This window comes from Hemiscyllium ocellatum, chromosome 3 (genome assembly GCF_020745735.1).
Source record: "Hemiscyllium ocellatum isolate sHemOce1 chromosome 3, sHemOce1.pat.X.cur, whole genome shotgun sequence".
NCBI classification, from domain to species: domain Eukaryota; kingdom Metazoa; phylum Chordata; class Chondrichthyes; order Orectolobiformes; family Hemiscylliidae; genus Hemiscyllium; species Hemiscyllium ocellatum.
The window spans coordinates 48,091,583-48,379,940 of NC_083403.1; the positions used below are offsets into that span (position 1 = coordinate 48,091,583).

General features: G+C 41.8%; 3 protein-coding genes across 13 annotated transcripts; 1 reads left to right on the forward strand and 2 right to left on the reverse strand.

Annotated features, from left to right (window-relative positions):
- The first annotated feature begins 85,796 nt into the window (after positions 1-85,796).
- tbpl1 (TBP-like 1) lies at positions 85,797-135,504 on the forward strand. Of its 9 annotated transcripts, XM_060849782.1 has the most exons (12): positions 85,797-85,985; positions 99,139-99,352; positions 99,538-99,618; positions 102,673-102,798; positions 108,902-108,971; positions 110,284-110,364; positions 110,606-110,798; positions 118,796-118,878; positions 121,441-121,504; positions 127,201-127,304; positions 127,582-127,676; positions 133,173-135,504. In XM_060849782.1, exons 7-12 carry the CDS (start codon positions 110,664-110,666, stop codon positions 133,250-133,252), a joined length of 561 nt encoding a protein of 186 aa, XP_060705765.1. In that variant the 5' UTR covers positions 85,797-85,985; positions 99,139-99,352; positions 99,538-99,618; positions 102,673-102,798; positions 108,902-108,971; positions 110,284-110,364; positions 110,606-110,663; the 3' UTR covers positions 133,253-135,504. The 9 variants fall into 9 exon arrangements, with proteins under 9 accessions (XP_060705765.1, XP_060705766.1, XP_060705769.1 ...); XM_060849783.1 differs by lacking the exon at positions 108,902-108,971; XM_060849786.1 differs by lacking the exons at positions 108,902-108,971; positions 110,284-110,364.
- On the reverse strand, positions 134,168-183,700 carry slc2a12 (solute carrier family 2 member 12). Of its 2 annotated transcripts, XM_060849778.1 has the most exons (7): positions 183,322-183,700; positions 167,051-167,165; positions 164,430-165,737; positions 163,783-163,905; positions 159,485-159,617; positions 153,049-153,128; positions 134,168-134,891 (listed from the first exon to the last, which is right to left on the reverse strand). In XM_060849778.1, the coding sequence occupies exons 2-7, from the start codon at positions 167,151-167,153 to the stop codon at positions 134,875-134,877; spliced, it is 1,764 nt and encodes a 587-aa protein (XP_060705761.1). In that variant the 5' UTR covers positions 167,154-167,165; positions 183,322-183,700; the 3' UTR covers positions 134,168-134,874. The 2 variants fall into 2 exon arrangements, with proteins under 2 accessions (XP_060705761.1, XP_060705760.1); XM_060849777.1 differs by lacking the exon at positions 134,168-134,891 and having other exon boundaries at positions 151,751-153,128.
- An 81,791-nt stretch (positions 183,701-265,491) lies between these two features.
- On the reverse strand, positions 265,492-272,814 carry sgk1 (serum/glucocorticoid regulated kinase 1). Of its 2 annotated transcripts, none has more exons than XM_060849795.1 (13): positions 272,312-272,814; positions 270,567-270,645; positions 270,140-270,212; positions 269,998-270,047; positions 269,821-269,878; positions 269,631-269,714; positions 269,306-269,437; positions 268,905-269,017; positions 268,612-268,735; positions 267,557-267,652; positions 267,296-267,451; positions 266,826-266,915; positions 265,492-266,665 (listed from the first exon to the last, which is right to left on the reverse strand). In XM_060849795.1, exons 1-13 carry the CDS (start codon positions 272,343-272,345, stop codon positions 266,498-266,500), a joined length of 1,257 nt encoding a protein of 418 aa, XP_060705778.1. In that variant the 5' UTR covers positions 272,346-272,814; the 3' UTR covers positions 265,492-266,497. The 2 variants fall into 2 exon arrangements, with proteins under 2 accessions (XP_060705778.1, XP_060705774.1); XM_060849791.1 differs by lacking the exon at positions 272,312-272,814 and adding an exon at positions 270,926-271,113.
- Between the last annotated feature and the right edge of the window lie 15,544 nt (positions 272,815-288,358).

Sequence of the window (288,358 nt, forward strand, 5' to 3'; positions counted from 1 at the left end):
CTGCCAAAACAAGTTCCAGGGCCAACGGGCTCCTTGATGCAGCAGGTTCCCTCCACCCTAGACTGCACCGAGAAGCATTTTGAGGATATATTACTGGCATGGGTAACACTTGATTGTAAAAGAAGTTATCTGATTTGCAAATATACATGTTACTTCTCACTATTGGCTGCTTATGCGAGTCTCTGAGTAGCCAAAAATGCAACTTCGCAACAATTGAAGACACGAACATTATCCTTAGACATCATTCCATGGACCAAGGTGTGAAGTGAGCAGAAAGTAGGGAAGTAGCAGGGCTCTGTGATCACAGCAACCAGGCTCCATCTCTCCAGCTGCACAGATAGTGCTATTACAATACAGGCATCCGTAGGGTTCAGTCATCAGACTCTGTGAGGTAGTCAGGAAGAGTTTGGACAACACTCAGTAGATTAACGCCTCAGGGTTTCACAGAATGCTGGGCTTTGTTTTAAATTCGTGAAACGCGGGTGTCACAAGCTGGCAGTATTTTCTTGCCTGTCCCTAGTTGCTCTTGAGAAGGTGGTGGTGAGCTGCCTTCTTGAGCTGCTGCATTCCACATGTGATAGGTAACCCACAATGCCCTTAGGTAGGGAATTTTAGGATTTTGATCCAGTGACAGTGAAGGAACAATGATATATTTCCAAGTCAGGATGGTGAGTGGCTTGGAGGGGAACTTGAAGGTTGTGGTATTCCCATGTATCTGCTGTCCTTCTAGATGGTAGTGGTTATGGGTTTGGAAGGTGCTGTCTAAGATCTTTGATGAATTTTTGTCATGAATTTTGTAGATAGTACACACTGCTACTGCGCATCGGTGTTAGTGTTGGAGGGTGTAGATGCTTGTGAATGTTGGTGCCAATCAAGTGAACTGTTTTTTTTCCTGGGTGGTTTCAAGCTTCTTGAGTGTTGTTGGAGATGCACTCATTCAGGTGAGTGGGGAGTATTCCATCACACTCCTGACTTGTAGAGAATGAGGACTGCAGATGCTGGAGATCAGAGTCTAAAATTGTGGCACTCGAATAGCACAGTCGGTCAGACAACATCCAAGGAGCAGGAGAGTCGACATTTTGAGCAGTTGTGCCTTGTAGATGGTGAACAGGTTTTAAGGAGTCAGGAGGTGGGTTACTTGCCACAATATTCTCAGCCTGTTCTTGCAGCCATTGTGTTTCTGTGGTGAGTCCAGTTGAGTCTCTGGTCAGTTATCCCAATGATGTTGATCATGGAGGATGCAGTGATGGTGGCACCATTGACTGTCAAGGGACATTGGTTAGATTGTCTCTTATTGTTGATATGGCACTGGAAAAGCCCAGCAGGTCCCGCAGCATCCAAGAAGCAAGAGAATCGATCAGGCTTGATGCTGCCTGACCTGCTGGGCTTTTCCAGAGCCACACTCTTCAACTCTGATCTCCAGTATTTGCTGTCCTCACTTTCTCCAAGTCTGGATATTGTCCAGATCTTGTTGCATTTGAATGCGAACTGTTTCAGTATTGTAAATGATGCTGAATGTTGTGTAATTATGGGCAAATGCCACTACTTCTGACCTCATGATGGAGGGAAGGTCATTGATGAAGCAGCTGAAGATGGTTGGGCCTTGAGGAACTCCGACTGAGATGTCCTGGAGTTGAGATGACTGACCTCCAACAACCACAATCATCTTCTTATGTGCCATGTATGACTCCAACAGAGTTTGTCCCCTGATTCCTATTGATTCCAGTTTTGTTAGGATTCCTTGATGCCACACTTGGTCAAATATGGCCTTGATGTCAAGGGCCATCACTTTTACATCATCTACAGAATTTAGCTGTTCTGTCTATGTTTGAACCAAGGCTTGCCAGTGTCTTTCACTTCCCACCACCAGGGCAGGGTCAGCTGTTATCATCTTTGGATGGGTGCCTTGAAATTATTACCCGTTGACCCCTCTCTCAAAGATTGGAGCACTAACCCTATCCACTCTGAATGTAGTCGCAACCATTTCCATTTCCACTGCACACATGATGCACAAGATGATAGAAGGTCACAGCTGCCGTGAGTTCCAGACTCCATCTGACTGTGTAAGCGAACCCCATAATATCAGCAACCTCTTCCTGCTAACCCTATAGGTGTTACGCATCCTCAAGTCCCCATCCAACATGATCGTTGGAATTTGCCCACCTTTCCCCCCTCCACCATCATCTCAGCCTCTGTGAGGCTTTCAAATGTGAGGGGAACATGCCAGATCTTGCAGTTCAATGAGCACTATGGGAGCCATGGTACTACTTACCATTAACATTACCCTCCCACATGCCTCCTTACCCTCCCATGTTCCATCATCTCCTCCCCTGAGTTGCTACACCTCTCCACTCACTACAATAGCCTCCTATACAGTCCAGCTTTCTGCCTCTGCTCTCCACCATTAACTTCCCCAGCTTCTCTCCCACAGAACTGGGCCCATAATAATGCCCAATCCCCTTTTACATTTAGTGAATGTATCCTTCACATTGACTATGGCCCATCTCCTTGAGCAACATAAGATGATCAGACTCCTGGACAGGCGGATATCCAAACAGTTCAATGATTATCTCATTGCAACTCGCCAGTCTGAGAGCATTGGACCCATAGGCTATCTATGGCCATTCCCTGGGCTGAAGGTATAAGAAGCCACTGATCCAAGGAACCCAACCAGATGCCTGTCTGGTCCTAAGCCCCTGGACTGATTTTAAAGGCAGCCCTTGATGCATTGGCGGGACCCACTCCAAGGATATCGCTGACAATTACTTTCCTTTGACTTTGAAACACGACATTTGCCTGTAACACATGCATTTTTCTGCTGCTTATGCAACTGGCATATGATGCAGGTGTCACACTGATGTGGCAATATGTCATACAGTACCATACCGATTCCCTTGACTGCTGGCTGCCAACAGCCATGACGAGCTTAATGCGAAACAGCGAGACAACCAGCAGTAATGTGAACCATGAAACTTTGGCTGAGGAAGCAAAGTGCACAAAGATGAGGCAAGATGGAGAATTGAATTGAATTGAAAAATTTATTGCCCCCACTATTTTTTGGTGAATTATACAGTAAGATACAGTGAAAAACTTCAAGTGTTACCACAGTCTGCCACCATTTTGTACAGATTAAAAATAAAACAATGCAACTGAAAGAGAGTTTACCTTTGCTCCACCATCTCTGCTGAGACTCCTGAGTTGGCTCACCAACCACACCTGCGCTGCACCCCTTCACCACCACCTCACCAGTGCCTGCACCAGACCCAACAAAGTAGCAGTCACCACTCTTTAGGCACCATCTCTTTGCCCTTGGGCCCACTTCACCGACTCCGCCAACTATGCCAGATCCCATGTTAAACCCACGGTCACACCGCAACCAGGAGTCCACTAGCACAGATGCCACACCAATAACCAGGAGATGCCAGCTCCTTTGCCGCTGCCTCACCAATAACCAGGAGTCCCCAAGTACACTACCACAGCTGTCCCACCCATAACCAGGAGTCCCCAGCTCCACTACTGCCCTGCTCCACCCATAACCAGGAGTCCCCGGCTCCACTACCACCCTGCCCTACCAATAACCAGGAGTCCCCGGCTCCACTACTGCCCTGCCCCACTAACAACCAGGAGTCCCAGGCTCCACTACCACCCTGTCCTACTAATAACCAGGAGTCCCCGGCTCCACTACTGCCCTGCCCCACTAATAACCAGGAGGCCCCGGCTCCACTACCGCCCTGTCCCACTAATAACCAGGAGTCCCCGGCTCCACTACCGCCCTGTCCCACCAATAACCAGGAGGCCCCGGCTCCACTACCACCCTGTCCCACTAATAACCAGGAGTCCCCGGCTCCACTACCACCCTGTCCCACCAATAACCAGGAGTCCCCGGCTCCACTACCGCCCTGTCCCACCAATAACCAGGAGTCCCCGGCTCCACTACCGCCCTGTCCCACCAATAACCAGGAGTCCCCGGCTCCACTACCGCCCTGTCCCACCAATAACCAGGAGGCCCCGGCTCCACTACCGCTCTGACCCACCAATAACCAGGAGTCCCTGGCTCCACTAGTGCCCTGCCCCACTAATAACCAGAACTATTGCTTCTGCCAATGCTGCTTTCCTTGGTGTGTCGGAGGCCGAGGGGTGACCTTATAAAATTATGAGGGGCATGGATAGGATAAATAGACAAGCTCTTTTCTCTGGGGTGGGGGAGTGCAGAACCAGAGGGCATAGGTTTAAGGTGAGGGGGAAATGTTTAAAAGTGACCTAAGGGGTAACATTTTCATGCAGAGTGTGGTGTATGTATGGAATGAGCTGCCAGACGAAGTAGGAGAGGTCAGTACAATTACAACAAATAAAAGGCATCTGGAGGGGTATATGAATAGGAAGGGTTTAGAGGGATATGGGCCAAGTGCTGGCAAATGGGACTAGATTAGCATAGGATATCTGGTTGGCATGGACGAGTTGGACTGAAGAGTCTGTTTCCGTGCTGTCCATCTCTATAGCTCTATGATTTATGTCACCTTAAGCAGCGACAGGTTTTATTTGCTTACTCTGAAAAAAATCATATTGCAACCCACTAAGTAATTAGTTTTTATATCCTGAATTGTTTTTACACAAACCTGATTTTTTTTTGCCATCACCTAATTACCAAGGTAATTTTTTTCAGTTATTAATCATCAACAGTAAACCATCTGTGTTTCCAATTGATTAATTTATGTGCAATATCCATTAAGAGTAATGCAAATCATCAAAGGTGAGTGAGAGAAGGGTCGGGTAGGGAGATTAATCAAAATGGATTTGGAAGGAGAGATAAAGCACTCTACCCCACTGAGGTACCACATTTGCTTATAAATATTTTCTTGGGTCTGATCTAAAGTCTGTTGGTTTAATTGCATCTTTGGTTTGATACACATCTTAAACCTTCACCACTATTTTACTTCTTTTTATAACATTTTTTGTCCTACCAGATCAACTGTCAATCAGTGCTAGAATGGGCCTCCCATCCAGTCAGTTATATTGTGTTCACAGTCCATCATGTTACCTCCAGGATATTCCAGCTGTATTTTCCCATGGCAAATAAAATGACAGAAAGCAAAACAAGTGGATTTGTTTGTGGGCATTCTCTAATACACCTGATTTCTAAATAGTTTTCCAAAAGGACTTTACATTTCTATCTTTTCAACATCTGAACAATTTTACCTTCTGGGAATTTTGGTAAATTCTTAGCCACAAAACATCTCCCTTTCAAGTTATTTTATCACATCATATTTTGCTTAAATTCAAAATGTTCGCACCAGAGTGGGGTGACACAGTGGCTCAGTGGTTAGCACTGCTGCCTCACAGTGCTAGGGACCTGAGTTCAATTCCCACCTTGGGCAACTGTCTGTGTGGAGTTTGCATATTCTCCCTGTGTTTGCTGTGGTTTCCTCCCACAGTCCAAAGATACCCAGGTTGGGTGAATTAGCTATGCTAAACTGCCTGTAGCGTTAGGGGAATAGGTTTGGGTGATTTAGTCGTCGGGGTGGACTTTTTGGGCCAAAGGGCCTGTTTCCACACTGTAGGGAATCTAATCTAATAATCAAGAAAATACATATTGAAGGAACTGCCTACTATCTATTTTGTGATATAATCACCTAGGATTCCTTAAGACTTGCTTCTTTGCACTTAAATTTTCTGAGTTCACTGTGAGGAAAGTTTCAATGAGGTGTTTGAATGTGTACATCCTTCTCTGCTCCATAAGAGGCCAACAACTCTATTTTTATATATTTCTTTGTCAACCTTGATACTTGGCACAGGTTTATGCCCATAATAACCTCAGTTTCTCAACTATCCCACTTCCAACAATTATAAACATTATCGGACTTTGAAGGAATTATCAGGACGATTCAAGTAGAGGTCACAGGACGAATCTTGGAATTTTAAGCATCGCATTGGTCATGCATTGAATCAATCTTCCCAATTGCAGAACATAGCTTAATTGATTTAATTAGGTGCTGCCGCTTGCTGAGCAAGCAAATTGTCAATTTGAATTTTAAACAGATAAAAGCAACCAAAGGGCATCATATGGTTCACTAAAATCACACAACAAATCTTTTGCTCAAAATATCAGACTCAGCAATCTGAAAGTTCGAGAAGAAGATGCAAGACTGGAATACTCCATTTTAGTATATTTTAATTGATTAAATTTTAATTGAACTAGTATAGTCCCTCATTCAGTTAGTTTGTAAGTTTGCAGTTCTTCTGTTAAAAAATACTGCAACTGTCCCACCTCAAAGCATTAGAATCCCAAATGTTCAATAAAACAGCATCTGAGACACTCTGTGTATGGATCATTCTCCATCAAAGAGTGAATGTCCTGCTGTTGTTGTGGATATCTGGATGCTTTAAGTATTCAAAGAGCTTTTCTAGTTCCATATGAAATGAATAAAGTACTTCTCCTTTTAAAATGTATTTTGGCCCAAATAGAATTAATAGCTTGGCATTGAAAAATAGCTGGAGTTTCAGTATAATGAGAAGTCAAAAAATCTTGTAATCATGTAAGAAGAGCAACTGAATTATTTAACTAGATGGAAAGCTTCCAACATATGAATCATGCAAAAGTCAACTTGAGCAATTGGACAATGAAACTTTTGTAAATAGATCAGTACTTGATTACACAGTGCTGCTTAAAATGTAAATTCCAGTTAAGAAGAAGTTATCAGTGTAAATCAATGGGAAGAATCCTCCCAGAAGACTGTAACAGTGAAACAAGAATCGTGTTAGAGTGGCAAGAAATCTATTTGCGTGCATGAATATCTCATTCTTACTTAATCTCGCTTCATTGACATGCAGGTTGCTATTTCTGAAGCAGTGGAGAGAAACTAGAGAGTCACAGTTCTTGACGTGAAAGTTTGAGTGGCATCCTGCTACAATCTTCTTTCGAAGAGTTTGGTTTTGGACTTAGCCCAGCCTCTCCACATCATTATGGCCCATTGCTAGGTCACTTTCTACAGACTATAGGCACCCACCACATGCATCAGAGCAATATGCTTCTCAGGGCTCTGAGCTTGCTCTCCTAACACTCACTCACTTTGCACTTACTTCAATGCTCACAGTATGGTGAATGCACAACAATGTGAACACAGTGCCAGAATCATAGTGTATATGTAATGACCTGAACAGCAGAGAATTGTATGAGACAATCATTAAAGCACACACTCCTTAAAACTCCCCAAAATTGACGTTTAGCCAATTTTTGGTAAAGTTCAGCTCAAAAGTATTGTACTTTCTACCTGCCTTCCATGAACTCTAACATACCAATTACTTCCTATTGCAGCAGGGATTACCTGTTGGGTAACTTCAATATTTTGGACTAAATAAAAACTGGGTTCTGGAGTTGGATTCAAAAGTTATGTGAAGCACAGTTGGGCCAATTCCAGCAGATAATCTCACATCATGCTTTCACTGCTTCCGTTGCTAATGTTCCACTTGTCAAGAGTGGGGTACTGGAAAAGCTGGGCAGATCAGGCAGCACCTGAGGAACAGGAGAATCGATGTTTCGGCTGGAAGCCCTTCATCGGGTTCATTCCTGATGTAGGGCTAATGACCGAAACATCAATTATCTTGCTTCTCAGATGCTGCCTGACCTGCTGTGATTTCCCAGCATCATACTCTTGACTCTGATCGCCAGTATCTGCAGTCCTCACTTTCTCCTAATGTCCCACTTGCACGGTGCCCTGTTAACCTTTGACAGAGAATGACATAGCAGCCACCTGAGTTTGTCTTCCAGTGATCACTCTACATAAGGTCAGCCCATACCATGTAATGATGACCTGAGGCAAACTGGTACTTCTGATTGCCAAAGGAGGCAAACAATTTTTCCTGGTAATTGAAATATTATTCCCTGTGCTCCTCATCGCTGTAACTATTCTTATATCAATGTCACATTTATATAAGGCATCTATTTTCCTTTTTTTCAGAGACATATTCACCGTATATAGGAAAATTGATGAGTTGCACTGACTTGCAAGGCTGTAATTCAACCAAATAGTTCTGATAGCATCATAAACTGTGGGGAAGAAGATGAAACAGTTTAAAAATATCAGCAGAGCCACTAGGGACTTGAATACAGCTTTAAACTCACTGCCAGCAAGTTTTTTTTTAAAGTCTTAACTATAATTCATAGCAGTTTTCAAATAATGTCTAGTTTCTTTTTCATTTGTTGTTGGATGGTAGGCACACTGAGGATAACTGAAGCTCTGTTTACCAGGTGTGAGAGTGATAAAATTGTTACTGACCACATACTCCTAATAAAATATAACCTGATGGTAATACATTATTTGAAGGCTAAAGAATGCTTAATTGTGATATGTAACCTAATAGTTATTGCTTAATAGTGATCTATAGTCTAATAATAACATTATAATCTTAGTAAGCTCCATAATTTGCTAGTGATGTATTCCCACATAATAACAAAATATAACCCAACAGAAATACATTATCTTTTAGTCATGTACAATCATACCAAGAGTTACATAACAATTAGTATAAAATTAGTAACGTATATATGATCTGAATAGCAATGGACATAAATTTGCCATGATGCATAAAGTAGTAGAAATTGTGTTCAGTGCATTCCTGAGTTACAATTAATAATTTTATTATCCTTTGAGTGAAAAAGGACGATGTAAATTATCTTCATCTTTATCGTGGTTCTTTCAATATTACAAGAGATCAGTCAAGTGAGCTGTTTGTCATTTCTCATCGTAACCTTGAAAACTTCAACTCATTGCTCTCCTTTTCTTCAAATCAGAGTACACAAGGCTAATTTCCGTAACCTCTATTACTTCATTTCTGAATACCCAGAGTGACCTACGTTATTCGATTTCTCATTCAACCGATAGTATTTGTCATGTTTGGAACTGTCCAGAACCACATACTGCACTCCATATGGAGTCTGACCTTTGCCAAACACACCATTCTATTGAGCTGAATTCTCTCCTTTTGCTAAACAATATGATGCCATTTGTACTCATTTCATTCCAGCTAAGAATTAATCAACTTTGTTTTGCATTTTGGTAAGTAGAACCGCAGGTCCCCTGTTAACCAGCACAATGTACCAGCGATTATAGTAAAATGTGCAGTGTAATAGTGGAATGAAGCAGGTACAATTCAAAATTTATCCTTACACACAGTCATCCCAACATTCCAATTTCCTTAAAACAAACACCTGCACATCTTCCCACACACACATATGGGGGACAAGCAAAATTCCTGGATAATTCACCTTCTCCCATAGGCCTGACTGCAATTTTACCAGGGGGTGGTGAGAGGAGTGCAAGGCCTAGGGTTCTTTTAAATATCTTTGTTCAACTTATGGTCCTTAAGTGGTCAATAAATGCCTATTCATGACCAGCTAGCCATGTGGAGAGGGATCCAAGAAGGGGAGCAGAAGCCCAGCTGGTAACCTTGCTTGGTCCTCAATCAGAAGAACATAGAAAAATACAGCACAGTACAGGCCCTTTGGCCCTTGATGTTGTGCCGACCCAAGCCCACCTAACCTACACTAGCCCACTTTCCTCCATATGCCTATCCAATGCCCGTTTAAATGCCCATAAAGAGGGAGAGTCCACCACTGCTACCAGCAGGGTATTCCATGAACTCACGACTCACTGAGTAAAGAATCTATCCCTAACATCTGTCCTATACCTACCACCCCTTAATTTAAAGCTATGCCCCCTTGTAATAGTTGACTCCATACGTGGAAAAAAGTTCTCATTGTCAACCCTATCTAAACCCCTAATCATCTTGTACACCTCTATCAAGTCACCCCTAGACCTTCTTTTCTCCAATGAAAACAGCCCCAAGTGCCTCAGCCTTTCCTCATACGATCTTCCTACCATACCAGGCAATGTCCTGGTAAACCTCCTCTACACCCGTTTCAGTGTCGCCATATCCTTCCTATAGTATGGCAACCAAAACTGCACACAATACTCCAGATGCAGCCGCACCAGAGTCTTATACAACTGCAACATGACCTCAGGACTCCGGAACTCAATTCCTCTGCCAATAAAAGCTAGTACGCCATATGCCTTCTTCACAGCACTATTTACCTGGGTGGCAACTTTCAGAGATCTGTGTACATGGACACCAAGATCCCTCTGCTCTTCCACACTACCAAGTATCCGACCATTAGCCCAGTACCCCATCTTCTTGTTATTCTTACCAAAGTGAATCACTTCACATTTACCTAGATTGAACTCCATTTGCCACCTTTCTGCTCAGCTCTGCAGCTTATCTATATCCTGCTGTAACCTGCCACATCCTTCCTCACTGTCAATAACTCCACCGACTTTCGTATCATCCGCAAACTTGCTCACCCAACCTTCTAGGCCCTTCTCCAGGTCATTTATAAAAATGACAAATAGCAATGGTCCCAAAACAGATCCTTGCAGAACACCGCTAGTAACTGCACTCCAAAATGAACCTTTACTATCAACTACTACCCTCTGTCTTCTTCCTGCCAGCCAATTCCCAATCCAAACCTCCAACGCACCCTCAATGCCATACCTCTGTATTTTTTGCAGTAGCCTACCATGGGCAACCTTATCAAACACCTTACTAAAATCCATATACACCACATCTACCACTTTACCCTCATCCACCTCCTTAGTCATCTTCTCAAAGGATTCAATAAGGCTTGTGAGGCACGACCTGCTCTTCCTTGATCACTTTATTCCCATCCAGATGTTCATAAATCCTATCCCTTACAATTCTCTCTAAGACTTTGCCCACAACAGAAGTGAGACTCACCAGCCTATAGTTACTAGGGTTATCCCTACACCCCTTCTTGAACAAGGAAACCACATTTGCTATCCTCCAGTCTTCTGCCACTACTCCTGTAGACAAGGAGGACATAAAAATCAAGGCCAATGGCTCTGCAATCTCCTCCCTTGCTTCCCAGAAAATCCTAGGATAAATGCCATCAGGCCCAGGGGACTTATCTATTTTCACTCTTTCCAGAATTTCCAACACCTCTTCCCTACATACCTCAAAGCCATCCATTTTAATTAATTGTGACTCAATATTCACATCGGCAACAATGTCCTGTTCCTGAGTGAATACTGATGAAAAGTGTTCATTCAGTGTCTCCCCAATCTCTTCAGCCTCCACGCACAACTTCCCACTACTATCCTTGATTGGACCTATTCCTACCCTAGTCATTCTTTTATTCCTGACAAGCCTTTGGGTTTTCCCTAATCCTACCAACCAAGGACTTTTCATGTCCCCTCCTTGCTGCTCTTAGCTCTCTCTTTAGATCCTTCCTGGCTACCTTATAACTCTCAATTGCCCCAATTGAATCTTCACACCTCATCTTTACATAGGCCACCCTCTTCCCTTTAACAAGAGATTCCAATTCCTTATTAAACCACGGCTCCCTCACACGACCCTTTCCTCCCTGCCTGACAGGTATATACTTATCAAGGACATTCAATAGTTGCTCCTTGAACAAGCTCCACATATCGATTGTGTCCTTCCCTTGATACCTACTTTTCCAAGCCACGCATCCTAAGTCATGCCTCACCGCATCATAATTTCCCTGCCCCCAGCTATAACTCTTGCCCTGTAGTGCACACTTATCCCTCTCCATCACTAGAGTAAAAGTCACCGAATTGTGGTCACTGTCCTCAAAGTGCTCACCTACCTCCAATTCTAACACCTGGCCAGGTTCGTTTCCCAGAATCAAATCCAGTATGGTCTCACCTCTTGTTGGCCTGTCTACATGTTGTGTCAGGAAACTCTCCTGCACACATTGGACAAACACCGACCCATCTAATGTACTCGAGCTATAGCTTTCCCAGTCAATGTCTGGAAAGTTAAAGTTCCCCATAACAACCACCCTATTACTTTCACTCTTCTCCTGATTCATCCTCACAATCCCCCTAATAGTTCTCTAGGACTATTAGGGGGCCTGTAGAAAACTCCTAACAGGGTGACCTCACCTTTCCTATTTCTAACCTCAGCCCAAACTACCTCAGATGGCGAGTCTTCATCCATCGTCCTTTCCACCACTGTGATGCTATCCTTGACAAGCAATGCCACACCTCCCCCTCTTTTACCCCCACCTCTGATCCTACTAAAACATTTAAACCCTGGAACCTGCAACAACCATTCCTGTCCCTGTTCTACCCATGTCTCCCGTAATAGCCACAACATCGAAATCCCAGGTACCAACCCACGCTGCAAGTTCACCTACCTTATTTCGTATACTTCTTGCATTGAAGTATACACACTTCAAGCCACCTTCCTGTTTACAGGCACCCTCCTTCGAGATTAATGCCATGTTCCTAACCTCCCTACACTCAAGGTCCTGCACCCTAAAGCACCAGTCCAGGTTCCCATGCCCCTGCAGAGTTAGTTTAAACCCCACCCCACCCCCACCCCCCCCCCAAACAGCACTATCATTCCTCCCCCCAAGGATACTGGTGCCCCTCAGGTTCAGGTGTAGACCATCCTATTTATAGAGGTCTCACCTTCCCCAGAAAGAACCCCAATTATCCAGATACTGGAATCCCTCCCTCCTGCACCATCCCTGTAGCCACGCATTTAACTGTTCTCGACTATTCCTCGACTCTCTATCATGTGGCACGGGTAACAAACCAGAGACAACAACTCTGTTTGTTCTTACTCTGAGCTTCCAACCTAACTCCCTGAGAGCCTGCCTAACATCCTCATCCCTCTTCCTACCTATGTCGTTGGTGCCAATGTGGACCACGACTTCAGGCTGCTCCCCCTCCCCCTTAAGGACCCGGAAAACACGATCAGAGATGTCACGTACCTTTGCACCTGGGAGGCAACATACCAAATGTGAGTCTCTCTCGCACCCGCAAAACCGCCTATCTGTGCACCGAACTATCGACTCCCCAATAACTATTACTCTGCTCTTCTCCACCCTTCCCTTCTGAACAACGGGGACAGGCTCCGTGCCAGAGGCCTGAACCCCATTGCTTACCCCTGGTAAGTCACCCCCCCCCCCCCTCCCCCCACAAATATCCAAAACGGTATACTTGTTCTTGAGGGGAACGGCCGCAGGGGGTGTCTGCACTGGCTGCTTCCTCCCAGTCCCCCTCATTGTCACCCGTCTGTCTACAATCTTTGGAGTTACTACTTCCCTAAAGCTCCGATCTATGACCCCCTCTGCCTCCTGAATGATCCTAAGTTCGTCCAACTCCAGCTCCAGTTCCCTAACACGGTCTTGGAGGAGCTGGAGATGGGTGCACTTCCTGCAAGTGTAATCAGCAGGGACGAATATGGCATCCCTCACCTCAAACATGTTGCAAAAGGAACATTGCACTGCCTTCACTGCCATCCCTCTAAAAGTAACCTTTAAAAAAACTAGGTCTAAAGAATAGAACAATCAAAATGCAGCAGTTACTTGCTTACCACAATGGGTATTATTATTAGGTTAGAGGAGGAGGGTGGGTGGGAGGCACTACCCCTGTAGTGCCTCAGGTTCCTCTCCTGCGCGCCTTTATAGGAAAAACCTACCCAGGTGAGCTTGCGCTACACCAGCTTCCAGGTCCGCTCCGCGCTTTTTAAAAAAAAATTTAAATTTAAACCGTTAAAAAACGTAACCGCATCTACAAAGAGACACCGCCAAACAGCCCTTACTTGCTCCGCTGAGAGAGTGAGGCCTGGGCGAGAGTGAGAAATGTGTAGCACCTCTATTATTGACCTCGTTCAAAATTGGTCTCATTCCTCAAAGGTTCTGCCTCTCCAGCTGGCATATTAATCCTGATGCCCTGCCCCTATCCTTCACCCCGGCATATACACATGCCCATTCCCCTCAAACAACAACCTCCCTTCTCTCATGTTGATGATAATGGCCTAACGATCAATAGCTGATCAGAGATTGATTAACTATGTGGGTGAGTTTATTGTTAAGATTAAAACACATACCAAATCATGAAGCAAGCAATAGATCAAACTTGGTGATTTCTGAATGCCCAACTTGCAAACCCATAGCAAATTAATAGATGGGCAGAGTCACAGCATTGTATACACAAAGCATGTGAAATCCTTATAAGTGATCTCTTTTAAAGGCAAGATTAACCTACAACACATTCCATTCCTCCCGTGCAACTCCAGAGTTTCCTGTGCCTTGGGTCTTCAGTATTCAACTCTGGGGACTGCTCATGATCCTACAGTGGCCAACACTTCAAGTGGTGTTGCTGGAACTACAGCCAGCCAATCTGATGATTCAGTAGCTGTCCAAAGCAGGATATCTGACTGAGAGCTGGCAAGTCCACCACCAGCCAGTAACGCTCTCTAGAGCACTGAATGGCTGCTGACATGCCTGATCAACAATGATGCACTTCATACCAACTCCTCTATTGGCAGAATAATTTCTACATACACCATTTAATTAAGAGCGTTTTGCAACTTACTTTGTGCTGACATAAAAAGATACAACATCACACTCAAGTATCCAAACTAAACAATTACTATGCACTTCATTTGAAAAGTTTAAGTGTGCCTTTTTTAATATTGCTAACAACTTGGGTTTTGCATTCAACATTATCAAGATGCTTTCACATGTAGAAGAAATTATGTGATTCCATATCAAAACCCAAATTAAACTATGAATTATTCTGCTGTGAATCATTTCACATCACATCATTTCAAGTCAGAATGTCATGAAACTGTGACGATCCTTACACTATCCACGTTGTGATACTCAGACTGCAGCCAACTCCTGTTTCAGTCAGACCTTGCTCATCGTTAAGCTGCTAGACCAGATTTCCTCTAAAAGCAATGTCAACTAAAAGTTGAAATTTGCTCTGATCATTTTTTATTTATTGTTGGAAGGAATATAAAATATTTTACAATATGTTTCAAGGCTGAAAGACATCCTGCAGGTCAGATGCTATTATGTTGTCTGAATTTGCTCTCTCAGTTTATGATGTGATATGACCCCTTCAATGTGTTACAGCCCTGCAAGGCATGCTGAAGGATCTGCTATTCCCTTCACCCAACAAGGTTACAACAAGTACAAAGCAACAAAATTGTCTTTTGTAATGCATGTATTTTAATAACATCCTGTGGGATTTGAGCACTGGCCTGAACTGTCTCTCCAAAATAGTTGTTCACATTTATTTTGTAGATTAGACAACTCAGAGTTACTAACGAGAAGCTCCAAATTTTGATGAGGAAATTTTTCCTGGAATATTTCAAGGGGCCTGCAACCTTTGGCTGACACCCAACAAGGCTATTAATTCAGCCGTGAGATACACTACAAAAAAATAGAAGAGTCAGCAATTCATCTCCGTGGACCAGCTCGTAACCTTCACCAAGAACTCTTTGGAACATGGGAAGAGCTGATAAAATAGAAGACAAGTACTGAGAATTACTTAACAACTTCCGATGGCTGGCAAAGCATCAGCCCCCACATTTTCCATGGACATGGTAAGTATAACAACTCAGTTCCAATTTAAATGTCTTGCTCTCTGCTCAATAAACATGTATCATTCACCACTAAATATTTATATTTGAACTGTTAGGACTAAGGTCTTTGCCAAGGGATGGGGGTGGGGGACGGTGGGGGGGAGGGTTTGTTCCATTCAAAGATGTTATATATGATGGATTTCTTAGTGGAGTAAACATCCCAGAAAGGGTCAAACTGTGCCAGACAATATATGCACAAAAAGCTTATTTTCTGTTAAATTCAATTGAAATCAGTCAAAACAGTAGCTTATATTTAATTTAAATTCACATAGCCTTTGGATAGTATATCAGAATTTAAAACAGCACATATACTGCTTATGTCTCAAGAGTCTCGAGCTTTCTAATGAAATGAGATAGAGGCCAGGAGTCAGAACGAGTGCACGGGCCCCTCACCATATTACACTGACTAACTGCAGCCTCAAATGTAACAGGCTTTGTTTATTTCCAACATGAGAAAGGAATACCTCCCTCACTATAATGTGGCTCGTGTAGAATATCCAAAGACAGTGGGTTGGAGAAGGACCCGGATCATCCACATGCACTTGAAGAACGATTGTCACATTCAAAATACCTCCCTCACTCTATATACAGACATTGGTCTGTAACCTGTAAACACTTTTACAGAGTAGATCCAATTCAATAATTCAGCAAATGACCAGAGTTTCCATCATTTTAGTTATGAGGCTGGTGGATTGTTGTAAACTTTTAACACGAGTGTTGGTAACATTCATACATACACAGCTACAATTTACTATTTGTCATGGTTGCAGTTTATGTTTTGCTTTGTACACAAGTGGAAAAAATGAGCAGCATTACAATTGAGTTCCTATTAGAAGTCTTATTATGACTGCTGAGGCATCACTAATGTTGGACCTCAAGTAGGAGTTGTGAATTCTGGTTGAACACAGTCTTAGGACTTTCATCGCATGACCTTCCACCACCATCTGCCACACGGTAACACATTAGCTAGTCATTCACCCACCATGTCCAAATAATTAAAGAGGCCAATTATTGAAAAAAATAGAGGAAAGATTGGCAATGGATGCAATCAATGATTTGCTCTGCATTTCTAATCCCTCTTGAAGGTGTAACGGACAAGATTGGAGGCTTCAAAACAAATCTTTCTCCAAATTTTCACCACCTCTAGGAAGATTGTGATGTATTTTTTCTCCTTTTTAAATAATTATAGCATATTTTCCCACTGCCCTGTTTCTGGATTCTAATTTTGTTATTACTTCAATATTGTTTTGTCACGTTCAATGAGGGGTAAGGATTACTTTACTTACTGACAGACATGGAAATGGGGAGGAAGCAGGAATATTTCATTGGAGAGGCATACTCATAAACACGCAAGCGAAGTGATTGGATTGGAAATGTCAATTCGGTTTGAAATAACGTAAGTATAAAACAGCCAATGAATAACAATTTACCGATGTCCTTACATTTAAGATGGAGTCCAAAAGCCCAAAGCTGGAGTAGGCGGTCTTAAATTCCTTTATGGGGGTGATTGGTTGGAAAGCTAGCAGATTAGAATTGTCGACTTTCCTTGCTACAGAGATCTCTTCAAATGTCTTATGGAGAATATTGCTGAAATGGTAACTTCTGCATTACTGTTTTGATGAAATAAAGTTGATTACTTCCCGAAAACAGCTTGGTAACTGCTTTTCACAAACAAGAGACCTTTTATATTCCCTGTATGGTCAGATGACCCAGGACCTCTAGGATTATTACAGAAATATTGATTTTTTTTTTTAATGAGAATTAATAAAAACCTGAAAACATGGAAGCTAAGTTTAATCCTAGACAGGCCTTGCAAAATGGAGAGGTGGGACAGACAGTATTCATGCTGGTCTTGGATAATCAACTTTCTTTCAAAACTATATAGGGCTGGAACTGTCTGGTCTGATGCTAATGGCCAAACTACTTCAGAACAAATTATTGTTTCCACCTCCAGTGAACCTGCTTTGTTAGAAGAATGCTATGCAGACTTGGTGGTCCCCAGCTCTCAGGAGGCCAGAGACACAGTGTGACAAGGATAGCATTTGACAGTTGAAGCTTCAAAACCACGTTTTGCAACCTTCAAATATGGGAAGTAGTCTCCTCATTGTATTTTCTTGCCCATAACTGATGCCAGTATTGGACACAGCCGCAGAATCTTCAAGAAGGGCATAAAGAGGGAGATAAAAGGGATAACCTGCAGTCCTTAGTGCTCTGTTTTTGCACCTTCTTCAACAGCATCTCCAGAGAGCACTTTTGACTGAAAGCTGAGCTACACAGCATTTCCAGCTCATTGTACCTTCTCATGAGCATCATCAGACTGACCAGGCCCAGGTGACCATTCGGTGAGACAACCCAAAGATCAGAAACAGCCCGAGGAGAGAAGGGAAGTCCAAATTGGTGAGTGCAGATCCTACAACATCAGCCAACCCTCAAAGATCAAACAACAAGCTGTTCCAGTCTTATTGAACAGATATTATCAGTCTTTTCAGACAATAGTTCAATAATAGTGGTTGGGGTCTGTGGACAGGGTGTACTGAATCCTTGGAAGTGTATGTTAGAAGTAGACAGCCAGTGTAGATTAGAGATTGAAGAGTCCTATGAAGAGATTGTTAGGAGTTAATTGAAGTACAACTGTAGAGCCTGATAAATATTGCATATCCTTAATAAAGTGTTCAATAAAGTTGTGTTGGACCTTCCCCTGACTCTAGTCCCTTTGCCTATCTCATTGCAGAATGTGCCTGGTTGAAAAGTGTTACTGAAAACTGGTCACGGTTAGTCAGGGTGCATTTACCCACCTTTCATTTTACAACACCAGACTTCATGGTTTTGATAGTAGTTTTGAATAATAATTATCCTAAGATAAATGTTGAATACTTAATTGACTAATATTTCAAAGTTGGTTAAAGTGCCGTTAAGTTCAAGACTGTGGGAATCATGGGACCAATCCTTCTTGGGATGGAGGACAGCTACCATTGAGTCAAAGGCTTGCATTTCAGACAACCAAATTCCTATCACCACTCTCAGAGATTAAGTGGAAAGTTATTAACACATTCTTCTTACATAATGGATGTAACTTGCAATTCTATTGTGTAGGTTTTTTTTTCTTGAAGACCAATTTATATCTGTAGCAGTTTATAACACAATAGTTAGCATTCAAGTCCCATCAAGATGCTTTCATCGTCTGGCTTATTTTTGCCTTTAGAGAAGCTTCAAGCAGGTTAATGCTTAGTCCTGTCACCAGATTCTAGCAGCCTTCTTTGGAAGATCTTTTATTTGTCTTTTAAATCAGTCACTAATACCTGAATTTTCCTAGGTCTCAGAGAACACAGGCAATGTCTCATCAGTTGAGAAAATATGACAAGAACAGAGTAATTAGAATCTTGATGTGGAGAAAAAAGTCTCACATTCCCCCAAAAATTTTGATGACATGATGTGAATCTTGGCAGTGAGCAGCGAGATTTGTATTTGCATGCATTAACCTCTCATTATTACTCTCGCGTCATTGGATACACAAGTTGCTAATTTCTCAGACAGTGGAGTGAAAATAGATGGCAACAATTCTATACTTGTGAGAAGAATATTAATGCACATGCAAAACACAGCTTAGAAATAAAAGGATAAAAATTTTAAAATATACGGATCAGTTTTTGAAGGGTTCATGAGAAATGGATAGTTGAATATCAGGGTTTTTGCAGTGGAGGTTATCAGTATTATTGACACTGATAGTTGAACAGTCAATGTTTGAGCTTCTTGGTTTTATGGAAATTGCTTTGCTTGTTTCCTTGCTTTAACTGGTTTGCTGGACTCAGAGTAAGAGACAGGTTTTATCTGACACACTGAGGTGCATAGGGTAGTTCTTTGACTGTGACCTTTACAGCACATGAATACCCAAATACAAGCTGGCACATATGACAACAGGCAGTCATACTAGTAAACACCAGTAGATGTGAAATTGGCTCTTTAACCTTTGTACTTGTGTATTCTTCGAAGGGAAAAAGCACAAACTGTGTCTGTAATTTCAGGCATAATGTTTTACCATTGAGCAAATGGTCATCAGTCCCTTTTTGTTGATGTGGTCACAAGAGATCACAACAAGTCTGTTTTCAGTTTCTTTGGTACATTTAAATGCTACATCCCATCAGTTCCATTCAGAAGTTTTTACATCTGCAACTTTTTTCTTTAGATTCCCAATGGTATGGAAACAGGCCCTTCTGCCCAACAAGTCCACACCAACCCTCCGAAGAGTAACCCACTTATACCCATTCCCATACCTTATATGTACTTCTGACAAATGTAGCTAACACTATGGGCACTTCAGCATGGCCAATTCACCTGGCCTGCACATCTTTGGACTGTGGGTGGAAACTCACACAGACACAGGGAGCATGTGCAAACTCCACAAAGGTGGGGATTGAACCTGGATCCCTGATGTTGTGAGGCAGCAGTGCTAACCACTGAGCCACTGTGCCACCCCCAAGTTACCTTGTCTCTATGGAAGTTGTCTTTTACAAAACACATGTTGCAGTTAAGTTCTAAAGATGACCGAAATAATTCAGGGTTCCAACCTGTCGTCATAACAAGATCTGTTTTTAGATAAATTGCAGTTTTCATGCAGTGGAATGCCATTTAGAAACTGTGCCTTCCAATCCACAGAATTCAAAGAAAAAATGGTAGCGTGGAAACCGTAATGGCTTTCTAACATAAAGCATAAAAACTGATGCTTTTTCAATCTACAAATAAAACATTTCCAAATAAGATTTGTCTGCAACACAGTGAATAGGTTCAAATTTCAACTTTAACAGAGACACAATGGATCAATTGCCCATTGTTTTCTTGTGCTAATTTTCAGAAAATGAACCAAGTGTATAACAGACAGGCTCACAAAAATAGAAACTATCAAATTTGAATATTCGTGCAGTATCTGTTACAATTTGTCTTTAGTTCAATAACGATCACCGAACTCAAGTAGAGATTTCAGAAGTTAACCTTTATCTCCCATTATTTATCATTTTGTTAGCCTTGTTTTGGCCACACTGTATACTACAGCAGTTTAGAGTAGTTCATGAAACACTTGTTTGTTAATCAAATGTAAAATGTTCACATCATATTACAGAGCTGAACGTGGAATCTAATCTGATATTGAGTGCTGTGCTGTACTGAAAGTAGGTTTCATGATCAGAGGTACTGGCTTTTGGATGAGGCAGTAAACCAATGATGTGCGATAATCTCAATCTGGACATAAAGCATGGTTCAAAAGAATTTTTCCTTTGGCTCCCAAGGGTTATTTCCTCCTTTACACATCCTCATCCCCCTTTCCAGTGTCACTTTTTCCCTCTTACCTTCCCTTCCCAGTTCCTGATTTGGAGGTGACAGTGCTGGACTGGGATGTATAAATTTAAAAATCACACAACACCGGTTATAGTTCAACAGATATATTTAGAAGCCTTTATGAGGTAGTTTTCCCTTTTCCTGTTCTGTTCTATTCTTCCCACTTTGCAATCCCCCATCCCCCATCCCCCATCCCCATGGCAACCCATGAAGGATCCCTCCCATCAGCATCCACCAAAGTCCCTCTTCTTCCACACCTCCCCCTCCCAAATCCTCTCTCTCATGATTCTGCAGCCAAACTCGTGCCCTGGGATTTCCTCCCTATTCTGACACTCTCACCTTACAATCTCACTTCCTGTTCCCACCCTACAACTTCCTGTTGCCTTGCTGACTACTGCCACTCTCATCACTCCTCCAATCACATCCTTCATCCCGCCTATGTCTGCAACTCACTGATTCATCAAGAGCCTATCAGCAACAAGTTGGAGAGAAAACTAGCTTGTGATTGGAGGAGCATCTCCTCACAGACTCTGTTCACACAAAAAACACATGAAACCTATGAACTGCAGAGTCTGGAAATCAGAAACAAAAACAGAAATTGCTAGAGAAACTCAGCAGGTCTGGAAGTGTCTGGGGAGAGAAATAAGAGTTAACATTTCAAGTCAAGCGAACCCTTTTAAGATGGTTTTCTGTTTGTTCCTGAATTGTTCTGAGCAATTTGAGAATCTGGGGGAGGATATGCCAGCTGACCCCGTATATTATGAGCATTGATACTAAGTATCCCATGGCAGTGTTAAATGAACGGCTTAGAGTGGTCCCAATGCTAATTAAGCTAATACTTTTCTTTCAGCAGACACACCCGAAATCAGATGATGTGGTCATCTCTTTCCTGGTTGTGGGTTTTTTTCCATATGCACGTGCACTGTCTGTGTGCCTATATTTTCATATAAACTGTGGAGCAGTTTTGGAAGGTGGATGTTCTCATATCAAGCAAGTTATTATTTCTTTACAATCTCATTAATTTTGTGAAACTGGCCGGCTCACACTCCCTATCCCCTGTACCCCACTGCACCTCTGCGACACCTAAACAGGTTTGCTTCTAGAAGGTACTAGACGTGTGTGAGGGCAACTCAAGAAGGGACAGGCTAGACACTAACCTGGCTTCAAAGAATGACTGCTGTGTAGGTTGGCTGGAAGCTTAGTGAGAATCTGTTGGCTACAAGTCAACTCCCACATGTCCACTCTATTTCAAACAGGCCAGACTCAAAGAAACTCTGGATTAAACGAGAGTCTCTATCTCTCCAAACTGGAGGTACATCTTTGGTATCTCTCATGTTGTTTATGGTTTGAAAACTGAACAAAAACCAGGCCAAATATTTAAATAACATACTTTTTTTCTGCTTGAAAAAGATTGTACAACCTAGTGAAAAAACAGCTTGTTCAGCCATGAAACAGGCAGTTGGCAAATGCAGTGTTGTAGACTTGAAGAATAAATTTAGAAAACAAATTAGAACAGCTAGATCAAAAGTACAGATTGGCAAAGGTGGAGCATAGCAACAGAAAGAAAAATAAGATGCAGTGCAAATTTAATAGAATTTTTTAAAAAGACCAAAGAAAGAAGAAACCATGTCTGTGGGGGGATCCACTGGGAAATGGGATACTAGATGGGCTCAAAGTACTTAATATTAGGCATATCTCAAGTTAACTCCAAAAGGGGATTTGCAATTGACTTCATGAGTTTTTATTAAGTCTGTTTTCATAAGGTGCATCTGGATTGACATTATGTCATAAATGTGGGGAAAAGTGCTAGCATTATACTGATGGCCATTTCTGTAGCAGGAGGAACTGCCCACCACCCAAAAAGGCAAAATTCTCAGATTTCAGTCAGGGTTCCAGTCTCGTCTCTGACCTCCCACTCCTGCTATATAATGGGTACTGCAGACAATACTCTAGGGGAAAGTGAGGACTGCAGATACTGGAGTTCAGAGCAGAAAATGTGTTGCTGGAAAAGCACAGCAGACCAGACAGCATCCAAGGAGCAGGAGAATCGACGTTTCGGGCATGGGCCTGACTTGCTGCGCTTTTCCAGCAACACATCTTCAGCACTGCAGACAATACACCAATATTTGGGACCATATAGATTAAGATTCCCGACAGTATGGAAACAGGCCCTTCGGCCCTAAAGTCCACACCAACCCTCCGAAGAGTAACCCACTCAGACCCATTCCCCTACATTTATCCCTGACTAATGCACCTAATTTTATGGGCAATTGAGCATGGCCAATTCACCTGACCTGCACGCCTTTGGCTTGTGGGAGGAAACCAGAACACCCGGAGGAAAGCCACACAGACACGATGAGAATGTGCAAACCCATACAGACAGTCACCCAAGGCGGTAATCGAGCCCAGGACCATGGCACTGTGAGGCTTCAGTGCTAACCACTGAGCCACCATGCTGCTCACATACAGATATATAGATACAGAGAAACACAAAAATAAAATGGCAAGGACACATAGAGCAGTCATAAACATGGCCTACTTATGAAAAGATGCAAAAACAGTGTGAAAGAATTGTAAGCAGACAAATAAGAGCTACAACAAAAAAAAGTCTCAAAGCCATACAGTGAATTGTGTAAGAGGTTAGGAGGTAGGAAGTATGAAGTACAAAAAGGAGCAGTGAATAAGCTGAAAGTAAAATACAAGCAATGAAATAGTTACAGAAAGGAAAGGCATATTCATCTCATGTTAACCAATTATTCTGTGGAATATCACAGGAGCTCAACTAGTCATTGGTAAAGTTATTTGAAGCCAAATTACATTGCTCAGCTGTTCATTTGTCTGGAACAGATTTCTGAACTGCAATAAAACATACAACTACACACGTAATTGAACCATCTGGGATAAAATTGCTGTTTGTTAATTTCATGACAAAATCAGTGTGAATATGAATAAGTGACAAACAGGAATTATGGCAACATCATGACCTATTAGTTCCCCCTGTCATCCCGTCCACATGGCAAATGCTGAAGCAGTTCAAGAAGAAGGTAGGTCACCATCACGTTTTCCAGGGCAGTTAAGGATGGACAATAAATGCTGACCCAGCCAGTGATACCCATCTTACATCATCAAATCATACCTAAGAGGCCCTTCAGCCCAACAGGTCTGCACTTCCAAACATATACTACTGCCTAACACTTGGCCCACATGGGTACACGAAGCCCAGAGCCTTGAATGTTTAGTCACTTCTAGTGTTCATCCAAATGCTTCTTAAAGGTTGTAAGGTTTCCTGCCTCAACTACATTCCCAGGCAGTGCACTCCAGACACCCACAACCCTGTGGTTTGTGAACGATTTGTATGTGAACATATAAGAAAAGTATTAGGAAGAAAAGTAGTCATTTATAATCTAGACCCATCTGAAGCCCAGAAGCTTTTATTAAGAGAATAATGTGACAAAGAATGAATTATTGAAACACACATGGTCCTGGAAAGATCCTCGGGTGGATATTGGGAAAAGCTTTCCTGAGTGGAAGGGGGTGATAGTTAGAACCAGTCAACACAATGTAAGAATAAAAGGTTCCCCTTTTAAGGTGGAGATAAGGCAGAATGGTTTTTCTCAGAGGGTAATTAGTCTGCAGCAGTGGAGGCTGGACATTTTTTGCAGGCATTTCCATTGCAAAGCCTAATTTTGTTTTGCTATATCTTCGCAAATTCACCGCATAGTGGCTCAGTGGTTAGCCCTGCTGCCTCACAGCGGCAGGGAGCTGGGTTTGAATCCACCTCAGGATGTCTGTCTGTGTGGAGTTTGCACATTCAACCCCCCCCCCCCACCGCCCCCCGCCCCCGGTCTGCGTGTGTTTCCTCCGGGTGTTCTGGTTTCCTCCCACAGTCCAAAGATGTGCAGGTTGGGTGAATTAGCCATGGGAAATGCAGGGTTACAGGGATAGGGGAGGGAGTTTGGCCTGGGTGAAATGTTCTTCAGAGGGTTGGTGTTGACCTGATGGGCTGAATGGCCTGCTTCCACACTTCAGGGATTCTATTATTCCAATTAACTACCTACCCTGTCCCATTGGCATCCGTCACATCCAATTCTGACCATATCTTACCACACACTGATCCTGGAACTCACTACATAGCAAATATCCTCCAAGGAATAGGCATTCCTTGTGCTGGCACCATCTTTAAAAGATGGTTGTGGCCCCAGATGAGCACTGGTATCCTGAAACTGCTCTTCTCAGTTAACAGTGTAATCTAAATATTTCTCAAAAGAGGAAGATGGAATGTGATTTTGTTTCTGACAGGGACCTGAAGGACTCAGTGGACAGCATGGTGCAGAGGAGGAACATCTTGCTCCTGGAGAACTAAAAGAGGAGGCCACAACACCAAAGCCTGGTAGCTTGGCATGAGTTGCCAACTGGCTCAGTGCCGTTTCCACAGTGCAGTGGCAGAGGAAGGTCAATTACCACAATTACCCACTCCCACTGTTCTCCCTGCAACCACACACTCACTCTCTCTCCATAGTTGCACACACCTCCCACCAGGCCACATGCTCTCCCACTCTCACGATTGCATACAAAATGAGAATTCCTAGAGGTATGGCATTCCAACTGGAACTCTCTCACCAAACACATTGACTTGGATCCCATAGACACATTGACTTGGATACCACCCCCTGAGAAAAAAGAAGAGGAAGTGACATCACCACAGGAAATGGCATCACCATCCCAAGGAATCCCTGAACAAATAAATAGAAAGCAGGCCATACCACCAGTGCTTCACCAGAGGCTCACTGATGATATTACCTAGTATGGTGACAAAACACCTGAAAAAGAACCTTCCAGCTAAGCGAGCAAACCTACATGCAAAACCTCAACCTGTGCCACAAATCTTCTCATAACACACTAACACCAAGAGTGCAATATGCTAAAACTGGTCTGACAATGGGAACCAATGCCCTTCGGAAGACTGCTAACCATGAACAGCTGTACATACTGAATTAATGCCTAAGGAAACAGATACTATCTAAATGTCTTAAATACAAACCTCCCCTTAACACTCCACCAGCCAAAAGAATAGCAGAGCAAAATGGCTACAGAATGCTTAGAAAAATGATTTATGATGCCCACAATAGACTTCCTAAATATAATCGGGAAATTTCTCCCCAAAACTTTATCATTAATGCAACAAACCATGAATGAACACAGAATACAGTTTAACAAGCCATAGACATTGGACAACGACAAACACAGAAAATGAGAAAACTAGACCCGCAGAATAAACCAGACAAACTTACACAAAATAATAAAACAGACAACACAGAACATGGATAAACAACTTATCTAACTGATCCTTGACAGACGCTGAAAAAGCCATCTTAGTAAGAGGACTATATTACAACTTCCAGGATGAGGACAAGAAAGATTTCTTGGCAGCATTAGAAACAACACTGAAAGACAACCAACTCACAGAGGAAACCCAGCAAACCATCAGACAGACAGTCACACCAACATTAAGCAGGAAAAAGGAAGGAAAGACACTAGAAAGACTTAAAAAAAAACATTGTTATCCTATTGGCAGACAAAGGACGCTTGACAGTCATTTGAAATCAGAAACTACATTGAGAAAGTGAATGCACTGCTTGCAGATACTGACACTTACCAACAGGTGGCGATATACTTGACCCTATAGCTAGAGAACCAAATCACAGCCCTATTCAAAACACTTCAGAAATCTAGAGAAATAAATAAGACCGACTTACAAAAATGAAATCAGATGGATCCAACACAGCACGCTTCTATGAATTATCTAAAATTCACAAACCAGTAGCCATCCAGCACCCCCCCCCCCCCCCACATCAGACCCTAGTCTCACTACCTGGAACACCAACTTACAGTTTGGCCAAGGAGCGACAGCAAAGACTAAAACACTTAGTAGAAGACTCACACCACTCCATCCACTCCACTCAAGAATTCCTGAAGACAATAAAAGACATCAAGATAGAAGAGGATAAAATAATGGTCTCCTTGGATGTAACAGCCCTGTTCACATCCATCAATATTAACCTGACCAAGGACACACTGACTACACTATTAGAAGAACCAAAGACACATACACCAAACACCACTAACTTCATCAGCAAGGACAGTATCATCAAGCTAGAGGACCTATGCTTTACCACCCACTTCACCTTCAACAACAAAACATACAGAAAAACCAGAACATCCATGGGTTCTCCGATACCAGGGCTCTTAGCAGAGACAGTAATGCAGAGACTCAAACAAATAGCTCTGCTAATCATCCGACTCAAACTTTCAGTCCACTATGTAGATGACACCTTTGTCATCACTAAACAAAACAAATTAGAGGAAACCTTCAAGACCATCAATAATACCTTTACCGGCATAAAATTCACTAAAGAGGAGCAATACAACAACAAACCGACATTACTAGATGTCACAGTAGAGCAAACAGCCAATGGGAATCTTCAAACCAGCGTCTACAGGAAAACAATGCATATGGATCAAATACAGAACTACAGAAGCAATCATCCCAACACCCACAAATAAAACTGCATTAGAACATTTATTTCAATGAGCCATCACACACTGCAGCACAGAGGAACTACGTAGAGCAGTGGAAAATCACCTATACAGTATACTTAAAAAGAATGGGTACCCAATGAACACAGTCTGCCAATTTCTCAGCAACAAACCCCAACAAGCAAACAAAACACATCCAGAAATCCTAGCCACTCTCCTGCACATCAAGACATCTTGGAAATGACTGCCAGACTACTCAGACCTCTTGGAATCATGGTAGCCCACAAACCCACCAACACACTAAAACAGCGGCTAATGAATGTGAAAGACCCTGTACAAATAAAACTAATGTAATTTACAAAATAGCTTTCAAGAACTGTAACAAACACTACATTGGACAAACAGGCTTAAAACTAGCCACCAGGATACATGAACATCAACTAGCCACAAAAACACATGACCCACTCTCACTAGCATCCTTCCCTACAGATGAGGAAGGACACCATTTTGACTGGCACAGCACATCCATCCTAGGACAAGCCAAACAGAGACATGCATGAGAATTCCTAGAAACATGAGATTTCAACCGGAACTCTATCAACAAACACATTGACTTGGATTCTATTTACCATCCCTGAGAAAAAGAACAGGAAATGACATCACCACAGGAAATGATGTCACCACAGGAAATGGCATCACTACCCCAAGGAAACCTAAATAAATATATAGAAAGTGGGCCTTGCCATCAGTGCTTCATCCGGAAGCTCACTGATGATGTTACCTCACTGATGGTGACAAAATATCTGAAAATGAACCTTCCAGCTCAGTGAACAAACCTACATCCAGAACCTCAACCTGAGCTACAAATCTCTTTGCAACTCACTAACATTTTCTTCTCACTCAGTCTCTCCATCCCAACCTCCCAGAGATAACGACAGTGAATGGTGGTGGATGTGGCACCACTCATGCGGGCTGCTCTATTTGGGATGGTGTCCAGCTTCTTGAGCACTGTTGGAGCTGCAGTCATCCAGGTGAGCACGGGGTATTCCATCACATTCCTGGCTAGTGCCTTGCAGATGGTGAACAGGCTTTGGAAAGTCATGAGTTGAGTTAATCCCTGCAGTGTTCCTAGCCTTTGACTTCTCTTGTAGCTGCTATATTTACATGCCTAGACTAGTTCAGCTTCTGGACAACCCCCAGATCTTGATTGTAGGGGATTCAGTGAGGGTAATATTATTAAATGTCAAAGAGTGATAGATTAAATTCTCTCTTGTTGGAGCTGGTCATTGCCTGGCACTTGTGTGGTGTAAATGTTATTTGTCATTTGTCAGCTCAAGCCTAAATATTGTTAAGGTTTTCACACTTTTTGTCATGGACTACTTCAGTATCTGAGGAGCCTGAGATGCTAACATTTTGCAATTGTCATCAAACATCCCCAACTGTGACCTTATAATGGAAGGCAAGTCATTGATGAAGCAGTTAAAGATGGTCTGACGATCGAGACTTGGTGAGTCTTTTTCCCATGGTAGCAACTGTCCTTATTCCTCAGCCCCTGACCATCCCAAATCCTTTTTCCCTCAGTTCCTGGCCCAGACATTTGGAATTCCAGCCTCTGACAATCATCTGAATGGAAAAGCAGTTTTGAAATTGGCATTGTTCTGGGATTGGTTGATATAATCTCTAGACTCATGAAGAGAATTCTTGCTTTTTAAAACTAACACACTGCAGGCTGCTTCTCCATGTAGGACACCAAGAAAGTGTGAATTTTCATCATCATGACCAATGGAAGACTGTGAAAGTCCAGAAGAAACTAACTTCTCATGGATTCCTTCAGGAGGATCTGACAAGTATGGACCTTCTTGGATTGTGATTTTATTTCTGCCTGGCTTTTTATTTTATAGTGGCTGGCTCTCCTACAGCTCTGACAACTCACTCAATGTCAGCTGGAGCATTCTGGCATCATGCTTCATGTATGTGATGAATGGTTACTATAAACTAAGATGAAAGCAACATACAGCAACAGTAAATGTCACAGGACAATGGTAAGCCAACTTGGATACAATATACAAATTTATTTTTCCAAATAAAGGCATTGGGAAATTTAATGGTTACCTAAGCATCATTTATTCTTCAACCAATCATGTGAAATCAGATTATCTAGGTATCCACTTCATTGCTTTTTTGTCAGAAATTGCAGTGCATAGATTGGCAAGACTATTTTCCTCTGAAACAACATCTTAAAAGTGCTGTTCTTGAGAACATTAATTGTATTTTTAAAAATCTAACTTCTCCATTTGTTTCATAGGATTATGTTCAATCCAGTGAACAGATTATTGCAAACCCTGCAATATCCGTGGTAGCATGTGTGGTGATGCTGTCGTTGGACTGCTAACCAGAATCCCTGGCTAATGTTCCTGGGATATAAACTCCATAGTCAATGATGAAATTTTGATTCAATGAAAAATCTGCAATTGAATGCCAACCTGACGATGACCATGTAATCACTAATGTCCTTGAGGGCAGGGAACTCATCTTCTTTAGGTAAAAACAATGATTGCAGATGCTGGAAACCAGATTCTGGATTAGAGTGGTGCTGGAAAAGCACAGCAGTTCTGACAGCATCCAAGGAGCAGGAAAATCGACGTTTTGGGCAAAAGCCCTTCATCAGGAATACAGTTATATTCCTGATGAAGGGTTTTTGCCCGAAACATCGATTTTCCTGCTCCTTGGATGCTGTCTGAACTGCTGTGCTTTTCCAGCACCACTCTATTCCAGAAACTCAGCTTGTTTACATGGTCTGGCCTACATGTGACTACAGGCCTGTAGCTGACTCTTACCTGCCCTCTGGACAATAAATGCTGACCCAGCAATTTATGAATGAATTTTATAAAATGGTAACAGTGGAACGTCTAGATTTAAGTGGGTAAAATCTACTTACCAGAACCAGAATGAGAAGAGTCTGGAAAGAGAGCAGAGGTTCATAAAATTTGGAAATTTTATGAGTGACAAAGAAATGTTACTCTCATCTCTGTATTAGAATATAACTTAGAATTTTAAGATCTGTAGATTGTTACAGAAAAAAGCCACTATTTGGAAAACATCACTTTTTGCATTTTTATATATGGTACAGCTTGACAGAATATAAATGAGTGGTTTATGTAGAATTCAAGTAAGAATAAAAATAAGTATCTCCATGTGTAGCTCAGTTATTGCAGAATTGCTTAACATATGCCAGCACATTTTATTGAATATATGAATGTCAGAGAGCAGATAGACAACAAGCAATAAATTACCCGTTAGCATATTTCTTCTTTTCATTTCTTTATCCAGCAGGTTTTTATTCACAATTGTAAAAAGTTTACAAATGGTGCTCAGAGTGAACTTTCTTTGCAATTTCTCTGAAGACTAATATTTATATTCTCTCAAAGTGAAAGGTTGTTAAACATTTTTTTTAAATTTTCGTTAAGTATTGTAATGAAAGTTAAGTGGCAAAAATGTGTCTTTGTTTTGATGAAGGTGAAACAACACTAAGGAAATTATTTCACAAAACTGACAATATAAAACTAAGACATCCCTGTTTAGAAAGGTTATATATAGGTCATTCTGTATGAATTAATTACAGACGAAACAAGTGAAGAATGTGACGAGACCTTTGAGATTCTTAAGATTGCCTTGAAGTGTCTGGATAATCTCACAGTGCGGCTACAGTATCCTGATGTGACAATATTATATAATATATTTTTGCAATGTTCTGTATTATGTAAAACATTTCTAAGGCATTTTTATGATACTACTGTAAAGGAATTTCAGCCAGAATAAATGATATTACAAAGTCATTGCAAAAGAAGCATAAGAAACCAATGGACTTTGGGACCACTTGGGACCTAAGTATCTTTCTGAAGCATCCACTTTTGAGGAACCCAGGCATCTGTTCTGAGAGAGGTTACACCACTGCCCTCAGTATGTCACTCCACTTTCTGGTCTTAAGGCAATCAGAAGTTGTTCCAAATGCAAGAAATTATAGAATTCATTATTTGTAGGATGATGATGGGTTCTCGCCTGATCCTATGAAGAGTGCTGTGGTCAGTGGTGAAAGTTTGAGATGGATGTAACTGGATGCTGCGATCACAAACACCTTCTGAAAACTTCCAGGATTATAATAAATAGCTCCACCTGTAAAGTGATCTATTTATGATTTTGAGATGTTCACAACAAATAGTTGAATACTATTCATACCGGGGTCATTAGCTCACTTGGTTGGACAGCTGGCTCACAATGTAGAGTGATGCCAAACAGAACAGGTTCAATTCCTACCCTAGCTGAGGTTAATGTGAAGGACTTTCCCTCTCAACTTCTTTCCTTGCCTGAAGTACAATAACCCACTACAAGTGTTTTCTCCCTGTAATGGTAGAGCGATGGCAATTTTATACTTACATCACACATCATATACACCTCAGTCATTTAAAATAAAATATGTACAGAATCTTATAGGGGCCTGAATGCACAACACTCATTTGACAATAAAGCTCGTTCTATTCAAAGAGGGGTGCCAATTCACTTAGCCAGCACCAGACTAGCAACACTTGTCTGAGTGAACAATGGCCTTTTGTAGATGCCATTCAATTCCAAAGTATCAGGGGATTTGTTCTGGGAGTGGGATATGGAAAGATGTGGCTAGAATCAGAGAAGAGAGTGAGATGGGTAATTAATGAGGTGAGAAAACTGGCTAGTTCCCACAGACAAAAACTCAATGCAGCTCACACTTTCCTAAGAAAATGTAATATTCAGTCCATTAGAAGCTCTTAGTCAGAAGGAAAGAACATCACTGATTGTGACCATATTTTTGTAGATGCCGTTTGGAAATCATCTTTTCAGCTGGCGTTCAGATCGTTTCAATTTTTTATAATGTTATTCTGAATTGGTAGAAATTAGGATCCAAAAAAACCACCCCATGAATTAAAACAAATTTCTCATTGATTCATAGGTTGAATTTATGAGGGCACTAGTCTGGGAATATTTGATGTTTCCATATTTTAAAGGAACCATGCTGCATTTCTGCCTGTATTCCAAATGTTCTCCCCAGAAGTGTACGAGTTTAACACATATTTAATGCACTGACTCAGTATTAATGGTTCCTTGATTATTAATAAAATTGTTAAAGCTATTGAACAAATTTTCACATGGTCTCTATCTTATACTACTTTAACGAAGCCTGCTATTAAAGTAGCAATGGTTTAGCCAATACAACCAGCGGACAGTCAACATATTGTAATGTGTGCCTTTGCAGTTTCATAGCAGTTAGCAACATTGATGCTTCAGTAAATCACACTTTGCAAAATATGAAGGATGGTAGGCAACAGAGGGACAAAGGGAAATAAGGTCATTGTAGGCGAGCCATCAGAGAGAATTACTACGCTAAGCAGCATGTCTACACCAATGATAACCTCACTAAACATTAAAATCTAAGGAAATTATATTCCAAAAAGAGGATGTGTGAATTTATCCTAGAATTTCCTGTAGGATCTCACTACCCCAGTAAATTTTCTTACATGTTAAAATTCTGATAGTTGATGTCAGTGATCTAACTGTATGACATAGTTAAATGGTTTGATTTGCTGCAGTTGTTCTCTCAGCAGTCAATGGCTCACAAGTCACTGCTATTTGCAATCTTAGAGTCTTGCATTCAGCACTGTGGCCATATTATCTCATGTAATATCTAATGATAAACAATGGTATGCCACTACGTTGCCTAGGAATTTTAACTGGTTGGCTTGTGGGTCATAAGGGCCCTCAGATGAGTTTCTGCAGATTAATTCATTTTAACAATTTGAGGCAGATATGAATCATTTAGAGGCTTAATTTTGCTGACAGCAAGTGGTCAATTTAATTAAAGCTTAATTTGATTCAACAAATGATAGAAACATCCTTGAGACCAAGAAAATAATAATGAAAAAGATTTATTTTGTGATACAGAACTTGACTACTGCTGAAAAGAGACTGGCCAAAGCAGTTTATCTTGTATTTGACAGGACAAACAGAACAGAGGCAAATTTCAAACAACAATTTACACCGCAGGAAGAAAGGGGTGTTGATTGGTTGTCAAGCTAAATTTGATTGGCTGTGATTGATTTTGATCTATAAGAAGTGGGTTTGTGCTCAGACCTGACATTGTGCACCAGGTGTAAGGTGCGTGTATCCCTGTCCGGATGGAATTTCACATTGGCCCCAAGGTCCCATGCCTCCCAAGGGAACTTGTGCCCCACAACTTGAGCCGCCTCCAAGGCTTTGGTTTTGTCCCCCTCAGGGATGTAAAATGGCAGACCCTGTACCGACTGCTGCTGCACACTGTCCACCTCTTCTCCCTTATCCACCACCAGTTCACGCCTTGGTGTACCCATTTACCACTGAGTGGTGGGGATCTCCAGTTGAGTCCTCCCCCTTTTCCTCAGGGATCTGGGATGGCGGGTGTTGCATGCAGCAGTCCCCTGCAACCACAGATTGCGGTGGTTCATGGACTCCCAGCCCAACTGCTTGCTTTGTGGTGCTGTGGGGTCCATGGTCCATGAATATATCTGCTTTCTCGTTTTCCTCGAGAACCATCTTCTATGTTTTTGGTTGCAGTTCAGCCCCACATTCCTGATCTTCGGCCACCCCGTGTGCTGGGGGGAGAGCAGGTTATGGGATCTCCTTGCAGTCAGCTCCTAGGCCTGGCCGGGCTGGCAATAAACAGGGTCAGACAGCAGGCTGTGAAGGGGGCTGTTATAGCTCTCTGCCTGCCCCTCTTCCATAGTTCTGTTCAGGCCCAGGTGTCCCAAGAGAAGGAGCACACAGTGTCTACCAACACCCTTGAGATTTTCAGGGTGAAGTGGGCACTACAGGGAGTGGGGTGTTTTATTTTCCCTTCTGATACTATCTTGATTTGGTCCCTGCCCTCCCTTCACTTTTTTTGACCACTTATGGATTGCTTTCTAATGAGAAGAACTCTACTTGTTGCTGGCCACTCGGACATTCCTTTTCTTCCTGGTGGTGGAATACAAATAAAGATTTCCACACTCATTGTTTTTTCACTGTGTCTCACACCTGCACACACATGGCATGGGTACTGGGGAAAAATAAGATAACAGAAATAAAAGGGAAAAAAAAACAAAAACATGGATTTGCTTAACTTTTCCTGGTCAGCATTCAAGTTCAACCAGGACTCAGTTTGAGTTAAACCTGTCTTCCACCTCAAGGAGGGGTAGAAGGAGAGAGGAGAGAACACCTCAAAATGGTGGCAGCAGAGGAAGTAGGAAGTGTTCAAGCACTTGAGCCCATCTGCTTCTCATCACCATACCTGCCACACCCTTCATTTTCTTTTATTTAGTTTTTTTTTAATCTATTTACGTTTCACATCAAAATCACTTAAACTGTGGACAGTTTTGTTCGAGGAGAGATGTTTTGGGAGGTTGCTGCAGTGGCGAAAGAAGCATGAACCATTTCTCCCGGCCATTGCAGACGGGTCCTGGTGTGTCCCACAGAGTGGTAGTCTGAGTCAGCGGCTTCGATTCTTTGGCAGCGAGGTGGGTCCAGCTGGAATTCCAAAGATCCGTGTAGGTGGTGTCTGTGGAAATGAGGTGGATCCAGCCGGCGTTCCAAAGGCCTGGGTAGGTGGTGTCTGTGAAAATGAGGTGGGTCTGGCTGGAATTCCAAAGGCCTGGGTAGGTGGTATCTCTGGAAATGAGGTGGGTCTGGCTGGAATTCCAAAGGCTGGTATGTGGTGTCTGGGGAAATGAGGTGGGTCCGGCTGGAATTCCAAAGGCCTGGTAGGTGATACCTCTGGAAATGAGATGGGTCCGGCTGGAATTCCAAAGGCCTGGGTATGTGGTGTCTGTGGAAATGAGGTGGGTCCAGCTGGAATTCCAAAGACCTGGGTATGTGGTGTCTGTGGAAATGAGGTGGGTCCGGCTGGAATTCCAAATGCCTGGGTAGGTGGTGTCTGTGGAAAAGAGGTGGGTCCGGCTGAAATTCCAAAGGCCTGGGTAGGTGGTGTCTGTGGAAATGCAGTAGGTCTGGCCAGTATTCCAAAGGCCTGGGTAGGTTGTGTCTGCAGAGATGAAGTGGGTCTGTCCAGGATTCCAAAGGCTCAGGTAGATTAGTAATAAATTATCCTACTTTAATTCATTGTCCCATCCCAAACTGACTGGCTGACAACTTGCTGAAATGTCTCCTTCTCAGTGTCGTTGGTCAGTCGGAGAGAAACCTCTTCGCGTTTTTGTCCTTCATTGAATAGTTCAGTGGTAAGTCAGCTTTTTCTTCAACCCTTTTAGAGTGTGAGTTTTAAAACAAAACCATCCATCGTCTCAAAATGGTATCCATTCTGGGCAAGTGGGCTGGTGATAAGGAAAATAAGGAGATAGCAAACTGTGATTTTGCATTAACCTTGTCATTGGGCCTCAATATGCAACTTTAGACCCTGTGGCTATTATTTAGTGGCTTAAGGCATGGTAACTCAACATTTATGATATTGAACAAGCAAACCAAAGTTTGGGATATTGAATTCAAAAAAAAATCAAACCATCAGGGAAAATGTACTATCAAGATTTTGGATTATTGTAGGGCCTGAGTGATTCACAATTGGGATTTAAATGGAATTTATCACCTTTGCCTGACTTAAACGTGGCTCAATCATTATATCTTAGTGCCCACCGATGGGGTCTGACAAAGTATTTCTCAGCATAAGTGGAAATGGGCAATAAGTACAGCCACTATCACCCTGAGAACAAATTTTTAAAATATTCATTTTATTTCAAGCGTGCACACACATTCTCAAATCTGTTCCATGTATAAAATAAGTGACCAAGAATCCCCAAGTTTGCCACCACTTTTTGAGAAGCAGAGAGGGCATGTACTAATTATATCACAACAACGAAGTCATCATTAATCCTGGGTTTTGTAGCTCATTTATGTCTCATGTAAAAGTGCACTGGGCTTCACAGTTCACAGAAGAATCTGTCTACAAGGAAGGGTGTCTTCACTTAAATCCAAGAGCTGGCATCCACAATCCCACTCAGAGTGTGAGGAACCATGAGTTATTTTCAACTACAGTTAGCACTGTTGGCGTAATAAACAGTTACAGTTATAACGGTTATGTATTCATAAAGGAGAAAGAATCACACAGCATTGCTGTTTGATGTGAAGGGCACTGCTTGTCACTGGCCACTCAGGTGTTTTCTTATTTTCCTGGTGGTGGAAACTGAATAAAGATTCATGAACCTTGTGTCTTTCACTGTGTCTTACACCTGCACACGCACAACATGGGTGCGGGGGAATAAAAAAGCACTACTGCAGTTAGGCGGTAGTGTGGGGACACAAAACAGGAGTGTCAGAGAAAAAAGAAAGGAGAAAGATATTGTAACTGGAGATTTCAGTTGGGGTGGTGAGATTCTAGAGCTTGTTAAAGTAATAAGGTGAAGCTGGCATAAAAGTGCATACATTCCTAAGGCCTGTTGCATTGTGTCCCAGGCTGGTATGGGAGGCAAGGAAGGAGATTACTATGGACCTTGGAGATATTTAATATTTCACTGGCCACAGGTGAAGTGCCAGGTGACTGGAGGATAGCTAATGTGATTCCTTTGTTCAAAAAGGGCAGCAGGAATAGTCCAGTTAATTACTGACCAGTTAGTCTGACATCAGTGATAGGGAAATTATTGGAAACAATTCTGATGGACAGGATTAAATAGCACTTGGAAAGGTAGGGATTGACCAAGACAGTCAACACAGATTGTTAGAGAGAGATCCTATCTGAATAATTTAATCAAGTCTTTTAAAAGAGTGACTAAATGTATTGATGAAAATAGTACATGGACTTCATTAAGGCTTTTGACAAGGTCCCATTTCATGGCTTGTATGGGATTCAAGGCAAGTTGGCAAACAAGATCCAGATTTGACTTGCAACTAGGAGGCAAGTGGTGAAAGGATGTTTTTATGATTGGAAGGCTATGACCAGTGTGTACCATGGCGATCTGTGCTGGGATCTTTTCAGCTTGTTATTTACATTAATGAATTAGATGTGAATTTAGAAGGTATAATTCATAAATTTGTAAATGACCGAACAATTCATGGTGTTGTCGATATCGAGGAGGATGGATTAAGGCTACAATTTGATACTGATCAGCTAGTAAATTGAGCAGAGCAATGGCAGGTGGAATTTAAACCCAATAAATGCGAGGTGGTGCACATTGGGAGGTCTAATAAGGGAAGAATATACACAATGAATATTAGGTTCCTCTGGAGAAGTTAAGAACAAAAAAGCAGTGGTGTACAAGTTCATAGATCCTTGAAGGTGCCAACACATGTAGACAGGATGATGAAGAAAGTACCATGGATGCTTGCCTTGATTAACTGGGTGCAGACTATACAAACAAGGAAATCTTGTTATAAGTTTGTGAAACATTGGTTGGGCCATAGGTGGAATACTGTGTGCAGTTCTGGTCATCACACTATCAGAAGGATGTGATTGCACTAAAGATGGTACAGAGGAGATTCATTAGGATGTTGACTGAGGTGGAAAGTCTATTTTGAGGTGAGAGTGGACAGGTTGGGGCAGAGGAGGCTGAGGGAGTGTATCTGAATAAAGCACACAAATAATGAGAGGCATAGACAGAGTAGATCATGAGAATCTCTTCCTTGTGGCAAACGTGTCTAAGGCAAGAGACCATCAGTTAAAGTTGAGGAGTAAATATCTTAGAGAAGGTTTGAAGAAAACCTTTTTCACTCAGAGGGTGTCAGTAATATGGAATGCACTGCCTGAGGGGGTGGTGCAGACAGGTATTCTCATGACATTTAAAAGGCAGCTGAATGGGTGCTTAAAATGCCAGAGCACAGTAGACTATGGACCAAATGCAGGTAAATAGGATTAGTGAAATTTGGTGTTTGTTTGACAGCATAGAGATGGTGGGCTGAAGGGCTGTTCCTGTGCTGTGAGACTCTCTAACTCTAAAAAAGACATCCATGGGAGGGATAGATTGAGTAAAGTGTAGAATGAACACGAATAAACTGCCAAAATATTTGGACGTAAGATTGATTTGTAAGTCTTTATTTTGTTTGTACAGTATGTATTTCAGTAATAAATTTATTTCTGGCATCTTGTTATTAGATTATCATTATCCACACGTGGTCCTGCTACAGGTCTCTTTAAGTGCATGCAGTGTGCGCAGCTTTGGGATCATTCTCTGTAATAGACAATATTAAATTCATTCAAGTCTGAAAACTGTGAATCAACACTAAAACATATTTTCATATACTGAAAAGAAATTGCTGGAGAAATTGAGCAGGTCTGGCAGCATCTGTGGAGAGAAAACAGAGTTAATGCTTTGAGTCCAGTGACATATTTTATCTGTTTACCTTGGTGAAATAAAGGAGTAGCACATCCCCAACTACAATACAACCTAAATAACATCCAAGCTTGGGTGGACAGACAACAAATAGCATAAATGCCAGGCATTGGCCTGCTCAAACAGGATGTAATATAGCAGTCTTCTTCTTTAATATGACTTCAGAAGCACAAGCCATCAGCATAGTTTTAAAGTCAAGTACATAACCAGTCTGACACCCTACCTAAAGAGCAAATCTAATACCAGGCTTTCATGTTCAGATTTGTTCAGGTTTAACATGTCATTGTATACTCCATGGTTTGGTGTCTATTCCCACAGTCACAGCCAGGCAGGATTTCATAGAATCCCTACAGTGTGGATGGCCATTCAGCCCATCGAGTCCACACCTATCCTCTGAAGAGCATGTCCCAGTAGCCCTGCATTTCCCATGGCTAATCTTCTTAGCCTGCGCATCCTTGGACATTTTTGCGCAATTTAGCATGGCCAATCCACCTAACTTGCACATTGTTGGACTGTGAGAGGCAATCAGAGCATCCGGAGGAAACCCACACAGACATGGGGAGAATGGGGAGACAGTTGCCCAAGGGTGGAATTGAACACAGCTCCCTGGTGCTGTCAGGCAGCAGTGCTAACCAGTGACCCACCTTGCCACCCATTTGGCAATAGTAGATCAGGTGAATCCATCAGGCATGTTCAGTCCATACTTGATTGAGAGCTGTCTACATGCTGTAAGGTAGACTGAAGCCCAGAGTGTGTTGAGATGTTATGCTGAGACAATGAGCTGAATTTTTCCAGCCACTGAATAATGTGGACAATGGCCAGAAGTGACATTCTAGATACTGAGAAGAAAATGTCCAATTATGTAACTATATTTTCATGAAAGTCAAGACAGCTACCTGGCAGCTCCAGCTCCCCATATGTACCTTTGGGCCTCCATCTTGGACAGCAGTGCGCAACGTCTCAGTTAAAGCTCCATGGAAAGCAATCGTTTGCACCTTCCTCCATGGAGGTTGGCACTGGACATGTAGCAGCCTCACCACAGTATCATAGTATGTCTCTGACTCACTGAGAATGCAGTTCTCCACTCCAAAGTTGCACTTCAAAGTGCACCAACATCTCTCACTGTAATGCTGCTGCCAACCAGCTTGCCCTCGGATCAGTTACCAATCTCGTGGATTGGTCCAGGGTTAATCTCCATGTTCCTCACTTGTTCTCTTAGTTTTGACTCACTTTGTGCCTCTTTGGGTGCTCACAACCTTCTACACTTTACTCATTCAGAAATTTTCTCTCCTCTTTTTAATACGAAAACAGAAGTACTGGAGAAAGTTGGCAGCATCTGTGGACCCACAAATAGAATTAACATTTTGATTCCAAAATGACCTCTCCAGAATTCTTTATTATCCCATTTCAGTCAACCACAACACTTTATTTCTGTCTTTGGCACACAACTATTGCACTTTAATTAAAACGTTATAACTAGACCAAAATCAAGGGATTGAATTACAAGGTGCTCTTGAGAGAAAAATGAAGCAATTCTATTACTTACTGACCCTGCAAAAACAATCAGAACATGTCATCAAACATAGACACACATAATGAGTTTAAAATGAAAAATGTGTCTGGTACAGGCTATGCAATTTTTAAAAAGGAAGTCCTATAAGTCTGTGAGGTGTGAGGCCAGTTGTTTAACTGTTAACTTGTACTCTGCAGCAGTGGCAAAGTTTGTCAGTCTTGTATCCTTGATGAATGGTTATTTTGCCAAGTTGCCTTAGTACTAGGCACTGACTTTAAGATTGAGAGACAGGAAGGGAGAAGCTTCTTGCTTCCTTTGGTCATCAATTCATTTTTCTTTTTATTCCCTTACTTCACTGCCCCCTAGTAGTTGCTGACTTAGGTCTATTTATATATTCCTGACCCTGATCATTGTTTCTCCAAGATGAATACTCCACATGCCATCTTTCTTCTCCTAATATATCAACTGATCATGCATACGTGAATAAAGCAAGATGTGAATTTCTTGATGGTGACCTATTTGTGTGGTTTCTGTCTTTCAATGAAATGGTAATTTCAGTCCTGATGGGATTTTGCATTTCATATGCAGGTTTCACAAATCTTGCCTCAATTTGTTGTTACATGATCATTACTTTTGTCCGAACGAAGACATTTTTGTCAATGAAGGTGCAAGGGATACTTGTCATTTTTGGTTACGGTGACTATTCCATTATAATGTCAATATAAAATAACAATGACAACACCACACACACATTCTGCATTCACTCTATTCAACATAATCACATTGGACTTGTCCACTAAGTTGTGCCATGTTACCCAAGTCTTTAACCCATTCACTGCTCAGTTCTATTAGCCCAGGATGGGACCATTCACTGCCGCTGATTAGCCACTGCCCTTTCACCGCTGAGGACGCTTCATCACCGCAAGTGTTTGTAACTCATTTTTATGTATAAATCAATAAAATGATATTTATTTCACCTCTTTTTTTATCAATATGTACTATGTTGTTGTATAAATAAAGGGGACTGAGAAGTATGAAAGAACAGGTGGCAGGGAAAACAATCAGTACATATATATATATATTTCTGGTGGTGAATAGTCTCCAGAGTGACCCCAGTGGAGAAACGCTGGTGGCGAACCGGCAGTGGCTAATCGGCTGCGGCGAATGTACCGCGGCGAATCGTCACCAACCCCTATTATCCATGTTAAAGTTAATGTTTTGGGTGCAGTGACCCTTCTGAGGAAGGGCTACCAGACCCAAAATGTTAACTTTGATTTCTCTTCACAGATGCAGCCAGACATGCTGAGCTTTTCCAGCAACTTCTGTTTTTGTTTCTGATTTACAGCATCTGCAGTTCTTTAGGTTTTTATCTATTATCCACCTATTGGATTCAGGCATTTTTACAAACTCATTTTCCAGGAAGTTGGAGAGAGGCAATCTCAGGTCTGTTTCTTGGAAGGTGTCATGGATGCTGCGCCTCACTCCCATTTACCTTTCCATCAACCTGATTGAATTGGTTGATGTCTAAAACTTCTTTCAGTTTCTTTGTTCTCCTGGTGGACAGATCTGTGTTTAGTTCACTGGTATTTATCATATATATTGTAATAAATGGTGGAGCAATTTGGGTTTGCGCTGTAGGCCTCCACAAGTGGTATTTGCAGTGGGGGATCTTCCTTTCACTTTGGAAATGGTTTTCCTCTAACTTGTACCACTCTTTTCTGGAACACTACTGCCACCAGGTGGATGTCCATATTTTGCTATAGTCCCTACAGCTCTTCCATTAAGTGCCTTTACCCTCACTTTCTCCTGATCTGTTTGAGAATTCCACTATCCCTTTTGAAATTTTACCAAGAAGATAACTGTTAGTATTTCTGGCCTGTCACACTTGTGTCACCTTCATGGGCCCTTTCCAGCTTTGGGGATATTGGCCTAGTTCTGGCTTTTTAAATTCCTCTGGAATTTGTCCCAATCTTTTACAAATGGTTGGACATTAGCTCCATTTAAATTCGAGTGACCTTCCCTGAGCCACATCAAATGTCATTGATTTTACTGCACCCTCTAGACCTTCCAAACTTTCTTTGGTTTCCAGGTGCCTTTGTTGGTTCCTGCTGATTCAAGTTACCTTTTTTTGAGCCATTTCTATCCTGGTGGGTCTTCTTACCCACTGTAGGGCTTCTGAACCTCTTTCAGTTCTCCGTTTCTCGAGCTTGTTGCTCGCTTCCTCCTGCTTTCCCAGCTCTCTAAACTTTCCTTTTTTGTTTGAGGTTCATATTTTGTGCCAGCCCAGTCTTTTTCCAATAAGCTATCTGCCCCAGGCATTCAGTATTACCATCACTATTAGCAGACAGATGACAAATTTGCTTTCCAAGTAAGTTTTTACAAATGGCATCTCTATACTATTTCCCACAAACTTTTTTGTTAGCACACTGAAATTTAATTTGCTCCTGGTGGAAAATCTTTCTAATTTCTCCACTAGCAAAGTCTGTGTCAGCACATGATGTCTCAATGAATGCTGATTTATCTCTCTGGTTGTTTGAAACAGACTGTGGTCATTATTCCTTTGGACATCAAGTCTTGAATAGCTATCCTGATCAATAAGCATGCCTCAGCAGACCATGGCCACCGGTCTTGTACCTTGCGTTTCTGGGAATGCCAGGACTAACAGTTTTCCTTTACACATCCTGTTTCTCCACAGGTGGTTTCTACCTGCCTCCCTTCTGAATTTTTTTTCTAATGACTGGGGGCAATTCAGTCTCTGCTTGGCTTCCCTTTTCTCTCCAACGTGTCTCTGGGGCATTTAGAGGTTGGCAAATGTAATTTGTTTCTCATTGATCAAATATCTATGTGACACATGATTTAGTGTTCTTCCCATGTAGTGCAGAAATGTGCTAACTCATTCTGCATTTGATTTGTTGTTCAAATTGTGCTTTCCATACTTGCTAATTTTGATGATCGATCAAATGGATCTGATAGCTTGAATTTCTCTGGTGGAAAGATCTGGAAAACTTCATTGCATTGGCTGATTGCTGACTTTAAGTTTTCAATTAATTTCTTGATCAGAACAATGATTGTTAAGAAATTGATCTCCTTGTACATCACTTATTTTAGTGACTTTGTTAATTAAAGCTATTGTTGAATCGTTGTTGTTGTAGTAGTAAAACTGAAAGCTGTTAATATTTCAGCTGTTTTAAATGTTGTATTCAATTTAAAGTTTGATTTTTCCTTAGGGATTCTAACAGCACAAAGAGCAAACCCCTCTGTTTATTAAAACCAAACACTCAAAATAGCTCGCCTCACCTTGTAATCAGTTAAAATGTGAGTGAGTGACAGAAAACTCCTAATTTCCACAATTTTAAAGAAAGATAACAATTTATTTTACTAACACTAATAGTGAACACTAAACAAAAGCTACTGAGAAATCCAAGCCCCCTTTTCTTATCTACTTACTACCTGACCCCAAATCTGTAAAAATGCTGTTCCATGGGCGGCATGGTGGCACAGTGGTTAGCACTGCTGCCTCACAGCACCTGTAGACCCGGGTTCAATTCCCGACTCAGGCGACTGACTGTGTGGAGTTTGCACGTTCTCCCCGTGTCAGTGTGGGTTTCCTCCGGGTGCTCCGGTTTCCTCCCACAGTCACAAAGATGTGCGGGTCAGGTGAATTGGCCAAGCTAAATTGCCCATAGTGTTAGGTAAAGGGGTAAATGTAGGGGTATGGGTGGGTTGCGCTTCGGCGGGTCGGTGTGGACTTGTTGGGCCGAAGGGCCTGTTTCCACACTGTAAGTCTAATCAAAAAAAAATAATACACTAATTAATCATTACATTAACTTAATCTCTGGTCCACACACTCTCTATCTTCTCCACTGTCTTCAACTTTCCATCTGTTGATCTCTCTGAGTCATCTTCTTTCTTTTTACTGTGCATATGTTTTACATGAAGAGGCAACATTTTGATAGATAGTGCCTTCTAATTTCTTTGAGAGTAAGATTTTAGACAGGCAGTTAGCTCTCCGGCTCGACAGCAGTTGCCCTCCTGTTCGGTGGCAGTGGTTCTCCAAGAAAGTCAAAGTTGCTCTGACTAATTTTCAAAATGCCTGCATTTTTTACACCCTCAACATCATTCCCTGTCATTGGTCTGATGTTGTCAAAACAATAAATGCAAACTCGTTTTAGTAACCTGAGCATAATTTAAACTAATTGGTTAAACTTGAATGGTTGTCAAAACAGCAAGCAAAACTCAGGTATTTATTTAACAGCCAATTGTTTCATGTATCTATTTTTGGAACAGTTTATCTCCCAGCCTTTCCATTCAGGCAGCTGAACCTACACTTTAAGTTTACTTCAAAATTCTGAAAGCATTTTCTATTTTAAAGTGAACATGCATGCTTTTGACTTCGTAACATGGAAGAATTAAAATATTCTTTTTCCAAGATGGCCGAAAGACCTCTAAAGGATCCATGGGTAGAAACCTCCTCAAAATTACTTCCATCAATAAGGTTCATTGACTTTTTGAAGATATCAAAGATGGCTGCCATATGTATTGATTTCTTCAGCATCGGACACATTTTCCTCTTAAATTCACACCATATGATCAGATTTGTCAGGTTTTTTTTGTTGTCCCATATCATTCTTCAACAATTAAAATTGGTAAAACTGAAAATAACTTGCAGTTGTTGCTAAAATCGGAGAGAAAATTATTCTAATTCTAATCGATGTACCTTAGGCCCACTTCTGAAGAATTTTCCGAATTTGATTGTTGATAAATTTGCTATAAACTTCATGGTCTAAAACTGCTAAATGATTATCAAAAGTTTTAACTCAGTTTCCTAGTCTAGTTTATCATTTTTCTTTTTGCTAACAGAGTGAATCTGTTCTTTGTGTCCAGTTACGGGCTTCCTTTCATACGTGATCCAAATTCTTCTGTTTGTTTGCTGATAGGCTTTTACTGCTCCCGGTGCTTTATTTTCTCCCCTTATAACCATAAGACCATAACAAACAGGAGTAGGCGGCCTGGCCCCACGAGCCTGCTCTGCCATTCAATAGGATTGTGACTGATCCGACATTCCTCATTCTCACTTCCTTTCCATTTTCCCATCACTCTTGATTCCCCAACTCTTCAAGAATCTATCTATCTCAGCCTTACATATACACAAGGACACAGCCCTCACACAGCTCTCTGTGGCAAAGATTTCCAAAGACCTAAAACACTCTGAGAGAAGAAATTCCTCCTTTTCTTTGTCATTAATTAGTGCCCTTTTATTCTGAGACTATGCCCTCTGATCCTTGACTCTCCCATGAGGGAAACATCTTCTCAGCATTTTCCCTTAGCTGTTTGCTTCTCTTTATTAACTTAGAGTTGTTTTTGGTGATTTTTCTGCAGGGGGTTTCTATTCAAATAGTTTTTCTTCATAGCAGATGTTCAGCTTGGTGCCCACCATCCACACACACACTCCCCCACCCACGCCCTGCCCCCGATTGCTGTTAGCTGTTCTTAAAGTTGTACTGACACATTTTATAAAGTAATTTTTCTCTTCGGGATGATTTCACTGTAAGTGGATTCTTGGGACAGTGGATCCCATCACTGCCACGATCTTTGTTCAAGTAGTTTTTTTTTGCCAAATCTAAGAGTTTAGCTTCAAGACAGACTGGTCAAGGAGAAGACAAGGTCAAGAACTGACTTTGGGTTTTAGCCTCTTTAGAACTCTGTTTATTGCATTTTAACTCTGATTATTACTGTACATTATAATCTGAGATATACCAGGCTCTAATCTTACTGTTACATTATTAAGACTATTCTCTACCTTCTATTTATCTTACAGCTCATTTCACTCTTCCATTCTCTCACTCTAACTAGCCCTGCCCAACACAGTTATGTATGCTCAATGGGGAGCACCTCTGCGTCATCATCCCAAAATTGTACAGTGTCCTAAAGGCCTTAAGCAACACGTGCAGTCTGACCTATGCATGGTTTTATGCCCACAGTTACGTGATTGATTCTTAGCCTCTCTCTGAAATGCCTGTAAAAGCTGCTCAGTTGTCTTTAAGAAGCTGGTTAACTGCCACCTTCTCAAGGGCAATTAAGTTTGAACAATAAGTGCACTTCAGCCAGTATCATCCACATCCCAAGATCAAACTACAAAATTTGCAGTTAAAGTGAGACATTAATTTTTAAGTGGCATTCTTGGCAAGCAAAATAATCCATTTTGGCAATGTTCCAATTTAGTGAGCAGCCAATGCGTGTGACACTGGGATAGATAATGGCAAGAAAACTTTCTTCTGTTTGTTATTTGTAATGATTTTATAAATACCTGAACAAAGTTTGCCTATAAACCACAATTCCCGTGATTAATTTGTGTTTGATTTACAAAAAGTTTTGAAACTCCAAAGTATAAGTTTATACCACAGCTCCAACTCGCGCTGTGACCAAACGACCAGCGAGAATTAGAGCAGAGTTCACAGACTGGAATTCTCCAGGAGCTGAGGCTGCCAGAAATCTCCACACAAAGTAATAACATCTCTTTAAAATAATTTGAAAGTGGCCGAGCAACTTAATGAGTTCTGATTACCAGTTGCCTTTCCAATTGGATTCTATCAGGTTAGAGCTAATGAATTGAAATTGCCTGCTAGACTTTATCAATCTATCAGTTCATTGCATGATCATTATGCAGAGCCCCAAAAGACAGCAGCAAAGTCCATTTCACAATAAGAGGAGCAGGACCTTCTCCACCTCACCAACAACCAGATTACCTCTGAAATAAACCAGTGCAAAGCAATATTTGTGAAGTAAGAAGATTCCAGGAAGAAATTGTGGAAACATTCTCTTACTGGGTGCACACATTATGCCACTACAAGTCAATTACTTGCTTTTTGTACTTTTTGTTTACTTTTTATTTTCAGAGTGATTTCCTGATGGTAACTGTGGGAGGCTGACAATCTATGGAACACTGCAAATTTTTGACATACAGCTGGCTAAAAAAAAAGGGAAAAAGTATCAGATTTGAACTGTTACTGTTTGGGTTGTTATCCTGCAGATGTCAGTTGTAAGCACAAATATATGGTGTTATAAAACATTCTGATATATTCTTTTATATAGTGGCCAGTATGCAATTTCTGGTCTGTTTCAGTTCAAGGTTACATGAAATAAATTTCTTCTGGCCCAGTTTTTAAAACTTTATCTATGTCCCTGTTTATTCCTTTACTTTCCGGCAAGAACAGTGTGTTTTTAGAGCGTGGAATAGTTCACTGAAGGGAATTAATGAAGCAGATACTGTTGCATCTTTTAATGCTTTCAAGAGGGCACTAAGTGATTACTTGAATTGAAGCAACAGCCTGGATTTTCTGATGGCCAAATAGTTATTTCACTGCATAGAAGGGAGCTATACATCTAGTGCTGAAGGAATCGTCAATGCAGCAAACTCCAAGGGAAATGCCCAGGAAATTGAAGATTTCATATGCAAGGGTAATTCCCCTAGGAAAATGGGAAAAGGAGTAGGCCAATCAGCCCTTCGAGTCTGCTCCACTATTTAATACGATCATGACTGATTTTAACCACATACTCCATTGATAATCAAATATTTATCAACCTCTACTTCATATACACTCAAAGACTAAACTTCCACACCTCTCTGTCATAAAAAATTCCAAAGATTCCCCAAAAAATCCCCTATTTTCAAATTTTGCCAACTGGAAATAAACTCCCCAATCAGGGAAGCATCTGCATCATTCCCTATCTGTTCCTTTAAGTATTTTTTGTAAGTTTTAATGAGATCACCTCTTATCTTTGAAACTCTGGAAAATACAGACTGAGTTTGCCCAATCTTTCTTCCTTTGACAGTTGACCATCCCAGGAATAAACTGGATTATTGCACTCTCTCTATAACAAAAGTATCATTTCTGAGATAAGAAGAGCAAAACAACAAACTGTGCAGGTATAGTCTAAACAAGCTCCAATACTACTGAAGAAATGAAAACCTCTGAAAGTATTTATCTAAATCAGAGAATTTGGAGGATTCCTCTGCAGTTAAGTGAGTAGACACTCAGGAAAAGTTAAGCTCTCAGCTCTTGCTGCTGGACCCAACATTGTCCCACTCCTCCCAGCACCCAACACCCAATTCTCCCACCAGGATACCCCTGCTCTCCTCACAGGAATCGCCAACTACTCCAAAGCCTCCCTACCCTTTATTACCTCTCACGACCCCAAATACCCATTTCCATCCATCACCCCCATGTGTCGACTCACCATTTTGAACTTTGCTTCTCTGCTCCCTGAGCTTTGACATTCCATCTCAATGATGCCCACCTTGGTCCTCTATGTTCCCTCTGTGGAGGCCATGGTAGTGATTATTGTCAATAACAGCCAACCCATAACCCAACATGCTCTCCAATGCTGTTTCACCTAACACCCTTGAGATAGCCCCTGACACTATCATTGTCTCTACCTCAGCTTGCCCTCCCAAACCTTGAATGCCATACCCATTTTGACAATGAGACACGTCCGTCCCTGCCTTGTAACCTCAGCAACAATCAACACACAGATCTTCAGAACTGCATTCATTCCGGACCTCTGGCCAATATCAACAGTCCCTCAGCATGACTACCAGAACCCTGACCATTGTGTGTGCCATTCCCTGATTGACAATAGGCAATCCCCCTGATGTCTGTGATCGTTATGCAGAACTGACTATTGTTGACTCCCCAGATTGTCATTGGACATATACCCACTCTGTGAACAGTGTAAACAGTTGACTGACCATGGCCAAGCACTGCACTGTGTGCAAGATTGCACTGTGACCGATGGTACTGGAAACCCCTACCAGACAGCGTTAAGGCTGAGTGCTCACTCCCCCACCCCCAACTTTCTGACATGGCCATTTGGTTGAATAAATAAGCAGTAGGTTTGTTGTGCAGGCAGCTGGCACATTCTGTAGATGTTAGATTGATATTTGGGTGTGCCATTCACCAAGGCTATCCCTGAATTGAACTAAAACTATGATCCTTGTGAGTGTGGAGTGTTTTGCTAACACTGCTGAGGAGAACTTTAACTCTGCATGGGAACCAGGAGAATATTATAGAATAAAGCAAAGTGTACAAACATGGTTGATGACAGCACTAAAATGGATAATAGTAAGCTATTAGCTGGAATCACAGAAAGGGAGAAATTATAACATTTTGCGTTACACTGCATGTATGTGAATTCACAAAGGTGAGTTGGCAACTAAGGTTGGTGAATTACAGGTGCAGATTGCCATGTGTAAATATGATTTTGCTGTAATAACAGAGAGCTGGCTGAAAGAAAGGTAGAAAGAACTGTAGCTGGGCAATGTGTTAGCTTGAAAGAAGAGATGGTTCTGACACAGTCAAGGCATATTCCCAATGAAGGTAAAAGGAGGGCAAATAAATCCTTCGATGAATATAGGGAATTTAAATTGATAAAGAAGAAAAGTTGTGCTTATATCAGGTGGTGAGCAGAAAATACAATTCAGAACCAAGCTAAATATAAAATATTCAGAAGGGACGTGGAAAAGCAAGTAAGAGAAGGAAAAAGGGATTTTGGAGAGAGACTAGCAATAAACATCAAGAAGAATCCCAAAGTGTTGCAGAGTGATGTAAACAGTAAAAAGAAGGTAAAAGGATAAGTAGGGCTGTTTATGAATCAAAATGTGGATTTACACATGAAATCAGGGGTGATGGCTAAGGTATTAGATGAATACTTTGCATCTGTCCTTAACAAAAAAGAAGTTACCCAGGCCATGTGACAGAGGAAGAAACTCAGTCACCAGAAGATTCAAAATTGATAAGGTGTAGGTATTCACTAAGCTGTTGGTATTTAAATGTGGTAAGGTTTAGGAACCAGGTAAGCTGGATCCAAGCATATTGAAGGATCTGAGAGATGAAAGTGCAGAGGCATAGGTCATAATCTTCCAATCTTACCAGAACTTGGAGGTGATACCAGAGGACTATGGTAGTAGGGAAGATCTAGAAACAATAACTTGGGATAGAATTAATAATCACTTTGAATAATGTGGATAAACTAGAGAGCTAACATGGATTTCTTAAGGGAAAATCATGTTTAACTCAAGGTATTTGAAGAAGAGATGGTTGATGAGGGTAATACTCTTTCAAAATCATTTAATATGGCGCCATGTAATAGACTTGTAAGAAAGGTTGTACCTTGAACAAAAAAGACAGCAGCAATGTGACACAAGTTTGAAGGTTACTTTTGAGCTGTAAAGGGCTTTGATTAGTACACAGCTGGAGTACTGTGTGCAGTTCTCATCACTGTATTATAGGAAGGATGTGATTATATTGAAGAGGGTACAGAAGAGATCCACCAGCATGTTTCATGGAATGGAGCAGTTTAACTACAAAGGGAAGTCAGATATGCGTGGGTTGTTTTCTTTGGAGCAGAGAAGGCAGAGGGAGAACCTGATTGAGATGTATAAGATTTTGAGGAACACGGACAGGGTGCAAGAAAACAGCTGTTCCCTTTAGTTAAATGATTGATAACAAAGAGATATAATTTTAAGGTGAAAGGCAGGAGGTTTAAATGGAATGGGATGATGGTGGGAATCTGGAATGCATTGTCTGGATGCCTAGCAGAGGCAGGAACATCATAACCTTCAGAAAGTACTTGGATGAGCATTTGCTATGTCATAACATTCAAGGCAATGGGCCATGTGCTGGAAAGTGGAACGAGTGTAGATTTAAAGTAGTTTTTTGTCAATACAGACTCAATGGGCCATGGGCCTCTTCTGAACTGCATGATTCTATGATTCTAAAACTGATTGAGGGATAGGATACAGAGAGCAGTGGTAGATGCTTGGAGGAAAGTTTGTAGTGGAGTTCCCAAGATGTCAGTTTGGGACCCTTGCATTTCCTCGTTTATATTAATGATCGAGATAGTGGAGTGCAGGGGACAATTTCAGAGTGTGTGGAGGATACAAGACTCAAACATTCTGTGAGGACAGTGTAGAACTTCGGATGGTCATTGAAAATTTGGTGGAGTGGATGGACAAGTGAAAGGTGAAGTTCAATATGAAGCAGTGTAACATGGAGAAATAGTATACAATAAAGGGTACTACCCTAAAAGGGTCAGAAATATATGTGTTAGCCATTAAAAGTGGCAGGACAATTGGAGAGCACATTAAAGCATATGCCACCCAAGGTTTAATTCATAATAGCATAGCATACAAGAGCAGGGAGGTTATGCTGAATTGTATAAAACACTCAGCTGTAACATTGTGACAGTTTTGTGTGCCATACTTGTAGAACAATATGACTGCATTGGAAGGAGTGCCAGAGAGATTTACAAGCATGTTTCCAGGAATGAGATTCTTCAGTTAAGAAGATAAATGGAAAAAGTTAAGACTGTTTTCCTTGGAGAGGAGAAGGTTAAGAGGAGACTTGATTAATGCTTTCAAAATGATGAGGTATCTGGATGGCTTAGATATAGAGAAACTGCTACAACTCATAAATGGATTGGAAATAAGGGTCATATATTTAAAGTAATTTAAATCAAAAGATGTAAATGCAATGAGAGGAAACTCTTTACACACAACAAATTGGAAAGCAATGCCTGCAAGTGCGATGGAAGCAGATTCAATCAAGGCATTCAAGAGGACATTAGTTATATCTAACGAATAATCTTCTCTACAGGATTAGGAGAAAAGGCAGCAGGATGGCAGTAAGTCATGATGTTCATTTTGAATGCTGGTGCAAACACAGTGGGCTGAAGGGCCTCTGTGCAGCACACTAATCCTGCAATTTCACAGCCAGCTTTCCCAATCCCCAGTAAACAGATGTAGAAAAGTTCAACTTTTTTTTTGGGCTCCCTATTGCATTCTGTGAGCCTGATTTAAATACCATTAATTAATTGCCCCATCTCTCTACAGTGTAATTAATTTACAAGATTCCCCCTCATTCCTCTCCCATCAGTCATGCGGTGAGTGAGGGGGCAGAGTGGAGGTGAATATTGTTGCCAAAGTTTTTGAAGCTGAAAAATTACTGAAAAGAATTTTGACCAGGGAGGCAGTCTGATGAATAGCACAGCTTATGAATTTTTCTGTTAGTCTCACTTGTACAGATAATTATCATCCATCATGGTTGTTCGGGGTGCTTTAATGAGGTTATAGTGATGTGATTTCAAATGGGCTCTTTAAAATCCATGACTTATACAAAGACTCAATTTGTAAGAAATAGTTTTACAGCAGAAAGTACACATGAATAGAAACTCTATGATTACAGTTTAATTGAAAACATTGGGGATGAATTTTTTGTGGTATTAGTCTAAGCCAGGCAACAATGACTAAGCAGTTCAATATTACATCAACCCCATTTTTTTTATTGATAAATTGTGTGGTATGATGAACAAGTATTCAGATCAGTAAGAACACTCAATTGATTACAAAAGTACATCCCTGTAAACTTTGTGATGAAAATATTTTTGATTCATTGCCAGGCTTTTGACTCCAAAAACATGATCAGGCTTTTGCTACTTAGAATTATATACACAAAATACAACAGATGCTGAGAATGTGAAATAAAAACAAAATGTTAGAAATACACTGCAGGTCTGGCAGATCAGGATTGGAAACAATTAGAGATGCAACTGATTAAAGCAAATATGAAGACATGGAAAGTGGTTGAATGGAAAAGAATAACGAAAGGTCCAAGTTGCAAAAGATGCTGATCATTCATTCTCACCATTTTTGTACTACAGCTGATTTGAATACCCATTTCACTCAATGTGCAGTAACACAAAATCGTTTTTATTCATTAAAAATAACCTTACTGTGGTCACATTATGATGTACGTTCAAGTTATTAAGCTCAGGAGAGTCATGTGGATGTAAATTTAAAAAGTGTAATTAACAGACCACTGGGAACCAAGTAAATTAGGGGAAATTCATTACTTTTTAAGGTTAACCAGCTTCAGTCTAATTATACTGTCTTTGAATTCTTCAGTTTGTCTTAAAAATAAAAAGTAATTTGTCTACTTGGCAAAGGTTCATTTGAAAGTTAAAAGTTTATAATTAAAAAATGCTAAACTAAATAGTCTTCAAATCTTACTTAGTGATCTCATCAGAGATTACTGCAAAAGGCCTTCTGAAGTGATTCCCTGTCACATTTTACACAAGTTATAAGATATACGTGGTACGAGAACTTGCAATAGAGTGCTGACCAGTAAGAGCACTCAATTGAGTATGAAAGTAAACAAAACCAGTTCCTCAACCTGGCCACAAGTTCTGCATTTGATCTTTTCAATGCAGAGGGCATATTGTGATCAGAAAATACAGAATTCCAAATTGAAATAAGTTCAAGTTGTTAATTTGCTTACAAAGAGCATTTGGACTGTGAAAAGGAAGGATTGGTATAAATATGAGTGTTGCATCTCCTTTGTTGTCATGGATAGACACCATGGTAAGGGGTGAGAGCAAAGTGACCACAATATCACAGAAGCTGTAGTGCCTTTAGAGTGTTAAAAGGGAAGGAGTGATATCCTGCTGAAGGTGGTGAAAATGATAATGTATAAAATATCATTCAAGAAAGGTAGCAGGAAGAAAACTGAACACTGTAAAACAATTAGCAAAATATTTGTCATGGGAAAGGTATGAAAATTGATCATTGAAGAGGTTATTATTGAGCACTTAGAAAAACTCAAGGTCATTCAGAAGAGTCAACATGGTTTGTGAAAAGGAAATCATATTCAATAATTGATTAGACTTCTTTGAAAGAGTATCATGAGCTGTGGATGAAGGGGTTCTATTTGGATTTCCAGAAAGCATTTGATAAGGGGCCATGTACAAGATCATTGCGCAAAGTAGAAGGTTAAGGTATAAGGGAATCACACATGAGCCTGGGTAGATGATTGACTGGCAGAAGACAGAAAGTATGTAGAAATGGGTCTTTTTTGATTGAAGTGATATTACAAGTGGAACCCCGTCAGGTTTTTACTGGAACCTCAATGTTTTTCAATTTATATCAGTGACTTAGGACAGGGGAGTGATGACACGGAACATAAATTTACAGATGGCACAAATGTAGGGAAGTATGTTATGAAGAGGACAGAAGGATATAGACTCATTGAGTGGACAAAAATCTGGACAATGATGTGTGAAAATAGGAGGTTTTTCACTTTGTCAGGAAAACTAAAAGAACAGAGAACAGTAGAAATGGGGTCATTAAATAAATGCAAGGTTTATAGTACATATTGTATGAATGTCCATCCCCACAAATCACAGAATTGTTACATTGAAGAAGGCCATTTGGCCCATCAAGCCTGCATTTGGCTGTACTGTCTAGTGCCAATCTCCCATACCCCTACATTTCTATCCAAATAACCATCCAATATCCTCTTGAATGCCTCAGTTGATCTGCCTCCACCACATTTGCAGAGAGTATGTTCCATAACTGTACTACTTGCTGTGTGAAAAAGTTTTTTTTTCTTGCATCATCCTTGTTTCATCTGCACATCACTTTTATACAGTTCCCTCTTGTTTTTGCTTCTTTTATAGCAGTAAGTGCTCCATCCTACCTACTCAGTCAACTCATTCACAACTTTGAAAATCTTAACCAGCTGTCATCTCAGCCATCTTCTTAACAAGGAGAACAGTCCCAACATCTTCAATCTAGGCTCATAGCTGAAGTTTCTCATACCTGGAACCATTCTTATTAATCTCTTTACATTCCCACCAATGCATTCCCATCTTTCCCACCATTAACATTCCTTAATCCCACAACTGTACACAATATTCCAGCTGAGGTTTAACAAGTATCTTGTAGAAATTCGACATCACCTCCCTGATCTTGTACAATATACCCTTCGAAATAAAGCTAAGAATATTGTATGCTTCATTTACTATTAATGTCACCCATTTCACCACCTTCTTTGGTGTCTGCACATATACAGCTATGTCCCGCTGCTGTTGCACTCCTTTTAGAACTGTATCCCTTTTTTAATCAATGTTCTTCTGACCAAAGTGCATTGAAGTTTATCTGCCAGCAATCCAGTCACTCCACCAACTTGTTAATGTCCTTTTGGGGCCCCACATAGTCTTCCTCACAGTTTACAATTCTTCCAGTATTAGTGTTATTTGTAAATATTGGAATTCTCCCCTGCACACCAAGATCCAAATCATTAAAATATATCAGGAAAAGCAAGAGACCCAATACCAGCAGCTGAGGTACTCCACAACAAACCTTCCTTCAGCCACAAAAAAAATTCATTGCCCATTAATTTCTATTTCCTATCACTCAGCTAATGTTCTATCAATGTTGCACTGTGCCTTCTATACCATAAGCTAGAACTTCCCTCACAAGTCCTTTGTGACGCACTACATAAATCAACGTATACAAGGTCAAAAACCTGACACTTATCAACCTTTTCCATTACCTCTATAAAACACTCCAGCATTCAACACAATTTTCCCTTTAGAAATACACTTCCTAATCCACCCACTTGTTTCCTTGTGACTACTATTTCTAAGCCAAATAATTGTTTCTTTAAGTTTCCCCACTACTAGGTGTTAAACTAACTGGTCTGTAAATGCTGGCATTATCCTTACAACCTTTCCTGACCAAGATCATAGTGTTTCCAATTCTTCAGTTTGCCAGCATCACCCCGAGTCCAAGGAAGACTGAAAAAGCATGCAATGCCCCCACAATTGCTACCTTCACTCCCTTGAAAATTTTTAGATGCATTTCATCAGGTCCAGGAGCATTGTTAACATTAAGTGTAACAATCTAGCCAAGACTTCTCCCTAGTTACTTTCGATCCTTTCTAGTGAGAAAGCTTCTTCCTTTGTCACCATGACCTGGGTGCCTTGTCTTTTGTAAAGACAGATGGAAAGTATTCATTTAATATGTCCACCACCTTTGTGTGTAAATCCCCCTTTTTGGTCTCTGTTTGGCTATAGTCCCCCTTTAACTACTCTCCTACTGTTTCTATGCCTATAAAGGTCTTTGGGATTTCCCTTTATGTTAGCTGCTAGCCTTTTGTCATAGTTCCTCTTAGTTGCTTTCTCGCCTCCTTCCTAAACCTCAACAATTCTGAATTGTATTTCCTGCGTATTTTCAGCCTTACATCTGTCATAGGCATTCCTTTTCTTTTAATATTAATTTCTATCTTCATTGTTCTCCAAGGAACTCTAGATTTGTTTGTCCTACCGTTTGCATTATAGAAAACATATTTCATCTGTAACTGTTCCATCTACTCCTTGAAGGTGGTTTATTATTCAGTTACTGATCTTCTCATCAACCTCTAATTCCAATCTATCCTGCTCAGCTCTATTTTAGCAGCATTGAGGTCCGCTCTCCACCAATTGAATTTTCTTCCTCTGGATTGTTGCAAGTCACTCTCCAACAATGATCAGAAACCTATGGTACAACAATCACTGTGAGGGCAGAGAAGTCAAGGAAAGGAACAGTAAAGTTAGAAATGAAATTAAAAACAAAGGTGATGAATTTTCCAATTTTCAAAAGAGCAGGATTTTACCATGATATGTTGGAAAATGAAGATGACGGAAAGGATTTTAGTGGGACTGGATTAAGGAATGTTCTATTTGCCCCACAAACAAGGCAATCATAGCATACATATGGGATTCAAAAGCAATACCTTCTATCAATAGACGTAAGTGAGTAAAAACAATGTTGTTTGATATTAGAAGAGGTTCATCCAGGCAGAGAAGGCTGGTGATGAATGAGTTCCGGTAACACCTCCATTGCAATAGGACATTAAGAGAGCTTACTATGTTCTGTTGGGGGACGGAGGTTTAAAGGCATGACAGTTCCAATGGTGGTGAAGGGTGATGAGAGCCAATTTGAAGAGCAGAAGGACTGCATCTTTGGGGAGGAACCCAGTACTAATATCAGCTCATACAGGAGCCAGAAAGGATACATGTGTAGTTGGCAATTTGACAGAAATGGGACTTAGGGAACACCTAAGCAAGTCTTATGGGCAAGGTAAGCTTGGAGAGAGTATGAGGGACCATGCAAGATAAACTAGAGAGAGATGCAAAATCAGACCCTGAGATTATGATGCTGCACATACTGATATCAAAATGGCAGCATTCACCTAGTCTGTGCAAGTTTAGAATTGACATCACAGAAGTTAAATAAATATGTTCCAACTGGAACTCCAAATCCATACAAAGATAAAACTGTAAAACCAATATTAAAGAAGTCAAAAGCCTTTCGAAAATTTATTAATGTATTTTGATGGAAATTAAATCAGTTCCAGATGAGATGATTTCCGCAAAATCATTTCATTCTAAATCTCCATTTTAAGTTACTTTCAGCACCCTTCTTACTTTCACACTTTACCAATCCCTGCATGTCACCCCAAGTCCCTAGTCTTTCCTTCCTTCAGGGTTTTAAACTCTGTTAGTGAGACTGTTGTCTAAATATTTTGTCTTTCTTTTTTATCTCATTGTCTTTGATCTCTTTTCCATTTTAACACTTCCTATACTGGCCCAGACAATTCAGACTCATAAATGAATTTTAAAAATGGCAAAGTGGCTGTGGTGAAATGTTCTTCTCTATGTCATTTGAAAAATAAAGAAATTAAGAACATTGTGGCACAATTTTAGAACTCCTAATGTTGACTTTGAGAAACACAGGGGCAGTATGGTGGACCAGTGGTCAGCACTGTTGCCTCACAGCACCAGAGACCTGGGTTCAATTCCCACCTCAGGTGACTCTGTGTGGAGTTTGCATGTTCTCCCTGCATCTGTGTGGATTTCCTCTGGTTTCCTCCCACAATCCAAACATGTGTAGCTCAAATGAATTAGCCATGCTAAATTGACAGGTCGGCGTAAATATAGGGTAGGGGAGTGAGTTTGTGTGGGTTACTCTTTGGAGGGCCAGTGTGGATTTGTTGGGTTGAAGGGGCCTATTTTCATACTGTAGGGAATCTAATCTAAAATTGGAGCATGTGTGAATGATTGCTCCAGATATACATTGCATTCAGGTAGTGAATCATCATTGTAATAATTGGAAAATAGCACTGGAAACATATTTGTGAAAAATGTGGGAATGCAACCTTAACAAAGGGGACCGCATATGAAGTGTTACGTTTGGCTGAAAGCAAATAAAATAAGCGAAGATAATTTTTGCCAAAATGATGTTTTTGAAGTGGTACCTGATGCTGCCCATGAAACCAATGATATGGACTATTCTGAGATTCATGACACAACTTAGAATGAAGTTGCACTGAGAGATCTCTATAGTGTGGAAACAAGCCATTTGACTTAACAAGTTCACCCGACTCTCAGAAGACTATCCCACCCAGCCCCATTCACCTGCCCTATTGCTCTACATTTACCTCTGACTAATGCAACTGACTTACACATCCCTGAACACTATGGACAATTTAGCATGGCCAATCTTTGGACTGTGGGAGGAAACCATTGCACACACAGGGAGAATGTGAAAACTGTACACAGTAGCCCAAGGGTGGAATTGAACCCAGGTCCCTGTCACTGACAGGCAGCAGAGCTAACCAGTAAGCCACTGTGCCCACTCAGTCAAAGGAAGCAGTTGCCAAGTGAAACTGTTGCAGGAGCTCTCTCATATCAGGGTGAATATGGAACAAATGCATACTTTTATGAGAGCACCAGCAGTTCAGGCAGCATCCAAAGTGCAGCGAAATCGACGTTTCGGGCAAAAGCTCTTCATCAGGAATAAAGGCTGATGCAGGGCTTTTGCCCGAAACGTCGATTTCGCTGCACTTTGGATGCTGCCTGAACTGCTGTGCTCTTCCAGCACCACTAATCCAGAATCTGGTTTCCAGCATCTGCAGTCATTGTTTTAACATACTTTTATTAGAGGCCTAGAAAAGATTAAATTCCAGGCCACACTGTTGAGCAAAACCAGTTCCCATCCTAACAGTCTATTCTTGATAATCTGCAAAACAATGGAAGAAATTGTTACCACTGCCATAGTAACACTTGCAAAGGAAATTTCTGCTCAGTGATGCAGTTTGGTTTGCACCACATGCAGTCAGCTCCTGACTTCATTCCAGCTTTATCCAAACATGACCAGAAGAACTGAGCTCCAGAGCTAAGCTGACACATTTAATTTCAGATTTTTATTGAATTCAATTTTCACCATCTATCATGGCTGAGTTATAATAACACTAGGCCATTGTCTCCACTAATAAAATTGTTTTCTCATCATGTCTTGTCAAATTATGATATTTTTGTTAAACACAAGTTGGTGTTTAGGAAATTCATCTTTTCAATACATAAGTTGGTCTGGAAGCATTAATCATCTGTGTTTTTGTTGTGAGCTTACTATAAAAACAAATATGCTACCGAACGTGTTAAATTTTCAGATATTTTAGAAGTTGGTTTGATTCTGGGAAATCATTTATATGTAGCATTTTCCACTTAAATGCGTGGCTTATTTTACGAGGAGTGGGAAGTTAGATAATTGCAAGATCTGAAGATTTTAATACATTGCCCTCTCTTGTGGGGAACTTGTAGACAAAGTTTTAAAAAATAGTTAACTCAATGATGACCGCTTATAGGGAAGCAAGATCTAGTCTTACTCAGTGCAGTAAATTTCACAGGACTGAGCACCAATCATCTGTGGTGATGTTCTTCAATTTTCCATTCTCTTCAGTGCAGGGGTGTCTAGGTTGTTCTCCGATTTCCTCCCTGAAATCAGAACCTAGACCCCACATTAGATATTGAAACTGTTGATCCTATTAGCCTGGACTTGAGTATGACCACCATTATAAAAATATATTCTCAAAACATGTGCAAGTAGTTAAAATGTGAACAAAACGTAACTTTTATTAATTACATCAAATCTGCCTTTGATTAGAACATTAACTTGATACAATTTGGGCCATATCTTCAGCAGAATGCTACAGCTGGATGTTCTCATGCACTTGTAATGTCATGTTTGTTACTTAGCTAAAAATTGTGGCTAATCCAGGACCTACAAGTAAACCAGCTAGACCAGATGCTCCTTCTATTTATACTTCAACTGTTTATCTCAACCACTGTCAATGTAAGGAGAAAAAATAAATAAACAGCAATTCCAGTATAAACTTCAAAGGTGTTTTCTGGCTTCCAGTGAAACTCTGGAATCTTTTAATTGAATCCTCACCGAGAAAACCATAACTTTTCCATAAAACCTTCCACTTGTTTTGCTGAAATTGGGAAGTTACAAAGTAGTTTATGTACCATTCTGAATCAGTATTCATTGCAATAATTCACACATAATTTGCAACAATTAGCCAAAGCATTCTAACTAACCACTCAGGACTAGAATCTCTGCTAGCAGTCAGCTTACTGACATGAAAAATTAACTAATGTAAGAAATAAAGTCAAAATGCCAACTCATCAAGCAATTACAAAAAGTGCTCAATTGATCAATCAGAGTGAAAGGATAAAATTAAACTTATATAATATTGGATTAGTAACATTAAAGATTTCCAAATATTTCAGGAAATTCAAATCTAAGGATAGTACATAATAACAAAAGCTAAGCAAAACTACTTAAGCTAACTTCCTAAAATAAAGTGGCTTTAGCATAAAGGAAGTAGATGATTGAAAGGTGGCTGGTGAGTATTTATTTAAATTTTATTTCTGCTAAATCAGTGAATATTATTTTTAAAAAAGCGTAGAAAGGTATCTAGCCATTATAGAATTCATGTCATGTCCCATGTGGGACCTCCAGAACACTTCTCATGTTCTAAACAATGACATACGCCGCAAGTATTGCCCAAAGCAGGAACTAAAGGTCCTAACATGACCATCAGCTTGAATTGCTATGGAGCAGAATATTGGCATAAATGAAGCTTTTCAGATTGGTAAGATATACCAAGTGGTGTGCCAGGATGTCAATTGCTCAAAACTTGAATAGATAATTTAGGTAAAGGTTCAGAATGTGTGGTTGCTAAATTTATTGATGCTATACAGTGGCAGGAAAATAAGTTGTGAAGAGGACATATGGAGGCTACAATGAAAAGACATAGATATGTTAAGTGAATGGGCAATGACCTAGCAAATTGACTATAATGTTGGAAAATGCAAAACTGTCTGTGTTCTCACAAAGAATAAATGTGAAATAAAACTATGGCCTGAATCTGAAGTTCAAGTTGCTTTGAGTTGTTGTTGCAAGGGCTAGCAAATTCTCATTGCAAGATAAGCAGTTTATGCTCTGAAGTCACTAGAATGTAGTAGAATGACAGGAGATTTAATTGAGGTATGACAGAGTGGACATTGAAATGACTTTTAAGGGGCAATCTAGGAGAAAAGATTTTAGGATAAGAGGTAGCAGTTTTAAGACAGAGATGAGGAGGAATTATCAAAGAGCTATAAATCTATGGAATTCATTACCCAAGAGTGCAGTGGATGCCAAGACATTGAGTAAATTGCAGTAGGAGAAAGACAGATTTTTAATTAGTAATGATCTGAAGGGTTATGGGAAACGGGCAGGAGAGTGGAGTTAAGGCCGAGATGAGATCAGCCATGATCATAATGAATGTTGGAGCAGGTTCGAGGAGTTGAATTGCCTACTCCTACTCTTAGTTCTCATGTTCTCTCACCCTAATTTGCTAAACCCATCACATCAGTTGCCTATTCCATTCCTATGATATCTCTTCTGTCTGATTTTCATCCCATCTTAATACACGCCCTTCGCGGAAGCAGCAAATATCTGGACCAAAGGCCAACATTCCAGTTGTCCACAGCACCTTTGAAACACCATGATCTTTCCTAGATGCCATATCTGGACAAGTATGAGCATTTTGAGGCAGTCCTTCTCATTGTGGGAGATGCTGACAAGATGTCAGAGAAGGTGAAGGTGTTATTGCAATTCACTGCCAGGAACTTGGCGGTCTTGTTGGATAGAGTGATGCAGAGTGAAGAGGTCCATCCTTTCCCTGAAGGCTGCCAGATGGAGTCACGTCGCAGTCCCTGCTAACCAAGACTGAGGTTATCCACTGGGTTTGTGCCATCTCCAGGGTGCGGAGGGACAGCCAACAGTGCCACAAAAAATGTTCTATTCGCTGCCAAGATAAGTACACACTCTGTTAATCACCACCTCATCCTCATTCCATCTCTGCCACTGCACACACCTCCCCCAAAACTCTTGCTGTGTCATTTTCACTGTTTCCTGCAATGTCTTCTCTCATTTGTTCTCCTCCACAGCCTCCCACACCATTAACCTTTCATGCTCTTTGTGCTGCTCCTTCAGATCTTCACTACATCTCACCATCTTTCCCCCACATGTAGCGACAATAACAGCCCTGCCATTCACAGTAATCCCATCAACTCCCCTTTCTCAATCTCGTTGCAGGAGAAGACAGCCCATGCGGAAACATGTAGTGCTCTACATGCCACCATCACTGTCCCATTAGTTCTGCTATCACTCTCTGATGACCGCTTACGCCACTTCCTGCAACCCCCACCATCCCAGGTACCAACACCTTGATGGGAAATTGTGTTGACAGAGAGTGTGCATACACAATCTGATGAGCACCTCACTACAACAACTGCAGCTGAGCGAGGAGTAAATGACTCAACTTGCTGGCACTTGGCGGAGTGCCAGAGACCAGATTCTTGTTCAGGCACAGCCAGGAGATGACCCTGTGGCATCAACAATCAGGGACTTCATACAAATGCACAGAGATGAACAGCAGCAGCAGACAGGTAACATGGAGGCAGTGGCCCACTTTGCATAGAATTGTCATCAGTGCAGGGAAATAAGATTCAATGTGCCTGCCTTCATTGACAGGTTGGCAGCTATCATTGAGAGCGAGGCCCAGCAGCCTCAGTGACTGCTGGTGAGCTCCACATAAACCTGAACTCCATATCCCAACCCATTGGTCCCCAGGTCTGGAAGCACGGAGAGAAGGAGACGGGAAACCTTGAGCTGAGTTTGGGTGTGCCCTCCCTCAGAAGGAGATGGGATGATGACAGGACGCACAAAACTGGGGAAGGAACCACACACATAGACCCGTTAACAGTTTTCAATGAGAACACTACGGAGGCATCCAGGCCCTTCACCTCCATCCTGCTTGCTAGCCCCCCAGCCCACCCCACCCCTCCCCCCTGCCCCCCTCAACAACCCTTGGACATTCAAGCCATAGGGAGTTAGCGTGCTTCTGGCAAGAAAACTCCCTGCAAGTCTGGCCTCTCCACACATAAGTGCCCATGGGATTGCTCAAACAAAGCTCCAGCCAGCAGCCTGTCCCTCAGATCAAGCTCCCTCCATTCCACTACAGAACTAGGGAATGTACTTAAATGCAGTGGGAAGGGGACAAAGAAAAAAACTTACTGAGGGTACTTTGGGGGCCCAGGAGAAGACATCTATCTTGTTTCTCATATGATATACATAAATGTTATTGACTATACCATTCAGGCATCTGCTTTTGATTCTTTGCACATAGGTGATTGAAGCATTGTCACACCATGTCATGGAAACTCATTGACAATCAGGAGCTTTCGTGGATTGAGGTTGATACGTAGGGCTGCTGATATCGGTTACAATTGGGGTATAACGGGCTCACATGCCTTTGTGTGTTGCTAGCATCTTCCACCCGACTGAATGACAATGACTCTGTGCGCAAAGGTGTAGCTGCCAACCAGTGCTCAGCAGTGGCTCTGCCAAGGAGGTCAATAGTGCAGAGTAGCTAGAGAGTACACATCCTACAGGAATTTACATTACATCTTTAGGAACATATATTATTCCTGCTTAATAGCACTCTGAACAGTGTGTGCTGAAGCTCTCTCTCACACAAGTCAGTTAACCAACCCACACTGACCATGCTCTTAGCCATTTATCTTTTGCACATTTTTTTCCAGCAAAAAGAAGCAATCAGTATTTCCGATCCCTGAATCTGCTTGCTTCTTTTCCCTCATTTTGCTGTTATTGAATAAAAGTGTGTGTTTTTAAGTATTTGAAGGCTTTCCAATATGTGATTCACACTGAACAATGAGAAGATGATAGGCTACAGAGGGCTTTTGGGAATGAGTAACAATCCCTTCAAAGGGTTCTAAGATGCAATGATGCTAAGGACAGGTAACCTGCCTGGTTCTTGAAAGCAACACGTTTACAAATGTACATGTGTATTTGCAATGAAGTATCAATTGTGCCACCAATCTGCCCTGTGAAGTGTTTGTTTTTGTTTCCTTCCAATTATGTGCATGAATTCCTGACTGACAGCACTTGCCCTGATGCAGTCTTTCAAAGTTGTGCCAGTGCCAGTGATTCTAAGAGGTACCAGCAGTTGTGAGCACTTCTGGAAGGATGATAGCACCTCCATAAAACTCACCAAAGTTGACACTCAGTTAATTTCTAACACTTTGCATCTCCACTGACCTATCTATTAATATAATGTGTAAGTTCACTTTAGCTGCTGCTTTCATGCACATTTCATTGTACTTTTTTAAGTTTTTAAAACTAATCTTGGACTCACTTTTTTCTCCTCAAATTGATCAGAAAATTATGATTGTGTCTTCACTACAATGTGATTACTCAATCCTATCTGTTGCATAATACCAGGTTTAGTATAGTTCATTCTTTAGTTGGTTCCAGAACAAGCTATTCTAAGAAACTGTCCTGAAAATATTCTGTAACTTCTTGTTGAGGCTGTTTCATCATGATAAGTTTCAGTAGGCTCCCATTATACCTTCCTTTATACTCTATTTATTATGTAGCTATATTGGAGAGCCTGAACACCACTTTGATAAGTGACTTCTTGTCCTTATAACTTCTCAACTCTAGAGAAACCGCTTTTGCATCCTAACTTCCTGAGCTTAGGTCATTCCACTATGTTCATACAACCTTATTTATCAGAGCCACACCTTCACCTTTTCCTTGCTGTTTTCCTTCCCATGCTCACTTTCACATTCAGCTCTCAATCAAGGTCAACCTGCAGTCATGTATCTGGAATGACTAGCGGATAGTACTTACTTACTTCTCTTTATGTTATCAGTTCATCTGTTTTGTCCTGAATGTTATGTGAATTCAGCGACAGCCTTTTTTGTCTTTTTATTATTTTGTAACCTCTTGTATTATCTGTTAAGTTGTTCTTCGATTTCTACTCTCTACCCCAACCTGTCACGTCTGTTTATCATTTCTTATATTAATACCTCTTTTGTTACGCCTCTACTCTGATTGACCACATCTACCCAAATTTGATCCCATTTCCACCTGCCCCCCTACCCATCCACTACTTAGTTTAGAACCCTCTGTAATGTCTTAGTTACACATTTCACTCAGCCTGTTCCTGGCACAGCTGTTTATTTGTTTCCCTTCTTGCCCTACTTCCATTCCATTGGTGCTGTAGGACTAACTTTCTCTCACTCAATCTCTCCTGCCTTCCAACCTTTCACTAACATTCCATTTGTCCTTGCCTCACCTACCCGTGTTCTAACCTTACTATATCTATAATTGTCCAGTGTCTGAAGTTTTAAATCTGTTTCTCTTTCTGTCCAAAGATGCTGCCTGAAATGCTAAGATCTTTCCAACATTTTATATTTTACTTTGGATTTCCATCTGTACTAATCTGCTTTTCTAGAAACTTGATGTTTAGTATTTGCAGAATTAAATGTAATACATTGCCCTGATCCCTTCTTTCTTCTTTGAAACTAATTGTTTTTATACAAGACTATTTCTGTTTTGTGTTTTCACAAGGTTTGTTTGATAATACTCCTGTGAAGTGCTTTGAGGTGAATTATAACATTAAATATGCTATATAAATACAGGTCTGTGTTGCTGTTGATGTAGAATAGCTTACTTATTTCTATACAATGCAAACCAAGGTAGATTTCCCTTACCGGGATCATGTTCTTTTTAAATATTCTCCTCAGACAAAGCAATTTCAAACATCTATGTTCCAATCTTTCTGAAATTTATATTTCTCTTTTTTTAAAGAGGCATCTTTAATTTTTTTAATGTTGTATCGGTTACACTTTTGGTTTGAGAAAATCTTCTTCTTTAAGAAAGGGAACAAAGAAAAGAAAGCTTTTAAAAATTGTCAACCAAAAATAACTAGGTACAGATCATGATTTGGAGATGCCGGTTTTGGACTGGGGTGTACAAAGTTAAAAATCACACAACACCAGGTTATAGTCCAACAGGTTTAATTGGAAGCACACTAGCTTTCGGAGTGACGCTCCTTCATCAGGTGACTATCACCTGATGAAGGAGCATCGCTCTGAAAGCTAGTGTGCTTCCAATTAAACCTGTTGGACTATAACCTGGTGTTGTGTGATTTTTAATTAGGTACAGATCAGCATTGAATTGTCTTATAATGGGTGACAGGGAAACCCAGCATTGTCATTATCTTACAATGTCAGATATGATCTGGGATGCCTTGGGTAGATTGCCCATCACTAATTCTTTTTGCTGCAATTAATCATTCTACTGATAACAAGCGGGGAAGATTGTCTACATGACATCCCAGGCAGTATATAGGCTCAATCTTGACAAAACAGTAAAGGTTTACTGCATACTGCTTAACAGTTACTTGGATTACATTTGATATAAGTGGCATGAGGGTCAACTTGAGAGAAAGTATACATTACTATTTTATCTACATGCATGCTGTTAACACTGAGAACAATCACTGAAGCACATTGGAGATTCTCTACTCTTGGAGATCTCTTCAGGGCATTGCTTCCTTTCATGAACAGTCCTTTATATCCTGATGGACGATTACTCTGTGATGAGGAATACAATCTTACGGCTGCAGAGAAGGTGCAAAAAGAGCAAGGGCAAGATTACATTTGAAATTTGAGAGGTCCGTTCAGAAGTCTAATAACAGCTGGGAAGAAGCTGTTTTTGAATCTGTTGGTCTCTGTGTTTAAGCTTTTGTATCTTGTTTGTGATGGAAGAGGTTGGAAGCTACTATAACTGAGGTGGGATGGGTCTTTGATTATATTGGCCACTTTTCCGAGGCAGTGAGAAGCATAGATGCAGTCAATGGATGGAAGATTGGCTTGCATGATGGACTGAGCTGTGTTCACAACTCTGTTGTTTCTAATGGTCCTGGGCAGAGCAATTGGCAAACTAAGCTGTGACTATGAAATTGCTAGTAGTTTGCAAGGAATTGAGTTCTGGTGCTTTGGTTAGACAATTATTCAAGGCATGATGGGAGAAAATGTTTATTACATGCAATAGCACACCAATGGAGCGAACGTGGCATTTACCTTTTTCCTTTCTTGTCAACAATGATTGTGCGTGTTCCTTGCTCACCAGCACCATCTATTGGCAACTAGTGAGAGATTCATCACATTCTACAGTGTTTAAATCCAAAACAACAAAAATTAGATAGAGCCATAACTTGAGAAAGCAAAACACATAAATTTACTTTAATATTAAATTTTACCTTGCAATTTTAATCCTTGATACTATACTGGTGCAGTAAATACCAACTGATTTTGCAACAAGTTAATACAATGTGTCAGATGTAGCATAGTACAACTCTGCTAAGTTGGAAACGTGGGAACATTGGAAATATAAGCAGCAGCAAGTCAATAAGCCTGTTGAGTCTGTTCTGCTATTCAAACAGATAAATCTCATTAATCTCTGGAAATATATCAATTTTTATCTCGAATATGCACCCCCTCTTGGGCAGAGAATTCCAAAAATTCACCACTCTCTGAATGAAGAAATTCATTCTCATCGCAATTCTAAATAACCTGCTCCTTATCTTGATGTTATTAGTATGCAAGTCAGACGTCAGGCTGAAATCTGGCTTGATAAATCATATTTCTGTTTTCTTGGGTTTAATGAGGTGGTCTCTCATTGATACATCAACATGCAATATTGTAAATTTGGTTTTATTAATAAACAAGAGTGTAATCCACAAAATAAATTAAGATAAAATGGATTAAATTAAACATTTACATGCAACACAAATTTAAAGTTTCCAAACAAATAGTGCACCTATATAAGTAAAACAAAGAACTACAAATGCTGGAAAACTGAAACAAAAACAGAAATTACTGGAGATAATCAGCAGGTCTGGCAGCATCTGTACAGAAAGAGTAATTACCATTTCAAGTCCAGTGACCTTTGAAAGAGCAAGTACACCCTTCCTTAGATAAAGATGCCAAAATTGCACATAATACTACAGGTGTAGTCTCACCAAGGCTCAACACTATTGCAGCAAGTCAGCTTTACTCCTGTACCCAGACCCCTTTATAATGAAAGCCAACATACCAATTTCTTTCCTCATTGCTTTCAGCACTTGCATGTTAGTTCTTAAGTGACTTGAATACTTTAACACTTTGGACATAAACACTTCCTAACCTTTCACCAGCTTAAAATAATTTGTCTTTTTGCTTTCTTTACCAAAATGGATAATGCCCCATTTATTCACATTATATTCCAACTGCCATATTCTTCCCCATTCATTTAACCTGTCCAATTTTCTTTGATGCCTCCTTGGATGTTCTTCCCAACTTTCATTAGCACCTAGTTTTGAGGCATAAGGAATTTTAGAACATTACAACTTGTTCCCACATCCAAATTGTTTATACTCATTGTGATCCGTTGTTCAAGCACTGATTTTTGCAGTACACCACTGGTCACAGCATGCCATCTGAGAAGAGAATCGTGAAGTGATAGAGTTATACAGCATGGAAACAGACACTTTGGTCTAGCCCATGCATGCTGAACAGATAGTGTGGGCTAAGGTTAGAAACAGGAGAGGAGAGGTCACACTACTTGGAGTTTTTTATAGGCCTCCGCAACGTTCCAAGGAGGTGGAAGAGAGGATTAGCAAAATTATTCCGGGTAGGAGTGAAAGGAACAGGATGGTCATTATGGGGGACTTTAACTTCCCCAACATTAACTGGACATGCTATAACTCCAGTGTGTCGAATGGATCAGTTTTTGTCCAATGACTACAGGAGGGTTTCCTGACACTGGGTCTGGTGCTTGGTAATGAACCAGGCCAGGTGGTTAATTTAGTTGTAGGTGAGCACTTTGGAGAGAGTGACCATAATTCAGTTACGTTTAGTTTAGCAGTGGAAAAGGATAGGTACGTGCCACAAGTCAAGAGTTATTGATAAGGCAAGGGCAATTATAATGTGATTAGGCAAGAATTCGGATGCATAGAATGAGGTAGCAAAATGCAGGGGATGCAGCCAATGGAAATGTGGAGCTGGTTGAAGGAACAGATATTGCGTGTCCTTGATAGGTATGTTCCTATCAGGCAGGGAGGAAGTGATAAGGTAAGGGAACAACAGAAATTGCATCTCTTCTTATGAAGAAGAAGAAGTCTTATGTGTTGATGAGGCAAAATGGTACAGATGAGGCGAAGGAGAGTTATGGATCAGCTAGGAAGGATTTAAAGAGAGAGTTAAGAAGAGCAAAGAGAGGACACGAGCAGCCTTTAGCAAATACCATAAAGGAGAATCCTAAAGCGTTCTATAGGTATGTGAGGAATAAAAGGATGATTAGGGTAGGAATAGGGCCAATCAATGTCAGAAGTGGGAAGTTGAGTGTGGAATCTGTGGAGATTGGAGAGGTGCTAAACGAACATTTCTCATCGGTTTTCACTCAGGAAAGGGAGAATATTGTTGAGGAGAACAATAAGGTACGAGATATTAGACTAGAAAGGATTGAGGTTAGTTACGAACAGGTGTTATCAATTCTAGAAGGAGTGAAAGTAGACAAGTCCCCTGGGCCAGATGTGATTTATCCGAGGAGATAGGGAGGAGATAGCAGAGCCTTTGGCTTTGATATTTGAGTCATCATTGTCTACAGGTTTGGTACCAGAGGACTGGAGGATTACAAATGTTGTGCCCTTGTTCAAGAAGGGCAGTAAAGATGACCCAGGTAATTATAGACCAGTGAGCCTTACTTCTGTTGTAGGAAAGGTTTTAGAAAGGATTATAAGAGATTAGATTTATAATCGTCTAGGAAGTAACAATTTGATTTCAAATAGTCAACATGGTTTCGTCAAGGGCAGGTCGTGTCTCATAAACATCATTGAGTTTTTTGAGAAGGTGACCAAACATGTAGATGAAGGTAGGGCAGTTGACGTGGTATACATGGATTTCAATAAAGCCTTTGATAAGGTTCCACATGGTAGGCTGTTGGAGAAAATGCAGAGGCATGGAATTGAGGGTGATTTAGCAGTTTGGATTAGAAACTGGCTTTCTGAAAGAAGGCAACCAGTGGTGGTTGATGGAAAATATTCAGTCTGGAGTCCGGTTACTAGTGGTGTGCCACGAGAGTCTGGTTTGGGACCACTGCTGTTTGTCATTTTTATAAATGACTGAGACGCAGGCATAGGTGGATGGATTAGTAAATTTGCAGACGACACTAAAGTCGATGGAGTAGCGGACAGTGTGGAAGAATGGTACAGGTTGCAGGGGAACTTGGATAAACTGCTGAGAGGTGGCAAATGGAGTTCAATGCAGCTAAATGTGTGCTAATGCACTTTGGGAAGAATAACAGGAAGGCAGAGTACTGGGTCAATGGAAATATTCTTGGTAGTGTGAGTGTGCAGAGGGATTTTGGAGTCCATGTACATAGATCCCTGAAAGTTGCCACCCAGGTGGATAGTGTTGTTAAGAAGGCATCCAGTGTGTTAGGTTTCATTTGTAGAGGGATTGAACTCTGGAGCCGCAACATCATGCTGCAATTATACAAAATGCTGGTGTGGCCGCACTTGGAATATTGTGTACAGTTCTGGTCGCCCCATTACAGGTAGGATGTGGAAGCATTGGAAAAGGTGCAGAGGAGATTTACCAGGATGTTGCCTGGTCTGGAGGAAAGGTCTTTCCTCATAAGACCTTTCCTCCAGACCAGGCAACATCCTGGTAAATCTCCTCTGCACCTTTTCCAATGCTTCCACATCCTTCCTGTAAGACTTGAACCTGTTCTCATTGACAAGAAGAAGGCTAACAGGGGATTTGATCGAGACATACAAGATGATCAGAGGATTAGATAGGGTAGACAGTGAAAGTCTTTTTCCTAGGATGATGACATCAGCGTGTACAAGGAGGCATAACTACAAATTGAGGGGTGATAGATTTAAGACAGATGTCAGAGGCAGGTTCTTTACGCAGAGAGTGGTAAGGGTGTGGAATACCCTACCTGCTAATGTAGTCAACTCAGTCACATTATGGCGATTTAAACAATCCTTAGATAAGCACATGGATAATTTTGAGATAGTGTAGGGGGACAAGCTGAAAATAGTTCACAGGTCGGCGCAACATCGAGGTCTGAAAGGTCTGTTCTGTGCTGTATTGTTCTATGCTCTATATCCTAAATTAATCTAGTCCCATTTGCCAACATTGGCCCATCTCCCTTTAAACCGTTCTTATTCATGTACCCGTCCAGATGACTTTGAAATGTTGTAATTGTACCAGCCTCTACCAACCTTTAGCAGTTCATTCCATACAAGCAGCATCTTTTGCATGAAAATGTTGCCCCTTAGGTTCCTTTTATATCTTCCCCCTCTTACATTAAACCTATGCTGTCTATTTTTTTACTCCCTTACCCTAGGAAAAAAGGCCTTGTCTATTTACCCTGTCCGTGCCCCTTATGAATTTATAAACCTCTGTAAGGTCACCCCCTCAGCCTCCGACATGCCAGGGAATATTGCCTCAGTCTACTCAACCTCTCCCTATAGCTCCAACCCTCCAATTCTGGCAACATTCTTATAATTCATTTCTGCACCCTTTCAAATTTAACAAAATCTTTCCTATATTAGGGAGATTGAATGCAGTATTCCAAATGTGGCCTCACCAATATCCTGTATGCTGCATCCCAACTCCTATACTGAATGCACTGATCAATGAAGGCAAACATACAAATACCTTCTTCACCATCCTGTCTACCTGAAACTATGATTCTTCACCTGACCAAGATCCCATTGTGCTCTGAGATAATTTTCTCCACTGTCCACTACATCACCAATTTTGATGTCATCTGCAAATTTAGTCACTATTCCTCCTAAATTCACATCCCAATCATTTACATACTGTAAATGATAAAAGCAGCGGACCCAGTACCGACCACCACCACCGTCCGTCTCCCACCTTCAAGCCAAGTTTGCATCCAAATGGCTAGCTCTCCCTGGATTCTGTGTGATATAGCCTAGCTAACCAGGCTACCATCTGAAACCTTGGTGAATGCCTTGTCAAAGTCCATGTAGACAACATCTAACGCTCTGCCTTCATCAATCTTCTTTGTAATTTCTTCTGAAAATGTGTTGCTGGTTAAAGCACAGCAGGTTAGGCAGCATCTCAGGAATAGGGAATTCGACGTTTCGAGCATAAGCCCTTCATCAGGAATGAGAGAGAGTAGCCAAGCAGGCTAAGATAAAAGGTAGGGAGGAGGGACTTGGGGGAGGGGCGATGGAGGTGGGATAGGTGGAAGGAGGTCAAGGTGAGGGTGATAGGCCGGAGTGGGGTGGGGGCGGAGAGGTCAGTAAGGAGATTGCAGGTTAGGAGGGCGGTGCTGAGTTGAGGGAACCTACCTTTTATCTTAACCTGCTTGGCTACTCTCTCTCATTCCTGATGAAGGGCTTATGCTCAAAACGTCGAATTCCCTATTCCTGAGATGCTGCCTAACCTGCTGTGCTTTAACCAGCAACACATTTTCAGCTGTGATCTCCAGCATCTGCAGACCTCATTTTTTACTCTTTGTAATTTCTTCAGAAAGCTCAATCAATTTCCCATGAACAAAGCTACGTTGACCATCTCTAATCAGTCCTTCCCTTTCAAAAACATCTAAGCCCTGTCCCTCAGAATCCCCTCCAACAATTTACCCACCATTGACATCAAGCTCACTCATCTCTATTTTCCTGGCTTTTTCTTTCTACCTTTCTTAAATAATGGCACCACGTTAGCAATCTTCCAGTCTTCTGGTACCTCACCTGTGGCAATAATGATACAAGTATCTCAGTAACGGGCCCAGCAATGACTTCCCTAGCTTCTCACAAAGTTCTGGGATACACCTGACCAGGGCACAGGGATTCATCCACAGTTATGCATTTTAAGAGGTACAATACCGCCTCTTCTATAATATGGACACTTTTTAATATATCACTCTTTATTTCTCCACACTAAATACTGACGTGAAATACTCTTTTAATGTCTCATCCATCTCCTGCATTTCCACACAGAGGCCTTGTCAGTTTTTAAGGGGAACCTATTCTCTCCCTAGTTACTCTTTTGCCCGTAATATAATTGTAGAATCCCTTTAGATTTTCCTTAACCTTATTTGCCAGATTCGTTTATTCCTGTTCTCTGTCTTCTGGCTGTGAATCAGTTTCTCAATCCATAGTACAGTAGCAAATTACCTTTGGTCACATACATTCTGATGTTTTTGCTAACCTTCTGTGTGGCATATTTTCCAAAGCCTTCTGTAAATCAAAATCTATCACATCTACTGGTTCTACGGTTTTAATACTACAAGTAACATCCTCAAAACTCCAGGTTTGTCAAACATTATTTCCCTTTTATAAATCCAGATTGATTCTGCCCAATCCTACTGTTATTTTCTGCATCCAATTATCAAATTCTTGATAATCATTTGCAACATTTTCCCTCCGACTGATTTCAACAAACAAAGGTCAGTAGTTCTGCATTTCCTCTCTTGTATCTAACTTAAATAATGGGGTCAAATTTATTACTTTCTAGTTTACAGTAAACTTTTCAGAATATGTACAATTTTTAAACATAATCGTAATTCATCAATTATCTCTATAGTCACCTGCTTCAACACTATGGGATATAGCTCATCTGCTGGCATGAATTTAAAATTGCTTAGTTTTTCAATTATTTTCCAGTTCTCCTTTTGGTGTGTGGGTTAGTGGCACAATGGGTAATGCTTCTGACTTCGGATTAGGTTGTAAGTTTGTAGGTTCGACTCCTACCTAGCTCAGATGAGTTTGATGGGGGGGTGGGGCGACACAGTGGTTAGCACTGCTGCCTCACAGTGCCAGAGACTCAGGTTCAATTCCCGCCTCAGACAACTGTCTGTGTGGAGTTTGCGCATTCTTCCCATGTCTACATGGGTTTCCTCCAATGCTCCGGTTTCCTCCCACAGTCCAAAAATGTGCAGGTTAGGTGGGTTGGCCATGCTAAATTGCCCGTAGTGTTAGATGAAGGGGTAAATGTAGGGGAATGGGTCTGGATGGGTTGCTCTTCAGAGGGTAGGTGTGGACTTGTTGGACCAAAGGACCTGTTTCCATATTGTAAGTAATCTAATCTAATCATCAAAGTTTCCTGACTCTGTCTGCGATGGAGTCATATTCCTCCTTGCTAAATGTGTCTTTCCATATAGCTAGAGATACCTTTGCACTCTTTGTTTGTATTGTTTTGTGGCTTACCTTCATATTTTATTTTCCTTCTCCTTATCAGTTTCTTGGTAATCCATTGTTTATTCTAAGTTGTTCCCAATACTCAGTCTTATTAGGTTCTAGGTTCTATTGAGGACCTGCTGCAAATGTGTTGCTGGTCAAAGCACAGCAGGCCAGGCAGCATCTCAGGAATAGAGAATTCGACGTTTCGAGCATAAGCCCTTCATCAGGAATAAGAGGATGAAGGGCTTATGCTCGAAACGTCGAATTCTCTATTCCTGAGATGCTGCCTGGCCTGCTGTGCTTTGACCAGCAACACATTTGCAGCTGTGATCTCCAGCATCTGCAGACCTCATTTTTTACTCTATTGAGGACCTGAACACAAAACAAAATGTCACTGGGAAGTAGCACTGGGAAGATGCTGCAGTGTTGGTGTTTTCTTTCGGTATCTTGTAAGATAAACCAAGGCCTTATCTGTCCTCTCAGTTACCTGCAAAAGATCTCATAGTACTGTTCAAGGAGAACAGGAGTGTCATTGCTGGTGACCTGGACACTATTTATCTCTCAGGAGTAAGTGAGGACTGAATATGCTGGAGATCAGAGGTGAGAGTGTGGTGCTGGAAAAGCACAGCGGGTCAGATAACATCTGAGGAACAGGAGAATCGAAGTTTTGGGCATGAGCCCTTCATCAGGAATCTGATTTCTGATGAAGGGCTTATGCCTGAAACATCAATTCTCCTGCTCCTTGGATGTTGTCTGACCCGCTGTGTTTTTCCAGCACCACACTCTCCACGATTTATCTGTCAATCAACTTTACAAAAAAAAATGGTTGTTAACAAATTGCCGTTTGTTGGAAGTTTGTGTGTACAAACTGGCTATTGCATTACATTCCACACAATTTGACTATTCTTCAACAATATTTAATTAGCTTTGAAAAGCTTTGCGATGTCTGATGGTTGTATATATATATATATATATATATATATATATTTCTCATGTGTATGTGTGTGTGGGTGGGTGTGTGTATGTGTGGGTGGGTGAGGGTGTGGGTGTGAGTGTGGGTGTGAGTGTGGGTGTGTGTGTGGGTGTGTGTGTGGATGTGGGTGTGTGTGGATGTGTGTGTGTGTGTGTGGATGTGTGTGTGTGTGTGTGTGTGTGTGTGTATAAGCATTTCCTTTTTTAAATTTAAATTTCCAAAATTAGAGATAGACATCTCTCCTTTAGGATTGAACCAAATTATGTTGCAGTAATATTTCCAATATTCCTTTATAATAGCTTTCTATTATACAAACAACAACTACACTTGAATAATCTTGCAGTAACTTGAGCTGTCTTTTTAGAAAGAATTACTTTTTAGAGTTCTTGTGAGGATTTGTAGCTCGGGTTGTGAATGAATTACTTTTATGTAGAACGCTTCACAATATTAGAATGTCAAAAATCATTTCACAGCTAATGATGGATTGCTAAAATTGTAATCATTCCTGTAATGTAAAAATAATGACAACTAGTTTGTGCAAAGCAAGGCCCTACAAAGAACAATCATGGGAATAATCAGATAATTTGATTTAATAATTGAATGAATAAACAATTATCAGGATCATTGATCAGGAGAACTTTTCTCCACTCCTTTATTAGTGGCGGGGGAGATGGATATCAGCACAAGGTCATATTCTATTTGAACTTCAGATAATGTTGCTAACGTTTAAGTTTCATGAAGGAGATTGTTATGGAAGTCTACAAACTGATGCATTGACTCCATAAAATTCACAGCAGGACAAAGATCACATTAACAATCCTGTGGTTGTGAGGTTGGCCCTAGCTATGAACTTTCATTTATCTGATTCCATCGACACAACTGCAGTATGATCATCGAGCAAATCAAAGTGTAGTATCCTGGCAAAAGTGATGATGTATTTGTTCTGCAGGAATTCATTGAATATCAACTAATACGCCAAACAACTGGGGCTACTGAACCACAGACATGGATCGTGAATACAGTTCACAATTCACACATAAAAGTATGCATCACGCATTCAACAAGAACAGTGCTGATGCAAGAAATCTGATGGAGCAGAAAGTTGGTATCCTGAAGCAATTACTCTATTGCCTGGATCTTGAGAAGCCCTGCGGTATTCTGTTGAGCGGGTGTTGAGATTTGTGATTTGTTATGATACACTGCCACACCCATTAGGGAAGAAGCTGGAAAAGGTAGCAAAGGCTGAGGAAAAGGAAACAAATTAGATTCTTTCTGCCCCAGACTTGAAAAATTAACTACTTCAGTAGCCATACAAATTATTCGAATGTGATTCCCCAGTTATCAGAAGTTCCACACCCCTTACCTGCCCTCTATTATTCACCAATACATCAAAAAGAAAACCTGCACAAAATATCCATTCCAATTTAAATGTTAAAATTACATCATCCATACAAAATAAACTGATCATCAAAAATAATAACACTGTTACTGAGATAACTCCACTCAGGCCAATATCCTATCACCAAGTCACCCTTTATTTCACATGCATAGTACTTGACACTGGTCCAGTGAGCTCTCAGAATGAACAGAACCTCTGACACTCCTGTTTCTTTTTTACTTTTTTCTTTTTTTTTACTTTTTTTGATCCTCCTGTTTTTTTTAATTACCCCCACACTACTACCTAACTGCAATAGTGCTTATTATTTCCCCAGCACCCATGTTATGTGTGTGCAGGTGTGAGACACAGTGAGAGCCACAAGGTGTACGAATCTTTATTCAATTTCCACCACCAGGAAAAAAGGAAACACCCGAGTGGCCAGTGACAAGCAGTGTCCTTCACATCAAAGGGCAATGCTGTGTGATCAAACAGTGAAGGGGAGGGCAGGGACTAAATCAAAATAGAGTTGGAGGGAGAAATAATGCACTCCACTCCCTGTGGCGCCCACCTCTCCCTGAACAACTCCAGGGTGTTGGTGGAGACCGTGTGCTCCTTCTCCAAGGACACCCAGGCTCTAATGTAACCGCGGAAGAGGGGCAGGAAGTCTGCCCTAACGACCCCCACCACGACCTGCTGCCTGGACCTGTTTATGGCCAGCTTGGCCAGGCCCAGGAGCAGACCCATGAGGAGGTCTTCATACCTGTCCTTCCTCCTCCGTACCGGGTGCCGAAGATCAGGAGCGTGGGACTGAAGTGCAAACAAAAGCAGAGGAGGAAATTTTTAAGAAAATCAAGAAGGGAGTGCAAACACCAACATCCAATATACACGTGGTCCACGGACTCCACAGCACCTCAGAACAAGCAGTTGGGCTAGGAATCAGTGAACCACCGCAATCTGCGGTTGCAGGGGACCACTGCATGCAGCACCCTCCACCCCAGATCCCCGAGAGAAAGGGTGAGGACTCCCGCGTAGAGAGCCCTCCACTGGGGATCCCCACCGCCCAGTGGCAAATGGGCACACCAAGGCACGTCTGTACAGTGGATGAGGGAGAAAAGGTGGATGGTGTGCAGCAGCAGTCGATATAGGGCCCGCCTTTTTACATCCTTAAAAGGGACAAAATGAAAATTCCGGAGGTGGCTCAGGTTGTGGGGCACAGGCTCCCGCAGGAAGTACGGGACCTTGGGGCCAATGTGAAATTCCTTCCAGGCTGAGGTGAGTTCGGACGGGATTCTACTGCACACCTGAGCATCCTCCAACTGATGCACTACGTTGGGTCCGAGTACCGCCGTTTTAAGGGACACTCCTGTTTTTTTTAACTTAAGGAAAGATATACTGGCAGAGAAGGCTCACTTGGTTGATACTCAGTTTGGAGGGATTTTCTGATGAAGAGAGGTTGAGTTGGATTTGATTGTACCATTGGAAATCTAAGACCATTCCAGTTTATTTTCTCTAATTTTTTTTCTTTTTTACTACTGCCTAACTGCGGTAGTGCCTATTTTTTACCCAGCACCCATTTTGTGTGTGTGCAGGTGTGAGACACAGTGAGAGCCACAAGGTGTACGAATCTTTATTCAATTTCCACCACCAGGAAGAAAGGAAACACCCGAGTGGCCAGTGATAAGCAGTGCCCTTCACATCAAAGGGCAATGCTGTGTGATCAAACAGAGAAGGGGAGGGCAGGGACTAAATCAAAATAGAGTTGGAGGGAGAAATAATGCACTCCACTCCCTGCAGCGCCCACCTCTCCCTGAACAACTCCAGGGTGTTGGTGGAGACCGCATGCTCCTTCTCCAAGGACACCCAGGCTCTAATGTACTGTGGAAGAGGGGCAGGAAGTCTGCCCTAACGACCCCCTCCACGGCCTGCTGCCTGGACCTGTTTATGGCCAGTTTGGCCAGGCCCAGGAGCAGACCCATGAGGAGGTCTTCATACCTGTCCTTCCTCCTCCGTACCGGGTGCCCGAAGATCAGGAGTGTGGGACTGAAGTGCAAACAAAAGCAGAGGAGGAAATTTTTAAGAAAATCAAGAAGGGAGTGCAAACACCAACATCCAATATACAGGTGGTCCACGAACTCCACAGCACCTCAGAACAAGCAGTTGGACTGGGAGTCTGTGAACCACCGCAATCTACGGTTGCAGGGGACCACTGCGTGCAGCACCCTCCACCCCAGATCCCCGAGAGAAAGGGTGAGGACTCCCACGTAGAGAGCCCTCCACTGGGGATCCCCACCGCCCAGTGGCAAATGGGCACACCAAGGCACGTCTGTACAGTGGATGAGGGAGAAAAGGTGGACGGTGTGCAGCAGCAGTCGATATAGGGCCCGCCTTTTTACATCCTTAAAAGGGACAAAATGAAAATTCCGGAGGTGGCTCAGGTTGTGGGGCACAGGCTCCCGCAGGAAGTACGGGACCTTGGGGCCAATGTGAAATTCCTTCCAGGCTGAGGTGAGTTCGGACGGTATTCTACTGCACACCTGAGCGTCCTTCAACTGGTGCACTACGTTGGGTCCAAGTACCGCCGTTTTAAGGGACACTCCTGTTTTTTTTTTCTTTTTCTTTTTTTAACCCCCACACTACCATGTAACTGCAGTAGTGTTTATTTTTTTCCCTAGCACCCATGGTGTGTGTGTGCAGGTGTGAGACACAGTGAGAGACACAAAGTGCACGAATCTTTATTCAATTTCCACCACCAGGAAGATAGGAAAACACCCGAGTGGCCAGTGACACTCCTGTTTATTTTTTTTGTAAGCATTAAAATCGTAGGTCCTCCCATCATATTTCATTAATTAAAGGCTAATTGAATTTGATCAAGTAGAACAGTCAGGCTGACATTTTAAGGTTGGAAAGGAAAGCATGTGCTATGTTTGGCTGGTCCCTTCTTTTCTCCTTGTCTCGGGGAAACCTCCACACTTGTACCCCCCATTGTATGATGTTCAAACTGAAATAATGCATAGTGGCCAATATCCCATCAACAAGTCACCCTTTATTTCCATGGCCAGTGACACTCCTGTTTTTTTTGCAAGTGGAGAGTCCTTGACACTGATCTAGCTCCCTCAGAGCCAGCTCTCAGAGTGAACAGGATGTCTGACAACTCCTGTTTTTTGTGTTTTTCCCACACTACCACCTAACTGCAGTAGTGCTTATTTTTTCCCCAGCACCCATGTTGTGTGTGTGTGCAGGTGTGAGACACAGTGAAAGACACAAGGCGCATGAATCTTTATTCAAATTTCCACCACCAGGAAGAAAGGAAACACCCAAGTGGCCAGTGACAAGCAGTGCCCTTCACATCAAAGGGCAATTCTCCTGTTTATATTTTTTTTAAGCACCAATGTTGTGTGTGTGCAGGTGTGAGACACAGTGAGAGACATAAAGTGCACGAATCTTTATTCAATTTCCACTACCAGGAAGAAAGGAAAACACCCGAGTGGCCAGTGACACTCCTCTGTTTATTTTTTTCTCTCATCAAAGGGCAATCCCCTGTTTATATTTTGTTTTAAACCGCCACACTACCGCCTAACTGCGGTAGTGCTTATTTTTTTCCCCAGCACCCATGGTGTGTGTGTGTGTGTGCAAGTGTGAGATGCAGTGAGAGACACAAAGTGCACAAATCTTTATTTAATTTCCACCACCAGGAAGATAGGAAACACCCGAGTGGCCTGTGACAAGCAGTGCCCTTCACATCAAAGGGCAATGCTGTGTGATCAAAACAGTGAAGGGGAGGGTCTGTCAGCCAGTGCTCCCTAATTGGAGCAGACTAATAGCCCCAGTCAGTTCCCACTCATGAGGTCCATCTTGGTGACCTTGTTACAATCACAACAGTGCACTGTTGGAGGCTATTCAGCCTAATGCATCTTTGAATGTACAATTCAAACAGTGCTTCTCGCTGGACATCCACCTACACATTCCTCCTTTTCTGATGTCAATTCCATTCGCTTTTGACTGTCTGGATTGAAACTGCATCCGATGCTGTCTTGGGAAGCATATTCCAGACTTTAAACAAAAACAAAAGTTGCTGGAAAAGCTCAGCAGGTCTGGCAGAACCGTGAAGAGAAATCAAAGTTAATGTTCTGGGTCCGGAACTGAAACGTTAACTTTGATTTCTCTGCACAGATGCTACCAGATCTGCCGAGCTTTTCCAGCAACTCCTGTTCTTGTTTCTGATTTACAGCATTCTCACTTCTTTCAGTTTTTACCTTCCACATCTTTATCATTTACTCCAGAAAAAGTTTATCTTCGTTATATTCTGATTAGTGTGCAAATAAACTAATGATATTTAATTTTCATCATTTGAATTTCGTGTCTAAAATTTTCATGGACTAAAAATTCGGTTTAAAAGGAGAAATACTAACCTAAAATGGGTGTTGTGATCACCTGACACAACAAACAACTCAGGAACCCGTCAATAAATAAGGATCAGTCTGCCAAAATTAACATAATTAAAACTCAGATCTGTATCTCCCAGTTTATTCAAACCTTTCTGACAGTTACAGATTAAGATTGAAAGCTCTAGGATCAGCTCAAGAGAACAAACAGAAATATTCAGCAATATCCAAATGAATTTTTATCAACAGCTGTTGCTGAGCAGCAGAGGAGACACAAGACAAACTGGATTTGTGAACAAGAACTCGAAGACACTTTTTGCCTGTTTTCTCTCTCTCTCTTTCTGACTCTCTCTCACACAACCGCAACCACATGAGTTGGCTCATTAAAAAAAAGCAATAGGAAAAACAATAAAAATTCACTAGGAACTCCAGGACATCTACAGCTTCAACAGCATCAAGGAAACCAGACAGCAGCTTTGTAATTAGGTTCAGGTCTTTGCATTTTTGCAATTTGAAGACTCGAAAAAACTGTAACTGCAGCTGCTTTCACCTTCCTGTTTGTACTCGATATCCTTCTCACCAACTTTGAACTTTCTTTGAAAGCTTATTATCTTTCCCTGTGTGTTTACCGTTACGTTTTATAATGTTTTTCAATTCCTTTCACGTTAGAAAACAAGGGACTGATCTCTGTTTGTGATCAAGTAAAATGTGTTAGGTAAATACTAAAAAAAATTAAAGTATTTGTTCTGATCCACTGAGAGGATGCTAAAGAAGAAGCACTTTGTGAGTCCTCCTCACCTAATTGCACCGATTTGGGGCATAGCATGTGATTCAAATTACACGTCTAACCAAACAGTGGGTCAACAAATTGCTCTGTTAAAAGCATTTATTGCTCATGTTCAATGTTAACTGTTCCATAGAGCATTTTCACAAAACGTTTTCAAAACTAAACGCCTTGTTGCTTGAAGAATTAAAAGCAATAGCTAAGCATTTTAGGTGGAATTCTGCCCAAAACCCAGGAAAGCAGAAATTGCAAATGTGGCAAAATATCTAGAGATCGAACCTGAGGGTAATGAAACAAAGATAACTTGAATTAGTACTTGAATTTCAGCAAAGAGGAAAGAAAAAGAGAGAATCAAGACAGGTGAAAATAGAGAATTCCAGGCAAGAGAGAATGAAAGAGAAAGGCAATTTAAATTGCCTGTTTGATCCCTACATTTGATGAGAGGAAGTGGAGACACCTTTGTTATCTCTTTTGAGAGATTAGCACAACAGTTAAAGTGACCAGTCCCATTGTTGGACACTGCTGTTACACAGCAGACTGATAGGGGAGGCTCACAAATTTTGCCTCCTCTTACCTGTAGACCTCTGACTATGAGGCAGCAAAAGGAGCTATTTTCATTGGGTACAATGAGTGCCAGAGACAAAATAATCTATACCTGCAAGAAATGGCCTGATGAGACATGTTTACAATATGAATATCTTAAACAGTTTTGTTTTGAAAAGTGGGTATGGGTGCTTAAAATCAAAGCTATTTATGAAAATCTTTGTGAAGCAATTCTTTGTAATGAGTTCAAAGACTCCATATTCGATAGGATTCAGATTCATTTCAAGGAACAGCCGATAGCTGGGCCCAGATAGGCAGACCTTCTGGCCAATGACTGTGAGTTGACATAGAGATCTGGGAACTCAGAGAAGATATCACAGGCCAGAGAGAAAGATAAGGACAAAGCAAATACGCTGGAGTCAACTGAAGAGGAAAGCTGTGATCCTTCTTCACCTGGTGGTAACAATGTTTTCATTTCAGCTTTTTTTCAATTACCTTAAATCTGTGCCCTCGCATTCTTGATCTTTCCATTGTGGGTTCAGTTCCTCTATCTACTTTGTGAACTTGTGCAGTAACTTACTGTCTATCTACATGTGCCTTGAACCACCCAGTGCTCTCAGTAGTGTTACTTCAGTGGTTGTGGCATGGCTGGTAGAAAACCTCTGGAGTCAAAAAGCGTGGTAGTGGAAAAGCAGAGCAAGTCAGGCAGCATCCGAAGCAGGAGAGTTGTTGTTTCGGGCATAAGCCTTTCATCAGGAATGTGGGGGGTTGCCCAAGAGATAAACAGAGGGTGGACTGGGAGGAAGGTAGCTTGTAAAGCGATAGGTAGATGATGGCAGGTGGGGGGAGAGGAGGAGATGATGGTGATAGGTCGGAGCAGAGAGGATAGTTGGAAGGACGATGGACAGCAAGTTGGAGGGCTTGGCACCGTCTGCTTGAACTGTTCTGCCTGTCCATCTTCCTTCCCACCTATCCTTTCTACCCTCCTCCCTGACCTATCACCATCACCCTCTGCCTTCATCTACCTATTGCCTTCTGAGCTACCTTCCCTACAGCCCCACCCCACTCCTATTTATCTCTCAGCTCCCTTGGCCACCACCCCACCTCACATTCCCAATGAATGGCTTATGCCCGAAACGTTGGCTCTTCTCCTCCTCCTTGGGTGCTGCCCGACCTGCTGCACTTTTCCAGCGCTAAAACACTTTTTGACTCTGAATCTCCAGCATCTGTAGTCCTTATTTTCCCTTGGTAGGAGACCTCTGCCTGTCAGTCAGTGAGACTGCAAATAACTTTGATAATTTCCTCAAGAAGCCCTGGACCTTGAAGGCTTAATGTCAGACTGCACCAGCTCACAAGGTTGGCATCAATCTGTGCCAGAAGACTGGCAGTAGCATAGTGAAAATCAGGGGAGTATAAACAGAGTCATAGTTACACAGCATGGAAACGGATCCTTTGGTCCAACTTGTCAATGTCGACCAGCAATCCTCAATTGACCTCTTCCCATATATTTTCTACACCCTTCCTATTCATGTACCCATTCAGATGCCTTTTAAATGGTGTAATTATACCAGCCTCCACCACTTCCTCAGGAAAAAGTGTATAGAACAGCAGATTCTTCATTGGGAGAATGATGGTGGTGGCAGCAGCAACAGATTTAGGATAGCGGGTGAGTCTAGGAGGAGGTACAAATATACATTGATCACTAATTTCTTGCATAACTGATTTAGGAAGAATTTAAGGTGAAAATGTGAAACTTAATTAGTCCATCAATAGGAAAGGTTTGGAGGGATAAGGGCCAAATACACACAAGTGGGATTAATTTGGTTGGGGAACATGACTGGCATAGACTAGTTGGACCGAAGGGTCTGTTTCCAAGCTGTATGACTATAACTCAATCCAATAAAGTGGTTGAAGCTGATAATTATGAATTCAGCAAAATTAGCTTCAATGGAATATGATATTAAGATGCTGAAAGGTCTCCCATGCCAGGTTCTATTTTCTCATCTAAGAAATGGCTAATGTTCTGGGAGGACAAGGACTTGAAAGCTCTCCTTGAAGTGACAGCATTGGCATTAAAGACTGAATGGAGATTGCACCTAATAGTCCAAAATCACACTACGTGCCTCAAGCCACATTACATTTTTTGCATCTCAGCATCTTAATAGTAAGACAAAACTGCACCAGAGGAGGAAATAAAAAAGATGTTAACCCTGTGTCCCCATGACCCATTCAGCCCCATATTTTCCAAAGATCTATGAATCAAGATTCAGCCTGCTCACAGTAAGACAGACGTAGCAGAAAGCCACAATACTGAGTAGACACCATCCTCAAATGTAAAGACAGATGCACTCCAATGAGAAAGGGAAACAAAAAGAGAGCCATTGTGGCTCAGTGGTAGTGTCCGTACCTGAATACCTGGGTTCAAATCCCAATTGCTCCAGGTGTGTAATGACATTGCTGAACTGGTAGATTAGGAAACATCAAGGGAAACAAAGAGATCCCAGACAAAGGAGATAATTCGGTTGGGAGGAAATTTGCATGCAGTATTGTTGTGTGAACAGTACTTGAACTAAAGTGATATAATTTACATCAATTTCAAGTTAGTATTTTTTAAACTAATGCCTAAAATTTTGCATCCAAAAATGAGATTCGTCAATCCATGCTTCATTTTCTGAAGGGTCACGAGATTTCAAACTTCAATTCTGCTTTTCCTCCATAAATGCTGCCAGATCTGCTACGTTTTTTCTCTAGCAACTTCTGATCTTTTTGTTCCTTTTCTAGCGTTTCTCAGGAATACATTTAAAAAGACGTAAAATAGGTAGATGAGGGAGAGAGATCTAAAATAATACAACAGACGAAATGGGGTTTAAAAAAAAGCGGTTGATGCAGACTTTTACATTACACAATTTTACATCATGGCTTTTTTTCCCCCCTTCCTTTGTCAGAGCTTTTAAATTTCTACATTTGCTAGTTTGCTGCAGCCCACCCCTACCACCCGAACCGTTCTCTTCAGACGTTGGTATCAAACGCGAAACACTCAGCCCGTCCCAATACAGAACTGCGACTGAGTCTGCGCAAAGCGCGCGCAACCCGTCCTCCTCCACAAGGACCCCCCGCATTCAAATCAACGGATCGCCGGAAATCCTGCCCATCCTTAGCTCTCATTGGCTAGCTGCCAACAGGTGCTGTCCTCCAACTGGCGGGTGCGGCTGTCGGTCAGAAGATGCATGCACGCTTCCGGGTCTCGGTGCGTGCTCGAACGGCCAGTGTTGGAACGTTCGCTCCTGGACCGTTAAACCGCCTCGTTGCAAGCAACAACAATAACAACAACAACAACAACGTCGGAGGAGGAGCCGGAACCGGAGCCAGGCGGTCGAGCTTGGGCTGAGCCGATGCGAAGGAGAGAGCGGTGAGGAGCCTTTCCATTACTTTCTTTAGGACTTTGTGAACATGCGCGGCGGAGTTCCGACATCCGGTTTTGTTTGGGGCCTTTGAATTACAAAAAAAAAGGCAAGGAATCGGCGGCGTTAAGAGCGGGATCGGTGGCGGTGAGGTTGTGCTGAACCTCGGATCTCCTGTGAGTGTGATCGGGGAAACAGGGAGAGACGGAACATTCAGGAGGTGATGGCCCATCGACTCACTGACGCTGTGTATCTGTATCTGACCTGGCCTCAGGGTTTGTTTGGTCCTCAAAGTGTTCGGTTATTTCAGGTGTAAAAGGTGCAACCCCAGAATCTGTTGGCCCCTCGCTGCTGTCCTTGACTTTATAATGTGATATGATAACGAATGTGAGACAGCGACGAATGTTTCCTCCCACATACAGATGTGGAGTTGTCTAGGTTGCTGCAGGGTCCAGCTGGTTCTCAGTGGGCTCAGTTGCCAAGGGAGAGGGATGAGGGAGCTGGGACGGTCAGCCTGACCAGGCAGCAGCTGCTACTGCACAGAACTGGGTCAGGAATATTATCAATAACATAAAACAGATATTGCTGGGAAAACAACTCAACACGCGTGGCAGCATCTTTGGAGAGGAAGCAGAATTAACATTTCTGGTCCAGTGTCCCTTCTTCAAAACCGGATCACTGGATCCCAAATGTTAATTCTGCTTACCCTCCATAGATGCTACCAGATCTGCTGGGTTTTTCCAACAATTTCTGTTTTGGTTTCTGATTTACAGCATCTGCAGTTCTTTTGTTTTCTTGTTCAGGATTGTTATATTATTTTCATCAACCTCCTCAGTTACTCTATTAAAGCAAAAAAAAATCAGAATGGTATGTTGCTCCCTTGGTGCAAGGATCAAGGATGTCTTAGAGACGGTGCAGAATGATCTCTAGGGGGAGAGGGGCCAGCAGGAGGTCATTGTACACATTGGAATCAACGACATAGCAAGGGGAAAGGTTGAGATTCTGAATGGAGATTACAGAGAGTTTGGCAGGAATTTAAAAAGGATGTCCTCAAGATTAGTAATATCTGGATTACTTCTGGTGCTAGGAGCTAGTGAGGGCAGGAACGGGGGATAGATCAGATGAAAGCATCGCTGAGGAGTGATTGAATGGGAGAAGGATTCACATTTTTGGAACATTGGAAGCTATTTTGGGGTAGAAGTGACCTGTACCAGAAGGACAGATTGCATCTAAATTGGAAGGTGTCTAATACACCGGCAGGGAGATTTGCTAGAGCTGCTTGGGAGGATTTAAACTAATAAGTGGTGGGGGGCGGGGGGTTGCGTGCGACCCAGGGAGATAATGAGGAAAGATTTCAATCTGATACTGGTACAGTTGAGAATAAAGGTGAGCCAAACAGTCAGGGCAGGCAAGGACAAGGCAGAGAACAAGGTAGGACTGATAAATTAAACTGCATTTTTTTCAGTGCAAGAGGCCTAACAGGGAAGACAGATGAGCTCAGGGCATGGTTAGGAACATGGGACTGGGATATCATAGCAATTGCAGAAACGTGGCTCAGGGATGGACAGGACTGGCAGCTTAATGTTCCAGGATACAAATGCTACAGGAAGGACAGAAAAGGAGGCAAGCGAGGAGGGGGGCGTGACGTTTTTGAAATGGGATAGCAATACAGCTTTGCTGAGGGAGGATATTCCTGCATATATATCCAGGGAAGTTATTTGGGTGTAACTGAGAAATGAGGAAGGGATGATCACCTTATTGGGATTGTATTATAGACCCCCTAATGGTCAGAGGGAAGTTGAGAAACAAACTTGTAAGGAGATTTCAGCTATCTGTAAGAATAATAGAGTGGTTATGGTAGGGGAATTTAACTTTCCAAATACAGATTGGGACTGCTATAGTGTTAAGGGTTTAGATTCTGGATTAGTGGTGCTGGAAAAGCACAGCAGTTCAGGCAGCATCCAAGGAGCAGTAAGATCGACGTTTCGGGCAAAAGCCCTTTATCAGGATACAGGCAGAGTGCCTGAAGGGTGGAGAGATAAATGAGAGGAGGGTGGGGGTGGGATGAAGGTGGCTGAAAATGTGTTGCTGGAAAAGTGCAGCAGATCAGGCTCTTCCTCCAGCCATCGTTTGCTATGGTCTGGCAATGGAGGAGTCCAAGGACCTGCATGTCCTTGGTGGAGCGGGAGGGGGGAGTTGAAGTGTTGAGCCATGGAGCGGTTGGATTGCTTGGTCCGGGTGTCCCAGAGGTGTTCTCTGAAACGTTCCGCAAGTTGGCGGTCTGTTTCCCCAATATAGAAGAGGCCACGTTGGGTGCAGCGGATGCAGTAAATGATGTGTGCGGAGGTGCAGGTGAATTTGTGGCGGATATGGAAGGATCCCTCGGGGCCTTGGAGGGAAGTAAGGGGGGAGGTGTGGGCGCAAGTTTTGCATTTCTTGCAGTTGCAGGGGAAGGTACTGGGAGTGGAGGTTGGGTTGGTGGGGGGTGTGGACCTGACGAGGGAGAAAAGGAGGGAGTGGTCTTTTCGGAATGCAGATGGGGAGGGGAGTGAAATATATCCCTGGTGGTGGGATCCGTTGGGAGGTGGCAGACATGACAATGGATGTAACGATGTATATGGAGGTTGGTGGGGTGATAGGTGAGGACCAGTGGGGTTCTGTCCTGGTGGCGATTGGAGGGGTGGGGCTCAAGGGTGGAGGAGCAGGAAGTGGAGGAGATGCGGCGGAGAGCATCGTCGACCACATCTGGGGGGAAATTGCGGTCTTTGAAGAAGGAGGCCATCTGGGTTGTTCGGTATTCGAACTGCTCCTCCTGGGAGAAGATGCGGCGGAGACGAAGGAATTGGGAATATGGGATGGCGTTTTTACAGGGGGCAGGGTGGGAGGAGGTGTAGTCTAGGTAGCTGTCATTTCCGCTACCTCCAAACGGACCCCACCACCAGGGATATATTTCCCTCCCCTCTCCTATCAGCGTACTGAAAAGACCACTCCCTCCGTGACTCCCTCATCAGGTCCACACCCCCACTAACCCAACCTCCACTGCCAGCACCTTTTCCTGAAACTGCAAAAAATGCAAAACTTGCGCCCACACCTCACCCCCCCCGCCTTTGCCCCCTTACTTCTGTCCAAGGGATCTTTCCATATCCACCACAAATTCACCTGCACCTCCACACACACCATTTACTGCATCCGGGAAACAGGCCGCCTACTTGTGGAACATTTCAGAGAACACCTCTGGGAGACCCTGACCAACCAATCCAACCACTCCGGTGGTTCCACTTCAACTCCCCCTCCCACTCCACCAAGGACATGCAGGTCCTTGGACTCCTCCATCGCCAGACTATAGCAAACGATGGCTGGAGGAAGAGCACCTTATCTTCCTCCTAGGAACCCTCCAACCACAAGGGATGAACTCAGATTTCTCCAGTTTCCTCATTTCCCCTCCCCCCACCTTGTCTCAGTCCCAACCCTCAAACTCAGCACCACCTTCCTAACCTGCAATCTTCTTCCTGACCTCTCTGCTCCCACCCCAACTCCGGCCTATCACCCCCACCTTAACCTCCTTCCACCTATCGCACTTTCAACGCCCCTCCCCCAAGTCCCTCCTCCCTACCTTTTATCTTAGCCTACTTGACACGCTCTCCTCATTCCTGAAGAAGGGCTCATGCTCCTTGGATGCTGCCTGACCTGCGCATTTCCAGCAACATATTTTCAGCTCTGATCTCCAGCATCTGCAGTCCTCACTTTCTCCCGGTGGGATGAAGGTGATAGGTCAGAGAGGAGGATGGAGTGGATAGGTGGAAAAGAAGGCAGGCAGGTAGGACAAGTCATGGGGACAGTGCTGAGCTGGAAGTTTGGAACTGGGGTGAGGTGAGGGATTGGGAAATGAGGAATCTGTTGAAGTCCACATTGATGCCCTGGGGTTGAAGTGTTCTGAGGCGGAAGATGAGGCGTTCTTCCTCCAGGCATCGGGTGGTATGGGAGTGACGGTGAAGGAGGCCCAGAACCTCCATGTCCTCTGCAGAGTGGGAGGGGGAGTTGAAATGTTGGGCCACAGGGCGGTGTGGTTGATTAGTGCGGGTGTTGCAGAGATGTTCCCTAAGTGCTCTGCTAGGAGGCGCCCAGTCTCTCCAATGTAGAGGAGACCACATCGGGAGCAACGGATACAATAAACGCTATTGGTGGATGTGCAGGTAAAACTTTGATGGATGTGGAAGGCTCCTTTCGGGCCTTGGATGGAGGTGAGGGAGGAGTTGTGGATGCAGGTTTTGCAATTCCTTTGGTAGAAGGGGAAAGTGCCAGGATGGGAGGGTGGGTTGTTGGGGGGGTGGGGGAGGTCACCAGGTAGTCATGGAGGGAACGGTGTTTGCGGAAGGCGGAAAGGGGTGGGGAGGGAAAATATCCCTGGTGGTGGGGTCCATTTGGAGGTGGCGGAAATGTCGGCGGATGATTTGGTTTATGCGAAGGTTGGTAGGGGAAGTTGAGCACCAGGGGGCTTCTGTCCTTGTTGCAGAAGGGGGCCACCTGGTGTGTTCTGTGGTGGAACTGGTCCTCCTGGGAGCAGATATGGTGGAGGCGGAGGAATTGGGAATACGGGATGGCATTTTCGCAGGCGGTAGGGTGGGAAGAGGTGTAATCCAGTTAGCTGTGGGAGTCGGTGGGTTTGTAAAAAATGTCGGTGTCAAGTCTGTCATCATTAATGGAAATGGAGAGGTCCAGGAAGGGGAGGGAGGTGTCAGAGATGGTCCAGGTAAATTTAAGGTCAGGGTGGAATGTGTTGGTGAAGTTGATGAATTGCTCAACCTCCTCGCGGGAGCATGAGGTGGTGCCAATGCAGTCATCAATGTAGCGGAGGAAGAGGTGGGGAGTAGTGCCAGTGTAATTACAGAAGATGGACTGTTCTACACAGCCAACAAAGAGACAGGCATAGCTGGGGCCCATACATGTGTCCATGGCTACCCCTTTGGTCTGGAGGAAGTGGGAGGATTCGAAGGAGAAATTGTTAAGGGTGAGGACCAGTTCGGCCAAACGAATGAAAGTGTTAGTGGAAGGGTACTGTTGGGGACGTCGGGAGAGGAAGAAACGAAGGGCTTGGAGGCCCTTGTCATGGCGGATGGAGATGTAGAGGGACTGGATATCCATGGTGAAGATGAGGCATTTGGGGCCAGGGAAATGGAAGTCTTGGAGTAGGTGGAGGGCATCTCCATTAATGACGACCGACTTGACACCGACATATTTTTATAAACCCACTGACTCCCACAGCTCCCTGGATTACACCTCTTCCCACCCTACCTCCTGCAAATATGCCATTCCGTATTCCCAATTCCTCTGCTGTATCTGCTCCCAGGAGGACCAGTTCCACCACAGAACACTCCAGGTGGCCTCCTTTAGAATCCACCCTTCCATCCTGACACCTTCCTCTGCCACTGCAGGAATTGCAAAACCTGTGCCCACACCACCTCCCTCACCTCCATCCAAGGCCCTAAAGGAGCCTTCCACATCCATCAAAGTTTTACCTGCACATCCACCTATATCATTTATTGTATCCGTTGCTCCCGATGCGGTCTCCTCTACATTGGGGAGACTGGACGCCTCCTAGCAGAACGCTTTAGGGGACATCTCTGCGACACCCACACCAATCAACCGCACCACCATGTGGCCCAACATTTCAGCTCCCTCTCCCACTCTGCCGAGGACATGGAGGTCCTGGGCCTCCTTCACCGCTGCTCCCTCACCACCCGACACCTGGAGGAAGAACACCTCATCTTCCGCCTCAGAACACTTCAACCCCAGGGCATCAATGTGGACTTCAACAGATTCCTCATTTCCCAATCCCTCACCTCACCCCAGTTCCAAACTTCCAGCTCAGCACTGTCCCCATGACTTGTCCTACCTGCCTGCCTTCTTTTCCACCTATCCACTCCAACCACCTCTCTGACCTATTGCCTTCATCCCACCCACCCCCACCCATTGTGCTCTTTGCTACCTTTCCCCACCCTCCTCCCTGACCTATCACCTTCATCCCCATCCCCACTCACCTACTGTACTCTATGCTACTTTCTCCCCACCCCACCCTCTCATTTATCTCTCCACCCTTCAGGCACTCTGCCTGTATTCCTGATGTGAAGGTCTTTTGTCCGAAACATCGATTTTACTGTTCCTTGGATGCTGCCTGATCTGCTGTGCTTTTCCAGCACCACTAATCCAGAATCTGGTTTCCAGCATCTGCAGTCATTGTTTTTACCTTAAGGGTTTAGATGGAGAGGAATTTGTTAACTGTGTCCAAGAAAATTTTCTGATTCTGTATGTGGGTGTGTCTACTAGAGAAGGTGCAAAACTTAACCTACTCTTGGGAAATAAGGCAGGGCAGATGACTGAGGTGTCACTTTGGGACCAGCGACCATAATTCTATTAGTTTTAAAATAATGATGGAAAAGGACCAGATCTAAAAGCTGAAATACTAAATTGGAGAAAGGCCAATTTTGACGGTATTAGACAAGAATTTTCAAAAGCTGATTGGGTACAGATGTTTGCAGATAAAGGGACAGCTGGAAAATGGGAAGCCTTTAGAAATGAGATAACGAGAATCCAGAGAAAGTATATTCCTGTCAGGGTGAAAGGGAAGGCTGGTAGGTATAGGGAATGCTGGATGACTAAAGAAATTGAGGGTTTGGTTAAGAAAAAGAAGGAAACATATGTCAGGTATAGACAGGATAGATCAAGTGAATCCTTAGAAGAGTATAAAGGAAGTAGGAGTATACTTAAGAGGGAAATCAGGAAGGCAAAAAGGGGACATGAGATAGCTTTGGCAAATAGAGTTAAGGAGCATCCAAAGGGTTTTTACAAATACATTAAGGACAAAAGGGTTACTAGGGAGAGAATAGGGCCCCTCAAAGATCAGCATAAAAGTGAATAAATCCCCTGGACCTGATCAGGTGTACCCAAGAAGTCTGTGGGAAGCTAGAGAAGTGATTGCTGGGTCTCTTACTGAGATATTTGTATCATTGCTAGTCACAGGTGAGGTGCCAGAAGACTGGAGGTCGGCTAATGTGGTGCCACTGTTTAAGAAAGATGGTAAGGACAAGTCAGGGGAGTATAGACCAGTAAGCCTGACATCGATGGTGGGCAAGTTGTTGGAGGTAATCCTAAGGAACAGGATGTACGTGTATTTGGAAAGACAAGAAGTGATTAGGGTTAGCCAACATGGCTTTATGCATGGGAAATCATGTCTCACAAACTTGGTTGAGTTTTTTGAAGAAGTGGGTCTTTTTCCATGCTGTACATCTCTATGACTCTAAGTAGCAATGAGGATTGATGAGGGCAGAGCGATAGATGTGATCTACATCGACTTCAGTTAGGCATTTGACAAGGTTCCCCAAGAGAGACTGGTGAGCAAGGTTAGATCTCATGGAATACAGGGAGAACTAGCCATATGGATACAGAACTGGCTGAAAGGTAGAATACAGAGTGGTGGTAGAGGGTTGTTTTTCAGACCGGAGGCCTGTGACCAGTGAGTGCCACAAGGATCAGTGCTGGGTCCACTACTTTTCATCATTTATTTAAATTATTTGGATGTGAGCATAATAGGTCCAGTTAGTAAGTTTGCTGATGACACCAGAATTGGAGGTGTAGTGGACAGCGAAGAAGGTTACCTCAGATTGCAACAGGATCTTGATCAGATGGGCCAATGGGCTGAGAAGTGGCAGATGCAGTTTGATTTAGATAAATGTGAGGTGCTGCACTTTTTGGGAAAACAAATCTTGGCAGGACTTATACACTTCATGGTAAGGTCCTAGGGAGTGTTGCTGAACAAAGAGACCTTGGAGTGCAGGTTGATAGCTCCTTGAAAGTGGAGTCGCAGGTAGATAGGATAGTAAAGAAGGCATTTGGTATGCTTTCCTTTATTGGTCAGAGCATTGAGTACAGGAGTTAGGTATTCATATTGCGGCTGTACAGGGCATTGGTTAGGCCACTGTTGGAATATTGCGTGCAGTTCTGATCTCCTTCCTATCGGAAAGATGTTGTGAAATTTGAAAGGGTTCAGAAAAGATTTACAAGGATGTTGCCAGGGTTGGAGGATTTGAGCTATAGGGAAAGGTTGAGTAGGCTAGGGCTGTTTTCCCTGGAGCATTGGAGGCTGAGGGGTGATCTTATAGAGGTTTATAAAATCATGAGGGGCCTGGATAGGATAAAAAGATGAGTGTTTTCTCTGGGGTAGGGGAGTCCAGAACTACAGGGCATAGGTTTAGGATGAGAAGGGAAAGATATAAAAGAGACCTAAGAGTTAACATAGAGGGTGGTACGTGTATGGAATGTGCTGCCAGAGGAAGTGGTGGAGGCTAGTACAATTGCAACATTTAAAAGGCATCTGGATGGGTATACGAATAGAAAGGGTTTGGAGGGATATATGCCAAATGCTGGCAGTTGGGACTAGATTGGCTTGGGATATCTGGTCGGCATGGACAAGCTGGACCAAAGGGTCTGTTTCCATGCTGTACCTATGACTCTATTTCTTTTTTTTCTTTTTCTTTTTACACCCGAGTAGCCAGTGACAGGCAGTGCCTATCACATCAAAGGGCAATGCTGTGTGATCAAACAGTGAAGGGGAGGGCAGGGATTAAATCAAAATAGAGTTGGAGTGGGAAATAATGCACTCCACTCCCTGCGGCGCCCACCTCTCCCTGCAACTCTATTTCTATTTGATTTGACAATTATGGTCTGCCTTTTACAAATCCGCCATGGTTATCATTAATTAATTCAAACCTCTCCCAAGTGCTTTTTTTAAGCAGATTTCCCACCCCCAATTATTCTTTCTAAGATCATACTCGCACTGCTGATTATACTGGTCTGTTACTCGGATTGTCCTGACATTTCCTTGAATAAAAATGACACATTTGATACTTTCCAATCCTCTGGTATTATCTCTGTATTGTGTTAATATTGGAAGATTATAGCAAGGCTTTCTGTTATTTCCAGCCCTGCTTCCTTTCACACCTTGATGCAATTCATCTGGATCACTTTGCTTGCCTCTTTAACCCTAGACACCTTTCCTTAAAGATCATGCATTGTTCTATAACAAACATTTCCAATAATTTCTATTATGGCAAATTACATACTGTTCAAGGAAACTCTCCAGAACTCAGTTAAGATATTTCTCGCCCTCCTTACCCACTATGAATTTACATGCATGCATTGTAAATCTGTATTTGTATTCGTTGTTACCCTTCTTAGTACCATATTAGAAGGAAGGAGAATATGTCCTCTTATAATCTCACATTATGCATCCTCTTCCTCCTTTGTACTGATTCCCAGTCCCCTTGTAGTCAAATTGAAGTGCTTCTCAACTGTGAGAGAACCTTCGTTTTGAGGATGTTGGTTCTCACCTTGGAGAATTCCTTCTCTCTGTTTTGATCAAGTGACTCCTGCTGCAGAACAGGCCTGGCCTCCTCCAAAATCTGAACCATTTCCCTGAGCACTATCCTTCAGGTGACACACTGATCTTCTTTTTCCTACTGTAATTAACATAATTCAGTAATTCAAATGGTGCTAGCTTTCTATTCCTATGTTGTATCAATCACCGGAGTTCATTAACTGCTCTTTCATTGTCGTTGGTATTGAGATGTCTCTGTAGAATATTGAATATTCAGCACACTCTCATTGATCATTATTGCCTTGACATTGGGGAAGGAACACACCATACAGGGTTCATGATATTGCTTGTGGAAATGAGTGTTGGTTTCTTAACTACGAAATGACCTCTGCAAATCTACTCTGCTGTACCTTCCTATGCAGTCTCTTGCCCAATGGTGCTGTGATCTGAAAAGCGCTCCTTCAGGGTAGTGCTAACTGTAGCTCCTCAATCTGTCTGCAAGATTTGATGCAGTTAGTCATTCACCTCTGATTCATCTACCGTTATTCAGCTGGATAGGACCGTACTCATCTGAAACCGTTCTTATCTGTCCCAGGTATAGCCAATGAAATGCCTGCACTGGTTCCTCTTACTGCTTTAGATCTGTTATGTCTATTCTCCAAGGAGTAATCCTTAATCCCTCCTGTCTGTCATCTTCAAAACCATCCTCATGAACTAAGTCTGGAAATCCTGCATTATCACCTGACAGCAGTGTACACAAGAGCTCCCCTCCATTATCTCTTCTTTTTAATCTCCAGTATTTCAAAATTTTCCGACTGCTTGTCAAATATCCAGTGCTAGTTATCCAGTTCTAACCCCTACCCCTTTCTCAATTGCTGTGCATCCCTGCTGGACGAGACTTAACCCTGCCATCCTACAACCATCCTGCCCTCCAAGCTACTTTTTGTAAGTCCTGATAGAATTCGTGGTGCTGACTGAAAAATACTGTTTACAGACTCCATCCCTCTCTGGCACCTTTCTGATGCTGAATCAGATTGCTTGCAGTATAAGTTAGATATTTTATCCTGAGAAGACTTGCCAAACACATTCCAATCTACTAAGATGCCCCTTTTCCAAGCTCTTTAACACAATTTAATTCTGTCTGATTTCCCATCCTGCTGAAACCCTTATGCATGCCTTCGTTACCTCCAAAATTGATTATTCCAACACACATTTGACTGACCACCCACTTCTAATCCAACCCTAAGCACTGTTAAGGTCAGTCCATTTCTGACCTCTTGAGCAATCTGATATTAATCATTCCACCAACAGCATGACTTTAGCTGTCCTGGCCCAAAATGTCTTTTGAAATGCTCCTTAAAACCTACCTATTTGATCAAGTCTTTTGTCGTCTGCCTTAATATCTCCTTACGTGGACCAGTATCAAATTTCATCTGGTGCTCCGGTGAGATGTCTTAGGAAAGTTGACCAAGGTGAAGGCATTATATAAATAATAAATTGATGTTTCAGAATGTAAAAAGCATGGCCAGTTGAATCCTGAACCACTTGCTGGTCAAGTATGATTATGATAATGGTGGATCTAAATAGGTCAGTTGTGTGTGCTGGATCTATATGGACATCACCTCTATCAGAAGACTAAAGCAGTTAGGTTAAGTTGCTGAGTAAAAAACAATAGAACATTTCACTGTATTTTGTCTTGTCTCCTCATCAATTATTTGGATGAGGATGTTGATTAAGAGACCCGATTTTTTGTTTTTTAACCTCTGAAATGCAAGTTTTATTCAACTTGTAAGTCAGCACAAATATCAAGCAGGCAATATTGGTCTTTTTGCCAAGAAGCTGGTGGGAGTTTAAGAAGAAAGTACAGTCTGCTCTGCGCCAACAGAAATGGCTCCTTTTGCAAAAATATTGAAGTACAAAGCAGATTTCAAGCCAGAAGTCCTAACACTTGCTAACTCACCAAATATTTGCAGCAGGAGATTTCGATGTTAGTGTCAGTCTGTGAGAATGGACGAACAAATCTGCTGTGGAGACAATAGCTAAAACTAAGTGCACCATTGAAACAGGTTCCACTATTAACCAGATCATGAAAGGAAATTTCCTATCAAATTTTTGGAATGTTTACATCACCAGAAATGCAAGTGCCATTATAATATCTTTTAATATTAGCTTCTAACCTTTTTCCCCATAACAAATGTTAAGGTAACTGGCCTGTAGTTTCTTCCACCCTTCTTTTTTGTATAATTATATTAGCTAGTTTCCAATCTAAACAAATGAGTTTTAGAAAATGAAAGTCAACGCGTCAACTATCACGTGAGCCACTTTTAAAACCCTAGGATGAAATCCAGTAGGACCTGAAGACTGGTATTCTTGCAGTTCCAACAATTATCATTGAGTCATAGAGTTATACAGCACAGAAAGACTCTTGGGTCTAACTCATCCATGCTGACTAGATATCCAAAACTGATCTAGTCTCATTTGCCAGCATTTAGCCTATATCCCTCCTAAACCCTTCCTTGTTTCCACCACTTGCTGTAGCAGCTCATTCCATGCGCTCACCACCTTCTGCATGAAAAAGTTATGCCTCCGGTCCCTTTTAAATCTTATCCTCCTCACCTTAAACCTAGGCTTTCTAGTTGCACCCTTATCCATGCCTGTCATGGCTTTATAGACCTTGAAGGTCACCCTGTAGTACCTGACACTCCAGGGAATAAAGGCCCAGCCAATTCAGCCTCTGCCTATAGCTCAAACCTTCCACTCCCAATAACACCCTCCATACTAATTTTCTTGAATTTCTCCCTCCTTTTCAATTCCTAACTTGCAGTTACTTCAAGGATGCATTATGCAAATAAGAAGAAAGCACCATTTGTGGGGAGAGGGAATGGGAGCGGGGGAGGGAGATGGCTGATAAATAATTTTATGAGACAGATTGGTCAAGTGAGTATCTTTGTGTCAAATGGAATTGTGAGGTGATGCACTTTGGAGGAAATAACAAAACAAGGGAGTACTCAATGGATGATTGGATATTAGACCGCTCAGAGGAACAGCTTTTGAATGCTTGACCATAGCAGGTTAATAGGTTCATTAAGAAAGCTTACATCTTTTATCTTGCCTTTTATCAGCTATGTCATAGGTTAGAAGAGTAGGGAGTTTATGTTGGAGCTGGACAAAACTTTTTAGTTAGACTGCAACGGTAGTACTACATGCAGTATAAAAAGGATAGCCTGACATTTCTGCCACTGTATCTTGTTGACCTATTCTTTAAACTAGTTTATCACTTCATTTTAGCTCTTTTATGCCCTTATAATTCCATTTGCTCACATTTTAAGAAGTAGTTTCAGATCTACTTCATTCTCAAGCTGAAGGTAAAATTCAAGCTAATTATTATCACTGCTGTCAAGGGGCACCTTAACTTTGAGGTGATTTTGCAATAGGATAGGATTAATCAATGCAGTAAAGGTAACAATCTCAAAAAAAAATTGCTATGAAACCCTCATGTAGGCCCCCTTTGCTCATCTGACTTTCTGGTTAATATGTAGGTTAAAATGTTCTGTGATTATCACCGCACCTTCTCAATAAGCTGAGGAATCGGCTATTCACTTGATGTTTAAGAAATAATTTGTAGTAAAGTGGCATGAACATGAAGGAAACTGTGTATCATCATAAAGGTAGGGCTAAAGGTCACCTTTCAACAGAAAAAGAGACCCATATTCTTGATCAATAATTTAAAGAAAAAAGACTTTCCAGGATTCCCAACAAAATGCAACAACGATTGATCTTTTCTCCATTAGATCCATCTTGCACCTTTCGCATCAGGATTACTAACAAATCTAAGGCAATTTCTGAATGGCCTTATAAAACGTGGCAGGTTTTAAAAAGTAACTCATGGTACAGGTCTGAAGTGAAGGCCAGGGTGGAGATGTGCCACAAAAGAGAAAAAGGCTGCTGCTAAACAAAGAATGCCAACCATTGGGAGGGTAAAACTATACTGGATTTTGAAGTCTGGTGAGTCATTTTATATAATCACGTACAATGTAGACAAATCCTGATATAAAAATGATTTTATAGTTTATACATATATTATGTTCTTTGTCCCCATTTTCTGAACCTGTTATCAGAAGAATTAAAATATAATTTCCTGAGTTATGCAGTAGTGTCTTAGTTTGTAATGTTCACTCATGTTTTCACAGGTAATTCCATCCAACAATTGAATCTTGATCATTTTGCCTCAGAAGGAAGATGAACTTCAAAATTTGAAGAAAGAGGAAGGGGTAAAATCTGTTGAATCATAAATGCAGCATGCGGATGCCTAGACATAAGCTTAGGAGCCCCAATGAAAACCTTTAAGAATATTTACAAGACAACCGTATAAAAGGCTCTGAGCATGCAAGAGCCACCTAGAATAGATTGATTTTACTTTAAACAAAGTATTGGAGATGATGGAAATCTGAATTGCAAACAAAAAGTATTTGTGGCAGCATCTGTGGAGAGCGCAACATTGCGTTTCAAGTTATCATAACTTCTTAAGAATTAGCTATGTGAAGAGGGAGATTCGACTCCTTCCCTTCTTTCACTCTTGTTCACTCATTGTCAGTGCACAGATGCTCCCAGAATTCCTGAGAATCTCCCACACTTTGTGTTTTCATTTAAATTTTTGTTTAAAATTGATCTTTGTGTGTCAAAACCTGGAACTTACTTCTCAGCCACATCACGTGTCTTGTTGCAGTTCAAGTAGGTGGCACACCAAAAACTTCTGCAGAGCAGATGGGAATGGTTAATAAATATTTTTAGCATTGAGTTTAAAAAGAGTGAGTTTTTAAATTACTAAATGCAACAAGAATTAAAATTGTAATATGTTCTCACAGATTAGTAATAAAGGGTGAGTCCAGAAAGATAAAAGTTTAAAAAAAACACGTCAGTCTCTAAATTCTTTGTGCAAAGCAGAGAGCTGAATGATGCAGCTATTGTAGTGGGGGTTAGTGGCCGAAAGTTTGTTTCACCTGTGTCCCAACAGTAGCATTTCTGTCTCTTACTCAAGGTGGTTTCAGAAACATGAAAATGTAGTTGAAGTTGACACATCATGACAAAATAGGGAGTGCTGTGTGATTTGAAGTGTGATCTTTTAGGTGAGATTTTTGACTAAAAGATGTCAAGATACTGTTCAGAAAGATCTGATTATGTTTGTAGTAAGCATGTATTATTTGACTAATTAAAAAGAGAATTCATTTGGTCAGTTATTTAAAATTTTTATGGTTCCTGTTTATGCATTGTATTTCTTTCTTTGCATTTACTGCTCATTTATCTGTCATCTTTGTAATACATGTAATCTGAAGTTCCTGTAAATCTATTTTTGACTGTTGTACCTAACCACTACTTTTTTTACTGCTTTCTCATTTCACTTACTTTTTTCCCTATGGACCCAGTCATGCCACATTACAACCCAATAACAGCTGTCACTTTCAAAATGTATAGAGTTTGAAGTTTTACCATACACTAAGATTTAGATTCTGATAGTTGTGCCTATACTGTTGTCAATACAGTTTTTCCTCTAGCTTAACTCCTTTGTGTATGGTTTCTCATCTCAAATTCTTGTCTCTCTGACCCACCTTTTGCTGACTTCTCCTCTTTGCCACTTAAATTGACCAGAGTCGAGAGTATGGTGCTGAAAAAGCACAGCAGGTCGGGCAGCATCCAAGGAAAGGAGAATCGACGTTTCAGGCATAAGCCCTTCCAGCATCACACGCTCGATTCTGCAGTTCTTACTTTCTCCTATTTAAACTGAACAGTCTACCCTTCTTTCTTGGACTCTTCATGCTCACTGATTTGGCAAATGGTTCCAACCGCATAGGTACAATCCTCTCTCAAAATAAGTTATTTCTCTCCATTTCAAAACACATTTTCTCGAGTCTAGAACTCTCTCACCTCGTTAACTGTTGTACCACCCTTCCAAGTATTCCTTTCTAGTCCAAAATGTTGAATTATGAAAGGAGGGCATTTGGCCCATCTGTGTGTGTCTGCCATCCATAAGAACAACTCTGTTAGGTGCGTGTCTGCGCCAACACTGTTCACTGCATTGACTTCCAGTTCTGGAGTTGCAGCAACATGTGATCCTTGGAGGTCTGCACTGAAGAAAAAAAAGGAACATTGCTTGTAGCTATTCAAATTTTTTCTCTTCAAATAAGCATCCAGTGTCCCTTTGAAAGTCATGATTGAACCTACTTCCACCATACTATCCATCAGTGAATTGCAAAACCTAACCACCTACTGTGCAAAATAATCGTAATTTCTCTGGGTTCTTTTACTATTTGTCTTAAATCATCATCTCAGTCCTTTTGCCATTAGGGACATCTCCTTGCCCACTCTATCCAGTCTGATTATGTTTTTGAGCAGCTTTGTCAAATCTTCTGTCAACCTTCTCCAAACTATCCACTCAACTGAATTCCCTCATTTTTGATATCATAGTTGTAAATTTTTTCTGCATCATCTCTAATGACTTCACGTCCTTCCTAAAGCATGGTGCTCAGAATTGGTTGGAATCTTCCAGTTGAGGCTGAACCAGAGTGCTCATGCCCCTCTGCTTTGGCATCTGTCTTAATTTTTTTTGGCACCTAATTTTGTCTGATTATATGTCTCTGAATCACCTTGAAATTAGTGGCATGATTATAAATATGACAAATAAATGCATTTGCAAAATAGTATTTGCTATGATAAACTTTAAGACATTTTGTGGTCATAACTTCAAAATTTTTCTTCTGAAATATTTGGATCAAGCTATCTAAAAGTTATGTTCAGTGATAGCACCAAAGTGGTTGTGCAAACAGCAAAGCAGTGTACTCAGCCAAGTGTTTTGTCATCTTCCTCAGCCCCCACCATTTTACACTGTGACAATTCTCCTTAAACTCTCTGTCCAAACTTCACAACCGTCTAATTCCAAATCTCTTCTAAGTCTGTTCTTAATCGTCTCCTTTTAATTGGTCTAGCGTTGCCTCAGCCCCAGGATATCATTTGTGTTCCCATCCCTTATTGGTGCTCTTTCCTCTTTAGAAAGATAGAAATGGGGTCGCCTGCTGATGACAACTTAGCAGTCAGCTGTATTTGCAATTCCTCCAATAATTCCATTGTCCCTGCCTACAAACAGTAAGATCTGGACAGCCCTGGTTTGGGCTGTTAAATCTTAAATAATGGTTTACCAGAATTACCAGGCAGTGACCATTTCCAGCATAAGGACCTAACCTCTTACCGACATTCAATGGCATCAGCATTGCCGAGTTCACACCATCAACATTAGTTGACAACTGACATAAAATTCATGTCTGCTACACCAGGTCAAAAGTTGGGCTCCGGAAATCCTCTCCACCACCCGCAAGGCAAGCCAGCCTTGTGATGGAGTATTCTTGACTTGTCAGGGTGGATGCAACTGTAATTACACTTGAAAGCTCAACATCTCCCAGGTATGGTCTACTTGATCGGCACCTGTTCATCAGTTGCCTGTGTGGTCTGGCTATAGTCTGTGCTATTCATGAATTGCCAAAACCTCTTTAGGATTACCTCACTAATCTGTGTTCTACTACGCTTTGATGGACAAGGGCAACAGGTGCATTACCAAATCATAACCGTCAGCAGGGAGAAAGTGAGGACTTTGGAAATAGGAGGCCATCTGGGATTTTCTAAGGTGGAATTGGTCATCCTGGGAATAGATGCGGCGGAGGTGGAGAAATTAGGAAATAAAGAATGGCATTTTTATAAGAGTTAGGGTGGGAGGAGGTGTAGTTGAGGTAGCTGTGGGAGTCGGAAAACTTGTAGTAGGTGTGCGTGGTTAGTCAGATGGAGAGCTCCAGGAAGGGGAGGGAAGTGTCTGAAATAGTCCAGGTAAATTTAAGGTCAGAGTGAAAGGTGTTAGTGAAATTGATGAACTGCTCACCTCCTCAAAATCTCAGTAATGGTGACCCTGCAGTTATTGTAAGAACACAACTATCTGGTTGACTCGTGTCCCTTTAAGGATGACAGCTTTCCTTCTCTATTCTGGTCTACATGTGACTGAAAACCCATGTAAGTGGATTTGACTCTTAATTACTTTCTGAAATGACCTATTGAACCACTCAGGATAATTAAGGTGGGCAATAAATGTTAGCTAGGAGAAAGTGAGGACTGCAGATGCTGGGGATCAGAGTCAAAAAGTGTGGTGCTCGAAAAGCTCAGCAGGTCAGGCAGCATCTGAGGAGCAGGAGAGTCAATGTTTTGGGCATAGGTCTTTCATCGGGAATGTGATAACATTCCCAGTGAAGGTCCTACGTCCGAAACGTCAATTCTCCTGATCCTCGGATGCTGCCTGATCTGCTGTATTTTTTCAGCGCCACACTTTTCGACCAATAAATGTTAGCTTACTAGAAATGTGGACTACCAATGAAAGAATAATGGGAAAATATTTAATTGAGCAATTTTCATTATACATGCAGACAAAGGTTTTAAATGGGGAAAAAAGTCAATGCAGAAATGTGAAAACAAGTAAATTTGTAGACAAATGTAAACTTTATAGATATAGATTTTAAATATATTTTTCATAGGAACATTGATTTAATGACTACTGAAAAATGGAAATGTTTCTTGCAATGGTGATCTCAAAGCTTTGCTTGATTTATATTCTTTACATCTGGAAGATATGTAACAATTTTATCTCCTTCTTATCCCAAGTGCATGTTTGTACCAGTAGGACATGGTGTATTTTTAAGTCTTCTCTGATTACATATATTGTTTGCAGCTTTGCTAATATTCCTGTACTTTAAAAAACTCATTCTGTTTACAAACCTTCAAGTGGATTCAGCTGCAATTTCGATTTTAAATTGCTCTTTACAGCTAATATTTTGCCCTCCCAAAGTCTGGGACCAGGACATTCTTTATTTCAGAAGATTTGTCAATCAAGAAGCTTAGCTGGGATTGATTTCTAACTCAGTTATTTGACATACCAAAATACAGTACTAGAACACTGAAGAGGAATAGCAGCCTGTCAAGATTGCTCCAACATTCATCTGGATCATGGCTAATCATCTGCCTCAGTGTCACTTTGCCACATTATCTCCATGTCGTGACAACATCTCGATGTCATTAGGCTGCAGAAATATATTGATTTCTGTTTTTAACATGCTCAATAATTCAGCTTCTACAATCCTCTAGGGTAGAGAGTTCCAAAGGATTCAAAATTCAGAATTTGCCACGGTTCAGCTGACACCACCTCCAAACCAGTGACCTCTATGCCTTGAATAATAAGGGCTGTGAGGTGCTGCATTTTGGAAAGGCAAATCAGGGCAGGACTTGTACACTTAATGGTAAGGTCCTATGGAGTGTTGCTGAACAAAGAGACCTTGGAGTGCAGGTTCATAGTTCCTTGGAAGTAGAGTCACAGGTAGATAGTGTAGTGAAGAAGTATAGGAGTTGGGAGGTCATGTTGTGGCTGTACATGACATTGGTTAGGCCAATTCTGGAGTAATCTTGGTCTCCCTCTTATAGACAATATTTTGTGAAACTTGGAAAGGTTCAGCAAAGATTTACGAAGATGTTGCCAGGGTTGGAGGCTTGATGTATAGGGAGAAGCTGAATAGGCTGGGGCAACTTTCCCTTGAGCGTCAGAAGCTGAGGGGTGATCTTATACAGCATTATAAAATCATGTGGAGCATGGATCGGTTAAATATGCAACATCTTTTTCCCTGTATGGGGGAGTCCAAAACATGAGGGCAGAGGTTTAGGTGAGAGGGGAAAGATAGAAAAGGGACCTAAGGGACAACTTTTTTATGCAGAGGGTGGAATGTGTATGGAATGAGCTGCCAGAGGAAGTGGTGGAGGCTGGTACAATTACAACATTTAAAAGGCATCTGAATGGGTATATGAATAGAAAGAGATATGGGCCAACAACTGGCAAATGGGACTAGATTTATATAGGATATCTGGTCAGTATGGGCGAGTTGGACTAAAAGGTCTGTTTTCATGCTGTATATCTCTCTGACTCAATATTTGTAAATAACACCACTTGCAAATTCCCCTCCAAGCTCCACATAATTATGACTTGGAACTATCACTGTTCCATCACACTTGTTGGATCAAACATTCTGGAACTCATTTTCCTTCAGCACTGCAAATATACCTACATTAAAGGGACTGCGGTAGTGCAAGAAAGGTACTCACTACCATCTTTTCAGGGGCAGTTAGGGATGGGCTTAGCCATTGACCATGAATGTGAATACATTTTCAAAAAAATTGTCTCTGGGCCTAGTCTCTCTAATTCTGTTTCATGTGTGACAAATAGCATCCTCAAAGCTCCAGCAAATTTTATCAAACATAATTTCTCTATCATAAATCCATGTTGACTGTGCCCAGTTCAACCATCATGTTCAAAATGTCCAGTTAAGGCATTCTAACATTCCTGCTACCAATATCAAACTAACAGGCCTGCAGTCCTCTTCCTCCTTTGTTAAATATGCTACTTTTTAGTGTGCAGGAAGCTTTCCAGAATTTGTGGAATTTTGCAAGATATTCAGTAATGTATCCACTATTTCAGAACCATCTCATTAAACACTCTTTATTGCCCATCTTGTTCAGGGGATTTATCAATTTTGAATCCAGTTAATTTTTCCAGTACAACTTTATTCATAATGTATTTTAGTTCTCAATTTCATAAGTAATTTGGTTCCTTCATCTTTCTAGGAGATGTTCTGTATACTTTTCTATGAAGATAAACAAACTAATTGTTTAGTTTCTAAGCAATTTCTATGTTCATTACTGTAAATTTTCCCATCTCTAAACTTAGATTTGATCTATGGTTTTGGAATCATCTAACCCTGTATTGCTGCTTATGCCATTTGGCATGTAAGTAGCTTGACCTCCTTCTTGGGTGTATTTTGTGTTGCTGGTGGTAGCTGTCCTGCAGACTTGATTCCTTGGCTTGACATTAAAGATCGAGTGGGTGGTATGCTGGGTCATGAGAGTGCAGATCATGTTGGAGTACAATTCTGCTGATGATGATCCGTAGCACTTTAAGGATTTCTTGGGTTGTTAGGTCTGTTCCATACCTGTCCCATCCAGTATGGTGACAGTGCCACATATCACCGTGGAGGGTATCTTCGATGTGAAAATGGGACTTTTACAGGTGCATTTGCAGCATGCAGCCTGGTGACAATGAGGGCAAATCTGTTTATTTCCTCTGGATGGTTCCTTAATCACCTGCTACAGATTGAAAGTCCATCTTTTGAACTCTAGAAACTCAGTCAGTAGTTGTGCTGTCGAGTTACCTGTGAATGGGCATTGAATTATCCCACTTAGAGTACATTGTATTTTTTCTCATGTTCTGACATTGAACTTGAAAGAATTGTAAGGAGGGCATTGTGAAACTCCAAAAGGACATGAACAACTTGGTGGAGTGGGAAGATAGGCGGCAGATGAGGTTCACGCAGAGAAGTGTGAGATGATGCACTTTTTAATCAGAAAAACATTCAAAGACAATATAAAATTCTAGAGGGGGTGCAGAGTGGAGGGCTCTGTGTATATGTATGCACAAATCATTGAAGGTGACAAGGCAAAAACAAAAATCACACAACACCAGGTTATAGTCCAACAGGTTTATTTGGAAGCACTAGCTTTCAGAGTGCTGCTCCTTCAACCACCTGATGAAGGAGCAGCGCTCTGAAAGCTAGTGCATCCAAATAAATCTGTTGGACTATAACCTGATTTTGCGTGATTTTTAACTTTGTACACCCCGGTCCAACACCGACACCACCAAATCAAGACAAAAGCAGATAGTGTTCTCAGCTCTATTAATAGGGACATGAAATACAAGAGCAGGGAGGTGATGATGAACTTTCAAAAATGTTCAAGACACTTGTTAGACCTCAGCTGAAGTATTGAGTACCATTGTGGGACACATTGTAGGAAAGGTCAGAGTGCAATGGAGAGAACATAGAAGCAATTTACAAAAATGGTTCCAAAAATGTGAAATTTCCGTTATGAGGACACACTGAAGATGTTGGGACTGTTCTCTTTGGAGAGGAGGTGGTTAAGAGGAGCTTTTAAAGAATGTTTTAAAATCACGAGTTTCGATCTGACAGTGTGGAGAATTTCCCAGGTGTGCCTTGGACACACACACGCAATACTAATCTAACCTGGACAGTCTTCATCTCATCACTAAAATGATTGAAGGGGTGATTAATGGTGTTATCAAGCAGCATTTGCTAAGCAATAACTTGTGGGTTTGTGGTAACACCAGAGGCCATTCAGTTCCTGATTTCATTTCAGTCCAGGTTCAAAATAGACAAAAGAGCTCCGCTCCAGCTGGGAGGTGAGAGTGACTGTTCTTGGCATCAAGGCCGCATTTGACAGTGAAGCATCCAGGAGTCCTAGCAATACTGAAGTCAGTGATAATCAGGGCAAAATCTCTCTGCTTAGGGCCTTATCTGTCGCAAAGGAAGATGGTTGTGATTGTTGGAGGTTAGTTATCTAAATTGCAGAATATGTCAACATGAGTTCCTCAGGATACTGTCATAGGTTTATCCATCTTCAACTGTTTCACCAGTGATCTTCCCTTGATCCTAAGGTCAGAAGTGGTGATGTGCAGTCATCAAAAAACTATTCAGCACCATACAAAATTTTTCAGCAGTACATGTTTAAATGCAGCAAGATCTAGACAGTACCCTGGTTTGGGCTGACAAGCAGCAATTAACCTTTTGCGCCTCACGAGTACCAGGCAATGACCATCTATAATCAGAAATAATCCAACCGTCGTCCCTTGGTATTTCCATCATTTAATCTCTCACTGTAAACATCCTGGGGTTTAATGTTGACGAAAAACTCAACTGGACCAATTGTATAAGTACTGTGGCTGCAATTGCTGATCAGAAGATAGGAATTCTTCAGCAAGTACCTCATGTCTTAACTCCTCAAATTCTGCCCACTGTTTACAGGGTACACATCAAGAGTATGATAGAATTCTTCCTTGCTTGGGTGAGTGCAGCTCCCCAGTATTTGAGAAGCTTGACAAATTCCAGGATAAAGCAATCCACTTGATTGTCAGAACATCCACAAACAAGAAATCTCTTCACCACTGACACTCAGAAAATAGCAGCAGTGTGTACCATCTACAAAATGCACTGCAGAAATTCACAAAAGCTCCTTGGGCAACACCTTCCAATCCAAGGTCTAACTCCAACTAGAAGAGCATGGGCAAAAGATTTGCCCAGAGTGGTTCCCCTGCAAGCCACTCTGATCTGGAAGTGTGTTGCTATTCCTTCATTGTTGGGTCAAAATCCCCTCCTTAATAACATTGTGGGTGCGCAAAATGAACTGCATTGGTTTAAGAAGGCAGCTTACCAGCACATTCTTAAGGGCAGTTAGAAATGGGTAATAAATGCTAGCCATTCAATGATGCCCACATTCCATTAATGAATAAAATAAATATTGAACCATATTTTTTGAAGCTTAAAGCAAACTAACATTGACAAAAATATGCACTAGTTCTTTGACATTTGAACATTGAAAGCAATTTTTCCTGTTACACTTTTATCTATGTTTAAGTGTTAGATACCACATCTGTTTGGAACTGTGAACTGGAATAGAAGTTGAAATACTATAACTGAAAAACCAGGTGAGTTTTGCAATTTGACTAAGTGTTGCGAAGTGTCAAGCTGGGCTTTTTGAAGCAGTAAGCAGGAGAACTTGAGACTGAGCAGCACTGAGAATCTTTATGTTAAAGCTTCTGCCTGACAACAACCTTCGAATTGAACTGCAGCATGTTAAAAGTTATACGTGCTAGGAGCATCAGAGAAAAAAACTTCCAGAGCCTGCAGAAATAAACCATCCATCTCTCCTCCTGCTCCTCCCCCTCTTACCCCTTTCTCTCCTTGTGAGAGAAATGTAGAAAATCAAATTAGCTTAAAATAGAATTCTAACAAATGAAGATTTATGGCGTGTCTGTCACCCATCAAGTTGAAGAGTAATTGTCACCTTACAAAGAGTCCTTCTAAATACTGTACACTTCAAAATACTTTTAAACAAGACCCACGGTCTGTTGAACAAACCTGTAACCACCGCACTTAGGACTATAAATTCTTCACGATGAAGACATCGACTACTCAAAATAAACACTTCGAAGCACATTTCCATCATGCACAGTATCAACATATAGCATCCTCCCCCAAGAGCTTTCAACTACATCCACTTCAGGATTGGTTGGCTGGGAACATATTTTAGCATTTTGCAGCTTAGGTATTCTGTTACTTGGATACCGTTCATAATCGCAAAAATCAAAAGAACTGAGTGAAAATAAGTTTCATCTTCTGGTTTGGACTTTTGATCTTTGGAATTTTGTACACTTTTTTCCATTCATAGTTTATATGTAAAATCATTGTCTTTTGTCTGTTTTAATTATGATTTGCATGTCTTTAAGGATTATACTTTAAGGTGCATCAATGTAAATCTTTTCATTACTCCTGTTAAATTTGCATGTTGCAGAATACAGTTTTTCTGTGGCCGAGAAATCTGGTGATTGCTTTTGTTCTGAGTAATGGTGAGTTAGGTAAATTGGCTGTTTTAGTTGTCTCACTGAGATCTTATACATTTATCCATTTTATGATGGCTTGTGGTGTGGAATAATGGCCTCTGTTGTCAGCAAATGCTTCCTAATTAAGTTGTGATATTGAGCATGAAAAAAGAACAAGCTTAAATATCAATTTGTCACAAACATTATATCTAGGTCATTTCCTTTTTAACAAATGCCCAAGTTTTGCTTTTAATAATGAGGAGCAGAGCATCCATTACAGTTATTCTGTGAATATATTAGGTTTTTTGAACACCAGTTTCTTTTTTGTGGTTATTATTACATATAGCAGTTTCAAGAGCATTAAGCTATAAAACAAGCTGATATTAAAACTGAGATACTATTTTTATTCCGCTTAAAGGTTCACTGGTGTCCTTTCTGCTAGACTTTGTTTATATCTGCCTTTACTCAGACTCTAGAATTGGCTGCCCAGTTGGCTATGGTAAGTATTTTAGATTCCTAACTGTCGAGCATAACCAGAAAATTGTGACTAATTTATGGGTCTGTGCAGTATTACATCCTTTGCAGTATTATACTTAGCAAAATGTGATTTCCTTGTCGTAGCATGTAAATTTTACTGACTTGTTTCATGGATGATATTTTAATAAGACACTCCAGCAGTAGATTATTATTGTATTGAGAGCACCACATGTTAAGTTAATGTTTTTTTTCTTCTAATCTAGTATAGCACTATCTAGATGGTATGCTGTCTGTTGATCAGTTGGATAACAAGTCATACACATGGAACCCGACAATGATATTGCACTGGATATTTTGATAACAAACGTAGTCTGTGTCTTTAAAACAAGATGTCATTTAAATCTCCGGAAGATTGCACTGGAAGGAACAAATGTGATCTATAAAAGAGATGTTGGAGTAAGTTCATCTGTTTGTGTCATCACCTCTGCATTGTTATATTTTTGCAATAGACTGTGATGCTATTTATATAGGACAAAGCTAAATTGTTGGTAAATTAATCATTAAGCAACAGGTTAATCTTTTCTATTATATTTAGTTAACATTTTTAATATGGAAACTTCAAAGTGGTTCACTGACCTTCAGTTTTAGTGAAGGCATATCTTTTTAATACTTACCTTACTTAATGAGCTCTCTATGATTTTGATAAATGTAAGTACCAGTACATTGTTCTAAAAGAAGGAGATAAATGAATATAGGCAAATTTAAAGTTTGTGACAAAGCAGATGGTTCCTCTAGATTTCAAAGTGCTTATTTCCTTTATGTCACTATTTTAAAATGGGGGGTAGAAATTCATAAGTTAATATTGCACAGCTTATAAATTAATTGTACAAAGATTCCTTTAGCTACAGTACAAGCTTTTTATAACCTGTCATATTCTGTCTTTGGCATCTGGGGTGGAGTGGTCATCAGGTTCATTCTGAGTCACCTTAGCTATGGCATTATTGAAGAGATCGTATTCTGGATCAGATTTTGGTGTCATCCTTCCACAACACGTCATTCTTCCCTCCATCCATTGAAAATTTCACATTTTTGAATGATCTCTTTGCCCTTTGCAGACAGCATCTCACAAGATGAGGACAAAACTTCCCAAGATAATAGTGTACATGTTTCCACTCTTGTGATGGTTTATCTGGAGCAACCATCTGTCTATTCTATTTGGTGTGAACATGATCCTTGATTGTCTTGTTGAGGCACACATCCAAAGGTTGAATGTGTGTTACATCTGTTGGACCCCCAGCAATTACTACAATGAGTGTATTTGCTTTACTGACGGCTTTATATTTTATCAATTACATTGTATCTAAATGTGCGCCAAACTAATATACTGCATTCTTTATATTAGCCACCAGGACACACATTCCACACACCACTTATCCATAACTTCATTCTATCTTTTCTTACATGGACTGGTTATTGCTAGAACAATTATCAAATGTTCCCATTCCACAGTTCAATTAATGGTCATATTGAAAGCATGATGACTACTTCCATGTTGCTAATGTTGTATCATGGGTGCTCTCTGATGAACTTTTGGTAACTGTTAATTTTGGCATCTAGGTGTTTTAGTAATCTGAATAATCTTGGCTTTCAATCACATCATTTGATGGTTTTTATTCTATAAAGCAGCTACATGAACTAGCAGGTGCTCTGAAATGTTTGATGGACTTGAGATTTGATTTGGTATATTTAAATACGTACACAGGTGTTCCATTTCTGATGATTACATCACTCAGTTTTTGTGGACCCATTCTGATAGTTGCTTCTCATGATTAGGGCAGTGGGCTCATTTCTGTTCCTGTGGTGCATTTGGCCTTGGGGATGAAGTGGGTTCCTTCTTCCATTTGAGATATCAGATTTTCACTGACACTAAATTCCTTTGTTGCCACAATTTCTCAAGTTAGCAAATTTGACTTTTAGCTTAACCAGCTTCATACATGGTTTGTTTTGGTGTAAGTCACATTCGTCTTCATTGTATGCCATCCAAAGTCTTACCTGAGCATGTCTTAAACTCCTGAATATCTCTGCAACGTACACACATCACTAGCTCAATTCCTTCTGCCAACTTCCAAGGTAAAATATTAATTTGTGGGGGTAAGTTTGAGGTTCACTAATAATGCAAGCATAGCATGCAATGGCCGAAAGTCGTTGGGAGTGTGCAACATATATGACAATTATATTCAAAATATGATTTTTAAGTCTGTAAAATGAAATTGGCTTTTTCCTCGATCTGCAGTGATTGGATAACAGAATGTTAGATAGGGACACTGGTGCAGAAGATATGCTTCATCTCAGCTCCAGGGTGTTGTCAACATTGTAGTCATCCCAGGTGGCCATATCTGCAGTAAGTATTTCCATATTAAAGAACTTCAACTTAGAACTTTGGCCTGAAATTTTAGGTTGAGGGTATCAGGACAGTTTTGTGGGCATGTTTTATTCTGGAGGTTGTTTTGTACCTCATAAGTAAGGTATGTTTCTGGTTAGCAATTGAGTATAGATGACTATGAATGAAGCGGTTAAGGGGACCCACCTGCTGTGCTGGAGGAGCCTTGTCCCTTGAATTCATCTAAAGAATTCAAAGCATTTGCTGATTGTGTAAGTGATGTTATGTGGATGGCTATACGAACAAACTAGCTTTGGCACTGCTGCAGGAGGCTATTCAAAAGGGAGGAGAAAAAGGAAAGTTATAATAGTAGTTATAACAATTGCAAATTTCATTAGTTGTGCTGGATGCCTTTTTGGTACCAGGGTTGATTAGAAAAGAACTTAGAGTCGTAGAGATGTACAGCATGAAAACAGACTCTTAGGTCCAACCTGTCCATGCCGGCCAGATATCCCAACCCAATCTAGTCCCACCTGTCAGCACCTGGCCCATATCCCTCCAAACCCTTCCTATTCATATACCCATCCAAACGCCTCTTAACTGTTGCAATTGTACCAGCCTCCACCACTTCCGCTGGCAGATCAATCTATATACGTACCACCCTCTGTGTGAAAAAGTTGCCCCTTGGGTCTCTCTTATACCTTTCTCCTCTCACCCTAAACCTATGCCCTCTAGTTTTGGACTCCCTCACCCCAGGGAATAGACTTTGTCTATTTATCCTATCCATGCCCCTCATGATTTTTTAAATCTCTATAAGGTCACCCCTCAGCCTCTGACACTCCAGGGAAAACAGCCCCAGCCTGTTCAGTCTCTCCCCATAGCTCAAATCCTCCAACCTGGTAACATCCTTGTAAATCTTTTCTAAACCCTTTCCAATTTCACAACATCTTTCCAATAGGAATGAGACCAGAATTGCACGCAATATTCCAACAGTGGCCTAACCAATGCCCTATACAGCTGCAACATGACCCCCCAACTCCTGTACTCTGACCAATAAAGGAAAGCATACCAAATGCCTTCTTCACTATCCTATCTTCACTATCTACCCGCGACTCCACTTTCAAGGAGCTATGAACCTGCACTCTAAGGTCTCTTTGTTCAGCAATACTCCCTAGGACCTTACCATTAAGTGTATAAGTCCTGCTAAGATTTGCTTTCCCAAAATGCAGCACCTTGCAACTTGATGTGAAAGGATTCAGTAGGTGCACTTCACATAGGTGTCAACTAGGAATACAATTCTGTCTTTAGCAGTTGAGGATGTAGGGCCCAAGTGAAAATGTAGAACTTCACAGATGTTGATCTCTTCCACTCACAAATTGTAATTGGGATAAACAGGTCAGAAGATTAAATATGTAGTAGTCAGACTGATATGGGAGAGAGGGACTTTAATGCATGTGGCACTAGCAAACTCTCTGGGGAAAGAGGTAAGGTCATCTTGGGTGGGCTTATTTAAACAAGGCTAGGACCAGTGAGCTGTTAACCCTAATATAGGGTGATAAATGGGGTTGGAAAGATAGTTCAAAAAAAGTAACAAGTCAGGGCTTTCAGGCAGAACAAGCAAATAGATAAAATAATCAGGCATCATGAAAGGGTTGCTGAACAAAGAGACCTTGGAGTGCAGGTTTGTAGTTCCTTGAAAGTAGAGTCGCAGATAGATAGGATGGTGAAGAAGGCATTTGATATGCTTGTCTTTCATTGGTCAGTGCATTAAGTATAGGAGTTGGCAGGTCATGTTGTTTCTGTACAGGACATTGGTTAGGTCCCTTTTGGAATACTGTGTGCAGTGTGAAATTTGAAAGGGTTCAGAAAAGATTTGCAAGGATGTTGCCAAGGTAGGAGGGTTTGAGTTATAGGGAGAGGCTGAATAGGTTGAGGATATTTTCCCTGGAGTGTCAGAGGCTGAGAGGTGACCTTATGAAGGTTTATAAAATCATGAGGGGCATGGATAGGGCAAATAGCCAAGGTCTTTTCTCTGGGATGGGTGAAGTCTAAAACTAGAGGATGTAGGTTTCAGTTGAGAGAGGAAAGATATAAAAGGAACCTAATGGGCAACATTTTCACGCAGAGGGTGGTGTGTCTAAGGAATGAGCTGCCAGAAGAATGGTGGAGGCTGGTATAATTACAACATTTTATAAGGCACCTGGATAGGTATGTGAATAGGAAGAGTTTAGAGGGATATGAGCCAAATGCTGGCAGATGGGATTGGATGAATTTAGGATATCTGGTCGATATGGACGGGTTGGACCGAAGTGTCTCCTTCTGTGCTGTGCATCTCTATGTCGGAGACCCTGTAAAGATTGTAAGACATTGGTATCCAGCCTGTGGTGGCAAAATGACAAAAGTTTGGATCCAAATAGTCCCAGCTACTTTGACTTTTTTTGGAAGAAATAGACTTCATAAAAAGAACATGGTTATACAGAGCAAAGGTGGCAGAAGGATGCGATTCTTTTCCTAACAGAGAAGATAGTCTGAAGACAATAGGAAAAGAGGATGTTAGCTACAAGCGTCAAGTTATTGAGTCAGAATTTTCCGCTGGTTAGACAGTTGTTAATGCCAGCATAGATGGGACTTATGAAATCTCAATAGCACACTCCAGAATTGGCCAGGAAATTGAATTTTTCTCTGGACAATTCCTCTAAACTTGGTACCTTCTAAGTCTCCAGATCAACCAAACGATGAAATTAATTTAACTTTTAACAGCATTATATTGTCTCATTTCTAAATTTTCTAATTGTAAACAGTTTCATAAAATTTGCATTGAAAGAGCAATTGAAGTGAGGTAATTATGGAGAGTGGTTGAAACTCCATTTTTCTTTTCCCTGTAACCAGGCTCAGCTACCTCTTTTGTTTCAAAAGTGTGACTGAGCACAGTGATGATTAGGGGAGGAGAAGAAAATGCTCCCTTATTTGTGTTTTTTTTCCACACGCTGATTTAGTTCTGTCTCAATATGGGAGAAGATACTGGCTTTTGTTGAGTGTCTTGTCAGTGGTTATGGTCTGTTCTTGTCCTAGGGTTTAAAATAGTTTAGATCTCAGTGGTAAAGTTAATATATGTAAAAAGAAATGAATAATTTGAATAAAATAAAGAAAGACTATTAAGGATGGCAGGAGGGTGAAAAGGGTAATGATAGAACTTGACTAAAGTTCCAAATAATGAAAGGCAAATTTAGAAAGCTGAGGGACGATTTGCCAAAAGTGGACTAGATATACCTACTTGAAGGAAAATTATTGACAAATCTGAGAGCTGATTAAATGTGGGATTTTATGAGCACAGTGAAACATGTCCTCGCAAAGAAAATGGTTGAAATGTGTAGAGCCCCCTGGTTATCCAGTAGCATACAGTTAAAGTGGGTAGTGAATTCCACACACTCAACCCATAGATACTTGACTCCTTTTAATGCTTCTACCAATAATCTTTAACTTGTGCCCACAGTAATTGACCTCTCCACAAAAAGAAATGGGTCAGCCTTGTAAACTTTATCCAAGCCCCTCATAATTTGGCCTCAATTAAGCCCTTAAACCTATTATCTTGCGTCTTCTCTGTTCTAATGAAAAGAACCGAGTCTATTAAATCTTTCCTAAGAGCTATGATTTTAAAGTCCTGGCAACATTCTTATAAATCTTCTCTGTACTGTCTAATGCAATTATGTCTTTCCTGTAACATGTGTAACCAGAACTATACAAACATCACCGGCAGTCATCTATCCAATATCTTATCAAATCCCAGCATTGTACTCCTGGTTTTGTATTCAACATCTCTCCCATGAAGGAAAGTATCCCATATGCCTTCTGTGCCATCTCTATCCATCTATCTATCTATCATGCCAACTTCAGGGATCTGTCAAGGGACGTATTATTGAATTTTACAGTCCATTTGTGGAAGGGTGCAATGGGCTCAAGACTGATATTTTAAATTAAAGGCCAGTTATGAATGTGGGCGAACATAGCTAGCTAAAGTGAAATGGCATATTAGATTAAGAGAGGCAAATAGCAATGTGTAGAGGATCAAATGAATACATTGCAGTGAGAATACGTTGCCCTTTTCCATCCCTCCGGCAATATTTAATGTCTTACTTTATCTTATGAATTATTCATTTCCTCTTTCACGTATTAACTTTACTACTGAGACCTAAACGATTTTAAACTCTAGTAATAGAATAGACTGTAATTACTGACAAGGTAATCACCAAAAAGCTAGCTTCATCTCCAATATTCCAAGTAGTGGGCCCACCGTAAGAATTTAATTGTGCAAAGATGTATCATAGTTTGAAATTTGCACATTATGCACAAAAAACTAAAATATTAATAAGAATCAAAGGGAAAGCTAGCTAAAAATATACTAATAGATGGTAAAATTTTCTATAGATATTTAAAAAGGACAAGAGTTAACAAAATGAACATCAGACCAATAGAAAGAGAGTCTGGGGAACTAATGACGAAAAATATGGAATAAATTAAACAGACGATTATACTGGTTTTTCCTACAGAGAAACAAGTAACATCTGAAAGATAGCTGTAGACCAAGAAATTAAAATGGAAAGGAAGGAGGAACAAAACAAAATTATCATCGGGAGTAGTACTGAACAAGTTGTTGGCACGACATACTATCAAGCCTCCAGGTCCTGATGGGCTTTACATAAAAGAAATCTGTAGAGGTCTTGTTTACCTTTAAAGTAGGAAGAGTTTTAGAAAAGTAATAAAGAATAAAAAAAATACATTTGACATCTGTATTAGACTAACATCTTAGAGTCCTGTATGTGAAATTGGAATTTCTACAAGACTATGTGAAAGAGTAAATTTAGTAAAGAGTATATTAGAAAATTATGGAGTGTATGTTTACAGTTCTTGATATGTGCCCCTAACTGGCTACAAATGGTTGCACATCTTGGAAATTGACCCTTATAATTCATAGCGTATTTTTAAACTAATAATTTACTGCATCTATGCCAACACGTACAGAACATCGTGCATTATTTCATTTCATTTTGGGCAGTATCTTGCTGGAGAAACAGATGAATCTTTGAAGGGGTGCATTATAAATTAAGTAGAATAATCTTGGGCAAAAAGAGCTCGAAGAAATGGAGTATATGACTTGTATTCTGTCAGGTTTTAAGTGATCTAATTGAGTTGTTTTACAATAATAAGGTTCAGTGCAATAAATAAGGAAAATCTTTTTTGTTTGTCTATTGAGAATTTGTCAGCCTCCCAAAGGTTCTGATTGGGTGAAATGAAATTTTCAACACTGTATGAAGCTTTTTTTTAAAAAGATACCAAAGAGTATGAATTAAAAATGGGCAGTGAAAGTTTTGGGTACAGATTAGCTGTGATTTAACTGAATTAAATTGCCATTAAGCTTGAGGGGATGAATAGTCTCGTTCTGTTCCTGTGTTCCTATTGAATATTTGAATGACTCGACTGTCCAGCTGCTCACACGGAAATGTTATTTTATTTTACAGGAACAGAGATCTTAAATGCTTTTTAAAAATTTATATACACTTTTCACTGTTATAGTAAGTGTCTTGTATATAATAATTTGATTTTTATGTGTGAAGTTAAATTAACAATCATACTTTGATTATAGTAGCCTAAAAAAATCAATAAAGTAGTAAGCCTAGATGCAACATATCCTTGATCAATATTAGGCTAGACTTGCATCCAGGGAAAAATACATAGAAAGCATGTCTGTAAAATTCTAATCCTGTCATGAATAAGGCAAAATGAAGTACTGAAAATGATCACTAGCATCTGAAAAACTAATTGCCATAATGATGCAATATAAAATGGCAGACTTTATTTTTGTAAGTAATTCATATACAATATATAATTGTACATTCACAAACACATCTAACTTCAGGTGTATGTTATATGCAAGTATTTTTACCTAAGCAACTCTTCTGAATCATGTTATATGTAAATTATGAATTTATTTAAAGTATAGGTGTTACATTCTCAGTGAATGTAACAGGAGTTCTGTGATTAAGAGAGTGCAATATTTTCTTATGTATGTTTGCAGAAAGTGTTAATGAAACTGAGGAAACCCAGGATAACAGCCACAATCTGGTCTTCAGGGAAAATTATATGCACTGGAGCCACGAGGTGAGAACTTCATTTTATAGAGTTATAGAAATGTACAGCATGGAAATAGACCCTTCGGTCCAACTTGTCCAAGCCGACCAGATATCCCAAAACTTATTTTCTACTGTTAATGTAAATTGTTGATATGTTTCATCTTATGAACTTCACTTTTGAGGACTTTGATCTGTTTTTTCCAAATAAGTGCAACAAAATTCTATCCATGTTTAAAAGGATAGAAGTAGAGTATATAATCCTGAACAAATTAATGATTTTTGTTTGCTTGAAAGGATAAATACTAATGTAATTGGGGAAAAATGCTTTGGTGTTCAAGGGCTCAAAAGGAATTGCAAAAGAAATTATAGTCTAACCATTGAATTTGAGTTCTGAGCTGAAGCTTTACGTGTGTGTATTCAAAATTCAGGAGTTTTAATCACATTTCAGTGCTCGATATGTCGATGACCTTACAGGGAATACACTGTTTTTGATAGGGTTTGGGTTGGGGAAAAATGTAGGAAATTGTATATTGGCTGACTTTTATGCATCATGCATCATTGAATCAATGGAAAGGAATATATGATCAAGGTATATATTGGGATACTTGCCTGCAAGCATCTGATTTTCACCCAGTAAAGTCAAAGTTCACTCATACATTTGCCCTCTAAAGATGTGCTGGTTAGGTGGCTTGGCCATGCTAAATTACTTAGTGTCCAGGCATGTGCAGTCTAGGCGCATTAGCCGTGAGGAATGCAGAATTAACGGGATGGAGTTGGAGGGGGGAGGTCTCTGAGGGATGTTCTTCAAGGGGGCAGTGTGGACTCAATTGGCTGAATGGCCAATTTCATCACTAGGAGTCTATGATTCTCTATTTTATTCAGTCGTGCTAATCGTAAATGCAAAGTAGACTTGGTACAGTGTCAGTTACCTATTATATATTTCTTATTTTATTATGAAGATTCCCTACCCAAAGATAAAATTTAAGTTGAGACTTGTGTAGGGGTGATCATTTTCTGGAGTTAAAATTCACACACCAGATTATTATGCAATAGGTTTATTTGAAAGTAGTAGCTTTCAGAGCGCTGCTCCTGATGAAGGAACAACGCTCTGAAAGCTAGTACTTCAAAAAACCTGTTGGACTATAACCTGGTGTTGTGTGATTTTTAACTTTGTCCACCCCAGTCCAACACCAGCACCTCCACATCAGTCCTGCCCCTACCATAAGTTGTCAACTAACCGGAGGCAGTCTGCTTCTTGGTCCCAGATATTGTAAATGGAGGGTAGACTTCAATGTTTCCAATGGTAGGAAGGCATGTTGTTTTCTTTCAGAGAGCGAGGGTCAAAAGCAAGGTTAGGGGGTGGATCTTTAGCAGCCATCCTTTGTTCACTTGTTCCCATACCAGATTGGGACAATAGAGATCTTCCAAACCAAACTCTGTTGGCAAGTTCTTCTTATCATCTATTGGAAAGTCAGTTAATCAGTCTGATAGTGAGTTGAGAAGCTTGGGTAGCAATGATTTGAGCTGTTAAAGGGATTTTAATTGATGGCGAGTTGAGTTGGTCCCCAATGGAACTTCTTGTCCAGCACTTAATTGTTGAGGTGGCGAGAAAGGTCTGAGCTTCTGACAGACCAACTCACCCAGTTATTTGGCTTTTTCAGCTTATTCCTCATCACCTTTTGGAAGGGGATAATCACAACTATAATGCAGAGTCATCGAGGTGTATAGCGTGGAACCAGACTCTTCGGTCCAACCCGTCCATGCCGACAAGATATCTAGTACCACCTGCCAGCACCCGGCCCATATCCCTCCAAACCCTTCCCATTCATATACCCATCCAAATGCCTCTTAAACGTTAAAATTGTACCAGCCTCCGCCACTTTCTCTGGCAGCTTATTCCATATATGTACCACCTCTGTGTGGAAAAATTGCCCTTTAGGTCTCTTTTATATCTTTCCCTTCACACCCTAAACCTATGCCCTCTAGTTCTGGACTCCCCCACCCCAGAGAAAAGACTTTGTCCATTTATCCTATCCATGCCCCTCATGATTTTATAAACCTCTATAAGGTCACCCCTCAACCTCCGATGTTCCAGGGAAAGCAGCCCCAGCCTGTTCAGCCTGTCCCTATAGCTCAAATCCTCCAACCCTGGCAACATCCTTGTAAATCCCTTCTGAACCCTTTCAAGTTTCATAACATCTTTCCGATAGGAGGACGACCAGAATTGCACGCAATATTCCAACTGTGGCCTAACTAATGTCCTGTAGAGCCACAACATGACCTCCCAACTCCTGTACTCAAAACTCTGACCAATAAAGGAAAGCATACCAAATGCCTTCTTCACTATCCTATCTACCTGTGACTCCACTTTCAAGGAGCTACAAACCTGCACTCCAAGGTCTCTTTGTTCAGCAACACTCCCTAGGACCTTACCATTAAGTGTATAAGTCCTGCTAAGATTTGCTTTCCCAAAATGCAGCACCACGAAAATTTAAAATCTATGCAATAGTTTTTATTATATTACAGATGAAGTAATGTATATGTCATAACATCTTTGTACAAAATTGAGTATATTTTCAACACCATTTAGTGAAGAAGATGCAAAAACTGGTGCTCGAAGATTAGCCCGCCTTCTGCAGAAACTGGGTTTTCAGGTATTTCCTTTGTACGTTATATTTGTATAGCAAATCTAAATATTGAGCTGTTGAAATCACTTAGATCACATAAGTTTAAGCTAATGATTTAGAATCTTAGTGTATAGTTTTAACATAACTTGTTCTTTTCTTTAAGTTTTGCACTCAATTGCCATTATTCTCTGCTAAAGTTTAAATTTTAATTTCTGGTAAGAGTTAGAGTTGATACCATTTGCATGTCTTTTGTTTAAATTCAACCCGTACTCATTAAGTTCATTCTACCTTAAAATACAAACCTGTGATGTTGAATTGAGCTGGCCAAATATGCTAATGCTTTATTATTCCATTCCTTAGCATCACTGCTCTGTCATACTTAAAAGCCTAGGAAGGGTTAGGTAAGGACTTTCTTAAAGGGGACAAGAATGTGAAATATTCCTTTGATATTTAATAGACGTTTTGTGTCAGCAAGGATCCTTGGAGTGTCAGGTAAGTCTTTGTAAAAAGCAAGATGGTGATTGATAAGGGAAGGGGGCATTGCCACACAAGGGAACCTACATTAGCCACACAACCTGGTAAATGCTACAGGAGAAGGATGAAAGCCTCAATTGGTCACTTAGGTGACACAATCACTCTGGACAGCAAGGACATTACCCACCTTCCCTGCTACTGGCAAACTACTATGGTGAGAGGAAGATGATGGACGCTACAGCCCTGGTACAATCTGCTTGATTATTTTGCTCCTCACGCTTCCTATCCCACAAAATGGAGCCCAATGATGTTACAATTGTCACCTCTGCAGTCTAGCATGGAAATACTCTGTTGGAGTATTTCCATTCCAGCAAAAAAAAATTTCTGATGTGACACTAAAGAGACTTTCTTCTCTCTTAATTCTTAAGTGTATGCACAATCATACAGGGCCTATTGTTAACAGCAATTTCATTTTGTGTTGATTACCTAAAGGGAAGCGTTACAAAGCAATTTTTAAGCAATGTTGAAAGCAAATCAACAAAGACTGTAGACTTCTGAAATGAAGGCGAAAGTTTAAAGTTGCAACTGCTGTTGATGAGATGAAATGAGTGTAATGGGATAAGTTTGTAAAGTGTCACATAAGTATATATAACAATATAGTACTAGAAGAATTATCAGAAATAGGTAGAGCCAAAATTTTGGAGGTTTATGAAAGTCAAGATGAAGAATTCTGGAATGCAGGAAGCCATTGGATGTTTGTGTGACCAGGAATGATGAGGATGTGGGTGTTGGTACACAGAACACAGTATTTCACATGTTTTATGGCTTGTGGATTGCACAATTGGGAAAACCAACAGGAACCACCTTGGAGGAGGCTATTTGCCAAATGTTAACAACTTAGAATTTCAGCAATAATGGTTCGGAAGTAACACATGTGAACAACAGCAGTGTAAGAAGGCAGTTCACCACTACCTTCTCAAGGGAGAGCTACGCATCGATACGTATAACAATGTGTAACTAATAGTGTTATGGACCAGACCAGAACCCCTCAATATTTTAAGGAGGTAGCGTAGACCCTAACATTTTCTTATTTTAAAGGTAGAAGTGTGATCGAGATGCGATATGACTGGTCAAACTACTCGACATTAAGCAAAACACAATTTATTTAAACATTACGGTTAAAATACAAGCAAAAAGAGGAAATTGGAATAATTTAATTATTGGTAAACTTAATATTTGATGCAGTACCTATTACTAAATAATTGTTCAAATATAGTAACATGCCATAAACCCCTTGGCAAAAACGCAAGTTCTGACACACATTCTTACATGCAGTTCTTCAATCTAGGAGGGAAAAAAAATGTTTCAGAGAAAGTAGCTGCTAAGAAGCATTCACTGATGCTTCCAACTCTCCTGAGACCACAGACACCTTCTGATGCTACTGAAAAAACCAAAACATAGAAGTCCTGATCTGAGAGAGCTGATCGCTCCCATTCAGGCTGTTTTTTTTTAAAAACAAACTCAAGGCCTTCCAAGTTGTTTACTCTAGTGGTTCTGGTGGACTGTTCGGTGCTCCTGCCTTACGACCACTCTTCAGAAAAATCCTGAACGAAACAACCTCTGAAAGTGACAGCATCATCACAATAGAACATAGAGCATTGTGGCTCAGAAACAGGTCCTTCAGGCAATTATATTCGTGCCAACACTGCTGGCTATCTAAACTAATCCCAACTTTCTTCACATGGTTTCTATCGCCCTATATTCCCTGCCTGTTCATGTGTCTATCCAAATGCCTCTTAAACATTGCCAGTGTATTTGCTTCCTCAACTTCCCCTGGCAGCATATTCCAGACATCTACCACCCTCCGTGTAAAGAAAACTTGCCTTGCACATGTCTTTTTAAACTTTCACCCTCTCACCTTAAACCTATTCCTCCTAATATTTGACATTTCTACCCTGGGAAAAGCATTCTGTCTATGCACCCTATCAATGCCTGTAACAATTTTATTTCCATCTTTCGGGCTACCCCTCAGCCTCTGAATCTCCAGCAAAAACCATCCATAATTGTCAAATCTGTCCTTGTGGCTCATATATTCCAATGTAGGCAACATCCAGGTAAACCTGTTTGCACTCTCCAAAGCCTCCACTTCTTTCCTATAATGTGACAGTCAGAATCAGATACAATACTACAAATGTAGCCTAACTAAAGTTATATAGTGCTACAATGTAACTTGTCAACTTTTATCGTCAGTGCACTGACCAGTGAAGACAAGTATAGCAGATGCCTTTGTTACCATCTTATCCATTTGTGTTACCACTTTAAGGGAATTATGGATTGGCACCCCAAGATCCCTCTGTTTTATCAATGAAAGGGGTCCTGTCATTTACCATAAACTTTTACTTTTGCATTTGACTTCCCAAAATGTATCACTACACACTTATCCCAATTAAACACCGTCTGCCATTTCTCCACCAAACTTTCCATCAAGAATGTCCCACTGGATCCTTTTGACAACCTTCCTCGCTGAGCACAAATCCTCCATGTTTCTGTGCCATCTGTACGCCTATTCTGCAGACTACCTACCTTTTTTATCCAAGTCATTTATTTATTGTTGCAAACAAGGAGTCCCAGCATCAATCCTTGCAGAACACTACTTGTCACAGACCTCTAGTTAGAAAAATTTCCCACCACAACTACTTTCTATCTTCTATGACTAAGCCAAACTTTGTGTTCAACTTACCAACTCACCATGGATTCCATGTGACTTAATCTTCTGGACCAACCTGCCATGCGATACTTTAAAGCATTTGATAATGTATGTGTAGACAACATCCGCTACCTCATCTCCAGTATTTCCTAAAAGAAAATCCAAATTTGTGATGCTAGAGTACCCCACACAAAGCCATGCTGACTATTCCTAGTAGATTAATTCTTTTCCACATGCAGGTAAATCCTGTTCCAAAGAATCTTCTCCAATGTTTTCCTGAATGCTGATGTAAGGGTCACTAGCCTATGATTTCCTGGATTGTCCCTGATGCCCTTCTTTAACAATGTAATGACTTTGGCAAATCTGAGTCTTCTGGGACTTCACCTGTAGCTAAAGAGGATGCAAAGATCTCTGTTAAGACCACAGCAATCTCCTCCCTCAGTATCTTGTATAATTTATAATTCATGCCAGTCAAAGTTTGTCTTTATACTGTAGCTAACATGCAGAACAAATAGTTAGAAAATTAATTCCAACGTGGTAGTTGCTCACTTAGACTTTCTAGTCCTGAATCAAGCCATTAAGAACCAGAAGAAGTTGTGTACATGTCCTGTTCCTTCAGGAATTTTTCTGTAGCAGTATCTTGCTGTGAACAAGTAATTCAAATACCGTATGTGAATGGTATAGAGTTGTAGTACTTAATACACTGGTTATCAAGTAAGCATGCCACAAGGAGTTAGAGGTTATTTATTTAATTTTTAAATTGAATATTTTGATGGTGAATTGTCTCAGTTACTACAAAATGATTTCCCTGGAGTGTCTGCACACTTAAAACATGTTAAACAACTCAAGTGTGATTACAAGGTATCTGAGAAATTTAGTTGGAGCATTTTCTGAACCAAATCTTGCACTTCCTCAAGTTATGTTTCATATATTGTCAAATACATCAGTGTGAGAGCTTTTCTGAAACTGCTTTGCAAAATTAACAGTATAACTGTATTCTAAAACAGCCAATACAACTGAAATATAGTAAAATATAAAGTAACTGAATTCCTTGAAGTCTATAACATTTCATTTCCTCAAGGTAGATTTGTTTTGATTTTTCTCTATTATTCCTTAATAAATCGATAACAGCTCCTTTGTTTGATCTATTTTACCTTTGCCTCTAATTGTGGGTAATATTTTCTACCAACTTGCATTGACAATTTTGCTAGCTTATTCTGATTCAATTTAAAAGACCCATTTTTCTGTAAGTCTGGCAATTTAATGTCAGTTGTGGCATGGGTAAGGTCATCAAAATCTTAGCAGACTGTAGAGCTGCTGTCATTATAGAGAGAGGACTAGTAGTGATTTAATGTGCGGGTCAGGATGGCCTGGATTGGACCCAGAACATTGATGGGTATCTGACATTTAGGAAGGATAAGAAACTAGAAAGGATGGCTCTTTTAGTTAAACATGCTATTAGCACAATAGAGAGGAATGACCGAAATTCAAAACATTACCAACCTTCTGAAGAAATTTCCCCTCAATTCAGTCCGAAATAGTTGACTTCTTATTCTGAAATGATGGCTCCCAAGCATCCATCTATTACATACCCTGTCAAATCTCTTAAGAATTTTATGTTTCAATGAGATCACCTTTGATTCTTCTAAACTCAAGGGATTAGGCCTAATTGGCTCCATCTTTCCTCAGAGGATAATCTACTCATCCCAGACATCAGTTTGGTGAGCCTTTAGTACACTTCTCAAAGGCAAGTACATCATTTCCATGGATAATGAGTTCAAACTGTACACTAGGCCTTGGTGAAACCATGGAAGTATTATGTAACTGCATTAGACTGATGTAATCCTTTATTCTAATCGCTTTGCAATAAAGACGAAGATATCATTTGCTCTCCTATATACTTGTTGTATCTGCCTGTTAACTCTCTGTAGTTCACATTTAAGGGCATCCTGTTTATGAATACCAATACCCTCCCATCATTTAGGAATATTCTGCTTTCTACTTTTCCTGTTATAATTGTCCGTTGTCATGGACAATTTCGCATTTTCCCACATTGTAATTCCATTTTTCGGGTTTTTGACCCAGTCATATCCGTTTGATTCATTTTGTAGCCACTTTGAATTTCCCTCACTTGAAAACAGCACTTTCCTATCATCTAAATTGTAAATACAGATTGTAATTGACTTAGGCCCATACATTGATCTTTGCAGTACTTGCTACAGCCTGCCAGTTCTGCTGCTATTTAATTTAAGATAGTTTTGTGCTATCCATTTGTCTGCCCCCTAGAGATTAATATTTAGATTGCCACAAATACATACGAGGTAATTACAACCAGTAGAGGGAAGATGTTTATGTCATCATCATGTTTTGAATAATAACTTGGGTGCCAATGAGAGGAGGCCCTTGTCTAAATTATTACACATGCCAGGTGTATTTGTATTTTCACTGTCAACTATGAATCTTAATACTGGGTAAATATTTAACTATGTTGTAGAACAGTGTTATATCATGTTTTTAAAATAACTTCTTTGATATTTTGAAGGTAAAATTTGCTGGCTATAAAATTGTCAATGTCCTGGCTGTATGCACAATGCCATTTGAAATCAGGCTACCAGAATTCACAAAAAGAAATCGGCCAATTGCAAGGTATGCATTTGGAAGTTATTGTGGATAACTATGATGCTAACACAAATAGAAAAGGTCGGAGTAGATCAAGAATCACTACCCCAAATATAAGCTCACATTTTTCATCTTAGATACTGACAGACCTGCTGTGTAAATTCAGAATTTCTACATTTCATCAGTGATTATTTTCTTTCCTTCTTGTGTTTTTTAATAATCTCAAGCTACATTGTAAGTAGTTGTGCTTTTTAATTATTTTGATTAGTCACTGAAATTCCAGTGTTCTTTTTCTCTCTTGCAGCTACGAGCCAGAACTGCATCCTGCAGCATCTTATAGAGTTAAAGCGTTAAAAGCTACACTTCAAATTTTTTCCACAGGCAGTATAACAATAACAGGTATGTTTGCAGACCTCAATTTAAAATGAACTATTATGGCCTCTTTTCGTTCTTTTTCAGGTTTGTCCAGAAACATTCTTCATAAACTTTCTAAAAATAAGTATTTTGAGGATTAATTTGTAGCTATCTTTTTAATGAATTTCTTTGGATTGCATGAGATCATTATATTACACGATTTCTTATTAACATTAAGTATATTGTCTGCAATATCTGCATTGTTCATAGTCCTTTATGTAATGCCATTAAAACGTTTAATGTATGTATGTTATCAGAAATGTAATTATTCTCTCACGCCAATCAAATTACTTTTTCAGAACAGACACTCCTAAAATATTACCTTGAAAAATGTTGCAATTTGCAGTTGTCAAAGAAACTCCTAACTGTTAATGAAAATGTTATTTAACAGCCAGTCAAATAATGTTAAATAATTATAGAAAATGATCACCAAATTAATGTTGCCAACCAGATGTTGTGCATACCAATGAAGAAAAATATGTAGTTGCTCGAAAACTACACAGTAGGTCTTTGGTTCTACTGTGCCCCTCATTTTGACCCACAATTTAATATACTTCAATTTCTGTTTTTCTCACTGATGGAGTACTAAATGTCAGTATTCATTAGCATAGAAATTTTTCTTAATTTGTGATATTTGTATTTAATTCCTTGAAAGTATCATTGCAACAAAGCATGAAAACAAAAGTTTGGATTGGACACTAAGAGTCATAGAATCAGAGATGTACATCATGGAAACAGACCCTTCAGTCCAACACATCCATGCTGACCAGATATCCCAACCCAATCTAGTCCCACCTGCCAGCACCTGGCCCATATCCCTCCAAACCTTTCATATTCATATACCCATTCAGATGCAATTTTAAATGTTGTAATTGTACCAGCCTCCACCACTTCCTCTGGCAGCTCTTTCCACCCTCTGAGTGAAAAAGTTGCCCCTTAAGTCTCTTTTATATCTTTCCTCTCTCACCCTAAACCTGTGCCCTCTCGTTTGGACCTCCTCACCCAAGGGAAGATACTTTGTCTATTTATCCTATCCATGCTCCTCATGATTTTATAAACCTCTGATGCTCCAGGGAAAACAGCCCTAGTCTACTCAACCTCTCCCTATAGCTCAAATCCTCCAATCCTGGCGACATCCTTGTAAATCTTTTCTGAACCCTTTCAAGTTTCACAACATCTTTCTGTGAGGAAAGAGACAAAAATTGCATGCAATATTCCAACAGTGGTCTAACCAATGTCCTGTACAGCCGCAACATGACCTCCCAACTCTTGTACTCAATATTATGACCAATAAAGGAAAGCATACCAAACATCTTCACTATCCTATCTACCTGCGACTCACTTTCAAGGAGCTATGAACTTGCACTCCAAGGCCTCTTTTTGTTCAGCAACACTTCCTAGGACATTACCATTAAGTGTATAAGTCCTGCTAAGATTTGCTTTCCCAAAATGCAGTACCTCACATTTATTTAAATTCAACTCCATCTGCCACTTCTCAGCCATTGGCCCATCTGATCAAGATGCCGTTGTAACCTGAGGTAACTCCTTCGCTATCCACTACACCTCCAATTATGGTGTCATCTGCAAACTTACTAACTGTACCTCTTATGCTCACATCCAAATCATTTACATAAATGATGAAAAGTAGTGGACCCAGCACCGATTCTTGTAGCACTCCATTGGTCACAGGCCTCCAGTCCCTGTATTCCATGAGATCTAATTTGCTCATCAGTCTCTCATGGGAAACCTTGTTGAAGCCCATATAGATCACATCTACTGCTCTGCCCTCATCAATCCTCTTTGTTACTTCTTCAAAAGACTCCTATCAAGTTTGTGAGACATGATTTCCCACACATAAAGCCATGTTGACTATCCCTAATGCTCTGTTTTACTTATGGATGGCATAATATAACTTGTCCTAATAATAATTGTATATCAACTCAAAATACACTATTCCCTTAGGGTATCAAGTACTCATTTGAAGTGTGGCATTGATTTGTTGGTTCGAAAGTGAGGGGGGTGTAATGGGTTTTGAATAGGGAAAAGATTTTAAATTTCTGGTTGTAAAACAGGATCATCATTATGGAGGAAGTAGATCAGCTAAATTAACAATAGCATTACTTAGTTTTCATATTGTAATTGCATATATTAAATTTGACATTAATAATATGGTCTATAAATGAGGGATTTGTTTAAAGTTAGTGCCTTTGCAGATATCATTTCACTGTGAGCATATATGGGGCACGCTTCAAATTAGTATTGCCACTTAAAATTTTGGAACAAGGCTAGAAGAGATGCAAGTAGGTAATTTTTCCCCTCGAACCTGCTCCATCATTCACCTCTCAGCCTCCTCTGTTCAAAGTAAAGCAACCCTACTGTATCAAGTCCAAAGATGTATAGCTTAGGTGGATTGGCCATGCTAAATTACCCTGTAGTGTCCAGGGATATGTGTTAGACGTGAGCAATGCAAGATTACAGAAATAAGATAGGGGGTCAGTCTGGGTGGGATACTCTTCAGCGCATCAGTGTCACCTTGTTGGGCTGAATGGCCTGCTTCCACACTGTAGGGATTCTATTAAATCTTTCCTCAGATCTGCAATTTTTAAAGCCCAGGCAATATTCCTGACAGTGTCCTGCGTACTGTCTAGAGCAATTAAGATTTTCCTGTAATGCGGTGATCACACAACTCCACTTGTGGTCTAACCAAAGTCTTGTATAGCTCTGGTATCGCACTCATGCATTTACATTCAATACTTTGGCCAATGAAGAAAACAATCCCTTCTATTTTCTTTACCACCTTACCTATCTGTCCTGCCCCCTTCAGGAACCTGTGGGCATACACTCCACATCTCTCTTCCTCTACCCCTTTTAATACCTTCCCATTTATTGTGTATTTCTCCTGAAAAGCATAACCTTGCACTTCTTCAGATTGGATTCCATTTGTCACTTTTCTGCCCACTTAACCAAACCAATAATACTTAAGCCATCTTCAACATTCGACAGCTTCCTTCTCCCTACCAACTATCCAGGCAATTTTAGTGTTGTCTCCAAATTTTCTCAACTTGTTTGCCACATTTATGTCTAAATTGTTAATGAACAGCAAGGTATCCGATAGTAAGGCCCGTGGAATACCACTGGCAATCAGTTTCCAGTCAAAAACAGGAAATATCAACTTGAAACTGTAGCAAGTTTGGATTCAACTCTCCACACTTCCCTGTATTTCTTGGGCGTTATTTTTTAAAGAGTGCACCCTGTGGGACCATGTCAACTGCCTTACTAAACTCCATGTCACCAACAACCATGGCACTGCTTTCATCAATCCACACACCCCCAAGATCTGCAACCATTCCACAGAGTGTCTCCTATTCCTTGCTGACCCCTTTACGATTTAGGATGCAAATTGTCTGGCCCTGGTGATTTATCCAACTGTCAACATGCCAGCCCATCCAGTACTTCCCTTGTCATTATGCTTATTTTATCGAATATTTCACACTACTCCTCTTTAATTTGGATGTATGCAGTATCTCCGTTCTGAGGACAGAGAAAGGTATTCTAATTTAGAACATTGATCACATCGTCTACATCCACACACAGGTTACCCCCATGTACATCTCTGATAACTCTTAATCAAAACCGAAAAAACTATAGATGCTATAAATTAGAAACAAAAACAGAAATTGTTGGAAAAGCTTAACAGGTCTGGCAGCATCTGTAGAGAGAAATCAGAGTTAATGTTTTGGGTCCAGTGACCTTTCCTCAACAATTCTGAGGAAGTGTCATTTCACGCGAAATGTTAACTCTGATTTCTATCCACAGATGCTGCCAGACCTGCTGAGCCTTGACAGCAATTTCTGTATTGGTTTCTTTCCTTGATCATCATCATACTCTAAATAAGCTGATAAAATATCTTTGAAATTTCCTTAAATTTCCAGGCCAGTATTTTCCCATAACTTTCCACATCACTCCTATGCTTTCCATTTTCCAAGTTTCCTTAAGTGTACTTTTTTTGCGTTGTCTTAAGCTCAATTTTCCTGTGTTGTCTTGTCCTGTATACCTCTGGATAACCAGGGGACACCAGATTTGGCAGTACCGGCCTTTATCTTGGTGGAGACATATCTACACTGTGCCTCAGAATTTCACTTTTGAATGCCTCGCATGATTTTGCCAATGACCTTCAAGTGACTGTAACCAGTCCATTTTGCCAGATCATCTTTCCTAAATTTGATGAAGGCAAACTTTACACTTCTTTATACCTGTTTTATTTTTGTCTTTTTCACACAATTATGCTAAATCTAACTATATTATGGTCGCTAGCTCCAAAATGTGTCACTCACTGCCACTTCATTCACCTGTCCAGCTTTGTTTCCTAAAATTGAATCTAGCATTTCATCCTCTCTCATCAAGCTTGTTGAATGCTGGTTTCAAAAATATTCTTTTCAGAATTTAAGTTTGCTCTCTAAGCTGGAAGGTTTGTTTTCAGACATTTCGTCATCATATTCGATAACATTAGTGAGCTTCCAGTAAAGCACTGGTGTTATGGCCCACTTTCTATTTATGAGAAATCGAGAAAAAGAACAGGAAATGACATTACCAACCCAAGAAAACCTAAACACATAAGTAGAAAGCAGGCCATAACACCAGTTCTTCACCAGAGGCTCACTGATGATGTTATCTCGTATGGTGATGGAACGTCTGAAAATGATCCTTCCAGCTCAGCATGCAAACCTACATCCAGAACTGCAATCTGAGCTACAAATCCTCTCCAAACTCGCTATATTCTTTTCAAAACAGTTCAAGAATTAGTGCTCTCTGTTCATTCATAGTCTGTCCCAGTTGATATTAAGTTAGTTAATTCACCAATTTTATTGCGTCTTGGTTTTGGAATCAGGTCTACACTGCCATCTAATTCAATCCAAAAAAAATTAAAGATTTAAGTTTTTTTGTTTTACCAATTTTCCATAGATATGGGGAAATATAGCATCATTGATATTTAGTCTTAGTAAATAAAAACAAGTTTCATTGAAATTAAGTATTCCCAATTATAACCGTTGTTGCTATCTCATAATCACTTGTAAAATCAAGCAACTCAAGAAATAATATATGCTCATCTCCAGCTAATTGCTTTATTTCTGAGCTATAAGTAGGAGCATGTGTGAAAGATGTATTGGTCAAGTTCTGTTGCATACTAGAGTTTCATTATTGCATGTTTTCATGTTGCACTGGGTAGTATTTAAACATCTTTAGATCGAAGACAATTACTATTTTGAGAGTGACTATACTGCTGTACCCAAGGGAGTGTGCAGTGAAACTTAAGCTTATAACTGGTTCAAATTGAGGAAAGTTCTACAGTATGTCAAAAATTAGCAAAACTGAATTAATATATGTAAGAGTTTAATTTAAAATTATTAATTTTACACTGTAGAATAAACCAGTTAAGTGTGATATATAATTTTGTGTATTTTTTCCCATTCTCTATCTTAGCACCCAGCATACAATGTGTTGCAACTGCAGTGGAGCAAACCTATCCTTTAATCTTTGAATCCCGAAAGATGATTAAATAACCATTCCTATTCTGGGACCATCCTTTTGGCTATTGAATAGATGACTACAAAGACCAGTTTTACCATATAATAATTCTGGGAATGGACATACAGTAAATGAGAGACTGTGAGAAGCTTATAACAATGTATGAACACAATGCAAATGTATTCATATTGGGATGTTAATATTGTTTTATTGTGAACTGTTTACATGACATGATGCTGCTGTTTTTCTTGGGAGAGCTCTTTTAGTCTGTGCAGTAAGGGAAACAAGATTGTAAAATGTGCACTACATTTAAAGTTGAACCATTTTTTCTGGTTGAGCTTTTTTGTTTTATTGTGAGGTCTTTTTTAAAAAATAAATTTATGCTGTATATGAAAACCAAAGATGCCACCAATATCATTGTTCATTTGGTTGAAGTGTTTAAATAAAAATTAATAGATGTGTATTTAATTTTATGCAAGAACCCTGCCATCACTCATAGTTTCTTTTAAAATATATAAACTGAGGAATCAATTTAGTATTCATGAATAAACCCAAAACATTATTTGGGCAATGAGTTTTGACCAACAAATCTTTGCAAGTAATAGTTGTGCTTAAAACTAAATTCCCATTTCATAGTGATTAAAAATTTCAGGTATACCTAGACGGAGTGTTCGTTTTTAAAATCAATATTTTATGGGCTAATTAAAAATGGAGGGTTCCTAAAAATTGAAGTCAAGTCACGTTCTATTAATTTTTTAAAACACTAGTGCATCAAACCTTTTGCAAATTGTAAGATATTGACAAATTATTTAAATATTTGCATGATTGCTTGTTGATCTTACATTTTAAAATTGATCAACTAAGCTAAGAACTTCATATACAGCACCATCTAATGGATCAAAAAGGCAGTGTAAAGTTGTTTATTAAAATGCTGTGATGCATACCATTTATCATAAACATTGGAAGTGTGTTAAAACATCGTAACAAATGTTGCATTAATATTCTAAGCCAATCCCTTAGGAAACATTTCTGTATTTGAAAAAAATCTTTCATGGGACGAGAATTAAATAGCCCATAATGCTGCAGACGGTGAATTTAAACAGGAACCTCACCTCCCACAGAATAAAGAGAATCTCACTGCTGTTGGTGAGTTTCAGTGTTTTTTTTTATTTTTGTTTGCTGTCAACTTAGGTGTACCTTTTGAGTTATGAATATTTCATACTCCAGAAAGAAAGCCAGTGACAACCGATCACCAGTGAGATTTATTCTCTGAACCCAGATTTATTTTGTCTATTGTTTTAATAAATACTGAATTGAAAGTGTTTTGATGCGCAGCTTTGATTTGAAAGTTTTAATGTACCTATTAACAAGAAATTACTTACGTAACTTAAAAAAAGATGGTATTGACCCTTCACCATTTCTAAAGGAAATAGTCAGTGCTTACGGTTTGCTGCATAATAAATATTTGATATTACAGTATTTCATCAAATTTAATTATCTAAAATGAAAACAAAGCTTGCATTCTGCAAATTACTAAGCTTGAAACTCTTGACTTTGTGCTGTAGAATGCATACTGCAGTATAGCAGTGAACCTATTCTTGATTTGGCTCCTCTTTTTCCCAGCTGAATATTTATTCCTCAGGTTGCATGTCCATCCTCATGAGCAAGTAGCATCTGTTTGATATAAGAATACAATTGAATTTGAAATATGACTTTATAATTGTGATTGCAAGGTAATTCGCAAACAAAAATATTCAATTGGATGTTACTTCATTTAAATTAACATCAAAATTCACATCAAACATAATCCTCTGAGTATTGGATAGCACTTCTGAATAACCCATTTTTTTGTAAGTTTTCTGTAAATTTTCAATCCTGGACAAAATTGTAGATGGATGTATGCAACGGTAACATATCAATTTACAATATTCTCCCAATAAATGTAGACCTGAATATTTAATAGTTGCTTATTTAATGTAGCAATGCTTCCGCATCCTCAAAGGGTTATGTTGAATGACAGAGTGCATCTGTCATGTAAATAGTATTTTTCAATATATGTCAGCATTGTTGCATAGATGTTATGTCTTCATTCCAATTGCAAATAGCTGGAACATTGTATTGCTTTTCTACCAGACCTTTCAAATTGCCTCTACTGTTGTATTTGAGTTGGAAGGACAATTATGTACTGCAAAGGCTAAATGTTTGTGTTGATAAGATGTAGTTAAGATGGTATACTTTTTCATAGAAATATGTAACTTTCATATGTAAAACTGTAAATTCAGGAAAAAAAAATTCAAAAGCTACTATTCGTAGAAAAATGTGTTTTGGTTTGCTTTTAAAATTTTCAGTAACAAGGTGACTCTGTTGACCTGACGTGCATGAGCACTTCACTGTTGAAGAGGGAAATCCGAGAAGGTGTGCTTCAATGAGTGAAGTTCATTTTTAATTAATGATCCAGAGAAAGCGAAAGTAAGTGATTTGTAATGAGGAAACAAAATTAGAATTGAGAACTGTAGAGTACTGAACTGTGCATGCATCTACAATGCTGTAGGACAGTGCAGTACGGCATAGATAGACATTGTAAGCTTGCATTTTGAGTAATGATAGATTATAGCTCAAGCTCAGTGTACTGTCATCTGCAAGATTTCCAGTTTCAATGGAAATTCCTGAATTATTTTTTCCCCTGGGCATGCAAGTGATTATGGCATTGAAGGCTATCCACAAAAGGGAAGGTATAAATGGAATTCTGAATAACATATTTCCACATAATACTCAATGTACAAATAAGATTGTTGGCCAGACATTTTTTGGCTTTTTTCAAATTATAAGTTAACTGATAGAAGCAGAAATTTGACATCAATATCATTCTTCCCGAAAAACAGCATGTACAATTCTTGAGTAGCCTAGTAAATGAATCTTATTTCCAGGTTAGTGGAATTAACATTGAATTATCACTGACAGCTTCTGGGATTCAATCAAATACCTAATTATTTTGAAGGCAAGTGATACTTTGTGGCAAATATCCAATTTCCAGTTACGTACATATAATTCAGGCTATTTTTCCGACTTAGCAAATAGCCATTCAAGAACCATATATTCATCAAATGAAGGATTTTAAGGTAGAGCTGTATGGCAGAATTAAGATTTTAGTGCAAATAAATATATGGGAAGAGATGATGCAGGTATGCCAAAAAATTAAAACATGTAAATGGTTTGTAGGTAAAGTGGTCTTTTAGAGCAGTGGTAGTTCTACCTCTGGACCAGAAGGTCCAGGTTCAAGTGCCATTTACCACAAAAGTGTGTCATAACATGTCTGACCTGATTTTAAGAAAAAAATTGCATACACATTTTTTTTTAAGTTTTAGAGGTCTACCATATTTTTCGTTCTTTATTCTTTCATAGGATTCTGGCAAGTCCAACTTTGTTTCTTATTCCTAATTACCTTTGAACTGAGTGGCTTACTAGGCTCTTTCAGAGAACAGTTAAAGGGTCAACCATGTTACTGTGGGTCTGGAGTTACTTGACCAGACCAGGTAAGAAGGACAGATTTCCTTCCCTAAAGAACATCACTGAACCAAATAGGTTTTTATGATGATAAATAATAATTTTCATGGTCACTCTTTACTAAGTCTTCTTTCAGTTCTAGATTTAGTCATTAAATTGCCATGGTAGAATTTCAAACTATATCCACTGAGCATTAGCCTCTGGAGTACCAGTCTAATGACTACCACAAAATTACTGTTCCTCCTAATGTTGGTTACATGTATTGAAGGATACACATCCTGCCAATCCTGAGGTTAGAGAAAGCAAAATAGTTTTGCATGATAAAGGCTAGGCATTTTAAATAACCTTGCTGTTATAATTTAGAACGTACACCTGCAAATTCTACTCTACTACATTTGGGTTAGTGACCAGAATTATGAATCTCTAGAGTTATTTGTCAGGGATAACATGAGAGCCATTAATGTGATCGAATAAATCAAATTCCATTATATTGAGGGAAAACTAGGGCTGTGGTTCAATCGTCTTTGTTTACATATTTTTTGTTGATCAGAATGTTTCTTCTCATCCTTTTCTAAATACTTCCACTAGCTTACAAGGAGCACAGAATGGCTGATTCACTTATGAAAGATCTTTTGACTTGTCAATTAAATGTTATAACTTGCAACAACTGTTGTTGGAATGGTAAAGTAGGTTTCCTTTGGTTCAAAGTGGCTTACTGCAGAGAACAGAAACAGCTCCTGAGCAGTATCCAGATATCTTATTCCTAGCCGCAAGATGTTCATTTACTTGAGAACCATCCATACAGTTGTTGGCAGGCAAAAGGCTGTTATCATTGATAATTGATCATTAGGCAATAGACTGATCAAATTGTTGTTGCCAACCAAAGCTCCATCTGAAAACAGAGCCCCTCAGTGCCAGTCTGTCTGCAAATTTCAATAACTGTTTATTTAAGCAGCTGTTTAAAAGATGCTTGCGACATTTGATTTTCAAAACGTAGCAAGCCTAGAAGAACACTGGTTTTGAAACCATTCTTTCTTAATTCAGTCCATGACTTTTTTTATTAAAAGACATTTTTGAAGAGATTAGACCTAGTTTAAAAAGCAAGGAGCACCTAAAAATCAGGTTTTAAACTAGCAGTGTTATAACACAGGATGAGTTGAACACTAAACAGCAGACAGTATGCAATAAGTAGGACTAAGCAATCCTGAAACCAATGAATCAGATCTAAATTCTGCATCTGGACACTTTTTCAGTTGTGAATGGTAGTAGACAAGTAAAAGACTAACAAAAGGAGAATGAGGCTTTACAAAAATCCCATCTTCAAAGATGTGCAATGTAGCACAGTAACTTAAGAAAATAGATGAATATTTGCATCCGTCTTCAACCAGAAACAGGAGTAGACAATCCATCTTTCATTGTCGTTCATCCTCTTTAGATCTCCTGCACCATAGATGTCAGTCTTCAACCAGTTTGATTCACTTCATATGCTGTCATGAAACAAGACTGATAGACACCACTGCATCCAGACATTGATTTTGTCAGTGAGCTAGGATCTTGGCTGCACTGCTAGAACACACCAATGCTATAAATGAAAGGCATGTAACATGACATATTGAGCTCAGCCATAATTAATATGCTACTGTCATCAATGGTTATGCCATTGCCAAGAAGAAGAGTTCTATGCTGATCTTGAAGTCCTCATTGTTATACCAAAAGAAGAAATTATTTCTCTAATGCCCCAGTAGCTGTGATCCAATATCTGGAGAGGAACTATTAGAGAAAAGGTCAATGGAAATGGTGTTCTATTGCTAAAACAAAATGCATGACATCCCCAAGGATCGATATTAAAAACGTGGAGATTTCCAGATCAAATTGTTAGCATCTTCTGGCTTATGTCATTGGTTCAGTGATAGACGTAAATGACGTCAATATCAATTGATCTTTGCAGGGACTGATTGCTTCTGGCCAAATTATTGGCATGGCTCATTGGTAATGAATTTCCACCACCATAAAACATTGCAAGAAAGTTTTAGCCCGAAAGTAGGAATTTTAAAAGCTGCTCACCATTACTCTTTTTCACACACCTAATTTACTTTCAGAACATTGGGATTAAGTCAATCGCATGGACCCCTGTGCCAAGAACACGAGATTTGAACATTATTGTCACCAGAATTGGTTTGATCAAAGTAATACAGACATATGTGGCTTCCCGGAATACAAAAAGAGCAATTACTTTGTTGGCAGAACAATCCAAGTCCACTTGTCAAGAAGATAACATTCCAATAGCTCAAAGCTGAATCGTGAAGAAAATTTGACAAAATTTGTCAGTGGCAAGAAGACAAAATCAGAGAAATCCAATAGTATGCTGTCTTAACATGCAAACTTTTTAAAAATGCTATCATGGCCATCCATAAAACCAAGTTTAAATGAACAAAATTCTTATTGTTCACAGGATGGAGTCTTTCTTTGGTGGTGCAGTGATTAGCACTGCTCTCTCACAGCACCAGGGTCCCAGATTTGATTCCAGCCTTGGGTGACTGTGTGGAGTTTGCACATTGTCCCCGTGTCTGCGTGGGTTTCCTCCAGGTGCTCTGGCTTCCTCCCACAGTCCAAAGATGTGTGTGTTAGGTGAATTGGCCATGCTAAATTGCCCATAGTGTTAGCTACATTAGTCAGAGGGAAATGGGACTGGGTGGGTTACTCTTTGGAGGATTGGTGTGGACTGGTTGGGCAAAGGGCCTGTTTCCACACTGTAGGGAATCCAATCTAATCTAAAATCTTCAACTCTGAATCTGCAGTGACTGCTGATATTCTCCAGGCTATCAGTAGCCTCTGGTAGAATTGATAAGTGAACCAATATCAATCAGACAGTTGCAATGAACAATCAAGCAGAGTGGAAGATTTAAACGAAAATACTTTTAATCTGAAATTTTAAAAAAAGTACTGGAGAAACTCAGCATGTCTGGCAGCATCAGTGAAGAGAGAGATGGGATTAATGTTTTGAGTGTGAGATGACTTTTTTTAGATTTGCTTTCTTCTCTGCTGCTGCCCTGCTTTATCATTTAAGGTATTTGGTCTCAGATGCAGCTTAACAAGCAAGTTGTTAGCTATTTGAACTATTGGAAGAAAGCACCACACAGTCATTAATGTCAATGCTGCTATGATTAATGTAGTGCTTCAGTGTGTCATTGGTGTGTTTTTGTATGTTACCTTCCCCCCACCAAGAATGTTGGCCAAATGAGAGTTGAGATACAGAATATGGCGGAGGAGATGTGTTTCAGCCACCCTTACACAATATGCAACCCATCATAGTTGATTTTGTGTAAGTTTTGCCTGAATGCTTGTAGAGTTGGCTTCAAGAAAAACACAAACCTTTGTTTGAGGTACAGATGCAAATTCTCTGGATCTGACAAAGTATCAGAGTTTTGAAAGGTGGGAGAACATAAGATTCACAGTTCAGTGATTGTGGGGATGCAAAAAATACTCTGTTGTCGGTCAGCTTGAGGAGTGGGCAAGAGCATACTTGAACCAAATAAAAGTGAGAGGATCCATGGGGATTTACGTTGCTAGCTTGTGATCAAAACAGAGTTTGGAGTACTCAAACTAGCCTAATTCTGTTTCAGTATCAGTCATGAATTGACATGTTGGTTGACTAATCCTCTCTCCATTGCTAAGAATGTCGTTGCATTACCCAGCTAACCACAATGGCTGAGATCAGATAACTTGACCCAGATTGGTGCCAAATGTGGACATTCGCTGGCCTGCTTTTGTTGTGCAATCTTCTTAACAATTAGTGGTTATTAGGGCGCTCTATTTATTTTTTTTTACAGCAGAAACAATGGGTTGAATCTTAAGGGCCTGAACATAAGACCATAAGACATAGGAGCAGAAATTAGGCCATTCAGTCCATCAAGTATGCTCTGCCATTTAATCATAGTTGATAGGTTTTCAGCCCCATTTCCCAACTTTCTCTCTCTAATTTTTGATCCCCATGGCAATCAAGAACTTATCTATCTCTGTTCTTCATATACTTAATGACCTGGCCTCCACAGCCCTCTGGCAATGAATTTCACAGATTCACCCCTCTCTGACTAAAGAAGTTTCTCCTTATCTCAATTCTAAAGCGTCTTCCCTTTACTCTTAGGTTGTACTCTTGGGTCCCCATCTCTCCCAACAATGGAAACATCTTCCCAACGTCCACTCTGTCCAGACCATTCAGTATTCAGTAAGTTTTAGTTAGATACCCCCTTCACCCTTTTAAACTCCAAGTATAATCCCAGAGTCCTCAAACTTTCCTCATATGTTAAGCCTTTCATTCTTGAGACTATGCTTGTGAACTACCTCTGGACCCACTCCAGGGCCAGTACATCCTTCCTGAGGTTCAGGGCCCAAAATTGCACACAATACTGTAAATGTTGTCTGACCAAAACCTTATAAAGCCTCAGAAGTACATCCCTGTTTTTATATTCTAATCCCCTCGAGATGAATGGCAACATTGTATTTGCCTTCCTACCTACTGACTCAGCCTGTAAATTTAGAGGAACCTGGACTAGCACTCCCAAGTCCCTTTGCATTTCAGATTTCTGAGTTTTCTCTCCGTTTAAATAATAGTCCATACCTCTATTCTTCCTACCAAAGTGCATGACCTCACACTTTCCCACATTGTATTTCATCTGCCACTTCTTTGTCCACTCTCCAAACCTGTCTGAATCTTTCTGCAGCCTCCCTGCCTCCTCAATACTATCTGACCAATACCTTTGTATCACCTGCAAACTTAGCCAGAATGCCCTCAATTCCTTCATCCAGATCATTAATGTATAAAGTGAAAAGTTGTGGTCTCAACATTGACCCTTGTGGAACACCACTAATCACTGGCTTCCATCCTGAGAAGGACCATTTTATCCCTGCTCTCTGCCTGCTGCCAAATAGCCAATATTTTATCCATCCTTGCCTCAAATACTCCCCATACGCACTTATCTTACTCAGCAAGCCTCCTGCACGGCACTTCATCAAAGGCCTTCTGGAAGTCCGGATAGATAACATCCATTGGCTCTCCTTGGTCTAACCTGCTTGTTACATCCTCAAAGAATTCTAAGAAATTTATCAGGCATGACCTCCCCTTGATGAAACTATGCTGCTTTCGCCTTATTTTACCATGCACTTACAAGTATGCAGGCAATGATAAGATTTGTGGCAAAACCTTATCAGGCATTTGATAAGGTTCCCCATGGTAGACCATAACACTAAATATGGAGGCATGGTATTGAGGGTGATTTAGCGGTTTGGATCAGAAATTGGCTAGTTAAAAAAAGACAGAGGGTGGTGGCTAATGGGAAATACTCATCCTGGTGTTCAGTTACTAGTGGTGTATTACTGTTTTGGGGCCACAGCTATTTGTCATTTTTATAAATGACCTGTATGAGACTGTAGAAGGATTGGGTTCGTAAATTTGTGGATGGATCCTAAGATCAGTGAAGTTGTGGATAGTGCTGAAGATGGTTGCAGGTTGCAAAAGGACATAGAAAGCTGCAGAACTGGGCTGAGAGGTGGCAAATGAAGTTTAATGCAGAAAAGTGTGTGGTGATTCACTTTAGAAGGAGCAACAAGAATAAAGAGTACTGGGCTATTGGTAAGATTCTTTGCGGTGTAGATGAGCAGAGTGCTCTCAGTGTCCATGTACCTAATCCCTGAAGGTTTCCACCCAAGGTGATAGAGTTGTTAAGAAGGCACATGATGTGTTAGCTTTGATTTGTAGAGGGATTGAGTTTCAGAACCATGGGGTCATGTTGCAGCTGTACAAAACTCTGATGCAGTCCCACTTTGAGTATTGCATACAGTCTGGTCACCACATTATAGGAAGAATGTGGAAGCTTTGGAAAGGGTGCAGAGGAGATTTACTAGGATGTTGCCTGGTATGGAGGGAAGGTCTTATGAAGAAAGGCTGAGAGACTTGAGATTATTTTCAATAAAAGAAAGTTGAGAGGTGATTTAATTGAGACATATAAGATAATCAGAGGGTTAGATAGGGTGGACAATGAGAGCCTTTGTCTTTGGATGGCAATGACTAACACGAGGGGACGTTGCTTTAAATTGAGGGGTGATAGATATAGGACACGAAGAGGTGGTTTATTTACTCAGAGAGTAATAGGGGTGTGGAATGCTCTGCCTGCAACAGTAGTAGATTCACCAACCTTAAGGGCATTTAAATGGGCATTGGATAAACAAATGGATGAAAATAGAATAGTGTAGGTTAGATGGGCTTCAGATTGGTTTCACAGGTCAGCACAACAGCAAGAGCTGAAGGGCCTGTACTGTACTGTAATGTTCTAAGTTCTATATTGATTGTACAAGATGTCCAGTGACATCTCAACAATGGTAGCAATTCATTGCATCTTTTATATATTGGCCGGGCAGTGAGGCAAGCTTCTACTCTTAAACTTTCATTTACAAATTTGGTTTAAACAGTCCCCGATGGGGCACTGTAACAAAACTACAAACTAACAGTCAATGGAACTTTCATAAAAGGGAATATTAACTGGGGTGATGAAGCACCCCAGCTCTGAAATACCTAAAAGGCTTATATTGTGCCGGTGAATACCATATGTTCTCTCTCCATGGATGGCCAAACACAGATGGAGCCAGGAAAGAGGTGTAGACAGTCAGACACAATGACCTCCTCCACAGTCTGCTGCCTGGATTATAACTTTGGGCAGATCCTCCCACATAGGGTGCCTATAGTTCGGGAAGATGGAGCTGAAGTGCCCAACCAGAAATTGAGAAACTGTCCATTCAAAAATGCGAGAGGAGCTGCAAACTGAAGTACTCAACATAAATGTGAGAAAGTTTCATCCAGGCCACAAAAACTACATGTAGCTTGGCACACCATCTACTTACTTAAATGGTGATTACTTGGGGCTGCTGCAGGCTGCACTCACTACCCCCAGGTGCACAATGGAGAAGGGAGGCCCTGTTTATATAGGGCACTTCACTGGGCATATTTGCCACTGAGGGGTAAAATGTAGCAGCCGCCCACACAGGAAACACCTCTGCTGTTTTGATAGACAGGAGGAATTTCCTTGAGATGATTCAAATTGTGAGGTTCCATGTCCAGGGGGAAAGTCCATTACACAGGACTAATGTCGAGTTCCAGACACACACGAGTCAGTTCATCTGTAAGTCTACTCCACAGTTGAACCATCTCAACTTTTATGAGGTACTGGGCCTGACTACCTAGCTCACGAGGCCCTGGATGACTTGGACTATGTATTAGATGTAGTTCTGTGCCTTCACAGCAGCTGTTCCAGCATTACCTAGCCCATTTCTCCACTGGTCAACTCAGTGGGCTGAATATTCACCTATGCAGCTCTATTGATCCAACATCTTTGTAATTCTTTTTATAGCTTTTCAAATTGATTGTGATAAGAGATAGAAGCTGCACTATGAATATGATCTTGGCTGATCATCTACCTTAACTCTACTGGCCCAAGTGTTCCCAATCCTTTGAAAATCTGTTGATCTCAATCTTGATTGTTTTCAGTGAAGCAGCATCCATGGTACTTTGGGGTAGAAAATTCAAAAGATGTACAGTCATCTGTGAAAAGTAATATTTTTATATCTCAATCTTGATTAATTGACCCTTTATCCTGGGATTGTGTCTGTGTTCTAGATTCCCTAGCTGAAGAAAACAAACTCTCTGTGTCTGCCCTTCAAAATGTTGGATATGCTAACATGATCATTTCTCAGAACCTTTTTGATGAAAGGTTATTGTCTTGAAATATTAATTTTATTTTTGTTCCTCAACAAGTAATGACTTGTTTCTGCACCTCATATTTACTTTAGCTACTTTCCATGTTATACCTATGTGAAAACTTGGACAATTTATTTTTGCAATCTTGGCCTGTTATTTCTCTTCCTATTTCTTCTTCTTATCAATTCTTTAGTCATTCTTTGCTGGTTACTAAGTCCATCTGAACCTCCTATTCTTTGTAGTATTATATGCCTCTTTCTTTAATCTTCAATAGTCCCCAGATTCCCTTGTAAGCTACAGATGGATCTTTTGTGTGAGCTTTAATATTAATGGAATATTTTTAGTTTATTTACCCAATCAGCCCTCAATCAGCTCTCCCTTTATTGTTTAAAGTTGAGATTTTTATTTTAGACTTGAATATGTCACTCTCAAACATCTTATGGAATTAAATTATGTCTTTGTTTTCCCCCCCCCCCCCCAGAGGATATTTTACTATGAGATTAATAATTGCTCTGTCTCATCACACAATGCTGAATCCTAAACACTTTTTTCCCTAGTTGGCTCCATAGCTCCATCTCTTATACTAAGCTCCATTATTTCTCTTCTACACCTGAGGATTTTTGCTTCTTTAGGCACTGTGTTCTGCATTCTCACAACATTTTATGTGAAGCAGTCTTTCCTAGTATCTTTAACCAGTTTAGTTCAAATTCCAAAGTTATTGTTCTTTTATTCTGGATTTCTCTGAAGAAGGAAAGGATTGTTCCCTTATAATCCCTTTCATTATTTAAGTACATCAATCCAAATTTCCTTTTTTTAATAATGTTATTTAAATTTATTCCATATTTACACATCATCAGTCTATTCATCCATCATATCATCCTAATGGTTTGTTGCTAGATATTTTCCAGATTATTATATCCCTCCTTTTGTATCTCATCCAAAATTGAACAAAATATTCCATATATAGTTTGTCTAGAACAGTATACAACTGCAGTAATCCCATCTTGTTTTATTATTTTAAATGTCTTGGAATGCAATTCATTAAACACTGTAAAAGTATGTACTGAAATCTGCAAGCTAACTTTGTTGTTTTAGACGAAATAATGTTTTTCATTCTATACCTCACAACCTCCAACACTTCACTATTTAAATGATACTGTTAATAAAGCAGTCAGAAAATTGTGGCTTGAAGCTCCATTCTCACACTGGAGTATTTAGCCTAGGCTGTATTTTCAGAACTACATTTTTGGAGTTGTTACAAGTTCATATGAATATGGTTTCCATTTTCATATTTTAAAGAAAGAAACAACACTATCTGAAAACAAGTTATAAAATATGAGTAAGACATCTCCACTTCTGAAGTCAAATTCTCTTGCAATGAAGCCGGCACACTAATTTGCCTTCCTAATTGCTTGCTGCCTCTGCCTGTTTAATTTCATTGACTGTTTTTAAGCTTTTCACAATCGGCATCACAAGCAGCAATAAGTTGCCAATTAAGGGGAATTACTGCTTATTTAAACATCTTACCTAACTAACATCATTCAGTTTTCTAACCTAGCAAACTCACTACATGGTGAAAAATCTCAACATTAAAGCCCATATATCTGGTAGGTTCAGTTTATCACTGCAGCCCACATCAACATCAATACTGGCCATATGTACCCTTTCTCCACAAACACTGGCGCACATCATCCACCAGACTCTCACTGCTATCCTGGTACCAGTACAAAATTACATTGCAGGGTGCACTGACAACTAGCAATGAAAGACTGCTGTGGGGACACTTTATGTGCACAGTCAGGCATTCAGCTTACAGATTGGACCTGGCTGCATCTCAGGACTGCTCGCTTGCTATTTTCCTGCTCAATCACTTAGTGCCTATGGCATGGTTGCAACACTTATACTAAGTAGGACAGTACAAATTAGCGCATTCACACAACCAGCCAGTTTGCCATGATGATCCTCCGTTAAAGAGGCATACAGCTTGTTGTACAGCAGTTAAACATGTCAATCTCACACCCATTGCATGTACCAACAGCTTACGAGGCAAACACACTGCATGAGCAGCACACAACAGCTGTGTTTCACAGTCTTTGGGAAGTAGTCCTCACTGAAGTCTGTGGTGACCTCTGATAGTCACGGGGTCCCAATATAGTATGTCAAATGCCACCTCCAACAGGCGACCAAGGTCAAACATGCAGCTACAGTATTCTCGGTAAGGAGGGCTATATGCCTCTACAGTCCAGACAGTTGGTCAGGGTCATAGCTGACAGTCCAGGGAAACGAGTAGGATTGTCAAAATAAAGGCATCAGTCAGGACTGTCGAGTCAAATTGGTTGGAGTAGGACACGGTCAGTCCATTGGCTCCATCCAAGAGGAAAGGGGGAATTTGGGTTAAGAGCAGCTGTTGCCATGGGATTGAGTCTTGACAAGTTGGTCTTTGGAATTGGAGCCTTCAGACTCTGTTGAAAGGTGGAGTATGACTGTGAAGGTGGAGGGTTATCCACAAAGGGCCAGAGGCATATTGTAAAGCTTGGCTTGGAAAAGAGGGGGAGCGCTGTGCATGGTCAGGAGAACCCTTGCAGTGAATGACCATGGCAGGCAGGGTCACCTCATGTACCAGGGGCTGAAGGGGAAAGGTGGGCAAGTATAGATCTTTGCAAATGGTTGGGTGGACAGTCAGGGTAATGTGAGGCCTAAGGGGGGAATTGTCAATGTCTGGGAGCTCACTGACACTTTCAAGCTGAGGCTGGAACCCACTGGCACTCGCCTTCTATTGTGATGCAAATTTAAAATGTGAAATGGTGAAGGAAATGGCTGTGAGCATACTCAGAGTGAATGGGGTAGGTATCTCAACTTGCAAGGGAAGGAGCTGCAGCTAACATCCGCCCCAAGTCCTGAAGAAGGGTTACACTCAAAACATCAACTTCTCCACCTCCTGATGCTTCCTGGCTTGCTGTATTCTTCCAATCTCCTGCTTGTCTAACACTGATCATAGGGCTTTTAAAGGCAAAGAACTTCGATCTCAGATGGATGTTCTGTACAGGACACAGATATAGAGACTGCCGTACCCCTGGGACATCCTACAGCATTGACCCTCTCTCCAAGTAAAGACAACCCATAAGTTGAGAATCATGTACAAACCATGTTCGGTAATGGAGCTTGTTAGTCTTGCAGGTTTGGTCAGGTGACCCCAGGGATGCCTCTATCTCTGTGGACAAGTTGATCCTCCTCAGCCTGGACATCCAAGAGTCAGAGGGAGGGCAGGATGGTGGATGGCCCAGGCACCTCGGCATTATCCTGAGGAGACTTTGCAGGCTCTTGTGTGTGATTTATCTTTCAATGCATGCTTCCCAGCATTATTCTCACTCCTTGAGAGGAAGGGAACCTGTACTGGGGTCAGTGTTCCAGACTACCTTGTTGCCAAATCATTGATCCTGAGGTCCAATGGGTAGGCCAATAGAGTACAAGTCTGTGTGCATCCTCAACAGGCTCTGAGGATACTAGGCGTGGCTGGCCAAAGCAGCAGCATTCTCCTGTTCATGAAAATAGACAGACTGACACAGAATTCTTTGCACTGTTGCAGTTTCTAGCAATAAGGGCCATTAGGTCCCACATACTTGTTTGCCACTTCTGTTCCTTCCTCTGTATTTGGATGTTGTCTCTGATTGCCAATATTACTGGGTCATCTCTTGCTTCTCATGTCCTTTTAAAAACTCCCTCACTCCAGGGAAAATATTCTTGCTATTCGCTTTTCCTATAGTCCCCAGGACTTTGTCACCACCCTATTCCTGAATAAACATCGATACAAAGTATTTTCCTTTTGAAGTTATTAATTTCTAGGATGTGGATGTTGTTGGCTCGATCAGCATTTGCAGCCCATCCTAATTGAAATAACTCCACAGAGGCAGGTATCCTATCACCAAGTCACTCTTTCTTTACATGTGGCAAGTCCTTGACACTGATCCAGCTCCCTCAGGGTAAAGAGGATGTCTGACACTCCTGTTCATATCTGTCAGCCAGTTCTCCCTGATTGAACCAGATTAATAGCCCAGATCAGGGACCTCATATTCTATGAGGTCCACCTGGCTGACCGCTTTACAATAACTACATCCCTCCCCTTCTGAGTCTGAGGACATAGGCTGATTGGTTTTCTTGTATTTCCTGCTTCAGCGTTTTAGTATCAGGTCAGGTTCCACCAATTCTGCCTCTGATGTGGGCGGCGTGTAATATAGAAAAGCTCGCCTCTTATGTCTCAGAAGAAATTCATTCTCTTCTTCTGGTGGCAAAGGTGTCAGTACAACAATATCTGTAATTTTCATCTCCAATTCTGAGAGTACCTTCAATGCTTGACAGAGAAGGAGAACTCACCTGGAATAGTCAGAGAGGCTGTTGAGGAGCTGGACATATTTGGTGCCCACACCATTTGCAAGTTTGCAGCTTTCTTAGGGCTCATGTGCCTGTTCAGGACTGTCGCTCCTCCCTGAACGTTAGACATCACTGGATCTAACCTTGTGTCGACCACGCCTCTTAACCATGCAGGGCCATTGCTGTGGTTCCCACATCAAATTTCATTCCTTGAAATAAACTGTCTCTCTTGCTTATCAGAATCTTGTGTCCACCTTGGTGTTCCTAATGCCAGTTACCCGTCACCCTCCAGGAAGATCAGATGGGGTGCTATCTTCTCCCCATGAGCAACCCTGTAGTTTCATGAAGGGTGGTCCTAAAATCAAATAGGAGCCAGGACAGTTTTGTTACTAGTGAAGCTGTAGGCTGTTTCTTTAAGCCTGAATTCAAAGTTTGACTACTTTTCTGCCAAATCATTGGGTGATGGATAATATGGAGCTGTCCTTATATGTGGAATATTATTCAACTTTAGTAAATATTCAAATTCCCTTCTGATAAATGATAGTCCAAAATCTGTGACCAACATTTATGGAAGTCCATGTATTACAAATATTCTGTATAATGTTATCCACATTGCATACACTCAAAGGTTTTGGGGCTTTGTCCCATTACCACATTACCTCTTTGCTGTCTTATTCTTCTCTTCACTTCCATTCTCAAGCTATTGTATTTAGCCTGGTCCTAACATGAAGAGTTGATATGAAGTGCATCAACAACCTAATGTTCTTGCTTCAGAATTTTCTCTATCCTTCTAATCACCCAAAACATTGATTCCCTTCTCTTTCATGCTTGTTCAATATAATTAGCATGTACCTGAAGCATCTCAGTTTGAGGCTCACTCATAACTGTTCTTCTTGTAGATCTTGGATTCCATTTGCTTTGGCTGGATCCCTTGTCATAACATTTAAGTTAATCCTCTCCTAATGTAGATTGACCGTTGTTCTTCTCCTCTAATAATTTAAATTTTAGAATTCAATGAGCAGTCTTAGTGTTCCCCACAAGCACATGGTCATTCTTCAACTTCCAATCCAGCAATGCCTCCTTTCCAGTTAGGTCAGGAGCAGAATTTCTCCCCGTCTTTACACATTACTCAATGGCATTATCCCAATTAATATTTAGGTAATTAAAGTCCCCCAAAACATTTCCCTATGATTTCCCTGTGGATGTACTCCTCCATCTTTCATTATAAGGAGATCTACATTATATCTCTAATTTTGTGATTGCATACTTTTTGCTTCACAACATGAGCCAAATAGATTTTGTCCTTGCCCCCAAAAAGATATCCTCTATTTTCAACATTGCAATGCCTTCCCTAATCAATCAATCCCTGCAACTTCAACTACCTCGTAGTTTCTCATGCCTATCTTTGAATTTTTTTGTCATCAATCTAAGCAACTTTTTTGTTGTTGCCACTATAGCATGGCTATTTGTGTATTTAAATCACTTAATTCACCATACACTATGCAGTTACGCACAAGCCACTGTAACTCCGCTTTTGTATTTCTTATTGTCCTTCTCAATCCATTTCTATGTAATATGATACTACTCCCTTCTCACGATTCCCTATCCCAAACCACACCTAGTGAAACTTGCCCGGTACTGCTCAGGTGCAGCCTGTCCCTTCTTAGTAAACAATATAGAGTGACAATACATACAGACAAAACTACATATCCAGAGACCATGGTTGAAATTCATTCCTCTTTGACACGTGCAAAAATCTGATACCTGAGCCAGGCAAGATCACTGCGGCCAGAGTCATGACCAGACAGTATAGTTCCCTGATGGATTCTGCCAAGAGTATTCCTATCATCAACACTGGGATTCGCTGTACATAGTTGTCGATAACCATGTTAAAGACCATGTCCTGATGGGCAGGCTGGTGCTGGACGAATAGGCAGGTATGGGGGCACTGCAGGGTAAGCTGTAGTACTCAAAATACATGGGGCCGGCGAGTGAATTTGCCCCTGAAAATGCTCACAAAAGGCATCCATGTACATCTAAACAGCTGCTTGACCAATCAGAGATTCTGGCTCCCCAGTGCTAGTTGCTCCAGCTCCCTCTATCAAAGATTCCCATGCTCTGAATCTTACAGACACAGAAGCTGTGTTTTGAGGAGCAAAACGCAGGCGAGAAAGAACAGGTGACTGGGTGAGCTGGGAAGGTACTCGGTAATTCTCTGTGCCACTTGAATCTCATGACAGTGAAGAAGTGGCTATTCACTGAGCTGAGTACCCATCGGGATCGAGACTGAGTTGCACCATATGGGAGTGAGGAAGGGAGCAGAGTCTAAGTGTTAGTTGAGGAGCGGGGGTGGGACACGGAGCCCAAGGGTGGGGATAGGAATGAGCAAACCGCCAGACCCCGTTATCAGTTGTTTCACTAATGATTGGGAAAGTAGATTCCACAATGCTTGCTCATCGTGCAACTTTATCCATCACTGTCCAAGTTTATTGCAATTTCTAATCACTTGTTTTACTCAATAGGCTGACAGAAGAGTCAAAAGGTGTGGCACTGGTAAAGCACAGCAGGTCAGGCAGCATCCAACGTGCAGCACAGCCGATGTTTCGGGCATAAGCAGAGGCCACACAAAACAACTTTCTGTAATCAGGAGGGAATCAGGGTCTTAAATATCTTCTGTGGGTACAGGCATAGAAGATAAAGTTATAGATAATCTGCAAATTGATTCCCTTGATGACAGTTGGCATCTTACATTCAATTTTTCCATAAGTTTTTTTCACAGGAAGCTGTTCACAAATGATATCTTTGCTAGATACAGAATCCCTGAAAAATCAGGATTAATGTTACATCATTTTTACATAAATTTATCAACTATCTATTTCGGTGAATGCTTTGAAAGATCCAGAGAATGGAAGACTTATTTGTCTTAACAGTGAATTAACAAAACATATCTTATTTATTGATGCCCAAGTTAAAAGATTCACTCTTACATAAATATATATACATAGAATGCATGTATGAACTCTTTTAAATGTGTGCTATCTTATCTTTCTATGGAAGAAATAACGCCTCAGAAAATCTCAAGAGTAGCTATTTAAAGAATTATTTGACCCCAGTAAGCCACATGGTTTAACAGGCTAAACTCCAATACTATTCTGTATAATTACAAATGTCTCCAAATCCAACTTTCCAACCTTTGTCAATTTGTACCTGAACTCTTCAGACTTAGGGAAGTAAAGTGTACTCCTGCCTGAAAGGGCATGCACTCCTTGTCACACTGTGTTGGACTTAATGGAAGCAACTGTTATCTCACTTACCACTTGAAGAGTATTGGTCACTGTCTATGCCACCTCTTTCAGAGAAGATCTGCTCAATTAAGTACCACTCAGCTTTTAACCGGACAACAGCAGACCTTTGGATCAAGGAACTGAAGGCAGAAGTCCTACCCATCAAAACCTGTTAGTTAATCACACTAGCAGCTTGGGTTGAACAGCAGAGTCACCAGGTGTATAGTGGCTGCTGCCAGTTCTACAGTCACTCAAGACCCAGTGTCAATGCTCCAGGCCACAGTAATGATGAGTGGAATCATGAGGTGGAAGTCTTGGAGATGACGGATTTATCAGCAAAAACAAGAAAATGCCATCTTGCCTCACCCCACTGCCATCACCACCTCTTGCTGATGCCAGGTCCCTCTGTCAGACAGTGTTTTTGAACAAGGCTACCTTCCTGTTTGCCTACAAGCAGCCCTGAAAGGGATAGCTTGTCATGTTCCTCATGGGGCAAGCTTCTCATCTGCTGTTTAATTCCACTGGTGACAGGATGGAGCCAATTAACGCATTCAATTGGCAGTAGCGTGGGAAAGTCATCCCTGTGCCTTCCCATTTTGCCTGATTGAATGTCTCCACTGCCAAACTTCATATGGGCCAAAAATATTAAATTCCATTCATAGAAACTTTATGCTAATGTGTTTTTGAGATTGTTGGCATAGTTACAAGTATTTGTGCATTATAATTTGTTTGTATACAATTGTGTATCAAAAAATATTTTAAAACTTGAAGAATGTTAAGGAATAATATGTTTGATTTAAAACAGTGTATCATCGTTCCCAAAAACAGTTTTTTGTTTGGAGTACAAGTTACAAGGTAGAGTCACCAACATAATTTTCCAAGCCATCTGTATGGTATTGGATGTCAGTAGCCCAGATGGAGTGCTCACCATCTCTCTGCTTCCGGAATATTCCTGGAATCAGTCTCTTTATGCGCTTAGTTGTACAGCAAATTGGAGTTCTGTTGTACCTGGAAGATTGTCAATATTTTATGATGATTAGAGTTCAATTTAGTATTTGATGCATCAACCACAAATCTATTTCTTCTGTTAAATCCATGGCCATTCTGGGCTTCAAGATAAGTCAAACAATTTTTAAAGGATGGCCTTTGTTTAGAGTAAGCATGCACAGCTGAAAGCAACTATTAACCTAATGTGTACCACAGGACAATTGTTAAATGAAAATGCAAATTTTCTGGTGAGACTACAGCTTATTCAAATAAAAATCAATGATTTGTCATTTGACAATGCAATTCATGTTCCAAACTTCGTTTCTGATTCCATGGGAACTGAAACACAACATCTGAAGTCATTCTAATCCATCAAGGAGTGGCACAAATGGCAGTTTGCTGACATTTCACACCAGGTTGAATTCCTGTCTGAGAAATTGTGGACTGCTGAAATGAACAAACATTCTGTTCCTGGAGAACTAATGTCCAGGATGGATACCAATGCTACTTTTCAAGGTGCTTAGACTGACCTCTGGGGAACTTGTCTTTTTTTAAAACTTTATTTCCAGATACTATTTATGATGTATTTCATGTCTTTCTGAAATACATATAAATGAACACCAGAAACTAAGATTATAACTATCTCTGTAGGTCTAGCTCGCCAAACATTAAGAAGCTTACCAGCTACATTGACAAATTGTGCAGCATTAATTAGTTAAACTCCAGCAATGTCCCATAAGCGTTGATCAACATACAAGATATAAATCAGAAACAGGAATAAACCATTCAGCCCCTTGAACATGCTGTTCCATTCAGTATGTTCATGGCTGATCAGCGGAACCGTGCTGGGCCCATAACTTAGAGGTTGATGGATCGTAACCATCCTCTGCTATGCAAACTTAGGGTGGCACAGGGCCTGTTTCCACACTGTAGGAAATCTAACTGTTCTGAATGAATAAAATCCATATTTCTTCTGATCCTCTGCCAAGCCGCACCTCAATCTCTGGACTTTAAAAAATGGGGTGCCTTTATGGAGAGGAATTGTTCTCTCCATCAGCCTAGCAGAAATTCTACATACACAAAACTGGGCTCTTTCTGTTTCAGATATATGGCCAAACGAATCGAGTGACACACTTACAAGCAAGCTGGCAGTTTCTCGAAGTATATTAATGGCAGACACCTCATCTTCACCAATCTGAAAGCTATTGCCATACATTCTAATACTCTGTGTAATGCTGAGTTTTGGATGAGCTATTTGGCTGGAATTGCTTAAGAGATCTGCTCTATTGCCATGAATTTGTTTAAACTGCGTAATAACAGGGTTTCTGCCAGACGTCTGGCAGAGTTACAGCGTAGAGAAAATTTAGAGCTCTAATATTCATCAGCTGAAAGCTAAGAAAAGCAAAAACATTTTTTCTTGGCTCTTGAATATCTTTCTAATCGAGAGGAAATGGGATAGGAAAGCCAGTTCAGGATTGTAGAGCTTTCCAAAATTGTTAACAATCTAACCCAGCCTGGGGTAGTAGATTGGGGGGGGGGGGGGGGGGGAGCTGTCGAGTTTATGGACCTCACCAAACTTCAACACTTCGACAAAGTTTGAAGAAAATGGGAGTGATCTCAGCTAAATATATTATGTGCTAAAGCAATAAAGAGATGCCAAGGTGGAGCCTGAGCTGAAATGCCAGTTATAGCCACCTTTGGCAAAAGCTGGTGCCTCAGTAGAGAAGTTGAAGCTGTACCAATAGTGGCCCCAGGGTTTGCTAAAGGGCTGATTGACATTTAAGTTCTCTGCTCATGTTCATTAAAGAGAAGGCACGTCATTCTTTTTTGGATAACACAACTTAATCTGTCCTCACTGCAACTAGTTTTAACATATGCAAAGCATTAACTTATGAGAATTTCAAACATTATGTAAAGATATATGATCTTTCCATTCTTTTACTGCTGGAGGTTTGGGAGAACAAAATATTTGGAAGATATTGGCAGATGTTCTGGGATACTTTGTAAAGATTTCAGCTAGTCTTGTTTTGAAAATATTGTCAGAATTTAATTTAAAGTGACTCAATGAGTGCTGTGCTAGTCTACCTTTTTGGAGTTACCTGTAATTTGCTAAAGAGGAGGCTGTTGTTGTGCAAGAGAAATGGGAGGAGGACATGGGTGAAGCAACACCAACTTCTGCAAGGGGAAGGGGCAAATTCATAAAATCCCTACAGATTGGAAACAGCCCGACTAGTCCACATCGATCCTCCAAAGAGCATCCCACCCAGACGCATTACCCGATTACTCTGCATTTTCCCTGACTAACACACCTAGTCTACATATCCCTGAACACTATGGGCAATTTAGCATGGCCAATTCACCTGACCTGCACAGCTCTGGATAGTGGAAGGAAACCTGACAAGGGAGAATGTGCAGACTCCACACAGACAATCGCCCGAGGTTGGAATCAAACCTGGGTCCTTGGTGCTGTGAGGCAGTAGTGCTAACCACTGAGCCACCATGTTGGTGAAGAGGACTGCTTCTCCCACTTTCTACACCATAGGACATCTGTCCTTCTCAGATCATCCTCAGGATATCTAGTGCCATGTCCACTGTGCCTCCTCGTTCAGTCAGTAAGGAATCCTGAAAGTTGCTGCAATGTTTCAGATACTGTACTTTGTCAATGTGGAGAACATGCATTTACTGCTCCATTAAAAGAAAATCTAATCAGTAGTTGATTGCTAAACCTGTAGAACTCTCTTTGAACATCTCCAGATAAATTCAAATTATAATAATCAGCAATTAGGGAGAACATTATGTGCTAAAAACAGCCATTAAAACAAACATGTTTACACTGCACATGTTTAGTACTTGGTTTCACCCATTTACCAAATTAACCAACCAATGATGTTGATTGTTTAGCTGTAAAGAATTGCAGCTCATTTAAGACAGATAAACGGACAGCACAAGGGTTACAGAATGATTTGCCATATGGTACACAACTTGGCAAGTTGTACAATGCCCTATGACCAGTTTGTTGACAGGCCCGACTTTTCACTTTCATAAAGTTACACATGGGCGGTTTTCTTCCCACTGCTGCAGAAACCCAAAGATATGGTATGGATTCATTACCTTGAGAGTTGAGTTTTTGTAGGAGCAAGTGAGGACTGCAGATGCTGCAGATCAGAGTTGAAGAGTGTGGAGCTGGAAAAGCACAGCCAGTCAGGCAGCATCCGAGGAGCAGGAGGTTCGACATTTCGAGCATAAGCCCTTCATCAGAAATGAGACTTGTGGCCCAAGAGGTCTGAGAAATAAATAGGGGGGGGGGGGGGGACTGGGGTGAAGATGGTTGGGAATGCGATCGGTAGGTGAAGGTGGGGAGAAGGTGATAGGTTGGAGAGGAGGGTGGAGCGGATAGGTGGGAAGGAAGATGGATACGTAGAATAGTTCAAGAGGGCAAAGTAGAGTTGGAAGGTTGGATCTGGGATAAGGTGGGGGAGGGGAGATGAGGAAACTGGTGAAGTCGACATTGATCCCGAGTGGTAGGAGAGTCCCAAGGTGGAAAATGAGGCATTCTTCCTCCAGACGTCAGGTGGTTAAGGTTTGAGGAAGCCCAGGACTTGCATATCCTTGGCGGAGAGGGCAGGGGAGTTAAAGTGTTTGGCCACAGGGCAGTGAAGCTGTTTAATGCGTGTGTCCCAGAGATGTCCTCTGAAACATTCTGCAAGTTGGCATCCTGTCTCTCCAGCAGAGAGGAGACCACATCAGGACCAACGGACACAGTAGATGACATGTGTGGAGGTACAGGTAAATCTCTGCTGGAAGCAGAAGGATCCTTTGGGATCTTTTATGGAGGCAAGGGGGGAGGAGTGGATGCAGGTTTTGCATTTCCTGCAGTGGCAGTAGAAGGTGCCGCCAGTGAAAGATGTTTGGTGGTGGGCATGGACTTAACAAGGGAGTCATGGAGGGAATAGTCTCTCCGGAATGCAGATAGGGATGGGGAGGGAATATATCCCTGGTGGTGGTGGGGTCTGTTTCTAGGTGGCGGAAATGGGAGAGGATGATGCAATGTGTCCGGAGGTTGGTAGGGAGGAAGGTGAGGACCAAGGGGCTTCTGTCCTTGTTGTGATTGGAGGGAAGGGGTTCAAGGGCGGAGGTGCGGGAAGTGGAGGAGATGTGCTGGAGGGCATCATCCACCAAGTGGGAGGGGCAATTGCGGTCTTTAAAGAAGAAGACCATCTAGGATATTCTATGGTGGAATTGGTCCTCCTGGGAGTAGATGCAGTGGAGGCGGAGGAATTGGGAATATGGGATAGCATTTTTACAGGAGGCAGGATGAGAGGAGGCATAGTCCAAGTAGCTGTGGGAGTTGGTGGGTTTGTAGTAGATATCAGTGTTGAGTCAGTCACTGGAAATGGAAATGGTGAGGTCCAGGAAGGGGAGGGAGATGTCTGAGAAGGTCCAGGTGAACTTGAGGTCAAGGTGAAAGGTGTTTGTGAAGCTGATGAACTGTTCAGTCTCCTCGTGGGAGCAAGAGGTGATGATGATACAGTTATCAATGTAGAAGAGGAAGAGCTAGGAAATGGTGCTGGTTTAACTGTGGAAGACGGACTGTTCCACGTATCTTCGAAAAGGCAGGGCCCACATGTGTGCCCACAGCCACACCTTTGGGTAGCCCTCCAGCCACATGGTATTAATGTGGATGTCACCAGTTTCCTCATTTCTTCCACCCCCACCTTATCCCAGATCCAACTTCCAATTTGGCACTACCCTCTTGAACTGTCCTACCTGTCCATCGTCTTTCCCACCTATCTGCTCCACCCTCCTCTCCAATCCATCATCGTCACCCATTACCTTCATCTACCTATCACATTCCCAGCTACTTTCCCCCAGCCCCACCCCACTCCCATTTATCTCCCAGCCCCCTTGGGCCACAAGCCTCATTCCTGATGAAGGACTTATGCTCGAAATGTCCATTCTCCTGCACCTTGGATGCTGCCTGACGAGTTGACTTTTTGTGTCCATTCTTTATATGTCCTCAGCCGCACACAGCAGAAACTTCAATTATTCCAAATTGCCATTGCTCCTTACCATAAGAAAATCACATGTAATCTTCATTCCATCCTTCTCAAGCTCCAGCAACCTCCCATGTTCCTGATATTGATTTTGAAATCTTTACCTTTGTTTACATCCCCTCTGCAGCCTTGTTCCACCCTGAATGAACTCTCTAACTAGCCCTGGACATGAGATTCAAATATATTGCATGTTACTTGCACTTTCTGCTTTTTAACGAAGGCCTTCATTTATTGCTGATTTCTAATTACCATAAGGAGCATTTAGGGGAAAAGGGAGCCATTAATAAATGACAAAGACAGGGGTGCTAGATAAGTGGAACTTGCTTTAAGACAGAACACAATCGATTAAGTTTGCATAAGAGAGATAGTCAAGTTTGGAAAAAGCTAATGATCTAAGATTTTGATGGTGATCCTTTCTCCTCATCACTCTGTCCTGAGGCAATTCAAGAATATGTTTTATGAGTATTGAACCTGCTAGGATCAAGAGATAGCAATCACAAATGAGAAAACCTGGCTGAATTTTATGTTCTCTAACCTAAGGAAACAGAAACTAGTTGCAGCACAAATGTTCCAGCAGAGATCAAATATCCAAGCACAGCCAAATATCAAATATGGGACCTCCTTATGGACTACAGGAAAATGCTTGGTTTTCCCAGTCTGATAGTAGGTGCCTGCTATGCTAAAACATATTATCTCATTGACTCAAAGGCTTTCAATGCACCTCATCAGATCCTGAACAGCCCAATGTGACCAGCTGTAAGTCTGTGCACAAGCTATACACAACGATCAGGAGACCCATGACATTTGTTTTAATTAGAGGACAACCTCATAATGTAATAAACAAGTTGTATAATACTCTTCTCACACTGACTTGGATCTTAATTGGAAGCCTAATGAAGAAAACCAAAAGTAATTTAGTAATTGGCATTTCTGTACTTTACTGCCTTCATTATCCTCCCATTCATGATTAGATTGGAACATGCATAAGAAAAATTTACATACTAATAAAACTTGACTTTTAAAAATCAGCTTAAATAAAGAAATAAACTAAACATAGTTTAATTCTGTTGCATCATTGCAGGAACCAGAACAAAATCAAATTACTTTTTCAAGCTTAAAGTCTTGAAATGTCAGAACAGCTCAGAATATTGAGTCAACCATGACAAAGGGAACTGGAAACTGTCAAACTGTATAGCCTCACTGGGATGGCATTACCCATCCTAGTTACATTTTTTGTCTACTACAAAATGTTGGCCACCATTAAATCTGATTCGTTGACAAGCTGTACTTACCACATGAATATTGGATTTTACATCAACTCACCCTTGGTTTAGCTGTTCGGATATCTCCTCTAGGGTCTGACCTTTCGTCTCAGGTACAATGAATATGATAAAAGGCAATCCGATAAAACTGACAATTGCGTATATTAGAAGAACCCACATGAGGCCAATTAATTCTGGAACCATCAAACAACAATAAATGTAAGCATATTTTCAAAGGAACAAAACAATTTTATGATATGTTCACACTCCACAGGCTTGACATCAGAATAAAATCAAGATTACCAGGTAAAGACTAGTTCACTCTATAGACATGAATTCAGTGTATATCTCAACCAGCTGTAAGCTATTTCTTAAAATGACAGAAAGATTTGCATGGAGGGACCGACCTGCTTATCGAACAAGTACTTTGTTAATGTATATTCCTGCAATAGGAACATGAAATCATGAAGAGGCAGGGAGTCCCAAGAGTTTGTTGTCCAATTAAATCATGGTTGGTCTTTATCACAAATCCACTTACTTGCCAGTGTATCCCTTGAAACCTTCATTCAACAGAAGTCCGTTGATCTTAGTCTTGGAAATTTCAATTGTTTCAATATTCACAATGGTAGGAATTGTGTTTAATCTTGATAAATACACAGTGCATATTCACTGAATAGTTGAGTTATTTGGATTCAGTTTTCCATCAACTGCAATTGAGTTGATCTAGATGTGACCTTTTGTTTATAGGTGATAAGAATCTCAATCAATAGTACCTTATTGTGGTTGAATTCTTTAAAGCATTTCAAATAATGACTTAATCTTTGGAAATGCAAAGCCAAATGTTCTCCAATGAGATGTTAATACTCATCAGTCATTGAATTTTCAAAACAATTACTTGTATGAAGTGGTTGCTGACATTTCACTGTGATAAGACACTATTGTCTCATTTTCTCATGAGGGTTCATCTCCATGTAGGCAGATTTCCTCCTCACCACAAATTTAAATCCTGAGCTCTGCTGAAGTCTAAGGATCACAAGAAAATGATGTTTTTTTTTAAACTTAAAAAAAAGCATCCCCAAAGCTTCACAGCTAATAAACTACCTTTGAAGTTTGGCCACTTTTGTGATGAGTATACTTTGTAGCAGATCTGCTTACAGGACAGTTCTATAAGCTGAGATCTAGAATGTACACCTGAAGTACTGCCAACATTTGGGTGCAGTTTTGCTGCTGCAAGCCTATTTAACCTAATACAACACAAGTAATTTGAGAATAGATTGGTTTATTCTTCCTTGGACTGTTGTAACGTAACATTCTGATTCAACAGGTTCTCACTTAAATGTTCTTTCTGAACACTCATCCAGATACTGGCCAAAGCATTTACGACATTTTGTCTGCGCTCTGGTCAATGGAGAAAATGTTCAAAGAGTTGTCGGGTTCCATCTCCACTCATTTATTAGGCATATTTGAAACTTATTAACACAAAATATAGGTCTGTATAAATACAAGGATTATTTGAAACAAACTCTCATGCAATTTCTAACTTATCTGGCGTTTGTTCTTAGCTTTACAATTAGAAAGAAAAGTGTTGGCTGCCTCAGCTAAGAGCAGATTCAGTAACATGAGATGGATAGGAACATTGTATATCCTAAGCTATAAATCTGGGAGAGTTGTCATGTATATAGGGTAAGGATGATTTATCCCAGTACACTGAGTTCTGGGCTTATAAAACAGAACTGTTTCATTCATCAGTGACTGTGAAGCATGTGTGATCAAAACATTAGCATGTTGCTTTTTTGGTGACATTAGCTACTCTACTTTGACTATTATTAAAATTAACCACTTAACCAACCAGCTGAATATTTAATAATTTTTTACATTATCAGAAGGGCTAGTTATGTACCTGGATGTTTAAGACAGTGGCTTAAAATTTAATCAATTTGGTGGAGCTCTTGAATGTTAATAATTCCAATATACTTTTCGTGTGTTGGAGATGGAACTTTTTAACTTTTGTTTTAGCAAATTAAAGACAGAAAATTAGAAACAATCTACAATGCTTTACAGCTTAGATGTACAACATGGAAACAGACCCTTTGGTCCAACTTGTCCATGCCAATCAGATAGCCTAACTTAATCTAGTCCCATATGCCAGCAGTTGGTCCATATCCCTCTAAACCCTTCCTATTCTAAGTACCTGTCCAGAAGGGCATTGGTTGAGCTCAGTTGGCTGGATTGTTGGTTTACAGAGCACTATGATACCAACAGTGTGGGTTCAATTGCCATCACGGGTTTGAGGTTACTATGAAGAACTCTCCTTCTCAACCTCTTCCCTTGCCTAAGTTATGGTGGCCCTCAGGTCAAATCACCACCAGTCACTTCTCTCTCTAATAAGAGAGCAGTCCCTATGGTCAGGTAAGACTATGGTGACACAACAACCCATCAGGATGCCTTTCAAATGCTGTAATTGTACCAGCCTCCACCACTTCCTCTGGCAGCTCACTCCATACACTCATCACCCTCTGCATGAAAAAGTTGCCATTGAGGTCTCTATTGTATCTTTCCCCTCTCACCCTAAACCTATGGCCTCGAGTTCTGGACTCCCTCACCCCAGGGGAAAGACCTGGTCTACTTCCCATATATTAGACAATGAAGTTCAAAGGGACATGGATAGGGTGAACAGACAAGGTCTTTTTCTCAGGGTAAGAGAGTCCAAAACTGCACTGAAAAGTTTTAGTTATAAAGAGAGATTGCATATACTACGGTTGTTTTCTCTCAGACCAGAGGGTTTGAGATATGTAAGATTATGAGGTGCAAAGAGAAAGTAAACAGGAAGAACCCTTGCTCCTTAATGGAAGAGTTAATGACCGGGGGCATAGATTTCAGCTAAGGGGCAAGATGTTTATAGGTGATATATGGAAAAATGTTTTCATCCAGAGGAAATCTGGCAGGAACTCTCATAACATTAAAGAAGTATTTAAGTGCCCACTCGTGATGCCAAGGTATACAAGGCTAGGGGTCAAGTACTAGAAAATGGGATTAGAATAGTTAGGTTGCTCTTTTTTATTGGTACAGACTTTCTGTGCTGTGAATCTCTAAGACTTCTGAGTTTTGTGAGTGGTATATGGAAACCAGACTATATGGCAGAGACTGCACTTAGAGAACATTGAATTCAGGAGTGTGATAGAATACTCTCCACCTTCTTGGAGCCACAACATTCAGAAATTTCAAATAGGTGCTCTGTGTAATCTCTTCCTTTTAAGCAGGTACCTGAAGCCCCTGCTAGCAAGTCATAGACCCTATATTCCAAATCCTCTGTAAATCAATTTGCTGGCAATCTCCAACAGGTGCCTGCAGCTCATTGGTCTCATTTAAATAAGTGGACCTTAGGCCAATCCATTCAGGTACAGGGAATTTTCAGAGTAGTGTCCATTCACATAAGCCTTCATGGAGAGAATGACTTTGTATTCAAATCATGTTTAGCATGGTCAAAGAAATACCATGATATAAATTAGTGATCCCTAGAAACTGAATTATCTGGGTGATGAATTACAGGGACCAGTAAATCCAGGCAAGAGAAATCTGCCATACGGTTTTAGGAATCGACAAGTTTGATATGATGGAATAGTGTGTGAAGCAAAGGAACTATTGGACACATTGCAAGAATAGCATCCCTAGAAGTTATGGGAGTTCTATCTTAGAATGATTTTATTTCATATAGGACCCACAGAAATTGTTCTTAATACATGAGATATGCCTGTTTGCCGTCAGTAGTAAACTTCTTCCTTACTTGCAGTCATGTGGTCCCAGTGTGTGATGTTCTTTCAGGCTGTTTGTGCACATGCTACTAATAGAGGGTAGTCTTCAGCTGCAAATATCTCCGCCCTTTCTATGTGTACCTCCTGCAGCGGAATTTCCAACTCTTAACAGTAAAAGAAATAACTTTTCTACCATTCCCCTGGCATCCTGTTATTTCCCTTTCTGGTCCTGCTACAACTTAGAATTTACAGGTCAGCTGCAGCACTTCCGCAGATATTCCCCCTGAGTGGATTTTCCATTATATCCTTCAAGTCAAAAGTTTCCTATGCAAATGTTTCCATTGCCTATGGCCCTTTCAATTTAGGGACAGCTAGGAGAGCAGGACCTCCACCGGAAAACTGGATTTCTGTGCTGAATGGGCAGATGAGCCCACAAGTTGAGTCAGACAAAGCCCATTTTTGTCAGACTTGGAAAATCTGGATTGATCAGTAAAATAAGTCAAATAAATGGTGAGTTCAATCCGTGGCCACAGTTATTCCCAAAATATAAACTTTGGCTTTCATCCAATAATTACATTTGCCAAAAGCCTTAGTGGCTGTGCCTTACCTGTCACGGACAGAAAAGTTAAAGCAATGAGTAGACTCAAGGCCCAATTCAGGCACGCTATGAGAGCCACTGCCCTGCCTTTTATCCCTACTGGAAAAATTTCACTCAGCAGCACCCAAATTACTGCAGTCAAAGACAAAGAAAATAAAGTCAGCGTTAGTACTTCCAAGATTAAGTAAACATATCATTGACAAACCTTTTACAACACACAAGTCAAGTTGCCCATTATCATTTTGAACACAAAAATTTCAGTGGACATTAAATCACAGGACAGAATTGCATTATTTTTTCTAACCGTTATGTTTTGATTCAAAATTATATCACAACTAAATCAAGATTCTAAACTTAGGGGTTGGTTACCTCAGTTGGTTAGTGATGCAGAGTGACACCAACAGTGTCGGTTTAATTCCGGTACTGGTTAAGGTTACCATGAAGGACTCTCCTTCTCAACCTCTCCTCTCACCTGAGGTGTGCTGACTACCAGGTGTGTGTGTATGTGTGTGTATCTCTCTCTCTCTAATGAGAGAGCAGCCTAATGTTTTGGTAGGACTATAGTGACTTTAAACTTTTGCACTCTAAAGGTTTATAAAGTTTACAATCAATAGCATGATCTACGTAGCACTCACTTCTACATAAGATTTGTTTACCTGGTCCAAAACTGATAGAATAGGCAGCAACGTATACAAGCAGGGAACACAGACACAGCCACTTTAACACTGGAGGAATTGGTTCATTCCTATGTCCATCCACCTCAGGGCTTCCCGTAAATGGTGAGGAGGATACATTTTGCATAATTGTCATATTGTCTTGTTTTGTTACTGATGAGAGAAAGTCTGTTCTTGAAGGCAAGGCAGTGACAGCTACTGAATGTTGTCCAAGCATTGAAGATGTGATATTATCTTGCCAGCGATTGGTGTGATTAGGATAATGGCAGATATCTGTGAACTGCATTGGGATTTTATGGATCAGTAATGCCAATATAATCAATGATACAACTATAATAGTACTTCCTATGCAAAGAAATGTTTTACGCCCTACTTTGTCAATGAGCAGCACTGCTAAAATTGTGCCAAGCACTTTCACTAGCCCAATACTGACTGAAGCTAATGTTGCTGTTGAATCACTTGCAAAGCCAACAGATCTTAAAATAGTGGATGCATAAAATAAAACATTTGGCTGACCTGTAGCTTGCAAAAATATTGCCAAGCCAAATCCAATACAGAATCGCATTCTCAGGTTCTTTGACCTAAATAAGTCTAAAAAATTATAATTGTTTTCATTGCTCAAGGAAGATTTGATGTTTGCCAGTTCATCATCAACATTGGAATATGATCTGATCTTCTTCAGGACGAGGCTTGCTTTTTCATCATTTCCTTTCTTAACCATAAACCGAGGACTTGGTGGAAGGAAGAATATGCCAATAACTTGCAGTACTGCAAGTGGAATAACAATTGCAAACATGTACCGCCATCCATTTGAAGTGCGAGAAAAAGTATAATTAAAAACATAGGCCAACAGAACACCGATAACAGTCATGAATTCAGTCAGAGATACCAGCATGCCTCTTCTGTCTGGTGGTGCAACCTCTGATAGGTATATACATGCTGCAATCACACCTGATGTTGTTCCAATTCCCACGATGATACGTGCTCCCATCAGCATTGCATAGGAGGTAGATGCTGATAGAATCACAGCTCCCAATATATAACAGCAAGATGTTACAATGATTCCCATCCGCCGTTCCCATCGATCAATGACGTAACCGCCACAAAGGGAACCGATTATGCCTCCCATTATGATTGTACTTACAATTATTTCTTGTTTAGCACAGGTGAGATGGAATTCAGTGCTCAGCTGGAGAAGAGCTCCAGAAATGTTTGCCAGCTCATATCCAAAGACAAGTCCACTTCCAGATGCAATTATAGATGCAACAATGAGAATTAGGCCAATGGATCCTGGAAAAAAGTTGAATCTTTCATCAGGTGGAGGGTGATAAAACTGTATATGGCAATCAAAGGATTTAGCCAAAAGAATAATCTGTTCTGAAGAATGAGCCCACAATGTTAGCTCCTTTTTCTCTCCACAAATGCTGCCAAACCTGCTGAGTTTTTCTAGTTATTTCTGACTCTGATACATTTAAATGTGTCAAATAGTTAATTCTATACCTCTACATTCTATATGTAAATTCAGTCGTACAAAGAACTGCAGATGCTGGAAATCTGAAACAGAAACAGAAGTTCCTCGAGGAAGATAGGACATCTGGCAACATCCGCGGTAAGAAAGCAGAATCAATGTTTCAGGTTCAGTGATTCTTCATCAGAACTGATGTGTCTGGTTCTGGTCTCTCTGTACTAAGAACGATATTATTAAGCTGCAGAGGGTTCAGAAGAGATTTACCAGAATGTTACCAGGAATAACAGATATGAGTTATAAGGAGAGCTGGATTGGCTGGGACTTTTTCCACTGCAGCATAGGAGGTTGATAAACATTATAGAGGTTTATAAAATCATGAGGGGTATAGATAAGGTGCCTTTTCTCTAGGTTGGGGGCTTTCAAGAGTTGGAGGGCATATTTTTGAGGTGAGAGGAGAAAGATTTAAAAAAGACACAAGGGACTTTTTTTTATGCAGAATGCTTCATGTGTTGAATGAACTTCCAGAGAAAGTGGTGGAAATGGTTATGGTTACAACATTTCAAAGATGTTTAGGTAAGTACGTAAATAAGAAATGTTGGGATGGCTTTGGGCCAAGCGCAGGCAGGTAGTACTAATTTAGTTTGAGATTATGGTTAGCATGGACTGGTTGGATCAAAAGGTCTGTTTCCATGACTTTATGACTCTATGAAATCTGGTTAGGGCCAGAAAACGAGTTGGGCCGACGGGCTGATTTTTACGCTATACACCTTTATTTGCAAGAAGAATGGATGGAATGAATGTAAATAGCAGAGGCAAGACAGTGATTGCTGGGTTTATGGATCTCACCAATGTTCTGCTGGGTAAAGATGAAGGCTGGGAATTTGTGAAGGAGCTGAAGATCAGAAAGTGGGAATTTTGGGTGGAGGATGGAGGGTAGCCTGAATGGTAAAGGTCAAAGATTTCCTTGACTGATCAAGATCTCAGGTGCAATAATGAAGTGAAGAAGATGTGATTGCTGCAATTATCACGTACGTGACATCAAGAGAAGTTGGATAAGTCAGAAGTGAAGGAGCTACTGGGTAGAAATAGACAACCTTGCAGCTTTGAGGAATTCACAAGCACACAATATGTCTACCTTTTTTAGTTGTAGGTTGGTTCAGGATAGAATATTGAAAATGGTTTTGATTCTCAGTTGACTTTGAATCATTTTCTTGTTCAGTTTCTGCCTGGGTTTTCATTGTTACGGCTTGCTATAGAAAAGAGGAGAATAAAATGTAAACTTCATGCCATGACTATACAGATACAGCTAATGATCAGGCAGAGCATAAAAATATGAAATACATATTTTCCCATCAGTGTAGAGCATCAGCCACAAATTCCATTTTATGTTCAATGAAATTTTTGTATTTCAACATTAAGATGAATTGCTTACAATGATAAATGCTGTTTATCTAGATTTTGAGAAAGTGTGAAGGAGGAGAATGGTCTGTTAAAGTTGGAAGTGGGCTTCTGAAATGAAGAAGAAATATTTTGCAGGCAGAACCAGAGTCAGTCATAGTCAGAGTTGTACCAGATGGAAACATACCCTTCAGTCCAACTCATCCACATTGAGTAAATATCCTAAATTAATCTTGTCCCATTTGCCAGCACTTGGCTCATATCCCTTTAAAGCCTTGCTGTTCATGTTCCCATCCAGATGCCTTTTAAATGTTGTAATTGTACCAGCCTCCACCATTTCCTCTGGCTTCTCAATCCATACATGCACCACCTTCTGCGTGAAAAGGTTGTTCCTTAGGTCCCTTTTACATCTTACACCTCTCACCTTAAACCTATGCCCTCTAGTTTTGGATTCCCCCACCCTGGAGAAAAGAAATTGGCTATTCACCCTATCCATGCCCCTCATGATCTTATAAACTCCATAAGGTCACCTCTCAGCCTCTGACACTCCAGGGAAAATAGCCCCTGTTTATTCAGCTACTCCCTTTAGCTCAAACGTCCAACCCTGGCAACATCTTAGAAAATATTTTCTGAACCCTTTCAAGTTTAACAACTTTCCTACAGCAGGGAGGCCAGAATTGAATGCAGTAATCCAAAATTAGCCTTACCAAAGATCATCATGAAAGCAGTTAGTGAGATATCTCATAGATTAATGGCATTTCTCGGACCAGTGCTGCTTATCCTGTTAGATATGTGAATATTCCAAACAGAAACAGCTTACCAACTTTACTGATGATGCCAAAGTGAAAGATACAGGAGGGAGGAATTTTCGTAAATAGGATCTTGAATTCCATCATCATAAAAATAAAATACAAATGTCAGGAAGCGAATCTGATTTCTATAGAGTGTTGGTTTGGACAGATATGAAATACAATCCAATCACATTGAGAAAGACGTCCAGGCATTGAAGAGGTTGCAGTGAGGAACAACATAAATTGGGTTTAGGAACTTGAATTATGAAGAGAAGCTATGGAAGGTGAGAATGGTTACAGCAGAGCAAAGGCAACTCGGGGTGATCTTATTAAAGGATGAGTTTATTTATTCATCCGTGTGATGTAGGGATGACTGGCTAGGCCAGCTTTTATTTCCCATACCTAATTGCCCAGGACATATTATTTCTAAGACACTATTTCCAGTTCTGTTCATTTGTGTGTTCCCAGACACAAAGAGATAAACCTTGACTTAATGTGATAGTGTAAATGGATGAAAGCATATTGACAACCCATTTGTAAAACTATGTTTAGTTTTTCGCCAAAGTCCAAGATTTACCTCAATAATATAAAAGTTGAAAGGGACAAAACGGTAATGACTCTACAAAAGTCACACGTCACTACAACTTTCAACATTTGTCTTGAATATTCACAGGAATTCTTCCAAAATCTTAATGGATAGCTTAAATAGGGTACAAGAGGAGGAATTGTATCCATTGATGCTCACTGAACCTTTTTGAGTTCATGTCAGTGAGAATCAAGGAGAAAACTTGCCATTGGTCAGAGTCAAAGCTTGCTAAAAAGACAGTTGTGGTTGTTGGAGGTCAATCATCTTAGTCCCATGACATCAAAGGAGCAACTAAAGGTAGTGTCTTAGACACAACTTCAGCAACTTCAACCTTCGTCTTTCCTCCATCATAAGGTCAGAGGTGGCGATGTTTGCTGATGATTACATACATTGTGCGACACCTTAGACACTGAAGTAGTGCCTGCCTAAATGCAAAAAGATGGACAACATTCAGCTTGAACTGATAAGAGTCAAGGAATATTTGTGCCACACAAACTGGCCATTCAGCTCATTCAACCTGTTCAGTCAATCAGTAAAATCACAATTGATCTGATTCTAGCCTTAAGTACACTTTCTTGTCTACTCCCCGTAACCTTGACTCTGCTGTCAAAAATCTGTCTCAAAGCTCACCTTCATTACAGTCGATGAGCCAGCATCCACTGCTGTCTGCAGCAGAGAATTCTAAAGACTAATGGCAGTATGATGGAAGGAAATTCTCCTCATCTCCATCTTGAATGGAAGACCCCGTACTTTCAAACTGTTCTAGAACTATCCATGAGGGAAAATATCCTTTCTGCCAAGGCCTTTCAAAATCCTATTGCAATCAGATCACCCTTTCTTCTTAATGCCAATGACTATGAAACCAACTGTCCTTCAGTCCAGCAATCAACTGAGTCCCACAAACCCCCCCGAATATACCTGAAAACCAGCCTGTGGGGATCACAAAATTATGCCCAAAATTATCTCAATTTTTTTGCTGCTTTTTTACTTATTCACAGGAATGAGTTGACAGTCAACCACATTGTCGCGGATCTGGAGTCACACATAGGCCAGATCAGGGAAGGATGACAGTGAGCCTCTAATGAACTGATTCCAGTGCAAGTGTCTTAAGTAAGCACTCATGGTGTTGTTAATGCCACATGCAATTGCAGCAAAAACTCAATATTCTATACTCTATCCACTTTGCTACAAAGACCAACATGCCATTTCTTGCCTTTCTAATGAGGCAAATTACTTGCTGTACCTGCTTAGTAATTTTTTTGTGATATGTGCGTAAAGACACTTAACTGCCTCTGCATTACAGCATTCTGCAATCTCTCTCCTTTTAAATAATACTGTGCTATTCTATTCTTGCTGCAAAATGGTCAGCCTTACATAGAGATCTAGAGACCTCAGCTACCTTCTCCTCAGCCTCACTCCACTCCCATTTATCTCTCCATCCCTGAGGCTCCCAGCGTCATTCCTGATGAAGGGCTCCAGCTCAAAACATCGACTCTCCTGCTCCTCAGATGTTGCCTGACCTGCTGTGCTTTTCCAGCAACACACTCTCAACTCACATTTTCCACAATAAACTCCAAACACCAAATTTTTCTCTGCTCACATAAATCTTTTTGCAGATTCTTTATGCTCCTCACAGCTTGCTATCCTATCCACCCTATATCATCTGCAAATTTGGCAACATACAGATGGTACTTTTAGCCAGCTCATGGATATAGATTGGGTCAGGATTTGGCTGGGAAGAGTCCACCAATAATTGTGCCTCCACAAGCCATCACAAAAATGTATCAAAAATCCCAGTGCAACCAAAGTGACCAACTCGCCTAACTGCATGCTATTCAAGATTGAGATGAGGAGAATTTCCTTCCATCATACTGCCATTAATCTTTAGAATTCTCTGCTGCAGACAGCAGTGGATGCTGGCTCATCGACTATAATGAAGGTGAGCTTTGAGACAGATTTTTGACAGCAGAATCAAAAGCAATTTACACCAAGTTTCTTCAATGACAGAAAAATAACTAACTTTAAAAAAAGCAGTGAAAAGAAAGTCAGTGTCTTCTGGCACCTACAACTACAGGCCATTGTGCATGTGCATAATTCCAGACCCAATAGGTCATCACGGAGCATTTACATATGGGGTCATGCTCAAAGGCCACACAAGCACAGAGAAGAAACAAATAATTTTGAAACAGCTTTCAGCAGCAGCAAGTGAGGAGAACACCCACCAGACCCCCTAACTCCACCCCCTCACCCTCTCCTGTCTCCGAGGCCCCATCCATGTCCTTCTCTCCCAGGTCCCACAAACCCCCTCCAAAATATACCTGAAAACCAACCCGTGGGGATCACAAAATTATGCCCAAAATTATCTCAATTTTTTGCTGCTTTTTTACTTATTCACAGGAATGAGTTAACAGTCAACCACATTGTCATGGGTCTGGAGTCACGCGTAGGCCAGATCAGGGAAGGATGATAATTTGCTTCCTTAAAGGACATGAATGAACCAGATGGGCTTTTCCAATAATCGAATCACAATCATCATTAGACTGTTTATTCCAAATCTTACTGAATTTAAATTCCACCATCTGCCATGGTGGGATTCAAGCTTGGGTCCCCAGAACATTACCCAGGTCCTTTGATTCCTGATGAAGGCCTTATGCTTGAAATGTCGATTCTCCTGCTCCTCGGATACTACCTGACCTGCTGTGCTTTTCCAGCACCACACTCTCGACCTTAGATAAACAGTCCAGTATTATTACCACTGGTCCATAGCCTCCCTTTAATTGCCTAAATGATCCTCAATAAAGCATCCTAACATTTTCCCAATGTCAGAAATTTGATGAAGTACCATCTAATTCCTTATTTCGGTCGTCTTTCTTTTTAAACAGAGATGTGACTTTTGCTGTCTTCCATTTGTCTGAGACTGTTCTAAAACCTCAAGAATTTCAGAACATGACAATCAATGCAATCATTTTTTTAAGACCCTAGAATGTAGACCATCAGTTTCAGGGATATATCAGGCTTTAGTCCCTATATTTTCTCATAGTTTGAACTTATTTTCATCTTTTTTTAAAGTTAATATGTGTGATATCAGAGTTGCTGGTTGGGCCATTAAGAGCTGCTGAAAAATGCTGAAGGACAAGTGGGATGAGCAGACATCACTGAACAACATGGGAGCAGAATACAGGGCAGGATGGGAGCTTCTCTACATAAAGGTGAAAGGTCACAGGGGAGGAGCCACAAAATACAGTCTCTGTGGAAGGTAGCAGGATGGTAGAAATAGAAAAATCCAGTGAGACCTGGAAATTTTCACAAGAGGAAGGTATGTTTGCATAGGACTTAACACAATAAAGTCTTTGACTTCAGAACAGAAAAGAAAAAGAATCAAAACAAAATAACATGCAAGAACTGTAACAAACACTACAAGTTCCAAAAAACAGAGAAAAACTCCCCATTAGTAAAGTCAGGGATCGATGATGAAAGGTACCCTGATCAGAAACACAGCTCAAACAATAGCACTTTGCTGAATGTCCCCGTGGTTTCTTCTTATTCATTGAGCAATTCTCATATTAGCGCTAACAACAATAACTGATCTTAAAGTAATTTGGATTCCCCGTACTGCATTACTTCAGTTCTTTTTTCTCTCTCCCCGAAGGCACTATTCTAGTTTGTTGTTTCATTGACACAGAGACCTCAATGTGGAGGCATTCTTTATTTAGTAAGGAGGAAGGACCAAGACTAGAGGTTGATGGAAATAATCTGAGCAATGTCCGGTAGAAACACCTAGCAGAACAGTGAACTATACGGGCTGGCTGCATTGCCTCATTCCTCAGATAACTTCCTCTACATTTAAATCTTTTCAGTTCATCCAGATACATCATAAATAATAGGAAAATAATTTCAATTGGTGAGTTTATGGCAGAGTCTTAGGATTGGATCAGACACTGACTGAGTGTCAATTTTCTGTTATGTTCTGTTATGCTCCTGTAAAACAACTAGGAACATTTTATGATGTTAAAGAGTGCTATTTAATCAGTTATTATTGCTGTTAAATCATTGGCACTGAAATTCTGCACAGGTTCGCCAAATCTGCTGCCGTGAAAAAAATGAGTAAAAAACCCAGAGAGGTTAAAATTGGCTCTTTATGTTATTTTTTTGAGAGAATCACCACATTATTTTTATTCTGGATGTGGGTTTGCTCGCTGAGCTGGAATGTTCATTTTTAGATGTTTCATCGCCATACTAGGTAAGATCTTCACAATGAGCCTCCGGATGAAGCACTGATGGCCTTTCCTGCTTTCTATTTGTATGTTTGGGTTTCCTTGGTGATGCAATTTCCTGTGGTGACATCATTTCCTATGGTGATATCATTTCCTGCTCTTTTTCTGGTAAATGGGATCCAAGTAAATGTTTTTGTTGATAGAGTTTTGGCTGGAATGCCATACTTCTAGGAATTCTCATGCATGTTTCTGTTTGGCTTGTTGTGGGATGGATGCGTTGTCCCAGTCGAAGTGGTGTCCTCCCCTTTCTGTATGTAAGGATAGTAGTGGAAGTGGGTAATGTTGTTTTGTGGCTAGTTGATGCCATGTATCCTGGTGGCTAGTTTTCTGCCTGTTTGTCCAATGTAGTGTTTGTTACAGCTCTTACATGGTATTTTGTAAATGAAATTAGTTTTGCTTGTTGTCTTTCAAGTTCATTAGCTGCTGTTTTAGTGTGTTGGTGGGTTTGTGGGCTACCATGATGCCAAAGGTTCTGAGTAGTCAGGTAGTCATTTCCAAAATGTCTTTGATGTAGAGTGGCCGTCAGTGAGCAAACCTACATCCAGAACCTCGACCTGAGATACAAATCTTCTCAAAACTTGCTAACATTATTTTTATTTGCCATAATTTCCAATTGTTTCTCCCACAGAGACTCATTAGTGACTGACCTGCTTCCAGCAGTAATCATGCGATGATGAAACTCGCATAAGGCAATGGTTCTGAAGGAAATACGGATGAAATGTGCCCCACACAATCTAGTTATGTTACACAGACTTTGGGTAAAGGCAAGTGAGTTCTGCATGAATTCCTGAGAAGACTCTATGCGTTTTGCACAGCTCTCATTCATCCTAACTGATGATGCCTAACAAGCTAATATAAACTGTACCTATTACTATCATATTAGAAGCTACCTTGTTATGTCAGACAAGTGCCTCTTCCATTTAGACTGACCAGTGGTTTATTCTCTATTAGTGATAGCTAGATAGGTCCCAGACTCAGTATAGTGAAAGGAAAATTGTTGGCAACAGACTATTCACATTAGAATATGACATGGAGACCAGTGTTGGTCACAAAGAATCCATTGAAAAAGAAGGCAGATTTCTTTTTAATAAAAAGCGGGTTTACTGCTAAAGAGTATTACTGCTTCAAAGAAGACACAGGCAGACATTAACTGAAACACAAAATGCAAGAAATCAGCTATCATGGGAGCAGCAACTGAGTGAATTTAGAAATCCACAGGCAAACCCTTGCCAATATGTTGTCAACACATGCAGGGGGAACAGCATAGCAATGGGGAAAAAGCCTGCCACACTGAGAAAAACACAAGCTTTTACAAAGTAAGCTCTGCAGGGAAAGAATAAAGGCTCCAGGAGTACTGATAGGCATCCTTGAGGGAAGAGAAGAATGGTTTATGAAAATGGTGAAAAGATCATAAAGGAAAGGCAATGCAGTTAAAAAAGACCTTTCACATTTGAATAACAAGCCTGACCACCACTGTGAAAAGGCTGTACACAACTCAACTTCAAAGGGCAGAGAAAAGACCTGAAAAGTAACTTATGACAGTGCTAGAGTATCAGAAAGACCATTGTGTTCATCTTAGATGGAAAAGAACAAACGTACAGAAGCACGAACGTACAAAAATACAAAATAGGAACAGTCATAGCCATTCATCTCCTCAAGCCTGCAGTTTGCCTGAAGTAATTATTTTGAACACCACATTGCTACATCAAACCCTAATAACCCTTTGTCCCACTACCTGACAAGAATCGGTCCACCTCTGCCTGAAATAAAGACCCTGTTTCCACCATGTTTGAGGAAAGAGTCTATCAGAAGCAGAAATCTTTTGAAAGGATGGAAGAACTGAGACTCAGTAATTAATCTATGGTTTTGGAAAAGTTTACAAAAGGTCACAGCCAGAGAACTTCATTTAAAGGTCTACACTGAAGAAAGTGCACTGTGTTTTGGATTGTTAAAAGGTGGGAAGTTGTCCATTTCACAGAGGAAGAAACAAGAAAACTCCAGCTTGCCTGCAGAAGGCAGGAAAACTCTGAATAATGTGATCATTAAAAAAAATTTTGAAAACCCCGGAGTAGTATAGAGATATGGTGTTGCCATTTAATGCACTTTGAAACTTAAAAGAAGCAACCCAATGCAGGTTAGCTAGTTAACTGATGTTACAGCTTTTTTGAAGCATTTCATACAGGACTGCTGCACAATAGAATTTAGAAGTCTGAATACAGAGAGTTTGTTTAAAAAAGAAACGTAATTAACTTTACAATAATAGAATTTAAAACAGCATTGATTTAATAAAAGAAAACAAGTTTTAAGTCAGCAGAATGCAGAACAAGCATTGTCATGCACCGGGTTTTAAAGAGCATTACAGTGATAATAAATACATTTCAATAAAGGCTTAAACAGAAACTGAGTAGGAAGGTTTGAAATGAGAAATCATTAAAAACAGACTTCACGCTGGAATCCTTGATGGACTTTTTCAGATTTCTTACAGTCCAAAGAAGACTTAACTTGGGAGAAAGCAATTCAAATCATGCTGAAAGCAGAAAACAGAAAGACTTACTGATATCTCTACCTCGCAAGAGCAACAGAAATTATTTACTTTATCAAGTATGGACCCTCAAAAGAAGCAAATGACAAGCCAGAGGGTAAGACAAGCATCAAACACCAAGAATTACTGTCAGTGCTGTGGGATAGTAAGGCCTCACAGGCATAGACAGTACCAATTCATAGCAAAAGAATGCTAAAGCCATACTTGTAACATTGTAGTCACTTGCCAAAATAAGTACAGAACTATGGCATAGTTTCAACAACAGTCAAAATACTGGTGGTCACACTGTCAACATCTACATGTAATATAACACCCATTTCTGTTAGAAAAAGATTACTTGTATTTAACAATATGTTTCCATTAGAAAAGATGTCAGAGGCATTCCTCTGAGAAATTGCCATTTTCAATGAAAGTAGCAATTCACCTGACTTAGTTTTTACAAAGGACATACTGATTATTTTAAGCTTGATATGACTCTCACTACCCTGTCAGCTGAGATATCATAACTGAAGAAAATGGAGTTACAGCCAATAATGAATAAACTATATGGGCCAGGTAAAACAATCCCTAAGGTTAAAGGGATATTATGCAGCAGCACAAGAGAGTTGAAAATGTTCAGACAGATTGTAAATAATACTCCTCACATTATTGTCAGCATGCATCTTTTGACTTCAAAATTCTTATACTCAAACTGGAACCAAAGAGGAGAGAGAAATGATGAGATTACCAATATTGGCACAACAGAAATGTTTAATTTGGGTAAGAAGAAATAATAGCCACAATTTTTACAAGAACAAAAAAGAGATTAAGATTGCTCTCCCTTTGCTGGTGTAGTGCTGAAGGATTGCCAACTCGAAGATTCTGAGAGTTAGCCAAATATGCATACTTTGTGCACCAATAGCATTATACAAGTCATAGATAACTTATTATTGTATGATAAGACAAGTTATTTCAACTTTCCTTCGGGAAGGAAATGATACAGCAAGGACCCTACAGCATTGCTCAGTGAACAACCAGTGTTCAGGCAATGATGTGATGTCCAGAGATCTCAAAACAGATTGAAGATCTCTCAAAAAAAAACTGCAGATGCTGGAAATCAGAAACAAAAGCAGAAAACTAATTCTGAAGAAGGGTCACTGTTTGTCTCCTCAGATACTTTCAGACCTGCTGAGTTTTTCCAGCAAATTCTGTTTTTATTGTTGAAGACCTCATACTTCATTGTGAAATCTGTAACAATACAGGGTTGTCTGGTCTGGCAAACACTCCTGTCATCATAAATTAAAAGCAAAAAGATAAAACTCAACAAAGATTGGGGTGAAAACAATCAAGTGCTGAGAATGAGCCCATTCAAGACTCCCCAAATGAACCCATTCAGGAATCAATACCTGACAATGTTCAGAGTGCAGTACAGTCTGGTGAACAAACTGATAAGTAGAACAAGAATGCCAGCCAGTCACAAGAATAATGCTGAGTGAGCAGCAATCTTCTCAGCAACATGAATGAGGCTGTGAAAATGTTCGAGGAGAAAGTGAGGTCTGCAGCTGCTGGAGATCAGAGCTGAAAATGTGTTGCTGGAAAAGCGCAGCAGGTCAGGCAGCATCCAAGGAACGGGAGATTCGACGTTTTGGGCATGAGCCCTTCTTCAGGAAATGTTCGCCAGTCAAACAACCACAGAAGGTGATAGGAGATGCTCAACATGATTAACAAATTGAGGGAGATGAGCAGTGTGGCAGCCACATTAATATCCACTGATTCAAGAAATAGCCAAGATAAGAAATTCCTTATTCTAAACATCCAGAATATGACAAAAGCAAAATAACAGTTCAATTAGAAAGCAATTGCCTGGACCATAAACCCATGGTCCTATACAGAAGAAAGAATAGTCATCTTGTATGATGGGCATTTTTGAGATTAAAGATCCCTCAGATCCCCATGGGATCTACCTGAGTTAGCAGAAAGGATTCGTCTGGGAAGAGAATTCAAGAAATTAAAAGTCCTCCAGATAAGGTAGGGATCAATGACTGGGTCTTCCAGAAATGATGTTCCTCTGGGGAGAATTTCCAAGAGATAAAAGATTGTCCAGTGATGAACTGACTTAAAGAAATTTAGAATCAATGCCAACAGTCCTCAACTCAAAGAAATACAAATCTCCCGAAGGCAAAAAGATTGTGTTCTTGGAAAACTGTGAAACATACAAACAGCTTTGACCAATGTGGACATGATAGGCCAAAGGGTCTTTTCTTTTTGCTGTAGATCTCTACAATTCTATGCTTATATTTGTGAAGTCAGATAAATAAACATAAACTTTTTTAAAAATGATTAACCAAGGGGAAAATGTACCAATCAACCACACTGCCCCGTGGCCCAACATTTCAACTCCCCCTCCCACTCTGCCAAGGACATGGAAGTCCTGGGCCTCCTTCACTGCCACTCCCTCACCACCAGACGCCTGGAGGAAGAACGCCTCATCTTCCGCCTCGGAACACTTCAACCCCAGGGCATCAATGTGGACTTCAACAGCTTCCTCATTTTCCCTTCCCCCACCTCACCCGAGTTCCAAACTTCCAGCTCAGCACTGTCCCCATGACTTGTCCGGACTTGTCCGACCTGCCTATCTCCTTTTCTACCTATCCACTCCACCCTCTCCTCCCTGACCTATCACCTTCATCCCCTCCCCCACTTACCCATTGTACTCTATGCTACTCTCTCCCCATCCCCACCCTCCCTTAGCTTATCTTTCCACGCTTCAGGCTCACTGCCTTTATTCCTGATGAAGGGCTTTTGCCCGAAATGTCTATTTCGCTGCTCGTTGGATGCTGCCTGAACTGCTATGCTCTTCCAACACCACTAATCCAGAATCTGGCTTCCAGCATCTGCAGTCATTATTTTTACCTCGTTGATTTTAACTCTACTGTGAATCCTCTTGCAAGGATGCCTGCCTTGAAGAAGTTTTCCTCCTCTTTCTCCAAGAATCTCAGGGAGTCCCTCTCCCACTGCAACTCCCAGGTCATTTCCTCTGCCCTGAAGCGCTTCAACCATGTCGTGAAACAAACTCGGTACCACAGCCACATTTGCTTCCTCAGTGCCTGCCTCCGTAACCAACTCATCCCACACGGACTCCGAACCACCTTTGAACCAGCAGAGTTCGGACCCGAACAGGGCAAACAGTACAGACTACAGATTCAAAAACACCAGCAACAGTTCTCTTTCAGGATCCTCCGCTCCACGCTTGCAGCAATGCGCCAGCACCTAACCTCTCTACAGTCAGCCCTGCCTCAGCTGAGGGCCACACTCTCTCAGAATTGCAAAGGACCCACTCTGTACTACCTCCTCAGGAGAATTCATACTCTCAACAAACAGTATTTCAATTCCATCTCAAACATCAAAAACTGTAAGTACAACAAACTTTTATCCACCCACCTCCATAACCAGTGCTCCTCAAACATTCCAGAAGATTCCCCTGGCCTCGGAAACACCATTAGCCATGCGGCTGATGCAGCTACCACCCTCATGCTGATTGATGATGTCACTTCCACCCCCATCACGGCCACTCCCACAGCCACTTCCGGCCCTCACATCATCGCTGATGCCACACGCTCAGTGACTTCTGCCACTCCTACTGCCGTGTCTGCCACCACTTCCGCCCCCACCAGCGCCACTCACCTGCATTCTGCTGACACACCCCCCACAGGACCCACTGTCACTATTCCCACCCCCCAGAACCCCAAGGGGAACACTACCCCTGCTCATGACTCCACCCCCATTCCCCCACCATCACACCAACTCCAGTTACTGGTTCCGACCCCACTCCCAGCTCCACACCCACACCAGATCCCAGCTCCCAGCCCTGCCGAGTTTTCACCATCCCTCCAGACCTCCCCCTCACTGAGGATGAACGATCAGTCCTCAGCAAAGGACTCACCTTCATCCCCTTCCATCCACGCATCAATGAATTTAATATGCCCTGTGACGTCGAACAATTCTTCCGTCGCCTCCGCCTCCGAGCTTACTTTCACAATCAGGATTCCCGCCCACCTTCCGAGGACCCCTTCGCCCACCTCCAACACACTGCATCCACCTGGACACCCTGCGCTGGCCTATTACCTGCCCTCGACCTCTTCATTTCCAACTACCGCCAGGACATTAACCGCCTCAACCTGTCTACCCCCTCCCCCACTCTAACCTCTCACCCTCACAATGCGCAGCCCTCCAATCCCTCTGCTCCAATCCCAACCTCACCAGTGAGCCAGCGGCTAAAGCTGGCGCAGTGGTAGTCTGGCGCACTGACCTCTACACCGCTGAAGCCAAACGCCAACTCGAGGACACCTCTTCCTACTGTCCCCTCGACCATGACACCACCCCCCATCACCAAACCATCATCTCCCACACCGCACAGAACATCATCACCTCAGGAGATCTCCCACCCACGGCTTCCAACCTCATTGTCCGGGAACCCTACACTGCCCGGTTCTACCTCCTTCCCAAGATCTACAAGCCTGACCACCCTGGCTGACCCATTGTCTCAGCATGTTCCTGCCCCACTGAACTCATCTCTACCTACCTCAACACTGTCCTATCCCCCCTAGTCCAGGAACTCCCCACATATGTTCGAGATACCTCCCACGCCCTCCACCTCCTCCAAGACTTCCATTTCCCCGGCCCCCAACGCCTCATCTTCACCATGGATATCCAATCCCTCTACACCTCCATCCGCCATGACCGGGGCCTCCAAGCCCTCTGTTTTTTTCTCTCCAGACGTCCCCAAAAGTATCCTTCCACCGACACTCTCATTCGTTTGGCCGAACTGGTCCTCACCCTTAACAATTTCTCCTTTGAATCCTTCCACTTCCTCCAGACCAAAGGGGTAGCCATGGGCACACGTATGGGCCCCAGCTATGCCTGTCTCTTTGTTGGCTACATAGAACAGATGATCTTCCGTAATTACACCGGCACCACTCCCCACCTTTTCCTCCGCTACATTGATGACTGCATTGGCGCCACCTCATGCTCCTGCGAGGAGGTTGAGCAATTCATCAACTTCACCAACACATTCCACCTTGATCTTAAATTTACCTGGACCATCTCTGACACCTCCCTCCCCTTCCTGGACCTCTCCATCTCCATTAATGACGACCAACTTGACACTGACATTTTTTACAAACCCACCAACTCCCACAGCTACCTGGATTATACCTCTTCTCACCCTATCTCTTGCAAAAATGCCATCCCATATTCCCAATTCCTCCGCCTCCGCCGAATCTGCTCCCAGGAGGACCAGTGCCACCATAGAACACACCAGATGGCCTCCTTCTATAGAGACCGCAATTTCCCTTCCCACATGGTTAAAGATGCCCTCCAACGCATCTCGTCCACATCCCGCACCTCCGCCCTCAGACCCCACTCCTCCAACCGTAACAAGGACAGAACGCCCCTTGTGCTCACCTTCCACCCTACAAACCTTCGCATAAACCAAATCATCCGCTGACATTTCCGCCACCTCCAAAAAGACTCCACCACCAGGGATATATTTCCCTCCCCACCCCTTTCCGCCTTCCGCAAAGACCGTTCCCTCCGTGACTACCTAGTCAGGTCCATGCCCCCCTACAACCCACCTTCCCATCCTGGCACTTTCCCCTGTCACCGCAGGAACTGTAAAACCTGTGCCCACACCTCCTCCCTCACCTCTATCCAAGGTCCTAAAGGAGTCTTCCACATCCATCAAAGTTTTACCTGCACATCCACTCATATCATTTGTTGTATCTGTTGCTCCCGATGCGGTCTCCTCTACATTGGGGTGACTGTGCGCCTCCTAGCAGAACGCTTTCGGGAACATCTCCGGGACACCCGCACCAATCAACCACACCACCCCGTGGCCCAACATTTCAACTCCCCTTCCCACTCTGCCGAGGACATGGAGGTTCTGGTCCTCCTTCACCGCCGCTTCCTCACCACCAGACGCCTGGAGGAAGAACGCCTCATCTTCCGCCTTGGAACACTTCAACCCCAGGGCTTCAATGTGGACTTCAACAGCTTCTCATTTCCCCTTCCCCCACCTCACCCGAGTTCCAAACTTCCAGCTCAGCACTGTCCCCATGACTTGTCCTGTCTTGTCCGACCTGCCTAGCTCCTTTTCCACCTATCCACTCCACCCTCTCCTCCCTGACCTATCACCTTCATCCCTTCCCCCACTCACCCATTGTACTCTATGCTATTCTCTCCCCACCCCCACCTTCCCCTAGCTTATCTCTCCACGCTTCAGGCTCACTGCCTTTATTCCTGATGAAGGGCTTTTGCCTGAAACGTCGATTTTGCTGCTCGTTGGATGCTGCCTGAACTGCTGTGCTCTTCCAGCACCACTAATCCAGAATAAGGTAATGATTCTGCAAGAGCTAATGATGAAGCTGCATTAAGCTCCACACAATCGGATGATTTCACACAGTACTTAGGTGGAGATATTTGAGGTTCTGAGACAAACAGATGTGGTCTGTACAGTTTCTGATCAGCATAATTACACTGGACTAGCAAGTCAACGTAAATTGTACCTATTGATATCATGTAACAAACTACCTTGTTATCAAACTCAAGGGCCTCTTCTCTTTGGACTCATTAATGATGTATTCTCTGCCAGTGATAATTGGACAGACCTAGACTCAGCATAGACAGAGGAAATAAGCCACACCAGGCGCTGTCTAACCTGGTTACCCATCACATAAAAGTAGAGATAAGATTGATGGCAGTGAACTACCAGAACTAAAATATGACAAAGCACAAAACATTCTCTTCAGAATTTTTTTAAAGAACTAAATCTACTATTCAACTACTGGATGGATATTTCAACTAACATTGTGAGTTAATTTAGCAGGTCAGGTGAATTGTCCATGCTAAATTGCCTGTAGTGTTAGGTGCAAGGGTAAACATAGGGGAATGGGTCTGGGTGGGTGCGCTTCGGCGGGTCGGTGTGGACTAGTTGGGCCGAAGGCCCTGTTTCCACTCTGTAAGTAATCTAATCTAATCTAATCTAATGGTTGCTCTTGTTAGGGACAGTCAGCTGCTGAAAGCATGAATTCTGCAAATTGAATGGAGCATTCCTCATTGGTTACCCTTCATTTACTTTGGCCAGCAGATAATCGTGGAAAGTGCGTTGCTACTAGCAGTCGGTCAACTCCTTTACTGAGCAGGCCCCCACAGTGTGTCTATGGGAGTAAAGGCAACCAGAAACATGATCTCAAAGAGGACAACTCTTGCTTCTTCTGGCTCTATTTAAAGAAAATTCTTATTGACTTGGTGTGCACAGGGTGCATTCTCATCGTAAGACAGAAATTGCTGGTGAAATGTAACATCCTTATGCATTTGTTTCTCAAATTATGCAAATGAATGCCTATAATTGGTCAGAGATTACAAATTCATATTTAAAGTTCCTCATTCCTCTTTCAGGAAAGATATAACAATTGCAAACTATGGACCTTGGAAGTCAAAGGAGCACTATAATAGGTTCCATTCCAATTATACAACACCCACTCCCTCACACAGACAGCCACAAAATGTATGAAGGTCAGTCGAATTTCTCTCTATGCTTTCTGTTTCAAGCATAGCTCTAAATGCATTCCACTTCCTTGAATTAAAACTTTTTCCTGCTATAGCCCATATCTTAAATTCAATTTTGTATCAGAATTGCTTTGTTGTTGGCTTCTCAGGCAATGGAAATATTGGAATATATTAAACTCTATCGTAACTGTTAGACTGTTTTACAAGAACAAAAATCACAATCGGTTTTGATTTTTAAAAAATGAAGCATTTCCCTATTGCTCGACATACCTCCGTTCAGTTCTTGAGTTTAGGAAGAAGACCTTTTCTTCGTGACCACAATTGCAATATGCACTACCGGGTGCACGATGTAAATTTGCTGATTCGAACTTAAAAGTAAACATCAAAATTTAAACGGGAAGTTTTAGTTCCTGCTACCTTACACTGAACTCTACGAGAGAGCGCAAAATGGAAAGGAAAACCAACAGGACATAAGGATGTTAAATCGAACTACATCACGGAAGGTGCGCCGGTTCAAGAAGGCAGCTCATCACCACCTTCTCTAGGGTAACTAGGGACGATCAATAAATCCGAGCCCAGCCAGCAACCTTCACCTTCCACGGGTGAGTTAAAAACAAACGGTTGGTGCCAACTGAGCAGGTAAACGGTAGCTGTACCAAAGAAAGAAACCAACAAGGAAGTGGAATTGATTTTCAATTGGAGAGGGTGTACAGTGTTCCACGCCCACACACTGAAACACCACCTATTTAGGCAAGATTTTCTTTTCGCGCTCCATTCGATTATTGAACACATCTGATGGAAGATTCCCATGTCACTGACCTTAACTCTTGGTATACAACCGGTCAACACTTCCTTCCCAATCAGTCGGCCTGTAATAGTGAGGATGTGGAGGTGCCTGTGTTGGACTAAGATCGCATTCATCTATGATGAGGTTCATTTCTTCAGCCCTTTTGTCAAACTATATTATGTTAATTCATTTTGTAAAAGAATACTTAAATAACAGCCAAAATTCCATAGCAGTTGTGGTAATTTAAATATCCAACCCTTCAAAACCACCCAAAGCACAGTCTGTGATAGTGAGGCAAGTGGAAACGGGAGAGGCACAATGAGGCCAGGATTGAGTGAATGTTGTCAAATTGGAAGAGATTATAGGCGTAGGGCGAGACTACGCCGTAAAAGGAACCTGGACGTGGTCTGGTGAACAATTCTACTTCAGGTCGCAAAAAATCAGACAGGAGGAATAAAATCCCCGGGCACAGCCGATGGAAACGCTCTCGCATTACGTGTGGCCCAGGCTACGGTGGTTTTTGATCGTGAACTGGAACCAGTGGTCAGCACACAAACTCCCTTCACCTCCACCTCCACCCTCCACACACTGTACAGGAATGATGCCAAGGGATGGGCAGAAGACTGGTGAGAACGCGGGGTGGGGTGGAGCTCAGAGCTCGATTTATGAATGAGGGTCAGGTACTGAGCTGGGGGAGAGGAGGTTATAGTAGGGTGGAGGTTATCAGCTGGGGCTGTGGGTCAGGGGGGTGTGAGCTGGGCAGGTTCCAGTAGGGAGAGGGTGTCAGCTGGGGGATGAGGGCTGTGGGTGAAGGGCATGTAAGATCTGGAAGAGTAACCAGACTGACTGGATGTGTGGGGCTAGAGCTAGGTGTGGATGCCTCACACCCTCTCGAACTCTGCTTACTATTCATTGCACAGGGACACCTCACCACCTCACATCTGATGTATGCTCTGAAATTACTCCTGGCTCGTTCCCATCTTTTGGTCTTACTGCAGGAGAAACTGGCTTAGAACTATGCCAAGATTGCCAAGACTGGTTGGAGGTGGGATTGGAAGGGATGCAGTCAGTATGACAATTCTCACCAATGTTCCCCCTCCCTTTTGAGGAAAGGGAAGGGAATGCAGCCAACATGGTGATCCTCACCCACGTTGTGCCCAAAGCTGAGATTCTGTGGTCTGGTGCACATAGTTTTCGCCAAAGCTTGCAGAAGCACCACCTGCAATATCCATCTCTGAAATGTAATTGGCAGAAAGTGGGCAGCAGCAGTAATGGGGTCAGTGAAGCTAAGGGGCTTTATTTTGGTTTCTAATAAAAGGTTTTAATCTATTGGTTGCCAAGTGGGAAACAAGGAAATGGAGATTGAGAATTCTCACACTGCAGATCCTTGAAGGCAGCAGGACATGTGGTTAAGACATACCTGCTTTTATTAGTCAATGATACCAGAAATGAATATAACAGCAAGTTATAATAGGGCTTTATGATAACATTAGTTAGGTCACAGGTGGAATACTATGTACTATTCTGGTCACTATGTAGTGAATATAATTGCATTCGAGAGGCTGCAGAGAGATTCACCAACATGCCACCTGGGTTGGAGCAATACATCTATGAGGAGAGACTAGATAGACTGGGGCTGTTTTGCTCAGAGCAGACAAGGGTGGGCAGGGATCAGATTTAGCTGTTCAAAGTTCTGAGAGGCATACACAGGGTAGATAGGAAGAAACGTTTCCCCTTAGTAGAGAGATCAATAACTAGAGGGCATGGTTTTAAAGTAGGAAGCAGGGAGTTTAAGGGAATTTGAGGACAGATTGTTTGATCTGAATGCATTCTCTATATCTGAAACTCACTACCTGATCCCTTGAGACATTTAAGGAGTATTGAGATGAATGCTTGAAATGCCATAGATTCCAAGGCTGTAGGCCAAGTTCTGGTAAATGGCAACAGAATAGATGGATCTTTGATGGACTGAGGGCCTCTTTCTGAGCTGTGAAAACCTAATGACTTGATAACTTTACATTTAATTTTACAAAGCAACCATCAAAATTCAGTGGGCCAATAGAGAGTTGGAGCAGTATGTTTTTGAGGTCAGACTGAGCTGATGTAATTAATTCTACCAGGTGACAGCCAACAGACCTCCTTGAAATAGAGTAGAAACCTAGAGAGGAGTGGAATTTTCAAGAATTGCGCTCATAATCCCCTCCACTTTGATTTTATACTAAACGTTTAGTTCACTGTCGCTTGTGTACATAATTTGGAAGCTGCCTACTACAGTTTGAAATAAAATAATTGATCGGAGATTGTATTGCAACAATACAGGTTTTGTGGCTTGATGGAATTTGATCTCGTATCACTGGAGTGACTTGGACTGTGACCTGACTGAGTGTGCTGTTTGTGATATATAACTGAGAGAGACGCTCTTTCCCTACTGTTTCTTCAATGGCCTCTTGTAATCCCTTTGCCAGGTTTTAGGTAACAGTAAAACTGAAGACAGCCTTAATCAAAGTTTCATGCTGGCTTGCATCAAGTTTTTCACTTATTTTATTGACAGTCTCTGAAATAAGCACAGGATTAAAATGACAAGAGAGGAGGAACTGGAGTTTGTGCCCGTGAAATGAACAGAGGTGTTCCCCAAGTGATCATCAATCTGCAGTTTACCTCCCCTTATAGGAGAGTCAAAGCATAAACAGTGAGTATTAGATGAAGTTGAAAGAGGCACAGTAAATTGCTGGTCTGTTTGCTTCATCCAGTCAAAATCATCTGAAGAGGGGAGGTGAAAAGTCATCGATCCTTGCACAGAAAGGTGCCACTGGAAAGGGTGGAGGTGTTGTGGGTGACTGAGAAGTGGATCAGGCTCGCAGAGGAAGCAGTACCTTTGAAATATTCAAAGATGGGGATTGGTGCAGAGTTGTAGCAATCTACGTAATTATATTGCAATTATCACTACCACCAACTCTCTCCAAGTCTCTGTGACATCTCGTGCACACAGTCTAAATTTTCTCATGACACACTCTCTTCAGACCTACAGGAATGGAAAGCATGTTGTTGGAGAAGCCTTGACCCTGGTTCTGATCTGTGGATCACGTCTCTGTTGAGGGAGTGTTTATCTCTTGGATATCCTGTGCAAGGATGCTGTCTTTGTAGTCATTGTTGTTGATCCATAACCTTGTCTGGAGGATTCCTAATCTCCTAGCTTTACTGCCTGCAATACAGCTACTCTGCTGAAATAACTGTACTCCCCATCAAGGGAATCGAGTTTGAGAGGTGGAGAATGTCAAGTTCTTTGGAGTGATGATGACTGACAATCTGTCATTGTCTTCCCAAGTAGATGTGGTTGCCAAGAAGGCAACAATGACTCTTTTCCCTCCGGTGGCTTAGGAAATTTGACATGTCCATAAAGACCCTCACCAACCTCTACAGATTCACCATTGAAAGCATCCTGTCTGGATGCATAATGGTCTGGTATGGCAACTGTTCTACCCAGGACCATAAGAACTTACAGAAGGTGTTGTGCACAGCCCAGACCATTATGGAAGCCAACTTTCCATCCATGGACTCCATTTACATGGCTTGCTGCGGCAGGAAGGCTGGCAACCTCATGAAAGACCCCTCCCACTCTGGTATTGCTCTCCTACAACCTCTTCCATCAGACAGACGATAAAGAAGCACCAGCAGGTTCAGGAACAGCTTCTTCCTGACTGTTATTAGACTGATGAATGGACTCTTGAATGCTGACCTTGCTAACATTGATCTCACCTAGCACACACCCTGTGCAATGTAACCTGCATGCCACTATCCAAGGATTTTTACAAGTTCTGATCTGTACATCCAAGCTTACTATGATCTGCCCGTACTGCTTGGAAACAAAGCTTTGCACTGTACTTTGGGACACATGACAAGAAGTCAACCAATCAGATCTTCCTTATGGGAACTTATATTGCAGGATCAAGCAATCACTCTATCACAAGCAATAATCTCCTGCAGTTTCAGGCAATTTCTTCTCTGTGGCCAAGCTTTGTACCTGTGGATGTGCTCCTGTGGTTGTGGTCCTGTGGATGTGGACCTGTGGGTGTGGACCTGTGGATGTGGTCTTGTGGGTGTGGATATGTGGGTGTGGTCCCATGGATGTAGTCCAGTGGATATGGACCTGTGGATGTGGTTCTGTGGATATGGATCTGTGGATGGGGAACTGTGGATGTGGACCTGTGAATGTGGACATGTGGATGTGGACCTGTGAATGTGGACATGTGAATGTGGATATATGGACGTGGTCCTGTGAATGTGGACCTGTGGATGTGGTCCTGTGAATATGGACCTGTGGAGGGGCTCCTGTGGATGTGGTTCTGTGGATGTCGTCCAGTGGAAGAGGATGGAAGAGAGTATAACCAGGATGGAGTGGTCTTTGATTATGTTGGTTGCTTTTCTGATACAGTGGTAAGTAGCCTTGTGTGAAGGACTGGGCTGTGTTCACAATTCTGTGTAGTTTCTGACTGTCTTGAGAAGAGTCGTTGGCACACCACACTATTATGTATCCAGGTAGAATACTTTCTGTGGTGCATTTATAAACATTTGTAAGAGTCCTTATGGATTCCCCCACCCATGCTGAATTTCCTTAGCATCCTGAGGACATAGAGATGTTGCTGTGCTTTCTTGACCACAATGTCAATGTGGGTGGACAAGGACAGATCGTTGGTGATCGTCACTTCCAGGTACTTGACGTTATCGACCATCTCCACCTCAGCATCATTGATGCAGATAGGGGTGGTCTGTCCACTCTGCTTCCTGAAGTTAGTGACTAGCTCCATCTTGTTGCTGACATTATGAAGAGATTGTTGCCATTCAATCACTTCCCTGTATTCTGTCTAGTCATTGTTTGACATCCAGCCTACAATGGTGGTGTCATCAGCAAACGTGGAAATGGAGTTGGTGTGGAATCTGTCCACACAGTTGTGAGTGTAGTAGGAGGCTGAGTATGTATCAGTGTTGAAGATTATTGTGGAGGAAGTGTTGTCTCCTAACCTCATTGACTGAGCTCTGTTGGTCAGGAAGTCGAAAATCCATTTACGCCGGATGGCATGGTGGCTCAGTGGCTAGCACTGCTGCTTCCCAGCACCAGGGATCCAGGCTCAATTCTAGCCTCAGGTAACTGACTGCATGGAGTTTGTACATTTTCCCTGTGTCTGTATGGCTTTCCTCTAGGTGCTTCAGTTTCCTCTCACAGCCCAAAGATGTGCACATTAGGTGGATTGGCCATGTTAAATTGCCCGTAGCGTCCAGGGATGTGTGGGATTACAGGGATAGGGTAGTGGGGTGCATCTGGATGGGATGTTCTTTGGAAGATTGATGTGGACTCATTGGGTTGAACACTGCAGGGACTCTATGATTACAGAGGGGAGAGCACAGACCATTGTCTCAGAGTTTGGAGATGAGTTTGTTTGGAATTATGGTGTTGAAGGCAGAGCTATTGTCAATACGTAGGAGCATGATGTAGATATCCTTGTTGTCCAAATGTTCCATGCATCTGCCATGGACCTGTTGTGCCTATCGGCAAATTGCAAAGGATCAAAGCGGTCTGGGAGCTGGAGGTGATATGAACCATGACTAATCTCTCGAAGCACTTCATTATTATGGATGTCAGAACCACTGGGCAATAGTCATTAAGGCATGTTACATGATTTTTCTTTGGCATTGGGTTGATGGTTTTCTTGAAGCAAGTGGGGCCTTCCAGTCACAGGTAGGAAAGGTTGAAGATGTCAGTGAATATTCCTTCCAGCTGGGTCTGAGTGCATGGCTGGGGACTCCATCCATCTGGATGCTTTCCCTTGTACAGTTGCAGTTGAGGCTGTTGTGATAGGTAGCATTGTTTCACTGACCCTCTGTTCAAAGCAAGCATATTGAGCTCATCAGTTAGGGATGTACTGTTGCCCACAATTCTCTTTGACTTCACTTTGTAGCCCGTTATGTTGTGTAAGCCTTGCTACAAATGACAGGTGTCTGTGTGGTTGGTCTGGGTCTCAAGCTTAGTTTGGTATTGCCTCTTGGTGTCTCTGACGGCCTTGTAAAGGTTGTACCTGGATTTCTTGTCTAGGTCAGGGTCAGCCGACTTGTACATCTCAGACCTGGACTTCAGTAGGGAGTGATTCTCCCAGTTCATCCATGGTTTCTGGTTCGGGGACTTTGGATTAATTTCTTCAGCACGCTGACATCTACATACTTACTAATGAAGTCTGTGACGGTAGTGGCATACACGTTTAGGTTGGCTGCTGAGTACTTGAATGTAGACCAGCCCACTGATCGTAAGCAGTCCCGTAAAAGCTCTTCTGTTGCCTCAGATCTGTCTTGCACTACTTTCTGTACTGGGTCCTCATGCTTCCATTTCAGCTTGTAAGCCAGGAGGGGGGGGCGTTGTGTTATAGCCTGATTTTCCAAAATACATACAGGGGACAGAGCGGTAGGCATCTTTTATGGTCGTGTAGCAATGGTCAAGGATGTTCGGATCTCTGGTGGGACAGGAGATGTGCTGGTGGAATTTCTGGGATTATTATTGGATCTGCTGCAGCTTCAAGAACGGCAGGCTACAGGAGATTGTGAGGGAGACAAAAGGCTAAGAAGCAGTTGTTGTGCACAGGTCTTCCAGAGCCAAATGCCCTGATTCAATATGTTAGGAGTGCAGTGAGTGAGGAGGCTTTAGATTTTATTACCTGTTGCAGCAGGAATTAGAACTGATGCCTGTGATTGTGAATGAGATTGTGGCTCATCATTCTCTGCTTAACTAGTGCTACCACAATGTGCATAGGAAAGAATGGCCATATCCCCATGGACAAAGTGGCCTCCCACTCCACCAAGGACATAAAAGTCCTGGGCCTCCTCCAATGCCAAATTCTAGCAACCCAATGCCTGGAGGAAGAACACCTCATCTTCCGCCTTGGGACTGTCCAATCACATGGGATCAATGTCGATTTCACCAATTTCCTGATCTCCCTTCCCTCCCACCTAATCCCAGATCTAACCCTCCAACTTAGCACTGCCCTCTTGAACTGCCCTATCTGTCCATCTTCCTCCCTACTAATCCGCTCCACCCTCCGCTCTGATCTATCACCATCACCTCCCATCTTCATCTATCTATTGCATTCCCATCTACCTTCCCCCAGTCCCACACCCCTCCCATTTATCTCTCCCCACCCTCCCCTCCCCACCCCAATTCCTGATGAAGAGCTTATGCTCAAATTGTCAAATGGATACTGTCTGACTGGCTGTGCTTTTCCAGTAGCACACTTTTTGACTCATGAGACCAGCAGAGTACTCAAAGCTCTGTTTCATAGATCCCATCAAAAGAGGTTTGACGGCCCTCTACAGCAATTCTGGCAAGTGGAAATCTCCACCTGACAACATTTGCACAACAGCAATGGGCAGGAGATTACATCTGCCGCGTCACCTGTTTTCAGAAGCTCCAAAGCAGATGCTCGACCGACTTCAGGAGGCCATTCCACACCTCCAGCAAGGGGCAACTTCACTTGTGGTAGACCTTGCATTTTCAGAAGTGGTGTCTTCAGCCACCAAAAGGACACGATGTCACCTGACATTCTCAAAGTTTGGAGGTTGTATTCACATGATCTCTACAGATGGAAGGATGGCACTCAGGATACTGCTGACTCCAAGTGCATTTTTTAAAATAATTTTTAAACTTACTTCTTGCTTTGTAATTTGAGATTTTCACCTGTGATAAAAAAAACCTATGGCAGGAACAAGAGAATAAAAGGAGGCATGTGATGCACTTGGTGGGTTCCCGTGAGGCATCCAGGGATGTCATGGTTACACTGAGGAAAAACAACCTGCCAAATAGCTGTCCAAGAAGAAGGTAAGCAACTCAGTGGAATATAGAAGAGAGAGAAAGCAGAGAGTTTCCTAATTCCCCAGGGATGGACCCAATGGCTTTTCCGATCAGCCTCCACATTACCACAATTCCTGTTTCTCAATCACTTAAGTTTCAAAAATTCTGTGACAAGATGTGGGCATCATAAGGCCAGCACTTGTTGCCCATCCCTGATTATTGTTGAATTGCATTGTTAACTTAGTCATTTCTGAGGTACATTGGTAAGAGTCTGAAGCCGCATGTCATTTCCTGTCAAAGGCTTCAGCTCAATTTTCAAAAAAAAATCAAATGTCATCATCTATCATGGTAGGAATTAAATGCAAGTTCCTTGAACATTACCTGGCTGTCTGGATTACAAGCCCAGCTGGAATGCCACTATATTGTTGACTCCTGCTGCAGGTTACTCAACTCCTGACTCCTAAAAGCCTGTCCACCATCTACAAAGCACACGCCAGGAGTGTGCTAGCATGCTCCCCACTTGCCTGGATGGGTGCAGCTCCAACAACATTCAAGAAGCTTAACACCATCCAGGACAAATCTGTCAGCTTGTTTGACACCACATCTTCAAACATGTGCTTCCTTCACCAGCAACACTCAGTTGCAGCAGTGTCTAGCATCTGTAAGATGCAGTGCAAGAAATTCACCAAAGCTCCTTAGACAATGTCCTTCTAGTTGGTAGTAATTGTGAGTTTAAGAGGTAAAGGCAGCAATACATGGGAACACCACCACCTCCAAATTCCCTCCAAGCCTATCACCATCCAGACTTGGAAAAATATCACTGTTCCTTTAGAGTTGTTGGGTCTAACTCGTGGCATTGTACTTACCTGTGGCACATGGACTGCAGCAATTCAAGGCAGCAGCTCATTATCACTTGCTGGAGGGCAACTCAGGATGGGGATTAATTGCTGGCCCTACCAGTGATATAAACATGCCATAAATGATATTTAAAAATTGTTCTTTTTTATCAGTTATTCTCAAAACTGGGTATCAGAATTCCAAATGGGATCACAAGCTGAAAGCTTGAGGTTGTGAACTCGGAGGCAGTAATGGCTGCTGCAAAACTCTGACCAAGTTATAACAGCTTTACAGCTGCATAGCGGTACTGCTGATCTCACTTCTCTCTGAACACAACAATTTTCAAGCCTCAAAATGATGTCCCAGGCTAATCTTTGGATGGTGCTAACACTAGCTTTCCCATGAGCCCTAAAATTTAGGTTGAGCAAATTGATGACACCTTTAATGTTTCTGGACTCTAACCAAGTAGCTTCAGTCTTTGATACCTCCAGCTCTCGAATATTTTCCTTAATTATTTCAGCCACTGCTCCTCCTCCCTTTCCTTCCTGGCTTCTTCTGAACACAAGTTTCAGAAATGTTATGTCCCATTTGGCCCTTTTTGTGAGACAGTTCTTATTCACAACAAAATCAAATTCCCATGTGGCTATTTGCACCTGCAATTCACTAAACTTGTTTACTACTCTCTATGTTTACATATATGCATTGCAAAACTAATTTAAATTTTATTGAATTGCCCTTGAACACCCAGAAGTACACACTCATCAACTTCCAACAATGTTGGGGATTTTGCAATAAATGTGCTTTAAACTATGAGGCATATACACTTAATATGATCTCAAATTGGATTACCCAGTGAGTTAAATGCTGAAGAGTATGTTATATTTCTACACAAACATTACAATGCATCTCAAACTTACTTATTTACTGTGTATCAGTTAGCTCGGACGCACTACTGAGCATGAGTGACAGTTTGGAATGGAATGTATAATTAACTAAAGAGCATGTGACAAAATTACCACATCCAGAAATGAGCAGTAAAACTGGTCTGACAGTCAAACAATTGAATGTTGGTCCCTTGCTAAAAGCTGGAAAATGCTGTATCAGGGCTTCATGAGAAAATGCTTGACCCCCATTTATCATTGCCACAATCTTTAGTCAGAACCACACAAAAGAAAGTGCCAAAAGAATATAAAGGTGGAATTAAGGAGAAAAGATATCACTCCATAAATAACAGAATCAATAGATTGCAAGATAGCCCAACCTCTACTTCATAAATATTTATAAATAGAATGTAAATGAGTGAAAGCTTAATTTTTAAGTTATGGAATGTGAGCATCACTAGCTAGGCAGCATTCATCGATCTTCCTTAATTGTTCACATCTCCATGGGTTACTCCGGAGTTACCCAAGATTGGACCTGATTTCCTATTCGAAAGAGTATTAGTGAGCCAGTTGAGTGTTTATGAGAATCAGTAGTGGTTACATGATTACCATTATGCTAGCTTCTGATGCCAGATTTTCCTTTTATTGACTTCAAATTTCATTATCTGAATCCCACCATGACAAATCCAAGTTCTCACATTAACCTGAGCTTCTGGATTACTGCAATACCACTATGCCACTTCCTCTTACATTTAATTTAGCAATTTATGAACAATAATGCAATCAAGATTATTTTTAATCATTCAGTTATGTCACTCCCCCTTAATCTGATCTTGCCTCATACCCAACCATTCTCTATTTCTCCCAATCTATAATGCACCTTGATTTCCTTCTTATTGCTAACTTGTCTCAATCAGCTGGAGAACAGAATCTTGCGAGCCTCAACGTTAGGGAACAGGATGTTTATCCTTCACTCTCTCAAAGCCCAACATAGGTGTTCTTGAAGTCCTAAGCTATAAAATTGTCACAGAAGCGAACATTATGTCTATTCAGAACACAGCCTCTCATTAGCTGTTTTACAAAACTAAAATTTAAAACAGTGCATATTTCCACTTAGACGTCTGACAAACTACTTCAGCATTTTACATATGATTTCAGTTACTGACCATGGATAGCCAGCGAGTTTCCATGCCTAAGCACACATCCTGATGAAGTCCAACCAGTCAGTAGAAAATGTATAACCTTGAACTTAACTTGGCTTGAAGCAACAATTGTACTCAGGTCATAGAAATCGTATGGTATTCATCATAATCACTATAGTGCAAGGTACCAGTAATCAAAACAAACAGCAAAGAGATTAGATGGCTGCATACATATTACTCAGATTTATTTACCTCATTTATATACTCATGTTAGCGAATACAGAATCAGAAATAGGCGAACCGAACAGGTTAATGCTTGGAGGATTTCAGATTCCTGGATCACTGGGATGGTTTCTGAGGAAGGTGGAACCTATACAAGCAGGATGTCTGCACCTGAACTAGAATGGGGCCAACATCTTCTGGGTGGGTTTGCCTGTGCTGTTGGGAAGAAATAAATCTAGTTTGGCAGGGGGAGGAGACATAGAGCATTTGTATAATAGGGACATTGCATAATATACTAAATGAATCAAGACACAGAATTTTGGGTATGTTGATATTAAAGGCAGTAAGGTGAGGCTGTAAGGCTTCTACTTTAATACTGGGAATATTATAAGCAAGACTGTTGATTGACCTGGGAAATTGTGATATTATTGATATCACAAATATGCAGTTGAGGGAGGGACAGAACTGGCAACTCAATCCTGGGGTACAGGATCTACAGGTAGGATAGGAGAGAGCATAAAAGAAGAGGTGGTGTCACATTAGTACTTATTGATTCAGTAACTGCAGTAAGGAGGGATGACATTTTGGAAGGGTCTTCAAATGAAGCTTGGGGGGTAGAGCTTTGGAATAAAAACAGGTGCAGTCGCATGATAGACGCCAAACAGTCAGCTGGCAGTAAAGGGTCAGATATATCGACAATTTATGGAGATGTATAAAAACATTGATAGGGTATTAGGGGATTTCAACTTCCTCAACATTAATAGGATAGTCAGAGTGCAAAAGGTTTAGAGGATCAGAAATGAATTCAGGTGAGATTTTTGTGTAAACATGTAGAAGTTCCAACAAGGAATGGAGTAGTGTTGGATCAAATTCTGGGGAATGAAAGCAGACAGATATTCAAGGTGGCAGTGGGAGAGTACTTCAGTTGTAATGACCATGACATAATATACGTTAAGTTTCTTAAGCAAAAGGAAATAAATGGAATGCAGAACAATGAACTTTGGAATGAAGTAATGCAGATCCTATTAAAATAAGGCAGAACCTGACCAAAGTGGACTGGCAACAGATAATTCTAGGTAAACCTGTAGCAGCATGGAGGGTTGGGGGAGGCAAGGGAGGAATTTACCATGGCTCTGACCCATTTTTAAAAAATTCTCTCTGGCCAGAAGGGGAGGTACCAGAGGACTGGGGGAGCAGCTAATGCGGTTCCACTTTTCTGGAAGAGTAGTAGAGATAAACCAAGCAATCACAGACCAGTGAGCCTTACATCAGTGACAGGGAAATTATTGGAGAAAATTCTGAAGGAGAGAATTAATCGCCACTTGGAAAGGTAAGGTTTGATCAGGGATAGTCAACATGGCTTTGTCAGATGAAGGTCATGTCTAATAAATTTGATTGAATTTTCTTACGAGGTGACCAGGTGTGTAGATGACGGTAATGCAGTTGATATAGTTTACATGGATTTCAACAAAGTCTTTGATAAGGTCTCACATGGGCAACAGATAAAGAAGGTAACAGCACATGGGATCCAGGGTAACTTGCAAGAAGGATCCAAAATTGGCTTAGTGGTTGGAGAAAGAGGATGTGATCAGAGCCTAATGCGCAGTGAAATACCACAGGGACCACTGCTGGGCTTTTTATTCTTTGTGATAAACAATGATAAGTAAGTTTTTGGAAGACATAAAGATTGGCTAGCTGGTTGACAGTCAGAAAAACAGACATAGGTTAAAGGAGAACATAGATGTATTGGTCAGATGGGCACATGGAACCTAACCCTGATAAGCGTGAGGTGATGCACTTAGTAACAAGATAATAGAATTCTCAATGATGGAAGGACATGAGAAAGCTTAGATGAACAGAGGGGCATCCTTGTCTGTAGATCCCCAAAGGTGGCAGAATGCATTAATTGGGTAGATAACAAGACATATGAGACATAGCAGAGATTATAAGCACAAGGAGGGTTTTGTTTTAGCTGTACAAGACTTTGGTTGGGTCACAGCTGGAGTTCTGGGTGTAGTTCTGATCTCCACACTGTAGGAAAGATGTAATTGCATTAGAGAGGACGCTGAAGAGATTCACCAGAATGTTGCTGGGATTGAACAATTTAACTATGAAGAGAGGCTGAAAGATCAATAACAAGACAGCTTAATTTTAAGGTGAAAGGCAGGAGTTTGAGGAAAAGAAATGTGACAGAGGGTTGAAGGAATCTGGAATGCACTGACTGGGTGGTTAGTAGAGACAGAAAACATCACGACTTTTAAACGTACTTGGATGAGCACTTGAAATGTTAAAACATTCAAGACTATGGCCCTTGTGTTGGAAAGTGGTACTAGTGTAAGTTTGGAGTTTTTGTTGTCAACACGGTCTCAATGGGCCAAAAGGCCCCTTCTGCACTGTCTGACTCAATGATTGTATGACCCATGTGCATAACTCTGAGATTAGAGCATAATGCTGGACATGGAGGCATGTTTTGACTAACACTTTAGATACTGAAGCAGCAAAGCAGTGACCTTAAGGTGTAATGTTGATTTATCTTATATTTAGCACAAAACTTAATTTTGGTAAAGGGGTTACACCAGGAATGGCTCCCCAAAAGCTTGATTCTACTTTAAAATGCCTGCGAGCACTCGTTAAAGGGGCAGCACATCATATTTTGGTGGCCAGTGCCTCAAGTAAGTCCTTCCTTCAGAATAGTGACCAATTGTTTAGGGTTTAGTGTGCCTTTGATGTCAAGAAGTACTTAATGGGATACATACTGCTTAAAGAGATGATCATTATTTCATGTTCATTTGCTACTGGAGCTATGAAAATAACCTCTAATGCAGCAGGAGACTTCCTGAGAGTTTGTATATTACCAAGATTCACATACCCTTTATACATTAATTATGTAAAGACCTCACCAAGGACTTACTAGGACAAAGGGTCACCAATATCATAACAGTTTCCTTTTGGCTTGATAATGGCTGTTCATGAAACCAGGCAGAGTAGCACCAATGACTGCAGATGAGAGGACATCAAGGTGGTGTCCTTCCATACTCAGGTGCAGGAATGTACTCCAGCAAAAATTCTAGTGCCAAGTCAAAGAATTATATGCTTGCTCCCTCAGTTCCTGAACCATTCTGCTACATGCTATTGTGTGCCAGCCTGCACAGACCACTCCATCGGTGAATGTAAACAACACGTCTATATTGCTGTACAAAAGTTGCACCTCGTCATTGGAATGCTGAGGCTTTGGATGTTTGTTTAAAACCTCCAGACAAATGGGAGTTACGATTATGAGCTTGACAAACAAGTTTATGCACCACATTCTGGTTCCGAAACAAGTATGTTCTATTTGCACTGTACCCAGTTAGCACCTGTTTTCAGTCTTAGCCAAAATAACTCCAGGCTATTGAGTGACAAGAAATTCTCACTGAATGAGCTAGAATCATTATCCTGAAATACATGATTTGCTACCATCTGTAGGCCAAAGTTACAGAGTCAAACATAATTAGAATTATTATTGTTGTCAGAAAAATGTTTCAACTACTCTTTAAATCACGTCTGCCTTTTATTTTATAATAGACCTTCCCATTTGTTCTTTGCTGCCCTTCCTCTTTTCTGTGCTTGTTAAAGGCAGAGCAGCAAGGTTACTAAGTCTGAACTTTGTAAAGTTTTATGAATAGAAAACATAATTTCAAATGAATACATTTCACTGAACACTAAAGAAAAAGGCAGTTTTATTTTTAAAACTGTGTTTGTTTTTGGCTTATTCCTCCTGTCCAGAACGTGGTGAACAACGTCAGTATGAAGCAAGTTCTTGAAAGTGTAAGAAATGGGGAAGTGTGTTGTTTTTGCAGAAATAGAAAAGCAAGAGAGTGTATGTGCAGGAAAGGGGGACAAGAAAAATATCAGTTAAGCAAGAATTGGGGAAGTGTGTCTTTACCTTTAATGAATAATTGAGGATAATTAAATACTAACTTCAGTGCAGAATTATTAAAGCAAATAATTCTTTCATCATATTATTTTAAATAATAGTCTCAGCAAAATAGCTGAGACAGCTGAAACACATAAGCCAAGCATGAAAAGATACCTTGTTAAAGCATATGTTCAAGAATGGAATGTACCTATGAACAATGGAAGCTGTTACAAGCAAAGTTAAAGAACATCAAGATACAAGTTTAGCCTTATGTCAGCACTGACACAGGGAAAGGTTGCCAACTTGAAGAAAAGGGGGCAATAAGGGCAGAGAGCAGCTAGGTAGTGGTAGAATACAATAAGAAAGATTGGATAATGTAAGAGTCGGAAGAGGTGACCTCATGCAGCTCAAAAGTATAACTGTGTACTAGTTTGAATGTTCATTGCTCAATTGCTTCTGCATTTGATGCCCTTTCCTGCAAGGTCGTAGAATAAATGGTCTTGTTTCCAGTTTTGGCTGTCTCGTCTAAATTTTATTAAATTTGTTTCTAACAATAGGAAACACAAGTCAATCAGAATTGGAGTGTCAACGAACAAAGCATGTGAGCCATTTAACTTTCTAGCTAGAATGATCAAATATCCATCCAGGTACATGATAATCTATAAGTCGTACCTTCAATTTGCATCCAGTTCCAAATCGACACTAAACAAGGAAAAAGCTGTGAGATAATTCTGGGGTCAAGGTTTAGCACTTGACAAAAGACCTGGTGAAGGGTTTATGCCCGAAACATTGGTTCTCCTGCTCCTCAGATGCAGCCTGACCTGCTGTGCTTTTCCAGCACCACACTCTCAACAAAAGTCTGGAAAAACTAGTTTCTTACTGGATAAAATAGATGACAGAGAAATTTGTTTATATAAAGTTGTGCAAGGTTGGCAAAGGTACAGGTTAATCCAGAACAAGGTGGTGGTGATGGGGGGGTTGGGGGGGGGGGGAGCGGTGTTGGGGGTGGGGGGGGTTCAGAAGAAGTTATTAAAGTTTCCAGAATAAGTACAGGTAAAGTATTAGCATAGAAGATTGGTTGACTAACAAGAAGCAAAGAGTGGGGATGAATGAGTGCTATTCTGATTGCCAATCAGTGACTAGTCGTGTGCCTCAGGGATCAGTCTTGGCACCACAACTTACATAGATGAGTTGGCATTGGGGACCACATGTAGTGTGTCAAGGTTTGCAGATGACACTAAGATGAGTGGCCGGGCAAAGTGTGCAGAGGTCTATGAAACCTTGCAGAGGAACATAGGTACTTGAAGTGAGTGGGCAAAGATCTGGCAGATAGAATATAATGTTAATAAATGTGAAGTCATCCATTTTGGTAGGTGTAACAGTAAAAAGGACTATTATTTGAATGGTAGGATGTTGCAACATGCTGCTGTGCGGAAAGACCTAGGTTCCTTGTGCAAGAATTACAGAAGGTTGGTCTGCTGATGAACAGGTAATTAGGAAGGCAAATGGAAATTTGTCCTTCATTGTGAAGGGGATTGAGTTTAAAAGCAAGGAGGTCATGTTGCAGCTGTATAGGCTGCTGGTGAGGCCACACTTGGAGTATTGCATGCCATTTTGGTCTCCTTACTTGAGAAAGGATATACTGGCAGTAGAGGGGGTGCAGAGGAGGTTCACTACATTGACTCCAGAGTTGAGGTGGTTGGCTTAAGAGGAGAGACTGAAAAAAATTGGGATTAGACTCTTTGGAATTTAGAAGAATGAGGGGAAATCTTATAGAAACATATAAAGTTATGAAGGGAATAGGTAAGATAGAAGTAGAGAGGTTGTTTCCACTGGCAGGTGACACTAGGCCAAGAGGACACAGTCTCAAATTTAGGGGGAACATATTTAAGACTGAATTGAGAAGGAACTTCTTCATCCAGACAGTTGTGGATCTATGGAATTCCCTGCCCAGTGAAGTAGTTGACACTACTTCAGGAATGATTTGGAGGTCCTGGTATTGGACCGGGGTGTACAAAGTTAAAAATCCACACAACACCAGGTTATAGTCCAACAGGTTTAATTGGAAACACTAGCTTTCGGAGCACTTCAGGAAATATTTTTAAAGCTAAGATAGATTTTTTTGAACAGTAAAGGAACTAAGTGTTATAATGAGAGGGTGGGTAAATGGAGCTGAAGCCAGGAAAAGATCAGCCACAATCTTATTGAATGGTGGAGCAGGCTGAAAGGGCAAGATGGCCTACTCCTCCTTCTTGTTCTTATGTTGTAATAAGACAGAGTATGGAAAAGATCATGAATAGAAACTCAAGAGAAAGCAGATAGGGAACAAGTACAAGAAGGGGGCAGGACGATACAGGATTAAGGGTATTGTACTTAAGTTCACACAGTATACAAGACAAAATAAGGATTGAAATTGGCTGGTACATGTAATTCTTTTGGCAGACGGGAACATTATGAATTATGGCTCAAGCAATCACCCATGCAATGTACTTTTCAACAATTGGCTCCCTGTCATCTCGGATATGTAAAACAATGCAAACACATGCTTGAAGTCTCACCTGGCTTGGCCATTTCTGCTTTGCTTTCCATATTTTTTAATATATATTTACATCCAAGCTTCTCATGCTTGGCACTGGAATACAACTACAACATCACCCACACCGACGTTCTGTGATGTTCAGGGATACATTTTATTTTTGGAACGTGGTGCTGTCAGTGGAGACGTGACTGTATTGAAATCACCCAATATAGCTTTCGCACTTTGACTGTGCAGGAGGCATTTATGCGAGGTTGCAGAACACTTTGCCGAGACATGACATCGTGTCATGGAGGCTTTGCCTTCACAATGAGGCCAATGTGTGAGGCCATAAAATGCTGTTTCATTGTGATTGATGGGAGGAATTTTCGGCTGATCAAACAGTAAAGCAGCTGCACTATACAGGCCCTCTTTACCATTTGGAATCAACAGCAATCATTAAAACATGGTAGTTACATTGCATGGCACTGAGGGAAACATTTGGAATCTGAATGCTATGTATTACAGTCAGTCATGATAGGCTGCAGGGTGTGAGCAGTTGTGAGGTACCTCCCTCACATGCTACCATCATTCATTGGCAATCAGTGTAGCAAAGTGTATGTGAAATGTCAAATTCTCCTGAAATGCTTGAACATCCTGTAAGACAACATTTGAACTAAGAATGGCAGCACTTTTGTGCAGCTTCTCTTGGCAGACCAATCAGCTATGCGGGTGAGTGGAGATGTGAACATCCCATTGTATACCTCCAGAGCCTTGAATGCCAATGCGGTCCCTTGTAAAATTGAAAAATAGAATGCAATGTTACATGCTTCCCACACATGGGAAAAAGTTGTGAAAATGGGTGGTAAGCTGGTTCAAGCTAAGAATAAGTTAGCACTAGAGTTGATGTGAGAGCACCACAGCACCATATAATGAGGCTCACTCCATAGTTGAACATGGAGATCATGGCATCCCCCTATGATCAGTCTGTCCCTTCCCTGCCAGATTCAGTTTCTCATCTTCATACTGCCTAAGGATCTCCTGCTCCTCACTCTGCTACCAATCTTAGCCCCTTAGCCCAGTTAGGGCAGGGTGTTTTTACGAGGAGAGCTTGAGTAAATTAGGCCTGTACTTATTGGAGATTAGAATAATGAGGAGATATAACTGAAGCAAAGAAATTCTGAGGAGACTTGACAGGATAGATGTGAAGTAGGAGAGGCCAGGATCAGTGTAAGAGGTCATCTATTTAAGGCAGAAATGAAGAGAAATGTCTTCGCTCAGCGAGTAGTGAATTTGTGGAATTTTTTACCACAGAGAGCAGTGGAGGTAGGAACATTAGGATTATATCAAATTGAGAGGAAAGTCATAAAACATGTGGCATTGTTTTGAAATTAGATGTCATCCTTTTTGCATTGAGATGACAGCAGTTTTTTTGTGTTTGTGCAATTTTGGGATTCTAATTCAAAAAGCATTGAAGGTGGGTCATTGAATATTTTTAAGACAACTTCTTGTTAGGCAATGGAATCAAAAGTTTAGGATAGGTGATGGGTAGATGGGAATTTCTAATTCAAGACTCAAATAGATGAACCATGATCATATTGAATGGCAGAGCAGGCTATTTCTGCACCTAGCTGGTATGTTTGTAAGGATATAGTTAAGTTTATGGCTTGGAAAATTTAAGGAAACTTAGTGACATGCAAGAGGATATTTTGTTTGCGTAGAAAGGTTGGATACGTTTTAGCCAAGGCACTTCAAGAATTTGGCAGCTACTTTTCAAATGGTACTCTATTGTAATTTGCAGCAGCCAGGCTTCATCAACAGATAGGTTGAAGCAAAGGAAGAGGTACTAGCCAAGGCAGAGATGGGTGATATTTTGGGAATTGAAATCCAAATTCTGGAATTCCCTCCCGAATGGCATTATAGATCTACCGACAGCACATGGATCGCAGCTGTACAAGAGGGCAGCTCACCACCACCTTCTGAAGGGGAACTATAGACGGGCACTAAATGGTGATGCTATAGGTTTCAGACAGTTATTATACAGGGAGACTGTGTTTATCCTTATTCTCACATAAAATTATACAATCACATCAAGTAATGGTTACCACAAAGAGCACATGAAATGAAATGTTGATTATTTCTCTCTTCCATACCCAAAGGAGCTAAGGACAGTGAATTATTCTGGTTTAAGAAGCATTTAGAAGCATAGCAGCTTTTGTCACATGTCAGAACATTCCCTTATAAACATAATTCAAGTTCCAAGTTGTAATCAAGTACCTTAGTGCTTAAAATTGAATGTTAACTATTCAGCTGGAACCATAGCATTGACTGTGCCAAGCACTTAAGTCAAATGCACTTAATGTTACAGTGTAATCAATAAAACACAGGCATAGTGAGGCACATCTGCATTCTTGAGTCAGGTGCGTGACCTTAGAACTTCAATTCTCTTCAACTCAATTGTTAGAATATTTACTACATATAAATAGATCATATATGCATTTTCAAACAGAATAAACAAACCAAAGAAGCCAAATGTTGAAAAAAATGTAGAGGAAGGCAGGGAACATAAGCAGGAAGGATAGGGTAAGCCAAGATAGAGGACAGGAAAAATTCTGACTGTAATAGCTGCTCCTTTTTTGAGGTGTTTTAGGTGTTGGAGTTGATTTCCTCGAATTCCAGGAGCAGCAATTACTGTTTTATATGCTGTTGCATTATTTTGGAACTTTGGAAAAAAAAATCAAAACAACAGCAGTTTTAAAAGGGAGAAGAGCAGACAAAGGAAGCACATGGTGAGGACAGTGCAGGAGAGGGAGGGAGAGAGAGAGAGAACCTGCACAGTTACTGCCTTTGCTGTTTTGAATTCATGTATCGCTGGATATCAGAGTGCATCTGGGAAAATGAACAAACAGTGAAATTCACAACTAATCTTGGTGGAACTGTTGGGTGAAGTTCACAGCACAGAATCAGATAAGTTAATCATTGTTTTAAAAATGGCCTACAGAGAATCTGCAGTAGCAAGTAGAGTGGGTTCTTTCTTGATTATATGTTTTTGGAGATATGTCTCTTACTTAAACTTAATATATAAGCCATAACTATTAATTTAACTTGGGGCAGTGTTTTGTAGAGGAATAAGACCGTGTTATTTTCTGGGTCTGTAGACTGTGAAGGAGCAAAAATGGCCTTTGATAGAATGATATGTACTTGTTGTCAGATGTGGGAGTTTAAAGAGAGTTTAAGGGTTACTGCGGATTATATCTGCCATAAATGCTGTTGGCTGTGAATCTTATCAGATTGAATGGATCGGTTGGAGAGACAATTAGAAGCAATGAGGAATTTGCAACAGCAACAGTGTGTGATGGATGGCAGTTATAGGAAGGGGGGAAAGCCTCAGGTACAGTCACATAGATGGGTTAACTCCAGGAAAGGTAAGAGAGATTGGCAGCTAGTACAGGAGTCTTTTGTGGCTATCCCCATTTCAAACAGGTATGCTGTTTTGGAAAATGTAAGGAACGTAGAACAAACAGCCAAGTTTCTGGTATTGAGACTGGCTCTAAAGCAATGAGGGGTATGTCGAGTTCCAAGAGATCAATTGTGTTAGGGGATTCTCTAGTCCGAGGTACAGACAGACTCTTCTGTGGCTAGCAGTGAAAAAGCAGAATGGTGTGTTGCTTCCCTGGTGCCAGGATCAAGGATGTCTCAGAGAGGGTGCAGAATGTTCTCACGGGGGAGAGGGGACAGCAAGAGATCATTGTTCACATTGGAACCAATGACATAGGAAGAGAAAAGGTTGAGATTCTGAAGGGAGATTACAGAGAGTTAGACAGAAATTTAAAAAGGAAGTCCTCAAGGGTAGAAATATCTAGATTATTCCCGGGGCTACGAGCTAGTGAGAACAGGAATAGGAGGATAGAGCAGATGAATGCATGGCTGAGGAACTGGTATATGGGAGAAGGATTCGCATTTTTGGATCATTGGAATCGCTTTTGGGGTAGAAGTGTGACCAGTACAAGAAGGACGGATTGCACCTAAATTGGAAGGGGCCTAATATACTGACAGGGAAATTTGCGAGAGCTGCTCGGGAGGGGTGGGGGTGGGGGTGGGAGGGGTGACCAGGAAGATAGTAAGGAAAGAGTTCAATCTGAGAAGGGTACAGTTGAGAACAGAAGTGAGTCAAACAGGCAGGGCAGGCAGGGACAAGATAGGACTAATAAATTAAATTGCATTTATTTCAATGCAAGGGGCCGAAAAGGGAAGGCAGATGAACTCAGGGCATGGTCAGGAACATGGGACTGGGATATCATAGCAATTACCAAAACATGGCTCAGGGATGGGCAGGACTGACAGCTTAATGTTCCGAGATACAAATGCTACAGGAAGGATAGAAAGGGAGGCAAGAGAGGAGGGTGGGGATGGTAGTTTTGATGAGGGATAGCATTACATCTGTGCTGAGGGAGGATATTCCCAGAAACACATCCAGGGAAGTTATTTGGGTAGAACTGAGAAATAAAAAAGGGATGATAACCTTATTGGGATTGTATTATAGACCCCCTAATAGTCGGAGGGAAATTGAGAAGCGAATTTGTAAGGAGATCTCAGCTCTCTGTTGGAGGGAATCCTGAGGGACAGGATGTACATGTATTTGGAACGACAAGGACTGATTAGGGATAGTCAACATGCCTTTGTGCATGGGAAATCATGTCTCACAAACTTAATTGAGTGATTTGAGGAAGTAACTAAAAGAAGTGATGAGGGCAGAACGGTAGATGTGATCTATATGGACTTCAGAAAGGTGTTCGACAATGTTCCCCATGCGAGACTGATTGGCAAGGTTAAATCTCATGGAATACAGGGAGAACTAGCCATTTGGATACAGAACTGGCTCAAAGGTAGAAGACAGAGGATGGTGGTGGAGGATTGTTTCTCAGTCTGGAGGCCTGTGACCAGTGGAGTGCCACAAGGATCGGTGCTGGGTCCTCTACTTTTTGTCATTTACATAAATGATTTGAATATGAGCATAAGAGGTACAGTTAGTAAGTTTACAGATGACACCAAAATTGGAGGTGTAGTGGACAGCTAAGAGGGTTACCTCAGATTACATCAGGATCTTGACCAGATGGGCCAATGGGCTGAGAAGTGGCAGATGGAGTTTCATTTAGATAAATGTGAGGTGCTGTATTTTGGGAAAGTAAATCTTAGCAGGACTTATCCACTTAATGGTAAGGTCCTAGGGAGTGTTGCTGAATAAAAAGACCTTGGAGTGCAGGTTCGTAGCTCCTTGAAAGTGGAGTTGCAGTTAGATAGGATAGTGAAGAAGGTGTTTGGTGTGCTTTCCTTTATTGGTCAGAGTATTGAGTACAGGAGTTGGGAGGTCATGTTGCAGCTGTACAGGACATTGTTTAGGCCACTGTTGAAATATTGCGTACAATTCTGATGTCCTTCCTATCGGAAAGATGTTGTGAAACTTAAAAGGGTTCAGAAGGGATTTACAAGGATGTTGCCAGGGTTGGAGGATTTGAGCTACAGAGAGCGGCTGAACAGGCTGGGGCTGTTTTCCCTGGCACGTCAGAGGCTGAGAGGTGACCTTGTGGAGGTTTACAAAATTATGAGGGACATGGATAGGGTAAATAGGCACAGTCTTTTACTTGAGGTCGGGGAGTCCAGAACTAGAGGGCATAGGTTTAGGGTGAGAGGGGAAAGATATAAAAGTGACCTGTTGGGGATAATCTGCTATCAGGGTACCTACATTGGGGCTAGGGAGGGGAGCACCATTATTAAAGCAGACACTGTCAGGTACCAGCTAAAACACAGCCATGTAAAGTAAACCCAGCCACTGCAGGCCACATTCCTTGGGGATTAGAACATGTCCGCCAGTTTCAGATCATCCTGTTACAATCTCATTGTTAATAAAGGAAACCGGTAACTATCGGATAGTGTAAATCGCACAATACTACACTTGATTGATAAAGTACTTGCTAATGCCTCCGCTGACGTCAAACTCATTCGGGTCCTGTGTTAAATGATAATACCTGTGTATTCAACTATGGAGAACTATTGTGAACGCCCAGACAGCCAGGCGCATAGCAATGAGGAAACCCTTCCAAACAATAGACTTTTAAATTACAAGATCAGAAACTGCTAAACCCAGGATGTCTACCCATTGTTCAGCACAGCAGGAGCTGGACAGGTATCTCGAGGCAGCTAATAGAGACACTAATCCCTTCACAGACAGGTGAACCGACCAATGAGAGAACCGAACGAGGGGAACCTGACCGGGAACTCGAGGAAGCGCGAAGTATAACTGCTCCAGGTCCGTAGAGGAAGACAGAACGCCTTCTCCAACGAATTGCATGCCTTTGAATTCGTTGTATAGTTTGCCAGTCTTGATTCTGTAATAAACGGTGTTTTTGCTCCAAACTCTAGCCGGTGTGATCTCTCCTTCCAAAGAACACGTGGAGACGAGACCCTACGGGTCCGTCCCAACAGATGGTGAGCCTGAACGTGGGAAGGGAAAGAGACGACCGCAAGTTGGCCACGTTGGCGGACCAGAGGGCAGACAAACTTTCGGCCGAACTTTCAAAAGGTGAGGAAGCGCCTGTTAAAGCAAAGACTTCCACTAGGTAAATTTCTTTTAGTTAGTCAGTCTTTGTCTGCTCCCTGATCCTCACCAACACAAACAGTACTTTTAAATCAGTTTGGCAGCAACGTTGCAGAGTCCATACTGGTAAGCTATTTTCTCACTTCTTCACTAATACCTGCCTGTTTTCGCGGTACTGAAGTGACTAATTGATCCGTGGCTAGCCTTAAGTTAATGCGTGAATTTTGGATCCTGGACGCGGTTTTTGAGTTAAGTTAATGCGTGGATTTCGGATCCTGGAAGCAGTTTTTTGAGTTGAGTTAATGCGTAGATTTCGGATCCTGGACGAGGTTTTTGAGTTTTTTAAAGTGTGTTTTTCCCGGAGGTAACAAGTGATTCCGGCAGCCCAATTTTCAGAGGTGACAAGGTGCTCTGACGGACAATTTTCGAAGGTAACAAGGTGCCCTGATGGACTGTCTTCAGAGGTAACGAAGGCTCTGACACGCGAGACGTCCAGTACTGCAGTAATTTTCTTCTGATTAGGGGATTTTGTCGGGCCCGACGCGTTAGTGGGGAAAAAACTCTGGGTCTGAGTTAAGGTACAGCGTGGCTTACGGAGCCTGGACGCTTTTTGAAATTAATTAATACAGCGCTGACCGCACTTGACTGATTGGATCCTTTCTCTTTTAATAAGCACTTTAACTCTGACAACTATCGATAGACACACTTGCTGCTAGCATCCTAAGGGGACAGAGGGCGGATCTCATCTCCTGGATAGGGTTTACCTGCACAGGCGTCTGCCTTAGACCGGTTGTTAAGAGCAGAGATCTGCCACGCGAAGGTCAGGCTTTTGAAAAACGCACTGTTTTTAAAGCAGTACCCACCAGGTGAGATCCGTCATGGGGGACTTGAACTTTGGACCACCAAAAATGACCCAATTTCGACCATTACACCCCGGAGTGCCCTGGTGGCACCTCTCGGTTGGCACAGACGTAACTTGGCATGCCCATTTACTACTGGACAGTGTAGCAGTGCACAAGACAGCACTGGATCAAGTGTTTAACCAAGCGCCCGCCCAAAAAGACCTGATATTGACCAAACTAAAAGAGACCCTCACAAATACGGCGCTAATGAACAAAATTTTAAATGGTCTCCTACTCTCGCCGCAATATTCAGTGTAGCAAACGATAGCCCTAGGAGTACCCCCTACTGATTGCGCGCCATCAAGCGCCAATGAATCCCTCGGGTGGAAAACGATATTGCTACACATACTCAACCCTCAGTGGCAAGGTGGCCACTGTACCTCCACCACAGCCCCAGCCATTTCGGACGCCCCCGACCGAGATTTGCTACGATTTCACACAGATTGTCAGTTTCTGCGAGGATGTAATGCCTCGAAACATGTCACTAAAACTGGGGACAAGGGACTGCGACAGGCTGAGACGAGAGTACGGACACACCGACAGTATGCGTGGCTTGGCATGTATGTGGATGAAAACCAGTGTGGGGCCGGCCCAGTGAGAGAGGGAGTGAGTGAGTGCAGTGATTTTTAACGGACGTGGCGAACGGAGGTGTCGCAGCAAATGTTTCATCCCAGGTCTCGGTGTACAGTGGACCGGCGCCGACAGCCTGAGTGACGGAGAGGGACCGTGGGAAGCCGCCCAGCAGCCGAAAGCAGTTTTACTGGTGTCGGAGTACGTGAGTGTTGTTCTCTACACTTAGCGGTTTGGGATTGATAACTTAACGGTCTGGGATTTTTCTCCATAGTCTCGTCTTGATTTTTAGGATTAAATACCGCTTGTCCCCCCACTATCACTTTTAATTACTCTTATACTTGGAAAGGAATACCTGGATGTAGGGAGGGGGCGCAGGAAGGGATGGTGGAGTTTCTTATTTTAATAACACTACGGTTGTGGAATCCTAAGACGGTAAATCCCGGGGTGTCCCGTGCTCACCCTAGTTTTGGCGGGTCACCCTTCTCTGGGCGGGTCACCTTAGCTCTTGGCGGGCTTTCTTGCTTTTGGCGCGAAGGCTCAGGTTGGGTGGGGCCAGCTGACTTTTGGCGCGAACGCTCAGTTGGGGCGGTGCCCGTTCGCTTTTGGCGCGAATGCTCACTCTTGGCAGGATTGCACAGTCTAGAAGGGGCTGCTCGCCTGCGGACGTTCCGCCACCCTATTAGCTCAACTACCGCGCCACCACTACACCGATGGGTCTCTCAAGCGTCATTGCCCTACTCCATGGGATTACTCGATGAACAGGTCCACTTCAGTTACTGGGATGTCGATATGAATCATGCCTCTAACCACATCTTGTCTGACAGGTTGTACCTTTTACTTTTAACTATAACGTCCCGACCAACAACATGCGCGTTGCCGTATCGCCATACTGTGCGTTTTCATTTACAATGTTTTGTATGTCCAGTGTTTGGCCGTCCCACTGCCCAAATATCCCCCAGCCCACTTATTTTTGTCTCTCTCTTTTTGCCCCGCTGGTCACAGGCCTCAGGCCTCCAACTAGGACGTGCTACTCAGCACACAGCAGGGTGCTTCGCCCATCTCTTTTCCTCGCGGCCGCTCACTCATCTTTTTGTCCGCCGACATGGGTGTTTAGGCCATCCCTTTTCCCCTCGTGTTCACAAAGTGCCAGGAACGAGGGGGGGCCCACCTACTCCTTCTTCCGTCTATGCCCTCCAAATTTTAAAGCCCCTTCTCATGCACCCATTTTTATCTTTTCTCCCAAGTCCACAGATTTTTTCTTTCGCTAAAGCATTATGGACGCTCATTTTAAAGCAATTTCCTCCTGCTACTTGTCCCCCCCCTCCTCAAGTTTGCGGCTAGGGAGGGTTGAGCTACTGCTGCCACAGACACTGCCATTTCCAGTCCCTAAAGCAGGTATTGGCAACCATGCGGGTTGAAGATGCCAGCCAGTCTACCTGTCTGAGGCTACACTCTCCAATGCTTTGAACATGCAACCTATAACTGCCAGTCAATACCAAACCTTCCCATTGAAATCTCGTACAGACTCCTCTTGCCGATTGTACTGCCCTATCCTACACCCCCGCTCCCCATTCCCCACGCCATGGTCACGCCCCTTCATCGTTTTCTCCCAAACCTACACACTTTATGTTCACCGCCGGATCTGAGGTCGTCTTAGTTCTGTCTTTCACTCACCCTGCATGGGTCTCACTGAATAGAAAGTTTTCAGCTCCCTGAGGTTTGCTACCAGGACTTTCCACACTCTCATACTCCATCTTCTCTCCAAAGTCTCATGCTCCCTAAGGTTTGCTACCAGGTCTTTCCCAAGTCTTATTTTCCCTGAGGTTTGCTACCAGGTTTCGTCACGTCATCTCCAAATAATAAATGGGTCCACCGCCACTGCAAACTTAAAGGTTTCCGACCCCTCTGTTGCACTGTGGGCGCTCACGCCGGCCTATCATTTTTCTCTGTCACATTCCTTGCCAACGCTCTCTTTTGTCCTCCACTGCACCTACAGTCTCGGCAGCACTTTGCCGTCGCCTTTTGCTTCAAGGCATACAAACGCCTCCCATGGGGATCAATACTCAGCTCCTACCCAAATCCTTCAGTCTCCTCAACTGCGAGTACTCCTCACCAATTCATCTGTTCATATCTTTTGCGACGCGCAGGTTCGCACTGAGAACGGCAGGGTGACCAGGTTCCTCTATGAATCCTCTCCTAGGGGTATCTTTTAAAGGCTGCTACTTCCCCCAAATTCATCGAATCTTCATGTATTTCACGTAGGAAACTGCTACACAGCCAATTTCTGTCCTGATCTGTCTGACCAGCTTTTTGAGATTCTCTCTCTCTCTGTCTCCTTTCCAACATGCCCGCAGCACCTGCGCACACTCCTTTGGCTAGAGCACACGGCCCCTCTCACAAGCAGGTTCTTCATTAGGCCAGGATCGTCCTTGCACCTCTCGTTCTGCGCCTCATTCAGGGCAACAAGCCCCCTCAGGGAATTGGTCCAACTTCGTACCACCGCAAATCTCCCAATTGCCCAGAGTTTTGCTTTGCTCATGAGGCTCCCAGTGAGAACGGCCCCGCTCCATAATCATCATCATCATATCTTGTACCGAGCTGGCTGGAAACACATACGCCACTACACGCACCACTTCTCTCATTGCTCCAGGTCAGCAGAACCTAATATATCTCTAAAATCACTCGATGAGACACGACCTGATGGGGATGTGCAGTCTGAGCTGGAAACATGCAGCCCCACCTTCACACGGCCCGACATGGGTCCATTTCACTAATATCCTTACTCGTCGTGTACTTTATTCCGCTCTCTAAACTCTTCATTCAGCCTTATCTTAAGAGATCCACCTTGTTTATCATGGACTCCGCTTCGAGCGGGCAACTAGCTGCCAGGATAAGGTTGTGCCCTTTAGCTCGTGGCTCAACCCCCTTTTTATCTACATTGGTCTTTCTCCATTGTATAGGCGCCTTTCCTGATGTTACCAATATTTTCTGCCTCACAGTCGCGGATCGCTCCAATATCCTACCCAAGTGTCTGAGGGCAACAATCCCGCCCTGCTTGCTAAAGGGGGTTCCCGGCTACCTTGCCGCTTATTCTGCACGCCCTGTGAGGCTAGGGGCATCTCCTGCATTTTGTCTTCCCTAACCACACACTGGAATTTCACCTGCTCTATTGTCCTATTACCACAGAGTTGATGGGGATCCTCATCATTTCCACCTTTATACTAAACGGTCTCCATGGGCGCCTCATCGAACGATTGTCCTACGACAACACCATTGGTTGTGCGCCCTGAGCACCGGCAGTTCCCCGGTGTGCTAATCGAAACTACTTGTGTCCCTTACTGTGCATTATCAAAGCGTACCGTTTGCCTTCCCCTATGCAGTCTATTGTGGTTCCCTTCTCACTATTACCAATCCCACTTCCCTCTCGAGGGACTTACTCTATTTTTTTTTGACACAACTCCTGGACGAATGTTTTTGCTCTTCAAACATTGCGTTTTAAAACATACAGGCGCCTGTGCTCCTGCAGCTGCTAGCACACATTCCCACCGAGTCATAACTGCCACTCGTACTATCTTGCATTTGTATCAGTGTCCCGACTTTCATCTACCCCGTGTAATGCTGCTGCTCAAATGGACACGGATTATCCTACTAATTGTCTTCCACAGTCTGCGCACACTTGATTTTTACTTTGTCAGAATATTGCGACTTGACACCTTTTGCGTGACTGCTCCCCGCAATTACCTCACCGACACTGGACCAGTGTCATGATTACGTTTTTTACATTTTTCCTCTGCCTCTTCGTAATTCGACGAACATTAAAACACCTATAGTATAATCTGGCTACCCCTGCCTCGACTGCCTTTTTGTGGCAGCCCGTGCTGGGGAGCCTTTTTCTCTGATTTGAGATCACGAATCCCTCTGACTTCCTTTGTGTAAAGTTGTACCCCTTCCCTTACGTGAAACCACTCCGTCCAACTCGCACAGAGTCGCTCTATTTTTATGTGACTCCTCCTGGTAGATATTTTTCATTGCAATCCTGCCACGTACAGGTCCACAACTCATAAGAAAGGTTAAGGGGTTCAGACTGCCTTCATTTTTTTCACCATTGTCTTCTCATATCTGCTCCCCCCATTCCTCTTACACAGATGGTTGAGTACACTCTTACTGGTTGCATTTGACAGTCCACATGAGCACAGACCTTATGTTCAGGAGTACTGACTGGAGAATTTGGGGACTGCCTCCCGTCCATTCCGGTCTCCCAGACATGCCACCCCAAAGACCCCATACAACACAACACTTTATTTCCCATTGTAGTCACATAGTTCCTGACTGACCCCGCCATATATCACCCTGGTGATGCGGGGACTCCTTTTTACTGCATTCCCACAGCCCCATCTCACTGATTTAAAGGTGATGAGGTATCTTTACTTTTCAACCGGACCCCCATACGTTGAGCTCCACCAGGAGACGCCGCTGCCACTAACTCCGACAACACGACAGCCTGTGTGTGATCTCTTACAAACGGAGAGGGACATATGCAATACATGCTGTAATGCGACTTCCGCTCGTGAGCCATGATACCGGGTTTCTTGCTTACGGCTGGTTGCGATAAGGACGGGCGAGTGGGGACCTCCCAATCCTTTTCTTCATTGCTATAGTACCGCCGTTGCATGAGCTCGGGGTTCGGGCGTAGTCGAGGCTATCTCTCCGGGGCGTGTCGGCTCCCTCAATGGTTTTCTTTCGAATTCATATGATCCTGTTGTGCATCCTGTTGTGCTCATGACTAAATTTTCACCTTCATGTACATTGAATGAAGCCTGGTTGTCCAAGGAGCCCCTACTCATTTATTTTGCCCGTCTAAATTGGGGATATGTGAATTGATCCTTCCATAACAGCGGGTGGGTGAGATGTACTGTGCGCCCTGGCAATCGAAACACTGCTGTTCTCGCAAGCAGCCCTTGCAGACTGTCCAGTATTCCTGACTGGCCTCAGCCACTCTCGGAGGCCACTGACCATGCTACTGAGCTGCCCATGTCTGTCCTTGTGGCGGTGAAATGGATGTCGCCATCTATTACTCAATGCAGCACGACTGGTTAGCCAATGACGGGTAAGATCCCTCGGGCGAGGGACAACCTAAAACAGGTACAGTCGCGCATTGACATCGGAACGGGTGGCCTCCGTTCGTCTCCATTTGATGAGATTTCTGCCTGCTTGCATCCGTGTCGGACGGTTGGACAGCACTGCTGCTCTCTGGAGCATACTGATCTACGGGACCACCGGGGCACAGTACAGTTTCACACTGGGTTTCACATCTCTAGCGGGTACCTAGCTGCTGGTACCAGGCTGTTCCTACTCCCTTTCCAAACTTACAACGCCTATTTACATTTGCCGGCTCTTTGGACTACAGACTTGCGTTTACTAAATGGCTTACTCATTCTAACGCACTCGCGTACATTTCGCCAGCTCTGAATGACTTATTGCAATGCTTGTCTAATCCTGTGCTTTTCGTTATTTCTGCAGACACTGCCTCAATTACTTCAACTATTAGTTTAGCTTAGCATGCATCTGTGACCATCTATTGCTTAATTGTGTAGCGGCGCGTTTTTCAGGGCACCCTTCATCCCCACATGACTGTCTCCTTAGAACCGGTGAGTCTGGTCGATACAACACCAGACACCGGTCGCCTCGTGGGGTTGCGTTCCTTACGGGATAAGGGGGTGTGGCCTCTTTCGAGGCCAAGGGAGGGAATGTTGGGGATAATCTGCTATCGGGGTACCTACATTGGGGCTAGGGAGGGGAGCACCATTATTAAAGCAGACACTGTCAGGTACCAGCTAAAACACAGCCATGTAAAGTAAACCCAGCCACTGCAGGCCACATTCCTTGGGGATTAGAACATGTCCGTCAGTTTCAGATCATCCTGTTACAATCTCATTGTTAATAAAGGAAACCGGTAACTATCGGATAGTGTAAATCGCACCGATACTACACTTGATTGATAAAGTACTTGCTAATGCCTCCGCTGATGTCAAACTCATTCGGGTCCTGTGTTAAATGATAATACCTGTATATTCAACTATGGAGAACTATTGTGAACGCCCAGACAGCCAGGCGCATAGCAATGAGGAAACCCTTCCAAACAATAGACTTTTAAATTACAAGATCAGAAACTGCTAAACCCAGGATGTCTACCCATTGTTCAGCACAGCAGGAGCTGGACAGGTATCTCGGGGCAGCCAATAGAGACACTAATCCCTTCACAGACAGGTGAACCGACCAATGAGAGAACCGAACGAGGGGAACCTGACCGGGAACTCGAGGAAGCGCGAAGTATAACTGATCCAGGTCCGTAGAGGAAGACAGAACGCCTTCTCCAACGAATTGCATGCCTTTGAATTCGTTGTATAGTTTGCCAGTCTTGATTCTGTAATAAACGGTGTTTTTGCTCCAAACTCTAGCCGGTGTGATCTCTCCTTCCAAAGAACACGTGGAGACGAGACCCTACGGGTCCGTCCCAATAGACCTAAGGGGCAACTTTTTCACGCAGAGGGTGGCACGTGTATGGAATGATCTGCCAGAGGATGTGGTGGAGGCTGGTACAATCGCAACATTTAAGAGGCATTTGGATGGCTATATGAATAGGAAGGGTTTGGAGGGATATGGGCCGGGTGCTGGCAGATGGGACTAGATTGAGTTAGGATATCTGGTCGGCATGGACGGGTTGGACCGAAGGGTCTGTTTCCATGCTGTACATCTCTATGACTCTATGACTAATGGAATTAAAGCATGTACAATGTCAAGAGGAATCATAAAGAACTGAAAGATATACACAAGGATCTCTGGATCCCAAAACAGAAGCACGTAAGACGCAATTACACTCTACAATTCACATTTAAGTGTATAGTGCCACAATCACATCTTAAAGATTTTGGGTGAAGGATCATCAATCTAAAATGTTAATTCTGTTTCTCTCCATCCATACTTGCTGAGTACCTTCAGCATTTTCTGATTGTATTTCTGATTTCTACAAGCTGTGTTACAAATTCATTCATGAATGTGGGCATCTCTGCTTGGGCCAGTATTTATTGCCCAGAGTCAACCACATTGCTGTGGGTCTGGAGTCACATGTCTACTAGACCATGTTAAGGACCGAAGTTTCCTTCCTTATATGATGTTAGTGAACCAGATAGGTTTTTATGTCTAAACATTGACAACAATTTTATGGTCATCATTAGACTGTCAACTTCAGATTTTCAATAATTTAATTTCCACTATCTGCTCCTTCAGATTCAAACCCAGGTCCCCAGAACCATTCCTTGCATCTCTCAGTTAATAGTTTGATGACAATACCAGTTGGTCATCACCTCTGAACTGCAGTACTTTACTGTGCATCATAGAAAATCATTTTCAGCCATTTCAATTCACTCATATGTTATCAAACATCAGCTGAGTGCACCGGACCTTGCAGAGGTGCTTTGATAGCATCTCATTACTGTGCTGAAGACATGTGTCCCAGAACTAGTTATGCCCCCAACCAAGTATTCCAGTACATCTACAACTTTGGCATCTATAGCTAGAACACTGACATCTATCAAGCAACCTTCAAAATTGTCCAGGTATATCTTGACTTCAAAAAGCAGAGCAAATCCAATCCAACCTCTTACTGCTACATTAGTCTCCTCGATCATCAGAAAAATAATGGAAGGAGTCATTGGCAATGTTATCACATGGTACTAACTCATTAAATACCAGCTCATTGATGCTCAGTTTGGAGTCTGCAAGGGCTCCATCGTATCATCCGTCGTCATTTCCGCCACCTCCAAACGGACGCCACCACCAGGGATATATTTCCGTCCCCTCCCCTATCAGCGTTCCAAAAAGACCACTCCCTCCGTGACTCCCTCGTCAGGTCCACACCCCCCACCAACCCAACCTCCACTCCCGGCACCTTCCCCTGCAACCGCAAGAAATGCAAAACTTGTGCCCACACCTCTCCCCTTACTTTCCTCCAAGGCCCCAGGGGACCCTTCCATATCAGCCACAAATTCACCTACACCTCCAAACACATCATTTACTGCATCCGCTGCACTTGATGTGTCCTCCTCTATATTGGGGAGACAGGCCACCTACTTGCGGAATGTTTTAGAGAGCACCTTTGGGACACTCGGACTCCCGTGTCCACCCGAACCACCCCGTGGCTCAACACTTCAACTCTCCTTCCCACTCCACCAAAGACATGCAGGTCCTTGGACTCCTCCATCGCCAGACCATAGCAACATGACAGTTGGAGGAAGAGCACCTCATCTTCCGCCTAGGAATCCTCCAACCACAAGGGATTAACTCAGATTTCTCCGGTTTCCTCATTTCCCCTTCCTCCACCTTGTCTCAGTCCCAACCCAAAAACTCAGCACCACCTTCCTAAACTGCAATCTTCTTCCTGACGTGCCCACCCCCACCCCCACCCCCACTCCAGCCTATTTCCTTCACCTTAACCTCTTTCCACCCATCATTCCTGAAGAAGGAATCATGCCTAAAACATCAATTCTCCTGCTCCTTGGATGCTGCCTGACCTGCTGCGCATTTCCAGCAACACATTTTCATTCTGCAATTGCTCCCAGCTCCTGATTTAGTCACAGCCTTGGTCCAAAGGGTTGAATTGCAGGGGTGAGGTGCGAATGATGCCCTTGATGGTAATATTGCATTCCAATGTGACAATTCGGAGCAAATGTAAAATTGGAATCCATTGGAAATAGGAAAGGGGAGATGAGGAGGGATTCTCCAGTGGACAGAGTTATGCCTAGCACAACATAAATGGACTTGTAATTTAGAGACTAAGGTTAACATCACCAAGATGGCAGCAGAGCACAGTTACTGGCTGGGATCGTCTGCTCTTTTTTTTCCTTTCCTTACTTCCTTTACTTACTGAGTTCCCTTTACTTACCATCGGCAAGGAATCTCAGCACAGCCTCGAGTGGGCCCAGCACAGACCTCGTGGTGGCAAGAAATGAGTCCCAGTTAATTCCCTAGGACAAGCATGGCATCGGAAACAGTGGCTGCTGCATTGGTGGAGGTGCATCGCGAAGTAGACCCAGCATCGAAAAATGGCCCTTGAATATCGGCGACTTTGTAGTTGGTCGAGTCCAGTGCTGGTGGTGAATGAAAGGCATCACAGCAATATCGATGTGGTGGGCCCCGTGGTGAAAGGTGTGACTCTAATGTTGGCGGGTCAGGCAGTAAGGCAGCGGAGAACAAGAATTCAGCCCAGTGGCAAAAGATGGCACCTGAAGAGTGGGAACTTCAACATTGGTTGGGTCTGGGTGTAGAAGGTGGTGAGGCACTGGAGAAGGGAATGGCAGCACTGGTGTCATTGATGATGAGCTGGCTCAGGATTGATAGGCTCTCTTTAAATTCTGGATTAGTGGTGCTGGAAGAGCACAGCAGTTCAGGCAGCATCCAAGGAGCAGCAAAATCGACGTTTCAGGCAAAAGCCCTTCATCAGGAATAAAGGCAGTGAGCCTGAAGCGTGGAGAGATAAGCTAGAGGAGGGTGGGGGTGGGAGAAAATAGCATAGAGTACAATGGGTGAGAGGGGGAGGGGATGAAGGTGATAGGTCAGGGAGGAGAGGGTGGAGTGGATAGGTGGAAAAGGAACTAGGCAGGTAGGAAAAGTTCAGACAAGTCATGGGGACAGTGCTGAGCTGGAAGTTTGGAACTAGGGTGAGGTGGGGGAAGGGAAAATGGGGAAACTGTTGAAGTCCACATTGATGCCCTGGGGTTGAAGTGTTCCAAGGTGGAAGATGAGGCATTCTTCCTCCAGGCGTCTGGTGGTGAGGGAGTGGCGGTGAAGGAGGCCCAGGACCTCCATGTCCTTGGCAGAGGGGGAGGAGGAGTTGAAACTTTGGGCTACGGGGCAGTGTGGTTGATTGGTGCAGGTGTCCCAGAGATGTTTCCTAAAGTGCTATGCTAGGAGGTGCCCAGTCTCCCCAATGTAGAGGAGACCGCATCGGGAGCAACAGATACAATAAATGATATTAGTGGATGTGCAGGTAAAACTTTGATGGATGTGGAAGGCTCCTTTAGGGCCTTGGATAGAGGTGAGGGAGGAGGTGTGGGCACAGGTTTTACAGTTCCTGCGGTGGCAGGGGAAAGTGCCAGGATGGGAAGGTGGGTTGTGGGGGAGCTTGGACCTGACCAGGTAGCCACGGAGGGAACGGTCTTTGCGGAAGGCGGAAAGGGGTGGGGAGGGAAATATATCCCTGGGGTGGGGTCTTTTTGGAGGTGGCGGAAATATCGGTGGATGATTTGGTTTATGCAAAGGTTTGTAGGATGGAAGGTGAGCACCAGGGGCGTTCTGTCCTTGTTACGGTTGGAGGAGTGGGGTCTGAGGGCGGAGGTGCGGGATGTGGATGAGATGTGTTAGAGGGCCTCTTTAACCACGTGGGAAGGGAAGTTGCGGTTCTGAGGGTGGAGGTGCTCTTTAAATTATACCTTTATATTCTTATTCTTAAAATTACTCAAAATGGTGCAGGATCGTGGTGACAGTGAAAAACCTGTTTGTCTCTCTGTGAAATACATGTGACAATAAAATAATTGATTCAAAAAATGATTTGTTCATAACTCTGTGTGGATACAGGTTCAAATCTCACTGCAGTGGGTGGTAAAATGTAAATTTAGATAATAATGCTGGAATTACTAGTCTCAATAATGGTGTCCATGAAACCATTGTTTATTTCACATAAAACCCCAATTGGTTCACTAATGTCCTTTAAGGAAGGAAATTGGTTCTTATCCAGTCTAACGTACATCTGACTTCAGGTCCACGGTAATGTGATTGACTGTCAGCTGCCTCGTGAGCCAATCAGTTCAAGATTAATTAGTAGTGGGAAGGTAATGCTGGTCTTTCTAGCAACCTTCACAACACAAAAAAGAATAACTTAAGAAAAAAAGTTATGATTGTTGGAGACCAAACATGCCAGCCCCAGGATATTGCTGCAGAATTGCTCAGGTCTGGCCATCTTCCACTGCTTCACCAATGACCTTCTCTCCAACATAAAGATCAGAAGTGGTGATTTTTCACTGCCTTATTGCACAATGCTCTGCATCGTTCATGACTCCTCAGGTATAGAAATAGTCTGTGCGCACATGCAATAAGAGTTCTACAATATTGGGGCTTAGACTAATAAACGGTGAGTAACAATCATGCCACGCAACTGCCAGGCAATAACTGTTTCCAAAATGAATCAATTCATCCCCTGGCAATGACATTCAAAAGCATTACCATCATTAAATCTCCAACCATTAAAATCTTCAACTATTAAAATCCAATACTTCAGTGGTCAAGGACATTCGGCCTCAGATCTTCGTGTGACCATCCTCCAAGGCGATCTTCACGGTATGCAATAATGCAGAGTGGCCAAACAGAGGCTGATAGCCAAGTTCAGTACCCATAAGGATGGCCTCAACCAGGACCTTGGGTTCATGTCACACTACAGGTGACCCCATTACACTATGCACTCTCTCTCTCTCTCTCTCTCTCTCTCTCGGTCTCTCTCTCTCTCTCTCTCTCTCTCTCTCTCTCTAGCACAGAGACACACACACACAAGAACATACACACTTACATACTCACACACTCATGCAGACCCTCTCATACACACATTCTCTCTCATCCACACACACACATACACTCCGCACACTCACACCCTCTCACAGGCTTATACTGCATTATACACACACACACACACACACACACACACACACACACACACACACACACAGACTTTATCAAGCATGCACACACACGAACACAAAGTCTCTCACATGCACTCACACTCACATGCACACACTCACATGCACACACTCCCATCTCTTTCTCATGCACACACACACACATATAAGTTTATGGGGTGAATTTGCATTGGCAGAATTATATTTGCAGACAGATTTTATTTTGCTCAAAAAGCGTACAATCTGTAGGCAGTCAATCCATGTAATATTTTATAAGTTCCACCTTGGAAATAAAACCAGTCTGTCTCAGGATTGGGATACTGACAGACTCTAATCTCACACTTTTAATACATTGTTTGAGCTGAGATGGCATTTTTTAAATAAAACCTAAAGTTATCTCAAGAAGGTGTCTTAAAAAAAGTTCTGGGGTTTACATATTAATGAAACAAATCCTGCAACCCATTCTAAAAAATGAAAGACTTAACAGCAATCATTTTATATCAGTTCAGTATATCATTTCATTGCATGAGAGAGAGAGTGGGAGTGTGCGCGTGTGAGTGTGAGTGCCTGTGAGACAGTGCTTGCCTGTGTGCATGCTTGGTAAAGTGTGCGTGTGAGTGTGATGATGTATAAACCTGTGAGAGGGTGTGTGTGTGAGTGTGAGTGTGGGGGATGTATCTGTGTGCATGACACTAATCTTTTGCTTTGAATTCTGTGATTTATGGTCCTGCTCCACAGCTACCTGATGAAATGCAGCGCTCTGAAAGTGCAGCACACCTGGTGTTGTGTGATTTTTAACTTTGTCTACCCCAGTCCATCTCCAGCTCTTCCACATCATTCACATCCTGAGCATTGCCATTCAGACACCAAACTGGACTTTTCCACAAATTATGTGACTACAGAGTGGGTTAGAGGCTGGCTGTTCTGTGGAGATTATCTCAGCTTGACTCTCCAAGTTCTGCTTATCATTACAAGACTTAAGTCAACAATGTGGTGGAACTCCTCCCAGATTCCTAGATGAGTGCAACACCAACAACACCGAACATGCTGCCAACACTTCCAAACACATTGCTGCAGTTCAAAAAAGCAGCTCAACTCTGCCCTCTCAAGGTCAACAGAGGCAGGCCTTGGCAATGATGTCTCTTTTTTAAAAAAAGCAGAAACATTTCCTTATGTGTGCGCAGTCTGTGCTGCTTCCCTGCTGAATGACCCAGTCAGATAATATGACATCCTCATGTACTAACACAAGAAACAAATGAGATATTTGTTCTATTTAAGTAAATATTGCACAAGTCAGACAATTTTGAACCGTATTACATATCATTTAACAATAAGTTGTTATCACCAACAATAAAGACTACAGTAACCTGCCTTGTGGTTGCTTTACATTTCCTTCTTGCTTTGTCTTCGCTTTCTAGCTGTCCCTTGTCCTATCTATTTTAATTTTCTCAAACCTACTTGATACTCTTCCTGAGTTAGCAACTGATCCAAACTAGGCTAAGTGCTTTATTAACATAGTGCTTGTTTGGCTCCATTCTTGTGCTGCCTCACCCCATACATGAGTCCAGCTGAACACCTTCCTGCTATGCTGTTAGCATGCACGCTTCAAATAATCCTAGTCAAAACATACCTTCATGATGATATTCTTTCAGCCTGGACACCCTCTTCTCACATATACACGCTTTTCAACTCCAACAGGCTGTGCTGATCTTTCATAACACACTTATAGAAACCAAGGTGTGGCTATATCTAACTATCAATTTCTTCTGTAAAGGAAAATATTACAGCCGGTACCATGCACAGAAGACCAGCTGACACTCAAAGTAAAGCTCTTAAGTGCACTTAGGTTTTGCAATCTAAACATTAGAGGTGTTGATTCCACTTCAGAACAAGCAATGACTCTGGCAATTCACATTTGTTTCAAGCAGTGAACATGCAGGTCCTGATTTTACAGTCTCACCACTCAGATATTTGATGGTGGGTGAGGGGAGAGCCTCATAACATTAAGTGAATTCTCCTTGCACTCTCCTCACCAGTTTTCTGCTTGAAATTTCTTGGGAAATGTTCTGATGAGTGCGAGATGAAAAGTGTTGACAAAGTGTGGCTTTTTTCGGCAATATTCAAATTATGCTGGCTGGTCTTCCCACAAGCTTCTCACAATCTCTCAGGCAGGCAAAATAACAGGGAGACTAGCCTGCTAAGGGCCTTAAGCCCTTGGCCAATTCATTTCAATTCTAAGTGGAGCAGGGGAAAGCCGAAACATGGGTTGGGTAGCACAGAAAGTGGGGTTCCACCTGTAGAGGTTCCATTGTGCCCTTTGGAGGTATCCCAGCACCCAAGATCATAGCAATTACCCCCCCCCCCACCCACCCATACAGCCCCTAACTTCTCAAACCACCTCCAAACCCAACAGTTATTGGGGACTACAAGCCATGTCTATCCAAAATCTCAGACTTACTTTTAAGTCAGGGATTGTTGTCAGCAGTGACCGGTTTTCCAGCCTGCCACTGCTAGAATGTGTGTCCAACACTTGGCCAATAGATTAGGGCCGCACGGTGATTCAACAGTTATCACTGCTGCCTCACAGCACCAGGGATTCAGATTCGATTCCAGCCTTGGGTGACACTCTGTGTGAAGTTTGCACATTCTTTCCATATCTGCGTGGGTTTCCTTTGGGTGCTCTGGCTTCGTCCCACAATTGAAAGATGTGCAGGTCAGATGAATTGGCCATGCTAAATTGCTCATAGTGTTCAGGGATGTGTAGGTTTGGTGCATTAGTCAGAGGTAAATATAGGATATTGGAATAAAAGAATGGGTCTGGGTGAGTTACTTTTTGGAGGGTCAGTGTGGACTTGTTGGGCTGAAGTGTCTGTTTCCACACTGTCAGGATTCTATTCTATGAAATGAAGGAATGCTTTGACATCTGAGTGGGTTGATTTGGGGGAACACTTGCTGATGAAACTTTAAGAGAAGGGGTGGGGGAGATAGCTCCAGTTCTTTCGGAGCAGTTGGCCAGGAAGAGTGCAGAAATAAATACCTCACAATATAAAAAACAAAGTAAGAAATGACAGAGGAGCCAGTGTCCCAACAGGAGACAAAGCAAGGCATAATATTCCGACCTTAAAAAAAGCTCGGTGGTGGAAAATCCAGGACAGTTGATCACCTTGGCATTAGTATCAATCGATGCAACTGAAGCTGCTCCTAGTGCGATCTTACTGTGTAACGTTAAGTTTCTGTCTCTGGACTCTCAATAGACTTTACAATCAGAGAATAGGGCATACAACATCCTATAAAATCCAGCCCATAGTTTGTGCAAATCTTCATCGAAGTAGATTGACCTACAGAGAAATTTAATGTAACTATTATAAAACCACCAAGGCATTGCATCAAATTTAAGTACACAACATTCAGGAAGGAACGGCTAGAGACGAAATGAGGCCAATGGTTTGTAAAATTAGGAAGAAATTGTGTTATGTATGCGGCTGTCATGGAGTTATGTAGCCGTTCAGCAACTCATTCATGCTGGCCACATATCCTAAATTAATGTCGTCCCATTTGCGAGCATTTAGCCATATCTCTCTAAACACTTCCTATTCATATATCCATCCAGATGCCATTAAAATGTTGGAATTGTACCAGCCTCCACCATTTCCTCAGGTAGCTCATTCCATACAAGCACCACCATTTGCGTGAAAATGTTCTCACTTAGGTCCTTTTTAAAACTTTCCCTTCTAATCTTAAACCTATGCCCTCCAGTTTACACTGGGGAAAAGACCTTGGCTATTCACCCTGTCTGCGCCTCATGATTTTATAAACTTCAATAAGGTCACCCCTAAGCCTGAGACGCTCCAGGGAAAACAACCCCAGTCTATTCAGCCTCTCCTTATAGCACCCTGGCAACATCCTTGTAAATCTTTCCTGAACCCTTTCAAGTTTCACAACATCCTTTCAATTTCAGGGAGGCTAGAACTGAATGCAGTATTCCAAAAGTGGCCTAACCAATGTCCTGTGCAGCCTCATCATACCTCTCAATTCCTATACTCAAGGTACTGACCAACAAAGGAAAGAATATCAAGCGCTTTCTTCATTATCTTATCTACCTGCGATTTCACTTTCAAGGAATGATTATCCTGTGCTCCAAGGTCTCTTTGTTCAGCAACACTCCCCAGGGTCTTACCATTAATGTATAAGTCCTGTCCTGATTTGCTTTTACAAAATGCAGCGCCTCATATTTATCTAAATTAAACTCCATCTGCCATTCCTCGACCCATTGGCCCATTTGATCAAGATCCAGTTGTACTCTGAAGTAAGCTTATAGGCTGTCCACTACACCCCCAATTTTGGTGTCAGCTGCAATCTGACTAATCTTACCTTCTAAGTTCACATCCAAATCATTGAGAATTATCATTAATAGTAATAATAATGAGAAGTTGCAACTGCTTTCTTGAACTGCTATTGTCTATGAGGTATAATTACACACACTGTGCTGTTGGAAAGGGATTTCAAGGGTTTTCATATCCCAACAGTTAAAGAACAACAATAACATTTGAAGTAAAAAAAAATTCTGATTCAATATGTGGATTTAACTCCGAGAGAAGATACAAAGCTTTATGTACTCTTAGGAAATAAGGCAGGGCAGGTGACTGAGTTGCCAATGGGGAAGCACTTTGGGGCCAGTGACCATAATTCTATTAGTTTTAAAATAATGATGGGAAAAGATAGACCAGATCTAAAAGTTAAGGTTCTAAATTGGAAGAAGGCCAATTTTGATAATATTAGACAAGAACTTGGGAGGATGGCAGATGTTTGCACGGTTGGAAAATAGGAGGCCTTCAGAAATGAGATAACAAGAGACCAGAGACAATATGTTCCTGTTAGGGTGAAGGGCATGGTTAGTGGGTGTAGGGAATGCTGGATGACTAGAGAACTTAAGGTTTTGGTCAAAAAAAAGGAAGCATATGTCAGGTAGAGATTGGCTGAATCCTTAGAAGAGTGTAAAGGCAGTAGGAATATACTTACGAGGGAAATCAGGAGGGCAAAACAGGACATGGGATAGCTTTGGCAAGTAGGGTTAAGCAGAATCCAAAGGGATTTCACAAATACATTAAGGACAAAAGGATAACTAGGAAGACAATAGGGCCCCTCAAAGGTTAGCAAGGCAGCCTATGTGTGGAACTGAAGGACATGGAGGGGATACTAAACAAGTATTTTGCATCAGTGTTTACTGTGGAGAAGGATATGAAAGATATAGAATGTGAGGAAATAACTAGAGACATCTTGAAAAATTACAGAGGAGATGGGGTTGGCTTTAAATGCATAAAGGCGGATAAATCACCAGGTGTACCCTAGAACTCTGCTGGAAGCTAGGGAAGTGATTGCTGGGACCCTTGCTGAGATATTTGGATCATCAATAGCCACAGGTGAGGTGCCGGAATATTGGAGGCTGGCTAATATGGTGCCACGAGAAAGGTGATAAAGAAAAGCCAGCAAACAATAGACAGGTGAGACTGACATCGGTGGTGGGAAAGTTGTTGGTGAGAATCTTGAGGGACAGATGGAGTTTAATTCAGATGAATGCGAGGTGCTGCATTTTGGGAAAGCAAATCTTAGCAGGACTTATACACTTAATGGTAAGGTCCTAGGGAGTATTGCTGAACAAAGAGACCTAGGAGTGCAGGTTCATAGCTCCTTGAAAGTGGAGTCGCAGGTAGATAGGCTAGTGAAGAAGGCATTTGGTATGCTTTCCTTTATTGATCAGAGTATTGAGTACAGGAGTTGGGAGGTCATGTTGCGGCTGTACAGGACATTGGTTAGGCCACTGTTGGAATATTGTGTACAATTCTGGTCTCCTTCCTATCGGAAAGATGTTGTGAAACTTGAAAGGGTTCAGAAAAGATTTACAAGGATGTTGCCAGGATTGGAGGATTTGAGCTACAGGGAGAGGCTGAACAGACTGGAGCTGTTTTCACTGGAGCTTCGGAGGCTGAGGGGTGACCTTATAGAGGTTTACAAAATTATGAGGGACATGGATAGGATAAATAGACAAAGTCTTTTCCCTGAGGTTAGGGAGTCCAGAACTAGAGGGCATAGGTTTAGGGTGAGAGGGGAAAAGATATAAAAGAGACCTAGGGGGCAACGTTTTCACGCAGAGGGTGGTACATGCATGGAATGAGTTGTCAGAGGATGTGGTGGAGGCTGGTAAATTGCAACATTTAAGAAGCATTTGGATGGGTATATGAATAGGAAGAGTTTGGAGGGATATAAGCCGGGTGCTAACAGGTGGGACTAGATTAGGTTGGGATATCTGGTTGGCATGGACGGGTTGGACTGAAGTGTCTGTTTCCATGCTGTACATCTCTATGACTCTATGACCCTATGATAGGATTTACATTTATTTGGAAAGGTAAAGACTGATTAAGGAAAATCAACATGGCTTTGTTCTTGGAAAAGCATGTCTCACTAAGTTAATTGAGTTTTTTGAAAAAGTAACAAGAAGGATTGATGAGGACAGAATAGTAAACATTATCCATATGGACCTCAATGAGGCATTCAACTCAGTTCCTCATGAGAGACTGGTTAGCAAGGTTAGATCTCATGAAATACATGGAGAACTAACCATTTGGATACAGAGTTGGCTTGAAGGTAGAAGACAGAAGGTGGTGGTGGAGGGTTGATTTTCAGACTGGAGGCCTGTGACCAGCAGTGTTCCACAATGATTGGTGCTTGGTCCACTGCTTTTTGTCATTTATATAAATGGGTTGGATATGAACTTAGTAGTAATAGTAAGTTTGCAGCTGACACCAAAGTTGGAGGTATAGTGGACAGCCCAGAAGGCCACCTCAGAGTACAATGGAATCTTGATCAGATGGGCCAATGGGCCGAGAATTGGCAGATGGAGTTTAATTTACATAACTGTGAGGTGCTACATTTTGCAAAGCAGTGTTGCTGAATAAAGAGACCTTGGAGTGTAGGTTCATAGTTCCTTGAAAGTGAAGTCGCTGAAAGGATAGTGAAGAAGGCAATTGGTATGCTTTTCTTTATTGAGTACATTGAGTATAGGACATGGATGTGTGTTCATACTGTACAGGACATTGGTTAGGGCACTTTTGGAATACTGCATGCAATTCTGGTCTCCCTGAAATAGGAAGGAAGTTGTCAAATTTGAAAGTGTTCAGAAAATATTTACCAGGATGTTTGCCAGGTTTGGAGTATTTGAGCTATAGGGAGAGGCTGAATAGGCCAGGGCTATTTTCCCTGGAGTGCTGGAGGCTGAGGGGTGACCTTATTGAAGTTTATAAAATCATGAGGGGCATGGATAGGATAAATAGCCAAGGTCTTTTCCTCAGAATGGGGGTATCCAAAACTAGAGGTCATAGGTTTAGGGTGAGGGGGAAGATTTAAAGGGAACCTAAGGTGCAATGTTTTCATGCAGAGGGTGGTGTGTTTATGGAACAAGCTACCAAAGGAAGTGATGGAGGCTGGTACAATTAGAACACTTAAAAGGCATCTGGATGCGTACATGAACAGAAAGTGTTTTGAGGGATATGGGCCAAACGCTGGCAAATGGGACTAGATTAATTCAGGATATCTGTTCAGCGTGACCAAGTTGCACCAATGGGTCTGTTTCCATGATATACATCTCTATGACTCTATGATTAAGTCTGAATGATGTTTGACTTGGAAGGATCTTAAAGTTGGTGATATTCCCATACATCTGCTGTAGTTGTCCATCCAGATGGCAGAGATCATGGGTTTCGAAGGTGCTGTAGAAGGATCTGTGGTGAGTTATTACAGTAAATCTTGTTTGCTGTACACACTAATACAATTGTTTATTGAAGTTGGAGACTGTGAACACTGAAGGTATTAGATGGAGGTGGGGGGTCACTGTTTTGTGTTTGATGCTGCTAGCCTCTTGCTGAGATATTTGTATCATAGATAGTCACAGATGAGGTGCCGGAAGACTGGAGGTTGGCTAACGTGGTGCCACTCTTTAAGAAGGGTGGTAAGGACAAGCCAGGGAACTATAGACCAGTGAGCCTGATGTCGGTGGTGGGCAAGTTGTTGGAGGGAATCCTGAAGGACATGATGTAAATGTATTTGGAAAGGCAAGGAGTGATTAGGGATAGTCAAAATGGCTTTGTGCATGGGAAATCATGTCTTACAAACTTGATTGAGTTTTTTAAGGAAGTAACAAAAAGGATTGATGAGGACAAAGCTTTGGATGTGATCTTTATGAACTTCAGTAAAGCATTCGACAAGATTCCCCACGGGAGACTGATTAGCAAGGTTAGGTCTCACGGAATACAGAAAGAACTAGCCATTTGGATACAGAACTAGCTCATAGGTAGGAGACAGAGGGTGGTGGTGGAGAGTTGTTTTTCAGACTGGAGGCCTGTGACCAGTGGAGTGCCACAAGGATCGGTGCTGGGTCCTCTACTTTTTGTCATTTACATAAATGATTTGGATGCGAGCATAAGAAGTACAGTTAGTAAGTTTGCAGATGACACCAAAATAGGATGTGTAGTGGACAGTAAAGAGGGTTACCTCAGATTACATTAGGATCTTGACCAGATGGGCCAATGGGCTGAGAAGTGGCAGATGAAGTTTCATTCAGATAAATACGAGGTGCTGCATTTTGGGAAAGCAAATCTGAGCAGGACTTATACACTTAATGGTAAGGTCCTAGAGAGTGTTGCTGAACAAAGAGACTTGGAGTGCAGGTTCATAGCTCCTTGAAAGTGGAGTCACAGGTAGATAGGATAGTGAAGAAGGCGTTTGGTATGCTTTCCTTTATTGGTCAGAGTTTTGAGTACAGGAGTTGGGAGGTCATGTTGCGGCTGTACAGGACATTGGTTATGCCACAATTGGAATATTGCATGCAATTCTGGTCTCCTTCCTATCGGAAAGATGTTGTGAAATTTGAAAGGGTTCAGAAAAGATTTACAAGGATGTTGCCAGGGTTAGAGGATCTGAGCTACAGGGAGAGGCTGAACAGGTTGGGGTTGTTTTCCCTGGAGCGTCGGAGGCTGAGGGGTGACCTTATAGAGATTTACAAAATTATGAGGGATATGGATAGGATAAATAAACAAAGTCTTTTCCCTGAGGTTAGGGAGTCCAGAACTAGAGGGCATAGGTTTAGGGTGAGAGGGAAAAGATACAAAAGAGACCTAAGGGGCAACTTTTTCATGCAGAGGGTGGTACATGTATGGAATGCGCTGCCAGAGAAAGTGGTGGAGCTGGTACTATTGCAACATTTAAGAGGCATTTGGATGGGTATATGAATAGGAAGGGTTTGGAAGGATATGAGCTGAGTGCTGGCAGGTGGGACCAGATTGGGTTGGGATATCTGGTCAGCATGGACGGGTTGGACCAAAGGGTCTGTTTCCATGCCGTACATCTCTGCGACTCTGTGACTCTTGTGTTATTCTAATTACACGAAGCCAGGCATGTATTGTGCGTTTTGCATTGCAGATAGCAATCAAGCTTTGACAAGTTGGAATTTGAGTTATCTACCTCAGAATTCCTATGACATGGAGACTCTGGTATTGGACTAGGGTAGACCAAGTCAAATATCACACGACACCGGATTATAGTCCAACAGGTTTACAGGTATTTCAAACCACAAGCTTTTGGAGCCCCCTCTTCTTCCTCAGGCATCTAGTGAGAGGGAATACATTGGACACAGAATTCATAGTAAAAGATCAAAGTGCCATACAACTTATGTGAATGGATTTAACAAACCAAGATGGCTATTAAGTTTTTAATCAGTTGGAATGGAGGTGCAGGTTTTGATTGATTAATATGCAATTCCTGTCCCAAAATAACTTCAGGGTTTATCAGAATAAAGATACCACCTTAGGTCCTAAACTCTGAGCTTTTATTTTATAGACACAGCATTCAAATATTCAGTCCTGTTTAACTTCTGGTGAATGTAAACCTCAAAAAGTCGACTCTGGTTAATTCAACAATGGGTATACTATTGAATGTCAAGGAGAAATGATTAGATTCTGTTTTTGTGGAACATGGGTCATTGTCTGGTGCTTCTGTGGCCTGAATGTGATTTGCTACTTATCAGCATAAGTCCAGCTCTTGCTGCCACAGCTGAGGATTTCTTCAGTAACTGATGAGTCACAAGTGGCATCATCAGCAAAACTCCCCACTTCTGACCTCTGTTAATTCATTCGTGTGACATGGTCATCGCTGGTTAGCCAGCATTTATTGCCCACCCTTCACTGCCCAGATGTACCTGCCCTAAAAGAATTAGATCAAATCCGACCTGGCTGATTCCTGCCTGATCAGTCTGCTCTTGATCATCAGCTCAGCAGTGACTTTCTTGCTGACTCAGTTTGAGTTTCACCAAAGCCCCTCAACTCCAGACTTCATTATAGCCTTAGTTCAAACATGAACAAAAGAGTTGAATTCCAGAGGTGAGGTAAGACAGACTACCCTTGACATCAAGGTAGCTTATGATCAAAGGTGACATAAAGGAGCCCAAGCAAAACCAACATCAGTGTGAATTGGGGGAAACTGTCCACTGGTTGGAGTCAAACCTATCACAATGGAATGTGTTCAAATGTAACAAGGTCTGGACGATATCCAGGGTTGGGCTGACAAGTGGCAAATAATATTCATGCCAAACAATGACAATCTAACCATTGCCCCCGTGACATTCAGTGTGTTACCATCACTAAATTCCCCACTAAGAAAATCCCTGGAGTTACCATTGATCAGAAACTCAAATAGACTCTCCACATAAACATAGTGGTTACTGGAGCAGGTCAAAGGCTAGGAAAACTGCGGTGACTCCTCAAAAGTCTGTCCACTATTTAAAAGGCACAAGGCAGGAGTGTGATGGAATACTCCCCACCTGCCTGGATGGGTGCAGCTCCAACAACACTCGCAAAGTTTGACACCATCCAGGACAATGCAGCCCATTAATTGGCACTACATCCACAAGCATCCACTCCCTCCACCACTGACACTCAGTAGCAGCAGTGTGCACTGACTACAAGATGCATTGCAGAAATTACCAAAGATCCTCAGCCAGCACTTTCCAAGTCCATGACCACGTCCATCTAGAGGGACAAGGTACCGGTTACATGGGAACATCTCGACATTCAAGTTCCCCTCCAAGCCACTCATTTTCCTGACTTGGAAATATACTGCCATTCCTTCAATGGAATTCCCTCTCTAATGGCATTGTGGGTCAATCCACAGGTAGTGGACCACAGCATTTTGAGAAGGCAGCTCACTATCACCTTCTCAAGCGTAACTAGGGGTGGACAACAAACGTTGGCCAGGCAGTCACGCTCACATCGAACAAATAAAGTAAAAAAAACTTGCTAATATGGAATAGTACACCCATAGGTCATGGTCCATAGTCAGTGCACACAGAATAATGAGGGTGCTTGAGTGCCTTGTAAGATTGTTACACCTAAACCATGCTCAATCAGCCATGTAGCTTGTTTTGGTTCCATGTACAGCTATATCATACTATAAAGAAGTATGCATTCCAATAGAACATTTAATTAGAATTGCTGCCACTTTGAAATTCTAAAAGGGCGTCATCCAAAAATAGTATTCACTACAACTGATACAAATCTGTTCCTTCAATAGACATAGCGTAGGAAACAGAATGTGCACATGTTACTGTATGTCTTCCTGAAACTTGCAACATCTTTATGGAGTGAATCTTTAATTGTAGCTACTGAGAATACGCTACAGGAGCTATACTTTGCTGCCACCAGATCACATAGATCTGGATCTGTAGGGTTCCTCTCTTCCTGCTTTCTGTATGCCGTTATGTTCAGTAAGCCAATTGCTATTCACTCACAAAAGTGTAGATCCCACATGATGGCAACAGTGACCAGACTCACCAAAGCAGAGATGGACATTAAGGGTCTGAAATGAAGATAATAGAAAGTAATGTGATGGTAAACCATAAGACAGTCCAGCAATCATAATCCAGAGATGGGGAAAAAACCTGAAGTGAATCTTAGCATTTGGTAGGGCCCAGCTAGGATGCACCTTGAGGTGTACTTAGGCATTGAACGGTAGAAACGTTCACACAGCAACTGAAGAAAGCAAAGTATATAGCCCACTTCAGAGGATGTAGTTGGGAGCAGGAAAAAAGCACAGTCTAACAGAAATAAAAGTGCTAACAGATTTGGGGACAATGGCCTGTGTGCAAAGGAACAAGGAGCAGTTCGAGTCACAGAGGAACTCCATCACTGGGACCACAACCCAGCCACTGTTATGAATGCAAAGAGAGAGCACAGGATAAAGCTACAGCAAAAGCATGGAAAATTCAACACAAACAACAGCACGCTGTAGCATCCTAACAGTAAAGCACTAAAGTGATAGGATGTAGAGCGACAGGATGTAGAGTGATAGGATGACCATTGCTGGAAGATGTGACAGCTCCATCATAGGAATTCAACATCCTAGATGCTGCAGACCCATGTCAACCAATGATTAAGGAAAATGACAGAGAAACCAATTTTGAATTACATATTGAAATAGACATATCAATCTTTTCAGCAATGCTTTGAAACATCCAGCCTTAACAACCATCTGCATTAAGAATTCCACAGATACATTATCCTCTGAGAGAGGAAATTCCCCCTCACCTATGTCGTGTGCAACATTATAATCTTACACCTCTAAAAGGACAAAAAAAAATCTGTTTTTCAGGCCAAATAAAAGCCAAATCTGAATATGAAAACGTGAGACAGACTAATAACTCCATAAGATATGGGAACAGAAGTAGGCCATTCAGCCCTTTGAGTTGAGTAAAGTGATCTTCACATCTGACTCATCAAAAAACCATGCAGTTAGATTTTTTTCATACAAGGAATACATTCCAGGACTTCAAAATGAATTGAGGACTATTGAAGATTCAGTTAGGGTGGATGGTGGCACACACGCACAGTTGAGTCCACCAAACCTTTGCAATTAGGCTCAGAAAACTTCAGTGAGTTTGACAGATTTAGAGAAAAACTTCAATCCTCCCTAAAGGTGCATAAATTACAACAACTTCAGTCAGCCAATAAGAAGATATCAAAGATCAAAGAGACTTTTAAGTCCAAGGTGGGTCATTTTACAATTTAATGTTTTGAAACTGTTCATAGGTGGCAGCAAGAGAGATAAGTCAGCAAGTCTGAAACATGAGAGAGGTTCCTCAGTTATAAGATCACTCTATTGAGCTTATGGAGACATAGATTGCTTTCACCAAATTTAAAACTGAACATCAGAAGAAGCTTCAATAACTCAAAATAAATTGGCTGTCTAACTCGGCCAGAGAAACTACCGAACTAAAGTTCCAGTTGTTTACAGTGAGTCTAATCTCATAGGCTGACAACAAAAGCTTGTAGAACACTTGCAAAAATTCAAAGTTTGTGCGAAGAGTTGTAGCTCGGGTGTTTGTTGTAGTGGTTCTGTTCGCCGAGCGGGAAGTTTTTGTTGCAAACGTTTCGTCCCCTGGCTAGGAGACATCATCAGTGCTCTGGAGCCTCCTGCGAAGCGCTTCTTTGATGTTTCTTCCGGCATTTATAGTGGTCTGTCCTTGCCGCTTCCGGGTGTCAATTTCAGCTGTCCGCTGTAGTGGTTGGTATATTGGGTCCAGGTCGATGTGTTTGTTGATGGAGTTTGTGGATGAATGCCATGCCTCTAGGAATTCCCTGGCTGTTCTCTGTCTGGCTTGCCCTATGATAGTAGTGTTTTTCCAGTCGAATTCATGTTGCTTGTTGTCTGAGTGTGTGGCTACTAGGGATAGCTGGTCGTGTCGTTTCGTGGCTAGTTGGTGTTCATGTATGCGGATTGTTAGAAGACAGCTAACAATCCGCATACATGAACACCAACTAGCCACGAAACGACACGACCAGCTATCCCTAGTAGCCACACACTCAGACAACAAGCAACATGAATTCGACTGGGAAAACACTACTATCATAGGGCAAGCCAGACAGAGAACAGCCAGGGAATTCCTAGAGGCATGGCATTCATCCACAAATTCCATCAACAGACACATCGACCTGGACTCAATATACCAATCACTGCAGCGGAGAGCTGAAACTGACACCCGGAAGCGGCAAGGACAGACCACTATAAATGCCGGAAGAAACATCAAAGAAGCGCTTCGCAGGAGGCTCCAGAGCACTGATGATGTCTCCTAGCCAGGGGACGAAACGTTTGCAACAAAAACTTCCAGCTCGGCCAACAGAACCACTACAACTTGCAAAAATCCTGCTTTCAAACTCTTAATTCACACAACAGAGAGATATTTTGATGGATCCAAAAAACAACTTTGTTACAGAAATGTTCAGAATTCCAAGTAGAAATATTCAGAACTCTGAATTCCTGACCTCAAAGTAATGGAAAAATCCTTAGCTCCTGCCTACAGCATAATCATCAAATGGCCTGTTGATGCTCTTCTTTTATATTACAACTATTCCTGCATCAGAGAAAAAAACAGATACAAAGGAGAGCGAGAACTTTACTTCTTTATCTTCCTTTCAAGAGGCTATGACCACACAAATCCCGGTGTGTTCCTCCGTGGAGCAACATTTCCTTAATCGGTCTTCAGTTGCAACATTCAGGGTTTCATTTGGTCACAGCCCAAAGACTAGACATCACCAGAAGCATAAAACAAAAGGAGAATACATACATGCCACACTTCTTCTGTGAGAAGAGAGAATGCTAATAGAGATTAGTCCCTCAAGTACAAAACACACGCATGGGAGTTTGGGGAGAGAAGTAAAAGTGTTAATTGTTCCTGGTTAATTGTCAACGGTAAAAAGTAGCAAAATAAAAGAATTTGATTGGAGATGTACAGTCAAGAAAATAGCATTTATATTCTAAATATAGCTACTGATCATGTGTAAAAAGAGCTATGACATAGAACATAGAACATAGAAGGATACAGCGCAGTACAGGCCCTTCGGCCCTCGATGTTGCGCCGACCGAATCCTACCTAACCTACACTAGCCCAATAACTTCCAAATGCCTATCCAATGCCCGCTTAAATGACCATAAAGAAGGAGAGTTCACCACTGATACGGGCAGGGCATTCCATGAACTCACAACCCGCTGTGTGAAGAATCTACCCCTAACATTTGTCCTATACCTACCACCCCTTAATTTAAAGCTATGTCCCCTAGTAACACCTGACTCCATTAGCGGTAAAAGGTTCTTAGTATCTACCCTATCTAAACCCCTAATCATCTTATACACTTCTATCAGATCTCCCCTAAACCTTCTCTTCTCCAATGAGAACAGCCCCAAGTGCCTCAGCCTTTCCTCATAAGATTTTCCAACCATTCCAGGCAACATCCTGGTAAACCTCCTCTGCACTCGTTCTAAAGCTTCCACATCCTTCCTATAGTATGGCGACCAAAACTGCACACAATACTCCAGATGAGGCCTCACCAGAGTCTTATACAACTGCAACATGACCTCAGGACTCCGGAACTCAATTCCTCTGCCAATAAAGCCCAGTACACCATATGCCTTCCTCACAGCACTATTTACCTGGGTGGCAACTTTCAGAGATCTGTGTACATAGACACCAAGATCCCTCTGCTCATCCACACTACCAAGTAGCCTACCATTAGCCCAGTAATCCATCATCTTGTTATTCCTACCAAAGTGAACGACTTCGCACTTAGCTACATTGAATTCCATTTGCCACATTTCCGCCCAGCTCTGCAACTTATCTATATCCCGCTGTAACCTACCACTTCCTTCCTCACTATCCACAACTCCACCGACTTTTGTGTCATCCGCAAACTTGCTTACCCAGCTTTCAAGTCCTTCCTCTAGATCATTTATAAATATAACAAAAAGCGATGGTCCCAAAACAGATCCTTGTGGTACACCGCTAGTAACTGCGCTCCAAGATGAACATAATCCATCAACTACTACCCTCTGTCTCCTTCCAGCCAGCCAATTCCTAATCCAAACCTCTAATGTATCCTCAATGCCATACCTCCGAAGTTTTAGCATTAGCCTACCATGGGGAACCTTATCGAACGCCTTACTAAAATCCATATACACAACATCTACTGCTTTACCCTCATCCACTTCCTTAGTCACCTTCTCAAAGAACTCAATAAGGTTTGTGAGGCACGACCTGCCCTTCACAAAACCATGCTGGCTATCCCTGATCACGTTATTCCTACCCAGGACGTTGGAAGTGGAACTGGAGCCAGGCTGTGCAGGACTCCAGATAAGATGTTCTCTCTGCATATTGTTATACACAATGAAGCCTGTGGCTGTTCCCTTACAAGAGTAGAGAGCTCATGTTACTAGTTATTTGCTTACAGTACACGTTCACTGATTGGTTAAGTAAACAAACTTGTGAGGATGCTCCAGAAACTTTAGGTCACCAATTTAATTACAAGTCATAGAGTGAATGCAGCAAAGGTGAAGCCAAAGCTCTTACCCAATCCAAAACCTTCGCTTTCCTTCCTTACTCTTTCACTCACAGCATACAAGCCCAACACTGGGCTGAATTAGACTGGGTACTGTGATCCTACAACCCTGACCAATCTCGTTAAAAGCAGGGTGACCAACTCTCCTGTTTTAAGGGGTTGCCCTTTATTTTGACTGTCTGCCCTGCATTCATTATGAGGCATTTTTTGTCCCAGGTTCAAGACCAGCCTACAGCTGACTGATACTGGGTATCTCAGTTGAGTGATTGGAACAAGCATGAAGATTCTGAGTCAGCCAGCAGAGAGGTGATGGGCTCAACATTATATGCCCTCAGTTGTGTGTGAGGAAATGTAATGGGTAAGTGGGTTACTAACCCATGACCATCACACCTACCCTAACCCAAGTCCACCACAATAAGGCAGAGAGTGCAAGGTGCTTGAATCAGCAGCCCACCAGCCAAATGCAAATCGATAGTTGAGCTTGTCAGTGCTATAAAACAGTTGATGTGGGCAGGTGAGCAGGAGTGGGATTCTTATTTCAATAAATAGGTTTAAAATGCCAAAAACAGGTGTTAACTAACTTGAGGGAATGGGTGCCACCTACTTATCCATGGCTGGGAATGGGACTACAAACAATGGCCAGTTCAGTGAGGCTGGTGGTGGGTGGTAACATCTCGCAGCAGCAAGGGTAGTGAGGTCTAGTGGGAAGGATATGGTAAGGATAGGTGTAGAGATTTACTCAGAGGTAAGCAAGGGGTGGTGGAGAGCAGCCGGGGGAGTAGACCTTGGTTGGAGTGGGTGTTGTGCACTTGATGTGGAATAGAAGTCGTCAAGAGAAGTTCTCCCTGCCACTCCCTCCTTCCCACCTGAGGCCTGAGCAGTGCGACCTTTGAGGTATCCCCCCTGCCCTGGAACTCCTGCTGTTGTGAGGCTGTTTTCTAAACAGAATAATACCAATCACACAGCAGCCCACTGGTAAACCAGAGGTAGGTTTGAGAATATTTTGTAGCATTGCTCAGCAAGCAGATACAATATGAAGGGACCACCATAACTATCAAACCATAGCACATGGGCAACTCCCTCAAACTACATGCTGCAAGCTGGACTGTTCAACGACAGCTGACCATGTGCTCGAAAGTGCCATTACATGCTCATTACCATGCTGCCTCTTAATCACATTAGCCTCCAGCCTCAAAACTGAAGCAAGCTGACACTTCAGTGGATAACAATTTGTCCTTGCCCAAAACATTGGCCACTTAAGGGTTTCAGTTGGGAACAGGTTGGGTGTATATGGGAGCCTGGTTGGAAGATAGCAGGAATGTCAGCGAGGATTTTCATGGGCCCTCCCATCTGGAAACCCACCAACAGGGCAATATGAAGTTCTACCCAAGGATCATTACAGTGATTTTCTGCTTCCGGAAAAAAAAGTCTCACATTTTGGGAGTAAAACTAAAGCCCTGATCCATATTCTCTAAGCAGCTCATTATTGGACGCACCAGAACACTGGATTTACTCCTTAATATCTGGATTTGTAGGCGTGGTTTGAATCAATGCACTTTAATTTGTATCGACAGCTCACAAAACCCTGACAGAAGTCAATCTGGTGTGAATGGATTAATCAGCTCACATTCATTTATGTCACACATTAGCCATTTAAAAGTTACTAAAGGTAGGAAACTCGTGGGGTGTTAAGCAGTGCCCATTTTAATTTCAAACATATAATAGTATATTTTAAAGCTGGAATTGTGTCTTAGTATAATTCCGGTTTCTCTTTTATTTTGCCATAATTCATACTGAAGCAGCTTCTGAAGTTAATTAATTCCCTCAAATATTTCAGAATGCCTCACTCCCAAGGGAATGGAGATATCTTAATAACACTCTTGCCGGGGATATCTAAATTCTCCCAGCTAATCTTTCAATCTAATCTTCCAAATTCAACATTTTGCTTTCCATGATCAACCACATGTTATCTAAATGCATGTATTGTTAACTAAATAATATACTCCAGTTACTCCTACCTCTTTGAAATGCAGAAAAAGTCATTGATCAGCTCGTGGAAATAAAAAGCTGGATGAACGGAATCTTATACCATACCAATTTTGGGGGAAAAAAAGATTCAATTATAGAGTAAGATGGTTCTGAAAACCATTCAGTCCATTTGCTTGAGCTGGCTCTTTGGAAAAAGTGATCTTGGATTCCCCTGCTTAACTGATTTCTCCTGTGATCTGTTTAAGGAGAATAACCATGACATCCTCTTCATGAAGCCACGTTGACTCTGCTTGATCAAATTAAGTATTTCTAAATGCTTTCCTATAAATCCTTTATCTTATTTGGACCCAACATGCCTTTTTCTGCAATGTAGACCTCTATGACTCTAAAACACACTCTAACACTTTCTAATTGACAGACATTAACTGGCATTTTTAGCTATTTTATTTTCACATTCCCTTTTGGAATAACCATGTTACATTAAATCACATTAAATTGAAGGACACCAATATTCCTTAAGATACAGACATTTAGATAATAATTGAGAGAACTTAGTTTATCTGTGAAAAGACAATAGGCCATGATTGAATGGCGGAGTGGACTCAATGGGCCGAATGGCCTTACTTCCCCTCCTATGTCTTATGGTATTATAGGCCCAGCACCACCAGGCAGTTTGGTGGACTTAAAGATTGATTTCAGAAATGTCCCTTATCGTTAATGAATAAACATACAATTCCCGAACAGCCTGAAATAACATTGTTAACTTCAATGAGACAAAGCAGTATCAGAATTTACCAGAATTTTAATAAATATGATGCAGTGAAAGAGCGAGTTTGTAATGAGATCAGGTGCTGACATTGCCCATGTATTGAAGAACTATCAAACATGCACACACCCATGCGCACAACAATGTATAACTTGTCGGAAGATTTTTTGTTAAAGTACCTTTGTAGTCTTGACATGGGAAATGCTGGCATCTGCAATTGCCCTTAAGACTTAGGAAGGCAAGTTCCAGGGTTTTGAAACAGCAGCAGTGAAAGGTTAGAGGTATAATCCCCAGACAAAATGGACTGAAGCTGGGAGGGGAACTGGCAATTGCTTTCTTTCTTTCCTACATTCATTCCCACTCCATTTGTCCTCTTTTCCAAGACATCTTTGCCATTGAATTTCTCCCACCCTTGATCCTCCCCAAAGCTTCCATGTTGTTCTGCCTCACCCCTTTCTTTCAACAACATAAACTGTAACTTCTACTTCTTTCAATTCTGAAGAAGAGTCATAACCAACAGAAACACTGTTCCTTTCTCCTCAGATGTTGCCAGACCTGCTGTTTTTCTTTTCTATTTCACACTTTCAGCATCCACAGCATTTTATTTTAACATAAGTGCATCAGCCGGAAAGTGGAGGCACAATCTGAATAATGTGGGCAATTATGAAGTTTGTGGCAGAATCAGGTGAGGCCTACCTCAATGATGGGAGCATTTCACTGCATCTTTTACATTTCTGTTGAGCGGTGTGGGAAACTTCTTACTTGGCATCAGTGAGTTGGTAATTAAGGGGAATTATTGCTTGTTAAACGTCTTGTCGCAGTCAACACAACTCATTGATATTCAGCTTCCTATTTTACTGAATGCACAAAACAAGCCAGAAATCATAAAATCTTCAAATCCCGACAGTGTGGAAGCAGACCATTTGGCCCCTCAAGTCCACACTGACCCTCTGAAGAGCATCTCACTCAGACTCACTTCATCCCTGTAACCCTGCATTTTCCATGGCAAATCTATTACGCCTGCACATCCCTGGACACTATGGGCAATTAAGCATGGCCAAAGCACCTAACCTGTACATCGTTAGACTGTGGGAGGGCACTGGAGCACCAGGAGGAAACCCACACAGACCCGGGGAGAATGTACAAACTCCAAACAGACGGTCACCCGATGGTGGAATCGAACCCAGCTCTATGAGGCAGCAGTGCTAACCACCGGGCCCTCCTAATCTAAACATGGCAGTCAGAGCTAGTAATTGGTGATTTGAGAGGATCTCCATGTTTCTTAGGAACAAATAGGACCAGAATCCATGGGCACCAGCCCATCATCCATGGACATTAGCATCCAGCATTTGCCAGGCCCTCATCATCATCCTGACATCTCTCCATTGGAAGACTGCATAGGAAGCACCAGCTACCAACATTCCTTCTAGTGTGCCAAGCCACTCTGACAGCCCATGTATGGCCAAAGCTTTTATCAACATTGACTTCTGGGTCTGGAAGTATGTATCACAGAGATATGTCAGGTGAGGTGAGTGAATAATGGAAATCAGGAGTGGTCAAGGACATTTGATCTGTACATAGAGTCATAGAGATGTACAGCATGGAAACAGACCCTTTGGTCCAACCCGTCCATGCCGACCAGATATCCGAACTCAATCTAGTCCCACCTGCCAGCACTCAGCCCATATCCCTCCAAACCCTTCCTATTCATATACCCATCCAAATGCCTCTTAAATGTTGCAATTGTACCAGTCTCCACCGCTTCCTGTGGCAGCTCATTCCATACATGCAAAACCCTCTGCATAAAATGTTGCCCCTTAGGTCTCTTTCCCCTCTCACCCTAAACCTATGCCCTCTAATTCTGGACTCCCCTACCCCAGGGAAAAGACTTTGCCTATTTACACTATCCATGCCCCTCATAATTTTGTAAACCTCTATAAGGTCACCCTCCAGCCTCCGATGCTCCAGGGAAAACAGCCCCAGCCTGTTCAGCCTCTCCCTTTAGCTCAGATCTTCCAACCCTGGCAACATCCTTGTAAATCTTTTCTGAACCATGATGGAGTTTAGAAGGATGTGGGGGTATCTGGCGGTAACTGAAAGATACAAGAGAGATAAGTTATCAAGCCCAATGGATAGAAAGGCACCGACAGCAAGGTTACTGAGAGAGTTGCAGTGGATTGAAGAAAGATACATTTACTCATTTGGTGAGACATGGATTAGGTTGAGTGGTCCCAGTTTCCTCCGCGAGGGCCAGGATATTCTTCTCCAGGAGGGTAAGGAGCCAAATGTCATGAATCTCTCCATTCATTTTTCATTAATATATGCTCTCTCTGTAATGTTTTTGACTTTTTTTTTCCTATAATTAGAGAAAAAGTGGGAATGAGTGAGGTGAAATTGGGTAACAGCCCAGTGATGGGATTGCTGAAGGAGTGTGGAGACAACACAGAGAGAAAGTAGGGTAAGTGATGCCATCTTCCCCTTCTTGGCTATCTTCAGAAAATGTCCTTGACCAAGCAAGGGAGCTTCAGAATGCCAGTGCTACTCCAGAAACTCAGTGGCCTTAGTGATGGCATGGGTGCAGAGATCGTGGGTTTTTTTGAGAGATATCTGCTAAGTGGTAAGCTGTCCTGGGAATGATATTGGATAGGATGAGAATAGAATTGAATGTGTGGGATGTCATAGCAGTGGGGTAGGTCATCAGTGAGGAACATTTGGTCAGACACAGTGTGAGTTTTTCCAAAAAACTCAACACAACTAGTATTTAGCCAAACAAATGTAAGATTCAATCCAGGACATTTGATGCAAGTGAATTAATCATTGACTCTTTAAATGCCCTCACCCTTTACAAGGTCTTGGGTGTAGCTGCAATGTCATTCCAGATCCACGTCACCACCCAGGACACAAAGTAGGCCACATGATTGGCTAGTCTCTTCCAAAAATGTACTGTGGATGCAGTGTCTCTAACTACAGGGAGCAATATGGCAATTCCCAAAAGCTTCTTCTGTGACACATATTTAACTGGTAGAATTCTCCACTTAAAATACAAAGGGAGCATTTGCTTGACAATATCTTTAGTTCCAAATCCATGTATCAGTTAGGTCTGTAAACGTATTGATAGTTGGCTAAGACTGTGAACCCAAGCAATTTTAATGCTGGAGTAAATGCTCAATCTCATATGTGATTTTACTTCTTCACTGCAGTGATTGGAATGAGGTTGGCCAGGTGGATCTCACTGAGTATGAGTTCCCTGGTTGGGACTGTTAACCTGAGCCAATTGGGGAGCTCTGGCTGACAGATAAGAATGGGCATCTCAGAGATTCCACTGACTCAAGGCACTAGCTGGTTAGTGTCCATGTGATGTGCATGTGTAATTAAAGGGTGACTTGGTGACAGGATATAGCCTTTGTGGAGTTTTTTTCCCTATTAGCTTCCAAAATATCAAGAAATTTAAGTAACTTTCAAAACTTAGTTCTTTCATAGTGGAGAGCAGAGCACATATTTTATCCTGGACAATCTACCGTATTGATTGGAATGATCTCATCCTATAGCATTCAACTTTATATTCAAAGAGAGATTACAGATTTTTGAACACAATTGTTATTTCAATACCCAACAGTTGAGAAACTGTCAAAAGAAATCATTCCATGTGCACTAGTAGCATTCATCTTAATAAATGTTCATCCATTTTCAATTATGCCCAGCCTTGCGATAAAATCACAGTCATATCAATTCTACTGTCAATTTAATGAAAAGAACTAAACAATAAAACTCAGATGATGACATGAATTCCAGTGTCTGTCTGTTTCCTGACAAAGGAGAAAGTGAGGACTGCAGATGCTGGAGATCAGAGCTGAAAATGTGTTGCTAGAAAAGCGCAGCAGGTCAGGCAGCATCCAAGAAGCAGGAGAATCGATGTTTCGGGCATGAGCCCTTCTTCAGGAATCCTGTTTCCTGACAAACCCAAGTTCCATGTCCCACATTTTAAGAAACTGCAGTCCAATAATTCAAGTCAGCAAATTGAAAGGAGGCAATGAGCTTTGCTTATCACTTTTTTCTCATCAGTGCAGAGATAGGCAGCTCTCAAATATCATCAGACATTCAGCTGGTACTGCCTGCAGTGCCAGCAAAGGTACAATGGCCTTTGTCACCCTGACAAGGGGAATGAAAGGCCAGACACTAATGACAGGCCTCCAGCCAAGGAGCCTGAGGGCTGGTGATACTTCAAAACAGGGAAGGAATGTACACCCCCCGGTAATTACTGAACTCTCTGCAAGCTTCAGAACCTAGATGCAGGTAAGGACCTGACAGAAGTGATTCATACCGTGCTCTAAGTTAACAAGCTAATGGAATTGGGCATAGGGACCAGCAATGCCTTATCTTTCAGTTGTCTTTTCAGACAAGTGGATGAATAATACCCAAGAAAGGGCATGACCTGCTATGCAGGTGGTAGTCATAGAGATTGCCAGAGTTACACCTAGAAGTAACTCAATGACGGTGAGGTGGACATGCCTAGTGGAGACGGTGAAAATATATTACAATCTGAAATAATAATCTGCAAGGGATTGCGGCACTCTCCTCCCACAAGAGCACCAATAGCTGACCTGCATTGGGAAGCCTCACCATTATCAAGGCTCCTGCTCTAAATCTTGATCTTGTGACTTTGTCTTTCCCACAAGTTCTGATGTGAAGGGCGAAGATTCCTGTGACTGCATCAGGAAATGGCTTAAAACAGAAACATCTGAGCAAGTACTATCACATCTTACAAGGTGTACCCTCTACCATCTTCATAAGGATGGGTCCTCATAGGTGATTAGATAGGGTGGCACAGATTGAACAGCATGGCACCAAGGTATAATAGGTGGTGCGAGAGACAGAGGGTAGTATCCCTCGGAGAATGGATGATAATCCAGCTGGATATAGATTCAGGGCTTCAGGAATCACAAAAAGGATCTGCTTAGACCAACAGCAGCAGCTATGTAGTTTTATGACAGAATTCCCTGAGGGAAGGTACATGACTGAGAATGGAATAGCTACCGTAACTCCTGTCTGCCACCTTTGCTCAGGTCTGAATGGTCACCCATTCGTCCCTGTATTGAGAGTGACAAACCTCATGGAGAGTGGATTCAGAAACAGTGAACTCAGAGACTATACAGGACACACACCATACTTGTACTATGTGGCATTGACTAGTCATTAGCTCTGGTGTGTGTGCATCACTATACTTGACATTGCTTTCTTAGTACCTACTCAGTGATTGCAGCACTGACTTACAGGCTGCCGATCTCTATCTGGGTCACATTGCTGTCTCAAAGGGTTCGAAGTGCTCACTTACAAGCTACCAGTCTCTGTAGTCAGTGGTGAGTTTTTGTATGAGAGAGACAGGCAGCTTGTCACAGTTGGGTGGGGGTTGGGTGCGGTGTCTGGGGTAGTCGCTGATCAGTCAGCTGATTAGCCAGGGAATAGGGTATAAAGGCTGCTGTGTGACACCAAACATCATCAGACCTGTAGCTGCAGTCTCTGTGGAAAATATACTGAACTCACTTCAAGCAAATGGTGGATTGTTAAAGTCAAAGGAGAGCAGCCTGAGAAGACTACAGGTCAGTCGGGGGTACTACCATTGTCAGTCAAGAGCTTTTGTTCAATTACTCCACAGGGGATTAGCTACAGTCAGCTCAGCACTTGGTCTGACCAGAGTCTGTGAATCCAGGCCTTTGTAGTCCAGTAATTGGGTCACGTCAAGTTCAACAGGTCAGGTGCAAGTAGCTGGACATTACAAGAAGGTCAGTCAAATTGTGCTGAGAGAGCAGTCCAGAGTGCTGGTTATAGGGCCATGATGGAGGCGGCTGGATGAGCAGTTAATGGTTTTGCATGAGGAGAGATGGTGAACTGGAAGCTCTGGGGCAAGAAGTGCTCGTAGTTTCGAAAGATGAGGTGGGTGAGAGTCATTAAGTGGATATGATGCATGCAACAGTGAGATTGTGTATGCAATGGCAGAGCTCAGATGAGCACTGAGTGTGGGGTGGCAGAGAGAGAGAGGATAGTGGCACTTAACCCTTTCAGTGTGCAGAAGATCATTAACCTTCTTTCTGCACTGCTGGGTGTTCCTTTTCACCCAGCACTGAAAGCAGCACTGACCCAGGTTACAATCCACAGACAGATTGGCTGCGTCTGAGAGTGTGGCCCCATATTGCAGTGAGCTGGAAAAAGGACTGTCCTCCTCTGTGGCATTCCATCCACCAGCACCTCCTTGCCCATGAAATAGGGTGGTGATTTGGTCCTTTCCTCTGGGATATGTGTTTGGTAATATTCCTGATGAAATTCCTGATGAAGGGCTCCAGCCCGAAACATCAATTTTCCTGCTCCTCAGCTGCTGCCTGACTTACTGTGCTTTTCCAGGAACACACTCTCAACTTTGGTAATAACAGCCAAGCACCACAGTGTGAAGCATCTGAAGATCCCAACAATGGTGAATGCTTCCATGAGAAGATCACCAAGGGTCCCAGTTTCATAACTAACCATGTGAAGAATGGAAGGTTGTGTGAGAAAAATCTGAACCAGGCACATGAATCCAGTTTGATAAAACATTAACTGTTATTGGAAAAACATTGCTGTACGAGGGAGACCTTGAAGTTAGATTGGAATGTCATCGAGTTCCAAAGCTTTTCCCCTGTCTGAGTCCATGTAACAGCATCATTTTGGCCACTTTCTCACACTGCTCAATAGTAACCCTTTCCGACCTTTACATCCTTACACAATCCTGACAATCTATTGCAGTTCTATCACCAGGAGTGTCTTTGTAGAAATTATACCAGCTATAACAATGACAAGGGTGATGTTGACATTTCTCTAAAGGAGCTTCTGGACGTGTGAATAGTGGCATCTCCCTTCACAAAAATAATCTTCATAGCTCCATTCAAAATTACTGGATCACAAAACTACATCAATCATATTTCTAACTCCAGGTCTCCTGGTCCAGATGAAAGCCAACGCTGAAGAACTCATATTAGAAAAGGTGCTCTACTGAACAGAAGCAAATATTATTATTTTGGAGGTTAAGACACATCAGAGCAGAATAAGTCAACTTTTAACCTGCATCTATCCATGTTATACTTACCAGGAAATTGCTTGTGGCTGTGGACATAGTGAGGAATGCAGATGCTAGAAAGTCAGAGCCAATCGAATGTGGAGCTGGAAAAAGCACAGCAGGTCAAGCAGCATCAGAGGAGCAGGTGAGTTGACATTTCAGGCAGGACCCTTCATCGGAAATGCTCGTTCTTGTTGCTGGAGGTAGAGGGGTGAAAGAAAGGATGCTTGTGCCGCTATCATTTTAGTTGCTATTTCAGGTACATTTTAGGTTATAATCCACATTCATGATTCAAGCTTCCAGTATAATGAGCCTTTTTACCTGCGAAGAAGAGAAATCTTTCCTTTCTGGCTTGCTTGGTTAACTTCAGCTGTGAGAGGAGAATGGGCAAGTTGTTGTGAAAGACCTGGATCTTTCACATGTTTGTTACACATAGATTCCACCAGATGGTGCTAAGAAGCCTCAGAGTTTTGTAAATTTATTTTAGATTAGATTACTTACAGTGTGGAAACAGGCCCTTCGGCCCAACAAGTCCACACCGACCCGCCGAAGCGCAACCCACCCATACCCCTACCCCTACATTTACCCCTTACCTAACACTACGGGCAATTTAGCATGGCCGATTCACCTGACCCGCACATCTTTGGACTGTGGGAGGAAACCGGAGCACCTGGAGGAAACCCACGCAGACACGGGGAGAACGTGCAAACTCCACATAGTCAGTCGCCTGAGTCGGGAATTGAACACGGGTCTCTGGCACTGTGAGGCAGCAGTGCTAACCACTGTGCCAACGTGCCGCCCAAAACATGCTCGGAATGTGCTGGAGAAACTCAGCAGCTCCAGCAACAGCTGTGGAGAGCAAAGCAGAGTTCATGTTTTGAATCCAGTAACCTCGCTGAGTTTTTCTAGCACTTTCTGTTGTTGCTTTAGCTCTCCAGCATCTGATGAGTTTTATTTTACATAAATTTATAAACATACTACACAAGATTCAAGTTAAGGCTATAGTGTTCATTTCCTCCTCAGATTTCATCTAGTCATGTTAATGTAAAAAGGAATAAAAAAAACTGACTGCTGTTAAGAGCCAGAGATTGGGCCTGACTGAGGGAATGATGCTTTGTCAGAGGCTAAATATTCAACAGAGTTTTGTTCATCATTGGTGTTGTGCTAATTTATAATGTACAACATGTTATTTGTTCTTCCTCCAACTTGGTCAGAACCATTTCATTCTGAACATCTAATGCAAAATCAGGCAGATTAGAAACATAGAAATGAGGGAAATCATTTTGCCCCTCAAACCGATTTCACCATTCAGTACGTGCAATACACAACCAAACTCTAAGTATCCACCTCTGTTGCATATCCTTGGATAAAATAAATATCAGTCTGAGATTTAAAATGAACAATTAATTTAACATCAATCAGCATTTGTGGAATAGGACTGCAAACGCCAACCATATCTTGCTTGTAAAATTGTTTTCTAATTTCTCTGCTGAAAGTTACTTTTTAAACTATACCCAGTGGTTGTAAACTCCTCAACAAGTGTTATTAATATGTCTTTATCCATACAATCTGTTCAACTTCATATCTTGACACTTTGATCAAAATCGCCTATTAATCTTCTAAATTCGAGAGAATACAATCCGAATCTGATTAATTTCACCTCACTACTTAACACTTGAAGTCAGCAAATTAGTCTTGTACACAAATGATGCATTTCATCCATGTCCAATATTTCCATCCTACAGTGTCATACCCAGAACAGCTCACTGTGTAATCAAAACATGGCTGTTACTTCTCTGTATTCCATTTCTCTTTATAGAATAAACAGAACCCTGGTAGCCAATTTTTATTATTTTCTGTATCTCCAGTCATCAATCCCAGGACTGCTACTGATCCCTGACATTTACCATTTAGAAAGTCCACATTCTCAGGTTGCTCACCAATTTCTAATTCAGGTCAATCGTGTCCTTCAGTTCTATGAATTTTATCCAACAGTGCCTTACAAGGAACTTCATCAAATGCCTCCCCAAATTCCATGCCAATAATATTCACAGGCAATATCCCTATCCTCTACTGTAATCACATCTTCAAAATAATTAAACCAGGTTTGTTAGGCATCACTTACCCTATACAAGCCACACAACAGTCATTGCAGAAATCTGTGGGTGGTTGCACTGCTCAAAGCCATTTGCTGTCATTATAAAAGATAATCTCCTGGATGTATGTTATTTGGAAGCCAAACTCAGCAGTTGCACATATGGAGAAATTCCAGGTATGCTGCTCACAGATCTCCATCCATATGTGAAATAACTGCACCAAGGCCAGTATCCCGTCACCAAGTCCCCCTTTATTTACTTGTGCACAATAATTAGCTGTGGCCAGCCAGCTCCGAGTCAGTCACTTGAATGGAGATCTAATCTCCTAGTTATAAATATTTTTAAAAATCTGGTCATAGAGTCATAGGGTCATACAGTGCAGAAAAGGCCGTATGGCCCATTGAGGCTGCACTGGAAATAACTACCACTAAAGTCGCTCCATTCCCAATTTCCTTCATGAAATATTTTCTGTACCTCTAATTATCTGACACTGTTTCCTGACATTTACTATTTAGAAAGTACAATGTTCTCAGGTCACTCACCAGGAGGTTCAAGGGCTAGCACTGCAGCCTCACAGAACCAGGGACCTGGCTTTGATACCAGCCTCGGCCAATTGCCTGTGTGGAGTTTGCACATTCTCCACATGTCTGTGTGGGTTTCCTCCAGGTGTTCCAGTTTCCTCCCACAGCCCAAACATATGCGGGTTAGCTGAATTGGTAGTGCTAGATTGCCCAGAGTGTTCGAGAATGTGTAGGTTAGGTGCATTAGTCAAGGGTAAATGTCAAGTAATCAGGGAATGGTGCTGGGTTGGATACTCTTCGGAGGATTGGTGTGGACGTGTTGGAACAAATGGCCTGTTCCACACTGTAGGGATTCTATGACAACTGCGCAGAGACCAGGTCCTGTCACCAAGTCACTTTTTATTTGTGCAGACAGCATTGGCTGCAGCCAGCCAGCTCAGACTCAGTCATCAGTGGAGGAGATTCTCATCTCCTGGTTAGGTTAATCAGCCAGGGCTTTCCTGATTGGCACAGGTTAACAACCCTAATCAATGAACTCATAGACAGTGAGGTCATCCTAGTTCCAATCACTACAATATGGTTGGGTAAACTGTTATGAAGTTGAAGTGGATAAATCCCCACGACCTGATCAGGTATATCCAAGAGCTCTGTGGGAAGCTAGGGAAGTGATTGCTGGGCACCTTACTAACATATTTGTAACATTGATAATCATAGGTGAGGTGCCGGAAGACTGGAAGTTGGCCAATGTGATACCACTATTTAAGAAAGGTGGTAAAGACAAGCAAGGGAACTGTAGACCAGTGAGCCTGACATTGGTGGTGGGCAAGTTGTTGGAGGGAATCCTGAGGGACAGGATGTACATGTATTTGGAAAGGCAAGGACTGATTAGGGATAGTCAACATGGCTTTGTGCGTAGGAAATCATGTCTCACAAACTTGATTGCATTTTTTTTAAGAAGTCACAAAGAGGATGGATGAGGGCAGGGTAGTGCATGTGATCTATATGGACTTCAGTAAGGTGTTTGATAAGGTTTCCCATGAGAAGCTGGTTAGCAAGGTTAGGTCTCATGGAATACAGGGAGAATGAGCCATTTGGATACAGAACTAACTCAAAGGTCTAAGTCAGAGGGTGGTGGTGGAGAGTTGTTTTTCAGACTGGAGGCCTGTGACCAGTGGAGTGCCTCAAGGATCGGTACTGGGTCCACTATTTTTCATCATTTGCATAAATGATTTGGATGTGAGCATAAGAGATATAGTTAGTAAGTTTGCAGATGATACTAAAATTGGAGGTGTAGTGGACAGTGAAGAAGGCTACCTCAGATTACAATGGGATCTCAATCAGATGGGCCAAAGGCTGAGGAGTGGCAGGTGGAGTTTAATTTAGATAAGTGCGAGGTGATGCATTTTGGGAAAGCAAATCTTAGCAGGATTTGTACATTTAATGGTAAGGTCCTAGGGAGTATTGCTGAACAAAGAGACCTGGGAGTGTAGGTTCATAGCTCCTTGAAAGTGGAGTCGCAGGTAGATCGGATAATGAAGAAGGCATTTACTATGCTTTGTTTTATTGGTCAGAGTATTGAATATAGGAGTTGGGAGGCCATATTGCGACTGTACACGACGTTGGTTAGGCCATTGTTGGAATATTGTGTGCAATTCAGGTCTCCTTCCTAGCAGAAGGATGTCGTGAAACTTGAAAAGGTTTAGAAAAGATTTATAAGGATGCTGCCGGGGTGGACGGATTTGAGCTATTGGGCGAGGTTGAATAGTCTGGGGCTGTTTTCCCTAGAGGATCGGAGGCTGAGGGGTGACCTTATAAAGGTTTACAAACTCAAGAGGGGATAAATAGACAAAGTCTTTTCCCTGGGGTGGGGGGAATCCAGAACTAGAGGGCATAGGTTTAAGGGAAGAGGGGAAAGATATATAAGAGACCTAAGGGGCAACTTTTTCACGTAGAGGGTGGTACGTGTATAGAATGAGGTGCCAGAGGAAGTGGTGGAGGCTAGTACAATTGCAATATTTAAAAGGCATCTGGATGGGTATATGAATAGGAAGGGTTTGGAGGGATATGGGCCGGGTGCTAGTAGATGGGACTAGATTGGGTTGGGATATCTGGTCAGATGGATGAGTTGGACCAAAGGGTCTGTTTTCATGCTGTACATTTCTATGATTCTGTGAGTGTACTGTACTTTTAAGAGAGAGGGAAAGCTGTTTTGCAATGAGCGCTTGCAGGCACCTGTCATATGACTGACTAGCAGTCTCAGAGGAAACTTGAAAATATGTAACACTTGGCTGTGAAATAGATACCTCAGTTGTTTTCACCACAATTTGATTATAACCAATGGGTTTAAATTATGCCCCAGGATACTAAAACCCTATTAAATTTGAATTTATTGTTTTTGAACTAATGAGACAATCCGATGTTTAGAGTATAAAGAAGCCAGCATTTTGAGAGTTAGCCAGAGAGAGCAACCAACTATTGTCAGAGGAACTGTGAGCAAAACACTCTCTATCAAAGGTAACTTTTTCATATGAAGCCTCTCTGCAGCAAAAGACTGACGAAGATCCAGGGAGATCTATAGCCAGAGGAAGGAGGACACCAGAGACGGCAGCCACTATTGGAACAGTTTATTGTGATAGAGTTGGAGGTAGATAACAAACCCTGAAGAGAAAGGAGGCTTAATGTTGTAAATAGTTGTTGTTTAATATTCACTTTTAGAGTTAAAGGATGAATTGATATTTTTCCTTTTAATAGTGGAAGTTCAGAGTTCTCTGTCACTCCTCCTTTAACAGAGTAAGAGGTGAGGTGAGCTTTTCTAGGTGTTTGACTTAATTTGCAGAGGAGTTCACCACCATGTTATAACAAAACTGTGGGGCATCATGGGATTTTGTGCTGATACTATGACAAATTCCCATCTGTACAGATACTGGTGGAAATTCCTTATACCAAATAACTGCCAAACCTTCCTTCTCTATTTGGCCATTTTTGCTGTTGGCATCAGCCAAAGTCTGGGAAGCATTCACTATCCAGTGTTTCTCTCCATTGGGCCACCAGTGAGCCAACATTACCCCAATACCATATGGGGAGGTATCACATGCCAGCACTACCTCTCGCTTCAGATCGTAGTAGGCCAACACCTGCTGCTTTTTCACTTCTCTAAAGTCTACGCCTTGGCTAAGTGACCATTTCCAATGCTGACATTTTTCAATAGCAGGAGTGAAGGTGCTAAGATGGAGGCTATGTATGAATAATTCATTAACACAAGGAAAGAACTAAGCTCCAGAACAGATGGGTGAACTGGGGCTCTCTTGATCACTCTCACTTTCTCTTCCAACAAGTGTAACCTGAGTCGGTCACTTGGGATAACTGAGACACCCATTGTTCCCTTCTAGGGTTACACTCACCTAGGAGAAATGTTTATATATGTTTATTTGAAATATATCCAAGTTCTCCAAGCTCTCTTTATTGATCTTCCCTGTTATTAGTACATTATTCAAATAAATGACAACCTGGGATAGCCCTTGTAAAATGTTCTCCATGGTCCACTGGAAAAAGGTGCAGGCTGATGATACCCCGAATGACAGTCTCATATATTTGAAATAATCTCTTATAGGTATTAATTGTAGTGTAATTCTGGAATTCCTCATCTGGTCGCAATTGCGGGTAGGCATGGTTCATGTCTAACTTTGTAAAAGTCCCCTTACCAATTTTGCACACAAGTCCTCTATGTGAAGGATCGGGTATTTATCCAGGTGTGAGAAGTGGTTTACTATTTGCTTAAAATCCCCACAAAGGTGAATCAGGCTTCACAATTGCTATGACTGGTGCTGCCCATTCTGTAAACTGCACTGGTCTGGTGATTCCTTCACTCTCCAGCCTCCTGATCTCCACCTCTATTTTTTCCCACTATATAAGTGGCACCAGGTGGGCCTTGCAAAATCTTGGAATTGCTTCCTGGTCAATATGCACAGTGGCTTTAGCCCCTTTGATAGTCCCTTCATGAAAGACTTCTGTGTATTCCACTTGAATTTCACAGAGGCAGTCATTTTCTAATTGAAAAATGTTGAAGCAATCTAGGTGAATCTTTCTCAACAAGTTGCTCCATCACATTTACAAGAAACATATAACATAGAGGTGTAACTTGCGTGCACAAATTGAGGGGAACTGAGTTTTGCATAAATCATCCATTGCAGATTTGATGACTGGAAGCCACAGAACTTGAATGCAAATGTATCAGATGGTTCTTTATCATCGTCACAGTTCATCCCAGGTGTTTTCAGTTGCTGTTTTGCACAAGACCACAAGAAATAAATCTCACCATTTATAAGTGACAGCAAAAGTAGTCTTCAACATTTTGTCTCACTACTCCACACCATTCAGAATTTGAAATGGACTACACATTTGCAATATAAACAGAATACAGACTGAACTTCAGAATACTGCTGGTCAGCACCTGGCCCATTTTGCAGAACTGACCACTTCAGACTGTGTTACATACACTCCTCAGCAAACGATGGGTTAAAAACCATAAACATGTTGGAAAAATATAATCTCCTGGTTACATTTTTTTTACTGTGGCACCAGCCAGTTCAGAGTCAGTCCCCTGAACTGAGACTCCTGGTTATATTCACCCACTCACCCCCGTCTTGCCTATATTTTCTTTTTCCTTTTTTTCCCTTTTTTTTCCCCTCGCACCCTTGTTGCGTGTGTGCAGGTTTGAAACACAGTGAAAGACAATAGGTGTAAATGTCTTGGTTACATTGGTCAGCAAGGTCTTTCCTGATTGGCCCAGGTTAACAACCCCATTCAACAACCTTGTAGTCTATGAGCTCACCCTGGTTCCAGTCACTACAATATGTATGGATAAAATGTGGGGCATCATGGGATTTTGTTCTGAACCAGTATACTTATAACTATCATTGTTTATACAAGACTTAAATGAATTGAACAACAAGCTCCATATATCTAAATGGTGAGAGATTTCAGAGCTCTGACATATGGAGGGATCTCCATGTCATCATGCATGAATCACAGAAGGATAGACTGCAGCAAGTAATCGGGAAAGCTAATGGAATATTTAATTTATCACAAGAACAATTGAATATAAGAATATGGAGGCTATGTTTCAGTTTTACAGCAGACTGATGAGACTGCATCTGGAATTCTAGGTGTGTTTTTGGTCGCCTTATTTCAGGAAAGATATAAATGCATGGGAGGCATTTCAACGATGGTTTACCAGACTAATACCTGGAATGGGAGGACTTTTTATGAGGAATGGTTGGATAGGCTGGGCTTGTATTCGCTGGAGTTCTGAAGAGTGGAAGGTTGATTGAAACCTATACGATCCTGTTTCCTCTTAATGGCAGAATCTAGAACAGAGGGTCACTATTTCAAAATAATAGGTTGCCCACTTACAATAAACCGAAAATGTTTTCTAACAGAGGTTCATGAGTCTTTGAAACTGTCTTTCAGAGTAAGTGATGGAAGCAGAGTTTTTGAATCTGAGAGGTAGAGGTGGACAGATTCTTGTTAAGCAAGGGGTTGATAGGTTAACAGGTGTATGGATTGAAGGTTACAACTAGATTAGCCACAATATTATTAAACAATGAACAAACTCAAGCAGACAAACTGCTTACTTCTGCTCCATCAAAACATAGAGAATAGGAGTAGGCCATTCAACACCTCTAGCCAGCTCCTGAATTCATTATGATCATGGCAGTCCATCGAGATCCATATCCTAATCCCACCCTCCCTCCATGTCCTTTGATCCCTTTAGCTGCAAGAGTTATATCTGCCTCCTTCTTGAAAACACAGACTGTTTTGGTCTCTGCCACTTTCTGTGGTAGTGTATTCCAGAGGATCACCACTCTTGGGTGAAGAAATGTCTCCTCATTTCAGTCCTCAAAGGTTTATTCCTTCTCCTAAACTAGGAGCACTGGTTCTAGACATCAGGAACATCCTTCCTGCACCAGACCTGTCCGGTCCTATTAGAATTTCACAGGTTTCTGTGCGATTTCTTCCCCAGTTCTTCTAAATTCCCAGTGAATAAAATTCTAACCAACTCAATCTGTCCTCATGCATCTGTCCTGTCATCCCAAGAATCAATCTGATAAATCTTCCCTGTACTCCCTTTACAGCAAGAACAGCTTTCCTCGGATTCTGACACCAAAACTGCACAAAATACTCCAGGTGTAGCCTCACCCCTGTCCTGTATAATTGCAGTGAGACATCTTTGTTCCTGTACTCTATTCCTCTCGCTATGAAGGCCAACATATGGTTTACCTTCTTTATTACTTGCTGAATGTGTACAATTACTTTCAGCGACTGGTGCATGAGGACACCCAGGTCTCATTCAACATTTCTCGTCTCAATTTACAGCAATTCAAATAATAATCTCCTTTCCTGTTTTTGCAATCAAAGTCAATATCCTCACATTTATCCACGTTATACTGCATCTGCTACGCATTTGTCTACTCACTCAGCTTGTCTAAATCACACTGTGACATCTCTGCATCCTCCTCACAGCTCACCCTTTCACCCAGCTTTGCATCATTTGTAAATTTGGAGAGATTACATTTGGTTCCCTCACCTAAGTCATTAACATAAACTATGATTAGTTGGGGTCCTGGTAGCAATCCCTGTGGTATCCCATTAGTCGTTGCCTGCCATTCAGAAAAAGACCCATGTTCTCCTATTCTGTTTCCTTTCTGTGGACCAATTTTCTATCCATCTCATTACCCCCAATCCCATGCACATCAGTTTTACATATCATTCACTTATATGGGGCTTTGCTGAAAACTTTCTGAATATCCAAATAGACCACATCCATTGGCTTCACCAATCAACAGTACTAATTACATCCTTGAAGAATTCAAGTAGATTTGTCAAGCGCGATTTCCTTTCCGTAACATTTCCAATTTTTGTACAGTCTTCCCCATCCTCCAAATATCTGTCCTATCCAATCCCCTCACTGTTCACTGTCTAAACTCAACAACCTTGTTAAATTTATGCATATCTGCATTGTTAGATATTTACCAATTGCTCAGCATATCAAGTCAGTCTTAAAATAATGCAGGGTATGAGCATATTCGGAACATGTTCATGCGTTTATTGCTGAAATAATTTTCAACCAACAGAGGGATCTGCTGACGTGACAACCAATGTTTGCACTCCTAGGGAAAGAGTTTCCCATTCGATGTGAAGGTTTGGATTAGAGGTTCAACTAGCCAATCCTTGTCTCTTTGCAGAGGTGGCTCTGGACCAGGCAAAAAGACAGTCTCACCTTTTTAGTCAATTAGGAAACTCAGATTGTGGATAAGATATGACTACCTTTAGCAGTAGTATTCTAATACACAACAATTCTGGCTCTGCTAATAGTGAGTAACTCCCGCCTTTAATAGAAGGAATGGTTAAATATTTTGTAATGTTTTAGAATATTTGGAGTAATAGAGACTTTATTAATTTCTACCCTGAAAACTGCATTGTGTTTCTGAAGTACTGAAGTTCTGAGAAAGAGCCGTACTGGACATGAAAGATTAACATTGTTTTTCTCTCCACAAATGCTGCCAGAGCTGCTGAGTTTCTCCAGGACTTTCTGATTTCATTGTGTCTATTTATATTTTTTGTGTGAAATTGAGCCAATTAGTTAGAGTTCGGTTAGGGCCTTATTTCACTCAGGGAATAACCAGTTACATTGAAGTGAAACAATATTTTGTAGAATCTGGAAATAAATGCGAGCAGCTGTACAGACTGACTGGAAAATGGTCATTTTATCTACATTATTACCCCTACAAATTGCAGTTAGCAGTATTCAAGGTGTATTAGTGATTGTTCCAGAGTAAAACAGTCTGTTGGTTTAACATAATATTTTGTGTTCATTGAACTAAATCCATTTAGCGGGATATCCAATTAAAGGGCTAATCCTCTTAAGGACAAGATTAAAAATAAATAAATCCTCAATCAGCTGTGAGTTCAATTCTGTAGTCCAGCTGCTTTATTATTAGAAAAGGCATGATCAAAACTGTTGTACAACTGAGAGTAATCGAGAAAAGATTGGAGTCTGGTTTTACAAATCATTCATTGCATCCCCTAGTGGAGAGATCCAGAAGCTCAACTCGAACAGCGAAAGGCGTCAGAGGTTCATGGTTTGCCAGAGGAGATAATGGATATTAGGCATCATCAAGAGCTACCATTTTGTTGGACTGCATGCATCTCACAAACTGACACACTGAGCCAACCCCAACATTTGTAGGTGAAACCCTTCATTCAGACAACATACTCCATCTATAAGTGAATCAGCTAGGAGGAGAGCTGCTAACATTGAAATACCACACACTAGAGACAACAAATACATAGCACTTCACTTGAATGCTGTGCTTATTGTGTCAACAATACAGGAGGGACCAAGCATAAGATGGAACTCAATGATACTTCAACAATTGAGCCTGTAAGGATGGGCCAAGTTGGTTTTGTTTGAAACATGTACACCACGATTTTGCATTGTGTTAATCATTCTACACTATCGACATTGAGGTAAACATTTGGTCGTATCCAAATTATTTAAAGCACTGAAGTAAAGTTCTGGACTCAGAGACAGCCATCAATTTAATTGAGTTCTGTCACCTTCTCCTGTAATTGTTATTGATAAGTGGCAAGAGATTGGCCCACTAAATAATGCGTCCATGACCTCCTTGATAAACCTGTTGGCAGCAAGCAGGTTGGCATTACAAAATCCCTCAATGCCAATGTACTAGGAACCTGATACAATAAAATTTGAGGATCATTGACTTTGATGCCAGTCCTTTAGAGATTTTTATTCTTCCACAGGTTGAGGGCTAGCATTTGCTGTAAATCCCATGTGTAATTTAGGACCTTCCTGAGGAAGATGGCATGCCTCTCTATAGTCATCACCCAGGTATCTGTGCCTTCACAGTAGATTTGATCTGTAGTGGGCTTCGGGATTTGACAATGTAACCTATTGAACCATCAGCTCTTTCCTGATCTGCCGTTCTTGGAACTAGTAAGTCAGCAAGTACACAAAAAATATGAAATGTGGCAAGAAAATTTGTAGCAACTCACATTTAACTGAAAACACTGCATTTCTCACTTCAATCTCTCTATTAAAGTGCGGCTAAGAGAAATAATTGCATTACACTTTCCATTCCAAGAATATAGGACAGAAGATTCTTAAATATTTCATATGCCAATTAATTATTTTATTGCACACATTAACACTCAAAAATATTTCCCACCAGTCTGCTGGAGATTCGAGCAAGAGCTTCATAGTTCTCCAAACTGTGTAATCTCTTGTGAGTGCTCCTTGCTGGCCCACTGCTCTTCCTGCTTGTGACAGTTGGCCAGCAGGGGGGAGTGATCAGAGTAGGACACCAGCTTGATGTTGGTGGTTCTGGCTGACAACGTTTGGAATGCAACAGGAAGTCTATCCCTGAGTGGATAGACCCACCTTGCCATGACCAGGGCTGCTGAAGATTTTGTGCAGCATGGTAAACTTTAACCATTTCCATCAGGTAACTGACATTGCTGGTCATTGTCACACCCTTACCACTGGTGTTCAGCTTAATCATCTCAGTAAAACCCGAGATCAGTGTCTCACGTCCACTGCACATTGCATAGGTCTACTTTTCGTTAACTCAGTTGGCTGGATAGCTGTTTGAAATGGAGAGTAATACCATAGTACAGGTTCAATTCCCAACTAGGCTGAGGTTACAATGTGGACACCTATCACCAAACCATTATCTCCCAGACCATACAGAACCTCATCACCTCAGGAGATCTCCCACCCCCAGCTTCCAACTTCATAGTCCGGGGACCCCGCACCGCCCGATTCTACCTCCTTCCCAAGATCCACAAGCCTGACCACCCTGGCCGGACCCATTGTCTCAGCCTGCTCCTGCCCCACTGAACTCATCTCCACCTACCTTGATACTTTCCTATCCCCGTTGGTGCAGGAACTCCCCACATGCATTTGAGACACCGCCCATGCCTTCCACCTCCTCCAAGACTTCCGTTTCCCCGGCCCCCAATGTCTCATCCTCACCATGGACATTCAATCCCTCTACACCTCCATCCACCATGACCAGGGACTCCAAGCCCTCCGTTTCTTCCTCTCCCGACGTCCCCAACAGTACCCTTCCACTGGACACTCTCGTTCGTTTGGCCAAACTGGTCCTCACCCTTAACAATTTCTCCTTTGAATCCTCCCACTTCCTCCAGACCAAAGGGGTAGCCATGGGCACCTGTATGGGCCCCAGCTATGCCTGCCTCTTTGTTGGCTACATAGAACAGTCCATCTTCCGTAGTTACACCAGCACCACTCCCCACCCCTTCCTCCGCTACATTGATGACTTCATCGGCGCCACTTCATGCTCCCGCGAGGAGGTTGAGCAGTTCATCAACTTCACCAACACATTCGACCCCGACCTTAAATTCACCTGGACCATCTCTGACACCTTCCTCCCCTTCCTGGACCTCTCCATCTCCATTAATGATGACCAACTTGACACTGACATTTTTTACAAACCCACCGACTCCCACAGCTACCTTGATTACACCTCTTCCCACCCTACCTCCTGCAAAAATGCCACCCGTATTCCCAATTCCTCCGCCTCCACTGTATCTGCTCCCAGGAGGACCAGTTCCACCATAGAACACACCAAATGGCCTTCTTCTTTAGAGATCGCAATTTCTCTTCTCACATGGTTGAAGATGCCCTCCAATGCATCTCATCTACATCCCGCACCTCCGCCCTCAAACCCCACCCCTCCAACCGTAACAAGGACAGAACCCCCCTGGTCCTCACTTTCCAACCCACCAACCTTTCCATTAACCATATCATCCGCTGACATTTCCGCCACCTCCAAACGGACCCCACCCCAGGGATATATTTCCCCCCCCGAACCCCTTTCCGCTTTCCACAAAAACCGTTCCTCCGTGACTACCTGGTCAGGTCCACATCCCCAACAACCCACCTTCCCATCCTGGCACTTTCCCCTGCCACTGCAGGAACTGTAAAACCTGTGCCCACACCTCCTCCCTCACCTCCATCCAAGGCCCTAAAGGAGCCTTCCATACCCACCAAAGTTTTACCTGCACATCACCAATATCATTTATTGTATCCGTTGCTCTTGATGCGGTCTCCTCTACATTGGGAGACTGGATGCCTCCTCGCAAAGCGCTTCAGGGAACATCTCCGGGACACCTGCACCAATCAACCACACCGCCCTGTGGCCCAACATTTCAACTCCCCCTCCCACTCTGCCAAGGACATGCTGGCCCTGGGTCTCCTTCACTGCCGCTCCCTCACCACCTGACTCCTGAAGGAAGAACACCTCATCTTCCGCCTTGGAACACTTCAACCCAGTGTATCAATGTGGACTTCACCCGTTTCCTCATTTCCCCTCCCCCCACCTTATCTCAGTTCCAACCTTCCAGCTCAGCACTGTCCCCATGACCTGTCCCACCTGCCAATCTCCCTTCCCACCTATCCGCTTTACCTTCCTCTCTGACCTATCACTTCCATCCCCACCACCATTCACCTATTGTACTCTTTGCTTTTTTCTCTCCAACCTCACACCCCACCCCCTCCCCATTTATCTCTCCACCCTGGAGGCTTCCTGCCTCGAGTCCTGATGAAGGACTTTTGCCTGAAACATCGATTTTCCTGCTCCTCAGATGCTGCCTGACCCATTGTGCTTTTTCAGTACCACTCTGATCTAAACTGAGGTTACAATGATGAGCTCTCTTTCCTAATCTCTCTCTTTACCTGAGGTGTGATCTCTCTCTAATGAGAGTGTGGGATTATGGGGACTTTGCCTTACTCACTTTGATTGATGCTTCATGGTTTAAAAACTATTAGCCACAGGGTGGCACCAATACTACAGCAAATGTACTACTTGTCACTAACATACAATCTACCTTCGCCCTGTTTATAATTACAAAAGGAAAATGCTTAATGAACATTTGTACATGTTTAATTTTAAGAATTACATCCAGAACTTTAGGATGACATTTACAGTGGAGTTCATAAACTCTAATCAAAAGTCAACCCTCAAATCCCTAGTAGTGTAAGTTAATGTTTCTGAATCAGAGAACTAGGGGCATTGGCCAATTAGGACTGAAATAATGGGAAATAATGTCTTTACTCAGATATGTGAATTTTTGTAATTTTCTGAAGAGCTTAGTTGCTCAGTTACTGAGTTTTTTCAAGTCTGAGATCAATAATATTTGTGGACAATATGGAAATCAAGGGCTATTGGGTTGGATGAGAAAGTGCAACTGAGTGGCAGAGCAGCCTTTGTGAAGGAGGGAGCAGCTTCAGTGATAAACTACTCCTGCCTCCATTTCCTCTGTTATTATGATTTGGAGATGCCGGTGTTGGACTGGGGTGTACAAAGTTAAAAGTCACACAACACCAGGTTATAGTCCAACAGGTTTAATTAGAAGCACACTAGCTTTCAGAGTGACACTCCTTCATCAGGTGATATTGGAGGGCTTGATCGTAACAAATTCTGTGTTAGGATTGAGCCCTCCACTATCATCTGATAAAGGAGCGTTGCTCCAAAAGCTAGTGTGCTTCCAATTAAACCTGTTGGACTATAACCGGGTGTTGTGTGATTTTTTAACTCTGTTATTAAGTTGTAACATCATTGGTTAGTTCAGCAGTCCATCTTTATATTCTTACCTCTCCACACTAAGTGCAAAGGGAAGTTATTCTTTGTTGCCTGATTGGATGGCTGAATGACTACTAGTTTAGTCTTCATTCTTATTTCAATGTATTCTTAATACCTTCATAATTTTTTCAGACTTGTGTCTAGGCATTTTTTTTCTGAGGTCTCTGGGACTATCCTAGAGTGGTGGCAACCCAACTGCTGGTGGAAGGTACGTTTCCTCGAATCTGGTCTATGTCTGTCTCACACACGCAAGGGTGGCACGGTGGCACAGTGGTTAGCACTGCTGCCTCACAGCGCCAGGGACCTGGGTTCAATTCCCACCTCAGGCGACTGACTGTGTGGAGTTTGCACGTTCTCCCCGTGTCTGCGTGGGTTTCCTCCGGGTGCTCCGGTTTCCTCCCACAGTCCAAAGATGTGCGGGTCAGGTGAATTGGCCATGCTAAATTGCCCGTAGTGTTAGGTAAGGGGTATATGTAGGGGTATGGGTGGGTTGTCGCTTCGGCGGGTCGGTGTGGACTTGTTGGGCCGAAGGGCCTGTTTCCACACTGTAAGTAATCTAAAAAACATCCTCTCTCTGCCTTTTGTCAGCAATGGTTGGAGCACTTTTCCTGTTGTGAGTTAGCTCCCTTTGGCTGGTTGGCTGGTTTGTAATGCAGAGTGACACCAGCATAGGTCAATTCCTGCCTTGGCGTGGCCTCCTCCACAAACTTTCCCTCACCTGAGGCATGGTAACTCTCAGGTTAAACCAACAGCAGTTGTCTTTTTCTTTCTCTCTCTCATATGAGTTCATATATTACTTATATTTTTGGTTGATAATTTTTTAAATGTGTTTGTTAGAATTTTTTTAAATGTACAAACCAACTCGTTATACCAAATGTCTATATAAAAACTAATATAATCAAATGCATATTTTAAATGCATCCATATGCATGTTCCCAGAATTACATTACAAAACAGTCCATTCAGGCAACAGTGTTTATGCCCCACATGAGCCTCATTTCACCTTACTTTCTTTTACCCTGTCAGCATATTTCTTTCTCACTCATACACTTTTACTAGATTCCCCTTAAATTTAACTACGCTTAAATTTAATGGACATTGATACATATGTTGCACATAACTGTAGCTTTCAGTGTGCGCATACATGCACTGAACATGCATGTGTTGCAGAACTGAATGTTTAATTACATGGCAGTATATGCTGATATTTTATTTTTTCTTTAACTAGTTGGGTACCAATCATTCTACAGATATTTATGAGTATAAGACAGAGTCCAATGAACTGGATAGTATATGGGCAATAAATGCTGGCCAGCCAGCGCTGCTCATGAATCACAAAATGAATAAAAAACACCAGAAAGGATATATGAATAGAGAACCTGCAAAAGGTACTATGAGATTTCACATAAGCCTGTTCAATAATGTAAATGAGGCCATAATGCTGGAAGTAAAAAGGAAAAATGGGCAAACACACTGTTCAGTGCATATTATAGATTCCTAAAGAGTCAGGGAAAGATGGTGAATCAAATTTTAGAGAAATGTTAAAATAATAAGGCAGTAATTGTACAGAATTTTAAATAGCAACTGAGATAATTTCAGTGTGCAAAATCAGTAAAATTTTTAAATTGCATCCAAGGGAACTTCTCTTCAGCCAGTCAATAGAAAGCCCAATGAAGGAGGGAACAGCTTTGCACCTAACATTTGGAAATGAAACTGGACAGCTAGAAGACATATTTTTAGGGCATTGTTTGGAGATAATGACCATACCCAATTCGATTTAGGATTTGTATGGAAAAGGATAAGGACGGTCTGGAAACAAAAAGGTGTAAACTGGAGAATGACTAATTTTATTACGATATGATTTGGCCCAAGTGGGTTAGGAGCAGCTATTTCCTCTGTCAGAGCAATGGGAGGCATTGAAAGGGGAGGTGCAAATAAAAACAAATAGATTAGATTCCTTACAGTATGGAAACAGACCCTTCAGCCCAACAAGTCCACACTGGCTGTCTGAAGAGTAACCCACCCAGACCCATTCCCCTAACTAATGCATCTAACACTATGGGCAACTTAGTATGGCCAATTCACTTGGCCTGCACTTCTTTGGATTGTGGGAGGAAACCCACATACAGACAGGAATGTGTAAACTCCACATAGACAGTTGCCTGAGACGGGAATCAAAACCAGGTCCCTGGTGCTGTGAGGTAGCAGTGCTAACCACTGAGCCACTGTGCCACCATATTGCCCAGTAAAGATAAATGATGGGACAAGACCAAAGAACCTTGAATGTTAAGTGATAAACATGTTCGGATTAAGATAATAAAGAGAAGCTTATAACAGACATCAAGAGCAGAGTCTCTAGAAGAATATAAGAAGTGTAGGAGAAACTTTTTAAAGGAATTAAGAAAGCAAACATTTTCTGGTAGAATAAATGAAAAGCCAAAGAGTTAAAAAAAATGAAGAGCAAGAGAATAACTAGGGAAAGAGTAAGGCCCATTCGGGATCATTCTGTGTGTGGACACAAGAAATGAGCACAATCCTCAATGAATAATTTTGTGTTGGTCTTCACAATGGATGTGGACAATGCAGGTATTGGCTTCAGGGTGATTGCCTGTGAAATATTGGATATCAAGAACAGGGAGAGAAAATTTGCTTTTAATTCCCACTGGAAGCCACAGAACCTACAAACAATAGTAGCACATTGAGAGAGATTTTTTAAAAAGTAGCACTCAGAAAACGTGCCTCTGCTTTCTTGCAACTCAAGAAAAAATGGAGAAGTACCCTCAAAAGGTTTGGGTGTTTACCAGTCTCTTTTACTGACCCAGGAGGAAATGTAAATTTACTGTTTAGGAGTATGCCCAATGAATGTGCTATTGAGAATGTGTTTAATGCATGATGACTTCCTCAATGAAATTTGAAACAGTGGTGGATCAGTTTAACTTAGTACAAAGGTTGAGTGTAAATATATTTTTAAAATAGTTTCACATTTATTGCAAACTCAACCTTAGTTCAGGAATGTGTACATTTCAAAACAAATTAAAATTACAATCTATTTTACAGAAAAATCATTTACATTACTGGTAATGTCTTAAATATACACATTAAAACTAGTGCAGCAACAGATCACAACATACAGATTTCCTTACATATGCACAGCTGAAATGGGATAACCATTAAAATCTGGAATGTTAGAGACAATAATGAAGTTACTTTATACATACAAGGTTACGAGCACATAGAAGCCAGTTGGAAGTTAAGACAGACAGCACAATGGGGCATTTTGGTCCTAGAAACAATTTATAGTTCTACCTATAGCAGCAATGCCTCAAGCATATTGTAGTAAACTATTTTAGAGATTAATTGTGTATATTTGTATGGGTGGAGAGATGTTAAATTAAATAGAGACAGCATTGCGACACAACATTTTGTCTTCCTTGTGCGGATGTGATGAATATACCCCATTGTGCAGGATCTGCTGTGTCGATAAAAGTCTCTCAAGTCAATGTTTAAACCACAGAAATCATTAGGCCCATGGCCCAGTCTGAACCATACTTGCACCATTGTTCACATTTCTATATACTGTGTCACAACCCTTGTACATGACCACTCCAATGCCTTCGGACTTGCTGATTGCAAAAGGCACGTGTACTGAAACAGACTTCAGGCAATCATTGTTTTCAAGTCAGGTTTAAATAAAAAGATCTTGAAATGATGGATGGGTGACAAAAATTCTCTCTCTATCCCTTTTTTCTGGTGTGTCGCCACACGGCACGTTGAAGCCACCTTTCAAGATCCACACGGCAACAAATGCTCCTTGAACATTTCAGAATCATCTCAGAAATGGAATAGAAGGCCAGGCAGCTGCCAATGAGATGTGTAACTTTCCTTCCAAGCTAAGTTCCATTTCTTGGTAACTGAGCTTAGAGCTCAGTTAAGGTGAACCCCATCAGGCGATTCAATGTGATGATTCACTACAGGAAGGAGTCGAGCGGTGGAGCATATGAAAATCCCAGGAAAGCTTCTGATGCTTCCTTAACACTGGCAGTAATCAGAGCATTATCAGGTGATCTACCAATGGAGTTTGGAACTGGTTCCTCTGTGAACTCTGGATCAAAGTGTTGCAGGTCAGAAGGTCCACTCTACAATAGCCAAAAGGTATATAGAATTATTATTCAGTTTATATTTTTGCTGTAATTTTAGATGTGGTTCACTAACTTAAGTGAATAATCAAACTTGGGTTGTTTTCTTTGCATTAATCACATCTACTACAGTAGAGCAATTCTGTGAACAATTACTTACCACATTAGGATTAAATGGAGGCGTAAGCTTCTTGGCATTTAAATCAACCCAGTTTATCGGAGAAAAGAAGATGTGGGCCTTGATATCCAGCTGTAGAGAGAGGATGTAACAGTCAAAATGACAAACAAAGGACTTTAATAGAGAATAGACTGGTTTTGTGAAGTAACTTAATTGGCTCCTCAATTTGGTTTCAAAACAAAGAGGTACAGCATGTCGACCAGGTTCATGAATCCCGTCCAGTTTTAAAAGTACATGCTTTACTCAAATAGCTCACTACATTTACTCAGATGGTGACAAGAATGAAAGAGACTGGTTAACTCCAAATAGAAAGACCTTTTTCAAAGCATTCCATCTCAGAATCAGCACTTCAGAAATGCAAGGTGCAAACATTTACTCTCAACAGGTAGCTTCTTTGTAAAGCCAAAAAGGAGGAAAATAGTTTAATCAAAAGAAAATAAACGCATACTTACAAAGTCTGCCTTCGCACCCAGACGTTTTGTTCGGTCTTTTTGCAGCAAGCCCTCCAGCAGGTCTCTAGCAGCATTGGAAATATTCGGTTTCAAAAGTAGTGGCTTGTTCAGAATATTATCATACATCTCAGCCGTGTTTCTGCTATAGAATGGCGGCTAAATCAAAACACAGAAAAGATTGTTAATTCACGATAAACTCTAACGTTATAAAGCAAGGAAACATCTTGACTGTATGCTTAGCAATGCATAGATGATGCTTACCAAGCCGTACAACATCTCATAGAGAACCGCACCCAGGCACCACCAGTCAACTGTTCGGTCATAGGGTTGCTTGTGTAAAACCTCAGGAGCCAAGTACTGTAACAGAATAAATCAAAGGACTATTTAAGCCAATGTGTTTTTTCACAAAAGTCTGATACAATACAGATAGGACAGACAAGTTCCATTACAAAAGTCTGTTATTAATAACTTTGCAGTCCATTAAAAAGTGCAGCCTTATGTTGCACATATATAGCTAGAGTTGATTCTAAAAGCTTTATTCCCGGGTATACTGGTGGGCATATTCTACACCACAAGCAGGAACCAGTGGGCGGCACGGTGGTACAGTGTTTAGCACTGCTGCCTCACAGCGCCAGAGACCCAGGTTCATTTCCTGACTCAGGTGACTCTCTGTGTGGAGTTTGCACATTCTCCCCGTGTCTGCGTGGGTTTCCTCTGGGTGCTCCGGTTTCCTCCCACAGTCCAAAGATGTGCAGGCCAGGTGAATTGGCCATTCTAAATTGCCCGTAGTGTTAGGTAAAAGGGGTAAATGTAGGGGAATGGGTGGGTGGCGGGTCGATGTGGACTTGTTGGGCCGAAGGGCCTGTTTCCACACTGTAAGTAATCTAATCTAATCAAACTAACAATTGTCAATGGTCAGGATTGCATGAGTGCAGCTGTTGAGTGTTTATCAGATCTTTACTATTGGCTGGTATTGGCAACACTGACAATATTTGGTTTCAAAAGCAGTGGCTTATTCAGAATATTACTACCATACATAGCAGTAATAAGAAAAACACATTGCTAACTTAATCAAGACTGGCTAAACATTCCCTGTTGCTTCAAGAAACACTGAGGAAAAAGTAGTTCTTCTTTAAATGTATCTTTGTATCTCCAAGGGCATCAACATTTTCTGGTTTATCTTACAGTACATGCACATTGCAAGCATTATTAGTTTAAAATTTTTTCTAAAGGAGATAAAGATTGGACTAGTGATGGAATAGAAGTAGAGTTCACACAATGGCCTCTGGGACCCACAGGCTACGTGTTTTACTTACCTCAGGTGTGCCACAGAAAGTGCATGTTGTGCCATTTGATTCAATGTTCTCTTTGCATAGACCAAAATCAGTCAGAACAATGTGTCCTTGGCGATCAAGTAAAATATTCTCAGGCTTTAAATCTCTACAAAATAAAAAGAAGAGTGCTACTTACAATTCAGTTGTTTTGGTGACTTGAATAAAGTGTATGGGACAATTAACAAATCTGTTAATCAGTTTTATTCCTTCAGGATATTAACATAATATTTTACAACTTAATCAGAAGCTTGGCTTCTTCACTCATATCCACTAACCTGTAAACAATGTTAAGAGAATGGAGGTAACCCAGAGCACTGGCAATTTCAGCAGCATAAAACCTTGCTCTTGGTTCCAGGAAACATCGCTCACGCTGGAGGTGGTAAAACAACTGCAGAAGAAAGCAAACCAACATAAAAATTAAAATTGGGAAAACAGTCCGGTAGGGCACCCTTTTGACAGCAACAGTAGGAGGAAGTGGCCTGTTACAGCCCATCAAACCAGCTCACCTCCCCCCATTCCCACAACCACGTTATAGTTCCCACTCAGCAGCTAATTACAGTCCTAAGGACTGCCTTTTACATCCGCTGCTAAATTTTCCCTTTAAAATAAATGTCTTTCACATGGTTGCCATTTGGGACAGGAAATCTGATGCTGCAGTTAGTCCCCTGTGATTTACCTCGCCTCCGTTTATGTAATCCAGGACAAAGTAGAGTTTATCAGCTGTCTGGAATGAATAGTGCAGCCCCACCAGGAAAGGGTGCTTCACGTTCTTCAGCAGAACATTGCGCTCCGACATAATGTGCTTCTCCTTAAAATGGAAAAATGAGAGAAATTAGTCATAAACTCAAGTAAATATATATATTTTTTTGTTTTTAAAATGGCAAGCTTGATCAAGTTAGTATGTAGCTGAAAACTCCCCCTACAGGAGAAGAAAATCCCTTGCAACATCCTGAATGCAGTAAGAAGTCTTAGAATGGCTAAATAGTGTCAATTATTTGTACCTCTTTCTTCTTCAGAATTGCTTTTTTCTGCAAGACTTTCACAGCATAAAACTGGTCGTCAGACTTGTGTTTCGCTAGGAGAACCTGTTAAAATAAAAGCCATTTATTTATTTGGAGAAACAGATTACAAAAAGAAAGATGATTTTTATCATTTGCACTTATTTCATTATAGAAAAAAAGTGTTACAAACCTTTCCAAAACTTCCTTTTCCAATCACCTTTAGAAAGTTGAAGTCACTTGGCTTTGCCCTATAGGAGAGAGAATGCAAAACATCATGAAACGTTGCAATGGAGAGTAAAATCCAATCCACTGAAGATCTGAAATGATTGTTTAACACTGCAACAAGACCAGGTTCATTGATACTTACTGGGGGTTAGAGGAAGGACCAAGGTTGATCTGGGCTGACATTGGGCTGGGCTGCAAGAGAAGTCACAGAGAAAGCAAGTTAACTCGCTGGCGAGGAGTTCATAGAAAGAACAATCAGATCTTTTGATGATCTTCATACTCACCGGAGGAGACGCGCTGTCCCCATTCGCTTCGGTTTCTTTAGGAGTGACGTGTAACATGGCTGGCACTTCTGAGCTGTTTAAAGACAAAATTTACAAACCCCATTAGAGACCGGTTGAGGACCTCCCGTAGGATTTCAGAGCCTGTCCATGAGCGGGCACTCCCGTCTGAATCAGAGTGTGATTTTCAGGAACACAAAGCTTCGTTTGAACGGGTGAAAACCAACCAGCGACATCTCGGTGCAGACAGGGGCACTATTGTACACAAGTTAAGCCAAAGCAGCAGGCTCCTGGGCAAATTACTCCCACCTCTCTCCAATATCCCCTTAAAAGTCTCAGATCCAGCTGACGTTACTGACAGCCTCGTATAGTGGGGTCCGGGGCCCATGCAACAAGTATTCAGTGATAGAGGTAGGCACGGGATACTTACTGTTTACAGGCGTAGGACTGAGAAGCTGCTATTTTCTGGATGAGATCGTTCAGTCCCATTCGCTTTTGTTTCATAAAAGCTGTAAATAAAACAATACAACGGCTAAGAATGGGAAGCTCAAAAAAAATGAAGACCGGAACAATCGAATCATTTCAGTCGTTTCGTTTTCTTTTGTTGCTGCTTTCTTTTGTAAGTTTAAAAATCCATATACGATCGGCATTTAAATGGACTTCCAGAATAAAGCGCATTGCTAAAATTTAAAACCTTGGGAATATTAAAATCCAAATATGCACAATTGCAACTTGCAATCATTTGAAATATTAACAAATTAAAATCTTGTGATAGGAAAACAAAATTACCAGTAAGTATTGCGACCACCCCTCTCATTTTGGAATAAGTAAGAGTAGATCCCGAGGAACTGGATTTAACAGTCATGGTTTACAAGCTGATCGCTTTATTGGGGAGGTTTGCGCCTGATAGTCCCGGTACGATCCTTGCCCAGGAAGAGTTTGCAGATTGTGAGAAGCAGCGAGTGCGCTCTGGGCTGGATATATATACAGTATGCACACAGGAGACTGGTCTGGGGGCGGTGGTATGTGAGCAATGTAGCGGAGCCGGGCGGTCCTGACCTCTCTCTCTCTCTCTGAGTCAGCCTGTCACTATCACTCACTCACTCACCCCGGGCTTCCTCCCGGAACGCTAGCGTCACACGAATGCAAACACCAGCCAGCACAAACTTCGCTATTTTTCCAGAAATGTCACGAATGGCTGGGAACATCCCCCCCCCCCCCCCCGGTGCTACAATACAACCCGCTCTCTATCAGCACACCCCTCAGTGCCCAAAAAACGGCGCAAACTTGCAATTTGCCAAGGAGAACAGCTCCTGGGCACTTTTGTGAAATGTGCAGACACGCGGTATGTTCAACGATATTAGCCACAGCATCAAACTTAGCTGGGTCTTTTTCTTTGCATTTTCAGATATTACTGTACTTCAATCTTCTCAATGTCAACAGAATGAAGCCGGACAGGGGGGTGTGAGGAGGTGAATATGTCGTCACAGGGCCAGTAATGACAGAGAAATGCTCAGGGGGAGAAAAAAAATCCCATTGTAAATACCAGCTGGTGCTAACTTTCTGTTCCTTAAAACAATTTGTAAAGTTACAATTGATGACTGATTCAGGTCCTCCCAGAATCCGTGAGGGACCCTTCACAAACTGGAATTACAGTTTGGGACTGAACGGCTCATACAAAACCACTGGTATCAAAACTTCATTCGTCAAACAGGCAGAATCACAGATTAGACCAGATTAAAACTGAGTGCTCACTTCAGAAACACAAAGAAGTTTTGCACGGACTCTAATTGTAGTCTTGTAAAACACATCGGGACGAATTATGTTTACAGCTCAGATCAAATTCAACAGAAAGATCAATTCGGCAACTGAAATAGTTGCAAATCACACATTTCCTCCCACAACGTTCAGTTTATTCGCGCTGCTGACTTTCGACGTGGCAAATCTGGAAGCTTCGTTATCCGTCACTCACTCTCAGCCTATTCCCCCTTCCGTGGAACCGCCACAAGCAGCTCTTTAACACTGGGTCAAGGGTGGGGGGTGGGGGGAGCTGCTAGGACCCCATTCAACAATCTTTTCCAACTCCAGGCGTTCTCCCCTGTCCTTGGACACAAACACTAGGTACAGTGACTACAGTCAAACGCGCTCCCAGCTGGGAAAGAAAAAAAATCTAACCTGCGAAAGAGATCTTCTCGGTTAAAGTTTTCATGGTCGTCCTGTCTGCTTTAGACTCCCCACACAATCCAATGGCAACTGACAGAAAGCTTGCTGGCAGAGGGCGGTTTAATATAGAGGCGATGTGCCTACAATTAAATTTTCATTTACATAGATAACTTATCACGGTGCGTGGCTTATAAATTCCACAACTTGAGGGCTTGATTACTTTACTAATGATTAAACATGACATGTGCTGGACCTTTGGCTTCTTTTGGAACATTTCATTTGGATAGCTTCAGAGTTATCCGCAGGCCGCGTTTCCAGTCCGGTTCGGTTTTACATTGAAGTGGGGAGGGGAATGAGCTGATTCTGATTGAGGTGTGTTCGCGCCACTTGGGTGTCGGCAGCAGTCAATAGAGACAGAGGCTGTCGTGGCGCCAATATTCACTCCACTTCCAGGACATCGGGCACCGAGGCAGTTGCGTGGAAGGGACTTGTTGAGACTGCTTCCTAGGGACCGGATACCTCTAGGGTGGAGGAGGCGCCCCCTGCTAATTCCTGGCATCCACCCTGGGTTTCCTTCAAGGAAAATGGTGGGACAGAAACGGCGCTAAATTCAGAGCGACCTTTTTTAGTGATTTGTAACGATCTTGTCTGTGGTGCCCCTTCATTTTGTTTTGAACGATTGCAGCATTTTTCTATGATTAATTGTTCATTGCAACTTGAATATACACACAGGCTCCTCATTGTGCCACAGCAGTTAATCACAGGAAATACTTGAACTCTGCGTGGCAGTATAAAATGTACTAGTCAACCAGTTCCTCAGTAACGAAGTGGAAATATTTTCTTGACCACTCTGCAGTAAGGAGGTCAAGTCTCCTATAAACAGCACTTACAGCTGATCTTACCCCTAACGTGAATTAAAATCTTCACATAAAATTAAACATACTTATAGAATAAAGAGATGACAACAAACAATTCAGAGATAACAATCTGACCTCCAGCAAACAAACAAAATTAATGTATGAATTATCTGGGTTCAAAGTTCAGGATTTGTTAATTCACATGAATCCATAGGCCAATTACTTTGGAATCACTCCTGGGTTTCTGCATGTTTATAGAATATCTTCATTAACACATTGCCCGAATAATAGTTGATTCAAATAGTTAAATATCAAAATGAACAGTGACACCTGACTGAGAGATTGTAATGCCTTAAAGTTTTTATTCAGTACTCATGTAGAATCAATCATTTGAGGATGAACATGTGGGAACTTGGGAATAGGCCATTTAACCTCTGGAAATTGTTCCACTATTAAACAAAATCACAGTTGCTAGCCAGTTTGACCCAAATCCAGATACCTACTTTTGTCTCATTTCCCTTAACTTATTTGGTTAACAAAAAACCCCTCCCCCACTCTAACCTCTCACCCTCAGAACGCGCAGCCCTCCAATCCCTCTGCTCCAATCCCAACCTCACCATCAAGCCAGCGGATAAAGGGGGCGCAGTGGTAGTCTGGCGCACTGACCTCTACACCGCTGAAGCCAAACGGCAACTCAAGGACACCTCTTCCTACTGCCCCCTCGACCAAGACCACACCCCCCATCACCAAACCATCATCTCCCAGACCATACAGAACCTCATCACCTCAGGAGATCTCCCACCCACAGCTTCCAACCTCATAATCCGGGAACCCCGCACTGCCCGGTTCTACCTCCTTCCCAAGATCCACAAGCCTGACCACCCTGGCCGACCCATTGTCTCAGCATGCTCCTGCCCCACTGAACTCATCTCTACCTACCTCAACACTGTCCTATCCCCCCTAGTCTAGGAACTCCCCACATACGTTCGAGACACCACCCACGCCCTCCACCTCCTCCAAGACTTCCGTTTCCCCGGCCCCCAACGCCTCATCTTCACCATGGGTATCCAATCCCTCTACACCTCCATCCGCCATGACCAGGGCCTCCAAGCCCTCCGTTTTTTTTCCTCTCCCGACGTCCCCAACAGTACCCTTCCACCGACACTCTCATTCGTTTGGCCGAACTGGTCCTCACCCTTAACAATTTCTCCTTTGCATCCTCCCACTTCCTCCAGACCAAAGGGGTAGCCATGGACACATGTATGGGCCCCAGCTATGCCTGTCTCTTTGTTGGCTATGTAGAACAATTGATCTTCCGTAATTACACCGGCACCACTCCCCACCTCTTCCTCCGCTACATTGATGACTGCATTGGCGCCACCTCGTGCTCCCGTGAGGAGGTTGAGCAATTCATCAACTTCACCAACACATTCTACCCTGACCTTAAATTTACCTGGACCATCTCTGACACCTTCCTCCCCTTCCTGGACCTCTCCATCTCCATTAATGATGACCGACTTGACACTGACTTTTTTTACAAACCCACCGACTCCCACAGCTACCTGGATTACACCTCTTCCCACCCTATCTCTTGCAAAAATGCCATCCCTTATTCCTAATTCCTCCGCCTCCGCCGTATCTGCTCCCAGGAGGACCAGTTCCACCATAGAACACACCAGATGGCCTCCTTCTTTAGAGACCGCAATTTCCCTTCCCACGTGGTTAAAAATGCCTTCCAATGCATCTCGTCCACATCCCGCACCTCCGCCCTCAGACCCCACCCCTCCAACCGTAACAAGGACATAACGCCCCTGGTGCTCACCGTCCACCCTACAAACCTTTGCATAAATCAAATCATCCGCCGACATTTCCGCCACCTCCAAAAAGACCCCACCACCAGGGACATATTTCCCCCCCCCATCCCTTTCCGCCTTCCGCAAAGACCGTTCCCTCAGTGACTACCTGGTCAGGTCCACGCTCCCCCCCCCCCCCCACCCCCCACGACCCACCCTCCCATCCTGGCACTTTGCCCTGCCACCGCAGGAACTGTAAAACCTGTGCCCACACCTCCTCCCTCACCTCTATCCAAGGCCCTAAAGGAGCCTTCCACATCCATCAAAGTTTTACCTGCACATCCATTAATATCATTTATTGTATCCGTTGCTCCCGATGCGATCTCCTCTACATTGGGGAGACTGGGCGCCTCCTAGCAGAGCGCTTTAGGCAACATCTCCCAGACACCCGCACCAATCAACCACACCGCCCTGTGGCCCAACCTTTCAACTCCCCCTCCCACTCTGCCGAGGACATGGAGGTCCTGGGCTTCCTTCACCGCCGCTCCCTCACCACCAGACGCCTGGAGGAAGAACGCCTCATCTTCCGCCTCGGAACACTTCAACCCCAGGACATCAATGTAGGCTTCAACAGTTTCCTCATTTCCCCTTCCCCCACCTCATCCTAGTTTCAAACTTCCAGCTCAGCACTGTCCCCATGACTTGTTCAGACTTGTCCGACCTGCCTGTCTCCTTTTCCACCTATCCACTCCACCCTCTCCTCCCTGACCTATCACCTTCATCTCCTCCCCCGCTCACCCATTGTACTCTATGCTACTCTCTCCCCACCCCCACCCTCCCCAAGCTTATCTCTCCACGCTTCAGGCTCACTGCCTTTATTCCTGATGAAGGGCTTTTGCCCGAAACGTCGATTTCGCTCCTTGTTGGATGCTGCCTGAACTGCTGTGCTCTTCCAGACCACTGATCCAAAACCAATCAATGTCAGTTTTAAGGTTGACAATTGATTCAGCATCAGTTGCTGCCTGAAAGAGAAGCTTTCAAATTTCTACCGTGGAGTCTTAGTCATAGAGTCATACAGCATGGAAACAGACCCTTTGGTCCAACCAGTCCATGCCAAATATAATCCCAAACTAAACTAGTCCCACCTGCCTGCTCCTGACCCATATCCCTCCAAACATTTACTATTCACGTACTGATCCAAATGTCTTTTAAATTTTGTAATTTTACCCACATCCACCACTGCCTCGGGAAGTTTATTCAACACATGGGCCATCCTCTGTGTAAAAATTGCCCCTCATATCTTGTTTAAATCTCTCTCCTTTCACCTTGGAAGTTCATCACCTAGTCTTCAAGTCCCCCATCCTAGGGAAAAGACAACTACCAATATATGTATCAAATTGTTTCCTGACTTCATGCCTGAAAGGTGCGATACCAAACTTTAGACAATGCCTTACAGTCCCTACATTTCCCAACTACTGTAAATTGTTACTATCTATCCTAATTATTCTGTGAATCTGTTGAAAGCTTCAATCAAGTCATCCCTTGAATTTCTAAATTCCAGAGAATCCAACTCTTATTTCCCCAATCTGTCCTTGTAATTCAACTCCTGGAGACCCAGTATCATTCCAGTAACTCTGTGCTCCTGTGCCTCCAAGATCAATTCATCATTCGCAGGCAGTGAAACTCAGAACTGTCACATTATTCCAGGTATTCTCTAAGTGTTGCGGAGCCAAAGTATGACTTCTATTGACCTTTACTTTAATCCCTTAAATACAAAGGCCAGCGTTCCATGAATCGTTTTGATGAATTTTTGTACCTGTTCATGAAATTTTAAAAATCTACGTAAGTGGTTCTTCAATTGTCTTTAAACTTCTACCGATTTTTTTAGCCTTTCACTCTATTTAACTGTATTCTGGAAAGTTGTCTAAATGTTCGATTTAGTTACACCACAGAAATCTCCTTAATAGAATGTGTTTTTGCATACAGGATATTTTTGACAGTGTTCAGTAGCTAAATACATGCACAGTTTCATCTTCGTAATGGAGTTGGTTGGAAGTACAAAAAGTTATTGCTTTTGGCTACTGAGGCTACTAAGTGAAAGCTCCCCTACTGGTTTTAGTAGGGAATTGCGCCATCTGGTTGATAAAGAAAATAAAGGTAGCACTTGCAAAACATGAGCTGAACAATCAGATAATCTGTTTTTAATGGTGTTGAGTGAGCGGAAAATGCTGTTTTCCACCAGGGAAAACTCGTTTTTATTCTCCTTCAAGATTGCTGATGGGATCTTTTACTTGAGTTGGCAGAACAGATTTTAGTTTCAGGTTTTTGACCTGAAAGGTGACAAGCTCTGCAATGCCATGGGCGTGTCAAACTGGATCATGTAGTTGAGTTCTTAATGCATTTAAACCAATACCTCTGGTTCAGAAGCAAACTGTTGCTAACTGAGTCAAGCTAGGGCTGTATGATTTAATCCATTTAGGTTGAAATGGGTCTGTTTGTGCTGAAATTAGCTAACCTCAGCTGGACCTGTAGAGTGGGCACTATGACTGGATGGAGCACTCCTAAGCGTGAGCAGGGAAAATAGCCCAGATATTTGTAGTTGGGAAAAATGTTCAAGTTCATTATAGAAGATGCAGTAGCAGAGCACTTGGAAAATAGTGACAGGACTGCACAGAATCAGCATGGATTTATAAAAGGGAAGTGATACTTAACAAATCTGTCAGAGTTTTTTGAGGATGTAACTAATAGAGTAGATAAGGGGAAGCCATTGGATGTAGTTTAATTGGGTTTTCAGAGGCATTTGATAAGGCCCCACATAAGAGATTAGCGTGTAAAATTAAAGTGCATGGGATTGAAGGACATGTACTGAAATGGTTGACAGACAGGAAGCAAAGATTAGGAATAAACGGGTCTTTTTCCAAGTGGCAGGCCATGATTGGTACTGCAAGGATTAGTGCTTGAACCCTGGCTATTTTCAATATATAATAATGATTTAGATGAGGAAATCAAGTGTCATATCTCCAAGGTTGCAGAAGAAACAAAGCTGGGTAGGGTGATGCTGCAACAAGGATGCAGAGAAGCTTCTCTGTGATTTGGACAAGTAAGTGGGCAAATATGTGGCAGATGCAACATAATGTGGATAAATGTGAGATTATCTACTTTGGTAGCAAATACAGGTAGGTAGATTATTATCTGAATGGCGATAAACTGGGGAAAAAGGTGGTGCAACAGGACTAGGGTATCTTCGTGCACCAGTCACTGAAAGCAAGCATGCAGGTTCAGCAAGCAATGAGAAAGGCAAAAGATATGTTGGCCTTCATAGCAAGAGGTTTCAAGTACAGGAGTAGGGATGTCTTGCTGTAACTGTGCGGGGCATTGGTAAGACCTCACCTCGAGTGTAGTGTGCAGTCCTGGTCTCCTTATCTGAGGAAGGATTTTCTGACCATTGAGTGAGTGCAAAGTAGGTTTTACCAGTCTGATTTCTGGCATGGCAGGAGTGCTGTTTGGGGAGGGACTCAATCACTATAACTTTGAAGCCTGAGGGGCGATCTCTTAGAAACCCTGTAAAATTGTAGAATGACTAGACAGGTAGATGTAAGAATGATATTCTCGATGACTGAGGAGTCCAGAACCAATGGTCACGGTCTAAGGAAAAGGGTTAGGCCTTTTAGGACAGAGATGAGGAGAAATGTCTTTACTCAGCGAGTGGTAAGCCTGTGGAATTCTCTGGCATAGAAAACTAGTGAGGCCAAAACATTGAAGACTTTCAAGACATTGTTCGGATTAAAGGGATCAAAAGATATGGGGAGAGAGCAGCCACAAGAAACTGAATAAGATGATCTGATATGATCGTATTGAATGGCTCGCAAGCTTTAAGGGTCAAATAGCGTACTTCTGTTTCTATATTCCATGTCTTTATGTCTTTGTTCTTGATCAATATCCTGCAGCTTGGTGTTGGAACTAAAGACATGTAAACTTAAATTGGGCACAACACCAAGCCTATTGTTGACAACTCACGATGTTCATTTTCCACACTTACAAAAAGAAGGGTCATTTGATAAAGCTCTAGGCTGGGTTTTGCTTTATCAAGAATTTTACCCCAAGATGAATTATCACTTTCGTGAGAAAAAGCAAGAGGAGAAAATATACAGAGAAATTTGAAGAGAAGAAAGATAATCTCCAACGCCCAAAATGAAATTACAACTCTGCAACATCTCATGTAGCAGTTAATCTTTTTACAAGGTATGCTGTAGAGTTTATGATTTATTTTATATTAGCATTTGGTGCCATGGACACAGACTGGTATTCTGTTCCAAGTGGTAACAATGACTATCCTCTTAAGGTTCACTGTCTACTCTTCACTAAATTATGAAGCACCCAAAGAAAATACAGAGCAGACACTTTTATGTAAAATGCTACTTTTTTCAACAAACTCTTTTAAATTTCTTTACATGATGGAGACATTTATCTGCCAGTAAGTCAAGATTAATTTCCGGAAAATAACTCAGCATTAACTTTCCTCATAACATTTTGTGGATTTTTCATTATCATCATGGGCAGCATGGTGGTACAGTGGTCAGCATTGCTGCCTCACAGCGCTAGGGACCTGTGTTCAATTCCTGCCTCTAGCAACTATCTGTTGTGGAGTTTGTACATTCTCACTGTGTCTGTGTGGGTTTCCTCTCACAATCCAAAGATGTGCAGGTTAGATGAATTGTCCATGCTAAATTGCCTGTAGTGTTAGGTACAGGGGAATGGGTCTGGGGGGGTTGCTCTTTGGAGGGTTGATGTGGACTTGTTGGGCCTGTTTCCACACTGTCAGTAATCTAATCATTAAGATTCCAACCACTGGGTGTTTGTTTTGTCTTCATGTTGACATCAGCTTTTCACCAATTGCAACGTGCAAAATCTTTTGCTTCAATTTCAATTTTCTCATATCAGATTCCAACAGTAGAATTTCTTTGGATGACCATTGACAAATCTCTATGATAATTCTTCACCTGCTCCAATATGTTTCCATTAAAAACTTCTGTTAAGGTTTGACAATAAATGCTAATAATACTCACATCCCAAGAACGGATCCCTTTTTTAAAATGTCACACGATAGGTATTAAAAATTCATTAAAAACAAAACAAACTGCCTCCAACACATTTCTCAGTTTTCCCCATACCCAACACACGTAAAGCTTTCATTTTGTCTGTAAAAGTCCGATCTGGAGTAGAACTGATACAGTAATAAATTAAAACACCCTTCTCTAAGGATTATCAAATTATGTAACATATACTGGCACCAGAACACCCAACTTAATGTTTAACTGTTGAATGCTGTTTTTATTGTCCGTCACCAGTGAGGAGAATCCACACTCATCTGTCTTTACCATACAGTGCTCACCTGTCTATTTGCAGTCCTGCATTCAACAGTTTTCTGTGAAGTATCCTTTATTTAACACAAGATCTGTAGTATTTACATTGTTTCTTACTCTACATGCCAGATGACCTTAGTAAGGATGCAGCAAAACGACTCTGGGGTGCTTGCTGTGTTTTATTAATAATTTAGAATAAATAGAATTAAAAAAAGTGAACTAAGCCCAGGAGGGGCTGCAGACTTAACTCTCTGCACTACAACAACAATGTGCATTTATGTGGCATGTTTTGCATAGAAGGGTTATAATTTTTAAAAGATGCAATTCAACATGTTGTACCATCAGAAAATATTTCTTGAATAGCCTTGAAGGGATATCAGTAGTGATCACCGTAAGGCTAGTGTTGGTATTCAACGTGGAAGTAGCAGTGGCCGGCAGCAGTCTGCTACTCGCAGCTCTACTTTCAGCTTAAACACATTTTAAGTACTTGCTTAGAAGGTTGCATCCTGCAACAGTCCTTTTTGGGACCCCTATTAACCAGCTTTTCTGCATGCAACTGGTATGGGTCAACTCAAGGTGACTAATCCTTCAATGAGGCCCTTAAACCACTGTTGGGTCTCTACTTGTGATAGTATAGAGTGTATCACCTATTTTGGGCATAGGCACTAGATACCAGTTTTCCTAAAGTTGGTGGATGATCGATGTGGTTAATACACCAATGTGGAGGCTTAGAGTGTGATCCAGAAAGGGACATTATCTGGGTGAATTTCTAAATTGAAAAGTTTGATTTCTTTTTAGAAGTAGAAATTCATCTTTCAGTTTACTTCTGTATCTTATGATCAGCGACCATAATTCCCGACAATTTTAGCTAACCTTTACTGGCAGGAAATTAAACATAAAAAACTCAAAACTACAAACTAACCCCTTGCTGCATCTGCTTTCTACTCCGGTTGTAATTTGGAATTGCTACACTTGTATACAGGAAGATGTGACTTGGCCACAAGTGCTAATTATTTGGTTAATGTGCTTACGTTGTTTTATGTGGAATAAGGTCCCTTCTTTGGGATATCTCATTTAGCACGTAACCTGCATTGACCCTTCAGTGTAGTACTAGGAGAGTGCTGCATTGTTGAAGGTGATGACTTTTGAATGAGATTTAAATTGAGGCCCTGTCCTCCTCTCAGATGATATAAATCCCAGGGTCTGATCAAAAGAAAGTGTCAAGGAGTTCTCCTTGGTGACCAGGACAACATTTATCCCTTAACTACTACTGAAAAAGAGCAATTAAAAGAGGTTTTGGGTTATTTAACTTCATTGTTGTTTCTGGGAGCTTGCTACGCAGAATTTAGGCTACCATGTTTCTCAAGTTACAGTTCAGTTAGGAAATTAGTTTCCTAAATTACAGAACCTCTTCAAAAAATGCTTCATTATCTGCAAAGAGCTTGGACATGTGCTGAGATTCCAAAAACTCTCTGTAAATGAAAATAATTATTTTCTCCGACTCAATAAACAGAGGAAGACTTTGGGACAATTTTGCAGGAGGGAAACTGGAAATTTGTTATATTGACTGGAAATTTGTTATATTGACTGGAAATTTGTCAATATTTTTAAGCTCAGATATACAACCAGGTTTATCCTTGGTTCCAGGGAAATTCCATTGTCTTGGCTAAGTAAATGGCGAGGAAATATACAACGTGGAGAATGGTTAGAAGCAGGCAAACTGGGATTTTGTTCCAGTGGGGGATGTCACTTAGGGTGACACCCCAATCCACTTTGTTTCTGCTTTTGTAATTTGCCCCAAACATTAAGGTCTGGGGATGAATACATCTCATATATGCCTCTGGAACTTTGAAAGCCAACGTTGGGCTAGAGCTGTGAATGTGACATTATTGGCTCCATTTAGCAATTCTCAGAAGCCTGAATACCTTGCTTGGGACTTGGGATTGCTGAAACCCCAACTTTTGTGAGCTCTGCTATTAGTCTACTGTAGGTCCAAAGCACTAGAAAATTGGTCTTTGATCCTCTAATAAATTCCTTTATTTACTTGACGGGATACCACAAACATTCAGGGCCTCTTTTTCTTCAACACAATCTTGATGCCCAATTACTTTCAGGAGGTACAGGAGCTGCTAAACTATCCACTTCCTATGTAAGAATAAACAGCCCTGGTCCATGTTTACAGTGACAGGGATTTAAATCTAATATTCTGATGGCCCCATCCCGAGGATTTGAGATGATCGGCTGCAGTCAAAGCTACAGCTGGAAGTCCTGCCTACTCTTCACTTCAACCCCTTAATAAGGGAGCTGCCAAATTTCCACCACAAACTACTTAAGTGACCAACGTGTCTGAAATGCTAACACTTCCCATCGTTTCTCAGCACAATCTATTTTCTTCAGCAATCTCAAATTTGTGATATAGTGAGAACAATTTCATCTGGCACATTTCCATTTCACATGGGAAAGTGTCAATGTGCTCATCAGATGTGAGAAAGTTCCTGACCTGTCCAAGACGTGTGGGAAAGTGATGTAGTGGCGAAGTATGAGAAACTGTCCAACAAAACCAGGAGGTGTGGGAAAGTGACTGTGTGACGTGTGTGTCGAGCACAAAGCATGCTGGCTGATTCAAATTTCACATTCTCAATAAAACAACAACCAAGCTCACCACCTGGAAACAAAAAAAACTATCATCTCCTAATTTGCTAAATCATTTTGACCAAAGGCCTGTCATTAAGACCACTAATCAGATGTCTAAAAAGAAATTCAAATTCCATTGAACTAGAGCATTGTTTTCTCATCCAACGAACTACAGTTTGAAACAATATCAATATATTTAATATATAAAATATTCAACAAATAAATGTAGTCATTTAAAACTTTTACAAAATGAATCTCTAAATTACTTGGTTCTTTTTTTAATACGTCCTGTGCCTTTTCACTAAGAAATGCCACCCTTATCTGAATGGGTCAGGTTTATCGACAGCACTGACTTTGGAGCTAGGATTTAGTACCTAATATTCTTTGTGTCCCCAATCTCAGTGTCAGATTTGTTCAAATGTTTAGAGTTCTACCAGACACCCTATCATGATTTCTGTGGTCATTCTCTCCATTACCAGAATGGCTACTATCAGCCTGTAGAGTGGCTTATTCCCCTATTGGTTTAATAGCCTTCTCTACTGTCACTGTAGCTATATAATTCTTTGTCCTGAAAAGATGCTAATTGTAAAGGAGCAATGATATACATGTAAAATGTTGACTTCTGGCCAGTCTGTTTCCATATTGCTCGATCTGACAAAATGCACTCTTTCCCGACACCAATGCTCATGCTCTTCAATGATCTCTGTTTCCAAACTCCAGATTCCCTCAGGTGACCCAATGCACTAGATCTTTATAAATTCCAGTCACCCCCAAATACTTGTAAACTGCAATTACCTGCATAACACAGACTCTGACCTTGGTCATGCAAAATAACCCCAGCCATCTCCCTCGTCTGCCAAATCATAAATATAGACAAAATGTGCTGGAGAAGCTCTAGGTCTGGCAACACTGTGGAGGGAGAAACAGAGTTAATGTCCAGTATAATGTTCTTAGGAGCCAGAGGGGCTTGATAAGGGATGGTTGCTATGCTGTTGATAATGGGACAGATCTGGACAGCTCCTGAACTGTAGCAGCTACTGAATTTTCATACCTAACACCAACATTCCCAATCCTTCCCTTCAATAGTTAGTGATTTCACATTCCAAAGACTAGTGATTTGGGCAAATGGGGTTTGAATCCCAGCACCACAGAATTTAAATTCAGGTTTATTAATCTGCAATACAAAGCTCGTCTCAGTACCAGCGACCGTGACAAGACTCATCGATTGCTATAAACACCCATCTGGTTCACTAATACCTTTCAGGAAAGGAAATCCACTGTCGTTGCTTGGCCTGACCTGCATGTAACTGTAGATCCACAGAGATGTGGTTGACCCTTAATTTCCCCCTGAATGGCCTTAGCAAGGCACTCAGTTCAAGGGAAATCAGGAATGAGCACTAATTACAACTCAAAAAATAATAAGGGGAAAAGATGTTCTCCCTGCACAATATCTCATGCCTGGTCTCTCCACCCATCCCAGTGCTGAAGGCTGCATTTTGTCATGTGCTTCCAAATGTCAGCTCTCCATTCTCCCTGAATCCACCTCTTCCAGGGGTCTGTCAAATTCCCAAATCTGCACAGAGCTTGCACCAGAACCATCCTAACTGTCATCCTATATTAAGTAGCAGCACTCCCCCAGCCCAATTCCCCCCCACCCCACCCCCACCCCATCCCCTTGCCCATCACAACCTCAACTCTGTCCTCACTTTATAGCTCAGCTTCACCTCCCTGGTGCCAAAATCCCGTTCCAAAGAGCTGTAAATGTTTTTAATCAACTTGCTCAGACATGCTACTATAACAGATCTCCAAGGGCAGGCAAGACGCAAATGTTTTGGCCTGCAGATAGAGACACCATCATTGAACCAAATATCCCCTTTTCATACAGGTAAATGTTGACCTCTGTCAAATGCTGAGCTTTCAAAAGAAAGGCAAGAGATAGTTAAGCAGCTGCAATTAGGGATGATAAGATATGTGGAAGGGAGAGCACCCACAGCATATGGCAGATCTAGACAAAGCATGAAGTAAAGAATGCATAATAAATAGGGCGATAGATACATACACAAAGGGTGACAATGCCAGCAGAAAGATGCAAGAATGGAAAATAAACAAACCAATTAAAGTGCCTTGATGTTTAAAAACCACAGCAAAAAGGAAAACAATGTCTTTCTCCTTGGCAGCATACGTTATCCAATTTTCCTGTTACAATGATCTTGCATTTTTTTTCACGAACTCTAATTTAAAAAATCATTCCGTTGATGGGGGTTATTGTTTGCAAGGCTACATTTATTGCCCATCCTAGTAGTGGGCCTTCTTGGCTAGCTTGCATACAGTGCAGTTGCAGATTGGTCATGTTATTGGACTAGTAATGCAAGCGTCCAAATGATGATAATGGAAATGGATCAAATGGGTCAATTAAAATAAACCCTGGAATAAAAGTGTGGCAGTAGGTGGCCATGAAATTACAGGACTGCCTTCACAACTGTTGTGTTTTACTGATGTCCATTTAGCAACGGAAATCAGACATGCATGTCATGTGACTTGTGACTCATCGGAGAAAGGCTCTGGGAAAGGATTGTGCCTCCAAACAGTGGCACAATATTCTGTGCAAGTGAATACTTGTGAGAACATTGTGCCTTGGGTAAGGCCAGCAGCTTTCCTTTGTTAAAGGACACAAGTGACCAAGGCGATTCATTACAAGCACACTTCTATTGATACCAGAATTTCCTTGTAAACTGATTGCAAACTATGTTGGTGGATTCTGAACACATGCCATCAAGTTCATCAGTCCCAGCAACTGGCAGATTTGCTACAGAAGCTGTGTTTTCTTCTTGAAGGTCCATTGACAGGGGGAGCGGCTCAATTCAAAGCCATTGGTGATTCCTTTAAATATTAATGTGGGTGGTGTCTGGGCAGGGGTTCAGGATTAGGGACAGCTGGTAGGTCCCGAACACAGTGGGAATCTAAGTTAAAGCTCTTCCATTTGAGATGAGTGTCCAAGGTTTCTATGCTGAAAAACATACAATGGAAATCACAGAAATAACCCCACAGTAACTTCATGTTAGCTTAGTCATTCCTGAACATTTTTTGTCACCTTCATAACATGTGAACCTTTATGCTAGCTGTTACACATTATTTATTTTCCCTTGCAGCAATGTTTCTCGCACCAATGGGTTTCCCAGGGCTTGGAAGAAGAGGAGTATGGACTAATGCCAGACATGTCAGGCTGCACAACAGATACCCTCTCCCTGCTGGCACCCACACGCCTGCATCTGCCAAGAGAGCTGAGCACACCTCACTTTACCAGCCACTGAGTGCAGGCAGAGGCTCCTTTGCTCAAATCCCTGGCTCACCAAGTATAATGAAATCACTAAGACATGTGATATCAAGCTAGCCACAACATTAGAGACTTGCTGACAAACACCAAAACACGGTTTTCCACTGTTTTACAGACACTGTTTTGAAACAGGGATGCCAGGGTATTGATGGACTAGCACAGCCTGATTAGCCACACCTACCAGAGTGCCAGCAGCCAGCGGGTATTGCACATCTATTTGACAGAAGCTGCAGATCCACGCCATCTGCTGTAAAGTCCCCTGTAGCTACCATCTAGCATAAGAGTTGGTGCATCCAACAGAAGGAGTTATCTGCAGCAGTCTCATGCTTTCTTCCATGCAAGCTGCCTGCTAACCTTTAAAATTGGCTCCACGTAGAGCTGTAGGAACTATTCAAAGCTATCGTATGAAGCATCACCTGAACATCAGCAGCTAACAAGACAGGACACCAAGTATTAAACAACATCACAGCTTACTTGCAGATTTGTCCTGTGCATTAGATTTCTCCTTGTTTTTGCCTTTTTATCATCACCTTCCCCTTCAACCTCAGCAATGATTGATAATATAATTCTTTCCAGGTTCTTCCAAGTCTTTAAATGCATTCATTATCCTATTGTGACATCCCTTAAAACCTCAGTTGTATATAAACTTCCTTCTCCGCTGTTTCGGTGGCTCCCACACCTCTCAGGCACTGCACCTGACCAGAGATGTAGGTAGTGAAATGACTTAAACAAAGGTGGCTCAAATTAAACTGAAATGGGAAGAATGAAAGTTTTCTGTGTAAGCTGGTGTGGCTAAATGGGATGGGTTGCATTATCGAAGTTCCTGTTGTGCATCAGACCGTGACACAACATGTCTAATTAGACATAATTTGGAAGTCTCACTTAGAGAGGTCAAAGGATCGCAATGAAGGAATGACAACATAATCTAGGTCAGGAAAACTTAGAGGGGGGATTTGCAAATGGCGGTGTTTTCTGGCATCTAGGGCCATTATCCTTTCAAGTGGTTGAAGTCACAGCTTTGCTGGTGAAGATGCTGTTGGAGAAGCAAGAACCTGCAGTATGTTTTGTAATTAATACACATTACAGGCACAGTACAACAGTGATGGAGGAAGTGATGTTAAAAGTGGTAGATGGGGTGTTGATCAATGGACTAATGGGGTCAAGTATCAGCAGCAAGATCATAGAGCTGATAGGGACAAGGATGGTGGAGAAAGTAAAAACATAGATGTCAGCAGACACTGGAACCACAGAGGGAGCTTTATCCTAAGGATTAAAAGATTAGACATTTATCTACCCACAGGATGATAGTGTAGATGGTGAAAAAGCCTTGGGGTATAAGGAAGAGTCACTGTGGCAATGACTGCTTTCCTCTCCAGCAACTTGTTACATTTCTTTTGACAGCACTTTCCAAATCCATGACCGCTACCACCTAGAAAGACAAGACTAGTAGATGCAAGGGAACACCATGATCTGCAAGTCATATGCCATCCTAAGTTGAAAATGTACCATTCGCTAACTGTCACTGGGTCAAAATCCTTGAATTCTCTTCCAATCAGCACCATGTGGAGAGCAGCAATTCAAAAAGATAACTCATTACCAACATCTTAAGGGCAACTAGGGATAAATGATAAATGTTGTCCGGCTAGTAACATCCATATCCCATGAAGTAAAAAAATAAAACTTGCGTGGTACAAATGTTACTTGCTACCTAAAGTCCGAGCCTGAATATCATTCAGGTCTTGTTGCATGTGGCTATATTCTAAAATTCCTCAATTAGTGCTAGGTCAAAGTCCTGAAACTCACTTTTCAGCTGAATTTCACCACAGGCACTGATGTGGCTTAGGACTCACTTCCACCTACTCAAGCACAGTTAGGGATGAGCAACACAGGCTGGCCTTGCCAGCAATGCCCACATCCTATGAATGAGTAAACAAACGCTATTCCTGGATAAGTAGGCATCTGTGGCAGTTTGGGCAAGGTTCCAAAGGCTGTCCCTTTCCCTGGAAATGCATTTCAACTCAAGTCAGAGAAAATTGGAATTAGCAGAGATAAATGGGATTACTCATATCTTTTCAGTG

Bases quoted from the DNA above. Each gene is read 5' to 3' on its own strand.
- slc2a12 (XM_060849777.1), bottom strand. From the start codon at position 167,153: ATGAAAACCCAGGCAGAAACTGAACAAGAAAATGATTCAAAGTCAACT. The intron at 163,906-164,429 runs GTAAACAAATCT...CTTTGACTGCAG, and splicing joins TTCTATCAGTTTTGGACCAG to TAATTTGGGTGCTGCTGAGT. The intron at 153,129-159,484 runs GTGAGTTGATGT...ACAATCTTCCAG, and splicing joins TCCGAACAGCTAAACCAAGG to GTACAACAGAACTCCAATTT.
- sgk1 (XM_060849791.1), bottom strand. From the start codon at position 271,001: ATGACTGTTAAATCCAGTTCCTCGGGATCTACTCTTACTTATTCCAAA. The intron at 269,018-269,305 runs GTAAATCACAGG...TTTCTTCTGCAG, and splicing joins ATTACATAAACGGAGGCGAG to TTGTTTTACCACCTCCAGCG. The intron at 267,452-267,556 runs GTAAGCATCATC...GTTTTGATTTAG, and splicing joins ATGAGATGTTGTACGGCTTG to CCGCCATTCTATAGCAGAAA.
- tbpl1 (XM_060849782.1), top strand. From the start codon at position 110,664: ATGGAACCCGACAATGATATTGCACTGGATATTTTGATAACAAACGTA. The intron at 110,799-118,795 runs GTAAGTTCATCT...GTATGTTTGCAG, and splicing joins TCTATAAAAGAGATGTTGGA to AAAGTGTTAATGAAACTGAG. The intron at 118,879-121,440 runs GTGAGAACTTCA...AACACCATTTAG, and splicing joins ATATGCACTGGAGCCACGAG to TGAAGAAGATGCAAAAACTG.